Source organism: Caretta caretta, chromosome 21, assembly GCF_965140235.1.
Source record: "Caretta caretta isolate rCarCar2 chromosome 21, rCarCar1.hap1, whole genome shotgun sequence".
Classification (NCBI taxonomy): domain Eukaryota; kingdom Metazoa; phylum Chordata; order Testudines; family Cheloniidae; genus Caretta; species Caretta caretta.
In genome coordinates, this window is record NC_134226.1 from 5,052,467 (window position 1) to 5,296,259 (window position 243,793).

The 243,793-nt window shown below is 44.7% G+C and overlaps 4 protein-coding genes and 4 long non-coding RNA genes across 16 annotated transcripts; 2 read left to right on the forward strand and 6 right to left on the reverse strand.

Annotated features, from left to right (window-relative positions):
• The first annotated feature begins 29,421 nt into the window (after window positions 1-29,421).
• On the forward strand, window positions 29,422-45,656 carry LOC125625169 (uncharacterized). The gene is made up of 7 exons (XR_007353472.2): window positions 29,422-29,631; window positions 29,810-30,572; window positions 31,503-31,633; window positions 34,540-34,657; window positions 38,899-39,006; window positions 45,180-45,391; window positions 45,537-45,656. It is a non-coding gene; the product is annotated as an uncharacterized LOC125625169 (long non-coding RNA).
• Window positions 34,638-59,036, reverse strand: LOC125625170 (uncharacterized). Its single transcript, XR_007353473.2, has 3 exons — window positions 58,856-59,036; window positions 51,200-51,265; window positions 34,638-35,774 (listed from the first exon to the last, which is right to left on the reverse strand). It is a non-coding gene; the product is annotated as an uncharacterized LOC125625170 (long non-coding RNA).
• A 9,237-nt stretch (window positions 59,037-68,273) lies between these two features.
• On the reverse strand, window positions 68,274-103,971 carry LOC125625227 (C4b-binding protein alpha chain). Of its 5 annotated transcripts, XM_048827061.2 has the most exons (11): window positions 103,831-103,971; window positions 88,044-88,235; window positions 87,108-87,204; window positions 85,937-86,022; window positions 84,232-84,444; window positions 81,427-81,609; window positions 77,272-77,451; window positions 76,834-76,857; window positions 75,197-75,263; window positions 72,864-72,969; window positions 68,274-70,915 (listed from the first exon to the last, which is right to left on the reverse strand). In XM_048827061.2, exons 1-10 carry the CDS (start codon window positions 103,907-103,909, stop codon window positions 72,879-72,881), a joined length of 1,212 nt encoding a protein of 403 aa, XP_048683018.2. In that variant the 5' UTR covers window positions 103,910-103,971; the 3' UTR covers window positions 68,274-70,915; window positions 72,864-72,878. The 5 variants fall into 5 exon arrangements, with proteins under 5 accessions (XP_048683018.2, XP_048683019.2, XP_048683021.2 ...); XM_048827062.2 differs by lacking the exon at window positions 76,834-76,857; XM_048827064.2 differs by lacking the exon at window positions 72,864-72,969.
• A 13,518-nt stretch (window positions 103,972-117,489) lies between these two features.
• On the reverse strand, window positions 117,490-176,094 carry LOC125625260 (complement receptor type 1). The gene is made up of 43 exons (XM_075122122.1): window positions 175,915-176,094; window positions 173,125-173,301; window positions 172,373-172,555; window positions 171,495-171,677; window positions 170,732-170,914; window positions 168,883-169,074; window positions 168,540-168,636; window positions 167,145-167,230; window positions 166,142-166,336; window positions 164,413-164,595; window positions 159,199-159,375; window positions 158,447-158,629; window positions 157,569-157,751; window positions 156,806-156,988; window positions 154,957-155,148; window positions 154,614-154,710; window positions 153,219-153,304; window positions 152,216-152,410; window positions 150,487-150,669; window positions 148,063-148,245; window positions 145,273-145,449; window positions 144,521-144,703; window positions 143,643-143,825; window positions 142,880-143,062; window positions 141,031-141,222; window positions 140,688-140,784; window positions 139,293-139,378; window positions 138,291-138,485; window positions 136,562-136,744; window positions 133,765-133,941; window positions 132,748-132,930; window positions 131,979-132,161; window positions 131,040-131,231; window positions 130,696-130,792; window positions 129,267-129,352; window positions 128,547-128,729; window positions 126,975-127,151; window positions 126,172-126,354; window positions 125,256-125,438; window positions 122,064-122,093; window positions 120,736-120,811; window positions 119,450-119,534; window positions 117,490-118,294 (listed from the first exon to the last, which is right to left on the reverse strand). Exons 2-42 carry the CDS (start codon window positions 173,228-173,230, stop codon window positions 119,453-119,455), a joined length of 6,381 nt encoding a protein of 2,126 aa, XP_074978223.1. The 5' UTR covers window positions 173,231-173,301; window positions 175,915-176,094; the 3' UTR covers window positions 117,490-118,294; window positions 119,450-119,452.
• A 653-nt stretch (window positions 176,095-176,747) lies between these two features.
• LOC142069769 (C4b-binding protein alpha chain-like) lies at window positions 176,748-188,627 on the reverse strand. Its single transcript, XM_075122123.1, has 7 exons — window positions 188,552-188,627; window positions 184,718-184,909; window positions 184,385-184,481; window positions 183,003-183,088; window positions 179,900-180,094; window positions 178,339-178,521; window positions 176,748-176,788 (listed from the first exon to the last, which is right to left on the reverse strand). Exons 1-7 carry the CDS (start codon window positions 188,625-188,627, stop codon window positions 176,748-176,750), a joined length of 870 nt encoding a protein of 289 aa, XP_074978224.1.
• Window positions 188,628-191,449: 2,822 nt separating this feature from the next.
• LOC142069757 (C4b-binding protein alpha chain-like) lies at window positions 191,450-220,109 on the reverse strand. Of its 5 annotated transcripts, none has more exons than XM_075122039.1 (11): window positions 219,950-220,109; window positions 217,039-217,224; window positions 210,471-210,564; window positions 206,637-206,722; window positions 205,573-205,767; window positions 203,386-203,565; window positions 198,963-199,007; window positions 197,645-197,674; window positions 196,335-196,410; window positions 193,439-193,510; window positions 191,450-192,340 (listed from the first exon to the last, which is right to left on the reverse strand). In XM_075122039.1, exons 1-11 carry the CDS (start codon window positions 220,092-220,094, stop codon window positions 192,304-192,306), a joined length of 1,146 nt encoding a protein of 381 aa, XP_074978140.1. In that variant the 5' UTR covers window positions 220,095-220,109; the 3' UTR covers window positions 191,450-192,303. The 5 variants fall into 5 exon arrangements, with proteins under 5 accessions (XP_074978140.1, XP_074978142.1, XP_074978141.1 ...); XM_075122041.1 differs by lacking the exon at window positions 219,950-220,109 and adding an exon at window positions 219,510-219,669; XM_075122040.1 differs by lacking the exon at window positions 196,335-196,410.
• Window positions 218,513-220,742, forward strand: LOC142069759 (uncharacterized). Its single transcript, XR_012665715.1, has 2 exons — window positions 218,513-218,595; window positions 220,516-220,742. It is a non-coding gene; the product is annotated as an uncharacterized LOC142069759 (long non-coding RNA).
• An 18,546-nt stretch (window positions 220,743-239,288) lies between these two features.
• Window positions 239,289-243,358, reverse strand: LOC125625237 (uncharacterized). Its single transcript, XR_007353505.2, has 2 exons — window positions 241,589-243,358; window positions 239,289-239,758 (listed from the first exon to the last, which is right to left on the reverse strand). It is a non-coding gene; the product is annotated as an uncharacterized LOC125625237 (long non-coding RNA).
• Window positions 243,359-243,793: the final 435 nt, after the last annotated feature.

The window sequence follows — 243,793 nt, forward strand, 5'->3', positions numbered from 1 at the left end:
GCTGTTGTTTTCTTTAGAATGGTTCCAGAATGGATTTAATTTTTTTATTCAATTCTAGAAGGCTTTGAGTAATTTCCTCAGAACCTTATGGATTTCAACCCTATTAAATTCTATGGAATTTACCCAGAAGGGCTTGCTCCTCTGTATGTAGACAGCCATATGTTCTTGTATGCATAACCCTACTCCTGGTATGACTCTGTAAACACCACAATACTAGAGCAGAGCAAAATTCAAAATTTCCCATGCTACAGAATTATGACACTTAAACATTGTTTTCATTCCCAATCAAGATGTTTTGCAGAATGGAAATTAAAAGAAAAATTCAGAAATATTGAAAAGTTTCAGGTTTCAGAGTAGCAGCTGTGTTAGTCTGTATCCGTGAAAAGAAAAGGAGGACTTGTGGCACCTTAGAGACGAACAAATTTATTAGAGCATAAGCTTTCGTGAGCTACAGTTCACTTCATCGGATTCAACGTTTCAGAAATTGAAATTTTTCATTTTGATTTATTGAACCGATCTTTTGAGCTAGCTCAATGTGAAACTTCATTTTCCCCTACTGGCTCACTCCTGGTAGGAGTTGTAGTTTGAAAGCTGATAACCCCATGCTCCTCATAAGGCCAAGTTCCATGACTGGCCAGACTACATGTCCCCGTAATGTGCACAATCATGTGACTCCCATGATACACCATGTGGCTTGGTCAGAGGGAAATCCGCATAAAACATTATATTTCTTTCAAAAGTTTACAGCGGAACATTGGCTTAATACAGTTTTGAAACTTCACTATGCAGAAGAAAAATGCTGCTTTTAACCATTTTAATTTAAATGAAATGAGCACAGAAACTGTTTCCTCACCATGTCAAATCTTTTTTAAACATTCCTTTTTTTTTTTTTTAAGTAGTTTACATTTAACACAGTACTGTACTGTATTTGCTTTTGTTTTGTCGCTTCTGCTGCCTGGTTGCGTACTTCCGGTTCCAAATGGGGTGTGTGGTTGACCAGTTAGTTCATAACTCTGAGGTTCTACTGTAATTTGTGTGTGTGTATTGGAGAGAGTGTAGTCCCATGGTTGGGAATCCAAGAGTTCTGGGTTCTATTCCTGGCTCTTTCCCTGACCTATTGGATGACCTTGGGCAAGTCAGTTCATTTTTTGGGCCTTGTCTTCCCCACCTGTAAATGGGGATGATGACTATTAGCTTCCTTTTAAAGCACTTTGAGCTCTACGAATGAAAAGAGCTAAGTGTCGTTGTCAGATGCCAGTGATCTAGGCCAGTGCTACTCAAAGTGGTGGTCCGCGGACCGGTGCTGATCTGCGAGCCATCGGCTGCCGGTCTGCACACACGTTGGAAAAAAAAATTGCCAGTCCCCCACATCAGATAGCTTGAGAAGCACTGGTCTAGACCAGTAGTTTTCAACCAGGGGTATGTCTGCCAGAGGTACATCAACTCATCTAGATGTTTGCCTAGTTTTACAACAGGCTACATAAAAAGCACTAGCGAAGTCAATACAAACTAAAATTTCATACAATGACTTGTTTATACTGCTCTGTATACTATACACTGAAATGTAAATATAATACTTATATTCCAGTTGATTTATTTTATAATTATAAGGTAAAAAGGAGAAAGTAAGCAATTTTCAGTAGTAGTGTGCTGTGACACGTCTGTATTTTTATGTCTGATTTTTGTAAGCAAGTAGTTTCGAAGTGGGGTGAAACTCTGGGTACTCAAGAAAAATCAGACTCCTGGAACGGATACGGTAGTTTGGAAAGGTTGAGAGCCACTGATTTAGACTACATTCCCTGAGAGACAGCTCATGTCTTTCCACTATTGTTCTTTTAGTTTAAGCTTAAAATACTTTTTTTTAAAATGCCTGCCCATGCAGAGTTTGCGGCATGCCCTCCCAACAATTTGGTGCAATGGGGAGTAGTAGTTTCATAATCCACAAACACAACATCCTTTTGAGAGCACAGACCTATGATCAGATTATTTTCTTGTGTGTGTATGAGAGAGAGATCTTTTGGATATCTTTATTTTTGGTTCCAGATTCTCTATTGATGCCTTTGAGAATGTCTCTGCTCCTTGGAACCTGGGTTTGTTTTAAATCTAAGACCATTTAGAGATGGTATCTTTCTCCCCCCCCCCCCCCACTCGCTTTTCCTTTTCTTTGCTCAGCAAATAAGAATGCAGAGGTGTATCTGGCAGAGCCAATAGCAGGGCTGGGAGCCTCTGCAGGACTTTTTCATTCCTGAAACAAACACGCTCAGGGAGTGGTGGGAGGAAGGAAGCTCTGTGCTTAGGTCGGAAGATGCTTGCTGCAGATTTCATCATGATCTGCCCCTCACCTTCACATGTCGACATGTTAAAAAGGCAGGAGCAAACCCCTTGTGACACCAGTAGACAGACTAGCTGTTACCCTAGAAAATCTTCCAGGCTGAAGACCAGATAAAGGAAGGTGTTTGTGCTAAAGATGTGAGATTAGCTGATGTAGCAGAATTTGACACTGCAGTACTGACGGAGACATCCCATCACCAGCACGGCTAAAATGGGGTCGAAAATAAGGCAAGTAAAAAAAAAAAAATTCCAGTGCCGCATTTAGTAGGAGAAACTCTTGCACCCTCAGCATCTAATATGCCACATGTTATTGGTGCCAATTTCTTATCCTTGCTTCCCTGGGGCGCCTGGAGGCTTAATGTTTGTAAAGTACTCTGAGATCCTTGGATGAGAGGTGCAAGGGGAGTGTAAAGGGTTATTATTGTGGCATAAATCTGGGAGCTGAGAGCATTTTTCATACAGCAAACAATTCTACGGAAACGGCGCACTCTGTGTGTGGCAGGTTGGTGGTGGTGTGGGGCGGGGGGAATGTAGGAATAACAGGTCAAATGCCTGGGTGTGTCCGAGACAGCTGTGTCCATATGCAAATACGTAAGAGCTGGGATGATTAATATAACCCAAGCAATTGGAAGGAAATATAAATTAACGGAAGGCTGGGGTGCAGTGACAACTGGGAATGTGTTTTGTTTCTAATTAGAGGTCATTAAACTTATGCAAACAGTGACCCAGTTAAAATGGAAGAATGAGTGGAGCAGCTTAAAAGAACAGGAACAGCCTGAGCCATCCTGTTTTTAAAAAAACCCACATCAGATAGTGAGAGGGAAACGTTCTGTTCTGTGCTCCACGCTGTTGTCTGTGTGCGCGCACTGTCACGGTTACTGAGGCAACAGCAGCCATGAAATGATGATGCAAATCATGCCTCCAGTTCAGAGGAGTAAGCGCCACCTCCTTGTGAAGCTTAGCTGCAGAGTGGAGCTGTGTCAGGAGGTCTGGCTCTCCAGCCTAGCTCCTCCGCATTAGCAGAGGCTGCTGTTTGCTTCCGTCTGAGCTGACTGGTAATTCTGGCTGCCTAAGGTTCTCTTAATAACTTCAGTGAGAGGTTAGAAGAAAATGATTCTTCTACTTCAACTCCCTCCCCCAATCCTCTCAGGGTCACAGGATGCTGGATGTTTACCAAGATGCTAAGAACAGCTTGTGGGGGCCTGGTGAAAAGCTGTTCATGTTTCGTTCTCTGATCCTGCCTGCCTTGACTTGGAAACGTGGGCCTGCTCTTGTGATGCCAGCCTCAATGCCAGCCCCAGCATGTCCATTCTGATCCCTACTACCAGGCCACCTCCTGTGGGCAGAACAATCTCATAATCCCAGAGCATCCAACACCCTTTCCACTACACACCCGCATCCATCTGAAAGATCCATTGCTTTCATCAGGACAACAAATAACAAGGGCAGAGGTAAATGGCAATTAGAGCAAAAGATACAAATAAATGACATGCATGAGGTAAAGTTAATAACCCTGTGATCTTTATTACCTTTATCCTCTGCCCTCCAACTCTATTTCCTGCCCTACCCCCTTATACCGTGTTTGCTCTCCCCTCTTATGCCATCTCTAAGCTTAGAATGTAAGCTCCTTGGAGCATGGAGCACCTACGGTACTGCATGAAATAGAAATGAAGGCACTAAAGATGGATGAGTTAATAATTACTTCCGTGTTTATTATCCGTATTGTGAAAGACTCTAAAGGCCTCAGCAGGCACAGGCGGGAGGCGCTGGTGGTGGGGTGAGGGAATCTGATGTGGGGCTCCCGTTGGGTACTCAGCACCCACCATTTTTTCCCCCATGGGTGCTCCAGCTCCTGAGCACCCATGGAGTCGTTGCTTATGTCAGCAAGACCGCTTGGTGCTGGGTGTTATACAAACATGGGATAATAAAAAAGAAATCCCTGCCCCCAAATTCTTGCAGTCTTGGATAATCACAAAATGCTGCAGGTAAGTTTAGCAAACAACAGTCCCCATCCAATAAAGCACTTAAGCACGTGCCTAAATCTGTCCACATTCAGCAGTGCACTTAAGCACATGTGTAAGTGCTTTGTGGATTTGTCCCAGTTTGAGCATGTTTCCATGTAAGCTAGCTGTGCCCCTGAGTGAAAAAGCAAGGTTTAAAAAATAATCAGAATTAGCTTATGATGAATTAGTCCTGATGAAAACTGTTGGCGTGACTTTGCAAAACCTGTCTTTTTTCTTTTCTTTTTCTGTTCTTTATGGCAAGATGATAATAAGGTGTGGGGGATGTCTCAAAACTTGTTTCTATTTTAACATCAGGTTATGATATGGAGAAGGTTGAGAACTAGCACTTTACAGCAATGTGTGTTAGAGCTTTAAATATTCAGGAACAATCACTTCATTGAACTTAATAATAACTTTACAGCAATGAATTGTGTTCTACCTGGTATGCATTGTTTCTGTCCCCGTGTTCATGATGCAGTTTGTTTTTAGACCATTTCTGTAAAAAGGTTGTTGGGACAAAAGTTAATAAACTGGCTTTTCCCCTTGTAGTTGCCATAGCCTAGATAAACAGCCTTATTAGGCTGGGGCCAGTACGGTTTACCATTCATAGTTTTTAGCTAATTTCTCTTTAGTCAAATACAACTGCTGCTTTCAGTTTGCTAACTTTTTATTTTTCTGCAGTGTTGTACCATAACCTGTTTAATCTTGCACATGACTCCAGTTTTATCTAGAGTGATTGAGGACTTCCTGTCTTCTTCATTAGTTTTGTTTTTCATGAAAAAGGATTTGAGTTTTATATATAAAAGATAGAATCACGTTAGGCTGAAAAATCATTCCTGGTTAAACATCAACAACTTGCATGATAAGACAGAAGAGGATGCTAACTCTACCCCAAGCATTTAGACGGCCTACTTTTGAAGAGGAGACTTTCAAAGATGCAAACTGGAGTATTGCATCCAACTCCTGTTGACTCTCAGTGAGAGCTGGGCATCTGGCGATGCCTTTGCCTTTGAAAAAAATCCCCACGCTAACATTACATAACAATGGAAGACAGAAGGTCTTTACCCAATTTAGATTGCAAGGAGAACTTCAGTTGGGCTACATTATTAGGAGACTAGTGTTAATCTCCCTGTTCTTGCAAAGCAAGCAAATAAACAAAAACCCCATTGGATCTTTTCATAACCAGAAGGGGTCAGAGCTCAGTTTTAGGGTTCATCCAAAAGACAGCACTTTCGATTTCCTAGTATCACCATTAGGGCAGTGGTTCAGTGCATTTACAGAAGGTAAAATGCTATCTGTTAAACCACCAGAACTGTTTTCTGCTGCACAGAAGTGTTTTGTTACAGTTTTCCCATTCATGTACTGATGCAGCCTGACCCTGCTGAGAGCTGACTGGATCACTGCACATGGTGATTTGGCTGCAGGGCAAGCTGGTATGGCAGGTATGCATGTTAATAGAGGCGGGGGAAAGAGAAATAAGTGGTGAGAAAGACCTTGCAGCAACAGATTGTCTTGTCCATTGCTGCTGTTGCATCTAAAAGAAGGCATCTGAATTTCTCAGTGCTTTTTTTGGTACAGTACTGCATGCTCCCATGTATTGTAGCTGTGACCCAATTATATTGTCGCAGAAGATTTTTAATTTAGGAACTTTAATCTTAAAGAAGCTCAAGGTTCTCTTGCATTGACAGATTTGTTCACGTGATGCACATTTAACAAAATATCTCTTCCAGGTATCAGACTGCTGCATTAGTGGCGTAATATTCCAGTTTACCAAGCCTTTGTAATGGAGGTGAAATTTATTTCACTTTCTTATTGCTGTTCCCTCAAATTGGAGAATCGCGATGTATTGGTCTATAGAATAGCATTGTTTTAGCCTTCCTGAGTTAGGGATGTTGCATCCCCTCAGTATCTGCCCACAGGCTTTACAAGAGGAGGAGAAGTGTAGCAGTACAATATCAACATTGACGCAATGAGCAGTAAGGTCTGTGCATGACAGTTACCTAAAATATCCCGCTATTGTTACAAATCAAGGCTCTTGGGAATATATTGAAGCGGCTATCAGGGATCCCTCCCCACTCTGAACTCTGGGGTACAGAAGTGCGGACCCACATGAAAGGCCCCCTAAGCTTATTTCTACCAGCTTAGGTTAAAAACTTCCCCAAGGCACAAATCCTTCCTTGTGCTTGGATGGTATTGCTACCACCAGCAAGTGAGTTAGACAAAAATTCAGGAAAAGGACCACTTGGAGTTCCTGTTTCCCCAAAATATCCCCCCAGACCCCTTCAAACCTTTCCTGGGGAGGCTTGAGAATCATATACCAACCAAATAGGTAAACAAGGTGAGCACAGACCAGACCCTTGGGTTTTTAGGACACTAAAAACCAATCAGATTCTTAAAAACAGAACTTTATTATAAAGAAAAAAGTAAAAGAAGCACCTCTGTAAAATCAGGATGGAAGGTAATTTTTCAGGGTAATAAGGTTTAAAACACAGAGGATTCCCCTCTAGGCAAAACTTTAAAGTTACAAAAAACAGGAATAAACCTCCCTCTTAGCATAGGGAAAATTCACAAGCTAAAACAAAAGATAATCTAATGCATTTCCTTGCTTTACTTACAATTTTTGTAATCTTGGATGCTTATTTCAGGTAGGGTTTTAGGAGATGGTTTTTCCTGCCCTGGTCCCTCTCTGTCCCGGAGAGAACAACAAAGAGAACACACAAACAAAACCTCCCCCCGCAGATTTGAAAGATCTTCTTCCCTTATTGGTCCTTTTGGTCAGATGCCAACCAGGTTATTTGAGCTTCTTAACCCCTTACAGGTAAAGGAGGGATTTTATGATACCCTTAGCTGTATGTTTATGACAGGGGCCAATGCTGCACTGGATGAAAAGAGAGACTTAACAAAAAATGGAAGAGGCCTACCATCTGTAGTTGGCTGAAAACTTATAAAGATCTTAAAGCCCTGATGGCAGGCATAGGATATTCTCAGTGGAGGGCCTGGAGCACTGGAATTTACTCTGTTGTAATAAATAACAATATTTAGATGGCACCTTTTCACCCAAGAGTCTCAGGTCACTTTTGAAAGGAAGTCTTTTGATTCCAATTTTCCAGGTAGGGAAGCTGAGTCATGAAGGTTCAGGGACTTGGCCAAGGAGAAGGCAAGGACTAGAGCAGAGTACTTTTAATTGCCAGTCTCTCCTTCTCTAGCCACTGGATCTGCTTCCTTCTAATCAGTGATTTATACTCCCCTTCTCCTAGATTCCTTTGTGCTCATGCTTAAGTGTGAAACTGAAACTGAAAGGCCTTCCTTTTGATTGCAATAAGGTAAATGCTCCTTGCTGTTGCCCTGGCTATATCCCCTGCAGGTATTCTAATGGCCTCTCAGTCCTGTGATATCATCTACTTTAGACCCCCCCTTTGCTATTTTCACCTCCAGCCTCACTCTTTGAAAGGTGTCAGGTGTGCCTTGTTCACATTGTACAACTCTCCTCTTCACCTGTCCTCACAATGATCCTGAGGCTTGCATGCTCCCTAGAGCAGTTGTAGATGGAAAGGATGCTAAGTTTTCAAAAACAAAAAGCAGCAGCGGTATATTGGCCACTTGTACACAGACTCAGAGCCACCTGACCTATCCTTACTCATGCGTGAGAGAGATGCACATCCTAACACGCTTAGGACTTTCTCTGTTGAGGGCGCTCAACTCTGAAACACTCGAGACCTCCTCAGGTTTTTTTTTGTTATTTATGTAGCACCCAAGCTTTTCCCTGTGTAGTTTCTTTTGGATGCATTATCCTTGCATTATCGTGTCCGAAACTGCTGTGTGGTGCTGTTGCTGCATTCTATCCCTGACGTGGCTGCCATTGGCTAGTGCGTGGACTGACTCCAGTTAAGTGTACAGTTTGTAAAATTTTTGAAGATTTTGGGATCCAGCTGGGTGGAAAGTAATATCTGGATGTAAGATCATAAATGGGGCAATGTGCCTAAATGCTTTAGGTCTGAAACCCTGAGAGAGTAATGCCCAACCACACCTGGAAGATACAATATATAAACAGCCCCATGTGAAAAATCACAAATTGAAAAGGGAACAACAAAAGGGCTTATATGTAACTATCTGGGACAGAGCTGTTTCTTATGGTTGTAGGGCCCTTTGTACAATTTTGGGTGCTTGTGATGGGGCGGACTAGGTCCGGAGGCCCCCTGCTGGAGGCCTCCAGCCCTGCCTCACCCTGCCCCAGAAAAAAGCAATAGAGAGGTCCTCCAAGCTGCTTAGAGCAGCTGTGTGGGACACAGCCAATGAGAGGGGACACAAGGAGCAGCCAGTCAGGGCCCAGCAGGCTCATATAAATGTAGCTGCCAGGCCAGAGTGAGTTCAGTCTGCTTGCAGGGATCGGGGAGGGGGTGGGGAAAAAGTTGCTCCTGGCTGGCTGCAGGAGCTGTAAGGCTGGACAGAGCAGCTGCTAGTAGGGCTGGATGCAGGACCCCTGCAAGGGACTAAGCAGGTAGTTACTGGGACTGACTCAGCGGGGAGCTGTGGTGAGCAAAATGAGCCCAAGAGGGGTGGCTGAGCAGGAAGGCTGGGGTCATTGAAGACTCAAGTAGCAGCGAGGATTCCCCAGGGAAGAAGCCCTCGGGGCACTGCTCAGTTCCAGAGAAGGAGCCTTGCAATCTAGCCGGACCAAGTGAGAGTACCGTGATGGGCCCTCTTCAACTGTTTAGAAGACTGAGCCTAGGGAGAGCTGCAGGACATGGAGGACATTTTGGACTGTGTACCCTGGAAGGGGTTGGTTTGTTTCACAAATGGACAGTGTGTGACTTGGCCGGAGGGCTGAGTCACCCAAGACCCGCCTGATGAGCACAGCAACCAACAGGGGGCACTACGAGCGAAGGAAATTGAGAAAAATTGCAGGCACGTACACACTTGACCGGGCTGCTCACGAGAGGAGAGTGCACCCCGTTACAGTGCTATATAAATAATAACGAAAACACAAAGTCTGGAGTGTTCTAGAGTTGAGGGCCCTTCATGGAAAAAGTCCTGTGTGTCAGGATGTGTGTGTGCATGTGCGTCTCCCTCCCACCCTCGCGCGCGCACTCACACACACGTGTCTCTGGAACAGATTATGGAGAAATTATCTGAAATTTCACTAGAGAGATTTTTCTCCTTAAACTCCATAGTAGCTGTATGTGGAGCTCCCACCCCATCTTAATTTTGTACATAGCATTTATCACCATGGTATCTAATCTCCATATTCCAAGAATCTGTTATCTTCCGCATCTTCCTCCAGGCTTTTGCTAGTCCCTTGGGAGGCTCACTCTTTAAAACTGCAGGAGATTGGAGTGGGTAAGTGTGTCTGTAGTTTGAGGCCAACACAAATCTTGCAGAAGCAGGAGGTCTCCTGCTGGAAGAAGCTATCAAGGCCTGGCCCCTACCAGTAATAGCTTCAGTCATTGTTTACAGCCCTTTTACTCAGCTTGCATGTCACCTGTTGTCATCCTACTGAGGTGATTTGCCTTTGGCTTGCTTCATGCAAACTTCCGAGAACAGAAAACACATGTATTCTTCTTGGCGATGATCGCACAGGCATTTCCTTCATTTTCCTTTTCTCCCCCCCCCCCCTTCCCCCCGGTCACTTGCTGCTGAAGACAAAGAACGGTTGCTCAGCCCATCTTCTTCTGTCCTTTGGCTACCAGCGCTTCAGCCTTGGCTGCTGGGTTCCAAGGCCAGCAAGAAGCCAGAGGAGTCAAAAAACAAATCAAAGCAATTTGAGGGAGGAGGTTACCATGGAGATGGAAAGTCAAGTACTGTATTTTTTCATGCACTATTAAAAGGTAGTGGTTTTCAGTTCTCAAACAAGCCTCAGGGTTTTTCTTGTATTCTTGAGGGCTTCACTCAGGTCTCTTCTTCTTTGCAATGTTTCCAAAACTATACAGCATCTGTTTGTTGACAGTTTGTTTGAACTCACTTCTTGTCACCTAATACATAACGTCATAGAATCATAGGGTACATCTACACACTGAGTTGCAGCCCGCAGCAGGCTTCACAGGCTTGGGCTCGCACTGCTGTGCTAAAAATACCTGTGTAGAAGTTGCAGGTCGAGCTGGAGTGTGGGTTCTGATGCCCATTCGCCTCCCAAAGCTTCAGAGCCCATGGTCCAGCTCAAGCTGCAATGTCTACACAGCTATTTCTAGCTTGATAGTACAAGCCTGAGTCTGTCAGTCCCAGCCCTGAGACCCTTCCTGACCTCTGCAGGTGGCTGTCTGAAACCCTGAAGCATGTGCTTTTAGGAAGATAAGATGTGACCTGGAAATAAGCAGCACCAAGGCTGTTGAGCCCCATCCCCTTAGCATTGCTTGTGATGTCATACAATTGTACTCCTAAATTTGTCTAGCTCTCTCAAAATTTAATTGTGCTATTTGCCCCACGCCTACTGTCGGGAGGCTATTCCAGAACATCACCCCTCTGATGGTTAGAAACCTTCTAATATCTAGTCTGAATTTATTCATGTCCAGTTTATATCATTTATTCTTGCTTCAGCATTATTCTTTAGCTTAAATAGCTTAATTCACCCTCCCTGGTATTTACCCCCTTACATATTTCTAGAGAGCAATTCTATCTTCTCTTGGCCTTCTTTCTGCTCAACTAAACAAGTCAGGCTCTTCCAGGCTCCTCTCATGATCATCCTAGTAGCTCTTCTCTGCACCTGGTCCAGTTTAAGTTAATCTTTTTTGAACATGGGTGACCAGAATTGTACACAGTATTCCAAATTAGGTCTTACCGGTGCCTTGTACAATGGTATTAATACTTGAAAATGCCTCGTCTGATACATCTTGAGATCACATTTGCCTTTTTCACACACACATCACATTGGTGGCTCGTAGTCACCCTGTGATCAACCCACATACCTAGGTCTCTCTCCTCTTCCGTTGCTTCCAGCTTATGCGCTCCCAGGATAAATTTTTATTGCACTTGGTACTATTGAATCTCATCCTGTTTCTGTCACTTTGGTCTTCAAATTCACCCAGATCTTCCTGTATAATATTCCAATCCTCCTCTGTATTAACAGTATCTCCCAACTGTGTATCATCAGCAAATTTCATTAGTGCATGCCTACTTTTTTGTGCCAAAGTCATTAATAAAGATGTTGAATAAGACTGATCCCAAGACTGATCGTTGAGGAACTCCGCTAACTTCTCTTCATTCTGATAATTCACCTTTTAGCTCAGCCGGCCGCCTTCTCCCCTTTAGCCAGTTACTTATCCACTTTAATTCTTGTACTGATCCCTATCTTCCCTATTTTAAGTAATAATTTTCCATAATGGTTCTATGTCAAATGCTTTACTGAAGTCCCAGTATATTAGATCTACTGTTCTTCTTTGAGAAAATACCTGATTTTTTTAGATAAAAGAAGGAAATCAGGTTAGTCTGTCATGGTTGAACTTTGGCAAACCCACGTTGCACTGCACCCCTTTAACTTACCTCAATTAATTTAATTATTCTTTCTTTCACAATTTGTTCCATTCATGCAGTCATTTGGGAATGACTTAAACGCCAATATGTGCATCATGGTCATTTTAATGGAAGCCACTGTGTGTGCTGTTCGCCCAAAGTTTATGTATTGGTTTCCTAAATGTGACAGATTTTTCCATCTCCTGCACTGTGGTAAATGGAACTAACTGATTCTGCAGATTTCTGTTTAAATGCTTTATTTCATAGAGCAACTTCCAGAAGATAGCTCTGTTCCTTGTGTTCTAAGGTTTATTACGTTAGTGTTCTGAAGATGTGTGTCTTTTTAAAGCATGACTCGTTTCTTTTCGCAACGCTGCCCTTTCTTATCTAGGTTTCAGAGTAGCAACCCTGTTAGTCTGTATCCGCAAAAAGAACAGGAGTCCTTGTGGCACCTTAGAGACTAACACATTTATTTGAGCATAAGCTTTCGTGAGGTACAGGAGTCTTTCCCCTCCATACCAAACCAGTCTTTCCCCAAACCAGCATGATGCTTTCACGATGCATTGGCCGTTAAGGATAAACCTCCTACATAATGTGAGTTTTGTGCTCTTTAAAAACATATTAGTGTGCATGGATAGCCAGTTTCCAATGCTGGCTATATCAGACTATGAAACGAATATGAACTCTGGCTTAGCAGGGCACAAAGCTTCTTTCTAATGTGTTTATACAGCATCATAAAGTCACATGGCGCTTTGTAAACATGGATTAAGTCATGTTCCATGCTCTGTCGAGTTTACAGCATAAATAAAACAAGACAAATGTGTATGAACCAATGTCTAAATCCAGACTATGGTGAATCATATAGGTCATTTTAGGGTGGTATTTTCAAGAATTAGACCAGTGCTTTTGAAAATCCCACTCTTACTATCTATAGTTTTCCTGCAGCTTCAGCACAATCATTTTCCTAGGACCTTGGACAAATACAGCAGGTTATAAACTATCTGTAATTTCCATGGTTGGGACGAATAATGTCTTTTAACAGACACTTCATCCCATGGAGTCAACTTCCTTCTTGCAACAACAGCTCCACTCTAGATACACCATAATACTAATAGTCACTGCCATTAAACAACCCCAATACGAGATAACAACAAACTGCCAGGGGTCTGATTTGATGATCTTCTGAGAATGGAGGGAAGGTGACAGACTAGACAGCTATGTGTTGATGGCCCATTAAGGACACTCCACTCTCACAATGGGCAATTGAAGAAATTCATCCTGCCAGTAAGCCTTACCTGTGCATGCCTCAGAAAGAATATGGGCAATGGCTGCCCCTGTGAATCAGGAAAGCATGTAAGGACATGTGGTTAAGGGCATGTGACCCTGGACTCCATCTTGGGCCAGTAACTTTCCACACACACAGGGGCTGTGAGCTTGGTTTGGGACAGTAAATTTCCATGCATGTGATAGAGGATGTAAAAGAGACCCGAGAAATCTCCATTTTGCCTCATTCCCACTCCAATTCTCTGGACTGTGGATTTATAATTAAAAGAAGTATTTTGAACAATGGACTGAGGACTTTTCAATCTTTTGGAAGTTACCAGAGACACTTTTGCAAGCCAACAGTGTGTTCTATCACTGCTGTGATCCTGATCTATGAACACTGAAAATCACTTGTAGTGTATGATTCTTTAACGATTCAATAACTCGCTCCTTTTCCTTTATTAATAAATCTTTAGTTAGTTTACTAAGGATTGGCTGACAGCATGATATGTTGGTAAGATCTGAGATATATATTGACCTGGGGGTAAGTGTCTGATCCTTTGGGATTGGTAAAAACCCAAATGGTGAATTAGGTTTTCAGTGACCTCTCGCTATATTAGACCAGTTTGTTTGGAATGCCTTGCTATATTAGACTAAGGGCTGGAATGCCTAAAGGGGACTGTGTTTGGCTTCTTGTTAACTAGTGTTGTGCTATAGAAACTCTTTTGTTACTGGTTTGGCTAATCTAATTATAGAATAACCACCGGTTTGGGGGGATTGTCTGCCCTGTTTCTTGCAGTCTGCCCGGCATGTGGCGTTCTCAATGTGGTCCATCCCAGGCAGCCAGCCATAGAAGCATTTGTTGGGAAAAGTGGAAGGGGAGGGGGGGGGAGTAATGATGACACTGGTGGTTCTTAGTTTTAACAGTGGAAAAGGAAAACCATCCTGGAAAATGGAACTCTCATTGGGTAACCTCAACCCCAAGAACATATGCCAGATGGAAAGACCAAGACTTTAGTCTCTCAATAATTTTTGTGTTGGGGACATGAGCATCTGACAGACTTATTTTCACCTGCCACATCCCATTGGCTTTTCTAGACTCCCTTCCCCTTTCCCCACTCCCCCCCATCCCAGTGCTCCACAAAAAAGCCTAGTTTTAAAATTGATTACTTTTAACGGTGGGAGAAGACACTTTCCATCACAAGTTTCCATTTATGGGCTTGGTTTTTCCTCAAAACTAAAGCATTTTTATACTGCTCTGGCATTGTGAAGGGACTAAAAGTTGGCTGTAACTCATATTTGCATACTGTTTAAGCCCCCTTTATAATAGCAAGGTGTAAAGGGGCCTTAGTGACCATGAGAATTGGGCCTGTGGCCTGTTATCTGTCCAAGCTCAGTCAACCATCTTATCAGGATCCAATGCAAGGCTGTGGTGCCCTGGAGCTTTTAGTTCATAATGTAATAAGACATTTGGGTGGGATTTTCAAAGGAGCCTAAGGGAGTTAGGTGCCCATCTACAGTGGAATCTCAAATCACAGCCTAAAATCCCGTAGTTCATAACATATATATGCTGAGCTACCTCACACACATTCCTTGTCTTACAGGGAACCTAGTACAATATTATATGAAGAATTAATGTTGTTATGTAAAAACACCAAAGATTTAAGCTCTGATTAGCAGGTTTCTATAGCTTTCCTCTAAACATTTTCTTTGTTCCTTGACAAGACGGGAATCCCTGGGGTATGTGATGAAGGAAGCAGATCCTAAGGGCAAAAAACTAGGACAATTGGAAGGGCAGCAGGACAAACCTCAGTAGGCAAATGACTATGCTGCATCTCTGAAAGGTCCAGCAAACACTATATATCGCCACGCATCAGAGCTTTGGCTGGTTGCTGACTGATGTCTCTGCTCCAGTACAGCCAACTGCTTTTAGGCTATTAATTGCTTCTCTGATTCCATAGTAACTTCTTGAAAAAGAAGATGGAGGGGAGGAGCCCAGAAGAGATTAGCTACTTCCCCCATGAAGGGGAAATGGTGAAATCTAGTTAGAGGGGGAGTGTTTCCTATGGTAAGAGCTGAGGACTGAGTCAGAACTACTGGCTTTGGTTTCCAGCTCTTCTGCTGGCTCACCATGTGATGTTGGGGAAGCCATTTTCCCTGTCTTTGCCTCAATGTTCCAGTAAAGTGGTTAGAATAGTCTTTATTTGATAGAGATTTTGTGAAATTTATTTATGATTGTATAGATATTTATTTGTGAACCTTGAATGAAATTGGCTACTGAAGTGAAGGTTATCATTATGATATAGAAAAGTTGTATTGGAGGTCAGTTTTCCGAAACACTATGCTTTCCTTTGAGTTGAGCAGTAGGGTTCTTAAACTGGTATCTTTTTATTGTAACAATGTCCTGTTTGAACCAATAGTGATATTTGCGTACATGAACTTTTTCATTAATGCAAAAGTTAGAAGTAACAGCATTCCAGTAATGGCAGCTACAGCATGTAGGAAGTTGTCTCTGATGTTATATTCATAGTGGAGTGAGTGTGTAGCAGGACTCCGTTAATACTGAAGTGGAATGAAAGTCTTGTCTTAGTGCAGCGGTTCTTAACCTTTTTCTTTCTGAGGCCCCCACAATGTGCTATAAAAACTCCACGGCCCACCTGTGCCACAATAACTGGTTTTCTGCATATAAAAGCCAGGGCCGGCATTAGGGGTAACAAGCAGGGAAATTGCCTGGGGCTCCTTGCCACAGCGGCCCCTACAAAGCTACATTGCTCAGGCTTCAGCCCCACGTGGTGGGGCTCAGGGACCTGGGCTTCAGCCCCGTGTGGTGGGGCTTTGGCTTTCTGCCCTGGGCCCCAGCGAGTCTAATGCTGGCCCTGCGTGGAGGTGCCGCCCCCTCCCCCTCTCCCCCCCCCGGAACCTGCTCAAGGCCCCCTAGGAGGCCATGGACTCCAGGTGGAGAACCACTGTCTTAGTGCATCACACTAATTATAATGCTGGTTACAGTGGACAGGAAGATTGTTAGATTTAAAAAATCATTTACCACAAACAAATGAAACGACTTCACCTATGTTACTAATAATATCTTAGATTAGTAAAACTAAAAGAATTTTAAAAATCCAATTCCTTTTCCATTATTTGTGTGTTTACCTTTTTGCATTTTCTTTAGGTTTGGATTATGAGGATGAATTAAATTGCTTTCACTTTTGATTGATAGTTTGCTTTCAGGTCCTCAGTGCTGAGATTTTGGGGATGGAAGTATAGCAGAGGAAAATTTGTTTGCTTTTTAACCTTCTTTGGAATTAGACAATACAACTGAATCCTGTAAAACATTTCTAAGGATTTAGGTTTAGCAAAAGCTAAGTGTTTTGTTAATTTACAAAACCTTAATTGTTGGGCTCAGATTGAGTTGACAGTGTCCCTTGAATCTCTGCCTAAAGCAGACTCTAACAAGCTAGTCTAATCTGTCTAGCAATTTGTACTGCACTCATCAGCATGGTATCAGATCATCTTTCTTCCTCAGTCAGGAAAGTTTCTGTCTAGGTGGAGGGTCACTATACATGTAACTTGCTGATTTGTGGCATGCAATTTTTGTATTAGCTGCTTGATAAGACAGTGTTACATGAAGTGAGTGTTTGTTTGGAAAGCACAGAAATGGTGTGGAAGGATCCTGCTTTGTATTAAAATCATGAGAGGCTGTTTCCAGGTGCATTGTTCTAAAAACTGTTCCACAACAAAATTGGATGAGGCAGATGAACTATGACCTTCCTCTCATCCATTTTCTAACTGTTGCTGAAGCTAGCATGCATGTATTTGTGTCCCGTTTACTCTGGCACACCTTTCTCTGGTTGCCAAGTAACTAATCATATTCCTGAGAGCTAGTATTGTGTATGAACTGTAATGGCATTCTGATTTCTTCCTCTTCCCTCTCACCCCAACGCTGTCTTTTTTTTTTTATTTAAATTAAAAATAATGCCCCAAACAAGACACTCCTTTCATAAGCGAATGTAACTCTGGTGGGCATCTTTGAAAAGGTGCAAGTACTGCCAGGTGGTGGGACTCCGGGTACTGTAGTCACAACTGATTTATTGTGCAGTTCTGTTGATCATTCAGTTTACCTTGGTTACATATAGAAACTAGGGCTTCGGGTCAACCCAAGTCATTGTCACATGAATCACAGCATCTCACGTCATTTTACGCACACCTGAGACAATAACCAGAGCGGGGGCCACCATAAATCCCTGAGTCCTCACCCAGCACGTCACTTGTAGGTTTACTTCCTGAAACTTACTAAATAGAAATAATTATATGTAACAGTCTGAAGAATGGAATTGGGAATGGAATTGGGGTCAGTATAAAAGAATACAAAACAAAGATCCTGCCACTGCTGTCTGACCTATTAGCCCTTATTGATGTGCCTGAAATCTTAATTCCTTATGCAGCCTCCATTTTTTTGGAGTAGTTATGTTCTGAATATTGAAGAGTGAGACTGTAAAGCATAAGCCTGCTTTTTCAGTGTCTGGTTGCCTCTTGTTTGCACGTGTGTGCAATGTCTGTTCTCTGAGGCCTCTGAATGCATGCACTGAAATCTGTGCACTCAGCACCGAAGCTCAGAAAGCCCTTGAAAAATAGTAGAGCCACAGTCTGCGAAACGAATCCGTGATCCTCTTGATTGGTAAAAGTCTGTGAAGAACAAATATGCTCATTACTAATGGAAATAATTCGTGCCTCCTTCAGAGAAGCACAACTACCAAATCCTTTGAAAAAACACAATACTTTTCCCAGTTCTCAAGAAGCCATCACTTGCCCTGAAGATCTCTTTACCTACTGTCCTATCTCCATCCTCCCATTCTTGGGCAAAATAATTGCGATCATAACCAACACGTGACATCAGCGACAGTCCTGGATGCCTCACAGTAAGGGATCAGGGCACACCACAATGATGGCTCTGGAGGCATTAAAATAAAACCTTTTTGAAAAAAGCCTCTGCCATAAGCGTAACACTAACACCCCCTCTAATCAAGAAACACACATAACACCCAAACAATAAAGGGAGAGGGAAATTAGTAAAATCTTTAAAAAAAATCTAAAAAAAATGAGCTCCAAGCAGTTTTTACCCCCAAAAGATTCCAGAGACTCCATGAAGTCCACTAGGGACTTTGCTATTGAATTTACATGGAAGGCACACAGCTAGTACAAATGGATGACAGTATAAACCCTATGTTAGAAAGGTATCTGTGTATTGAGGTCTGCCATGTGTACGCATTGAGGTCTCTGCACTGAGATTTGTACATGCAGGTGTTAGAAATCCCACTGTATGTAAATTCTGTGTCCACATATGAGAATCTGTCTCCTGCACATGTGCACATTAGTGTAGCGATATTACATACGCAGATACAAATGAAGTCCTGGTTGAAGCCCCCGCTGATAATCAGGCTCTCGGTCTGTTGAGGATGATTTTGTTTCCCTGCTTTGCCAGTGGGGCAGTAGGAAAGCAGAGTAATGAGAACTTAACTTTAAGCTGCAATAGTTTGTGCTCAGTGGATTCCACTGGACAAATCAAATCATGCTCATGCCATTGTTTATTGTGTGGAAAAAATGTGTTCTCTGTGGTGTATATTCTTAAAGGTGAACTGCAAAGAAATATCGGTGCCATTTGCTTGTTCTTTTACGCTATGCGAAGATGGTCTAATGAGTGTGCTCCCCTGCCCCAAAACATTTTTCCCCCCTCTCCTTTCTGACATTGGCAGAAATATTGGGTTCTGATTTGGGGTGATTCCAGCCAGATCTTTGCGTAGGTCCTGGATGTCAACCTTCCGTTGGGCTAAAATGGGATCTGCAGCTCTCCCAGCTGTAAGTGGGACAATGGGATGCTGAGTCATGCTCACTGTAAGACACAGCTAGTTTAAAAACAAATCAGAAACATAGTTGGCAGAAATGCTGGCAAATCTAAAAGCATTTTTCAGCCTGTTTTGTTTTGAAATACGTAGGTTTTTTTCATTTTCTGAAATTTTCAAGGAAATTGTTTAAAATAAGTTTTCCATTTTTGGGGGGAAAAAAATCCATGTAACTAAATTGACCAATCAAAAGTGGTGAAACAGAGAAACAAAAAAATATTTTGAAGCATGACAAACAGGCTATTTTTTTTCTTTTTGTTTTGTTTTGTAAAACTTTCCATCCATTTTTTGAGAGGGGAAAAGTTTCAAAACAAACTGAAGTGTGTTTGCGACAGATTCTGGTCTTGATAAATGACCAAATTTTGCCCAAGGGAAAAAAACTGATAGAATTTTTGTTTACCAGCTGCAGCTTTGTATTCAGCATCTCTCATAGCCATGATGTCTAGTTCACTGACTACTTTGAGGTCCTCAAATGAATGATGCTGTGGAAGTATCAAATATTCTTTTATCCCACCTTTTAGGATATGCTGTATCCCTATAGTCGTACATTAGCTACGCATATTTAAAAAAAAAAAAAAGCTGAGGAGGGAATTAGCCTAGAAAGACTCAACTCAGAAATAATGTTTTGAGGGGGATTAAGGGGAAGACTTCTCACATCCCAATTTTATAAGAGCATCCTTTTAAAAATGATCACTTATTATAAATACTTTTATTTTGAAAACCCATATGGGCCCCTTGTGCTAAGTGCTGCACAAACATATAATAATTATTTCTGGCAGAGACTGTTTAAAAAAATAATCAAAGCTAAAGGTGAGAGACAACAGGTGAATAGGACAGACAGACAGGGGAAGTCAGTGACAAAGAAGGGGTTCGCTTTGTTGATACTACAGCTAGGGTGAAACCTTTCCAGATTTGAAACTTTCCAGCAAGAAGAGAGAATAGTTCTGTGAAATTTTTGTATACCCCAAAAAAAAATTTCCTTTTTTTTTTTAAAATGAGGATCTCATTGTATAAGAGTTCCCTCACCATTTTCTAAAGCGTATCATTTGTTGCGGTTTCATATTGAGAGGGTGACTAGTTGCCTGAGATATCAAGGTTTTAATAGTTTAAGGCAGACTAACACACATGCTTAACTCTGGGTCTGTTCATTTCCCTAAAATCAAGCTCATTCATAAGTCTTTACAGGATCAGGGCCGTAGTGCTAGTTCTAAGGTAGCAATAATCAATGAACTCTGAAGTCATTTTGCAAATCCTACCATGTCTCCAAATCAGCTGCTGCAGATTTTTAAAAAAACCCAACAGTTCCAAATAGGTACTTGAATGTGCATATTCGTCTCAGTGAACAGAGTCCTCCTGATCCAGAAGGCAAAGGATACATATTTGCTAGGTTATTACAGTGCCATCTGTTAAGTCGGATAGAGGAAGAAAGTCCCTGTCTTGTTTGTTCATGGTCTCTGCCCTCTCTCAGACAGACTCTGGGGAATCATACAAATGGCATCTTCCTGGGGATTGTTTTATTGAGCCTGTATGGTCTAGTGCAGTGTTTCTCAACCAAGGACCAGCTTGCTGCCTTCCTGAACTGTGTCAGGGAGATCTGGCACTGCTCCATGGATCGATTGTTGAGAAACACTGGTCAAGTGGCTCGGGTAACAGTTTTCAGGTCCAGAGAGAGAGACACCCCCAAATTAGCCAATGGCCTCGTGGCACTTGCCTGGGATTTGGGATTATGATTCAGACCAGGGACTTGGTATACCTGGGTCTCCCATATGCCTGGTGAGTGCCCTAATCACCTGGCTATTCTGGGGTGGTGATGCAGGTCTCTGTTTTGTTTTGTTTTTTCATGAAAATTTTCAAAAGGTCTAATTGATCCCATGGAGAATTGAAAATAAATATTGAGACCTCAAAGTTTTTCACAGAACTGAATTCTTATTTTCTAAACTATCCTAAATACAAATATTTAATAAAATAACATAGCTAAAACAAGACTGTACTTAAAACTAAAGAATTTTCTCAGCTAGACTCTCTGTCCTTCCTTCCCAGGTCTGCCATCCTTATTACACATCTTTTAGGGTGAAAAAAGATGTTTTCATAAGTTTAAAGGATTTGACCAGACAAAGGAACTGTTAAGGTATACGGGATGGATTTAAGTGTGTGTATTTTATAATATGTATAATTTAATCCATTAAGAAATCCTGAGTACTGTGGAACATTGTCTCTTTCCATTATGTGAAAGTCCTCTAGAAATTAATAAGAATGAATAGGGATTTATAGCACTTACTGTAAGGCCCTATAAAATGTAATAGAGAATGGGATTTTTCTAGAGGCTTTTTGAGCCAACCTATAGACTTCTATAGCAAAGTTAGAATTGTCTATTAATTAGGGTCACAAGTCTATTAAATGTCTATTAGGATGGTTCAAAAAGTTCGACAGGAAGCTGATGATTTTTCGGAGGGCTAGCCAAACAAAAAACCACTCCTCTGAAACTTGCTTTTCAGTTGGGTTTATTTTGTACCTTTTTGTTTTTTAGTACTGGGGAAAGATGGATTTGAAAGCCTGGTTGTTGAATTAAGAGAATTCTGTCCATTCAGATCAGAATTCTTATGGTATGTAAAGGCAGCTGGGTCAAGGGAAGTGTGCGGTCATTCTGTTTAGTTCAGCTAAAGGACTGTGTGTTCCTGGAGTTATGCAACACAAATGAGTCTGTTGGGGCCCCGCCTTCCTTCTGCCACAGCGCGTTGATAATCCCAACCCTATCCATTCACACAGGCTTTCATCTAAGGAAGTGAAACAGGAAACCTTGAAAAAGTAGAAGTGTGGCTGTAATTGGGATTAATCTATTTTTAGCATATCAGCAAGCTGTCTGGTGCCTTGTCATGTCCCAGCTGAGGTGTTGCTTTAAGTCTGTCTAGCTTGACTCTGTCTCTGCAGATGCATCAATGAGCATGACGATTGCTTTGTCCTTTTAAATTTTGTTTTTAGGTAAGAATTGGCTTTGTACGTGTAAAACAGGAATCCTACTTCATGCAAGAATATACAGCAATAGAGTAACATAGAGCTTGTCTGTATTAGAAAAGCTGCCTGGCTGTTACTAAATCAGTTTAAAACCAGTCTAGTGACATCTGTGGGACTTTTCCAGTGTAGATCACGCTATGGGTTACATATATAACCTGCAGGAACAATACATTCATTAACATAGTATAGCACCAAAGTCGGTTAGATTCTTTAGATAAGGAAACATGGGGTCTGATTTCCCCCACCCCCGTTCCCCGATTCCTATGGACTTTAACTGTGTGTGTTGGATTGCTCTTTGGATCTGAAAATTGAGGCCTGAAGGGTTTATTGTGGTTGAAGGGGCACACTTTATATTAAATGTCCATGGTTAATAGATGTCGTCAGAAACATGTTACAGACATGAGTAAGAAGTAGACTTTGGCTAATAATGGATGTTTGTTTGTTGGCAATTGCGAAAAGTTGGGGGCAGGAAACTGATTTCAGGTTGGACCAATAATGAAATTTTTTAAAAATGTTCAGCAAATCGAAAAACTTTGATTTTGAGCATTCTTAAATGGTTTTTAACTTAAAAAAAAAAAAGGAAATTTTGAAATGCTTTGAACTGAAAAATGGAAATACTTTGTGGGGGGGGGGGATTTTTATAAACAAATGAACAGGAGCTTGTGAAATATTTTGGTGTTGCCAAATTTGCATTTTTTTCATTAAAAAATGTTTTGGTGAAAAATACTTTCCCAGCTCTAATTGTAAGCACATAAGGTGTTCATAGATGGTTATAAGCTACGGCAATAAGCAACCTATTGACCTCTTGGTCATGCAAACAATTGATTAACCATGTATTAAAACATTTATTACCCATGTATTAGCCCTTTATAAAGTATTTATAAATGGAATCTTAATATTAAGTGTGACCAGTAGAGGGTTAGCAGACAGGAGGCAATGGAAATTCAAGTGGATTGAACATGGATAAGGACTTGTTAGTCCTGAGGTGGTGGTTTGTTTTGTTTTATTTCCTGGTAATATTTTGTTGTTTGCAATAGTTCTTAGAGGTCTAAGGTCCTTTCCAGTGCTTGTGAAAGGCAGAGGGTTTAGGGAGAGAGTGCTGGACTAGGTTAGGAAGGGCTGTGGGGCTGAGTTCTTATTTACGTTGAATGTTTTTTGGGATCCATTCTAAACAAGTCTGCCAGAGCTCTGCTTGTGGGTGAAAAGATCTGTTTCTCTCCGCAGGGGAGGCTTGAGCAGGGCTACCTTCCTCTGTGTGGGAGGAGTAAGCCCAGTCAGATTCATGCCCCTCCCATCCTCAACGCTGCAACAGTGAGAGAAGATAGAGCTGGTGGAAGAAATGGTGTTTCCTTCCATGGAAAATGTTGACTAAAACAAATCAATTTTTCTAAATTATTAACGGAAAATTTTGATTTGGGGCAGAAATCCAAAAAATAATCTTTTGGTTTGGTAATACTACCACTGTGCTTCATGGGAGTTGAAGTTTGAGTACCTCAAGTTCCTATTCTCCTTTATGGGCCAGACTCGCTGGTGGGACTACATCTCCTATGATACACCATAGCTTCCCCTCTTGGAGTGGGGGAGGCAGTACTTAATAGAATTCCCTGGCCATGGGGCCTCATGGGAGATGTAGTCCAGCCACGACAGGCAATCAAACTACAGCTCCCTTTGAGGCACCGCAGCAATATTTTCAAATCAAAATATTCTGGTTTTCGGGCCTTTGGCTTGTCAAAATTTTCCACAGAAAGAAATTTCCACACAAGATCAAAATTTTCCACAGAAAACAGTCATGTCTCATGAAAAATTTTGGTCTGTCAAAAACCCATTTTTCCAGCCCCCTTAAGCTTCTTTTCAGGGCTTGGAGAGGGTCAGTTCTTGAACAGCCTCCACTTCTCTTCTGTGTAGCAGAAGATATGCGGGACAGCTTCTTTTCTACCCACTTCTCTCTATCAGTGGGAGGAAGGACAGATCCACCATGCCTCCAGAGGTGAGGAACGTGCATGGCTGGGAGAGGAGGTCCCATCTCTGAGTAGTATGAATGGGCTGGGTATATCTGGAGTAGACATCTCCCTTGGGAGAACCATTATGCCCTGTGGGGCAGGGACAGTGCAGGGAGGTGGGAAACTCATGGCGAGAGGAGGTATATCAGTGCTTCCATACTTTTTGTTATAGAAAAAGTGTTTACCCAGTGGAAAGCAGGCTCCCCAGCACAACCCTGCTGCCTCACTGACCCTCAAGCCTTGCCACAGAGTCCAGCCCAGTGGCACATGCTGTCTGGTATGTGTGTGTCCCTTTGCTATGTCAGAGACTCGTGAGTTTGCAAAGTGCTGAGTGCAGAGAATGACTATTTCTGTGCTTCCACTGCAACTCCTGCTACCTGCGACTGTGCTGGCAGTGCACCTCAGTTGCGCAGAGCACCTCCGTGGGCTCTATTCTTAGCAGCTAATAGCTGAAATAATTATGTTTGTCTCAGCATCATTGGCTCCTTAGATTTGGAAGTTAGCGTACCCTCCTGCTCAGAAAGGCTTTCTGCTTCCTTTCATTGTCCTGTGGAGTGTGAAGTGGTCCTGGGTACTCTAGGGCCACACATGCCAACGTCTTGGCAGGGCTTCCTTTACTGACTGCTGCAGAATACAAAACACTGCCAGGTGTGAAGTGGAATGAGGAACAGGGCTATTATCCTGAGATGCTAAGTGTCATTGGACACAACACCAACATGGGAGATGGACTCTTCCCTGAAGTGACCTGCATCTTAATGCATCATCATCTCTTTGAAAGGGAGGGAGAGAGAGAATGTTGTCTTCAGTTTGTGTTGCTCAAATTTAATAGAGTAAATTGTAGGACTATGTTTTCTCTAAGCTAGGGCCAAATTTTAACCTCTGGGATCTAGTCTTCTAGCTGGGAACTGGAGCAGATCTTTGTGATTCAGGCACAGAGGGGAATGCATAAAACACACTGAACCCTGCATATGTAGTATTGGTGCATGCAGAACTGTGTGGGTCAATTTTGTGGTTGCAGTTAGTTGTGCACTCACAAGCAGGTGCATGCAATCAAGACCTTTAAGGGTATTTGCAAGTGTGTCTGCGTATTTTTTTTTAATAACATTTGTGTTCATGACAGTTCTTTCTGGTGTTAGTCAGGATCATGAACAGAAATAAAATACTGTGAGCATAACAGATAACTGTATGTGGCTTGGGGTGGGGATGATAAAGAGGTGATATCCTTACTGCTTCTGACCTATCTTAATCTGGGAGGAACTGGAAATCTTACAGGAACCAGTTTCTCTGACATTCCCAGACCAAACTAGTTTTGATATGATGAACTTCTCAGTCTATCTGAACCTAACTCTTGGATATTGGCCCATTACGAGTCGTTACTTTTCTAAAAAAGGTGCAGGTAACTTTCCAGTTGGCGATTAGGCTACCATCCCCTTGGAATGAAATATAATACAATGTAGTCCAGTATAAATGTTTCCTTGTAGATGACCGTATGTGGTCAAGTAAATATCCATCCATGTTTTGGAATAGCACATTTCCATGGTCAGCTCCATGCTTCTGTGGTCATTACTATAGCGTCTTAAGATGTTGTGTGTATGTAATTTCCCATCCGTTTCCTTTAAAAGCCACAGTGTTCTGGCAGCTTCTGTTTCAAGTGAAGAAAGGTCACTTTACCTGGGTAGGTTATTCGTTTATAATTTTTTTTAAAAAAAAAGAAAGGCAGGTCAAAATCATAATGAGACATTTCAATTGATCTGACGTGAACTGCATTTTTTTTTCCCGGTTCGTGAAAATTTTTGTGCTTTTGATGTTTCGTGCTGGTTCAGGACAGGAACATTTTTTTGAACTATCAAAATATTTTGTGGGAAAGGAAACTGTTTCCAACATCGCATTCTTCTTGCATCTTTCTCTGAAGCAGCTGGTACTAGCCATTGTCGAAGATAGGATACTGGACTAGAGGGATCCCTGGTTTGATATAGGTTGGCAATGACTGTGTAGCCCTGAACTGCCACATTTTAATGGTGCTCATGTTTGCAAAGCACTCGGCAGAGTGGAAGAACCATACCAGTACTAAGCAGTGTTATTAACTTGCACATTTTTTCCATTTCTCTTTTGATCTCTGGCTTCTTCAGTTTACAGCAGACTGTTCCCCAAGGCACCATGCTGCAACGTCACTGACAAGGAGATTGAGGTCATGAGGTTGTACATACACAACAGCTGCAACTCTCCATTTATTCGTGGGCAGGAATTTGTCTGGCACTGCTTAGGCCTTTGGATTATTTGATCTTGGGCTTTTAAACAGGACTTGCCCTGATTTTAATAATTGTAGTTTCCTGTCCTTGAGAGGTAATACGAGCTAAGGCTTTACTAGTGAGCAGGTGAAAGTCCTGTGCAGTCATCTACTGTACCACTCGGTCTGATTTTAGCAAAACTCTGACTCAAGGACCTCTCTTAGTGAATGCACAGCAGGTTTATTTAGGTTCTTATATCGCCCACAATACCACTGTCATGTGGCCAGTGTATTACATGAGATCCTTAAGTGTTCATTTGTGAAATCTGGAGTTATGGAAGCCCACTGCTGCTGAGAACATGTGCCCTGTGGTAGGGAGGGAAATGACATGGGAGAGGTGGGGAAGAATTTAAAATGCCAGAAACGTTTTTGATGAATTAACATATAATGTTTAATCCTGCATTTGCCACCTTTACTGATAAGTCACCACTCTACTTCTACCTTGATGCCAGTGGAAAATTGCAAGCTAATAACAGCTAGGTAGATGGCCAGTAGGGAGTCTGTTTGCTTGCCTATATTTACAGAAAACCCCACAAAACTTGTAAGCATCCAATAGTGTGATAGCTAACATACCTAAGTGCGTGATCTGATGACTGTACCGTCATCATCCCTCCTCATTCCTTCTGATTGCTCCAGCCCATGTTGCTTATTGTTTTCAGTTGAATTGCAAGCTCTTCGGGGTTTCTTTGCCGGTGTCTGTCCAGCACCCAGACCCTGGGGCCCTGTTACCTCCTTGGGGCCTCCAGGTACTACCAGAATATAAATAATTATGTTCTGGCAATGTGCCAGAAATTTTCCATGTTTGGTTATTTGAAAATGAATGGTTTCTCTCTGTGGAGATACAAATAAAAGAGAGCCAACCTCTCTCCCCACCCCAAATAAACCCTAAAAAATATGCCAAAACTTCACTTCTCCCCAGTCCCCACGTTTTAAACACTGTGGCACTGACCAAATGTGTGCTAAGAGCGGTACAGTAGTGCCCTGCTTTCTGTTGCTACCCTGCCCTTTTCCTTGATCTGTTCAATACAGTACTTAGCCCAATGGGATCTGTATTTTGATGCGGCCTCTAGGCATATCATAGAATAAATCGTCATTTAAGGGCTTTGGAACAGGGACTTTTTCTTCTTACGTATCTGCATAGTACATAATAGCACCAGTAGTGCTCTATAAATCAGCAGGATGCAGAGAGTGAGTGAAGAAATCCGGGTCTGACCTCGGAAGTTAGTGGGGTTCATGAGACATGTAAGGGTAGGTGGAATCAGCCTAACAAGCTGTTAGGTGTTTTCTGTGTAATACATATACGGCTGGCCATAATGTCCATGTGACAATGTCTCCTTCAAGTGGCTGGTTCACACAGCTGTAATACCAGCTGCTTGCTTCATCTCTTTTAGCTCAAGTGGCAGAAACTTGTGGCTTTGGTGATGAACGTCTTAGGCTCAATCTCCACAGGTGACCATGTGTCTATCTGTACGCATGCAGGCACGTTTCACTGCATCCAATTGATGGAAAGTGACCTTGCTGGGTCACTACAAAGATCGGGATGCTCAGTTTTTCTTTATAGCAGTTACAACACACCACCTGTATTTCTTGTATTGGCTTCTGGCTGTTTGGTGATCTGGAGGGGCTATGCTCCTCACTCCAAGTCAATGTCTTTCCCCTGGTATAAGATGGTTCCTGTGACTTGCATCTTTTGGCAAAGTTTTATTTTATAAATTAGGACCTTGCAATTATTCTTGTTCATTTCTGTGTGCAACAGGTGTCACTTTCAGTGTAGTACAGAGGAATCCCAAAATAGCTCAGACTCTGAAGGAAAAAATACTGGTTATTTCAGCCTTAGCTGTACTGAAAACCCAAAACTCACAGCCCGTTCTGAAATCTGGTATTAATATGGCAGGTGTATCGATTTTGTGGTGTTCTCCTGTATTTATTTTTTTCCATACAGATAATCTTTCTTGTGCATAGATTCTTTCATATGCTATTGGTTTTTCACTAGCATCCACACAGCTGTCTGGTTGCTCAAATGCTACACCTGCCTTTGCTCTTCCTCTGGGTTTCCCTAGTTCAGATGTTCTCAAACTGGTCTGCGAGCTCCATTCAGGTGGTCTGCGGATAGTTCCCTCTAAGGTGTACTCCTGGGCAGTCGCACACGAGAGAATGAAGGGCCACCCACCTAATTAGTGGAGCCGCGCAGGCGTGCCTCCACTAATTAGGTGTCTGTACCCTGGAGAAGATGCACATATAAGGTGAGGTGGTGGCCTTGGGGGGGAATAGCAGGTAGGTGGGAGAGGGCAGTGGGGTGAGACAAGAGGGTGGGGGAAATTTGGGACATGCAGGGCTGCGGCAGCCAGAGAAAGAGGCGACTTTTCCCCAGCTCCAGGGCTGTGGCTGCTGGGGAGAGATGGCCCTCCTTCCCAGTCTCAGCTCTGTGGCTGCTGTGGCAGGGGAGAAACCCCCCTCCTTCCCAGGCCCAGCTCGGGGGCTGCCGCAGCTGGGGAGAGAGGGAGAGACCCTCCTCCTTCCCAGCCCCAGCTTGGGGGCTGCTGTGGCGGGGGAGAGAGGGCACATCTATCGCATTAGAAAGATAAGACTACTGTTATTAAAATATGAGTTGTGTGCTTTTATCTGTAGAACAAAAAAAGTTGTTTATTATTAAGGTTTTTTTTATATAGTGCTTTCATCCAAAGCGCTTTTCAATATTAGCTAACGGTACAAACAACATTTGGAAAGATCATTAAGTGGTCCACCGAGACCCTCAGCAATTTTCAAGTGGTCCACGAAAAAAATGTTTGAGAACCACCGTCCTAGTTGTTGAAGATAAGTAATCTGAGAGTCCAGCTTTCTTTGCCGAACATTGGAGCTAGCTATGACTCACTAGGGTTAACCTTCAGCCTGCTGCTGGAGGAGCTGTGTCCAAGCCCTCTGGAATGTTTTGCTTGCCTAACCCATGCAGGGCTGTGCTGATATTTTTAGCTATTATGAAGATTCTTGGCCTGTGACTAGTAGTGCTGGTGACCCAGGCAATGTCGTCATGAGCCTCAAAATCTTCACTCTGGGCACAAGCATTCATTTTATCCAGTTAACACATTTTTGAAATCTGTGGATGGAAAGGGAAGAACTTACAATTTTCCAATACTTATGGTAACTTGCACTTATGTACTTTGTCTCTTTGTCTCCCTCAGGTGGCTAGGAGTTCTGCTGTTATAACACATAGAGGTTGAAGAATCTGCTATAGCCTTTGGGCTAATGCAGCTGGGTCTTTTAGGTCAGGCAGTTGAGGCTCATGCTTTCAGATCCAGAAGTCCAAGTTTTCATCCCTGCTGCCAAAAACCCATCCAGGAACATCTGGTTACATCCCCATTTTAGAAATGCTTACACACACCCTTAGCTTTACTCAGGTGAGTAGTCCCTTTGAAGTCCCATTGTGCATAAAGTTAAACACATGCATGAATATTTGCGGGCTCTGGGCCTAAATGCGTTACTTCCCAAAGTCAAACCACGTCTCCTATCCCTGAAAGAGTTAATCAAACAGCATTACTATGCCATTGGAATGTTGTTGTTGTTTTTTTCTTTTAGGAACGGGAGAGGATTTACGTTGGTTTAAAAAGAAAAATCACCACAAAGTTGTCCAGGCTGTCAGTGGCACTTGTTCGAGATTTGCATTGCTAACTATCGACCCCAAAAGAGTTAACCGAGTAGGTGTGACTAAGCAGCAGAGAAAGAGATGCAAGTGTGAGAGGTTTGGAACCAAAGCAAAAAACTGGAGGTGAGGAGCATTAATAAAAAAAAGAAAAGTGCAGAGGTGCAGAGTCCAGCAGTGACTGACTTTCTTGATTTGACTGGCCCTGGCATTGTTGGCATCAGCTCTCCTGGGAAAGCTGCAGTTCCGCTGTTATAACACAGGGAGCAGCCTGGAGAATTTTGAGCTGCGTCACAGAGCTCTGAGAGAGAGAGAGTGAGTGTGAGAGAGAGCAAGCTCCCTCGATAGGTCTACTAGCAACAGCCCTGCTGCAGCAAGGGGGAAGAGAGAGAGAGGCAGCAAGAGAGAGAGACAGAAGTAATAACATCATGGACTGGGCTCCTGCAACCGGCCAGCTTAATTTTTAAAAAATTTATTTTGGCTTAATTGATGTTGGAGGGTTCGCCCATTGACGATGCTGGAGACACGATGCGTTTAATCCCGCGGGGAGGGAGGGTGGGCAGACGTCGGAAGGGTTAACGGGAGGAAAATTCTGGAACATTCTATTCTGCGGCGCTGCACAGCGAGCGAGCGAAGGGCTAAGGACTGCGCAGATGTTTAACGGGCAGAGGTCTTCGGCTCGGGGTCCGTCTTTCCCACGTACGTACTCTTTGACTGGGATTGGGTTAGAACTGCATCTTCTTTTATTTATTTACAGGTTCTTTTCCCCCCCTCCCTACTCCTAAGTTCAAACCCTGGAGTGGTTTTATTATGTTTTTGGCTGGATGTTACTGCACTGTTCTGCGTCAGAGCCGTTTTCTGAATGGAATGATGGCACAGGTGGTACGAATGTCGCTCTTGCCTGTGGTGCTGTTATGCAGCTGGGGGTGGTGGTGGTCGTGGGGGGAGATGAGAACTTTGCAGAGGCTGTCGTTTAATAATTTTTTTTTAATTCCTCCCTCCCACCTATTTAAAGGCTGGTATGTCGGCCAGGGGTTGGTGCAGGGATTAACAGACACTCTGCATTTTAAAGCTTGGAGGTTTGTCACTGCGTAGTTCAGAAAGTGGTAAATGGTGACGCAGTGATCATTGCAGGGCATGTTGTCCAGTTTTTAAAAGCATCAGGGGGACAGGTACACCGTGCCTTTCAGAGGCTTCCAGACTAGCTGAAAGGGGTTAAGGATGAGTCGAGAAGGGAAGCTAGGGTTTAGGGATTAAATGTCATCATTTTGGCGTTGGAAAGTTGTTTACCTTGCTCTCTCCGTGTCTCTATGTTGGCAGCCTTCCAGCTCACATGTGATAGTCTTCCCTGTACTGCTGCATCATTAACTAAGTGGCTGAGCTTGCACACGATTGGCTGGGGAGGGTTCTGAGCCTAAACACTTGATCCTATTGGTAGAAAGGGTGATGGCAGGTGAAAAGCTCTCATGGATTGGCCGAGGGCAGGGTGTCAAATCTAAATGTTGATTTCACTTGCCTCAAATCAGTTCTAAACACTTTGTGACTAAATCACCTGGGTTTTCTCTTCTTTTCCTTTTTTAAAATATTTTTAAGGCAGGCATTTGAAATCTCTCTCTCTCTCTCTTGCAGTGTCAGTTATGCAAAGTAACTAAAAGCAAGGGAAGGATGTGACAAGCTCTTGGAGGTGGTTTGTTATGTTGTTTATGTAAATAACACAGCCAGAACCAAGTATGTCATAGCTTGAATTACTTCAGTGACAGGTAAGTTTCCTGTTGTTGCAAAATAAGCCACAGTGACGTGTCAGTCAGGCCAGAGGAAAGTGATAGACTTTTATGTATTTTTCTCTTCCTTCTAAGGATATTAAGTTCTTGTTATTGACCAACAGCACAGGTCTGGAAGGGACCTGGAAAAGAGGGTAAGGAGGCCAAGACAAACAGGAAGATGTTTTTTTCATAACTATTTTTTGCTATCTTCTCATCCTCCCCCACCTCCTCGAAGTGATCGACAATGAAGATTTCAGTTCTGCTCTGACGTTCTGTGGACAAACTACTTGAGCTTGGGTCTCCTTGCTCAGGAAGCCATCCAGCTTCTGCAGAGGAGTACTAACTTGCTTGATCATTCAGCAGGGAGAGTTATTCCTTATCCTTTTTTCATTTGAAGTGACTTCAAGAATATGAGGGTATAAGCATTTAATGTATAACTCACCGACATCTAAAGAGCCAAGTACAGTGATTTAGCAACAATCGCTGGGTTTAGAACCAGATCAGATGTATTGCGTTCTTTCTTGATTTCTTTTATAGTAGTTTCTCTCCTAACGTGTATTCTGATTTTTTATGTAATGTAGATATATGCGCACGCACCCTTCCAGCACTGATTTTATCAGGTCTTAAAGGGCACCTGTATTGCTCTCTCACCTCCAGCTCAATATCTTGGGGCAGTAAAAAGGAGGGAGGAGACCATTTCTAAAGAGTGAGAAGTGGTAGGAGACAGAAGGAGGGAAAATAACAAGCCAGAGGGGATAACTGATCTGTCCCCCTCTTTCCCATCTCGTTCCCATCTCTACGTTTTTCACGTCTCCCCCCCCTCTGCCAAGGTTCATGGTGAATTTTAAATTCTCTTACTGCGGTTGCCACTGTCCCTGCTGACTTGCTGATCCCTCGCCCTGTGGATTTGGCTCTGTTGGAGTCTCCTTGCTTCCTGCAGTGCCAGGTCCGCAGAGCAGCAGAACGGCAGTAACAATATGTGTCTGTTCATCTTACTGCAGAGCACACAATACATATACGTACATAGGCACAATACTGCAGTTGCATTTGTACAAGGCAGCAGCTGGGTTAAGAGCTGTTGCTTGGACGAATGGTGGGTTAAGTCCATTTTGCTGAATGTCATGTATACGGGTGCCCCTTGTATTTCCCACCTATCGTTGCTGGGGGCTCTGTTAACTTGCAACGCACAGTGCCCAATAATGGTTTGGGGTTCCCATTGGATTTAGAGAAGGAGGTACAGTTGGCAGCCCATCCACTCAACAGAGAGCAAGCATTCTTTCTGAGCACCCATATTCAGGCATAGAGAGTGGTTCATTTTTATTCCTTTTCTCATTTCTCAGCTGCTTACAGAGATGTTTGCACTTGTGACTCATTTTTTTTGTCTTATTTTAACCTTTAAGTTTAGTTGCACTGCTAAACACGTGTTCATATGGGAATTGAGGTTACCTGCTGCAGCTAAATCTATGGGACTCAAAGGATCATCTGAAATAAGGCAGTGACAGAAGCATGGCATTTTTCTAGAGGGTGATGGGGAAACTGACTCATTCAGGTCATGTGGCTGGAGTTACTAATGTAAGTGTGTTAGAAGTATGAACAATCAATTGGTCAAAAGTGGCCTACTGGTTAAGCACTGAACAGGAGTCCAGAGTTTTGGTTTCTGTTCCTGGCTTTACCACTTACTTGCTTTTGTGTGACCTTGGTCTTGTCAGTTTACCTCTTTGTGCGTTGGCTTCCTCTTCTGTAAAATGGGGTTTATTATACCTGCCTCAGAGGGGTGTTGTGAGGCTTTGCTCATTAATGAGCTGAATCATTTAGTCTTTACTCAAGCAAAACTCTTACTGATTTCCATAGCAGTATTACTGTTGTAAATCATGTTCAGACCTTCCAATGGATGGCATTATGCATTTGAAAGCATTACCTTCATGTTTTTCTTAGATTCCAAGGCCAGAAGGAACCAGTGTGGTCTCCCCTATCGCACAGGCCATGGAAATTCCAGTGTTTTTTTTCTTTTTTGCATCTGAGCAGGGCTCTGAGTGAACAGGCGGCCATGATTGCTTCCTGCACTTGTTTTGCTGATGGTTGTGTTACATCTGTGACGCATTCTGTTTTGTTGGTGATGGGCGTCTCTGCTTTGTGGAGTGGAGTGGTGAGGGTTAGAATGGAGATTCATAGAGATATAACTTTAACGTTCGTAGTAAAGTGTGTAACCATAACCAAAGCAGCAGTGGTATCGGCATCCACCATTTTCGCCCCTCATAAGCAGCAAAGGAATCCAAATGGAGGCAACAGCACCGCTAGCCATTTTGTTGCTTGCAGAGTGAATTCTAAGCCTGCAGTGCCGCTGCTGTTAATTTCCATGTTGTATAAATACGGCACTGGGCTCTGTGACAGAGCTTTGCTGATGCTGTGAGGAGGTTATGTTCTTTCAGCAAATGTTTTTGTTGTTGTTTGGAGAAATCTATTAAAAACATCCAAATACTAGATTTTTTGTCCCCTTCCCAACGCACCAGAAATCATCCCCTGAAACCATTGAGAAAACCAAATCTTGCTTTAGGATTTTTTTAACCCTGTGCATGGTGTTCTCTTGTCGTTGATATGGGTGTGGCCAGGGATTACCAGTCTTCGGTGCCTGGGGTTGGGACGTATGCCGCAGTGGTTAGTTATAGCTGATACTTGTGGGTGGCAATGTGCCTGATTACAGGATTTCCATAGAAAATGCCAATTCCGAGTTGCATTGATGCCCTGGTTTATAGAGGGGAAATTTATTCCATTGTTTCTCCTGCCCTCCCGCCTCCCTACAGTTTTTGCTGGAAAACGAAAAGAGCAGTGTATACTTACGTTGGCTCATGGAATGGTTTTACTAGTATTAAGAAATACTGATGGTGTTTATATAATTTATGCAGAGATAGATCTTGGAATAACTGTGCTCATGCCCAGAGAGAGGTACCTTCCACAGCAGGGTGGACCATCAGACCGCCTCCTGCAAGGTCATTCTGCTGTCTCACCATCAGCCGCTAACAGGTACCAGAACCAAATGTCCTTGAATTTTGATGATGATGAAGCTCTGCACCTGTCTCTGACTTTTGCAAATAATCTCTACTTTTATAATGGGCCAAACCAAACCCCTAAATCTAAATAACCATCAAAATTGGCCGTATTTTGAAATCCACTTATGAGTTTTGTGCTCTGAGCTGATCTTCAGAGCTGGTAAAAACCCTTTTTCCTGGACTGGTAAGCGAGTGGGAGCGAATTTTCAAACATAGACACCTAAGTTGACCTGTGCAAAAACTAATTAAATAAAAAGCCATCCATATTTGCATATCTGCTCACATATTTGTTATCACTCAGATTCCTTGGGTTGCTGATTGTGCTTCTGCCAGTGACCATCTAGTTAGCACAGTCCCTTGTGTATTTTTAGAGCTAGTCACTGCTCACTGGCTTTTCTGTCCCTTGTTGCTTGAGCAGCTGATTCCTGATTTTGTGCAGGTGTTTCCATTTGCACAAGCCAGTGATATTTTCAAGTAACTCTGGGCCCCTAATGTGTATTGGCGTTGTTAATTCGTTTTCATGGGAAAGGAACCCAGCTGCTAATTCTGATGGCAGTACTGCCTCTCCACCCACAAGAAAACCTATGTGGTAGTTTGTCTGCTGAAAAACCAAACCAACACAGCATGATTCAGACCTTAAGCTTTCCAAGAAGCAGATATTTCCTATTTAAATACATCCCTTCATCTCCAAGCACAACACTTTCTATATAGGGCAAATGGGTTAGAAGATTTGTCCTTACGCAGCCACTGGCTTCATATTTGATTATGAAATTCATTCACTTCAAAGCCGCCATTGAACCACTGACACATGTGTTAGACTGAAAACATTTGGACACTGACAGGTTGGTTCCCCCATCCTCAGACTGATAAGTGGGATCCATGTACATGGCGTCACAACTGCCTGCATTCTTGCAGCCCATCCATATATGAAGCACTGGCTTCAACCCCCAAGGTGCAAGGATAGTTTCTGTGGAGGAAAGGAAAATGTAATGGTTCGAGGACCATCTAAGGATCACACGGCCTGAAGCTTGAGACGTGGCCAGAAGATGAAAGTTCTGAGTCTCTTTAGTCAGCGGTTTCAATTGAGGGATCTGCAAAATAAAGCAGAAGGCGTGGTTCTAATATGTGTTAAACTACAGATAGCATGTTGCTATATGGCCTTGCATCAAGGGCTTGTATGGCAGTGATCATTTTAGGGGCATTACAGTACCTACCTCCTAGAACCCTTCTGTGCCAAGCCACTGATTGGTGACATGCATGTAGCCCACCTTCCCTTCAAGGCACAGGGAAAGGCTTGAATTCCCTTGCTAATGCTTAGAAACAGACATTTCATAGAAGTTAGCAACTGAAAAAGCCCCGCTGGGTTCCATCTAGTCCAGTGGAAGACTGGTCAATACAGTATGTTGTTCAGGCTAGCTTTAAATGGCTGAAGCGATGAGTCTGCTAGTGCTTTTCTTGGGATGCACTTCCACAGTCTAGTAGAGCTAACCGCTAGGCATTTCTCCTTAACAGCTGAAATTTCCCTTCGCTTAATTTCACCCCATCGCTCCTTTTAAAGCTTGGGGTAAGTCATTGACTTTAGTGGAATTTCATCCTCACAAGCCAGCTCTGAATTTGACCCCTTAGATTTTAACCTACTAAGGCAAAGTTATTCAAGCTTTCTTTAACCCACTCCATTTCAGCTAGACATAGCAGGTAATGTGGCCCCCTATGTCAAGGCCATAAAATGTGGGGTGAACTTGCCGTATGAGTTGGTGTGTCTTAATGCAGTGAAGCGAGTTAGCATTGGCTTGCAGTTGCATATTATGTCATTTATTCTTTCTAGGCCTGGCATGAGACAGATCAGAATGATACTGTTCTGATCTATGACCAGTGGAGCATAGTTTTATACTTGTTTGTCTTGTCCAATAAAAAGTATATTGGTCTATATTAATGCCTCATTTGACTCTTGCACGGGAGGGCTGGCAGGGCATTAGGAGGCTGCAGATGGATGTGACGCAGAGCTGTGCTCTGTGGGCGCTCCTTCCAGGTTGCTGCAGAGAAGGGGAGGAGCACGCACAAGTGGAACTGCAGCAGCATGGCTTCCCCAGATTTTCCACCGTGCTAGCCTTGGCAAATCTACTGCCGATCCACAGCCTGGGCAGTCGGATTCTGACCCATGGAAGGCTCCTCTGCGCTAAGCCATACGTTCTTGGTTTGGTGGAGGGAATAGGACTTTTATTTGGTGGGGGGATAATGCTATACAAGCTAAATACTCCATTTAACAAGGTTTTAATATGGCTCTGATCATTCAAAAGCTGTTTAAAATTGACCGTCCCTAACAAAAATTGACATGAATTGAAACTACTAGCCATATTAAACCACTTGGCAGAGCAAGAGTTAATCATGCAGTAACATGGGTTCAGTGCAGCAGTTACGCATAAGAGAAATTGCTTTGAAATGTGACTGCAACACTTGCGTAGCAGCCAGTGTTCAAATATCTCTACCATTTCAAAAAAATCTTCCCGAAAATACCAAACTTTATTAAATTCTCTCCATGTTTTCTTTTTAAAAACATATTTTTAAATATTTCTTAAAAAAAAACTAGTGACTGGCCAAACCAAACCCTTGTCTGCTACTCAGTTAAAAAAAATCTGCATCTCGATCTTTCTGCCCAGTAAGATATTTCCAAGGTAAATGTGTGTAGGTACGCTGGCATCTTGGAGACTAACTTTCACTTGAACAGGAGTTCAAACTGATGGTCTATTTGGAACAGAAATGCTGGCTCTCCTGTTATTATGTTACGATAGAATGCGACAAAAAGCCGTACAACTTTGCTAGTGGGAGGTCTCATGGGCTTCTAGGATTACTACTCTGAGTAAGGTTTGCAGGATCAGAGCCCTATGTTGTTTTAGTTCATTAGCTATATCACAGTAGTAGGGCAATGAATATAAGTGTAGGGTGCTGTCAGGGCTGTAATAATTAAGGGCATGCTCTCTTGTTTTTATTCAGTCCCTGCTCAAGCAAAACTCCCACTGGAAACTTTTGAAGCAAGTGGGAAGATTGTCACGGCCTGTTCCTGTCCTGTGAATAGATAATGCTGGAGTATGGAAGGCTGCTTGTCACCTTTCACCAGCATTAAGTTCACTGAAACAAAAATAGTAATGGCTATCTTATCTCTGACTTTTCACGTTCAGCCTAGGTTGATGAGGATGCTCACTAAGAGAGACATGGTGATCTAATGATTGTAGCAGAGGGGGAGGTCACATAGTGGTTGAGTGAGGCAGACGGGGACAGAGTGTCACACTGAGTGGGCATGAGTTACACATCTCTTCTCATGGACATCTCAACCCAAGCTTCAGAAGTTCACCCAGTTCAGTTATCTCTATGTGCTACCGCTTGTTACACCAGATCCCCGGGTCCTGTGCCTGGCTCTACTGTTAACTCATTATATTACCTTGTGTGTAATTCACATTTCCTCTGTGTCTTAGTCTCCACCCTGTAAAATGGGGGTACTTCCTCTCAGAGGTGTTGAGAAAATTAGGGTCTGATCCTCAGTTAACACTATTTCTGGGAATGGATGGATGGTGAAGCCCTTAAAGCCACCTTTGTCCCTGTATTTTGGGATCATTTAGGAGCCTGTGTGTATTGCAGTGTAAATTACAGCAGCCTCAGGGCTACTTCGACCTACGCTCTGCTTTCCATGGCCCCCTGTGGGCCCTGGGGAGAAGAAAGTAGCTGTAACATGGTGGACTCTGGTCCTGCCTCCAGTCTGCCATCTCCACTGAGCCAGTATAGAGCCTTTATGCCAGCTAGGAAGGCCCCTTTGTAGGGGTGATTCTCTGGGTGGGTTCTGCCCAATTTAAGGCCCCTTCGTGCTACCAGAGAGTTGCAAAGGGGCCTTAATGTCCATGAAGCCCTTAGGTCCTGAAAGAGGCTGTGTACATGCAGAGCATTATTGGAGCTGGCTGAAAAGTGTGAAAAAAATACATTTGTGGAAGTTCCACACCCACCCTCTGTTTTTTGCTGAAAACTTTTCAGCAGAGATGTTCCAGATGGATCTAATTGGTTATTTATTTCTCAGGGAGGGGTGTGTAGATACTGTGCGTGCACACACTCACTTTGTCAGGATGAATTCTGCCTACATGTAGTTTCTGTTTCCCGGGCAACTGCTAACCTATTGCAGAATCATGAACTGTTCTGATTTTTTTCTTGTTTATATTTCCCCTTCCCCAGTGCTGCCTGACCTCATGGACATCCTGTATGAGATGCCCAAGCAAGCCACAGACTTTGGAAGGAACAGCATCAGCTATCAGAGATTCCTCTTTTATGAAAGGAAACTTGGTAAGATACAGGAAAACATGTAGGCTCTGACACTGAACAGCAGCTATACTGAATTGAATTCTGCTTTAAAACAGTTGACTGCAAATTCCTACTGACATGGGGTAAAGTAAAGGATTATGGTAATTAAACTGAGACTGAAAACAAATGAACCATTACACTTTTCTGTGTCTTCATTGTATTTTTGTAAATGTTAGTCCACTTTGTTGATGTTCCTCTTCCTCATGTCCTGTCCCTTCTCTGACTACTGCGCTGGGTATGGTTTTGATTAATACATTAACTAACTGAAGTTGCTGTTTTGTGAAGTCATGTTGGCTCTGCTCCTTTTCTGTGGCTCTATCATTGGTTGCGGTTAGCGACCTTGGAGCACGAACAGTACAAGACTGATTAAAGTGCCCTCTAATCTTTAGTGTGTGAGTGTGCAGCTTCTGTGTTCTTAAAAAGCTTGAGCCCATATTTCATTCAGCGTGGTTTCCCCTCTCATATTTCAGATGCAAGATTTAATGAGGTAACAAAAGGGCTCCGACAATGCTCTAGCACTTATGAATGCAAGAAATAATTCTTGACCTTAACACGTTTTGTGGGAGAGAGATTTCTTTAGATGAAAGCCTTGGAGTGAAGGAAAAGATTTGCAGACACTGAATTACTTAGACATCTAAATTAGAACATGGGCTCAAGCCAACATGCAAATCTTACTTATAGTTCCTCTTTTCATTTTTCTGTCCTCATCTGTTTGTTCACAAGGATTGTCCTGATATGATCTCTTCCTGCTCCTCCTCCTCCTTTTTTGTCTTCTGTTTCTGTTCCCCTCACACTTTTAGGTGCAGTTTGACAAAGGGACACAATATGTAAAACTAACAAGGATGCTCAGAGTTAAGAAACGCAAGAAGGGCCGAAGATAAGAAGGTTGCATTTTTGTCTGCTTTCTGAAAAGCCTTTAGATTGATTCTCCTCTGTCTTCCCATTGTGTCATTATTATGGATTCCTGTGCATAGTGAGACACTATTATTCTGATTACATGCTCTTTGTACATACAAATGACTGTCCAAGGTTCATGGCAATAAGAATCAGTCTCCTTGGTTGTGATTGGTGAGAAAACACAGCTAGTTAAAGCATCAAGAACAGGAAGTTTGAGGGCAAAATAAATCAGATGGCATTTAGAAGGGGTTAGAGGTCATTTTATTGCATGCTGTGGAAATCTGAAATTCCATGTGTCATGATGTTAATCTTCAGTAATTACGCTTTCCCGTCATTAGTAGTTCTCTAGACTAGTTCCCATCTTAACTACGAGAATGTACTACGTGGTTCCTGCTTTAGAAGACTGTCTTATGATGTACCACTTTGGTGCATCATATTTTACCAAGAAATCGTTTTCTGAAACGATAACTTAAAAATATCAGGGGAACATAGCTGTTATAAGGCATAATCTTTTTTCCTTAAATTAAGTGATGGGGAAAGCTTGCAGCAGCAACTGGCCATCTTGAAAGAGATGAACAATCTGAAACAAATACTAGTTCATGCCGAGGGAATGGTTGCTAGGTGTGACAGTTAGTAGCTATGAACTTAATGAGACATGAGTCGCACTGTGGAGGAGGAGGAGGAGGAGGAAGAGAAGGAGGGCTCTTTGGAATAAATGAGTAGGAAAAAAAAGAGTAATGCCAAGTTTCCAAAGTTTAATGTGGCTGTTTTAATTAACTCTTTCTTACTCAGAAAACAGTCAGAGCTCTGCTATAGTACATCAAAATTTCCCTTTCTTTAAGTTGTTTTGCTTCTTGTAACAGTAGTTTTTTTTGTCCCCTGCTTTTACGTATAGAGTATATAATTTAGTGTTAATGAAAGGTACAGAACTGGCAGCCTATTGAAAAGGAGCAGATATAGGCACAAGTTCCCCATCCTCTGGCCCCCAGGATGGATGGCAGCTCCCTCCGTCAGTCAGAGGGGAGTTCAGTCTTCATGGTCCATTCCTATGCTGGGCCTCTCTGCTGAGACTGGGTGTCAGTGAGAGCAGGATGTAGGGTTGTTTTTGTGGTTTCAGATCAGATCAGGAAAACAGAGACTATTGGCCTAGCTTTTTAAAAGTGGCTAGTGATTTTGGGTGTCCCTGCCCAACTTGAGATGGCTTGAAAGGGGCCTGAATTTCAGAAAGTGCTGAGCGCTTGCCCTGTGAAAACTAGGCCCCTTTAGGATGTCTTAAGTTGGGCACCCAAAAATTCAAGTCACATTTTTTTGAAAATGCAGGCTTCTTGTCCTTAGATCTTACTATGTGGATCCCCATTGGTTTTGATGAGACTATTTGTAGTCGTAAACACTGCACACAGTGGTTAGTAGAACAGTAAGATTGTAAGATGGATTCTGGTTCTAGCTGTCCAGCTGAGAATTCTTGTGGTGGTGAGGAAATATCTGCTTGCATAAAGCCAGCAGACTAGGCCCCAGGGCCAGCTGCCCGTAGCTGCCGTGGCATAGGGGATGTGTCGGGCAAGATGGAGCTCTGCTAATTCTCCAGGGGCATAAATCTGTACCACATGCTGGGGCTGGCACAGGCCAGTCCACAGAATCAGGGAGCCATAACAGACTCTCCTGACCCCACCTTCCCCTACACTCTCCTATACCAAGCAGAGATTATCAGAAGAAGATAGTCTGTCCCTTCTTCTCTGGGAAATGGACCCAGGCTATTGAATTCATTTTGCATGGGTTCCTTCAGATGGTAACTGCTCTCGGTCAAAACCAGCTGGTAGGTTCAAATATGCATTTTCCTCAGCATCTTCTGCTTACTTAGATGTTAACTTAAACCAATCAGTGGTGATCTGATGAGACAGCCCTAGGTGCATCTGCCCTCACAATTCCTTTGTGGATGCGGAGAATTTGAGATTTGTTTGAAAAATGAATTTGTCTTTTGGGGCAAGTTATTGTGGGATTTTTTTAAATAAATAAAGAGTGCGCCTGCCCTCTCTTCATTTGAACATAACTTGAGCAGCCTTTTGAATATCTTTTACAAAACCTGGCATTAGAATCAGCAGCCCAGGCCAAGTATAACTGAGGCCCACAGTGTGAAACCTCAGCTCACTTTGGAACTGTATTGCTTGGACTCGTAGGCAGCGTTTGATATTGACCCAGCATTTTCCCTGGCAGGTTTCTGGGTTAGTGGGCAATCATTTTCTATCAGACGAGATGCAAATTATTCTTACCACCTCAAGAACTGATGGCCGTAAGTCATACAGCTAATCAACCTGTGTCTGAATCATTGATGACATTATTGACGCAAATTTGTCCCCACTCCTGTTGCCATATAAGAAGCAAAACACTGTACATCGGTGAAAAATGGTGGGTTTTAAACTTTTAGCCATGTGACCATTTTTTGGCTAACATAGATGCAGGCAAAGTGAAACACAAAAACTTACTGGGGTGGACAGATGCACACCCTTGATGTTTATAGTTACATAAAGGGAGGATAAAAGTGTGAGATGTCTCTCCCATAGCTGCATGAGCTCCTATGGGGTTAACAGGATTAGAGATCAGCAGATGTGACTCAGAGACGCAGGGAGCAGCAGGAGCCATTCTTACATGGTCGCTTTTTAACCCTAAAAAAATGCTTTCATGTAACTGATACCAGGTGTAAGGGGTTGAGGGAGAGAGTTGGTTTCACTGTTGTTAGTGATCCTTCCCAACACAAGAAGCTTTTGTTTTTTGAAAAAAGAGGATGTGTAGCTTTTAAAATTATGTTTCAAATATCTGTTGTTCTGACCCACACCTGTTGCTTCCTCTTTTGTTCTGATGTTCAGCCCTCCTGAAAATTCCCTTCAGAGTTATTTTGTGTTGCCATTATTCTGCTTGTGCTCTGAGCTGTTCAGGCCACTTCGACTTGGGCAGGGGGTATCATAGGCTGGGGAAGGCTGCACCTTCCCAAACAGCCACGCATGGCCCTGCCCACACTCCGCTCCCAGGCCCCCCTCCTGCTTCCCGCTCTGGCTCCAGTTCCCCTGTGCCTGGCCCTGGCTCAGGCTGGGGCTGCCTGGGCCACCCACCCTCCCGGCACTGTGGGGCAGGGAGGGCTGGGGCCGCTGGCTGGTGGCCATGGTCGGTGGGGCTCTGGACTCCAGTGGAGGGGAGGGGTGGGGCGGGGCCTCGGGTAGAAGGGTCAGAGCTGGGGGCTAGCCTCCCATAGCCAGCAGTCCATGTGCCGCCCATACAGTTTGGTTATGTTGTTTAGTCAGGTGGCTCTTCATGCTATGAAGCCTGAGGCGAAGTGGATAACAACCACCCCACCACCACCCCCCCCAGCAGTGGCAACGGTGAGGGGCTGCTTCTCTTACTTGATCCTGATTTTACACCAATGTGAGCTCTGGCTCTGACCAAGTTAACATCAAATCTGAGCACTGGTACAATAAGAGAAGGAAAGACTGAAACTGGAGGAGGAGCCTCACTCCCCTTAGCTGACACTAGCTGCTGCCTATCCAGGGAAGCTGATTTTTTGTTTTTTCTTCTCTCTTTTGGTTGCAGCAGCTTTGAATAGCTGGCATAACATCAAATAGAAGTTGGCTGAACGGGTCAACAAATGAGGATGAAGCCTTTAAAATGTAGAAGTTCTGCAAGCTACAGTGTGTGTGGAGATAAAATAGACAAGAATAGTTATAATAGAAATAAAAGTTATAAGAATTCAGGTTCCAGGATTGGTCAGTGAGGATTATCAGAGAGATAATCTGAACAGTTTAATAAAGCAAATAATAATTGAGTCAGTGCAGTGGAAACCACTTGTAGTGCTATTTTGTTTAATAAAATAACTTCCCTTTCAGCAGGGGTTGGCTGGAACTAGGAATATGATTTGCATGTCGTGACGCATTGCAACAGTTGGGGCTTTCCATTTCTCTTCTGTCAACATAGGTTCACTGGTTCAGAGTCAGATCCACTGTTGGTCTCCTTGCCCACTTCCTGTTTGTCTCTTGGGGCTGTAGGTGTTGAATATTGCAAGAACTCAAATATTTAATGCATGGTTCTTCTCTTTGGTTGTTTTGAAGCTTGCTACTTTCCTTGGAAAATCAGGGTATAAAAATGATTTACTGCTCTAGTGACTGAAGGTATGTATTGGTGCTTTGCAAACATAGAACGTAGAAAAACTAAAACTTTACTGCCAGGAGCTTTGAATTCAAAGACAAATCTTATCTCTACCTGTGTCTGCCTTGTGGAGTTCACAACACTGATGCCTCCATGCCTCTGTTGGCTGTTCCTCACCAGCCCAAGTGTCAGCCAAAAAGCTCTTGCAGGCTGTCTAGTGCTGTCCCTTCCCCAGGGACAGTGTGAGGAACTAGGGAAGTAGCGTCTCCCTGATATATTACAGAGGCAACAGGATGTTTTCCAGCAGGGTCATTTCAGGGTGTGTGGAGGTTTATGCTATAATTACCTGATTTGAATTGGGGTAGAACTCACAGGTGAGTTGTTCCACACTCCATCTTTCCCCTTTTCCATTCAGTGGAGGTGGTGGGAATTGGGAATTAAAGGTGAGCGATATCACCAGCAGTTCTACAGGAGAGTGCCAACTTGGATCTGTGCCTTAAACCACTCTCCAGCAAGTACTCTCAAATGCAAAGTCCCACAAAGTGTATTTCCTTCCTGCCATACAGATGGCTCTTTCAGGGTAACAGGGAAAATGATTCATATTAACTGTCCTTCCTTATCCAAGTCTCTTACTAACACCTGGAGGCCATGCTGCTGAACCGTGAAGTGTCTATTGGGCAGCCTACAAGGACACACAACCACTGAAAATTTCTATGCAATTGCTGGATTTCTCCACCATATTTAAGATTACATGACATTTCTAACTACCACCACTACAAAACAATTCTGTAGTGTGGCAGGTGGTTTGTGATGCCAAAAATGTAACACACATTCTGGTCAAGTAGCCAAAGCCAGACAAGATACTTATGTGTTCCAGATGTTGGGAAGTAATCCATTTTCTGAAGTTTGCTTGCCGTGTGTGTGTATGCAGAGCTACATTTTCAAACACTATTGCCTAAGTTGCACCTTCAAAATACGTGCATTAGCTCTGTGAAAAGTGAATGAGTATAATGGGAGATATTTAAACCATGTTTTGGGTTGCAGAATGTTTTGCAGTTTTTGGAAAAATGCCTGTGATGTGATGTGATATATTCATATGATACAATTATTTCATGCACTGAAATTAGGATTCCAGAGATAGAAAGGGCACTCTCCAGTTTGCACTGCTGAAAGTGCACATCCTCACTGGTCCATCCAGTCAGCGTCTAGTCTAATCAGCAGACCCAGCGTCATCCCTGGAAGACGTCCAAGAGGAGACCATTGCTGGTGGGGATGAAGAGTGCACACAAGGCGGAACAGAAGCCCTGGAGTCTGTTTGCTCCAAGACATATTTTCTTAGGTAAGCAAACTACAGAAAGTCAAGTAGTCTCCCACACCTGTTTCTGTTTCTAAATCCAGTGTCTGAGTCAAAATAATTGCTGGAAAGCAAAAGAAAAACTAGGTGGTGCTGACGTTTGTCTTAAGCTTTTCTTACTCCTTTACAGATCACCCTGAATACGGAATGTGGTTATTTCCTGAAGGCTCTGCAGACTAAGCTAACCAGAAAATGCTCCACGATAGCATTCTGCAAAAGGTCTGGCTAATTATGGCTGAGATTATTAAACTGTAGTACATCTTTGTGGTTCTATTATTTGAGCCTCTTATCAAAGGGAAACATTAGTCAAGCTGTTGCCGAAGTGTGCGTCTTTGCTCCATAGAGGTTATCAGTTTGCAGTGATTGATTTAGATTAGGAGTAATGGGAAGAATGTAAAAAATCCATTTCACCAGTGGCTGGGGCTGAATTCCATTTCACCGTTTCAACCATTCTGGTGGCTGGGACTGAAGAGAGTAGAAGGGACCTACTTCTGCTGTTAGTTAGAGGCGATCTTACTGGGCTCAAATAGTGGAGTTACATCCATTGTAGCAAAAAATTCTTGCGTAGCATCAGGGTTGGAACGCAAGAATTTTTTGTACAGTATAGATGGTGACCCACTATAAGTCTGCAACACATAAGATTGTGTACCTTACTGAAGGGTCTGGAGCAGTCTCCAATCAATAGGACATGTAAAGCAGTAGGAGAAGAGTAAAGAGAGGACCTTAATGATTGTGGGTAGATTCTGCTGTCTCACTGATCTGCCTGCTGTTGCCTCAATCTATGCATATATATTTCCAGCCTGATTTCCTGTGTTATCTGTAGGACTGTCATCGGATGTCAGGTCTCTCTGGGCACCATCAACATTGTTCCAGGTACTCCAAGAACAGGAGCTCTGTTCATTTGAAAGTGGCTGCAATCTAAGGCCATGAAAGCAGAGATGGGGAAACCCCTCTGAGGCTATGTCTATGCTGTGTACCTTACAGCGGTACACTCTTTGTGGGCAGGAGAGAGCTCTCCTGCTGACAAAATAAAACCACCCCCTAATGAGGGGCGGAAGAGCATCACCCATCGTCCAAGCGCTGTCCACACTGGCACTTTTTGTCAGTAAAACTTTTGTCAATTGGTGGGAGGTGGTGTGTTTTTTACACCCCTGACTGACAAAAGTTTTTACTGATGTAAGTGGTAATGTAGCCATAGCCAGATTCTCTGCTTTTTAATGTCTGTGTTTAAGTGAAACGGCTTTAACTGAAGTATGCTGATTTCTAGTTCATAGGGCCGACATCACTGAGGGTGGGTGGGTATCTAGGCTAGACCCTCAGTATTGATGGCACAGAAGCTGTATTGGTTTACACCAGCTGAAGATTTGGCCTGTATGCGTGTGCGCACACATCTCCCTACCTGCCTACTCTAGCAGGAGAGAGCCTCTATCTCAGAGCTGGAGGTGCTGTCACTGAAGCAGTGGAATGATTCCCCCACACCACTGACTGAATTTGGCTCTCACCTTGCTCGAATTTCAGCTTGACAAAACAAAATGGCTGCTAGTTCATCTGAATGCCTTTTGAATAATACATCTCGTCATCTGTAGCGAATGAATCACACTCGCTTCCTATTAACACAGTCATTTTTTAGAGAATGAAACTGGAATTCCTTTTCTTTTCTGTTCCAAACCACTCTGAGCTATTTTCTGTCCATGCTTGTCTTCAAATGGACTTTGGCCATTAATTCCTTTCAGCAGAACAAATGAAATGCAGTGCATGCTGAAACACTATGAAATAGCATTAGTTTTCACATATTCCTTGTTGCACTTATAAGTGCTGCTATAAAACAAAACAAAAAACAAAAACCTCTACTTTAACTGGTTTCAGAGTAACAGCCGTGTTAGTCTGTCTTTGCAAAAAGAAAAGGAGTACTTGTGGCACCTTAGAGACTAACCAATTTATTTGAGTATGAGCTTTTGTGAGCTACAGCTCACTTCATCGGATGCTACTGCAGTTTCCACGGTATGCATCCGATGAAGTGAGCTGTAGCTCACGAAAGCTCATGCTCAAATAAATTGGTTAGTCTCTAAGGTGCCACAAGTCCTCCTTTTCTTTTTACTTTAACTGGCTGCATCTCATAGAAGAATTTCAGTGTGGTCCAGTGGTTAGAGAAGGGCACGCAGAGTCAGGACTCTGTCATTTACTTACTGTGTAACCTCGAGAAAATCACTGTGTCTCAATTCATACATCTATAAGATGAGTAATACATACCCACCTCTCAAAGGGGTCGCTACATTTAATTAACATTTGCAAAGTGCTGTTATGTGTGAAAGGGGCTATAAAAACCCAACTTGATGGCATTTCTGTGCTTGGATGTTTGGATATAATGTCAGGTTTCAGAGTAACAGCCGTGTTAGTCTGTATTCGCAAAAAGAAAAGGAGTATTTGTGGCACCTTAGAGACTAACCAATTTATTTGAGCATAAGCTTTCGTGAGCTACAGCTCACTTCATCGCATATAATGTGATAACTGTGGAACGCCACGTTGGATCAATTGCAAAATTTCAGGGAATGTTCTAGGCATTGATGGGCAGAACCGTATTGATTTTGGCAAAGTCAGCAGAGGGAAATTGGAGATACATGGAACTCCTAGCATCTGGTTAGCAGAGCTAGCAGCTTCAGCCACCTCTGTAATTGTCGACAGATCAGATAACTGGTGGATGGCAGCCATTAACACATTCAAGCATAACAATGTCTACCCCTCATTTTAGCTCTGCCTGTCCTCCCAATTCAGTTTAAAAATGTTGGCAGAGAAGGAAAAGAAGAAGAATGGGTGGGGAGGGCACACATAACCCCTGGCAGAGGGAGAATGTGGGACCCTGGTATGGGGAGAAGCTGGGTGCACGCAGAGTATGGGGAGGACTGGGGGTGCACACAGTCCCTGGCATGGAGTAGAAAATAGGGGACACAGAGTCTGTAGCATGGGGCGGAGGGGTTGCAACAAGTCCCTGTAATAGAGGGGGATTGGAGGGCGGCATGGGTCGGGGGGGATGGACACAAGGACCCCTGGTGTGTGTGCAGTGAGCTTCAGTCAGCTTGAAGCAAAGAAGTGTGTAGCCCCCTAGTTATTATGGCTTGCAGTATTTCTGCTGCATCCTTTGTCTGTTTTCTGACCCTCTTCATTCCAGCTGAACCATGAACATTTTTGTTGCCTATCGGGTGGACATATTGTAGCAAGGATGGATTTGAACGCATCAGGAAGTTACCTTATAATGACAGTAGTTTGCACTTAACATCTTTCTTGTCCAAGAATCAAAAAGTAATTTATTAAGGTAAGTAAGTATTATCCCTATTTAAAGATGGGGGCAACTAAGGCACCAAGATGTCTTGTATGACTTTGGATGCATCAGTTTTGAGGTAGTAACAGAACCCAGGTCTTTTGATATGCATTTAACTGCTTTCATTACTAGATACTGCCTCTTAGTATTATGTAGTTAATATTGTAGATCATTGGTGGCAGGTAGGCAAATTAGTTTGGCTAATCTTATTGTCTTACTCTGAGCAATGGATGGGGGCTGTTCAGTGCTGCCTGAGCAGCTTTTAACTGAAGCCCAGTTAATACAAATGTGTGTGTGTGCTGGTGTTTGCTTTTATCCCTGTAGTTCCCTAGCTGAGAGGCATTCAGCAAAGTTTATTGTCACGTCATTTGTAAAATATGTACTTGTTGCATTTGAAACTATTTGTTTAGCTGGAGGCCAAGCTAAATGACTGTACTAATTAACCTGATGTGAAAGAGGAAGAATTACAGCTGAAGTGCATGAAATAGCCTGTGCATTGCATACCTAGACATGTTTAATACATGAAAACAAACACAAGCCCAATACCCTCCTTTTAGTATTAATCTAAAGTAGAGGTTCCCAAACTTTTCTTATTGCATACCCCCTTCCAGATCGACCAGCTGCCTACATACCTCCTTCCAGATCTACTAGTTGCCTGTGTTCCCTTACCTGTCTGACTACTGATACTTTGTGTTCTTCTTAACACTGCCTGTCTTGAGCCATCTGCCCATATTTCACTGTTGTGTACGAATAGAGTTATAGTGTGATGTATACAATTGAAAAAAAACAACCCTGACTAAGTTCTGAGGTCAGTTAAACTGGATAGTTGCTAGGCAACTGAACCCGCACTGTACGATGATTGGAGGTGAGGGCTCTGTATGTCAGCGTCTCCATGTATCTGTGTTCTCATTGATACATCTTAAAGTCAATTAACTACCATATTTTATATAGTAAATTCCCACCGAGTTTTAAAGCTTTGTCTGAGTAGTCTATTAGAGAATACAATAAATAAAATAATTAATAAACCCACCATTATACAATTTCTCCATCGTACCTCCCGGAGTATATGTACCACAGTTTGGGAATCTAAAGCATTGGTTCCATGGAGGTAGAGAGCTGGTTGAAATATTCAACTGAGATGTCCAGTGTTTTTAAAGCTATAAAACTAATTAGGTCACCCTTAAGTCATAGAATCATAGAATATCAGGGTTGGAAGGGACCTCAGGAGGTCATCTAGTCCAACCCCCTGCTCAAAGCAGGGCCAGTCCCCAATCTTTACTCCAGATCCCTAAATGGCCCCCTCAAGGATTGAACTCACAACCTTGGGTTTAGCAGGCCAATGATCAAACTACTGAGCTATCCCTTCCCCCAAGTCAATGGGACTGTTAGCCAAGCATCCTTGAGACTATTCTATGTTGTTAGTCTTCTCTCTTAGCTAGGTGCCCCAAAAGACTCCCTTTATCTATTGCATACTGGATATTTCACTTTCTGAGCGCCGTAATTCTTCAGAAGTCCGCACAGTTTAGCGCCGTGGGGAGGACGGGTACCTCGGCCTGTGTCTATGCTACAAGTGCTACAGCAGCGCAGCTGATGCACTACCTACATCAACAAAAGGGGGGTGGTGGTTTTGTTGGTCCGGGTAGTTAATCCTCCTCTCTGAGAGGGGATAGCTAAATATAGCTGCATCTACACTGGTGGTTAGAGTGCCCGAACTACTGCATGTGGGGCAAAATTTTTCACAGCCCTGAGTGTTGTAGCTCGGTCAATACAATATTTAAATATGGACCAGGCCTTAGAGTTTGTTATAGGGCTCCTAACGCATTGTCTTCCAGATGAACCTGTCTCCAGCCCGATGGTTTCATCATTTCAGCTTGATGGTTATTGAAAGCTCTTTCCATCAGGTGGATGCTTGCAGCCCGTATTAAATTATTTGGTGTCCTCCGTCTGTTAGTAGGTAGGTATCCCTGTTACAAAAAACACCAACGTAATGGACAGTCTCAACACAGGCCAAGGACTGCATGGATTGTGGAGACTGAATTAGCCATTTGTTCCCAGGTTAAAGTACGAGGTGGAGCAGGATGGGGGTTGCCCAGGCTGCGCCTGATTTGTGAGTAAAGTACTCAATCTTAAGTAGTTCTCATCAGCATAAAATAACTTTAGGGGGTAAAAAAAGAAAAAATAGAATCACTCACAAGTGTTTTCCTAGTTTGGTGTTAACCTTGCTACCTGGCTCTTCAGTTTAAAAGTTATTTCTTTCTAGAGAAAGTGGTTGCAAGGTAAAAGTGTGAATTCCTAAACAAAGCAGTAGCTTTCACTTCACCTTTCTAGTGGTTTAATACGTTGTCATGACTTATGAACAGTGCATATAATTGTTGTGTTTCATAACCTGTTCTGGGTCTGTCTCAATTGAAGTGAAAAATTATGTAGTACAGCTTAGTTGTTGCAAAACATTTTACATGGTAATGTAATTTACATACATGATAGGAGTCCAGGAAGTCAGCATTGCCCGGTCTGTGTTGACACTTTTCATGACCTTACAAGACCTTGAGTGGAGAGAAGGAATAGGGAGTGGAGAAAGAGAGACGGTGAGTGGTTGTTTTGTCTTTTAAAGTAAAAAGTGGAGCCCCTTTACGAATAAACACAATTTGCAAAATCAAATAACCGTTTTTAGATTGTTTCTTTAAACACCATCTGTTTGAGAAACGCTTATTTTAAATGTAGCCTGCAAGCTTCTTTTTTAACATCATCAGTGCTGATAAAGAGCTTGATACAATATCTCGGTGACAATGGGGACATTTCTTTCTTTTCATACTTATATGTTTAAAGCCAGATAATCTATCTTGCTGGATATATTGCAGGAAAAGTATTGCACTTGAGCTGCCTAAGAGATCCAAGAGCTTAGTACCTTATACTTCTCTCTCTCTCTCTCCCTCTCTTCCCCCCCACTTCCTCCTCCAGGCGTTGCCTTAAGACCAGCTCATCAAGTATTCCCTCATCCCTAATAATGCCCAATGTCGTCTTTGCATGTGTTTGCCATGTCGTACTTGGACTGTAAATTAATCTGGGCAGTAAATATATGGGTTTAATTCTGATAGTTGAAGCCTTATATGGCAGCCTGGGATTGAATTTACCCTGCTAATGTGAGTTAAAAGCTAAGTTGCCATGTCTTCACTGCTGTTTTAACCTGAGGTAAGAACATACCTTTTTTTTGTACGTAGACACAGTGTGTGTAGTACAGCACCATTGAATTGCCGCTACCTTAGAAAATGGCATTCTGAATGCTGCACAGCATTGGTAGGATGACAAATTCTGGCCAGGGCATCAAGGCAAAATACCACTCTTATGAAAATTGCCATGGCATCTTCTCGTGTCCATGAGGACCAGACAGCTTCTCTTCTTAAAGGGCTTGTCTACACTTAAAATACTGCAATGGTGCTGCTGTAACACTTTAGTGAAGATGCTACCTACCCCGATGGGAAGACTTCTCCCATTGGTGTTGGTACTCCATCTCCCCCAGAGGCTGTAACTGTGTCAGTGAAGGAAACCCTCCTGCTGTCTACACTGGGAGTAAGGCGGATATAGTTGCGTTGCTCGGGGGTGTAGAAAATCCACACTCCGAAGCGATGTAGTTATACCAATGTAAGTTGCTAGTCTAGACCAAGCCAAACTTTCATATGAAAGACAGCTAATTGAATGGATCTCAATTCATTTACCTAAGAAGGAACATGGACTAAGTTGACTTTGGTAGGATTTGAACCTGTGATTCCAAGGAAATGAGATGTTTAAATCTTAATGCTTGGCCTCCTACATCATATCCTCCAATTTAGGAACCACTATCCATTAATGTAAATATATTATGCACAATTCTATTTTTATTAATTTATTTTTACACACAGGAAGATTTTTAATTTTTGTTTTGTCTTCAGTTTGTAATTTTCATATGCAAATGTCTCTAGTTGGGTTAAGAATGACCTCAACAGTGCATGCTTATCATTACCTTTGGCTCACTTGACGTGGTTTGGCTTGTGTTGAAGCTCAAGGCTGGAGACTTACAAGGAGGAAGAAGCCAAAACAAATATAAACACTTTTGAGGACTCTTTTTCTCTCCCTGTTCAGGTTATAAAATTGCTGTGTGTCTGATGAGCTTTCCCACTAGCATTAATCTCTGCAAGAGTGAATCAACAGGGGTTTTCTCCTTTCTTTTTTCTTTTTTGGTTGAGGGAAAAGAGGATGATTGAACGAGCTTTTGGTGAATGTAAAAGCAGTATATTCTTTCTTTGGATCAAACGTCTTTTCTGACCTGACAGACAATCTGCAAAGAGGAGTTTATAGAAGTCGGAGGCACTTAAATATGATTAGCTGTTAACCTAAAATGTTTCATTAATTTGGATCCTTCACTGGAAGAGTTCTCTGGGCATCCTGTTGCATGTGCTTAACTACAAACACAGGGTTAGGCTTAAAGTTAAGCACATTAATAAATGTTCTGCTGGATTGAGACCTTAGTTTCTAATTCCTTCCCTCCATCATTTTTTCACCTGTAGGACTTAAACTTGATGGATCATCATTTTGTGCTGTAGAACAGAAGCATAAGCTACATATTTAAAAACCAGTAGTTTCTCCCTTTGATTTGAGGAATCACAGAATTGTTCTTTAATGTTGGAAAAAGGAGAAAATTAACAGGAAAAATTACAAACTTTCAATACAGATACAGAGAAAAAACCTTTATTTTCTGAGTGTTCTTGCCATTCATAATGATAAAATTTTAGAATTTGCCAACACTGACTCCAAATTTGCCAAGCATCTGAAAATTCAGTTAACTATACAGAGTATTGCCACATCACTGTTACTCCACTGCTCTGGGTTCTGTGAGGTTTGAATTCTTTCATTTTCATTACATGATCGTTGCTTTGTAAGATCAAAACCATGGGAGGCAGAACCCATTTTTACAAAACTTGACCAACATCTCAGATTTTCCATCCTCAGTTTTAAATGCCTGTAATTTTTCTTAGAGTATTTTTTTAAATGAACACTTCCCCGGACCCCCATACTCAATCTCCCCAACCTTTTTGGGGTCTTACAATGAGGGTGGCTTTTTAATATATTATTATAAATTTGTACTTATGATGAATTATGGAACAGTGTATTGGAGAAGAGTAGAGTGTAATGGGATAAGAAGAACATAAGAATGGCCATACTGGGTCAGATCAATGGTTCATCTAACCCAGTATCCTTTCTCTAACAATTGCCAGTGCCAGATGATTCATAGAGAATAAACAGAACTGGGCAGTTTTGTGTGATCCACCGTCTGTTGTCTAGTCCCAGCTTCTGGCAGTTGAAAGTTTAGGGACACCCAGAGCATGGGTTTGTGTCCTTGATCATCGTGACCATTGATGGACCTATCCTCCGTGAATTTACCTAATTCTTTTTTGAACCCAGTTATACTTTTGGCCTTCACAACATCTGCTGGCAATGAGTTCCACAGGTTGACACTGTTTTGTGTGACGAAATACTTCCTCATGTTAATTCTAAATCTGCTGCCTATTAATTTCATCAGGTGACTTCTAGTTCTTGTGCTGTGCGAAGGGGTGAATAACACTTCCTTATTCACTTTGTTCATGCCATTTTGCCGCTATCCTTGAAGCACAGCCATCAGTCCCATCAGTAATCCAGGATTTGGCCTGTTCTTCTGATGAGTCAGAGGCTCCGCAGAAGTCTCTGGGGCACTGAGGAGAGGTGGCCCCAGACAGAAGGCCTAGAAGGTCAGGGTTCTAACCTCCAACCAGACACAACTGGCCAAGGGCTTGATGGTATTCTGTGCCATAGGTTCCCCCCCACCAGTGGATCCATCTTACTGGCAATATTGGGGACTGTGGGAGTCCTAATCCAGACAACCAGGATCAGTGCATGATTCCTGCTTGCCATCACCCGGCCATACGCAACCAGCTCCATCAGCATATTCGGAGGAGGAAGGAGAGCCGGTTCCAATGGCTCTGGGAACAATCTTGTCATCAAATGAGCTGGTCACTCCTACTCCTTCTCTGCCAGAACAACACCAAGAACTCATGCACATGATAGTGGCAGAAATACAAATCTAGCTGGAGGAAATTCAGGATTCTTAGCACAGCTTACTAGACGTTCTTCAGCCCTCTGATCCCAGTCCAGTGGCACTCCCTATCAACGAGGCCATCATAGACCCATTGTGTTTTTGAGGGACATACCCTATTCTAGAGATATATAGAGCAGCTACTTGGAGCTCTTTGCGGACTTTCACAAGATATGACGCCCTGGTACAGTCATCAGCTGTGGATACGGCTATGGGGACAGCAGGACAGCAGTACTGCAGTCAGCTGTCACTTCTGTGTCCCTGCACCCATCTCCTATCTGACTACTGCTTGTTAATCTCCCACATGTGGAATTAACGTAGGGACCATCACTCAAAGAAGAAATGGAGGTTACTTACCTCTGACTGGAGGTTCTTCGAAATGTGTGGTCCCTATCTGTATTCCGCTACCCGCTTTCCATCTCCTCTGCTGCAGTTGGGAATGGGAAACTGGAGAGGCCTTGGCCCACACTGCCCTTAGTGCCCTGGGTGAGGAGGGCTAAGGCATGTGTCCCAGACAATGGACACTGCTTACAAGAAATTCCAGATGCAGGCACATGGTGCTCATGTGTATCTCACATGTGGAATACATATAGGGACAACACATCTTGAAGAACCCCAATTACAGGTTTGTAACTCCATATCTCTTTCTTGAGAGGTAACAGCTAATTTAGACCCCATATTTTGTATTTACAGTTGGGATTATTTTTCCAATGTATATTACTTTGCACTTATCAACATTGAATTTCATCTGCCATTTTGTCATCCGGTCGCTCAGTTTAGCGTTGTCCCTTTGTAACTCTTCGCAGTCAGCTTTGGACTTCGCTATCTTGAGTAATTTAGTATTGTTAACAGATTTTACCACTTCACTGTTTACCTCTTTTTCCAGATCATTTATGAATATGTTGAACAGCACTGGTCCCAATAGAGATCCTTGGGGGACCCAGCTATTTACCACTCTCCATTGTGAAAACTGACCATTTATTCCTACCCTTTGTTTCCTATCCTTTAACTGGTTACTGATCCATGAAATGACCTTCCTTCATATCCCATGGCTGCTTAGTTTGCTTAAGAACCTTTGATGAGGGACCTTGTCAAAGGCTTTCTGAAAATCCAAGTACACTATATCAAATGGATCACCCTTGTTCACATGCTTGTTGACTTCCTCAAAGAATTCTAATAGATTGGTGAGGCATGATTTCCCTTTACAAAAGCTGTATTGACTCTTTCCCAACATACTATATTTCTTTTATGTCTGGTAATTTTGTTTTTTTACTATAGTTTCAATCAATTTGCTTGGTACTGAAGTTAGGCTTCCTAGTTTGTAAGGATCACCTCTGGAGCCTGTATTTAAAACAGGTATCATATTAGCTATCCTCCGGGTACAGAGGCTGGTTTAAGAGAGAGGTTATATACCACAGTTAGTAGTTCTGCAATTTCATATGTGAGTTCTTTCAGAACTCTTAGGTGAATACCATCTGGTCCTGGTGACTCATTAGTGTTAAATTTATCGATGTGTTGCAGACCATTTCTGTTGATACCTCAATCTGGGATAGTTTCTCAGATTTGTAATCTAAAAAGAATGGTTTGGGTTGGGGGATCACCCCTACATCCTCTGCTATGAAGACCACTGCAAAGAAATCATTTAGCTTCTTCACAACCGCTCTGTATTCCTTGAGTGCTGCTTTTTGTACCTTGATCATCCCATGGCCCCATTGACTGTTTGCCAGGCTCCCTGCTTCTGATGTACTTAATTTGTTTTCTGTTAGTTTTTGTGTCCATATCCAATTTCTCTTCACATTCTTTCTTGGCCTGCCTTATTATTCTTTTTACACTTAACTTGTCAGAGTTTTATGCTTCTTTCTGTTTTCCTCACTAGGATTCGACTTTCAATGTTTTTAAAATGCCTCTTTGCTTCTACCTGCATCTTTTACTGTGCTGATTAGCCATGGTGGCATTTTTTGGTCTCTTACTGTTTTTTTTTAATTTGGGGTATACATTTAGTTTGAGCCTCTATTGTGATGTTTTTAAATACTCTCCCTGCAGTTTGCAGGCATTTCACCCAGGTGACTGTTCCTTTTAACTGGCTTTCACATTTTTGTATAGTTCCCCTTTTTGAAGTTAAATGCTCCTGTGATGGGTTTCTTTGGCATTTTTTCCCCTACAGGGATATTAAATTGTTTTACATTATGGTTGCTATATTCACCTCTTGGACCAGATCTTGCATTCCCAGTAGGACTAAATCAGGAGTGGCTGCTCCCCTTCTGGGTTCCAGGACAAGCTGCTCTAAAAAACCATCATTTAATATGTCTAGAAATTTTATCTCTGCATCCCTTCCTGAAGTGATATGTACCCAGTCAATATGGGGATAGTTAAAATCCCCCATTTTTATTGCATTTTCTGCCTTTGTAGCCTCTTTGATCTCTCTGAGCTTTTCACAGTTACTGTCACCATCCTGGTCAGGTGGTCAGCAGTATATTTCAACTGCTATACTTGTATCGTTCAGGTGTACATTTCTGTCCATAGAGAGTGTCTGGTTTGATTCATTTAAGATTTTTACTTTATTTGACACTATGCTTTCTTTCACATTTCGTGCCACTCCTTCACTAGTCTGACCTAGTCTGTTATTCCTATGTATAATGTATTTTTGTATATTTGTTCTTAATTTCGGCATCCCATCACCTAATTCCCATTGGGCACCCAGTTACATTAACTTTCTATGGGAGTCGCATGCCAATGCCCTTAAGAGTTTTTGAAAATCCCATTCTGGGTGATTGACAGAAATAAAACGGAGACAAAAGAATCAAAGGCAATACAGTCAGATAAAAACCAGTGCCAGAATTAAAATCTGTCTTTTCCAGATCTGTCTTTCAGCTTGCTATGAAAATTAGGTTAGGAATTTATTTTCTTTGCATGAAGGACCAGGCCTGCACATGTTATTACTGACTTCCATTGAAACAATACAGATAATCAGTTAGAAAAGGATTAAGTAAAAGTGAAAGCAGGTGCAGAAGGCAGGCATAGACATGGGGTAAATACCTGACAAGAATGAGTGATCCATTGTAGCTATGGGACACCTTTTACCACAGGAAAGGAGATTATATATGCTTTCCTTTGTGGGTGACCCTGACGCCTGACTCATGGTTTGCCCTCTGGCCTGTCCCAGACTCTGACCCTCTGGGACCCAACTCAGCCTAACTCCTGCTCTGACCACTAGATCTGACCACCCATGACCCAGTTCTAACAGCTCACTTCTGCATCTACTCTGCTACAAAATACCACACTCTCTCCTAGAAACCAAGATTCGGGGGGGCATGTTTCCAGCCCCTTACAGAATTGGACATGTAACTGGCTGGGTTCTCTCAAATCCAAGAGCTCCAGCTGCCCAAAACATCAGCCATTTTGTGTGTCTCTTAAAATCAGCCTGCAGGTTTGGCTTCTCATTTGGGCAATCCAAATGGCTTGTTGTGACACATCTGTATTCAAGAGCTTGCTGGACAGAACTGCCTTTTCAGGGCAGTTTTCCCACAAGTGCATATTTCTATGTGGTAGGTGGCTGGTATACACAGGAACAAGCAACTGCTTTGAGTCAACTTCCTTATCTGTTAGAGTTCCGATTCCATTGAAGTCAGTGGGAGCTTTGGGTGTGTAAGGAGAGTCAATTTGAACCCATGATTAACTCTGTGACAGATCATTCTTCTTACAGTCTGTCTGATATGTAATATATATATGTATTGCTTTTCTTTTATCACAAAGTGTGCAGATGGATTTATGCACTTTTAAATAGCATATTCTCTAATTTGAAGAAAATAAAAGGAACCCCCATCATTTTACATGTAAATCTGGGGCTAATCTGTTGTTTTTGATCTGCAGCCAACTATCCTGTTACATACTGGGTAATATTCCCATCAACTGCATGCTATATATTACGAGCATCAACAATGTACAGTACACTTTTCAACTAAATTTTAAACTTTAAAGTTCAAAAAATAAAATAAAATAAAAATTACAAAACAATGAATGTCTTACCTACCGTATTCTCTAGCCTGATCAGACTTTTAGAAAAGGTGAAAATAGTCAACATTTCTGCTATATGTTGCTCTCCTTTTAAAAAAAAGAAAGGTGAAGGTTTGTTTGCAAAGCAATACATTGAATCTGACTTGTGTTTAAGAATTTAATTCGTTCCACAACAAGCAATACTGTTGTAAAACTTGTGGAAGTGGGAGAGAGGAGAGAATGCATATCTGCCAAATGGAAAGGAACTCTGGGTAAACTCTGCTGATCTTTGCTTTAATAACTGAACCTTTAACTTGAAGAAAACATGGGTAAAAACCCCATTGGTTTCAGTGTGTTACAAAAAAGGAGAGTGAGAAACATCAGTGTGTCCTTCTGTTGTTCTGGAGTTTTTCACAAACAGTGGTTGAACAGTAAAAAAATTGTATTTTATTTTTGTTTAAGATTCAGCAGAGAGGTAATGTTTTGTTTTCTGTTTTTAAAGCGAAGTAAATGTCAGAGACTCAGCTTTTTTTTTTTTCATTTCAATAGCGTTCAAGTCCTTTTATCAAGAAACCTCTGCAAGAATTAAAGACTGTGATTAGATTAAATAGGAAGTTACTATGCTGGTATTGCAACAAATTTCTTTTGTTTTTGTTTTCAAAAATATCAGACGAATTTAAAGCAATACCTTGGTTTAATTGCTGAGATTTTTACATGTCAGAACCAAACTGCTACTATTTGGAATAAGAAAAACCGTGAAAGGGTTTTTCAAGTCAAGTCTCTGGGGACAATTTAATAAACTGAAAAAGGAGTATTAATTGAAAGACGTGATAATTATCTGAAAGTAATGCAAATTGTGTGTAATGTACAGTAGAAACTCACTAATTGTGAGGCCTGTTGTGGATCATGGAATTTTGTGAATTAGCTAATAAGTGAATTTTATATAAAAAGAAAATCATACATTCTATATTCACAGAATTTATATTTTCCTACATTTGTATTGACAAGTATGGGTTTGAGGTTTTTAAAAAAAGTTGTCTGTATATCATGTATTTAGTTACAAATAAATTGTAGTACCTCATGGTCTATTATATTGTGTATATATATATATTTTGGTTCTTGAAGAAATATAGTACTCATAGCCATTTATCTTCAAAGGTGCTGTTCCTTGCAATATAAAATAGTCAATCAATTCTAAAGGTAGATGTTCTTAAAGGCAATCCATGTTCCCTCTGTAGAGGTAGCGATTGAGTGTTTTGATTTTAATTCTTTATAAGAATTTTTAGCACAAATGAATATGTACTTTGCTGTAATTTGTAAAAGCAGAAGTGTTAGTAAGATGAGCCCTTATTAAAGATCTACTCTAACTCCCTACTGAAGGCCATGTGCCTCTTCCCTTTGATTTCAGTGCGTGTGTGACTGGGCCTGTAAAATGCTATATTTACTTCTCAGTAAATGTTCAATAGCAGAGTGAGACTATTGGACAAAATTTTCAAATGTGGTTAAAAGTTTGGTTTAGTTAGGTTCCTCAGTGGCTTAGGCTTCTAAGTCACTTATGCATAAGGCTGCAATTTAGTCCTGGAATCCAGTGCCGGCTGGGAGCTGCAGGGTTCCCTGCCGCCTGTGGAGGCAGGGAACTGCAGGCAGCAGGTGGACCCCTATAGCTCCTGGGCAGCAACGGGGACCCCCACAGCTACTGGCCACCACGGGCTGCAGAGGGAACCCCTGCTGCTCAGAGCCACCAGCGAAGGGGGATCCTAGAGCTCCGACCCCCCACGGATATTTTTAGTAAAAGTCAGGGACGGGTCATGGGCTTCTGTGAATTTTTATTATTGCCCTTGACCTGTCCATGACTTTTACTAAAAATATCTGTGACAAAATCTTAGCCTTACTTATGCACTTTGAAAATTAAACACACAAATTAGCGGCCTGATTTTCAGAGGCACTAATGTAGTCAAATTGAAGTCAATGGGCTCTGTGGGTGTTCAGTACCTCTGAAAATCTGGCAGTTAATATTGGTGCCTAAATATGGAGTCATAAGGCCTGGATTTTCACAAGTATCTAGTGATTCTAGGTGCCTAAATTTTGGTGCCCAAGGGAGATGCTGTACATTCAGTTCTAAATGTTACAATTACTGGTTTTACGGCACTTCCTGCAGTGATCATTGTGCTTTTTTTTTTTTTTTTTTTTTAATCCACAGATGATGGTTACTGTACTGCATGATGCTAGCCACAACTGTGGATTCTGGAAGAGGAGGGTGACGAGCAGAGGTAATTTCCAGGGAAGGAAAGGAAGAAAAACAATCTGCAGAGAAAGATACGACGCAATCCTGTGGCTGGAGGTTGAAGCTAGACTGGAAATTCCGAATGGAAATAAGGTGTACATTTTTAACAGTGAGAATAGTTAACCATTGGAACCACTTACTAAGGGTTGTGGTGGATTCTTCATCACTGGCCATTTTTAAAATTAAGGTGGGATGTTTTTCTAAAAGATGCTCTAGGAATTATTTTGAGGAAGTTCTATGGTCAGTGTTATACTGGAGGGCAGAATAGATGATTACACTGATCCCTTCTGGTCTTGGAATCTATGAATCTATGAATGGACAGAAAAAGTTTCAACTCCACCCAATAATTTTCTTGATTAGGGGGAAAACAAAAAAGTTCATGACTAAAAATGTTTGTATTCAGGGAATTGTGTCAAACTGACTCTGATAGCCATCTTTAGTATGAGCCAAGGTAGAACCAAGCTCAGGAATAATAGTCCTAAATTATTTATACTATCTTGCCTGGTCCTGATTTTGGAGGGACAGGCTTATAATTACCCAGGTTCGCTTTGCTAATCCTTTTTAAATAATGGCACAGCATTAGCTTACTTCCAGTCTTCTAAAACTTCTCCTGTGTTCAAAAACTTATTGAAAATCAGTATTAATGGTCCAGTGAGCCTCTCAGCCAGCTCTTTAAAAACTCTCGGATGCAAGTTATCTTGAACTGCTGATTCAAAAATGTCTAACTTTAGTAGTTGCTACTTATCATCCTTATATGATACTAGTGGAATGGAAAGAGTGTCATCATATGGTGAGACTGTTATGGTTTTTTCCCCCCTAAATACAGAACAGAAATATTTATTGAACACTTATGCTTTTCCTGCCTTATTATTGACAATTCTATCATTTCCATCTAGTAATGGACCAGTACCTTTGTTAGAATTTAAAAGTATATTAGGAACAAAAAAGAATCCTATCTTATTGTCCTTACATCTGCTGGTAATAGACTACTCCTGGGGGAATTCAGCACCAAAAAAATTTAAAAATTCTGCACAGAATATTTTAAAATTGCGCAGATTTTATTTGTCAAAATAACACCACAGAATCATACCAGTTTCAATTATTTTGGTAATTTATTTCAAAATACCTCTGTTTCTCTGCCCCCCTCCCCCACAGAAGCCTGCCAGGGGGCCAGACATCCACAACCCCTCCCGCCAGAGCCCAGCTGTGGGGACATCTACAACCCCCCCCCCCCCCCGGCCAATACACCCAAACTCCCTCCCCCCCAGAGGCCAGATGTGGGGCCCCCCTTGTCCAGGTACCCACACCCCCACCCCACAGAGCCCAGTCACAGGGCCACCCCTAGACCAGACACCTGCCCCCATACCCTTCAGAGCCCAGGGATCCAGAGGGAGAAATAGCCTGATGCTTGGTCCCAGGCTTGTGTAGAGTTTCCTGTGCGCTGCCATCTCCTTCTCTCAGAGCGCGAGGGGAACTGCGGCCGCCGGGTACTCTCAGCTCCTCTTCCCCCTCCTCCTGGCAGTGTCTTCTATGTGTGAGCTGGGCTCTGCCAGGTCCAGTGGCCCGTAGTGGTGGCGAGCAGCACTGCAGCCCATTTCTGTGTGAAAGCCAAGGGGAAAGAGCTGGTTCTGAGAGATTTCCTGTTTGCAGGTGACGCAGCCTTGGTTGCCCACAGTGACTCTTCCCTGAAAAATCTCTTCGGTAGATTTTCTGTGTTATGCAAGAGCTTCAGCTTAACCATTAGCTTCAAGAAGACTGATCAGTGACGATGAGATGGTCGAGTTCTGGATCCTGACACAGGGAAGAAAGGAGAGCAGCAGAATACGGACCCTGGACTTCAGAAAAGCAGATTTTTGACTCCCTCAGGGAACTGATGGGCAGGATCCCCCGGGAGAATAACATGAGGGGGGAAAGGAGTCCAGGAGAGCTGGCTGTCTTTTAAAGAATCCTTATTGAGGTTACAGGGACAAACCATCCCGATGTGTTGAAAGAATAGTAAATATGGCAGGTGACCAGCTTGGCTTAACAGTGAAATCCTTGCTGATCTTAAACACAAAAAAGAAGCTTACAAAAAGTGGAAGATTGGACAAATGACCAGGGAAGAGTATAAAAATATTGGTCGGGCATGCAGGAGTGAAATCCGGAAGGCCAAATCACACCTGGAGGTGCAGCTAGCAAGAGATGTTAAGAGTAACAAGAAGGGTTTCTTCAGGTATGTTAGCAACAAGAAGAAAGTCAAGGAAAGTGTGGGCCCCTTACTGAATGAGGGAGGCAACCTAGTGACAGAGGATGTGGAAAAAGCTAATAATGTACTCAATGCTTTTTTTGCCTCTGTCTTCACCAACAAAGTCAGCTCCCAGACTGCTGCATTGGGCAGCACAGCATGGGGAGGAGGTGACCAGCCCTCTGTGAAGAAAGAAGTGGTTCGGTACTATTTAGAAAAGCTGGACGAGTACAAGTCCATGGGGCCAGATGCGCTGCATCAGAGAGTGCTAAAGGAGTTGGCGGATGTGATTGCAGAGCCATTGGCCATTATCTTTGAAAACTCATGGCGATCGGGGGAGGTCCCAGACGACTGGAAAAAGGCTAATGTAGTGCCCATCTTTAAAAAGGGAAGGAGGAGGATCCTGGGAACTACAGGCCAGTCAGCCTCACCTCAGTCCCTGGAAAAATCATGGAGCAGGTCCTCAAGGAATCAATTCTGAAGCACTTAGAGGAGAGGAAAGTGATCAGGAACAGTCAGCACGGATTCACCAAGGGCAAGTCGTGCCTGACTAATCTAATTGCCTTCTATGACGAGATAACTGGCTCTGTGGATGAGGGGAAAGCGGTGGACATGTTGTTCCTTGACTTTAGCAAAGCTTTTGACACGGTCTCCCACAGTATTCTTGCCAGTAAGTTAAAGAAGTATGGGCTGGATGAATGGACTATAAGGTGGATAGAAAGCTGGCTAGATTGTCGGGCTCAACGGGTAGCGATCAATGGCTCCATGTCTAGTTGGCAGCCGGTATCAAGTGGAGTGCCCCAAGGGTCAGTCCGGGGCTGGTTTTGTTCAATGATCTGGAGGATGGTGTGTCTTGCACCCTCAGCAAGTTTGCAGATGACACTAAACTGGGAGGAAACGTAGATACGCTGGAGGGTAGGGATAGGATACAGAGGGCCCTAGACAAATTAGAGGATTGGGCCAAAAGAAATCTGATGAGGTTCAACAAAGACAAGTACAGAGTCCTGCACTTAGGATGGAAGAATCCCTTGCACCACTACAGACTAGAGACCGAATGGCTCGGCAGCAGTTCTGCAGAAAAGGACCTAGGAGTTACAGTGGACGAGAAGCTGGATATGAGTCAACAGTGTGCCCTTGTTGCCAAGAAGGCCAATGGCATTTTGGGATGTATAAGTAGGGGCATTGCCAGCAGATCGAGGGATGTGATCGTTCCTCTCTATTCGACATTGGTGAGGCCTCATCTGGAGTACTGTGTCCAGTTTTGGGCCCGACACTACAAGAAGGATGTGGAAAAATTGGAAAGCGTCCAGCGGAGGGCAACAAAAATGATTAGGGGACTGGAACACATGACTTAGGAGGAGAGGCTGGGGGAACTGGGATTGTTTAGTCTGCGGAAGAGAAGAATGAGGGAGGATTTGACAGCTGCTTTCAACTGCCTGAAAGGGGGTTCCAAAGAGGATGGATCTAGACTGTTCTCAGTGGTAGTGGATGACAGAACGAGGAGTAATGGTCTCAAGTTGCAGTGGGGGAGGTTTAGATTGGATATTAGGAAAATCTTTTTCACTAGGAGGGTGGTGAAACACTGGAATGCGTTACCTAGGGAGGTGGTGAAATCTCCTTCCTTAGAAGTTTTTAAGGTCAGGCTTGACAAAGCCCTGGCAGGGATGATTTAGTTGGGGATTGGTCCTGCTTTGAGCAGGGGGTTGGACTAGATGACCTCCTGAGGTCCCTTGCAACCCTGATATTCTATGATTCTGTGATCGTATACCAAAGGGTGGAAGAACCAATGCCTGACATAACTCTGGAGGGTAAATCTCATGGCATCGTAAACAGCTTTTGCTACGATTGGCAGGAATCTTGACCCTCAGACTGAACCAACAGGACTGGAAAAGCAGCTAAGAATTTTGGGGTATTCGAGAAATGTGCATGGAATAACAGCAAACGGTTGACTGAGGTGAAGATGCAAATCTACGAGACTCGTATGCTGTCAGAAATGTGGGCTACATGTGGTAGGCACAACAGGAGACTGAATAGCTTCCACATGAGATGCCTACACAAGATCCTGGAAATTAAGTAGGAAGACAAAATACCAAATGCAGAGGTGCTGGAGTGTGCAGGACTGACACATTTACAGACCACTATCAAGAAGAGGAGGTTGCAATGGCTCGGTCATGTTGGAAGAATGGGAGGAGACCATATCCCCAAGAATATTTTGTAAAGCGAGTTTTGAGATGGCTCTAGAAAGTGGTCGCTTTTTATGGTGGTACCACAATGTGTGCAATAATAATATGAAGTCGTTCAACATCAATGTAGAAGGCTGGGAGAAGTGAGCAGAATCCTGTCCAATCTGGAGGGACTATCCAGCAATGGGTGCAGCTCATCATGAAGCGGCTTTGACCCAGAGGATGAAAGCAAAGTGAGAAAGAAGGAAGTGTGCTGTAATCTTGAACTCCAACTCAGACAACCCATGGATCTGAAATTTATAACAAGCTGTGTCACTTTCGCATTGGACTTGGCAGGCACATGACTAGACCTCTTACGTGTACACCATGATCCAGTGGATCAACGGTTGCCTATGGTAGAACACTGTTCAGATCCATCCACACTGACCTATCAAATGCTATAATAAATCCTTTTAGTTGGAAGGGTCTTCAGTTTAAACACAGTTACAAACCTGGTTTAAAGATAGGAGCCTACCCACACTGGGCTAATGATCCTTACATGCTGTTTTGCTTTTTTCAGTTTCCAGGTTAAGCAGGGGCTCAGTAATAGAAGAGTCTTTAATGCTGTCCTATTCGTGAACCTACATTTTGAGACAGTGACCATTTTAGCAAAAAAAAAAAAAAAAAAAATTATAACTAAATGGAAGACACCATCTTAACTAAAAAAAATTAAGGACAAAGAGTGATTAGTACTAGGATACTTTCAGTGCTCTAAAATGAAACAATAATCCTGTAACAACTTTTTTTTTTTTAGACACTTTAAAGAAGGCTGTTTTTCTGTCTTAGATGGTGGCCATGCAAAGAGATGTCTTCTTCTGGAAGCTGGTTTCACATGGTGGCTTAGATTTTCCCATCTTTGTATCTAGCACCATTTGAAATCAGTGTTCTAGGAGTAAGAATTACAACATGGGAAAAGAAGATCCAAGAAGCAGCTTGCTAACTTCATCAAATGGGTCAACTCTTCAGGTTAGTTTTAGACTGAGTGGCAAGTTTTGAAGCATCCCTTGTGTGTCAGTTTAGTTAGCTATTGGATTTGTAACAGTCACATTTAGGGTTGTTGCAAGGAAGAACTTCTCTGGAATGTATTTTTACCCAAGTAAGGATGAGCATAATGGGTGGGATCCACAAAGGTACTTACTGATTTCAATAGGAGTTAAGTGCTTTAGTTACCTTTGTGGATCCTCATCCTTCAAAGTGTCCACAGTGAAAACACTTATCAGGTTGTGTGAAGACTGAAGAGTGATTAGTACTGTATCTAGATAAGCAATATGGGAAGCTTAAGTGACTGGTATGATGGTTAATTTCATATATCCATTAGTGCCATAATAAATCATGGTATTTTAGCGCCTGCTTTTCAGTAGTGATAAAGTCAACGGGAACTGCAGGTGCTTATCTGGAACTGTAGGTACTCAGCACCTCTGAAATTCTGACCCCTTCTCTTTCCAGTAGGTGGTGGAAGCTCGTGTACTGAATATCAGGCTATTTTCTTGAGAAAGATGTTACCGTTTAAAAAACAAAACATCAAGGATTACTTATTTCCAGTAGCTCCTGTTACAAGTAAAGCCATAACCCTCCCATATTTAATGCAGACCACTGAAGATACTGAGGTCTACGGTAGGCAAGTTTCTTCAAACTGACTACGTTTCAGAGGCTTTTGTGGCTTATCCAGAAGCATCCAGTCAGACCATTGGTACAGCAGTCTTTTTTTTCAAACAGACCCGTGGCTGTGACCTAGAGGACTCCCCTCCTTTCAGCTGGGAAAACATCTCTTACACAGGCTGACCGATCTCTCTTGGTGTTCAGAGTTTGTTTTTGTCTAGCACCATTTGAAATCGGTTATGATGTAGGGGGAAAAGCAACACTAATGGAAACTCTCTTTTTCCCCTCTCCACAAGCACCTATATTCACATCACGGAGGTCCCAGAATGCTTTCAGCAAAAGTGTCATCTTGCACCGTAAGTGTGTGTATTAATGTCATACTTGTGCTTGTATTCTGTTGAACTGGTAGGAATAGTTTCAATGAAGGGTTCTGTGTTTTGGGTCACACATAGGGTAGTGCAGATTCTTCCTATTCAGTGGACAAGGAGGTGCAGGGGGGTGAGTGGGGGTGTGTATACACACATATATATAAAAAAACCACCCTCCCCCACCTTCTTGGTGACTTACATTCAGCAAGCCAGTAAAACAGCTATTTGTCTTTCAACTGTGGGTGACCTACTTTGATTTAATTTTTCTTTTAAATCAAGATAGTATTGGCCTCTGGCTCATGTAAAGACTGACAGGTGCAAGCATGGTTTATTTTCACTCCTCCAGTCCAGTTTCCATCATCTTTAGTAACTGACAGTTAAATTTATATCTGAATACAACTCCCCTGATAGATTAATACTTGCAATAACTTGTGTTTAGATTGAATATTTCAAATGAAGTTAAAATTGAATATTACTTCATGCAATTTTAATTTATCTACTGGATGGTGATACGTTGCATCCCTGTAAGTCTAAAGTGAGCATAGTATAAAATATGTATGGAGTAGAGCTATGCAAGTAACTCATTTTTTGATTTATGACAACCCAAAATAGTATTTTTTTCCCCAGCACGATGATTGATGAACTGGATCAAACACTTTTAAAAGTAAAATTGAAATAGCAAAATCTGAAATAAGTCAGACTAGTAGTCACACAGCATGCTGCTTATTAAAAATCAAAGGAGAATGAGTGACAAACACTTCACTTAAAAATCATCACTTTATTAAGAATACAAGACAAATCCTTCTTGTGTTCATAAACTGAACATTAATAGTACTAAATAAGGAATATGGTTAAAATCACACTGTAGCATTTTACAATTGCCTTGCATTTTAAATAGCTCCCCCCCCCCGCCCCCTTAATGCTGAAAGGCACTATATAACAATCCAATGATTGATATAATAGGCATTTATAATAGGCATTTATAATATACTCTGTACTTAAAAAGCAATTCCTGGAATTAACAATTTTACCCCCAGTCTAACAATGTTTTCTTATACACATTGTGAATAGTCCCACTATGTAAGTCTTTGCAGGACCAGGGTCCTAGCTGTTAAAGCTATTTTGATAAGCAAAATGATTAGTACACATTTTGGGCAACATTCACAAAAGGATGTTTGCATCTAACTGCCACTTTAGGCAATTAAAGCCTAAACCCCAGAACGGTGTTTCAACCAGGAAAAGCGAGATGGTTCTCAACTCATCTGTGGGGCCCTATCAGGTAAGCAAGATCAAGGCCCTATAGATGAGCTTGCACAAAATGACTAGAGGACAGGGAAGAGGGGACAGATTTTCCTTCCAACTTTTAGCCCAGTGAATAGGGTACTCACTTGGGAGACCCATGGTTCAAGTCCCCCTTCCACCTGAGGAAGAGAAGGGATTTGAACAGGGATCTGTCACTGCTCAGTGAGTGCCCTAGCCATGTGGTAGGAGTCTTTCAGTATCTCTTGTTGAAACCTGTTCCACTGTGAATAATTTTAAGAGTCACTGGAGCAGATGCCTCTCTCTTAAGTGCATGCTCCCTTTTGCTGGACCAATGTAGAAGCTGTTGTATGATGGATAAATGTTGACTGAGCGGATGCAAGCTTGAGCAACACCCCAGGCTTCTTGCAAAAACAGTGTAGGTACTTTACACCCCAGGATTCACAGCAGGGAGGTACCAATCTCAGAGAGGGGTAGAGCTTAGCACATATGCCTTGGCTTTGTACCACCTATTGGCTACCTTATGCAAGGAGCATCTTAAAAACATGCTGGTTTTTGTGAATCCCATGCTCTGGCTTCTGATTCTCCCAATTCATTGCACAGCCAGCCTAGACTTTGTGAATTCCAGTGATTTTTCTGGACACTAAAAAGTTTTTGTGAATCTAGCCCTTCCTTGTTAAGCATACCCCACAGAATATTACTGTTTGATAGTGTGCTAGGGGATCAAAATTATTCAAACAAATGTTTCTGATCAGAAATGCTAAAAGTACTAATACAAATATATACATCCATATCACACAGAACAATGAATAGCTGAAATAAAAACAGACTTAAATTACATCCACTTCCTTCTGTGGGAAAGTGAACCTGTAACAGAACTGCCTAGATGGTCTGTGGTAAAAGAAAAAGGATTGGTTTATTAGCTTTGCCACACATGGCTATGACATAAACAGATCATGACAGTTTTCATAATGATACACATTTCGAGTTATAGCTGCTGAGTTCAATCCAAGCTTCAATTCAGAGCCCACCATATGGGAAAGTATATGATTTCAGATATGCACCAAGACCCCCAACTCCAGTAGGAAACCCCCTATCCAAGATCCCTAATGTAATAATTTTTTTGAGCTGTTTCAGCTGACAAGTGTTTGCTTGTCCTTCAGCAAGGGGGGAAAAAAGTCTGTCCTCATCCAACTTCCACCTCAAGATTGTCTTTATATTGCAATTAAAAGAGTGTATGTGCCTGCAATTTGTACAGTTGTGTGTATCTTCCATCACTTCCAGTGGGAAACCTTCATTATCTAGCAAGTCTGAGGCGCAAGAAGTGTTTCTGATGAGGTCACTCTCTTGATTCCCCATTCAAGGTGGTCCTTTGCAATCTTAACTGGGACAGAATTACTACCCAGACTCCCCCTGTTGCCCACCAAGACCAATTAATTGCCTTAAGAGGAAGGTTACAAAAACCTGGTTTAGATGCACAGTATATCCAAAAGCAGTGGACAGCAAGAGAAGTAGTTTAGTTTCATATTTAGTACTTGCAAATATAAAGGGAATGATGTGCAAAACTTAAGTTATGAAAATTAAACTAGGCACCATATCTTTCAGTAGGTAGTCACCGTCCTAAAATAGAGGTACTTAAATTTAAACAATATGGCCACTAATGCAACATAAATCATATCAAGAACCTACCACGCACTCTCTCATTGCCTAGTCTCTTCTGGAAGCAGGAGGATGCTGCAAGGCAGAGAAAGAAGGCAGCTGGCATAAAGCCCTGAATGCAGAGTTTTAGTATTCCAGGCTGCTGTGAAAAGGCTATGGGCACTAAACTTTGTATAAGTTAATTTCACACAGACAAGTGAGCTAAAAGGGATGGTACTGGTATACATTCTGGCTTTGTGCCTTAGTAAAGATGCGGTAGATGTCTACAGCAGTCAATCACAAAAGGAGAAGAAAAATCTAAGATGAAAGCATCTTCAATTCTGGTGAAAGTAGGTGCTAAATATTCCACTACAGAAATATAGTGCAAATGCAGTCCTTTTTCCATCTGTGAAAGAATTCTTTCAGCACTGCTCCTTCCCCTCCAAGCAATCAAGTTTTACACGAGGTGTACTCAGCAGTAGGTGAAGTGGAGACATGTTTCCTGCAAAAACAAGAATTAGAATTTTTATTTTTCATATAATCTCATTTGTTTTAATTGGTTATTTAGCATATTTCTTCCTGTTAACAAAACTGGCAATATTTTCCAAGTCATCTTTTCTATTACTTCAGAGACATACTGGCTGCTGGTACACTTATAAAAAGTTAAAATGCAAATAGGCTCCTATGACGTTGGGGTGTTTTTTTTTTTTTAAACTAAAGCAGTTATCAAGCTGTTAACATCCTGCATTTCTGCTCTCCTGAAATGCTTGTTATATATGGATTATTTTGGTTGAAGAGATTGTCACAATGTTGGTAACTACAAAACACTAACGCTGTTTATTTTACAATTAGCTAGGAATCCCATGCTCCTGAGAAGTCACTTCCTTAAGCATATTTAGGACTGTTGGAGACATGTGAACCAGTCGCATAAATTAAGAACCAAAAGCTGCATGGCTGTAAGGGATGTAATTTGTAGTCCAGACTATCCAACTTGAAACTAGATACCTAAAATTTATCAGTTACAATACAGAAAAGAGTTTAACCTTAATTTTTTTTAACTGAATAGCCTTCTAATAAACCTTTTGGAAGCAGCCAGGATTGAGATGTTAGATCTCCGGTCCATTACCACCACCTTCTTGGAAGCCATACTGAAGGATTTGAGACTGGGATAAAGGGAAACTCTGGTTTCAAAGGACTTGTTATCTCTGCATGTAAAACTGTCCAGCATTGGGATTGTCCAGCACTCAAGTGCACACCCCCTCCAGAGTGTAAACCCAAAATTGTATTGTTTTGTCTTGCACTGCACTAATATATATTAGTGTTAAAAAACACTGCCAGAACTTTGTCACCGCTGAGCACAGTGAAAAGCAGCAGGTTGGTCCCTTGTTCTGATAGGTTTGAAATATAACTGATGATTTTGAAATAAACATTTTGACTCAACTGAGGTGTAAGAATAACCACAATTGTTGCCAATTATACAGGTCCACCAGGTTTATCAATTAAAGTACAGTAGAACCTCAGTTATGAACTTGGGAATGGAGGTTGTTCATAACTGAAATGTTTGTAACTCTGAACAAAATGTTATGGTTCTTTCTAAAGTTTACAACTGAACATTGGCTTAATACAGCTTTGAAACTTTCCTATGCAAAAGGAAAAATGCTGCTCTTAATCATCTTAATTCATATGTATCAAGCATAGAAACAGTTTCCTTACTAAGTCAAAACTTTTTTAGACTTTCTATTTTTAGTAGTTTACTAAAAACTTTAACACTTTTTGTTTCGAAGAGGATGGTGATCAATTGTTCTCCATGTCCACTGAAGGTGGACAAGTAGCAATGGGCTTAATCTGTACCCAAGGAAGATTTAGATTGGCTATTAAGAAAGACTTTCTAACTATAAAGGATAGTTAAGCACTAGAATAGGCTTCTAAGGGAAGTTGTGGAATCCCCATCATTAGAGGCTTTTGAGAACAGACAGGACAAAACTGTCAAGGATGGTCTAGTTGTACTGGTCCTGCCTTGGTGAGGGGTCTGGACTAGATGACCTCTTGCAGCCTCTTCCAGCCCTACATTGCTATAATTACTTCCTTGTAATAACGAAAGAGTATTTTATGAAAACAATTTTACTGAAAAACTTAAGCCACCAGTACTTTAAAATGAAAATCTGAAATATTTCATGCATGCCTTTAAAAAACCACTTTAAACCAAACTGCATCTGATAAGGACCACTGTACATCACCAGGTTTGAAGTGACAATATTTCTCCTTTATCAAAAGGAGGTAACACATGAGAATGAATTAGTCCAAAAAATACATACCATACAGGAAGACCTATGAAAGTAACTTGTGGTCTTCACCCAATACATAGCAGTTACATACCACATTTCCCTTGGAAATATGAATAAGCCATCTAATTTGGACATTTTCAAATGGAAAGGAAGCTTAAACTATACCTTTTAATGTTTCAATTAGTTCTTTAATGCAGATGCTTCAATTTCATCTGGTACTTTAGCCTTTAACATGCATGCTTCTTGGCCGTTTTCATCAGTTTGGTATGAGCTGAACAGCAGAGGAGGGGGAAGTCTAATTGATTAATATTCTCTATGCATGGTGAGTTAAGCCCAAGGGAGTGGAGGAAAGAGGGAAATAGCTGGTGAGATTATTTTTACAGGAGCCTTAAGTTTAGAAATTGAATACAGAGTTTGGTGCCTGCAGCGATTTCCAAAATAAGCTCTAGTCTATATCTAATATTGGAGTCAAAACAGTCTGTTGAATGGTCTCCATTTTCAAATCTCCCTGCCCTTCACAGAAGACAAGTGGGAGCATAAACCTCATTTTGATTTGTTAAAAATTAACCTGGCTCTTGCACTTAAAAAGTGTCAAAGGTTCATGGAGTCTAGTTAATGAAAAAAGCACATGGTGCGCTAATGCTCTGGATCCAGCAAAGCACTTAAAGGTAAATTCTGAAGTCAACCATACTATTCACCTGCTTAAAGTTGGGCATGTGTTTAAGTGCTTTGCTGACGTGAGGCTTAAGCCCTGTATTTTGTTCTTTACATCCCTTTGAGTTTCTCTACACTAAATATTTCTGAAAGTATGTTCTGTCCCCACTCCCCTCCCCCCATAAGATTCTAACAAATGCTTATCACCATCATAAAAAATAAATAACTTGTCCTAGAAAGTGGACCTCATGAAAAGTGTATGCAACGTATTACAAAGAGGAAACTCCTCATGAATTCAGTTAGGCTCCAGTCCTTACCTGAGAACTACATGGATGCAGGGCCCACTGTTCTCAGAGCAAGGTCAGGTTCTAATGTTCACCTTTTTTTTTTAATTTACAAAAATTACTTCTGCCACTATACAGGTTTGCTAGGAATCTATACAAATGAAATGTCAAACATTTGTATTTATTGGGTAGTTTCAAAATTTAAACACTATACATCTTTTTTTCTATACTACCTACTGTTTTGTATTTTGAATAGTATGAAAGTATTGTATAAAATAAAAATTGAACGTTACACATGCGTGCATGCTGTTTTAGCTTTCCCTTGTGTTGTGGGTGTGCAGGGGGATTTAATTTACCTGTTAAACATTTATTCAAATGGATTCTTGATGAGATGAAAAAGATACTTTTGAGGAACAGACAGACATGAAAAATAAAGTATTTTGAATGGACAAGCAATGGGTCTTACAGATTCTTCCCTACTGATGTCAGCTGCCCTGGAGGCAGCAGAGTTACAAAACCTGATGAGGATGGCACAAGCGTGTGCTACCATCTAAATTACTGGGGGAAAAACTGGTGTGCTTCTGAGCAGGGCACAGGCATATTCCTTCCACAAGAAAATTGTATTCCTAGGGTCCTGTGTCAGAACTAAGCCTACCTCAGAATGGCCATATTTAGTCAGACTAGCGGTCCATCTAGCCCAGTATCCTGTCCAACGGTGGCCAGTGCCAAATGCTTCATGGGGAATGAACAGAACAGGGCAATTTTAATAGTGATCCACCCCCTGTTGTTCAGTCCCAGCTTCTGACAGTTGAAAGTTTAGGGAACTTAGCCCAGAGCGTGGGGTTGTGTCCCTCACCATTGTGGCTAATAGCCATTGATGGACATCTCCATTAACTTAATTCTTTCTTGAACCCAGTTATACTTTTGGCCTTCATGGTGTCCCCTGACAATGAGTTCCACAGGTTGTCTGCAGTACTCCCTTACTAGTTTTCAACCGGTTGCCTATTAATTTAATCAGGTGACTCCTAGTTCTTGTGTTATGTGCAGGGGTGAACACTTTCTCCTCACCAGTCATAATTTTGTAGATCATATTCCCCCACCCCCAGCTGGGTCTTTTCCAAGCTGACTAGTCCCAGTCTTAATCTCTCCTCATACAGAAGCTGCTCCATCACCCTCATCATCCTTTGCTGCCCTTCACTATAGTTTTACAATTTTAAATATCTTTTTAAGATGGGTGACCAGAACTGCATGCATCCTTCCATGTGTGGGTGTACCATGGATTTATGTAGTGGCATTATGAGCTTAAATGCCTTACTATATGGGAAAAGGCCATGTGCAGTCTTTAAGGTTAATTCACAGCTTTTATGTGGGTAATTATCAGAGCCAAGTGAGAACAGGTTCAACACTGAATTTGTAAAAGTAGATTAAAAGCTAGAATTTTTCATAGGTTAGTGAATACAAAGGCTAATGAAAGCTCAAGTAGCTACCATACTGGCTTATGCAAAAAGGAAAGGTATCAGGAAGCTGACAAACAAGCACAAGGAACAGGTGTAGACTTACCCTTTCTGTGAAAAAATTTTCTTATAGACCAAAGCTACTATCAGCATCACTGCAGCGATTACAATTACTTGAAAGGAAAAAAAAAAATTTAATTGGGTGACAAGTCACTGTTAGCTCAAGAACACACCCATGATTAACGAACGTCACAGGTTTAGAAATGAAGTTCATGATGCTTTTTAGCAATGCACGTGTTCAACCACAATACAATCTCCCCCCATCTCTGAATCTTTAATCAAAAAGTATTAAATACTCAGTGCTCAAAGGAACACACAGCTAGTGAACTTACCTCAGGGGAGAGGAAAAAGCAGACCCAAAATGGTAAAGCTGCACCCATTGCATTACAGGGAGCTTCACTGGCATTCTCTCTCTTTAAGAATTGCTGTGAACACCTGATCACAACCACCCGTGAAGGGGTTAAAATGGCTCAGAAGGGACTAATTAACCTGTTAGGCTGCATGGGACTTGGTTGACAAGCACTAATTGAAGATAGTGCCCATCTGGCAGGAGTAGGTGGGGCTTGTATAAAGCCAGGAAGGGCAAGCAAAAGGGCTGTAATGTGGAAGTTTGCAGTTTTTGTTGGAGTTAGTGAAGACAGAAGGTGGAAACTCAGGGAAGTAGAAGCCCAAGACCTAGGCTCTGAGGGAAGGGTTTACTCAGAAAGGTGGTGGAGAAGAAAGCCAGCAGAGGGCAGTGTAGGAAGCAGCAGTAAGAGTTGAGATCGTGCAGACCTTGGCTCCTGATTGTAGGGTCCCTGAGCTACAAGCTATAGTAGTGGGAGGGCCTGGGTTTCCTTACCAGCCACTGGGAGTGGCACAATCTTGAATCAAAAGACTGCCCGGAATGACACCTGGTCTGGTGACTTTGTTAACGTGAAAGGGGAAAGCTGTATGGTGATCTGGCTGGAGAGCCAAACAATGGAGAGGAAGCACTGAGTCCTAGAGACCAAGAGGGATGGTGCATAAGCAAGTGATGGAAGGGAATGTCAGCCTCAGCAGAGTTAATCCCCAGCTGCAACCACAAGGGGTAAGTAAACCTTGTGACTATGCCTAATGCTGCTTGTTAAAATAACCATGCTCTAGGGTGGCCAGAGAGTTGTGGCATTGAAGTAAGAATGCCAGAGAGAGAGTCCAAGAGAGGATCTTTTTGTTTTAAGCAGTCCACAAAATTTAAAAGTTGAAAACCAAGTACTAAAGAGGGAGGGAGAGAGGAGAAAAACCTTTTGTAAGATGGGGGAGGCACAGCTCGTTCATGATGGACCTGTTATTGCCTAATTATAGTTCCAACAAAACCCAACAGGTTCCAATACAAAGCCAAAAATGTGCTTCAAATTCTTTGCAGAATTTAACAAAAAAAATTTGCTCTGATTTTTATTACATAGATGACAAACAAGAAAAACCCCACTTTACATTAAAACTATGATTTATAGCAGTTGATGCTAATACACCTGATCAGTTTTTTCAGGAACTTTACAGCATTGCAAAGGAGTTTGCAAGTAATTCAGTAAGAGAAACTCCGAAATCACTGTACGTTCCTGCAGTCACATACAACGAATTGAAATAGAAGTAAAACACTGATTTTATACAGTGATGCTTATTTTATATTTCATGTATCTCATTTGGTGTTAATAAAGTACTTACCACAAATTATTATGATGTACACACCTAGAACAAAAAAGGGTGAATTCAATTTAAGAGCATGAATGGTAATTATACAAGGAGGTGTACATGTATTAATCTCTACTGGACTGTCTCCAAGAAAATCCAGCATAAGTGTTAAATTAGAACAAGAACCAATTAAAAATAAGACATACTGAATAGTCTTCCAAGTACTGTGTCTAGATAAATAAAATCTAATAGAAGGCTAATTTATATAATAAAACTCTCAAATAGAAAGGGATTAGCCATGTCTCACCCCAAACTCTTTAAACAATGTGCGTTAACAATACCTCTTAAATGAGAAAGTGTCCCCAAGTGACAACTTCCTGAATCCCAGATAGCATTCGGGTGTCATACAATATGAAATATGCATTTTTTTTTGCAAAATGTTTTTTTAGAATTTATCACATTTATACTTACGTAGTCTACATTCTGGAATTACAGGCTCCCATTTAAATTTATCAGTGCAATGAATCGTAGGTTCACCAGGCATTGTGTAGGCTGCATAACATTCAATTGTAACATGATCTCCAACAACATAATGAGGTTTTGCTCCAGACTTTACTCTTCCATGAGAGATGACCAGGTCTGGACAAACCTCTGAAGATGAAAAAGTGAAACACACACTTGTTAAAACAAAGTAATACGAAACCCAAGTGCAAATGAGATTAGGCTTCCCATTTTAAAAATATTTCCATTCACATGCATTTTAAAATACATACCCCATTGAATCTTTCTGCTACTTTTAAGATGTTTGGTTAGAACCAAACACATTTCAGAGCACCTGTTCTGTAACTTACTCAACATTTTTCATGTTTGTCTACTTTGCACCGATTTACTGAAGGAGTGGAAAACAGCCACATTATGTAGACAGGAATCTTACAGTCTCACGGACCTGTTTATTTCCAGTGATTTACTATTATTTATGTATAGGCATTTATACAATGCTTATCCTAACAAATGAGCTAATGAGAGGCACTGGAAGAGTTAAAATAGCCATCCAACCAACAGTCTGAAAGCCCCTCACACAGCATGGAGCTAATCGTCATCAATAGAGAAAGTATTAGGACAGAAAAAGGCTCAAAAACTGTATTAATAAAGCTGTTTGTCATGTCACTTAAGGAGCTCTATTAAGAGTTCATTCCCCTCCAATATGAAGAATGCAGCATGCACTCCCCTTGTGGGGAGTGCATTCTTTGGTGCTCTTGGCATTGGTGCTTTACGAAAGATCAGACAAAGACAGCAGAGACAGAGCTGGTGTGAAAGTTCCACTTAAATGAAAATTAAACTCCACATACTAAATATTCCATTTTACTTAGAGGGCATCTATTAATTGTTGGTACATTAGTCCTCATCTTATATAAAATCACATTAGAGCAACAGTTACCAATAAAGCCAAACAAAACTTTAGTTGTACCTGTGCTATGCCCCACCCTTTAAAATAGTTTTCATATTTTAAAAACAATTTAAAAAAGATCTCTAACCCCCCATTCCACACCTGTATACATCAAGGTGCTTCAGATGATAAAGCAACAGACAGATCTGCAGTGCTCCTGTGAACAAAAGCCCTTTGCCCCAGATTTAAGAGGACAAGAAAGCACATGGTTTTAGAACCTCTTAAGATAGTCACTCAGTCCATTTAAAAAGGTAAAATGTTAACTCCACCCTCAGTAGAGAATCTCTTTTTACCTTGTAAGAGAAAGTTTCCTCATGCCTAGACTCTGCAAAAGCAACATCTGTGTTAATGCATGTGCCTCTGAAGCAGGAACATGACAGTCTTATCTAGACTTATTTAGGCAAGTTTGTACAGGGGGATCCCACACAGTTTCCTTTGCAGTGAACAGTCACTGATTTTGCACCATCAGGCAAGACATAATTCACCTCACAGGTCAAGATAATAATACCATCTCCAGTGACATACTGAGGTTTCGATGGAAGCATTTTTCCATTTGGGAACTGTGGAGCGCCACAGACACTTGGAGGTACTGTAGTAAAAATAAAGGAGTGACGTGCCCTGGACTCAGATTCATTTTAAATAATTTAATGACTCACAATAATATTTATCATGTCTGGCCAAGGACATACATCCCAGAAGCTGGACAACGATCATTCACAGGACAGCTCGATGAACTGTCCTTTGGCAAGGGCAGTGCAGGGAATAACTACCAATCTCTCACAAACAGCTAATGTTCAAAGAGACATAACAGAACATGCAAGCAGATTACTTGTCTGATTTTCTGATAAGCATATTAGAAGGGCCTCCTAAGGAGAAGGAGCTGGTCTGGCAAGATAAGAAGGGTGGTCTATAGGTAGGATATAGAGATAGTTGCTAGAGAGGCAGTCACACGGAACATCAAGGCTAACAAATGAAAAAAGGACAGGTAAGCAAGGGACAACTGTGTATAGCCTTAGAAGCTAAGACTAACTTGTACTTGATGTGGTGGAAAAGGGGTGAAGATTTCTTGTCCTGAAGATCTTGTCCTCCCCATAGACAATGCAGATGCTACACAAAGGTCTGTCCTCTTGGCTTCTGTGGGATTCTTCAGGGCAGTCTCTGGGCCCACACATGCAGCCAGACATATGTTAGAGCCTATCCTGAGCCTAGCAGTGGCTATTGAGACATCACCAGCGTACTACTCTCCTGGTCTAACCACCACCTCCTCCTCATCCAGGCAAAGATCAGAGGCTTCCTCCTTCCACCAAGGTAGTGAACAACCACAGCTACTATGCCCCTAAAGACTCCTGAACTCCTCTATGTTTTAAACTTTCACAGTCACACACATTCAAGACCAAGCTGCCAATGAGTTAGTACATCTAACGTCCACTGTCACTGATGCCTTGGCCCCAAGCTGCTCAATTCTCCACCACTATCACCACTGTTCACAGATGAACTATGGCAGATAAAGCACACTAATGAATAAAATATTTTGAATGCACCTGCCAGCAGCATTGGCTCTTGCACGACTACGTCACTGCAGTGAAGGCAGCAAAAAGAGCACTCTATTCTGCCATCAGTGAGTCAATATCAGCGAGCAAAGCTATTTCACATAGCCCTCGGGTTACTCAGCCCAGACATCAGACCCAAGCATTGACCATTACCAAGAACTCTCAGCTTACTTCACTGATAATCAGTCAAGCTTAACTGGGAAAGACAAATCCACCCCTGAACAGATCATATTATCCACTCCACCATGTATGCCATAGCTCAGGAAACCCTAAAAAAATATTTAAACCACAAGCTGTGAAATGGGTCCATGGCCTTCCTGCCTAGTAAAAGCCAGTAGGGAACTACAGCCACTACTTCTGCTTCTCTCTGAGAAGTACTATTTCCATAATCACCAAGCCCCTTGCAAAACAGTAGCTTCCCAATCCTCAAGAAGCCATAACTGCACCCTGAAAAACTCTTCAACATCCCATTCCTGGGCAAAGTAACTTAGAAAATAATAGCTACTGCGTACATTTAAGGATAATCAAAACCTTAAACTCCCCCTCAATGCAGAAACCCTAATGGCTGACAATTAAAAGCTATTTATCTTAAACTTGAGTTTAATGGTAATGTTGCTTCTGCAGATTCTAGGCACTTGGAAACATCTGTGTTAATGCACATGCCTGTGAAGCAACAGCAGAAAGGACCATGACATTCTTATCTAGACTTATGTTGACAAGTTTGTACAGGAGGATCCCACACATTGTTTCCTTTGTAGTGACTAGTCATAGATTTTGCACCATCGGGCAAGACATAATTCGCCTTGCACGTCAACGTAATACCATCTCCAGTGACATATTGAGGTTTTGATGGAAGCATTTTTCCATTTGGGAACTGTGGAGCACCGCAGACACTTTGAGATACTGTAGTAAAAAATAAATACATTTTTACAAATCAAAGCAGAAGCAAGGTGTTCTGGAAGTTCCAACAGCATGTGACCAGGATGCCTCACAATTAGGGCTTGGACCAGGACATAGCACAGAGACTGTTCTAAGGGCACAAGACAATAAACTTCTTGCCTATGTCCATGATCACGAGATTTGCTCATATTATTTGACCTCTATTGCTGCCTCTGAGACAGTGGACCATAAGCAAACTGCTAATCCATCTACATGACACAGCAGGAGCAGATGACTCAGTACTCAAGAGGTTGAAACTCAATGGCTGATGGCTCCTCCTAATGGATGGCCCTCACCTGTGAGATTCCACAGGGACCCATGCTATCCCCTTTCCTCTTCAATATCTACAGGAAACCACTGGGAGAGAGAATTAAACACCATGTGCTCAGTTGCCAACACAGTATACCAACACTCACTTGTATTTTTCATGCTCAATAGATGCAACCACTGCTACTACTGAAATGTCAGAATGCCTCTTCCCCCCCACAAAAAAAAAATCAGCTAGTAGAGATGAACATCCTTAGGAGCTTTGGAGAAATCCCACATTAGGTCTAAAGTTTGCATTTCCTTTCTTCACTCTAAACAACCTTGTAGTCTAACCAAGTCTTGGAAGAACAAGTGTAGATTTTTATAATGCTGTGTGCGCAATGTGTAAGGGAAGTTGACCTCTCAAATCCCATTTGCACTTACCTTTTTCACAAGTTGGTACTGGAGGAGACCATAAATTATTTGCTTGGCATACAATCATATGACTGCCAACCATGAAGTAGTCAGCCTCACATTCAAATATAATGGCATCTTGATATGAATAGGAAGGACCAAATCCACTTAGTTTTCTCCCATTTTCAACTTCTGCGTTACTGCACTTGACCACTGAAAATGGGTAAGAATGTGAAAAACTCATCTTCTAAAGAAAAAATAAAGCCCTGAAACATGTGAATAGCATATCTTTACATTTTTTAAATAAACAGTGGCTTTAATTCTGCATCCCCTTCTCCCCCGACCTAATTTTTTAAAAGTTTATTTCTACAACAGCTACCTTGGAGCTAGACAAGGGGGAAAAAAATTAAGTATATCAAAATGAGCCTTCAACTAAACCACCAAACAGATGCATACAGATATTAAATCACAACACTGCACTTAATTGGATTCCTATTCACAAGTCCAAGAAATAGCAAGGTTAAGGAAGAAATTCCCTTAGGTTTACCACAACCATGCTACGTGTGACACTAAGTAGACCAATGACACAATTTCGCTTCAGACAAAAAACCCTACATTTTACTGAGGGTGTCCATATGTCCAATTGACAAAACATTAACTTTGCTACTCATACTTAGTGGGTTTATGTCTTCCAGGACTTTTCTTTGCTTCTTCACTCTTCATTTAATGGATTTGTTGCTCTTGACCAATCAACACTACTCTCCCTCTTGTTCCTCAGCTCCCAAGATCCAACTCTACTATATTCTTGCTTTTTGTTGTCCTGCTTTTATTGAACTTTATATTCTCATTTCCCCTAGCCCATCCTATGATTACACTCTCCATCAATCTTCTTTACAAACAAACACTGATCCCTGGTCCTGGTCCAAATTCTCAGCTGGGGTAATTATACAGAATAATTGATTTCAAGGGCACTACATGAGTTTATACCAACTGAGGATTTGGTCCCTTGTGTCTTTACTAGTTCTTTATCCCTTGCAGAGGATGAGATTCTCTCTATTTGACAGCAACACAAAGCTAACACATCCAATGCTAGCTACTACGAAGAGAAGGGAGAATTCCAAGCTTTGTCACTAATACAAACATTGTCCAAATCAGTTTGGGATTGGCTCGTTGGGCTCATTAGGATTCTATTCTACATAGGTTAGAATACCATGCTCATAATAATAGTGGACTGCCTTCCATTAGTGCAGGGGTCTCAAACACGCAGCCTGTGTGGTCCGCAAGGTTATTTTCTGTGGCCCACCAGCTCCCCGTGGCACCCCCACCCCCCCAGCATTTACCTAGAGCGGCTCCGGCCCCACATGCACCGGGGCAGGGCAAGCTCCCTCCCTGCCTTGCCCCCCCGCTCCAGGAAGCGGTCGGGACCTGGTGGGGCCCCACAGGGGTCTGTGTGTTGCCCTGGCCGCTCCTCCAGGTACCTTCCCCGAAGCTCCCATTGGCAGCAGTTCCCTGTTCCCAGCCAACTGGAGCTTCGGGGGAAGTACCTGGAGGAGACGCCAGGGCAACACACAGACCCCTGTGCCCCCACCTCCCCCAGGTTCCGTCTGCTTCCCGGAGCAGCGCGGGGGCAGGGCAGGCCCGGACCTGCCCCCCAAACCCCTCCTGTAGCCGAAACCCCTGCCCTGAGCCCCCTGCTGCACCCTGCACCCTTCCTGCACCCCAACCCCCTGCCCTGAGCTGCCTGCCACACCCTGTACCCCCTGGGGTGGGGCCTCACTGAAGGGGTGGAGTGGGGTGGGGCCGGGGCAGCGGTGGGGGGGGTAGTGGTCAGTGGTGCGGCCCTCTGGCCAGTGTACTAGTCCTCATGTGACCCTCATGGTCATTTGAATTTGAGACCCCTGCATTAGTGCATTAAGCAACATGCCTACATATCTGTCTAATGTTGATGTCATACCATTGTTTAAAGTCAAGTGAAATACAAAGATAATATCGGTGTGTGTGGGAGTAGCCTAAAGCTGACTCACCAGTCTGGGCACTTGGAAAGTGCCATCACTTAAGGCACACTGGAGAGATAATTGGTTAAGGACTGGGTGATTAACCAGTTAACAGGGTGGTTCAGCTCACCAGCTGAGGACAGCTAAAAGACAGGAAGAGAGAGAGTCTGGAAGGAAGGGTTGGAGAAGCCCAGGATCACAGGGAGATAAGATCTCTCAGCCTCTCCCTAGGGAGAAGGTAAGAGCCTTCTGCTGTGGGGAGTTTGTATTGTTATTTCACAGTATAAATACAAGCACATGACACTGAGCTTGCCAAAGAGTACTCAAGGACTGTTTGCGGTGAGTGAACCCTGCTCTATGACAATCAGCTACACCAGATCTCCTTTTTGTAGTAGTAATCTATATCATGTGAGTAGGAGATGAAAACTGAGCTCAGAGATCTTTACCACTACTTTTAAAGTTCTGAAGGGATGTACTACAAGTTTCTAACCAGCAAAATCTATTTGTCCTCCTGTCCCACACCTGTTGAATCTTTTTTTCAGATTAAGGAACTCAGGGGAAGAGACAGGACTGTCTAGCAGTGGGGATTTTTAAAGAAAAATACTAGTCTCCTGATGCCACATATCTGAAAACTAAACAGCGACACCTTTGAACAACTAAGAAATCTGACATGGGAATGTTTAGGATTTGAACAAATACCACAGAAGCAAAGGAATTCAAAGTTAAAGACAAAACACGAACATGACATCTGGGGTGCCCTATTTTATCCAGCTGAGATGTTTAATCTTAAACCTGAGTATCCTTTTGGTATGATTTTATAGAAGCTACAAAAAATAGTGACCTTTACACTGAGGGGGCTCTCCACTCCAAATTCCATTTTGGTCTTTGTCAGATGTACAGTGAATAGATGCCTCTCCAATGAGTGAGAAAGGGTCTGTGCCTCTTGGTACAGTATTACAGCTGTAAGTTACTGTTGAGCCATAGGTGTATTCAGTATTGGAGTCACCGGAATGCCTCCCATTCTTAATGTCTGGAGGCGGATGACATGGAATTGCTAGAAAATATTAAAAGTTAAGAAAAAAAGCATTTAACCGAAAGGAGAAAAACTGCCATAGCAACAAGCAGAACAACAACAAGGTACACAGTCTACAGGCAATAGGGCAACAGTCATTCAGGCGAGTGCAAAGAATTACAGAAGCCTATGGATTTTTACAGCAATATTATTCAAGGCAAGGGGATTTTCAATAGATCTGATGCATGAAAGCCTGCAATCTGACCCATTTTAGGTGTCTAATACACAATTTTTTAAAAGTGATTTCACTGAATCAGCTAAACTATTTGATAATGGGGGGTTGTGGTTAACACAAGTGCAAAACCACCAAAAAAGGTCAGAAAAGGAGAAAATGGAGATGTAAATATGTACAATTTTATGTTAGCAGCATATTGGGGAAAGGAGATGGTAAGATGGTAGATTAACAGAAAACAGAGGAAAAAAGAGCTCTCTGAAAGACTGAAAAAAGTCAATACATTTGCACTGGAAATCACAGACTTGTTTTCCCAGTGCCTTCTGAAGGAAAGTTATGAATATTATGTTAACATCTTCCAGATATTTAATTGGAAAACCTGAATGTATTTTGATAAGACTTTTCTGTTACTTAGGAAACCAGAAGTAAAAATGTAAATGTTATGGACATTAAAGGAAAGTTAGCATAATACAACTTTTTCTAGAAATGCAGTTAGCCTGTATGCTTGATTAACCCCTGTATGTGGTGAAGTTATATTTGAATCCTTTTCCCTATAATTACTCAAAATTATTAAAAGAATAAGCCCCTAATGTATGCAGAAATCTAAAACTTAGTCTAGAATGAAATAATCTGACTAGCCTTCCATTAAAATGTAACTGAAAAGAATTTCCATAATAGCAAATATACATTTATGGCACTGGATGAATAAAATATCCTAAGAGTCTGAAAAAAGCAAGCATGGTGTAGCTCCTACATACGAACAATAAATCTGAAACCGAACACAGCAAAACAGAAGTTGAAATCATAAAACTGTCTACAAATAAGTCATGGAAAAAAGCCTACTGTGATACAAAGAAAGTAACAGGATAATTGGGTATCAGGATTATATATGAAAATCTATCCTGTTCACCTAAAATCAGTCAGAAACTCAAATCCGTTGTAGAACTATTTTCTTCAATATAGTGTAGACAGAATGAATTTGAGACAGCCATAAATTCCACGTAAACTATTAATCACAAGTTGACAGTTGTGTTATCAGTTATTCAGCAGGTAAAGTTTACTCCTGATTTTCAATGAGTGAGTGAATTTGACCCATATGAGCTAGCTATCAGTAATCTCTGGGCATTTTCAACAGACTGGTACCTCCGTTAGCTTTTAAAATGGTGAAATAAACAAGACTAAACATTTTAACAATACTTATTTTCTGTACTAGTGAATTCCTTTTACAGCACAATTTACCTAAACTAGTTGCATGAACTGGCAATACCAGAACAGAATCATAAATGTATAAAATCCACTTACCTTCACAAAATGGAAGTTCATGATTCCACGTGACCCTTGTTCCATCAATCACACACAGACTAGTATTATGTCCAACTAATCTGAACCTAAACAAGAACATTTTTTAAAAGGCAAAATTGCTTAACAAATTACCGAACTTCTAAACCATCAGCTCAGATATTTTGAGTATACTTCTGTTCTGCCAGCAGGTGGTGACGACACACTGAATTTCAGGTGATGCCATTCTTATAAGACAAAGAGTTACTTATTTTGCTAAAAGAAAAGGAGTACTTGTGGCACCTTAGAGACTAACCAATTTATTTGAGCATGAGCTTTCGTGAGCTACAGCTCACTTCATCATCTGATGAAGTGAGCTGTAGCTCACGAAAGCTCATGCTCAAATAAATTGGTTAGTCTCTAAGGTGCCACAAGTACTCCTTTTCTTTTTGCGAATACAGACTAACACGGCTGTTCCTCTGAAACCTGTCATTATTTTGCTAAGTATTCTGATCAAAGCCAGAAAATAGCAAGTGAGAAAAGTGACTCCAGCTAACAAGGATCGACATCTGAGATTTACATATTAGAGATACCCAGTTCACCACTGCTGATTCTTTGAAAATTACCAAAGCAATGCCAAAGATACTGTAGAAGGAGGAAAATAATTGGCTACCAAATTCAGAACTAACACTCAGTGTAAGACCTCAGTGCATTCTGTTTTTATTTGTTTGATGCATAACCCTATATCCCAAACATCTAGAAAGAGGCAGATAAAGTTAATACAAATTACAAAATTCTGCCCTATGTACCTATTTAATTATACAATGCTAGATGTGTACCAAAATATCAACACCAACCACAATATTTGAAAAATTTTTATAAAGGGGAGGCGTATTTAAAAATTTTTGAGGACCCTATTTAAAAAAAAGCCATTCCAAGATTTGAAAGCAAATCTTTTCAAATTTGAATACAAGGTACTAAAAAGGGAAGGTTCACACAATGGAAACACTGACCCAACCTTCTTTGCATTGAACATGCAGAACAGCTAAAAGGTTGCAGCTATTTATTTCAGGAACTTCGTACTCCACAATGCCCCGCTGAAGGTTTGTCATAATTTGCTATCTAGACCTTTGTACTGACTACAACAGTAGTAGTATTGGGGAGGGGGTGGGGGAGGAATCTTCGACATCCTTACCCTTCGTCACAAGAAAATGTAATGTTCGAACCAAATAGGAGATCTGTGATATGAACCTTGCCATTAGCTAGGTCTCTTGGATGTCCACATGATTTCCCTAAAGAGAGAATATAACAGGAATTAGATTTTTCTTTCTGTTCTGTTACAAAACATAACTAAAGGTAAATAATAAGTGACCCACATTTTCGCACGTGACTAATGTAAAGTTAAGTGTTTATATTAATTTAAAAAGCCTATGAAAACAAGAAAAAAGGCCCTCAAATGTGATGAATTTACATATTATTGTGTTATGAGTGGAATGGATAAGACCAGTGCCCTTCTAGTGAAATAACAAATTACTAGGAACCCAAATCAAGTGAATTACATAGAAAATAATACAACCAGATGCCAAAAATTTTGTGGCAGACTTAAAGAGCCCCATCCTGGAAGATGCACTTTTACCTTCCAGAAGGATGCGAGAGCTAAAGAATTCTATCCAACATTTCCTTTCTCAAGGAAAGCATAACCCTCCACACAGCACTCCCAGCCCACAGAGAGAGAGAAAAAAAATTTAACTGATATCATCACAGCAATGCAAACCAATATCACTAACTCATGGACTTGGCACGTTTTTATCAATAACGACATGCAATGTCTGCATTAGTTTAGTCTCCATGTACAATCCTGGCCCTATTGAATGGAAGTGTTGCCACTGACTTCAAGTAGGCCAGAACTTCATCTTCTGTGTTAAAGTTTTACATTTTGATTCTTTAGGGGAGCTTTATGCACCTCCTAAAAAACAAACAATTCTGTCTGAAAAACTGTGTCCCTTTCAAGCTCCAAATCATGAAATGTTACAAAATCCTCATTCCAGTCCAGAAGAGCCTTTAACCTGTTAGTGTTTTCTGACCGGAGTGTGGAGGGGTGGCAGAGGGAAGAGAGGAGAAAAAACCTTACCTTGACAAAACATTTTGGGTTCTGACCACACCGATTTTTCTTCACAAGTAAGAGTGGGCGACTGTCCAGCGACTCTTTGGTAACCTGGGCGGCAGTTATATGTCACTGTGGTCCCAACTGGAAACTCTTCCTTGGCCTTAGACTCGTCTTGCAGTTCAGCAAAGCTTAGCTTTGGTGGGGTACCACAACTACCTATTAAAAAAAAAAAAAAGAAATAGCATTGTAACTTTGGGGAAAAAAAACCCAAACTCTTTAGTTTTTGTATTTTAAACAAGCCTTAACTGACACAGAGGATGGGATTTTCAAAAGAGCCTAGGAAAGTTTCAATGGGCTCTGGGCATAGAACTTCCTTAGGCCCTTTTGAAATCCCAGCTTGAAATCTTAAAACAAGGAGTACAAACAGTAACTCGCACTACCAATCTGTGAGGTACAAGGTAAGAAAAAGATACTTATTGAAAAAAAATCCTAAATCCACAGAACAAGCGTGACTAGTTAAGCAGTGGTAAGATCAACAGAACTTAACATTTGCTTTCAAATTTCATCTGCCACTGTGGCACGCAATTTTCAGAGATACCAACCCTTTAACTTAATTGCATGTCCAACAGCAAGAAGCAATTTGATTCAAGTCCAATCAACAACAAGGATGTTTGTTGAAGAAAAAAACGCTCCCCTTTTTCTTGATCTGCTTCTTCACCTTATGACAGTGTGACAACTCCACCTCCAACTGCATTTCTCTAAATCTGTAGCATTTTGACCAGTTTGCTTAGGCAAACAAGAAATCTGCAGAAACATACGGCTGCACATCAGACCTCAACTTTCCACTAAATGATGCTTACTCTGCAGTAAAGGAACAGCTACTTAATCTACAGTATTTATGGTTCCAGATGTGTTGGACACAGATTCCACTCTTGATACACACAAACACCATGCACTAGAGATTGGAATCTTTTTGGCTAGCAGTATCTGTTGGGGCCATACCTGGATCCTTGATCAATCCCTGACCACCCTCAGGGCATAAAGATAGGGAAACCTAACCATCTCTCAGTTCATTTGCCAACATAGAATCCCAGAGGATTAGGACTCCACATTAGGGCGGAGACGGAGCTGTCTGTTCAAAGCCTCAAACTGTGGAGCAGCTGAGGAAGTTGCAGAGGTTGCCTGTGTTAAAATCTCTGCTTTTTTTCCAGAGGCTCAGACAATCAGGGAGCACTGCCTGAACTATGGCTGCTTTTGTTGTTCTCTTTTACGGGATGGGACACTGCACTCCTTAGGGCTCGGAGCAGCCCTGCAATTAATCCTTCAGAGTCTGGAGTGCCTCATTGTTGCCCTCAAATGGAAGGTCTTCAATTTTTGCCTCTTGGAATCCCTGAGGGTTGCAGTCATGGCAATCGCCTCACAGAAATGGCAATGGCCACTGTTCACACTGCAGTGTTAGACAGTTAGTCTGCAGAGATGTTCTGGCAGTTTTAGACCTCTGCCATAAGTGTTTTCAGTTCTTCCTAGTGTTCCTTGGATAATTTATCCACAAAATTGGGCAGTTCATCCCAGTTTAAATTTTTTTTTTTTGTAAACCACACAGTAACGCTTGGTAACTTGCTACCCTCATTTACAGACTTGTGGAAGAACAGACCTTTCAGCCAGAGAAGTCAAGCTTTTCAGAGAGGAGGCAAGGAGTCTCTCTCTTGAGGGATGGACTTTAGAGGACTGTACTGTTTTGTTCTGTATTGTACTGCTTGTACAACCACAGAGCCAGGTGTAGGTAGCTCAAAAATATTTAAGCCTCTTTGTGGGGACCTGATTGACAGTCTGCACGCCACGTTCATTCTTTTTTTAGAAACTATGATGAATTTTGTACAAAGTATGCCTTTTGAGACATGTCCTGGGTAGATAAAGCCCATCAAGGGGCGTCTGGTCACATAATCAGCAGGGATTTTACACCCCAACTGCGAGTGTCTCTGACAGCTTAACACACAAAACAGGAGTGTGTGACCTAGCAGTCTCAGTCCCCTAGGGCTTCCCTTGCTACCAGGGTAGCATGACCTAGCAGTCAGGGTAGACTGCACCATCACCCAAGATCTCAGGCCCTCAGTCAGGGCAGAGCAGCAAACGCACACACAGTCTCAATAGTCTAGCATTTTGACTCTGGTGAATAGTAGACAACTGTAAACCTCTAGGTCTATGGTGGGGGAACTGCCACCCCAGTGGGGGTTAGCAGCAGGGGGACCCAGCCCAGGGCCCTAACAGAGTGTTATGCCATTGGGTCAGCAGGAATCTGCCCCAAACACAGTGAGATCTCAGTCCTATGACCAGACTAATGTCTATTTCCACTGGGCCACTTCCTACCTGGTCTCCTAGTACAGCAGTCCATGGGTGCTCTGGGGACATCTGCTGGCAAGGTCTGCAGCAACTCAGTCCCCCGCCCAGGTTACCACTGGCTTTCCAGTGTCCACCAGGGGTTCAGCACGCCGAGCCTCTATGAACTGGGGCTCTCCCAGGTCCATTGAAGGCGCTCATTATAGACATCCTTTCTCAGCAGTCCAGCCCAACTGAGCTGCGCTGCTTCCCTTTATACCCTGTCTCCAGGCTGAGCATGTTCAGCAGGGATGGAGGGGTGTGGCTTCCTCAGCATGCAATGCACAGTTAACCCCTGGGGGGCCAGTGTGGGGTAGATAGACCTCATCACAAGGCATCATGTGAAAACTCATAATCTGCTGGACCTTATTATCCTGGTAAAATATGTGGCAACACTGTATGTAAAGTTAGAAGATTCTACTGTATAATGTCGCTGTGACACGTTCCAAAGTTAGAAAAACAAGCCCAAACCAGTTCTTCAAAGACAAAAGACACATTGATGCCCTGGCTATGCATCAACATAATCAAATGGACTACCACGTGGCCATTCTCTGTCAGAAAGAAGGGTGTGAGCTAGAACTTTACATACTGGCAATGGAACAGCTGGGGGTTTTCCATGTAAACAGACTGTTGCCTGAACCCCAGCTGTAGATAGGCCTCAAAGAGGGGAGAAGGATATAAGACTGAGAAACAGAAGCTCCCAAATCACCTCTCTCCACTCATGACATCAATAATGTTTGAAACATAAAGGAAGCATGACTGAACTGGGGGGAGGTCCTAGTTGAAGCAATCCAGCCAGACGGCTATACGCTGGCGGGGAGGCAAACCTTTTTGCTTTTAAGCATGCTTGGTTTGTGAAATTAGGTATTAGTGTGCATTTTACCTTTTATTTCTTTTTTTGTAACCAATTCTGATTTTTATGCCCCATTACTTGCAATCACTTAACATCTATCTGCAGGTAATAAACTTGTTTTATTGTTTTATCTAAACCAGTGTGTCTGGATTGAAGTATTTGGGAATCTCCACTTGAGAGAACATTTGTGCACATCATTTTCCACTGATGAAATGATGGCCTTTATGTGAGCTTGCATTATTCAGTAGAGAGCTTGACAGTACAAGAAACACATTTCAGGGACAAGATCTGGGACTGGGAAGTAGCTGGTGGTTCCCTGTATGTAATTCATGAATGGCTGGCCAGAGCATTCATGTAATTCAGCTGGGCATGATTTTGCATGCTTGAGGCTGTGTGTGATCTGGCCAGGAGAGATTGTTCTCACAGTAAAACAGTGTACAAGGCATCCCAGACTGGAAAATTGAGGGGACACAGTTGACCATCTGTCCAGACTGTATCCTTGGGAATATCACACTGATATCTTCCGTCCACTTTCTTGGAGGTAGCAGAGAGAAAAGCCAGTGTGTGAGGTTCTGTCTTGCAGTCATGGGAAGTAAGAAGAAAGTGAGAGGTGGCTGGGCCCACTCCACCCTTTGTACCCCCTGGTGGAGAGGAGTGGAGGAAAAGGGCACAGATGCAGCTAAATGGATACCACTAGCCAAAAAGAACTGGATTTTCAACCCATGGGGGGCATGTGTACCAATCATGGAATCTGTGTGAACAGTCACTCAAAGAACAATCTGTTTTTGCAGAAGAAAAATATCGGCAGCTGATTAAAGAGGCTCAGCAATAGGGCAGCAATAGGCGGGCCCTATAAGCCCAGAACTGAAAGACAGATACTCTCAGGAGAAAGGGAGAAGTGAATGGAGACTACAGTCACTTCCTGGGAAGAAGAAGGAGACTTTTGGGAACTGATAGGCCGACGAACGAAAAGGGAACTAGAAGTAGGAAGTAGCCCAGGGATAGAGCAGTGAGACGGCCCAGACTGCTAAGCTGAAGGTCCCTGGGCTAAAACCTAGAACAGAGGGCAAGCCTAGGTTCCCCTACCAGCCACTGGCTGAACGATACTGAGGCAGTGAGCGAGAGGACTGCCTAGGATTATTGATGGCTAAACCACCCCTGGAAGTGGGGAGCACAGTCAGTGACATGGCCAGAGGGTTGAGCCATGAAGAGGACACTATGGTTTCTGAGGCTGCGGGAGGAGCTAAAGGCAGATGGAGTGACGGTGTGCGAACTGCGGGGGGTCTGGCCTTGAGCTAATCCCCAGAGTATCAGGAGGAGGCACCAGGCCAGATGTGAGTGGTACATCTTGTGACAGGCAGGCTTCCTTTCAACACCTCCCCATGGGGCCTCCCCTCCTGAGGGTTGGCAACCCACCCACCTAGAGCCTTCCTGCAGGAAGTCAAATACAGAGAAGTCACAGACAAATCTAGGAATCACAGTATCCATAACATTCTCTGTACTGAGAAGCACTTGAAGTATGATACAAAGTGGGAGACCTAGGCTATGGCTACACTACCGCAGTGCTACTCAAAGTGGTGGTCCGCAGACCGGTGCCGGTCCGCGAGCCATTGGTTGCCGGTCTGTGTGCACATTGGGGGAGAAAAAATTGCCAGCCCCCCACATCAGACAGCTTGAGAAGCACTGCACTAGAGAGCTTACAATGGCCCAGCCGCAGCAACGCAGCTGTGCTGATAGTGTAGCTGCTCTAAGGCAACTGGAGAGACCTCGCCCATCAATTGAGCTACTGCTGCTCGTTAAGGGGGCATTAATTATGCTGATAGGAGAAGCTCTCCCACTGATACAGCACTGTTCACACCAGCACTTAGGCTGGTGTAACTTAGGTCGCTCAGCTGGAGGTTCATTCACATCTGAGCAATGTAATTGGTAGTATAGACATAGCCCCGGTCTACACTAGGGGATCTATGTAAGATACGCAACTTCAGCTACGCGAATAGCGTAGCTGAAGTCGGCGTACTTGGATCGACATCTTCACGGCGGTGAGTCGGCTGAAGCCACTCCCCCGTCGACTCTCGCAGCGGTGGACTACCGGAGTCGACGGGAGAGTGCTCGGGGATCAATTTATGGCATCTAGAAGGCAGGTAGTGTAGACCTGCCCATAGCTATAGTATAAACAAAGGTCCTTTGGGTTCTGGCAGTGTTAGCACCTGGTCCATTAAACCTGTTCTATTTTCAGAGACCACGAGCATTAATAAATCCCAAGGAAGGCAAAAGAATTGCAGGTCCTTTAGTACCTCTGAAGACTAGGCCTGGTCACAACATAAAACTTAGGTTGTAGCAGCTAGAGGGGGGACATACCACCGCTTCTGGGAGCTGATTGAGGTAAGCGCTGCCCCGAACCTGCACTCCTGATCCCCGTCCCACCCTTCGAACCCCTTGGCCCCAGCCTGGAGCACCCTCCTACACCCCTCATCCCCAGCCCCACCCTGGAGCCTGCACCCCAAACCCCAATTTTGTGAGCATTCATGGCTCGCAATACAATTTCCATACCCAGATGTGGCCCTTGGGCCAAAAAGTTTGCCCACCTACGATGCAAAGACACTGCTAGACATCGTCCATTGATCTAGCTACTGCCTCTTGAGGGGGTGGATTTACTACAGCGATGGAAAACCCCCTTCGGTCACTTTAGCAAGTGTCTACAATACAGCAGTGTAGTTGCAGCTGTGTCACTGTAGTGCTTGTAGTACAGATGTTTTTCAAGTAAGGAGTAAGAAAGTTCAGTTACCCGAAAAGACAGATGAACTTGTCACTAAATATCATCACAATTAAAATGGAAAAGAAATATGGAATGAAAAAGAGAAAATTGGCTCTTTAATTTTTCTTAAGATAAAAGTGTCTCAGGAAGAAGACCTTCCAAAAACAATGGTTGTGTTTGTTTGTTAAAAGTTCAAAACAGCTTATCATTGCAAAACTCTGATATCTGCCCACCCAGTTTCAAGACAGATAAGTGTCTTCACTTCCAGACATTTTAACACAATTTTTATTGCTCCTGTATTTAAAGATGGTATTAACAGGAAGGAAATCTGGAAGACTACCACTTGCTGGTTTGGCATTGGTAAAAGATGGCAAGGTACTGGTATCACAACTACCTCATGATTCAAGATTAATGCTATTATGTTTCTAATTATATGAACTCCAACTGGAAAAAAGTATTTCTTGGTTACTAGTACCTAATGCGTTACATTTGTTAATAATGGTGAAACCTAATATGCTGAAAGTCCAGATTCCAAATAAAGATCCGCTACCAGGGTAAACAGTAAAGGGTAAACAGTTAACAATGTAGTATAATACTTTTTTCAGTTTTAATAATAGACAAGCTTTTTTAAAAAAGCTTATCCGAATATTGCATTAACATAGAGATGAAGTCAAGTGATATTCAGTGAGTCAGATTTAAAAAACCTAAAAACATTCAAAGGAGAACTTGGAGAGAGGTCTAAGTCTTCACATCCAGGCTATGTCTACACTATGGACCTTACAGCAGAGCTGTAAGGTCTCCTGTGTAGCTGCTCTTTGCTGGCAGGAGAGCTCTCCTGCCGGCATAATTAAACCACCCCCAACAAGCAGCGTTACCCATGTCAGCAGCAGAGCCTCTCCTGCCAACACCAGCACTTTGGCCGGTGAAACTTATATTGGTTGGGGGAGTATTTTTTTTCACACTCCTGATGGACAAAAAGTTTCACTGACAAAAGTGGTAGTGTAGGTAGACAAAGCCTTAGTCTTGCAGATTCTTTCTGCATAACATCTTTAAGATAGACTTTCCTTCTATCCACACAGCTAAAACTCTCGTCTAAGCTCCCATCACCTCATGTCATGATTACTGTAACATCCTTTTCCGGCCTTGACAAATGCTATCTTGCCCCACTCATAACCATTCAGAAGGCTATTGCAAAGATCATTTCTTTAGCTCATGCTTTGATCATTTCCACTCCAAACTTTACAACCTTCCACTGGCTCAGTCTTCTCCATTGTAATGAACATAAGCTACTTGTCTTCACTTTCAAGGCCCTTCATGACCTATCCCAACCCTATCATCTCTCATTCAGTCTCAAAAGTCAACTCCCACCTCCAATTAGGCTATGATGCCAGCTTCTAAGGCCCACTTGTTACATTTGTGTTTTTTGCCATGCTGCTCTTCATAGTTGAGAGGAGCTCCCAGGTAACATCTGCACATATTATCTGCCTTCAAATCTCCTGCGCCATGCTGCCTACCAAAACAATTGGTAATAATTAGGCTGCTGGTGGGCTGAGACCACAGTCCATCATGCTGACCAATATCATCTATTCCCCTGTACTCCTCCATTGGTCTGTCTATGTCCATTTGTTAACTCTTGTCTTAAACTGTAAAATCTTTGGGGCAGGGACCATCTTTTTGTTATGAGTTTGCACAACACCAAGCACAATGGGGGTCACAGAGTATCACCGGAGCTCCTAGGCACTACAACATGACCATCTCATGGAAAAGTTTACGTGTGAGATTGGAGCTGGCTAATAAAAGTGTGGGGTGCAGCTTTCATTGGGGGTGGAAGGAAAATACTGCTACCCCACACTCACATTTTGAAAAAGGATGGAGTCGGGGTCAGGAAGTAATCCAGCTATAGGACCAAGCCATACTAGGACAGACCAAATTGTCCACCTAGCCCAGTATCCTGTGTATGACAGCGATCAGTGCCGGATGCTCCAGAGGAAATGAACAGAACAGGGCAATTAACTAATAATCCATCCTATTATCCAGTCCCAGCTTCTGGCAGTTGGGGGCTTAGGGGGATACAGTGCATGGGGTTGTATCACTGACCATCTTGGCTAACAGCCATTGAAAGACCTAGCCTCCATGAACTTATCTAATTTGTTTTTTAAACCAGTTATGCTTTTGGCCTTCACTACATCCCACGGCAACAAGTTCCGCAGGTGGACTGTGCCTTGTGTGAATTATTTGGTTTTCCTTTGTTCTAATGCTGCTATTTATTAATCTTGTTTTCTGTGTTTTACAGACTCCTGTGTACAAATATCACCACTCAAAAATGGGATCTGTCATGGTCACTCGAACATCCATTCTCCCTGCAGATCTTGTCAAAGGAAACTCAGCCTGCCCACTGCAGACCACAACTTTCTCCAATTCCTTTTCTCCTATTTTTTGCCAAAGAGTTGCTGACACTCTGCTAGAAGAATACCCTACTTGCTCTCCATAGTGAGATCTGGAATGTACCAAAGTCTTTTGAAAAACCATTAGTAAACTCATGCAGTAGCATTCACCAACTGCGTTTCTTCTGTGACGCTAACAATAGATTCAATCCCCTTATGTATCCTCTCTTTTTAAGATGGAAGAACTGTGGGGAAGAGACCAAAAAGAATGTTTGTGAAGGGCCTCTATGCCGGTAGCGTGGGGCCTGCCTGTTAATCATGGTAGTAATCCTGCATTTCTATTATACTTTTCAACCTGTTAGGACTATTTCATCTGTCAGAGAAATGCAGCTATTTCACCAAGGCCCCAATTCAGCGAAGCACTTAAGCATGTGTTTAACTTTAAGCATGGGAGTGGCCCCATTGAAGTCAATTTGGCACTCAAAGTTGAGCAGAAAGCCAGCATTAATGCTTTAAGAATGTTGCAGGATCTTCAATGATTACATGGGTGTGGGACTTTGCAATCCGCACCCAATGTTAATATTGGAATAGTCTTAAGAGAGATTCTGAAGTGAACTGGGTGGAGATGTGAATTCACATCCTGTTGCTATAACTGTTCAATTAGAGAACGTTTCCTTTGAGTTGATTTACGTATTGAAGAGTCTTCAACACATAAGAAGGTAATTTTACATTACACAGTCTAAAACTTTCAAAAAATAATACAGTTGCCCTTCATTTATCAGTGTGGTGTCACTAGTTAAGTGTAGTCTGCCTACTTTTGTATATAGCTAATGTCAGCTGAAGGGCTGTTGCACTTTTTGTCAGTTTAAATATCTAGATTCCATTTAAAAATAAACCACAGAAGTATTTTGAAACAATTCGTAGTGCACATTAACCAGAGATACTTGGTTCTTACCACTGTACAATAAAGATACCAGTCAGCCAAAAGCTGGTGACTTTGAAAGCGCTTCAGTTGAGTTAGTCTGCAGTTACCTATATTTAACTTTTGCTAGTGTTACTGAACACACGCGACTTAGGTCAGGCCATGAATTCAAAGTAATGCCGGTAATTTATAAAGCCTTCAACCAGCAGAGATGTAGTTGCCTACTAGATGGTCGGATCATCTTTGATGTGAGACCATGCTTGAGTGTTTCTGCTCTTTGCCCTCAAAAGTGCTCATGCTGAAGGCAATGGAAGCAGGCATATAAATGACAGCAGGCAGGTAGAGAGACAAGGTGGGTGAGGTAATCTCTTGTATTGGACCAACTTCTGTTGGTGAGATAGCACTAGAGCGCTGCAGCTCTGCTACTGTAACGCTGTAAGTGTAGACAAGTCCAAAGTGAGGACGCTACCTATGCCGATGGGAGAACCGCTTTCATAGCTATAAGTGCTCCGCCTCCCCAAGAGGTGGTAGCTATGTCGACAGGAGAAGTCCTCCTACTGACACAGCGCTGTCTACACTGGGAGTTCTGTTGGTATAACTGGGTTGCTCAGGGGTGTGTGTTTCCTATGCCCCCAGCGATGTAGTTATACTGACATAACTTTGTACTGTAGAGCAGGGCGGAGACAAGCTTCCCAGCCAGGCAGAGCTCTTTTTCAGATCTGGGAAGGGTACGCCAAGCATCACAGCTAATCCAAGATGAAACAGACTGTTTTGCTTAAGGAGTTAGCACCTATTCTAAGGGGCCACGAAATACAGAGTGGCCCATCAACACAGGACAAAAAGTGGGAGTCAGTGCGTTACAGCTTGTTGTAATAAGCCATAAATCCAGAGTCTCTGTTCGGGCTATGATTTTTAATGTCTAGCAGAGTTTTGAACTAAGTGCTAAGTCTTGTCTGTTCAAAGTGTTCTACAGGTTACCTTTGAGGATGAGGACCGATAGGTCAGACATACAACGATCGCTCTGTGAAAAGCATTGACCTATAAGCCTTTTTTTTTTTTTTTTTGTCTTTTATCATGTTTGAATAAACTCATACAGGAAAATCTCCAATATCCCTAGTGTGTACCTTAACTACAAACTATAAGGGGGCCTCTTCTTCTTGTTTTGGCCAAATTAAAGTGCAATAGCTTCAAAGCAGGAAGACTGCGAAGACTCACTGGTCAAATCCCTTCACCTTACTAGGTAGAGGAAGGAATTGAAGAGGATCTCTAACAGCATTGGAGAGTATCCATACTAGAGGACGTCTCATAGTGGCATTGGCCCAACGAATATTTAATTAAAAGAAACCAGCTTCACCGAACAACGAAGAGTACCCTACACCAGCATACCTCATAGTCCATCACTTAGGACATTTGCTTTAGTAGCAGGAGAGTGGTGTTCAAATTATTTCTAATCAAGAAGAAGAGGGACTGAACCACAATTATCCACATCCCATGTGAGCACCCAAAACAAAGGACCATACACTGTCTCAGGGCCCTCATCGGGCAGCGAGAGGAAACTGCACCAAGCTCTCCCCTATCCTGGATGAGTACTGTAACCACTGAGCTAAATATTGTAAGGGAGGCCGTGTCCTCCATAACTGCCTTGTGTGGTGTGAGATGGCCTCTGAGTAGGCATAACTCCCTCTGCCAGATCTACAAAGGGCCTTAGCTACAGCAATAATCAGTGTTGCCATCCCTAATTTTTAGATGCCTAGAAAATCACTGGAATGACAATGGGTGCCCTGAAGCTTAACTTAGGCACTTGGGGTCCCTCTTCAATGAATGGGGAGGGATAGGCACCTAAGCATGGGATGCACAAAAGCAAGCACACTAGGCTAGGAGCCACTTAAGCTAGCCAGTATGCATCCGATGAAGTTAGCTGTAGCTCACGAAAGCTTATGTTCAAATAAACTGGTTAGTCTCTAAGGTGCCACAAGTACTCCTTTTCTTTTTGTGAAAACAGACTAACACGGCTGTTACTCTGAAACCACTCAATAGTAGAGTGGTTACACGACTCTCATAGGCTCTTGGGGAGGCTGATTTAATTCCTCCACCAGCTGAGAAAGAAGGAATTTGAACTGGGAGCGCCTGTTATCTTTCCTTTTCAAGCAGTTCCACTGGAAGAAAATATTAATTGGGCCAAAGCATATGTGAGAAGCCCTCTGTAGTATAGTGGTTACATTATTCATGTGGAATGTTGAAGATGTGGCTTCAATTCCTTCCTTTACTTGATGAAAAGAAGGATTTGAAGAGGGAGCTTCTTCAGTCTTGCCTCTTGAAGCTGTTCCACTTGAATTAAATATTAAGGGAACCAAAATCCAAGATAGAAGCTCTCTGTGGTACAGTGGTGAGGCTAAACATGTGGTGCATTAAAGACCCTGCTTCAGTTCTTCCCTTTGCCTGATGAGGAAAAGGGATTTGAAGTGGGCACTCCCTCAGCTTCTTCTCTTAAAGCTGTTCTACTTTAATTAACTATAAATTGGTCTGATAATCCCCCAAGGAGCCTCTATAGTACAGTGGTTAGGCTCCTCCCTGTGAGAACTCTTAGCAAATGTGGGTTCATTTTCCACATGTACCAGATAAACTAACAACTCTGTTTCTCTTAAAGCTGTTCAACTTTAATTAACTAATAACTGGGCCAAATCAAAACAGACAGGTACTCTACAACAGAGGGGTGAGACTACTCCCCTGGACAGTTGGAGCTGTGGATTCAAGTCTTCTCTCTATCTGTTGAGATGCAGGGATTTAAACTGGGCATGATGCAGCTCTTGCCTTGTGAAGCTGCTCCACTTTAACTCAATATTAATTGGGTCAAGCAAAGAATGAAGAGTCCTTTATAGTAGAATGGTTCAGCGCCTCGCTTGTGAGATGTTGATTTACTGATTCAATTCCTTCCCCCCCGATGAAATGAGGAGAAGGTGTTTGAATGGGAGTGCCCTCAGTCTTACCTCTTGAACCTATATCACTTTAATTGGGATAAAAAACACAAGCAGTCACTATAGCGCAGTGGCTGAGTTGATGCCCTTAGAGTCTAATTAAGCAGGTTCAAGTCTCCCTTTCAGATGACAGGATTTGAAGCAGGAGATTCCTAAATCTTTCCTCTTGAAACTATTCCGCATTAATTAAATAGTAATTAGGCCAAAACAAAAACAAGCAGCTATCTATGTTACACTGGTTAAGCTAGTCACGTGGGGAAACTTGGAGTCGCTAGTTCCATTTCTCCCTCCATTGGATGATGAGGAGAAGTGGTTTGAACAGGGAGCTCCTGATGTCTTCCCACTTGGAAGCTGTTCCACTTTAATTAAATATTAATTGGGCCAAAACAAATGTAAGAAACTCTCTACGGTACAGTGGTTAGGTTACGCCCCTGATATCCTTAAAGTCACTGGTTCAATTCCTTTCACTGCTGCATAAGGAGAAGGGGTTTGAAGTGGGAGCTCTTTCTGTCTTGCCTCTTGAAGTGGTTCCATATAAAATAAATAGTAATTTGGCAAAAGTAAAAAGAAGCAGCTCTCTACACTACAGTGGTTAGACTCCTCCCATAGGAAACTTAGCGTGGTCGGTTCAATACCACTGTCTCCCTGAGAAGAAGGGGACTGAACTGGGAGATCATTAGGTCTTTCCTCTTGCAGCTGTTCCATGTAAATTAAATAGTGATTGAGCCAAAAAAAAAAAAAAAACAAGAAGCCCTCTACACTACAGCTTTAATGAAGTATTAATTGGGCCAAACTTAGAACAAGCGGCTTCTATGGGACATTTGGAGTTGCTGGTTCAATTGCTTCCTTTTCCCAAGGAGGAAAAGGGGATTGAACTGGGAGCTCCTTATGTCTTTCCACTTGCAGTTGTTCCACGTCAATTAAATAGCGACTGGGCCAAAGGAAAAGCAAGAAGCCTTCTACGCTACAGCGGTTAGGCTACTCCCTTGGGAAACTCAAGGTTGCTGGTTCAATGCTACTGCCTCCCTGAACAGGAGACAAGGACTGAACTGGGAGCTCTTTAGGTCTTTCCTCTTGCCGCTGTTCCATGTAAATTAAATAGTGATTGGGCCAAAGGAAAATCAAGAAGCCCTCTACGCTACAGCGGTTAGGCTACTCCCCTGGGAAACACAAGGTTGCTGGTTCAATACCACTGCCTCCCTGAAGAGGAGACAGGGACTCAAGTGGGAACTCTTTAGGTTTTTTCCTCTTGCCACTGTTCCATGCCAATTGAATAGCGACTGGGCCAAAGGCAAAACAAGAAGCCCTCTACGCTACAGCGGTTAGGCTACTCCCCTGGGAAACTCAAGGTTGCTGGTTCAATACCAACACCTCCCTGAAGAGAAGACAGGGACTCAATGGGGAACTCTTTAGGTTTTTCCTCTTGCCGCTGTTCCACGCCAATTGAATAGCGACTGGGCCAAAGGCAAAGCAAGAAGCCCTCTACGCTACAGCGGTTAGGCTACTCCCCTGGGAAACTCAAGGTGGCTGGTTCAATACCAACACCTCCCTGAAGAGGAGACAGGGACTCAATTGGGAACCCTTTAGGTTTTTCCTCTTGCCGCTGTTCCACGCCAATTGAATAGCGACTGCGCCAAAGGAAAAGCAAGAAGCCCTCTACGCTACAGCGGTTAGGCTACTCCCCTGGGAAACTCAAGGTTGCTGGTTCAATACCACTGCCTCCCTGAAGAGGAGACAGGGACTCAATGGGGAACTCTTTAGGTTTTTCCTCTTGCCGCTGTTCCACGCCAATTGAATAGCGACTGGGCCAAAGGCAAAGCAAGAAGCCCTCTACGCTACAGCGGTTAGGCTACTCCCCTGGGAAACTCAAGGTGGCTGGTTCAATACCAACACCTCCCTGAAGAGGAGACAGGGACTCAATTGGGAACCCTTTAGGTTTTTCCTCTTGCCGCTGTTCCACGCCAATTGAATAGCGACTGCGCCAAAGGAAAAGCAAGAAGCCCTCTACGCTACAGCGGTTAGGCTACTCCCCTGGGACACTCAAGGTTGCTGGTTCAATACCACTGCCTCCCTGAAGAGGAGACAGGGACTCAATGGGGAACTCTTTAGGTTTTTCCTCTTGCCGCTGTTCCACGCCAATTGAATAGCGACTGGGCCAAAGGCAAAGCAAGAAGCCCTCTACGCTACAGCGGTTAGGCTACTCTCCTGGGAAACTCAAGGTTGCTGGTTCAAGTCTGTCCTCTACCAGATGAGGACAAGGACTTTAAGTGGGAGCTCCTTCTTTCTTGCCTCTTGAAGCTGTTCCACTTCAAGTCAATAGCAATTGGACCAGCAAGACCATTAGGATCACTCTGTAGCCCAGTGGGTAGGCTACTGACATAGAAAGTGGGAGACCCCAGTTCAAATCCTCCCTCGGCCTGTTAAGAAGAGGCTTGGACAAGGATGGATCACCTCCCAGGTGACAGGGCTGAGGGTGAGCGGCCCCTGTTTAAATTCCCTCCTTTCTCAGGAGGCCCTTGTCTTTCTGGAAACAGAGGAGGTCTAAACAATGATCCCCCACCTCTCAGGTTCCCTTGGGTGTGGGGGTCGGGGGGAGGTGTGTGGGGGGTTGGGTGGGGGGTCGGGGGGTGGGGTGGGTGGGGGGGTCGGGGGGTGGGGTGGGTGGGGGGGTTGGGGGGTGGAGGTGGGGGGGAAAGAGGTCCCTGGGAGGTGGGACACCCCTGTTCAAATCCCTTTGCAGAGGAGGGGTTTGAACAGGGGTCTCCCACAGCCTGACCCATGGGGGGCAAAAGAGTGATCTGCATTTTTGGACCCCCAAGTCATAGCTAATTAAAAGAGGAGCCTACAGTGCCAGATGCCAAGGTCAACCCTCCCCCCCACGTCACGTGAAGGGTCTACACACTAGACTACAAGAGGGCTTCTCCTCCTTTCTTGGGCCCAATTAATATTTCCCGTCAGCTCATACTGTCCTGTGACTACACACTTCCGTTTTAACCAAAGGCAAAACAGTCCAGACAAATGCAGAACCTGTATGTGGCCTGCCAAATCTGGTCAACATTCAACTGGGTCTCTCTGCGTTACGGCCCTTTGCGTGACCTGACGATTGTGTTCAGACGGGATGCCCAATAATGTCTAAACACGAGGCGATGCAGAAGAACTGGCCCACTTCCAGCATCTATGGCCGCGCTGGGGACCACCCCAGCGCCAGCCACATGCCTCATGCCGCAGCCATGAATGGCTTCCAGCCCGCGGGTGACCCTGACTCAGGACTCAGCCCCCTTCGCACACCTGCCCGGCAGACTCGGGTCGAGTCCAGGGAGCTGTCAATGGCAGACAGGGCCACGGGCCCCAGCCCGCCACGAACCGTCTCCCTCTGCTGCCCCCACCCCCCCGGATTCACGCCCCTCCGGCACCTGGCCACAGAGCCGGGGCCCCGGGCCCCGCTCTCCCCACGGCCCCTCCTGCTCCCACTCGCCAGCCCAGCGGGGGGCGAGGCCAGCCCAGGGGGCGGGGCCGGGGCGAGCCCCCTTCGCCCCCGACACTCACCCAGCGCTCCCCTGGGAAGCAGCGCGAGCGCCAGCAGCGCCGAGAGACGCGGGATCCAGCCCGGCCGAAGCAGCTCCATGGCGCCGAGCAGCGCCGCACCCGGGCGCCGCGCCCCGCACTGCGCATGCGCCGAACCGAGCCCCCACCGCCGCCGCCGCCGCCTCGGGAGCGCGCTCGCGGGTCGCCGCGGCCGCCGCAGGGCAGGGGCCGGGCCGAGAGAGGCGGCGGCCGCCCCGCCCGGGAAGCCCGCGGCCAGGCTCGCCCAGCGCGGCGCCGGTCCCCGGTCCCCGGTCCCCGCCCGGGGGAGGGAGGGAGGCAGGCCGGCCGGCCGGCCGGCCGGCCGCCAGCCAAGGCCTCGCTGCGCCACCGGTTTTCGCCCAGCTCCGCGGCTCCCCCCGTCGGCCCCGCTCTGGTGCGACCCAGCGGGGAGCGGGGACCCGGGCCGGGGACGGCTGAAGGCGCACAAGCCGGGGGGCAACAATGCCCCTGAGGGATTCGGGCCTGAGGGCTGCTCTTTGGGCGCTGCCAACTGCTGCGCTTTCCTACCCGAGCTTGTTTTCTCTGCCTGGCTGCATGCCCGGAAGGGGCTGCTCGCAGGCGGATTTCTCCCCGGGTTTGTGTCGCTGCTCAATGGCACAGGTCCCCCGCTTCAGACTAAAGGGCGAGTTAATTCTCCCCACACACACACCCCCCCCCAGCCCCCTTAACCTGATGCTAATCATTGGCTGGGGGTGGGACGGGCCCCCTCTCAGTGGTAGGGTGACGGCTAGAGACGGGTCATCTGTTGGTTTGTCCTAGGAAAACTGTTCCACTCTCGCTTCCCGGTCGGACAAACAGGCTTTAAGAAAGACCAAAAGGGCCTTTAGTCCTCGGTCAAAAGCCCAGAGAGAGCAACGTCTGCTCCAAAAACAAGTTCATCTGTAGTTTCCTGCCCATGAAGTCATTTTCAAGTAACAGCCGTGTTAGTCTGTATTCGCAAAAAGAAAAGGAGGACTTGTGGCACCTTAGAGACTAACCAATTTATTTGAGCATGAGCTGAGCTGTAGCTCACGAAAGCTCATGCTCAAATAAATTGGTTAGTCTCTAAGGTGCCACAAGTCCTCCTCTTCTATTTTCAAGTAAGTGATCCAAGAAGAAAGAATTGCATACAGATTGTAGGCAGAGTTTCATCCCAGTCTGAAATGTTTAACTCCTCCTAGCTAGCTTCCTGGTAGGATAAACAGGCTTTAAGAAAGAACAAAAGGGCCTTTAGTCCTAGGCCAAAAGCAGAGCGAGACAGAGAGCAACGTTTGCTCCACTGAGTGATGCCACTAAATGTTACATTTGATTTGTATGAGTCCCTAGACCCCACTGAGAGCGCATTGCCATAGGCCAGTGATACTCAGATTGAGGCTCTTGAGCTGCAAGTGGCTCTTGAATGCCTCTCTTGCAGCACATGAGAGGGAAACAATGCATGATGTTAAATAAGTAACCAATCAGGATGCTCTTACTAGATGAATGCATTGTAGTTGATAAAACAATAATAATACTTGGCCAGTTGTTTTGCTGTGCGAATAAAATGTGTCGATAGAAAACCGAAACCTTTCCTGTGGCCTACTGTAGTAAATAAAACCATTAATTTAACACTGTGGCTCTTTTGGATGATGGTGATTGCTAATTTGGCTCCTCAACTACTGAGGTCTCAGAGCAGCCATCCTAAGTACTGAACACACAACCAGTCAGAGACAGTTTCCTATCTGTTTCTCTTCTTATCCTTACCCTCTGCTCCCCACTGCCCAACTCTACGCATGGCACTTAGTTTGAATTTGGGTGCAGTACCGTACAGCTATCCTACTGAAACCGCTCTTTTAGCTTCACTTATCGGAATGCTTGTCAACCACAGGGCTCTCTGGCTTGTTCCAAGCAGCTTCACAGTATTTTACCTGTGTCAGTTATTGAAAATGGGCTGAAAGATGGAGTGTCACACCCATTCAGGAAAGGAGCCGTGAGGCTTTTGCTCCTTCTTAAAAACTAATGCCACTGAGTTATATTAAAGTGTACGGTAGAATGCTCGTGTCAGAGCAGCTGAGCTGACTTATCTTCCCAGTTAACAGTGGGAAGCTGGAGAAAGACATGTGCATTGTAGTCTGTTCACCACAGGCTTGTCATTTGGGCCCTTTTCTGCACAAGTTAACCTAAATGCAAGACACCGCACATTGATCTCATCTTGGCAAACTGCTTTGCACTTAAAAATGACACACTTCACTAATGCTGACCCACAAACCAGCTTACTACTGTTACAAGATGATTGGGGGCGGGGGGGCAGGGAGGTATATGGAGCCAAAAGTCAAGAAGGTAAAAGGCTCTCCTCTGTAGAGGCTCTCACCCCGTGCCTCTTGCTGTTTCTCTGCACCACCTCTTAGGCTGCCAGCTCCTGGGCGAGGAGACCTGTTTTACTTGCCAAAAGCATTGCACAAACCTAGGGCAATGTCTAAACACCACAGGAACAGTAAGGTCTGAAATGAATCCAGGAGCTTGGATGCTCTTTAGCATCTGTAACAGTGCACATTCTTTGGAGCCCCTGCAGTAGCCTGCATTAAGCACAGAAAGAAAAGGCTGCATCCTCAAGGCCGCACCTTGAGTCCTGTGAAATCAATGGGAGTTCTGCCAGCAGCAACTCTACTGGGCCCAGAAGAGACTTATTCCTGAAAAGTGTGTCTAGTTTATGAAGTTATGCAGATAAGATCCCTCCCTCAAGCTTTCGTGAAGCCGTTCCACTTAAATTAAGTATTAATTGGGCCAAACTTAGAACAAGCGGCTTCTATGGGACATTTGGAGTTGCTGGTTCAATTGCTTCCTTTTCCCAAGGAGGAAAAGGGGATTGAACTGGGAGCTCCTTATGTCTTTCCTCTTGCCGCTGTTCCACGTCAATTAAATAGCGCCTGGGCCAAAGGAAAAGCAAGAAGCCTTCTACGCTACAGCGGTTAGGCTACTCCCTTGGGAAACTCAAGGTTGCTGGTTCAATGCTACTGCCTCCCTGAAGAGGAGACAGGGATTGAATGGGGAACTCTTTAGGTTTTTCCTCTTGCCGCTGTTCCACACCAATTGAATAGCGACTGGGCCAAAGGCAAGACAATAAGCCCTCTACGCTACAGCGGTTAGGCTACTCCCCTGGGAAACTCAAGGTTGCTGGTTCAATACCACTGCCTCCCTGAAGAGGAGACAGGGACTCAAGTGGGAACTCTTTAGGTTTTTCCTCTTGCCGCTGTTCCACGCCAATTGAATAGCGACTGGGCCAAAGGCAAAACAATAAGCCCTCTACGCTACAGCGGTTAGGCTACTCCCCTGGGAAACGCAAGGTTGCTGGTTCAATACCACTGCCTCCCTGAAGAAGAGACAGGGAGCGAACTGGGAGCTCTTTTGGTCTTTCCTCTTGTCGCTGTTCCAAGTCAACTGAATAGTAATTGGGCCAAAGGAAAAGCAAGAAGCCCTCTACGCTACAGCGGTTAGGCTACTCCCCTGGGAAACTCAAGGTTGCTGGTTCAATACCACTGCCTCCCTGAAGAGGAGACAGGGACTCAATGGGGAACTCTTTAGGTTTTTCCTCTTGCCGCTGTTCCACGCCAATTGAATAGCGACTGGGCCAAAGGCAAAACAAGAAGCCCTCTACGCTACAGCGGTTAGGCTACTCCCCTGGGAAACTCAAGGTTGCTGGTTCAATACCACTGCCTCCCTGAAGAGGAGACAGGGACTCAAGTGGGAACTCTTTAGGTTTTTCCTCTTGCCGCTGTTCCACGTCAACTGAATAGTAATTGGGCCAAAAGAAAAGCAAGAAGCCCTCTACGCTACAGCGGTTAGGCTACTCTCCTGGGAAACTCAAGGTTGCTGGTTCAAGTCTGTCCTCTACCAGATGAGGACAAGGACTTTAAGTGGGAGCTCCTTCTTTCTTGCCTCTTGAAGCTGTTCCACTTCAAGTCAATAGCAATTGGACCAGCAAGACCATTAGGATCACTCTGTAGCCCAGTGGGTAGGCTACTGACATAGAAAGTGGGAGACCCCAGTTCAAATCCTCCCTCGGCCTGTTAAGAAGAGGCTTGGACAAGGATGGATCACCTCCCAGGTGACAGGGCTGAGGGTGAGCGGCCCCTGTTTAAATTCCCTCCTTTCTCAGGAGGCCCTTGTCTTTCTGGAAACAGAGGAGGTCTAAACAATGATCCCCCACCTCTCAGGTTCCCTTGGGTGTGGGGGTCGGGGGGAGGTGTGTGGGGGGTTGGGTGGGGGGTCGGGGGGTGGGGTGGGTGGGGGGGTTGGGGGGTGGAGGTGGGGGGGAAAGAGGTCCCTGGGAGGTGGGACACCCCTGTTCAAATCCCTTTGCAGAGGAGGGGTTTGAACAGGGGTCTCCCACAGCCTGACCCATGGGGGGCAAAAGAGTGATCCGCATTTTTGGACCCCCAAGTCATAGCTAATTAAAAGAGGAGCCTACAGTGCCAGATGCCAAGGTCAACCCTCCCCCCCACGTCACCTGAAGGGTCTACACACTAGACTACAAGAGGGCTTCTCCTCCTTTCTTGGGCCCAATTAATATTTCCCGTCAGCTCATACTGTCCTGTGACTACACACTTCCGTTTTAACCAAAGGCAAAACAGTCCAGACAAATGCAGAACCTGTATGTGGCCTGCCAAATCTGGTCAACATTCAACTGGGTCTCTCTGCGTTACGGCCCTTTGCCTGACCTGACGATTGTGTTCAGACGGGATGCCCAATAATGTCTAAACACGAGGCGATGCAGAAGAACTGGCCCACTTCCAGCATCTACGGCCGCGCTGGGGACCACCCCAGCGCCAGCCACATGCCTCATGCCGCAGCCATGAATGGCTTCCAGCCCGCGGGTGACCCTGACTCAGGACTCAGCCCCCTTCGCACACCTGCCCGGCAGACTCGGGTCGAGTCCAGGGAGCTGTCAATGGCAGACAGGGCCACGGGCCCCAGCCCGCCACGAACCGTCTCCCTCTGCTGCCCCCACCCCCCCGGATTCACGCCCCTCCGGCACCTGGCCACAGAGCCGGGGCCCCGGGCCCCGCTCTCCCCACGGCCCCTCCTGCTCCCACTCGCCAGCCCAGCGGGGGGCGAGGCCAGCCCAGGGGCCGGGGCCGGGGCCGGGGCCCGGGCGGGGGGAGCCCCCTTCGCCCCCGACACTCACCCAGCGCTCCCCTGGGAAGCAGCGCGAGCGCCAGCAGCGCCGAGAGACGCGGGATCCAGCCCGGCCGAAGCAGCTCCATGGCGCCGAGCAGCGCCGCACCCGGGCGCCGCGCCTCGCACTGCGCATGCGCCGAACCGAGCCCCCACCGCCGCCGCCGCCTCGGGAGCGCGCTCGCGGGTCGCCGCGGCCGCCGCAGGGCAGGGGCCGGGCCGAGAGAGGCGGCGGCCGCCCCGCCCGGGAAGCCCGCGGCCAGGCTCGCCCAGCGCGGCGCCGGTCCCCGGTCCCCGGTCCCCGCCCGGGGGAGGGAGGGAGGCAGGCCGGCCGGCCGGCCGGCCGGCCGCCAGCCAAGGCCTCGCTGCGCCACCGGTTTTCGCCCAGCTCCGCGGCTCCCCCCGTCGGCCCCGCTCTGGTGCGACCCAGCGGGGAGCGGGGACCCGGGCCGGGGACGGCTGAAGGCGCACAAGCCGGGGGGCAACAATGCCCCTGAGGGATTCGGGCCTGAGGGCTGCTCTTTGGGCGCTGCCAACTGCTGCGCTTTCCTACCCGAGCTTGTTTTCTCTGCCTGGCTGCATGCCCGGAAGGGGCTGCTCGCAGGCGGATTTCTCCTCGGGTTTGTGTCGCTGCTCAATGGCACAGGTCCCCCGCTTCAGACTAAAGGGCGAGTTAATTCTCCCCACACACACCCCCCCCCCCAGCCCCCTTAACCTGATGCTAATCATTGGCTGGGGGTGGGACGGGCCCCCTCTCAGTGGTAGGGTGACGGCTAGAGACGGGTCATCTGTTGGTTTGTCCTAGGAAAACTGTTCCACTCTCGCTTCCCGGTCGGACAAACAGGCTTTAAGAAAGACCAAAAGGGCCTTTAGTCCTCGGTCAAAAGCCCAGAGAGAGCAACGTCTGCTCCAAAAACAAGTTCATCTGTAGTTTCCTGCCCATGAAGTCATTTTCAAGTAACAGCCGTGTTAGTCTGTATTCGCAAAAAGAAAAGGAGGACTTGTGGCACCTTAGAGACTAACCAATTTATTTGAGCATGAGCTGAGCTGTAGCTCACGAAAGCTCATGCTCAAATAAATTGGTTAGTCTCTAAGGTGCCACAAGTCCTCCTCTTCTATTTTCAAGTAAGTGATCCAAGAAGAAAGAATTGCATACAGATTGTAGGCAGAGTTTCATCCCAGTCTGAAATGTTTAACTCCTCCTAGCTAGCTTCCTGGTAGGATAAACAGGCTTTAAGAAAGAACAAAAGGGCCTTTAGTCCTAGGCCAAAAGCAGAGCGAGACAGAGAGCAACGTTTGCTCCACTGAGTGATGCCACTAAATGTTACATTTGATTTGTATGAGTCCCTAGACCCCACTGAGAGCGCATTGCCATAGGCCAGTGATACTCAGATTGAGGCTCTTGAGCTGCAAGTGGCTCTTGAATGCCTCTCTTGCAGCACATGAGAGGGAAACAATGCATGATGTTAAATAAGTAACCAATCAGGATGCTCTTACTAGATGAATGCATTGTAGTTGATAAAACAATAATAATACTTGGCCAGTTGTTTTGCTGTGCGAATAAAATGTGTCGATAGAAAACCGAAACCTTTCCTGTGGCCTACTGTAGTAAATAAAACCATTAATTTAACACTGTGGCTCTTTTGGATGATGGTGATTGCTAATTTGGCTCCTCAACTACTGAGGTCTCAGAGCAGCCATCCTAAGTACTGCTCTGAACACACAACCAGTCAGAGACAGTTTCCTATCTGTTTCTCTCCTTATCCTTACCCTCTGCTCCCCACTGCCCAACTCTACGCATGGCACTTAGTTTGAATTTGGGTGCAGTACCGTACAGCTATCCTACTGAAACCGCTCTTTTAGCTTCACTTATCGGAATGCTTGTCAACCACAGGGCTCTCTGGCTTGTTCCAAGCAGCTTCACAGTATTTTACCTGTGTCAGTTATTGAAAATGGGCTGAAAGATGGAGTGTCACACCCATTCAGGAAAGGAGCCGTGAGGCTTTTGCTCCTTCTTAAAAACTAATGCCACTGAGTTATATTAAAGTGTACGGTAGAATGCTCGTGTCAGAGCAGCTGAGCTGACTTATCTTCCCAGTTAAGAGTGGGAAGCTGGAGAAAGACATGTGCATTGTAGTCTGTTCACCACAGGCTTGTCATTTGGGCCCTTTTCTGCACAAGTTAACCTAAATGCAAGACACCGCACATTGATCTCATCTTGGCAAACTGCTTTGCACTTAAAAATGACACACTTCACTAATGCTGACCCACAAACCAGCTTACTACTGTTACAAGATGATTGGGGGCGGGGGGGCAGGGAGGTATATGGAGCCAAAAGTCAAGAAGGTAAAAGGCTCTCCTCTGTAGAGGCTCTCACCCCGTGCCTCTTGCTGTTTCTCTGCACCACCTCTTAGGCTGCCAGCTCCTGGGCGAGGAGACCTGTTTTACTTGCCAAAAGCATTGCACAAACCTAGGGCAATGTCTAAACACCACAGGAACAGTAAGGTCTGAAATGAATCCAGGAGCTTGGATGCTCTTTAGCATCTGTAACAGTGCACATTCTTTGGAGCCCCTGCAGTAGCCTGCATTAAGCACAGAAAGAAAAGGCTGCATCCTCAAGGCCGCACCTTGAGTCCTGTGAAATCAATGGGAGTTCTGCCAGCAGCAACTCTACTGGGCCCAGAAGAGACTTATTCCTGAAAAGTGTGTCTAGTTTATGAAGTTATGCAGATAAGATCCCTCCCTCAAGCTTTCGTGAAGCCGTTCCACTTAAATTAAGTCTTAATTGGGCCAAACTTAGAACAAGCGGCTTCTATGGGACATTTGGAGTTGCTGGTTCAATTGCTTCCTTTTCCCAAGGAGGAAAAGGGGATTGAACTGGGAGCTCCTTATGTCTTTCCTCTTGCCGCTGTTCCACGTCAATTAAATAGCGCCTGGGCCAAAGGAAAAGCAAGAAGCCTTCTACGCTACAGCGGTTAGGCTACTCCCCTGGGAAACTCAAGGTTGCTGGTTCAATACCACTGCCTCCCTGAAGAGGAGACAGGGACTCAAGTGGGAACTCTTTAGGTTTTTTCCTCTTGCCGCTGTTCCACGCCAATTGAATAGCGACTGGGCCAAAGGCAAAGCAAGAAGCCCTCTACGCTACAGCGGTTAGGCTACTCCCCTGGGAAACTCAAGGTTGCTGGTTCAATACCACTGCCTCCCTGAAGAGGAGACAGGGAGCGAACTGGGAGCTCTTTTGGTCTTTCTTCTTGTCGCTGTTCCAAGTCAACTGAATAGTAATTGGGCCAAAGGAAAAGCAAGAAGCCCTCTACGCTACAGCGGTTAGGCTACTCCCCTGGGAAACGCAAGGTTGCTGGTTCAATACCACTGCCTCCCTGAACAGGAGACAGGGACTCAATGGGGAACTCTTTAGGTTTTTCCTCTTGCCGCTGTTCCACGCCAATTGAATAGCGACTGGGCCAAAGGCAAAGCAAGAAGCCCTCTATGCTACAGCGGTTAGGCTACTCCCCTGGGAAACTCAAGGTGGCTGGTTCAATACCAACACCTCCCTGAAGAGGAGACAGGGACTCAATTGGGAACCCTTTAGGTTTTTCCTCTTGCCGCTGTTCCACGCCAATTGAATAGCGACTGCGCCAAAGGAAAAGCAAGAAGCCCTCTACGCTACAGCGGTTAGGCTACTCCCCTGGGAAACTCAAGGTTGCTGGTTCAATACCACTGCCTCCCTGAAGAGGAGACAGGGACTCAATGGGGAACTCTTTAGGTTTTTCCTCTTGCCGCTGTTCCACGCCAATTGAATAGTGACTGGGCCAAAGGCAAAACAAGAAGCCTTCTACGCTACAGTGGTTAGGCTACTCCCTTGGGAAACTCAAGGTTGCTGATTCAATACCAACACCTCCCTGAAGAGAAGACAGGGACTCAAGTGGGAACTCTTTAGGTTTTTCCTCTTGCCGCTGTTCCACGCCAATTGAATAGCGACTGGGCCAAAGGCAAAGCAAGAAGCCCTCTACGCTACAGCGGTTAGGCTACTCTCCTGGGAAACTCAAGGTTGCTGGTTCAAGTCTGTCCTCTACCAGATGAGGACAAGGACTTTAAGTGGGAGCTCCTTCTTTCTTGCCTCTTGAAGCTGTTCCACTTCAAGTCAATAGCAATTGGACCAGCAAGACCATTAGGATCACTCTGTAGCCCAGTGGGTAGGCTACTGACATAGAAAGTGGGAGACCCCAGTTCAAATCCTCCCTCGGCCTGTTAAGAAGAGGCTTGGACAAGGATGGATCACCTCCCAGGTGACAGGGCTGAGGGTGAGCGGCCCCTGTTTAAATTCCCTCCTTTCTCAGGAGGCCCTTGTCTTTCTGGAAACAGAGGAGGTCTAAACAATGATCCCCCACCTCTCAGGTTCCCTTGGGTGTGGGGGTTGGGGGGAGGTGTGTGGGGGGTTGGGTGGGGGGTCGGGGGGGTTGGGGGGTGGAGGTGGGGGGGAAAGAGGTCCCTGGGAGGTGGGACACCCCTGTTCAAATCCCTTTGCAGAGGAGGGGTTTGAACAGGGGTCTCCCACAGCCTGACCCATGGGGGGCAAAAGAGTGATCCGCATTTTTGGACCCCCAAGTCATAGCTAATTAAAAGAGGAGCCTACAGTGCCAGATGCCAAGGTCAACCCTCCCCCCCACGTCACCTGAAGGGTCTACACACTAGACTACAAGAGGGCTTCTCCTCCTTTCTTGGGCCCAATTAATATTTCCCGTCAGCTCATACTGTCCTGTGACTACACACTTCCGTTTTAACCAAAGGCAAAACAGTCCAGACAAATGCAGAACCTGTATGTGGCCTGCCAAATCTGGTCAACATTCAACTGGGTCTCTCTGCGTTACGGCCCTTTGCGTGACCTGACGATTGTGTTCAGACGGGATGCCCAATAATGTCTAAACACGAGGCGATGCAGAAGAACTGGCCCACTTCCAGCATCTACGGCCGCGCTGGGGACCACCCCAGCGCCAGCCACATGCCTCATGCCGCAGCCATGAATGGCTTCCAGCCCGCGGGTGACCCTGACTCAGGACTCAGCCCCCTTCGCACACCTGCCCGGCAGACTCGGGTCGAGTCCAGGGAGCTGTCAATGGCAGACAGGGCCACGGGCCCCAGCCCGCCACGAACGGTCTCCCCCTGCTGCCCCCACCCCCCCGGATTCACGCCCCTCCGGCACCTGGCCACAGAGCCGGGGCCCCGGGCCCCGCTCTCCCCACGGCCCCTCCTGCTCCCACTCGCCAGCCCAGCGGGGGGCGAGGCCAGCCCAGGGGCCGGGGCCGGGGCCGGGGCCCGGGCGGGGGGAGCCCCCTTCGCCCCCGACACTCACCCAGCGCTCCCCTGGGAAGCAGCGCGAGCGCCAGCAGCGCCGAGAGACGCGGGATCCAGCCCGGCCGAAGCAGCTCCATGGCGCCGAGCAGCGCCGCACCCGGGCGCCGCGCCTCGCACTGCGCATGCGCCGAACCGAGCCCCCACCGCCGCCGCCGCCTCGGGAGCGCGCTCGCGGGTCGCCGCGGCCGCCGCAGGGCAGGGGCCGGGCCGAGAGAGGCGGCGGCCGCCCCGCCCGGGAAGCCCGCGGCCAGGCTCGCCCAGCGCGGCGCCGGTCCCCGGTCCCCGGTCCCCGCCCGGGGGAGGGAGGGAGGCAGGCCGGCCGGCCGGCCGCCAGCCAAGGCCTCGCTGCGCCACCGGTTTTCGCCCAGCTCCGCGGCTCCCCCCGTCGGCCCCGCTCTGGTGCGACCCAGCGGGGAGCGGGGACCCGGGCCGGGGACGGCTGAAGGCGCACAAGCCGGGGGGCAACAATGCCCCTGAGGGATTCGGGCCTGAGGGCTGCTCTTTGGGCGCTGCCAACTGCTGCGCTTTCCTACCCGAGCTTGTTTTCTCTGCCTGGCTGCATGCCCGGAAGGGGCTGCTCGCAGGCGGATTTCTCCTCGGGTTTGTGTCGCTGCTCAATGGCACAGGTCCCCCGCTTCAGACTAAAGGGCGAGTTAATTCTCCCCACACACACACCCCCCCCCAGCCCCCTTAACCTGATGCTAATCATTGGCTGGGGGTGGGACGGGCCCCCTCTCAGTGGTAGGGTGACGGCTAGAGACGGGTCATCTGTTGGTTTGTCCTAGGAAAACTGTTCCACTCTCGCTTCCCGGTCGGACAAACAGGCTTTAAGAAAGACCAAAAGGGCCTTTAGTCCTCGGTCAAAAGCCCAGAGAGAGCAACGTCTGCTCCAATAATTGCTGCCACTGAACGTTACGCTAGATTTGTATGAGTCCCTAGACCCCATTGGAGAGCAGAGTCCCATTCCTGTCGGCCAGCGATACTCCGATTGAGGCTTTTGAGCTACAAATGGTTCTTACCTGTGTCCTTTGCAGCTCTTTGTAGCAGAACCAATCAGGCTGCTCAGCGTGTTAGTAGTTGATCAAATGATTATAGTCATCAAATGGTCAGTCATCTTGCTGTGAGACTATTTAAAAACTAAATTTCTCCTGTTTTCCTGTTTAAATATGAATAGACAGTTTTATAGTAAATGAAACCATGAAGTCACAGTACTTGGCCTCTGTTGGATAAGGGTGATTGCTAATGTGGCTCCTCAGGCACTGAGGTCTGAGTATGCTGCTCTCAGCATTGAACATACCCCCAGTAAGTGACAGTTGCATATCTCTGTTTCTCTCTCTTTCCCTACCCTTAACTACCTCTTTTCCCCAGTGTCCCAACTTTAACCACAACATTTAGTTTGTGTTTGGCTGCAGTACAGTTACTCTATTGAAACCACTCTTTTAGTTGGACTTATCAGAATGCTTGTCAACCATACAGCTCTCTGGCTTGTTCCAGTCAGTTTTATAGTCTTCACTGCATCTGTTCCTGAAAATGGGCTGAAAGATGGTGCGTTACACCCATTCAGGAAACAAGTAATGAGGCTTTTGTTCCTTCTTAAAAGCTAATGCCACAAAGTTGCATATTAAAGCGTATATAGTAGAATGCTTGTCAGAGAAGCTCAGCTAAATTGCCTTCCCAGTTAACAGTGCAAAGGTGTGAAGCCAGATTAAAAAAAACCCCAAAAAAACAGATTAATGTGTGTACAGAACAGGCCTGTCCCTGTAGCTGTTTTCTCCACAATTGAACCTAAATGTATGTCACTGCATGGTTGTCTGATCTCTTCAAACCACTCTGCATTTACAATGATACTTTTCACCAATGCTGACCCACACTCCACCTTATACTGGTACAAGATATTGAAGAAAAATAGGGAGCCCATAGTCAAAGCAAAAATAAGTAGCCCAAGGCTTAAAGGCTCTTTTGTCTAGAGAGACTCACCCATGGCCTGATGACATTTCTATGCAGCATGTCTTAGTCTGGGAGCTCTTCAGTGTAGAGACCTCTTTAACATGCCAAAAGCATCTCACAACCCTAGGGTACTGTTTAAACACCCCAGGAAGAGGAAGTTCTGAAGGGAATCCAGATGCTTGGAAAATGTATGATGCCTTTTAGAGTCCTTAATTGTTGTTTGTATAAAGCAGTGCACATTCATTGGAGATCCTGCATTAAGCATAGCAAGAAAGGGCTGCACACTGAACGCCAAAGCTTGAGCCCAGAGAAATCAAGGGGAGTTTTGCCAGTTACTCCTCTGGGACCAGAATTTAGACTTAAATCTACTGTCTTTGGTTTCAACTGACAGTTTTGGGGGTTCATTTTTGAATCCTAAAAAGATGTCACTTAAGGCTTGCCTTTGTGAGGGAAATTGATTGGCACAGCTGTAGCTGAATAGCTTTTCGTATAATTCCCTTGTGGACACTCATTGTGGAAGAACACTCTTACTTTCAAAGTAACTAGTTTGAAATAAACAATTATTCTAGAATAAAGTCACTTTTATTCCAGGACACAGTGAGGGGGAGTTATACTGGAATACAAGTGTTCCAGAACAGTCATTCTGCTGTAGTTATGCTAGTCCATTTTCCCCAGGTCAAAAAGCTATTAGGCTACTTCCCACTATCTGACAACCCCACTATCATTGTTACAAGTCTTTCCCTAGTAGCACAAGAGGCCTGGTTTGTGAAACTGCCCATTCTTAATCCCTGGATCAAGGACACAACGAGTCATAACACCTTCTTTGTACTGCAGCTGGTGTTCACAAATGCCTCCAATTAATGTATAATTGAGGGATTTTACAGGGATGCAAGATCAGTCCCTTTACTGGGTTTAAGGGAGGCATTTACTTCTTCGTGTGCAGGTTCTTTTAATTGTAGTTCAGATTAGAAATTCAGGGTAGGAACCTCTGCCCAAAAATATGGCAAGGTCTCTGAAGATGGAGGCATCATCAGGATCTGCATCACAAAATGAGCAAGATTGATTTTAAAAATGTGTTGCTGTAAATTCACTCATCTCCTTTCTAAACAAATATTTTCTCTTTTAGAGCACATTATAATAAATTTCAGACATTTTATACACAGCTTTTGATTTAAAAGCAGTATTTAAAAAGTTTAATCTGTAGTTTCACGCCCATGAAGTCATTTTAAAGTAAGGGATCCAAGAAGAAAAAATTAAATATTGAAAGCAAAATTTCATCTGAGTTATTTTTAGAGGGGTTAAAAATTACAAGGGGTTGTAAAAGAAGTTGATTGTATCTCTACTATAAGGTGAAGAACATTAAGTGCTGTGTCTTTGAAGAGCAAGTAAAAGGAAAGAGATACAGGGTTGGCAGTCATGAAGCCCTTTTATAAAATCCAGCAACTCCTCAAAATTAAGGTTCCTTTCACACACAGCCTTCCGAAACTTTTCAAGAAGACCGCTGTGGCAGTTAATGAAGCATGCTCAGAAGGAAGTTCAGGGTTTTGTGCTTGCAATTTCTTATCAAGGCAGGCTCAGCAGCACTTGCGTCATCTCCTCTTCCTGGTGTTAGATTGCTTAGTCAACTGGTCAGAAACAAGAAGTTCCATGAAAGGGAAAGAAGGCCAGAGCATAATCTGAGGAGTGAGCATCCTTGATGCTGCAGGGTGGTTGTTCATCTCAGAAGTCTGCACGCAAGACGTTTTCGTGGACAAACAGCAGGAGGGCAGCCTAAAAGCTACAGTCTGGTGCTGTGTAAAGTTGAACTTCATGAACTAAACTGCTATAAGGATCTAAAGGAAGCAGCTGCATAACGTCGTCAGGTATATGCTGTGGCTTTGCGTTTTCCCCTAGAGAACTTCATTGCAAGAATGTAAATTACCCACAAAGAAGGTGAAGGAAATGCTTCCATGTTCTCCTCATGGTGTGCATTTTGCGTGGAGAAGTGGTTTCCTGCCTGCAGAAAGGGATACATCAATGTTAAAACAAAACTTGGTTCTTCTATGCTCCTGCCAATCTTTAGAAACATTTTATTGCAATTTTATTACTTTCACTTGGACAAAAAGTAATCTTTTTGAAATGTTTACATTTCCTGGGGAAAGATTGTCAGATCAGCCTACTTTTAAAAAAAAAATCTGTTTACATGTCAAAATAAATAGCACACTGTGAACTTGTTCATGTCAGACTGTATTTCATGCTGTATAATACACAATCATGAGGTAGTAGATATATTTGAAGTATAAAGGCAGGTAGCTGTTGGTGCCATTACGTTAAATGTCAGGATTCTGAAGACAGCTGGGATTCTGAAGCAAAAGTTGGTTTTCATTATGGACGGTGACAGCCACAGGACTACGTGCAGATTCAACGGTAAGCGGAGCAGCCACCACAACACACATTTAAGCAGACAGACCCAAAGAACTGTTTGAGCCTTATTCTAGTGTGGCTAGAAGTAAGTTGTATAGCAAGCAGATTTCCCCACAACTTTACAAACAAAACATGGTTTCTAAGGTGGGTAACATTTGACCCATGATTTCCATCTTCCTTTGTACTAGATGGAAACAGAATTAATGCAAGTAATGCTTCAGAACTGATTTTGTTGTACTACCTTCCAAAAAAGTGTTGTGACGTTGCAAATGTGATCTGCTCGTTTGCTACAAACAAAAGGTTAGCCAAACCAGAAGTGTCTGTGGTTACAACAGGTGCTGTTTTTATTCAAGAAACATAGGAGCAAGGAGACTGGGAGAAAAATAGTCATTTTCCATTCAACATACAGTGTCTTTGCATTAGAGCAGTAATACTCAGATCTCTGTGGTTCAGGAGCCAAATTAGCAATCATTACCCAAAGAAGCCACAATAGTAGAAAATTATTATTCTCACAGCAAACAAGTTAATAACTCAGTGCAAGCTGGTAATTTGTTAACATAGTAAAAGCATCCTGATTGGTCAATAATTTATGTGCTGCAAAGAACTACAGGAGACACATTAAAGAGCCACTTACAGCTCTCAAGCCTCAGTCTGGGTAACACTGCATTAGAATAAGTTAGAGCTGACATCATTCACCACAATTTTGACATTTTTATGTTGAAGAAAGTGATTTAAAATAAGCCCATACCTGCTATGGTGCAAATGAATTTTTTTGTTCAGTTATGTGGGCCAAAGGCATCCGGTACTTGCAGTTTTCATGTGTATAGTAATAGCTGAATGGTGAAGAGGAAAAATAAGTTACATTTTCAAAGGAAAACTCTAATTTAGTTTATTTTCAAAGGAGAGACTGGAAGTAAATTTATATTTAGCCTCAAAACTAATTTCAGAGTTTTATGGCTGCTGAAGTTTGGAAAGTTGATCTGAAGATATTTGAGATCTCACTGATACCATCAGAGGACACCAAGATTGATTAATTTACCAAGACGAAAGATGAGGAGGGTTCTTATATTAAAGTTGCCTGATTTAAGAGGGATGGTGTGAGGGGGGAGGGAAATCTTCATTTAAAGGTGATGTGCAAAATAGGAAAAAAATAGGGCTTATGCCACTTTAATACTGTTTTGTTACATAGCCAAGCAGGCTCAAGGGTTTTATTATTAGAAATGCAGTTATTGGCAACTAGAGAACTAATAAGGCTACGGTCGGACACTGCAAAAGACTAAACATAGAGCAAGTGAGAGAGTGGAAAGGATTTTGGACCAGACTGTTTAAGACCCTTTATTTACAACTATTTAAGTCCATTGTCTAACTGACAGTTTGGAGAAGGGAGGGAAAAGGTTTTTGTATTTTTTTTTTGTAATTTTTAAATACCTTCTACTGCTGCAATTAAAGTTTGAGGGCTCACAATATATGTTCTCAAAACTACTTCCATTCCTAGTCCCAGAAAACCTGAGAGAACCACATTACATCGCTGATATTTCAAAGATAAAAAAGCAGAAAAAAACCCCAAACTTTACATCCTTTCCCTCCCTCTCTTCAAACTTTAGTATATTACAGAGATGCCCCCCCCTCCAAAAAAAAAACAAAAACCCAAAACCCTTTCAGATCTAAAGGGGAAAAATCCATCATGGGCCTTATTTCTTTGTATCATGCTAATATCCTGGTGACAGAAGAATGTTTTGGGTTTGTTTATTTTTGTAAAAATACATTATAATAATGCTTCTTCCAGAGCAAAGAGACGAGAAGGGAGAGAAGTTTTTACATATTATATAAAAAGATTGGTATGTGAAGAACACTAAACTATTACTACCTGCAGACTCACAAAATTACACAAGTGATTACCTGTTTCTTTTGTCCCATTGTTGCAAATGGAGATCATGAGTCATTTAATGAAATGTTTGGCCAGTATTAAACTGTGGAACCAAACAACAGTTCATACGTATTTGAAATGAATGGGAATTTAGAAAAATTCCTCACCCTGCATTCTGCTTAGACATAATCCTCGAGATAATGATGGTAACCAGGAGAAGCAGCAGTGCCCCACCTGCGATCCCTGAGAGACAAAAGGGAGAAAACTGAATCAGTCTCACAAATGGGCTTATGAAACACAGAAACAGTATTATTGGCCTTTGCAGATTTTTAATTAACTCTCAAAATCCCAAGCAAAGTTAAGAGGTCATGGCATTCCTCTATCTGTACCCACAAGGGTTTCTGAATCCTGAGTTATTGTCTGTGTTTACAAAGTTAACATTTCATACTGTATCCTTTTCAGATTTTGATCTTTAGGCAAAGTCATAACATTACTACATTCAAAAAGTTCACTGTGAATAAGACCACCTATTAGTATTTAAATATAATATGTGGATTCATAGTGGCACAAGCAAAAGGAGATTTACACCATGCACAAATGGGTCACGATTCACAACCCAGTATCTAAAACCGAGAGCACTTCAGACTGCTTGAAATGATGAGATCAGCTATGTTCCAGTATATGAAAAACCCAAGCTACTGCACCCCTGTGGCGTGTTAGTGTAGATGCTACCTATCCATTTGTGTACATAATTTACCTCCCCAAAAGGGCTAGCCAGGTCAACGGCAGAATTCTTCCATTGATCTTGTGCTGTCTATGCAGGGACATAGGTCAGCTTACCAACTCCATTCAGGTGTGGATTTTTCATACCCCTTACCAACACAGTGAAACTGAGCTAATTTTTTAGGCTAGTCCAGACCTGAGCCAGGTGCTCTAGAGAGGAAGCCCTGCAGCAGACTTGCAGAATGCCAACAAAGCGGACAAAAACCCAGCCCAAGTGGCTTTGGCGCATACTGTTTTTGGACATAAAACAGTTGCTGGGTTCTAGACAATGGAATCTCAAGCCTTAGGGAACTCCACCAGGAAGTGAGGTTTTTAAAGAGTCTGATTATGGAGGTACTGTACTTTTCCTGGTTCACATGCAGTCTTATGGAGAAGCAAAGGTTTGAAAGCTGGGAAACTGACTCTATAACAGGTTTCAGAGTAGCAGCTGTGTGAGTCTGTATCCGCAAAAAGAAAAGGAGGATTTGTGACACCTTAGAGACTAACAAATTTATTTGAGCATAAGCTTTCATGAGCTACAGCTCACTTCATCGGTGCATTCAGTGGAAAATACAGAGGGGAGATTTATATACACAGAGAACATGAAACAATGGGTGTTACCATAAAGAAGGTTTAGAAACAATGGGCCAGATGTTCAACTAGGGTAAATCAGCATAGGTCCACTGAAGTCAGCTGTGAATCTGACCCCAGGTCTTTTTAGTAAACTACTTACCGAGGACTACTGAGATGAAGTTATAGGAACCTAGAATTGGGGGTAGAGAGGGGGAAAAAAAATTGAACTACTGTAATATGAAATGAATCACAGCCACATGATTTCTTCAAAAATATTTATCCAAACATTTTCTGTATCAGGCATGTTACAGATTTTATTGGTGAGAGCTAGAAAGCAAAATTTATTAAAAGTCCTCCCCATATTGCCAGCTATATAGAAAGGCCCTTGCAACTTTTAAAGGGAGATAAACCACTGTAACCCAATCGCCTCCTCCAGCACAGGAGAAAGCTCAACACTGTATTGACTGGCTGAGCAAGAAAGAAGCTCTTTCCGTTTACCTGCTAAATCAACCATATATCAACTGTGAGGGTCTTGGGTAGGGTAACCAGATGTCCTGATTTTTGGGTCTTTTTCTTATACAGGCTTCTATTACCCCCTACCCCCTGTCGCGATGTTTCACATTTGCTGTTTGGTCACCCGAGTCTCGGGAGCATGTCACACACGCAGTGAGTTAAGCTGGAAGGACAAAGCTGTTGCTTAGAGAACTGCCTTTTACTGATAGGGGGAAATATTTTAAGTAGAGAATAAGACATATTTTGAAAACTCCAACCTAAATGCAGTGAGTTTTACACAGAATAACATAACAAAAGCCATGGTTGTAACACTGATTGGTGGTATCTACACAGTCAAAAAACTCAAACCATATTAGGATATCATATTACATTTTAGACAGGCCTCAAGTTGAGAGAGTTTTATTTTTACCTTCCCATATTTAGGGCCTGTCTACACACAAAAATCATACTGGTTTAAGTTAAATCAGACTTTAAATCAATTTAGGTAACTGGGGGCAAGCCCCTGTGTAGGCATGCTTTTATCTATTTGAAAATTCTTATCTTAGTTGAGCTTGCATTCATAATTTATAGGTGCAGACTACAATGATATAAGCCAGGTTGGAATTGCTTTGAGTGCTCACACACAAAGTTGCAATAGTATGATTAAATCTGCTTTAAAAAAAAAAAAAAAAAAAAAAAAGCACCTTTAGTTAAGCCCTTGCAACTGTGTGTGGGGATCAGGAATTAGAAACAACTAATGCAGATATGTTCAGGAGACATATACACATTGAGTTTATTTTGTGTAACTGTGTAGCTTTGTTCAAATAAAAATTTGAAAACAATCTCTTTTCCCTCCCAGATAGGTATTGTCTACACAGCCCAGGATACATTTTATCTTGTCTGCACACAAACTTGCACTGGTTTAACTAAATTGGGTTTAAAAAAAGACCTGTCTAGCATTGGAAATCTCTATGTAAAGCAGGCCTCAAAATAGACAGGGGGTTTGTGTTGCAGATTCTGCAAAGGGCAAATCTTATTTCAACCTCTATTGTCATTTGACCACTAGGTGGAAACCTAACACAGGGCATGAATTTTTCCCATTTATTCTATACATACTGGATCTACAGACTGGTACAGGTTTCAGAGTAGCAGCTGTGTTAGTCTGTATCCACAAAAAGAAAAGGAGGACTTGTGGCACCTTAGAGACGAACAAATTTATCTGAGCGTAAGCTTTCGTGAGCTACAGCTCACTTCATCGGATGCATTCAGTGGAAAATACCACTGAATGCATCCGATGAAGTGAGCTGTAGCTCACGAAAGCTTACGCTCAAATAAATTTGTTAGTCTCTAAGGTGCCACAAGTCCTCCTTTTCTTGAGACTGGTACAGGAGGATCCCAGGTAAAGTCATGTTGGCACTGTATCAGACTGCTGCCTTCCAGCACATAACCGTTGTCACATTCCAGAGTAACATTAGTTCCAAATTGATATGTACTACTACCCGTTACTGCCTTCTTACTACCTTGAACTTCTGGGAATGCACATCTGATCTCTGAAATAAAGGTTAGCAAAAACAATATTTCAAGACGAGGAAGAAAGTAAGTTACAGAAGATGTGATTGCAATTTTTTTAGGTGTAATCAGGGCCATCGCTAGGGGGTGTGGGACTGACCCCACCAGGCCAAATGCACCAGTCTGTGGGGCCCCCAAAGGACGGGGCCCTAAGCGATCGCCCCAATTCACCATACCCAAGGCACGGCTCTGGGTGTAGTTATATTCACTTATGAAGGTGACAAGAACAAACATGTAATCCTACTACTGTACCAAGGTGTAATTTGCTGCCTTGTCGCTGGAGGAATGCAGACATACAGAGCAAAATCCTAGCCCACTGAAGTCAGTGGGAGTTTTACCAGGATTTCAACTCATAGTCTGTTTCAGTCTTTAGTTTTTATGCACTCTCTCAGTACTGCATTGAAGAGCACAACACAGCAGGAGAATGACTTCAGGCTCTTCAAGGCAGGCAACTGCCATTTTATTTTTAGTTGGTTTGCGGGGCAAAAACACATTAAGTCATTTCTGTCCTTACCGTTTTGTAGAACAGCACAAGCATGATAGGACAAAATCAGAAAGGCTAAGGAACAAAATGGATTACACATGGCAAGGGACATAAAAGGAAATAAGAAGAGGTTCTTTAAATACATTAGGAGCAAGGAGAAAGACAACGGAAATTGTAGGTCATCTACACAGTGGGGAAGGAGAACTAATTGATGACATCAAGAAGGTTCAGGTGTTTAATGCCTATTTTGCTTCAGTCTTCACTAAAAAAGTTAATGGTGACCAGATACTCAACATAATATTTACAAGAAGGAGGAAGGAACACAAGTCAAAACAGGGAAAGAACAGGATAAAGAATATTTGGATACGTTACATGTATTCAAGTCAGCAAGGCTTGATGAAATTCATCCTAGCGTAATTAAGGAAGTAGCAGAAGCACTCTCAGAAATATTAGCAACTATAGTCAAGAAGTCATGGAGGATGGGTGAGGTCCCAGAGGGCTGGAAGAAGGGCAAACACAGTACCTGTCTTCAAAAGGGGGAACAAAGAGGACCCTGGGAATTATACACCAATCAGCCTAACGTCAATATCTGGAAAAGATACTGAATATTAAAAAAATATATAATTACCTAGAGAATAACAGGATAAGGAATAGCCAGCATGGATTTGTCAAGAACAAATCATGCCAACCAATCTAATTTCTTTCTTTAACAGGGTTACTGGCCTAGTAGATAGGTGGGAAGAAGTAAACGTGATGTATCTTGATTTTCTTGATTTTAGTAAGGATAGAACCTAGATTCTCTCTTACCCTGTGTGCAGGCTGGAACAGGAGGATCCCATGTTCCATCATCTTGGCACTGAATCTGATGGCTGGCGTTCAGGGTGTAGCCAGGATCACATTCAAACCTAACCGTGTCCCTGGGTCTGTAGACAGGTCTATGTCCAGGTACTTTTCTTCCATTCTGGATTTCTGGGGCAATGCAGAGAACCTCTGAAATTGAAAAGGTGCAGAAGGTGTCAGCCTGCCCGGCAAGCAGTGCTGTTCAGTGGGTGCTTGGCACCTGTGTTCTGCACTGGCTGCCTACCAGTTTCTGGGGAGAGTTTATGGTGTTGCTTTTAACCTCTCCACTGCAAACACTATCGTGCAAGCCTGCCTAAAACCACATCCCACGGGGTTCCATACTGCTCCTCTTGTGGTGAATAGAGTCCCCAGAGTGATCCCTCTCAGTGACAGAGAGATCAGGGCTGGCAGGAGAGCTTCCTGTGAGGGACCCTCAATTTGGAGCCTACTCCTTGTGCTTGCTGTTAGGCAGTACAGGCTGTTGGCCTTTAGGGGACACACTGCAAATCTTTCCTGTTCACTCAGTGTGTAGCAGGGGTAGAGATTGGAGGCAGAGGTTTGTGTGTCTGCCTGTGTGTGTGAGGGGAGCGAGAATATTAGTTTCTAGTTTTTGTAATTCATGTAAAGTGTGGTAAGGGTTTCAGACAGATGCTTTTAAAAATATTTTCCTCGTGAGTATATATCTGTGCATACGCACGTAGGAGTACGGAGTGTGCATACAATGCCTTTATTTTCAAAAGCATTTATTTCATCTTGAGTCTAATTAAATGGAGCTTTAATTCCCTGCTATTAATTCTGTTTCACTGGTGAGCTTGTCTTTCGAGTTAAAACCTGTTGTATGAGCTTCTTCCTCTTAGTTCTAGGTAACGGAAAATAAATGCACCTTCACACTGAGGAGGGGGAGGGCTCCATGTTCCAGATGCCGCACAATAAATTGATGCCTGCCCATTAAGAGAATAGCCGGGCTCACAGCTGTAATTTACAGACGTTCCAGTGGTGAACACTGCCAAGGCCTGGACGCTGGGCTTCCCATTGGTGATGGCTGGAGGAAAGGAACACTGCAGCACTATAGGGAGGAAAGAGAGTCTTAACTGAACCAGAGCTCATGCAGGCTAAATTTATAGGAGGGAAAAGATCCACATGCTCATTTTGAGTTGTACCCAACACGACAGCAGTGACCCTAACGCACACCGGGGTAAAGCTACCTATTCTCCATTCCCTCGACCTCATTCACATCCCCCCATATATCTATGGAGCGCGATGACTCAGTCATGCTTCTTGACACCCACAGACATGTTCTCAGCCATCTTAGTAAGGCTCCAACAGTTATTTCCACTGTTTATTTTGTGTTTACATTGGGAATTCTGCCACTTTGGAACCATTCATTGGTTGGATGGCTAGTTGGGTGGGGCCTTCTCTAAGTTCCCTTAACTTGGGAGGGAGGTTAAGTGGGAGAACCTGGCCAGGACTCAGTTCTTCAGGGATCTTTTCGGAGAGTGGAAAAGCCCAGATACTTTGGAGAGGAGCATGGGAAACACTGGGATAGCGACACAGATATTTGCATTTCCCTTTTCAGATCTCAAACTAATCCCACAGTCCTTTTGGACTTCCGGCTCAGCCCTGCCAGATCTGACTCATCACATCAGGATCAAAGATGATCAACCTCAAAGCCTTAGTCACACTTACATCTTTCACAGACAGGGACAGGAGGATCCCATCTACCGTCATCTTGGCACTGAGTCTCAGGGCTGCCGTTCATGGTGTAACCAGGGTCGCATTCAAACACAACCATGTCGCTGGGTCTGTAGGCAGCCTGTACCCCATTTGTTCTTCCATTCTCCACTTCTGGGCTTACGCATGTTGCTGAAAGGGAAAGCATAACAAACCCTTTAGACTCTAACGCACTTGTGGGATGGAATAGGCAGTTTACCCACTGAGACATTTCCTTTGACAAGTCTTTTACTTCACTTTCATAAGTATTTCTACATTCTCACATCCTCTGTAGCAATTCTTTCAGCATGAACATTACCCAGCTGCACTCATAGAACCATTCACCACTGGTACAAGTGGATGCAATGCCACTGAACTTAAAGGAGCTCCTCTTGCCAACAGTGACTTTGGCCCATGTCTCTCATTGGAAGTTTAGTTTCCAGCTGTGGAATTTGCTGAATTGGTGGCTTGTCTCAAAGTTCTTGTGGTGTCTATTTAAATCCTTTTGCGTGTCTGACGCACCAAGCGAGAAAAAGGGAAGCAGCAAAAAGAACAGAAACGCACCTTCACATTGAGTGTGGGGGTTGCTCCAAGGTCCAGACGCCGTACAATGAAGTGATGCCTCCCCAAGAAGGGAGTAGTCAGGATCACAACGGTAATTTACAAACATCCACCACCCAGAAAAAATATCGGGCTCCTTTAAGCATCTCAGTTGGACAACCAAAATCCACTGGACAATTTAGGTTCACTATTTAGTGTCTTACATTGCAAGACCTAACGGCCGATTGCTTTTCTGAATCTTTTACTCATTTGTAACACTCTCATCCCCACCCCATTATAGAAAAGAGCTTGACTGAAAGACCAGTGTGAGGGGGAAAATCAGAAGTTAGTTCATGATTATTCCACGTGCAGGAACTAGAGGCCATATTCCACCTCCAAAGGAAGAGTGAAAAGCGTGTGTAGTTACTGGAATTTTATCATAATTGATAAAAATAGTGAAATTCAGCAGAGGAAGCAGAAGTACCACCCACAAAAGCTGCGGTGGACCAAGAAGTTATTGAATATCATCTTCTAAATCACTTCCAGTTCCCATTTCAAGATGGACAGACATGAGGATTCTGAGCAGAAGAAGATAAAAGTGCTCTGCTTTCACCTTTATGGTACAGTAATTCCCCTCAGCAGACCCATGGCTCTTGCCAACTTGGGTCACTTCTCACAGCTGGTGCAGCTGGAGGAATCCTGACCCCCAAATGCATTGTGGGAAAGCACAAGCTTTGCAATAAAACAGAAGGGACAAAATTACTCATCCCCACTGCTCTCAGAGCCCTGCCCACAACCTGGTTCATTTCTTATCCTCTACGACTGTTCCTAACAACTGGGACCGTCCACCTCTCCCCTCAAACCAGTCTGTAAAGTCTCTGGATTTGAGGTGAGCAGCAGGCAGGACAGATTCAGACGGGGTTAGTGCTGGAGGTTCTCACGGATCAGTCAGAAGGGAAACCTGTTTCTAGATGCATAATACAAACAAATCAGAGTTTTGACACTTGCCTAGGTCACAGACTGGCAGAGGTGGATCCCACGTGTCATCAGTTTGGCACTGACTCAGACTGTGACCCTTCATGGTGTAGCCGGGATCGCACTCAAAGGTAACACTGTCATTATATAAATAGACATGTCTATCACCAGATACTCTTCTTCCATTCTGGATTTGTGGGGCTGGGCATCTAACCTCTGAAAAAGAAATGCTTTAGCTGAAACACAGGGCCAGAGAGGAAGAAAAACATCTCCGCAGCCTAGACAGCTCTCAAGCCTTTTTTAGGCTCTCAGCATTTTCCCTGTAACTTGTTGCACGAACCAATATTATTCCGACTTGAAACTGCAGATTGTTGTGGGAAATGTGGAGGGCCACCCTGTGAGGAGGAGATGGAGATACACTGGTAACAGCGTAGGCCCCTTCATGGCAACCTTGCAAGGGTTCTCTCCTCAAGCATTGTCCTGTGTACAATTCTCGTCATGCCTATAACCCTGAGAGGCTCTTGTGGTTAAAGTCCTGGCTCGGGATTTGGAGATCTGGATTAAATTTTTGGCTGTGCCACTGACCAACTTCATATATCACCCGGATAACTCACTAATCTCTGTGCCTCATTTCTCCCACTGTAAAGTGGAGATTATAATTCTTCCCTCCCTCTTAATTAACATTTGTGAGGCAAGCAGAAAAGAGAGAAAAGGGCACGTAACCACATGGACAGACAGTTGTGACCTACTTACGCTCACAAATGGGATCACCACCACTCCATGCAACATGCATGCCAGAAATCTCACATCGTCTGTAAGGCTGTCCAATCAACCGGTGCCTGGAGTTAGGCAAAGGGGGTTATCAGTTCTTACCTATTCCTTTGGTATATGAGTTCTCCTGTGAAGCTCAATTATTTGTGAAGCTCTTCTCCCCAGCCACAGCAGGTGGGGACCAACACCACTGACTACTGAGTGATGATCATAACAGAAAAGGCTCCTTGCCAACTCAGAACTCCCCAGCCCTCTGTAGAATTAAACCACAGAACAGAATCCAGTGTAGGCCCAATGAGCTGGCATTCTTTGAGCCAGGGGATCCAAATGTCCTTCCTGTGCCCCCAAGTCCTACTTACCACATCAGCAGAATCATTCTCCTCCATTGAATCACAAGCCATATGCAAACAAGTAACAACATTTTCTCCCAGCACTTTCTGGCAGGTTGCTGGCGGAGGGGTATTATTATGCCTGATCGAGAGGGGTTTTGATTTTCTCACAACCGATGAGATAAGTTTTTGAGGGAGTGGGCCAGGCAGACCCAGCTGGGGTCTGGCTAGCTTGAGATATTTAAATTAAGTCAATCAAGACTGTTGTAATGCATGCAGGAGTAACACCCCACCCCAGCAGAGAGGTCCAAAACACAGATGCTATACAGCAAACCTCAGCTGAGCTGGCTCTGGAGTTCAGCAGCCAGTTGTTGTTAAAGGCAGTGTCAGTGAAATGAGACTTTCTGTGGTCACAGGTTCTTCCCTTTCGCCCCCACATAGGACATGCTCTACAAGTGCACAAGCCAGCACTACAGCTGCAGACCTTTATTTCTCAGACCCCTGAAGCACAGTCCTCATCTTCAAATGGAGAGGGCACGTGACGTCCTCTTCTGCTACCTTATCCCCAGCGCTCTCACTCAGGCACCTTCCCCAGCAGGGTTTCCCTTTGGAGACACCGCATCAGTCTGGCAGGTGGGCAGTTAGTCAGTGATAACCCTTCCACCCAACTCCGTATGGGAAAACAGCCAGATCCAATTATTCAGAAGAAGAACTGTTCCCATGTCAAAGCAAGGGTAAAATCCAAGAGATTCCAAGGTTTGCCCTGGTCACTTGGATCCTACTCTCCACAGGAGACATCTGTGCTCAGCCAGCACCTGCAGGCAGAGCATTCAGCTGGCCAAATTGCAACTAAAGTTTCTACAATAAATGACAGAGCATGAATGAAGAAAAGAGGGAGACTTATTCCAATCCGTCTTTCCTCGCATATAAAAATTATATTGATTGAGCTAAGAAGATGGAGGGCTGCTTTCGTACGGAAGAGTAAACTGCTTTCAGGAGTTGGGGGAATATGAGGATATCCATTTGTGTTCCACAGCTGTAAGTGAAGCACAAGTAGTTAGCTCAGGCAATCTGAAACTTACCCTTCTTCACATGTGAAGTAGACGGTTGACCCAAAATGGGTACCTGTTACAATAACTCTGCCGTTCTCCGGCTCTCCTGGATGACCACACGATTTCTCTGGTGGAGAACAAGGCTAGGATTAGGGTGCTCTCTTTCAATGAAACAATGATCCCAGGGATCTGTCAATATTTAACACACTCCACAAAGAAGACATTTAGAAGGCTTAGAACAGGCACAGCTAGAGAGAACTTTACGAATGACTATTAACTATTTAAAGGCACATTAGTTGTGTCCACGCTGCAAAATGTTAAGGCCATAAAGACCTTTACTGAACCATGGAAACAAAATTCATAATGATATTCACTTTTACAGAACTTGAGTGCTTCTGACCATGTTCGATTTTCAAGGCATGTAAGAGTGGATTGCATATGCGGGTGTCTACTGTATCCAGGCCGGCAAGTATAGTTTATAGTCTTCCCAACAGGAAAGGAAGACTGATTTTTATACTCGCTCTTCAACTCAGCAAAGCTTAACCTCGTTGGGACATCACAGCCATCTAGCAAGAAAGGAAACACACATGAGAAAAAAGAACCGTATCCAGTCTGCTGGTATGTACCACGTCAGGTGCAGGTAGATACAACAACAGTGTTACAAAGAAATGACTACAGATCTGCTTTATAAATATTCTTCCAGGTGTTACACTAGGATTGAAGCCGAGGGAAAGAGAACGTTCAGACAAAGTGCTAATGCAACAAAATCCATAGCTGGAGACCGAATCTCAAATAACACACACACAGGGCCAAACTTACCACTGGCACAAGAATCTCTATTTCCGAATCAACTAAAACAACATATGCACCTGCCCTGTTTACCTCTGGTCCTAAAATCCATCCTTGGGCTGCCCTACTCCCAGGATGCTAAAATGTGCCATTTTTCAGAAGTACTGTCAGTGAAAAACTAAAGTATCCCAATCGTGGCTTCTGGCCTGAAAGAATAGGACTCTATAGGTTCAGTAATGCCCAACGGAATTAATATCCGCCTAGAGAATCATCTGTTAAGCCCTTCACAAACTGATACGACATCCCATTGACGCAAGACACTTCAGTTCTCTCTTACTCTCATTGAGCAGCTGAGGCTGAGCTTCTTGTGCCGGCAGAGATTATAGCCCTGTGTGTGTCCCTGGGGATCTGTTCCCAGCTGTGAATTTTGTTGCATTAGGTTGTGTGTCTGAACATTCTTTCTCTCTCTATCCATCCTGTTGGGTTACTGACAAAAGGAAGAAGCCAACCGAAAATCCATTCACCTTCACATAGAGGAGAAGGGTGGCTCCAAGTTCCAGATGTGGTACAATAGATCGAAGCCTCTCCACGGAGGGCGTAGCCAGGTTCACAGCTGTAATTCACATATGTTCCACTGGGGAAAGCTGCCAAAGGCTTGGCATTGTGCTTCCCTTTGACGATGACCGGAGGTGGGGGACACAGCAACACTAAAGGGGGGAGAGGGGATGAAGAATATTTCAGGGAAAAAAATCTGAACCCTGTTCAAGAAGAGCATAAAATAGGCTGGTCTCCAGGAGGGGGAAAAGCCCAGGATGCCTGTGTTGTGTCAAACCCTGCATCGCACCGGTGATGCAACACATCCAAAAAAGATTAAATATCACCGACCTCGATTCCCCTTCACCCCGGAACTCAGATTTTCCCAATCTGCTCCTTTTTGGTCCCTAGAAATTGCCCTTCCCTCCCTTAAGAATCCAAAATATAATTTGTGGAGAGTGGGACGAGTTCTGCTGATTTGTGTTTCCATTCACAGCTTTAGGATGCTCAGTGAGACAGACCATTGCCAGATCTCTGCCTGTCAGGAGGGCAGGGCAGGGCAGGATGCAGGGGATCAGCTATTACAGGGACGAGCACACTCAAGAAATTAGGGGGTGGAAAAATATTTGTATGTTCCCCATTCACAGCTGAAAAGTGACCCCTGGATTCAAAGGACGTTTATTTTTTTGCGTCCAGGCACATCCCTACCAGATGTTGATCATCTCAGTTACTCAGGAGACAACATTGATTCACACTTACCTTGTGTGCAGGCTGGAACAGGAGAATCCCAGTTTCCGTCATCTTGGCACTGAATCAGACGGCTGCCGCTTAGGGTGTAGCCAGGATCACATTCAAACCTAACCGTGTCCCTGGGTCTGTAGACAGCTCCACGTCCAGCTACTTTTCTTCCATTCTGGATTTCTGGGGCGATGCAGAGAACCTCTGAAATTGAAAAGCCACAGAAGGCATCAGCATGCACTGGCATGCACTGCTGTTCAGTGAGCGCTTCACACCTGTGCTCTGGACTCTCTAGGAAGAGTTTATGGTGTTGCTTTTAACCTCTAAAATGCAAACAGTATCGCGCAAGCCTGCCTAAAACCACATCCCATGAGGAACCGTACTGCTCCTCTTGTGGTGAATAGAGTCCCCAGAGTGATCCCTCTCAGTGACAGAGAGAGCAGGGCTGGTGGGAGAGCTCCCTGTGAGGGACCCTCATTTTGGCACCATGGTCTTTAACAATACTGGCCTGTTCGCCTTTGGGGGACACACTTTCCCCTTTACTCGCGTGTAACGAGGCAAGATGGGGATAGCGTGCCTGTGAGTGTGAGGGGAGTGTGGAAATTAGTTGCTAGTGTTTCTAATTTATGTCAAGGCTGCTGTAGTTTCAGACAGCTGCAGCTTTTAATGTTTCACTAATGTGTATGTGTGCACAGGAGTGCAGAGTTTGCATTCGGCACATTTATTTTCAAAAGCATTTATTTCACCCTGTGTCTAATTATATAGAGTTTTAATTCCTTGCTGTTAAATTTGTTGCACTTGTGACCTTGTCTTTTGAGTTAAATCCTGTGGTAGGAGCTTCTTCCTCTTAGTTCTTTTTGGAGAATGGAAAAGCCCAGATACGATGGAGAGGAACACAGGGAACACTGGGATAACTACACAGATATTTGCATTTCCCTTTTCAGATCTGAAATTAATCCCACAGTCCTTTTGGCCTCCCGACTCAGCCCTGCCAGATCTAACTCATCACAATGGGATCAAAGCCTTAGTCATACTTACTTCTTTCACAGGTGGGGACAGGAGGATCCCATCTACCATCATCTTGGCACTGCGTCTCAGGGCTGCCACTCAAGGTGTAACCAGCGTCGCATTCAAACACAACCATGTCTCTGGGTCTGTAGGCACGCTGTACCCCATTTGTTCTTCCATGCTCCACTTCTGGGCTTACGCATGTTGCTGAAAGGGAAAGCATAACAAACCCTTTAGACTCTAACGCAGGCGTGGGATGGAATGGACTGAACCATTTTTTCCTCTGGCAAGTCTTTTACTGTAGTTCAATTTCATAACTATTTCTATACTATCACATCCTGTTGTCGCTTTTATCAATTCTTTCAGCATGAACATTACTGAGCTGCACTCGCAGAATCCATCAGCACCGTTCCAAGTGGATGCAATGCCACTGAACTTAAAGGAGCTCCTCTTGCCAGCAGTGACATTGGCCTGTGTGTTTCACTGGAGGTTTAGTCCATAGCTGTGAAATTTGCTGCATTGGTGGCTTGTCTCAAAGTTCTCATGGTCTCAATTTAAACCCTCGTGTGTGTCTGACACACCAAGCGAGGCAAAGGGAAGCAGCTAACAAAACAGAAACGCGTCTTCACATTGAGGGAGGAGGCAGTTCCAAGCTGCAGACACTGTGCAATGAAGTTATGTCTCCCCAAAAAGGGAGGAGCCAGGATCACAACGGTAATTTAAAGACACTCATCACACACACACACACACACACACACACAAAATCAGGCTACTTTAAGCATCTTATTTTGGTCAACCAAAAATCACTGGACAATATAGGCTCACTATTCAGTGCGTTACATTGCAAGTACTTAATGCCTGTTGTTTTTTATGAATCTTTAACTCATTTGTAACAATCTTGTCCCCAACACATTATAGAAAAGAGCTTGACTGAAATACCAGTGTGAGGGGGAAAAACAAAAAAATGGTTCCATGATGATTCAGCGTACAGGAACTAGAGGGTCATATTCCACCTTCATAAAAACATAAGAACGGCCATACTGGGTCAGACCAAAGGTCCATCCAGACCAGTATCTTGTCTACCGACAGTGGCCAATGCCAAGGTCACTCACTCCGGGGCACCTAACAGGTAATGATCAAGTGATCTCTCTCCTGCCATCCATCACCCGCCTCTGACAAACAGAGGCTAGGGACACTGTTCCTTACCAATCCTGGCTAATAGCCATTAACTGACTTTACCTCCATGAATTTATCCAGTTCTCTTTTAAACCCCGTTATAGTCCTAGCCTTCACAACCTCCTCAGGCAAGGAGTTCCACAGGTTGACTGTGCGCTGTGTGAAGAAGAACTTCCTTTTATTTGTTTTAAACCTGCTGTACATTAATTTCATTTGGTGGCCCCTACTTCTTGTATTATGGGAACAAGTAAATAACTTTTCCTTATTCACTTTCTCCACACCACACATAATTTTATAGACCTCTATCATATCCCCCCTTAGTCTCCTCTTTTCCAAGCTGAAAAGTCCTAGCCTCTTTAATCTCTCCTCATATGGGACCCATTCCAAACCCCTAATCATTTTAGTTGCCCTTCGCCGTCTTATTCTATCCCTTTTTTAATGATTGCTAACATCCCGTTTGCTTTTTTGACTGCCGCTGCACACTGCATGGATGTCTTCAGAGAACTATCCAGGATGACTCCAAGATCTTTTTCCTGATGAGTTGTAGCTAAATTAGCCCCCATCATATTGTATGTATACTTGGGGTTATTTTTTCCAGTGTGCATTACTTTACATTTATCCACATGAAATTTCATTTGCCATTTTGTTGCCCAATCACTTAGCTTTGTGAGATCTTTTTGAAGTTCTTCACAGTCTGCTTTGGTCTTAACTATCTTAAGCAGTTTTGTATCATCTGCAAACTTTGCCACCCCCCTGTTTTCCCCTTCCTCCAGACCATTTATGAATAAGTTGAATAGGATTGGTCCCAGGACTGACCCTTGGGGAACACCACTAGTTACCCCTCTCCATTCTGAAAATTTACCATTTATTCCTACCCTTTGTTCCATGTCTTTTAACCAGTTCTCAATCCATGGAAGGATCTTCCCTCTTATCCCATGGCAACTTAATTTACATAAGAGCCTTTGGTGAGGGATCTTATCAAAGGCTTTCTGAAAATCTAAGTATTATCTAAGTACGTTCAAAGGAAGAGTGAAAAGCATCTGTTGTTTCTGGAAGGACCGCTCATAATTGATAAAAATAGTGAACTTCAGCAGAGGAAGCAGAAGTACCACTCGCAAAAGCTGCGGTGGACCAAGAAGTTATTGAATATCATCTTCTAAATCACTTCCAGTTCCCATTTCAAGATGGGACAGACATGAGGATCCTGAGCAGAAGAAGATAAAAGTGCTCTGCTTTCACCTTTGTGGTACAGTAATTCCCCCTCAGCAGACCCATGGCTCTTGCCAACTTGGGTCACTTCTTGCAGCTGCTGCAGTTGGAGGAATCCTGACCCCCAAATGCATTGTGGGAAAGCACAAGCTTTGCAATAAAACAGAAGGGACAAATTTACTCATCTGTCATCCCCACTGCTCTCGGAGCCCTGCCAGCACTGCCCCCAACCTGGTTCATTTCTTATCCTCTACGTCTGTTCCTAACAACTGGGACCGTCCACCTCTCCCCTCAAACCAGTCTGTAAAGTCTCTGGATTTGAGGTGAGCAGCAGGCAGGACAGATCCAGACGGGGTTAGCGTTGGAGGTGCTCACGGATCAGACAGAAGGGAAACCTGTTTCTAGATGCATAATACAAACAAATCAGAGTTTTGACACTTGCCTGGCTCACAGACTGGCAGAGGTGGATCCCACGTGTCATCAGTTTGGCACTGACTCAGACTGTGACCCTTCATGGTGTAGCCGGGATCGCACTCAAAGGTAACACTGTCATTATATAAATAGACACGTCTATCACCAGATACTCTTCTTCCATTCTGGATTTGTGGGGCTGGGCATCTAACCTCTGAAAAAGAAACGCTTTAGCTGAAACACAGGGCCAGAGAGGAAGAAAAACATCTCCGCAGCCTTCGCAGCTCTCAAGCCTTTTTTACACTTTCAATATTTTCCACGTAACTTGTTGCACTAGCCCATGTGTTCTCAAGCTTCATTAAACCACGACCCCCTTCTGACAACAAAAATTAGTACACGACCCGGGACGGGGGAAGAAAGACTGAGCCAGCCTATGCCCCGCCATCCCGGGCAGGGTGGCCAAAGCCAAAGCATGAGCCCCTGTGCCCCAGGCAGGGGAGCCATAGCCCAAGAGCTTCAGCCCCAGCTAGGGAACCTGTGACCTGAGCCCAGCCACCCAGGCCACCCTCGGGCTTAGGCCATGGGCGGTGGGACTCGGGCTTTGGCTTCGGCCCCAGGCAGCGGGGCTCGGGCTTCGATCTCAGGCCCCAGCAAGTAAAGCCCGATCTAGTGACCCCATTAATATGGGGCCGCAACCCATTTTGGGGTCCTGACTTACAGTTTGAGAACTGCTGCACTCCTCTATGTTATTCCTACTTGAAAATACAGATTGTTGTGGGAAATGTGGAGGGCCACCCTGAGAGGAGGAGATGGAGATACACTGGTAACAGCTTAGGTCCCCTCATAGCAACTTTGCAAGGGTAATCTTCTCAAGGAGTGTCCTGTGCACCAATCTCCAAGTCATGGGAGCACCCCCAGGGTAAAGCCAAGGAGCTCAGTCCTACAAGGAACCAACGGGCCTTCACAGCCATTGACCTCAGACATTGAGGGAGCTCAGCAATCTGCACAGTCAAGCCAGAGAGGTTTCAGGAAGCTGGTGGTCCCAGCAACGTACCCTCTCTTCATTACCGTTAGAAGTGCCAGGTCTTTCAGCTTGCCTACCAAACTCCTCCAAATACAAAATTCCACAAGTCTGGCTTATATTTATCCCAAGGGCATTAGTAATAAGAGGTCAAGTGCTTGGGACTGACACAGCTTTACTCCACCCCATTATCTACTGCACCAGCAAGCCTGTGTCCTTCACTCATGGGGGGTAGACTTTGCATCCACGCTGAAGGAATTACTACTAAACGCTTTGCATGTTCCGCATACAGAGATCTCGCAGGATTAATTCTTTTTCCTTTTAAGGAAGATTTTCCTGATGGACATTCAGTTGTCCCTTCAAATGCCAAGAATAGACATCCCCATACTAATGGGAAATGGAGCGCTACCATAACATCCCCCACTTTCATTCCCTTGTGGCTGGGATCAAAGGTCTTTAACAACCTTAATAGAAGTTATGACCCTACATGGGCTGAACACAGAGCTCCTCTTTGGGTGCATCCGGTGGCACCAGTTTCTATCTCAGATCTTTAGCCCTGCTCCAGAGCTATTCAGTCTCCAACATGAATCCTGGAAAATCTTGTGGAGATGTTGCCACAGGCAGGCACACTAAGTGCAGGGATTTAACTGGAGTCTCACATTTGTGGGTTTGTCTAGACCTGAACTTTCTATACATGAAACAGCAGAGCTGGCAGGATTTTCACCTCCACAAACCCTACCTCCACACCGAGGGGGACGTGCACTCCACACGCCGTTTAGCCCGTCCTTGGTTGTGCAGTGAATAGAGGCCTCTCCAGTGAGCAAGTAACCATTTTCACATTTGTAGGTTACAGCTGATCCAAAAGAGAAGTTTTTTGTGAACTCGCCACTGTGACTTCCATTGGGGATGTCTGGAGGCGGAAGACACGGAATACCTGGAGACACACAGGAGGAGTGTATTTTAGAATCATTGCTGGTAGAGAAGCAGCTCCAGTTACTTGATCTGCTAAAGAAATTTAGGAGCCCTAACTATGAAACCACTAGAACGAGAAAGGCCGACAGGTCATGCGCAATGGGTAATTATACCCAATTCTCTTTCGCACTGATGGTCTGTAAACTGTGAAAGAGACTTACTAGGAATCTTACTAGTGTCTTAATGGTCTACACCTTCCTTCATATGGACCGTTTTAAGATCAACCTGTTGAATCCTTACCAGGTGTTGAAAAACGCATGATTTTCCTGCTGCACCATAAGCTGGTGAGCACGCCAGGGCAGGCGAACGCCTTAAAGCACAGGTAATGAGCTTCGTGTCTGGTTTTGGATGAATATAAGTGGGTATCAGGTAAACCTGTTGTGCTCTTCAGAAATCCAGAAGGGCCAATAACCACCTTGGTGGGGCATTTTTGCCATACCAAGCTGAATGCCTTTTGCTATTACTCAGTCATCAAAGAAACACCAAATTCTGATTGCCAGGAACTTAACACAGACATTTCTCTCTAAGGTGCAACCCCCCTTCAATATGGTCTGGTTCTTAAGATACCGGCATTGGACTCAGGAGACCTGGGTTCAATTTTTGACTTGGCTACTGACTGATTCCCTAAACGATATGTCACATAATCACTCTGTGCCTCAGGTGAGACTTTCCGGGGCGGGGATCAGAATTCTTCCATATCTGTTTATTCACATTTGGGGGGGGGGGGGTGGTACCTAAGCACTTTGACAGACAATTATGACCTACTTACGCTCACAAATGGGAACATCACCAGTCCATGCAACACGCATGCCAGAAATGTCACATCGTCTGTAAGGCCGTCCAATCAACCGGTGCCTGTTGTTAGGCAGAGGGGATTATCAGTTCTTATCTATTTCTTTGGTGTTTGAGCTTTCCTGAGAAGCTCAGTTCTTCTGGGAAGCTCTTCTCCCCAGCCACAGCAGGTGGGGACCAACACCACTGACTTCTGACTGACCACCACTGGAGAAACGCTCCTTGCCAGAGCCGAACTCCCCAGCCTCTTGTAGAATTAATCTCTAGTACAGAAGCCCATGTCGGACCAATGAGCTGCTATTCTGTGAGACGGGGGATCCAAATCTCCTTCTGGTTCCCTCAAGTCCTACTCACCACATCAGATGGATCATTCCCCACCACTGAACCACAAGCCAAAGGCAAACTAGGAACACCACTACAGCATTTCCCCCGGCATTTTCAGGCAGGTTGCCAAGAGGGGTTTTGATTTTCTCATGATGGAGGAGATACATTTCTGTGGGTGCGGGCCAGGCAGACCCAGCTGGGGTCTGGCTAGCTTGAGAGTCATAAACTAAGTCAATCAAGACTGTTGTAATGCATGCAGGAGTAACACCCCACCCCAGCAGAGAGGTCCAAAACACAGACGCTATACAGCAAACCTCAGCTGAGCTGACCTCTGGAGTTCAGCAGCCAGCTGTCATTACAGGCAGTGTCTGTGAAATGGGACTTCCTGTGGTCACAGGTTCTTCCCTTTCGCCCTCACATAGGACACGCTCTACAAGGTCACAAGCCAGCACTACAGCTGCAGACCCCTGAAGCACAGTCCTCATCCTCAAATGGAGCGGGCATATGACGCCCTCTTCTGCCACCGTATCCCCAGCATTCTCACTCGGGCACCTTCCCCAGCAGGGTTTCCCTTTGGAGACACCTCATCAGTCTGGCAGGTGGGCAGTCAGTCAGTGAAAACCCTTCCACCCAACTCCGTACGGGAAAACAGCCATTTCCAATGATTCCGAAGAAGAACTATTCCCGTGTCCAAGCAGGGGTAAAATCCAAGAGATTCCAAGGTTTGCCCTGGTCACTTGGATCCTACTCTCCACAGGAGACATCTGTGCTCAGCCAGCACCTGCAGGCAGAGCATTCAGCTGGCCAAACTGCAACTAAAGTTTGTACAATCAATGGCAGAGCATGAGTGAAGAAAAGAGGGAGACTTATTCCAATCCGTCTTTCCTCGCATATAAAAATTATATTGATTGAGCCAAGAAGATGGAGGGCTGCTTTCGTACGGAAGAGTAAACTGCTTTCAGGAGTTGGGGGAATATGAGGATATCCATTTGTGTTCCACAGCTGTAAGCGAAGCACAAGTAGTCAGCTCAGGCAGTCTGAAACTTACCCTTCTTCACACGTGAAGTTGACGGTTGACCCAAAATGGATATCTGTTACAATAACTCTGCCGTTCTCCGGCTCTCCTGGATGACCACACGATTTCTCTGGTGGAGAACAAGGCTCGGATTAGGCTTCTCTCTTTCAATGCAACAATTATCCCCAGGAACTGTCCATATTTAACACTCCCCATAAAGATGGCATTTAAAAGGGCCCAGAACAGGCACAGCGAGAGAGCTTTACTAGTCACTATTAACTATTTAAAGATACGTAACACTTTGCAGCGTGGACACAACTTAGTGCCTCAAAGACCTTTATTGAACAATAGAAACAAAATTCATTATGATATTCACTTTTACAGAACTCGAATGCTTCTGACCACGTTCGATTTTCAAGGCATGTAATAGTGGATTGCATATGCGGGTGTCTACTGTATCCAGGCCGGCAAGTATAGTTTATAGTCTTCCCAACAGGAAAGGAAGACTGATTTTTATACTCGCTCTTCAGCTCAGCAAAGCTTAACCTCGTTGGGACTCCACAGCCCTCTAGGAAGAAAGGAAATACATATGAGAAAAAAAGAACCATATCTACTCTGCTGGCATGTACCACGTCAGGTGCAGGTAGATACAACAACAGTTACAAAGAAACAACTGCAGATCTGCTTTATAAATATTCTTCCAGGCGTTACACTAGGACTAAAGCCGAGGGAAAAAGAACGATGAGACAAAGGTGCTAATGCAATAAAATTCATAGCTGGACACTGAACCTAAAACAACACACACTGGGCCAAACTCACCGCTGGCACAAGAACCTCTATTTCCCAATCAACTAAAACAACATGTACACCTGCCCTGTTTACCTCAGGTCCTAATATCCATCCTTGGGCTGCCCTACTCCCAGGACGCTAAAATGTGCCATTTTTCAGAAGTACTGTCAGCGAAAGACGAAAGGGTCCCAATCGTGGCTTCTGGCCTGAAAGCATAGGACTCTATAGGTTCAGCAATGCCCAACGGAATTAATATCCACATAGAGCATCATCTGTTAAAGGGCCCAAGCCCTTCACAAACTGATACGACATCCCATTGACGCAAGACACTTCAGTTCTCTCTTACTCTCATCTAGCGGCTGAGGCGATAAGACGAGCACACCTCACCGACGGCAGACGTGGGAACATAAATAACCGCTCCTCGCGCTGCCTCAACCGTGAGCGCTGACCTCTCATTGTATCTAGCAGCGTGTACACACCCAGATTCGCACCTTGGGAGATTTCAGACTGTTCTGGTGAACGCACTCTCTGCCACTTCCTTCGTTTACATTTTCAAATTCAATTGTCTCAAAAGAATATATTTGCATTTGTAATAACAGCAAGTGTCTGGGTTCACACCATTAGTGAAACCACTGCAACATCGATGGGTGGACATGCCCTAAGAGTCTGCGTGGGAGTTTGTCTACAGAGTCATTTCTTTTGCAGAGCCTTTAACTTCATTTTCGTGAGTATTTCTACACTATTCCATCTTCCTTCTGACACTTTTATAAATCCTCTCAACTGTAATCTTGTCCGGCAGCACTCAGAGAGCCACGCTTCCACCGGCATCAGTGTGCAAGTTCCACCAAAGTCAACTGAGCTTCTTGTGCCGGCAGTGATTATAGCCCTGTGTCTCTCCCTGGGGAATCTATTAACTTAGGCTTGAATAAAGACTGGGAGTGGACGGGTCATTCCACAAAGCAAAACTATTTCCCCATGTTTATTCCCCTCCCTCTCCCATGACTGTTCCTCAGTCAGCTGCTGGAAATGGCCCACCTTGATTATCACTGCAATATGTTTCCCTCCCCGCACCGCAGCTCTCCTGCTGGCAATAGCTCACCTTACCTGATCACTCTCGTTACAGTGTGTATGGTAACACCCATTGTTTCATGTTCTCTATGTATATAGATCTCCCCACTCTATTTTCCACTGAATGCATCCGATGAAGTGAGCTGTAGCTCACAAAAGCTTATGCTCAAATAAATTTTTTAGTCTCTAAGGTGCCACAAGTCCTCCTGTTCTTTTTGCGGATACAGACTAACACAGCTGCTGCTCTGAAACCTATTCCCAGCTGTGAATTTTGTTGCATTAGATGGTGTGTCTGAACATTCTTTCTCTCGCTATCCATCCTGCTGGGTTACTGACAAAAGGAAGAAGCCAACCGAAAATCCATTCACCTTCACATAGAGGAGAAGGGTGGCTCCAAGTTCCAGATGTGGTACAATAGATCGAAGCCTCTCCACGGAGGGTGTAGCCAGGTTCACAGCTGTAGTTCGCATATGTTCCACTGGGGAAAGCTGCCAAAGGCTTGGCATTGTGCTTCCCTTTGACGATGACCGGAGGTGGGGGACACAGCAACACTAAAGGGGGGAGAGGGGATGAAGAATATTTCAGGGAAAAAAATCTGAACCCTGTTCAAGAAGAGCATAAAATAGGCTGGTCTCCAGGAGGGGGAAAAGCCCAGGATGCCTGTGTTGTGTCAAACCCTGCATCGCACCGGTGATGCGACACATCCAAAAAAGTTTAAATATCACCGACCTCGATTCCCCTTCACCCCGAACTCAGATTTTCCCAATCTGCTACTTTTCGGTCCCTAGAACTCGCCCTTCACTCCCTTAAGAATCCAAAATATAATTTGTGGAGAGCGGGACGAGTTCTGCTGATTTGTGTTTCCATTCACAGCTTTAGGATGCTCAGTGAGACAGACCATTGCCAGATCTCTGCCTGACAGGAGGGCAGGGCAGGATGCAGGGGATCAGCTATCACAGAGACGAGCACAGTCGAAAGATTAGAGGGTGGGCGGATATTTGTATGTTCCCCATTCACAGCTGAACAGTGACCCCAGGATTCAAAAGACGTTTATTTTTTTGCATCCAGGCACATCCCGACCAGATGTTGATCATCTCAGTTACCCTGCAGTCAACCTTGATTCACACTCACCCTGTGTGCAGACTGGAACAGGAGGATCCCAGGTTCCTTCATCTCGGCACTGAATCTGACGGCTGCCGCTCAGGGTGTAGCCAGGATCACATTCAAACCTAACCGTGTCCCTGGGTCTGTAGACAGGTCCACGTCCAGCTACTTTTCTTCCATTCTGGATTGCTGGGGCGATGCAGAGAACCTCTGAAATTGAAAAGGTGCAGAAGGCGTCAGCCTGCCCGGCAAGCAGTGCTGTTCAGTGGGCCCTTGGTGCCTGTGCTCTGCACTGACTCCCTACCAGTTTCTGGGAAGAGAGTTTATGGTGTTGCTTTTAACCTCTAAAATGCAAAAAGAGTATAGCGCAACCCTGTCTAAAACCACATCCCATGAGGAACCGTACTGCTCCTCTCATGGTGAATAGAGTCCCCAGAGTGATCCCTCTCAGTGACAGAGAGAGCAGGGCTGGTGGGAGAGCTCCCCGTGAGGGACCCTCATTTTGGCACCATGGTCTTTAACAATACTGGCCTGTTCGCCTTTGGGGGACACACTTTCCTCTTTACTCGCGTGTAACAAGGCAAGATGGGGATAGCGTGCCTGTGAGTGTGAGGGGAGTGTGGAAATTAGTTACTAGTGTTTCTAATTTATGTCAAGGGTGCCTCGGGTTTCACACAGCTGCAGCTTTTTAATGTTTCACTAATGTGGTGTGTATGTGTGCACAGGAGTGCAGAGTTTGCATTCAGCACATTTATTTTCAAAAGCATTTGTTTCACCCTGTGTCTAATTATACAGTTTTAATTCCTTGCTCTTAAATTTGTTGCACTTGTGACTTTGTCTTTTGAGTTAAATCCTGTGGTAGGAGCTTCTTCCTCTTAGTTCTAGGTAACAGAACATAAACGCACCTTCACACCGAGGAGGGGGAGAGCTCCAGGTTCCGGATGCCGTACAATAAATAGATGCCTGCCCAGTTACGGAGTAGCCGGGCTCACAGCTGTAATTTACAGACATTCCACTGGTGAACACTGCCAAGGCCTGGCCACTGGGCTTCCCGTTGGCGATGGCTGGAGGAGAGACACACTGCACCGCTACAGGGAGGGAAGAGAGCTTTAACTGAAGCAGAGCTCATGCAGGCTGATCTCCAGAAGGGAAAATATCTGCATACTTCTGTTGAGTCATGTCCAACACAACAGCAGTGAGACAAATGCAGATCACATACCTCCATCCATTCACATCCCCCCAAATGCCTATAAAGAATGATGACTCCGTTATGCTTCTTGTAACCCCCAAACATTTTCCCAGATGCCTAAGTAAGGCTCCAAGCGCCATTTCCACTCTATATTTTGTGTTTATATGGGAAATGCTGCCACTTTGGGACTATTTATTCATTGGTAGGGGCCACCCACAAGTTCCCTTAACTTGGGAGGGAGGTTAAGTGGGCAAAACTGACCAGGACTCAGTTCTTCAGGGATCTTTTTGGAGAATGGAAGAGCCCAGATACGATGGAGAGGAACACAGGGAACACTGGGATAACTACACAGATATTTGCATTTCCCTTGTCAGGTCTCAAACTAATCCCACAGTCCTTTTGGCCTCCCGGCTCAGCCCTGCCAGGTCTGACTCATCACAATGGGATCAAAGCCTTAGTCATACTTACTTCTTTCACAGGTGGGGACAGGAGGATCCCATCTACCATCATCTTGGCACTGCGTCTCAGCGCTGCCACTCAAGGTGTAACCAGCGTCGCATTCAAACACAACCATGTCTCTGGGTCTGTAGGCACGCTGTACCCCATTTGTTCTTCCATGCTCCACTTCTGGGCTTACGCATGTTGCTGAAAGGGAAAGCATAACACACCCTTTAGACTCTAACGCAGGCGTGGGATGGAATGGACTGAACCATTTTTTCCTCTGGCAAGTCTTTTACTGTAGTTCAATTTCATAACTATTTCTATACTATCACATCCTGTTGTCGCTTTTATCAATTCTTTCAGCATGAACATTACTGAGCTGCACTCGCAGAATCCATCAGCACCGTTCCAAGTGGATGCAATGCCACTGAACTTAAAGGAGCTCCTCTTGCCAGCAGTGACATTGGCCCGTGTGTTTCACTGTGTTTAGTTGTGAAATTTGCTGCATTGGTGGCTTGTCTCAAAGTTCTCATGGTCTCAATTTAAACCCTCGTGTGTGTCTGACACACCGAGCGAGGCAAAGGGAAGCAGCTAACAAAACAGAAACGCGCCTTCACATTGAGGGAGGAGGCAGTTCCAAGCTGCAGACACTGTGCAATGAAGTTATGTCTCCCCAAAAAGGGAGGAGCCAGGATCACAATGGTAATTTACAGACACATCACACACACACAGACACACACAAAAATCAGGCTACTTTAAGCATCTTATTTTGGTCAACCAAAAATCACTGGACAATATAGGCTCACTATCCAGTGCGTTACATTGCAAGTACTTAATGCCTGTTGTTTTTTATGAATCTTTAACTCATTTGTAACAATCTTGTCCCCACCCCATTATAGAAAAGAGCTTGACTGAAATACCAGTGTGAGGGGGAAAAACAAAAAATGGTTCCATGATTATTCAGCGTACAGGAACTAGAGGGTCGTATTCCACCTTCATAAGAACGGCCATACTGGGTCAGACCAAAGGTCCATCCAGACCAGTATCCTGTCTACCGACAGTGGCCAATGCCAAGGTCACTCACTCCGGGGCACCTAACAGGTAATGATCAAGTGATCTCTCTCCTGCCATCCATCACCCGCCTCTGACAAACAGAGGCTAGGGACACCGTTCCTTACCAATCCTGGCTAATAGCCATTAATTGACTTTACCTCCATGAATTTATCCAGTTCTCTTTTAAACCCCGTTATAGTCCTAGCCTTCACAACCTCCTCAGGCAAGGAGTTCCACAGGTTGACTGTGCGCTGTGTGAAGAAGAACTTCCTTTTATTTGTTTTAAACCTGCTGTACATTAATTTCATTTGGTGGCCCCTACTTCTTATATTATGGGAACAAGTAAATAACTTTTCCTTATTCACTTTCTCCACACCACTCATAATTTTATAGACCTCTATCATATCCCCCCTTAGTCTCCTCTTTTCCAAGCTGAAAAGTCCTAGCCTCTTTAATCTCTCCTCATATGGGACCCATTCCAAACCCCTAATCATTTTAGTTGCCCTTCGCTGTCTTATTCTGTTCCTTTTTTAATGATTCCTAACATCCCGTTTGCTTTTTTGACTGCCGCTGCACACTGCGTGGCTGTCTTCAGAGAACTATCCAGGATGACTCCAAGATCTTTTTCCTGATTAGCTGTAGCTAAATTAGCCCCCATCATTTTGTATGTCTACTTGGGGTTATTTTTTCCAGTGTGCATTACTTTACATTTATCCACATGAAATTTCATTTGCCATTTTGTTGCCCAATCACTTAGCTTTGTGAGATCTTTTTGAAGTTCTTCACAGTCTGCTTTGGTCTTAACTATCTTGAGCAGTTTTGTATCATCTGCAAACTTTGCCACCCCCCTGTTTACCCCTTCCTCCAGACCATTTATGAATAAGTTGAATAGGATTGGTCCTAGGACTGACCCTTGGGGAACACCACTAGTTACCCCTCTCCATTCTGAAAATTTACCATTTATTACTACCCTTTGTTCCCTGTCTTTTAACAAGTTCTCAATCCATGAAAGGATCTTCCGTCTTCTCCCATGGCAACTTAATTTACGTAAGAGCCTTTGGTGAGGGACCTTGTCAAAAGCTTTCTGGAAATCTAAGGACAATCTAAGTACATTCAAAGGAAGAGTATAAAGCATCTGTCGTTACTGGAAGGACCGCTCATAATTGATAAAAATAGTGAAATTCAGCAAAGGAAGCGGAAGTACCCGCAAAAGCTGCGGTGGACCAAGAAGTTATTGAGTATCATCTTCTAAATCACTTCCAGTTCCCATTTCAAGATGGGACAGACGTGAGGATCCTGAGCAGAGGAAGATAAAAATGCTCTGCTTTCAACTTTAAGCTACAGAAATTCCCCTCACCAGGTCCCCTCTTGCCAAACTTGGTCACTTTTCGCAGTTGCTGCAGTGTGAGGAATCCTGACCCCCAAATGCATTGTGGGAAAGCAAATCCAAATATAATTTGTGGAGAGCGGGATGAGTTCTGCTGATTTGTGTTTCCATTCACAGCTTTAGGATGCTCAGTGAGACAGACCATTGCCAGATCTCTCCCTGTCAGGAGGGCAGGGCAGGACGCAAGGGATCAGCTATCACAGGGACGAGCACACTCAAGAGATTAGGGGGTGGGCGGATATTTGTATGTTCCCCATTCACAGCTGAAAAGTGACTCCTGGATTCAAAGGACGTTGGTTTTTTTTTGCGTCCAGGCACATCCCTACCAGATGTTGATCGTCTCAGTTACCCTGCAGTCAACCTTGATTCACACTCACTCTGTGTGCAGGCTGGAACAGGAGGATCCCAGATTCCTTCATCTCGGCACTGAATCTGACGGCTGCCGCTCAGGGTGTAGCCAGGATCACATTCAAACCTAACCGTGTCCCTGGGTCTGTAGACAGGTCCACGTCCAGCTACTTTTCTTCCATTCTGGATTGCTGGGGCGATGCAGAGAACCTCTGAAATTGAAAAGGTGCAGAAGGCGTCAGCCTGCCCGGCAAGCAGTGCTGTTCAGTGGGCCCTTGGTGCCTGTGCTCTGCACTGACTCCCTACCAGTTTCTGGGAAGAGTTTATGGTGTTGCTTTTAACCTCTCCACTGCAAACGCTATCATGCAAGCCCGCCTAAAACCACATCCCACGGGGTTCCATACTGCTCCTCTTGTGGGGAGAAGAGGCCCCAGATGGCTCCCTCTCAGTGACAGAGAGAGCAGGGCTGGCAGGAGAGCTCCTGTGAGGGGCCCACAGTTTGGCATCTACTCCTTGCACAGGGTCTGAAACAGTTCACGCTTGTTGGCCTTTCCAGTACCCACTGCAAATCTTTTCTGTTGACTGAGTGTGTAGCAAGGGGTAGGGATTGGCGGCAGAGGTTTACGTGTTTCTCTCTGTGTGTGTGAGGGGAGCGTAGATACTAGTTTCCAGTTTTTGTGATTCATGTCAAGTGTGCCTCGGGATTCAGACAGATGCTTTTTCCCCTCCCGCCCCCTCAATATTTTCCTAGTGGGGGGTATATCTGTGTGCACAAGCGCAGAGTGCACATACAATGCCTTTATTTTCAAAAGCATTTATTTCACCATGTGTCTAATTAAATGGAGCTTTAATTCCCTGCTATTCATTCTGTTGCACTGGTGAGCTCGTCTTTCATCTTAAATCCTGTGATAGGAGCTTGTGCAAGGAGTAGACGCCAAACTGTGGGCCCCTCACAGGAGCTGGGTCTGTAGGCACGCTGTACCCCATTTGTTCTTCCATTCTCCACTTCTGGGCTTACGCACGTGGCTGAAAAGGAAAGCATAACAAACCCTTTAGACTCCAACGCACGTGTGGGATGAAATGGGCTGTTTACCCACTGAGCCATTGCCTTTGACAAGTCTTTTACTTCAGTTTCATAAGTATTTCTACATTCTCACGTCCTCTTGTCACCTGTAGCAATTCTTTCAGCATGAACCTTACCCGGCTGCACTCACAGAATCATTCACCGCTGGTACAAGTGGATGCAATGCCGCTGAAGTTAAAAGGAGCTCCTCTTGCCAGCAGTGACTTTGGCCAGGTGAGTCTCACTGGAGGTTTGGTCCCCAACTGTGGAATTTGCTGAATTGGTGGCTTGTCTCAAAGTTCTTGGGGTATCTGTTTAAATCCTTTTGCGTGTCTGACGCACCGAGCGAGATAAAGGGAAGCAGCAAGCAGAACAGAAACGCACCTTCCCATTGAGCGTGGGGGTTGCTCCAAGCTTCAGACGCCGTACAATGAAGTGATGCCTCCCCAAGAAGGGAGTAGTCAGGATCACAATGGTAATTTACGGACACTCATCACCCAGAATTAAAATCAAGCCCCTTTAAGCATCTTATTTTGGGCAACCAAAAATCATTGGACAATTTAGGCTCACTATTTAGTATGTTACATTGCAAGAGCTAACGGCCGATTGCTTTTCTGAATCTTTTACTCATTTGTAACACTCTCATCCCCACCCCATTACAGAAAAGAGCTTGACTGAAAGACCAGTGTGAGAGGGAAAGTCAGAAGTGAGTTCATGATTATTCCACAGGCAGGAACTAGAGGGACATATTCCACCTCCAAAGGAAGAGTGAAAAGCGTGCGTAGTTACTGGAAGGACTGCTCATAATTGATAAAAATAGTGAAAGACAGCAGAAGAAGCAGAAGTACCACCTGCAAAAGCTGCGGTGGACCAAGAAGTTGTTGAATATCATCTTCTAAATCACTTCCAGTTCCCATTTCAAGATGGGACAGACATGAGGATCCTGAGCAGAAGAAGATAAAAGTGCTCTGCTTTCACCTTTGTGGTACAGTAATTCCCCCTCAGCAGACCCATGGCTCTTGCCAACTTGGGTCACTTCTTGCAGCTGCTGCAGTTGGAGGAATCCTGACCCCCAAATGCATTGTGGGAAAGCACAAGCTTTGCAATAAAACAGAAGGGACAAATTTACTCATCTGTCATCCCCACTGCTCTCGGAGCCCTGCCAGCACTGCCCCCAACCTGGTTCATTTCTTATCCTCTACGTCTGTTCCTAACAACTGGGACCGTCCACCTCTCCCCTCAAACCAGTCTGTAAAGTCTCTGGATTTGAGGTGAGCAGCAGGCAGGACAGATCCAGACGGGGTTAGCGTTGGAGGTGCTCACGGATCAGACAGAAGGGAAACCTGTTTCTAGATGCATAATACAAACAAATCAGAGTTTTGACACTTGCCTGGCTCACAGACTGGCAGAGGTGGATCCCACGTGTCATCAGTTTGGCACTGACTCAGACTGTGACCCTTCATGGTGTAGCCGGGATCGCACTCAAAGGTAACACTGTCATTATATAAATAGACACGTCTATCACCAGATACTCTTCTTCCATTCTGGATTTGTGGGGCTGGGCATCTAACCTCTGAAAAAGAAACGCTTTAGCTGAAACACAGGGCCAGAGAGGAAGAAAAACATCTCCGCAGCCTTCGCAGCTCTCAAGCCTTTTTTACACTTTCAATATTTTCCACGTAACTTGTTGCACTAGCCCATGTGTTCTCAAGCTTCATTAAACCACGACCCCCTTCTGACAACAAAAATTAGTACACGACCCGGGACGGGGGAAGAAAGACTGAGCCAGCCTATGCCCCGCCATCCCGGGCAGGGTGGCCAAAGCCAAAGCATGAGCCCCTGTGCCCCAGGCAGGGGAGCCATAGCCCAAGAGCTTCAGCCCCAGCTAGGGAACCTGTGACCTGAGCCCAGCCACCCAGGCCACCCTCGGGCTTAGGCCATGGGCGGTGGGACTCGGGCTTTGGCTTCGGCCCCAGGCAGCGGGGCTCGGGCTTCGATCTCAGGCCCCAGCAAGTAAAGCCCGATCTAGTGACCCCATTAATATGGGGCCGCAACCCATTTTGGGGTCCTGACTTACAGTTTGAGAACTGCTGCACTCCTCTATGTTATTCCTACTTGAAAATACAGATTGTTGTGGGAAATGTGGAGGGCCACCCTGAGAGGAGGAGATGGAGATACACTGGTAACAGCTTAGGTCCCCTCATAGCAACTTTGCAAGGGTAATCTTCTCAAGGAGTGTCCTGTGCACCAATCTCCAAGTCATGGGAGCACCCCCAGGGTAAAGCCAAGGAGCTCAGTCCTACAAGGAACCAACGGGCCTTCACAGCCATTGACCTCAGACATTGAGGGAGCTCAGCAATCTGCACAGTCAAGCCAGAGAGGTTTCAGGAAGCTGGTGGTCCCAGCAACGTACCCTCTCTTCATTACCGTTAGAAGTGCCAGGTCTTTCAGCTTGCCTACCAAACTCCTCCAAATACAAAATTCCACAAGTCTGGCTTATATTTATCCCAAGGGCATTAGTAATAAGAGGTCAAGTGCTTGGGACTGACACAGCTTTACTCCACCCCATTATCTACTGCACCAGCAAGCCTGTGTCCTTCACTCATGGGGGGTAGACTTTGCATCCACGCTGAAGGAATTACTACTAAACGCTTTGCATGTTCCGCATACAGAGATCTCGCAGGATTAATTCTTTTTCCTTTTAAGGAAGATTTTCCTGATGGACATTCAGTTGTCCCTTCAAATGCCAAGAATAGACATCCCCATACTAATGGGAAATGGAGCGCTACCATAACATCCCCCACTTTCATTCCCTTGTGGCTGGGATCAAAGGTCTTTAACAACCTTAATAGAAGTTATGACCCTACATGGGCTGAACACAGAGCTCCTCTTTGGGTGCATCCGGTGGCACCAGTTTCTATCTCAGATCTTTAGCCCTGCTCCAGAGCTATTCAGTCTCCAACATGAATCCTGGAAAATCTTGTGGAGATGTTGCCACAGGCAGGCACACTAAGTGCAGGGATTTAACTGGAGTCTCACATTTGTGGGTTTGTCTAGACCTGAACTTTCTATACATGAAACAGCAGAGCTGGCAGGATTTTCACCTCCACAAACCCTACCTCCACACCGAGGGGGACGTGCACTCCACACGCCGTTTAGCCCATCCTTGGTTGTGCAGTGAATAGAGGCCTCTCCAGTGAGCAAGTAACCATTTTCACATTTGTAGGTTACAGCTGATCCAAAAGAGAAGTTTTTTGTGAACTCGCCACTGTGACTTCCATTGGGGATGTCTGGAGGCGGAAGACACGGAATACCTGGAGACACACAGGAGGAGTGTATTTTAGAATCATTGCTGGTAGAGAAGCAGCTCCAGTTACTTGATCTGCTAAAGAAATTTAGGAGCCCTAACTATGAAACCACTAGAACGAGAAAGGCCGACAGGTCATGCGCAATGGGTAATTATACCCAATTCTCTTTCGCACTGATGGTCTGTAAACTGTGAAAGAGACTTACTAGGAATCTTACTAGTGTCTTAATGGTCTACACCTTCCTTCATATGGACCGTTTTAAGATCAACCTGTTGAATCCTTACCAGGTGTTGAAAAACGCATGATTTTCCTGCTGCACCATAAGCTGGTGAGCACGCCAGGGCAGGCGAACGCCTTAAAGCACAGGTAATGAGCTTCGTGTCTGGTTTTGGATGAATATAAGTGGGTATCAGGTAAACCTGTTGTGCTCTTCAGAAATCCAGAAGGGCCAATAACCACCTTGGTGGGGCATTTTTGCCATACCAAGCTGAATGCCTTTTGCTATTACTCAGTCATCAAAGAAACACCAAATTCTGATTGCCAGGAACTTAACACAGACATTTCTCTCTAAGGTGCAACCCCCCTTCAATATGGTCTGGTTCTTAAGATACCGGCATTGGACTCAGGAGACCTGGGTTCAATTTTTGACTTGGCTACTGACTGATTCCCTAAACGATATGTCACATAATCACTCTGTGCCTCAGGTGAGACTTTCCGGGGCGGGGATCAGAATTCTTCCATATCTGTTTATTCACATTTGGGGGGGGGGGGGGTGGTACCTAAGCACTTTGACAGACAATTATGACCTACTTACGCTCACAAATGGGAACATCACCAGTCCATGCAACACGCATGCCAGAAATGTCACATCGTCTGTAAGGCCGTCCAATCAACCGGTGCCTGTTGTTAGGCAGAGGGGATTATCAGTTCTTATCTATTTCTTTGGTGTTTGAGCTTTCCTGAGAAGCTCAGTTCTTCTGGGAAGCTCTTCTCCCCAGCCACAGCAGGTGGGGACCAACACCACTGACTTCTGACTGACCACCACTGGAGAAACGCTCCTTGCCAGAGCCGAACTCCCCAGCCTCTTGTAGAATTAATCTCTAGTACAGAAGCCCATGTCGGACCAATGAGCTGCTATTCTGTGAGACGGGGGATCCAAATCTCCTTCTGGTTCCCTCAAGTCCTACTCACCACATCAGATGGATCATTCCCCACCACTGAACCACAAGCCAAAGGCAAACTAGGAACACCACTACAGCATTTCCCCCGGCATTTTCAGGCAGGTTGCCAAGAGGGGTTTTGATTTTCTCATGATGGAGGAGATACATTTCTGTGGGTGCGGGCCAGGCAGACCCAGCTGGGGTCTGGCTAGCTTGAGAGTCATAAACTAAGTCAATCAAGACTGTTGTAATGCATGCAGGAGTAACACCCCACCCCAGCAGAGAGGTCCAAAACACAGACGCTATACAGCAAACCTCAGCTGAGCTGACCTCTGGAGTTCAGCAGCCAGCTGTCATTACAGGCAGTGTCTGTGAAATGGGACTTCCTGTGGTCACAGGTTCTTCCCTTTCGCCCTCACATAGGACACGCTCTACAAGGTCACAAGCCAGCACTACAGCTGCAGACCCCTGAAGCACAGTCCTCATCCTCAAATGGAGCGGGCATATGACGCCCTCTTCTGCCACCGTATCCCCAGCATTCTCACTCGGGCACCTTCCCCAGCAGGGTTTCCCTTTGGAGACACCTCATCAGTCTGGCAGGTGGGCAGTCAGTCAGTGAAAACCCTTCCACCCAACTCCGTACGGGAAAACAGCCATTTCCAATGATTCCGAAGAAGAACTATTCCCGTGTCCAAGCAGGGGTAAAATCCAAGAGATTCCAAGGTTTGCCCTGGTCACTTGGATCCTACTCTCCACAGGAGACATCTGTGCTCAGCCAGCACCTGCAGGCAGAGCATTCAGCTGGCCAAACTGCAACTAAAGTTTGTACAATCAATGGCAGAGCATGAGTGAAGAAAAGAGGGAGACTTATTCCAATCCGTCTTTCCTCGCATATAAAAATTATATTGATTGAGCCAAGAAGATGGAGGGCTGCTTTCGTACGGAAGAGTAAACTGCTTTCAGGAGTTGGGGGAATATGAGGATATCCATTTGTGTTCCACAGCTGTAAGCGAAGCACAAGTAGTCAGCTCAGGCAGTCTGAAACTTACCCTTCTTCACACGTGAAGTTGACGGTTGACCCAAAATGGATATCTGTTACAATAACTCTGCCGTTCTCCGGCTCTCCTGGATGACCACACGATTTCTCTGGTGGAGAACAAGGCTCGGATTAGGCTTCTCTCTTTCAATGCAACAATTATCCCCAGGAACTGTCCATATTTAACACTCCCCATAAAGATGGCATTTAAAAGGGCCCAGAACAGGCACAGCGAGAGAGCTTTACTAGTCACTATTAACTATTTAAAGATACGTAACACTTTGCAGCGTGGACACAACTTAGTGCCTCAAAGACCTTTATTGAACAATAGAAACAAAATTCATTATGATATTCACTTTTACAGAACTCGAATGCTTCTGACCACGTTCGATTTTCAAGGCATGTAATAGTGGATTGCATATGCGGGTGTCTACTGTATCCAGGCCGGCAAGTATAGTTTATAGTCTTCCCAACAGGAAAGGAAGACTGATTTTTATACTCGCTCTTCAGCTCAGCAAAGCTTAACCTCGTTGGGACTCCACAGCCCTCTAGGAAGAAAGGAAATACATATGAGAAAAAAAGAACCATATCTACTCTGCTGGCATGTACCACGTCAGGTGCAGGTAGATACAACAACAGTTACAAAGAAACAACTGCAGATCTGCTTTATAAATATTCTTCCAGGCGTTACACTAGGACTAAAGCCGAGGGAAAAAGAACGATGAGACAAAGGTGCTAATGCAATAAAATTCATAGCTGGACACTGAACCTAAAACAACACACACTGGGCCAAACTCACCGCTGGCACAAGAACCTCTATTTCCCAATCAACTAAAACAACATGTACACCTGCCCTGTTTACCTCAGGTCCTAATATCCATCCTTGGGCTGCCCTACTCCCAGGACGCTAAAATGTGCCATTTTTCAGAAGTACTGTCAGCGAAAGACGAAAGGGTCCCAATCGTGGCTTCTGGCCTGAAAGCATAGGACTCTATAGGTTCAGCAATGCCCAACGGAATTAATATCCACATAGAGCATCATCTGTTAAAGGGCCCAAGCCCTTCACAAACTGATACGACATCCCATTGACGCAAGACACTTCAGTTCTCTCTTACTCTCATCTAGCGGCTGAGGCGATAAGACGAGCACACCTCACCGACGGCAGACGTGGGAACATAAATAACCGCTCCTCGCGCTGCCTCAACCGTGAGCGCTGACCTCTCATTGTATCTAGCAGCGTGTACACACCCAGATTCGCACCTTGGGAGATTTCAGACTGTTCTGGTGAACGCACTCTCTGCCACTTCCTTCGTTTACATTTTCAAATTCAATTGTCTCAAAAGAATATATTTGCATTTGTAATAACAGCAAGTGTCTGGGTTCACACCATTAGTGAAACCACTGCAACATCGATGGGTGGACATGCCCTAAGAGTCTGCGTGGGAGTTTGTCTACAGAGTCATTTCTTTTGCAGAGCCTTTAACTTCATTTTCGTGAGTATTTCTACACTATTCCATCTTCCTTCTGACACTTTTATAAATCCTCTCAACTGTAATCTTGTCCGGCAGCACTCAGAGAGCCACGCTTCCACCGGCATCAGTGTGCAAGTTCCACCAAAGTCAACTGAGCTTCTTGTGCCGGCAGTGATTATAGCCCTGTGTCTCTCCCTGGGGAATCTATTAACTTAGGCTTGAATAAAGACTGGGAGTGGACGGGTCATTCCACAAAGCAAAACTATTTCCCCATGTTTATTCCCCTCCCTCTCCCATGACTGTTCCTCAGTCAGCTGCTGGAAATGGCCCACCTTGATTATCACTGCAATATGTTTCCCTCCCCGCACCGCAGCTCTCCTGCTGGCAATAGCTCACCTTACCTGATCACTCTCGTTACAGTGTGTATGGTAACACCCATTGTTTCATGTTCTCTATGTATATAGATCTCCCCACTCTATTTTCCACTGAATGCATCCGATGAAGTGAGCTGTAGCTCACAAAAGCTTATGCTCAAATAAATTTTTTAGTCTCTAAGGTGCCACAAGTCCTCCTGTTCTTTTTGCGGATACAGACTAACACAGCTGCTGCTCTGAAACCTATTCCCAGCTGTGAATTTTGTTGCATTAGATGGTGTGTCTGAACATTCTTTCTCTCGCTATCCATCCTGCTGGGTTACTGACAAAAGGAAGAAGCCAACCGAAAATCCATTCACCTTCACATAGAGGAGAAGGGTGGCTCCAAGTTCCAGATGTGGTACAATAGATCGAAGCCTCTCCACGGAGGGTGTAGCCAGGTTCACAGCTGTAGTTCGCATATGTTCCACTGGGGAAAGCTGCCAAAGGCTTGGCATTGTGCTTCCCTTTGACGATGACCGGAGGTGGGGGACACAGCAACACTAAAGGGGGGAGAGGGGATGAAGAATATTTCAGGGAAAAAAATCTGAACCCTGTTCAAGAAGAGCATAAAATAGGCTGGTCTCCAGGAGGGGGAAAAGCCCAGGATGCCTGTGTTGTGTCAAACCCTGCATCGCACCGGTGATGCGACACATCCAAAAAAGTTTAAATATCACCGACCTCGATTCCCCTTCACCCCGAACTCAGATTTTCCCAATCTGCTACTTTTCGGTCCCTAGAACTCGCCCTTCACTCCCTTAAGAATCCAAAATATAATTTGTGGAGAGCGGGACGAGTTCTGCTGATTTGTGTTTCCATTCACAGCTTTAGGATGCTCAGTGAGACAGACCATTGCCAGATCTCTGCCTGACAGGAGGGCAGGGCAGGATGCAGGGGATCAGCTATCACAGAGACGAGCACAGTCGAAAGATTAGAGGGTGGGCGGATATTTGTATGTTCCCCATTCACAGCTGAACAGTGACCCCAGGATTCAAAAGACGTTTATTTTTTTGCATCCAGGCACATCCCGACCAGATGTTGATCATCTCAGTTACCCTGCAGTCAACCTTGATTCACACTCACCCTGTGTGCAGACTGGAACAGGAGGATCCCAGGTTCCTTCATCTCGGCACTGAATCTGACGGCTGCCGCTCAGGGTGTAGCCAGGATCACATTCAAACCTAACCGTGTCCCTGGGTCTGTAGACAGGTCCACGTCCAGCTACTTTTCTTCCATTCTGGATTGCTGGGGCGATGCAGAGAACCTCTGAAATTGAAAAGGTGCAGAAGGCGTCAGCCTGCCCGGCAAGCAGTGCTGTTCAGTGGGCCCTTGGTGCCTGTGCTCTGCACTGACTCCCTACCAGTTTCTGGGAAGAGAGTTTATGGTGTTGCTTTTAACCTCTAAAATGCAAAAAGAGTATAGCGCAACCCTGTCTAAAACCACATCCCATGAGGAACCGTACTGCTCCTCTCATGGTGAATAGAGTCCCCAGAGTGATCCCTCTCAGTGACAGAGAGAGCAGGGCTGGTGGGAGAGCTCCCCGTGAGGGACCCTCATTTTGGCACCATGGTCTTTAACAATACTGGCCTGTTCGCCTTTGGGGGACACACTTTCCTCTTTACTCGCGTGTAACAAGGCAAGATGGGGATAGCGTGCCTGTGAGTGTGAGGGGAGTGTGGAAATTAGTTACTAGTGTTTCTAATTTATGTCAAGGGTGCCTCGGGTTTCACACAGCTGCAGCTTTTTAATGTTTCACTAATGTGGTGTGTATGTGTGCACAGGAGTGCAGAGTTTGCATTCAGCACATTTATTTTCAAAAGCATTTGTTTCACCCTGTGTCTAATTATACAGTTTTAATTCCTTGCTCTTAAATTTGTTGCACTTGTGACTTTGTCTTTTGAGTTAAATCCTGTGGTAGGAGCTTCTTCCTCTTAGTTCTAGGTAACAGAACATAAACGCACCTTCACACCGAGGAGGGGGAGAGCTCCAGGTTCCGGATGCCGTACAATAAATAGATGCCTGCCCAGTTACGGAGTAGCCGGGCTCACAGCTGTAATTTACAGACATTCCACTGGTGAACACTGCCAAGGCCTGGCCACTGGGCTTCCCGTTGGCGATGGCTGGAGGAGAGACACACTGCACCGCTACAGGGAGGGAAGAGAGCTTTAACTGAAGCAGAGCTCATGCAGGCTGATCTCCAGAAGGGAAAATATCTGCATACTTCTGTTGAGTCATGTCCAACACAACAGCAGTGAGACAAATGCAGATCACATACCTCCATCCATTCACATCCCCCCAAATGCCTATAAAGAATGATGACTCCGTTATGCTTCTTGTAACCCCCAAACATTTTCCCAGATGCCTAAGTAAGGCTCCAAGCGCCATTTCCACTCTATATTTTGTGTTTATATGGGAAATGCTGCCACTTTGGGACTATTTATTCATTGGTAGGGGCCACCCACAAGTTCCCTTAACTTGGGAGGGAGGTTAAGTGGGCAAAACTGACCAGGACTCAGTTCTTCAGGGATCTTTTTGGAGAATGGAAGAGCCCAGATACGATGGAGAGGAACACAGGGAACACTGGGATAACTACACAGATATTTGCATTTCCCTTGTCAGGTCTCAAACTAATCCCACAGTCCTTTTGGCCTCCCGGCTCAGCCCTGCCAGGTCTGACTCATCACAATGGGATCAAAGCCTTAGTCATACTTACTTCTTTCACAGGTGGGGACAGGAGGATCCCATCTACCATCATCTTGGCACTGCGTCTCAGCGCTGCCACTCAAGGTGTAACCAGCGTCGCATTCAAACACAACCATGTCTCTGGGTCTGTAGGCACGCTGTACCCCATTTGTTCTTCCATGCTCCACTTCTGGGCTTACGCATGTTGCTGAAAGGGAAAGCATAACACACCCTTTAGACTCTAACGCAGGCGTGGGATGGAATGGACTGAACCATTTTTTCCTCTGGCAAGTCTTTTACTGTAGTTCAATTTCATAACTATTTCTATACTATCACATCCTGTTGTCGCTTTTATCAATTCTTTCAGCATGAACATTACTGAGCTGCACTCGCAGAATCCATCAGCACCGTTCCAAGTGGATGCAATGCCACTGAACTTAAAGGAGCTCCTCTTGCCAGCAGTGACATTGGCCCGTGTGTTTCACTGTGTTTAGTTGTGAAATTTGCTGCATTGGTGGCTTGTCTCAAAGTTCTCATGGTCTCAATTTAAACCCTCGTGTGTGTCTGACACACCGAGCGAGGCAAAGGGAAGCAGCTAACAAAACAGAAACGCGCCTTCACATTGAGGGAGGAGGCAGTTCCAAGCTGCAGACACTGTGCAATGAAGTTATGTCTCCCCAAAAAGGGAGGAGCCAGGATCACAATGGTAATTTACAGACACATCACACACACACAGACACACACAAAAATCAGGCTACTTTAAGCATCTTATTTTGGTCAACCAAAAATCACTGGACAATATAGGCTCACTATCCAGTGCGTTACATTGCAAGTACTTAATGCCTGTTGTTTTTTATGAATCTTTAACTCATTTGTAACAATCTTGTCCCCACCCCATTATAGAAAAGAGCTTGACTGAAATACCAGTGTGAGGGGGAAAAACAAAAAATGGTTCCATGATTATTCAGCGTACAGGAACTAGAGGGTCGTATTCCACCTTCATAAGAACGGCCATACTGGGTCAGACCAAAGGTCCATCCAGACCAGTATCCTGTCTACCGACAGTGGCCAATGCCAAGGTCACTCACTCCGGGGCACCTAACAGGTAATGATCAAGTGATCTCTCTCCTGCCATCCATCACCCGCCTCTGACAAACAGAGGCTAGGGACACCGTTCCTTACCAATCCTGGCTAATAGCCATTAATTGACTTTACCTCCATGAATTTATCCAGTTCTCTTTTAAACCCCGTTATAGTCCTAGCCTTCACAACCTCCTCAGGCAAGGAGTTCCACAGGTTGACTGTGCGCTGTGTGAAGAAGAACTTCCTTTTATTTGTTTTAAACCTGCTGTACATTAATTTCATTTGGTGGCCCCTACTTCTTATATTATGGGAACAAGTAAATAACTTTTCCTTATTCACTTTCTCCACACCACTCATAATTTTATAGACCTCTATCATATCCCCCCTTAGTCTCCTCTTTTCCAAGCTGAAAAGTCCTAGCCTCTTTAATCTCTCCTCATATGGGACCCATTCCAAACCCCTAATCATTTTAGTTGCCCTTCGCTGTCTTATTCTGTTCCTTTTTTAATGATTCCTAACATCCCGTTTGCTTTTTTGACTGCCGCTGCACACTGCGTGGCTGTCTTCAGAGAACTATCCAGGATGACTCCAAGATCTTTTTCCTGATTAGCTGTAGCTAAATTAGCCCCCATCATTTTGTATGTCTACTTGGGGTTATTTTTTCCAGTGTGCATTACTTTACATTTATCCACATGAAATTTCATTTGCCATTTTGTTGCCCAATCACTTAGCTTTGTGAGATCTTTTTGAAGTTCTTCACAGTCTGCTTTGGTCTTAACTATCTTGAGCAGTTTTGTATCATCTGCAAACTTTGCCACCCCCCTGTTTACCCCTTCCTCCAGACCATTTATGAATAAGTTGAATAGGATTGGTCCTAGGACTGACCCTTGGGGAACACCACTAGTTACCCCTCTCCATTCTGAAAATTTACCATTTATTACTACCCTTTGTTCCCTGTCTTTTAACAAGTTCTCAATCCATGAAAGGATCTTCCGTCTTCTCCCATGGCAACTTAATTTACGTAAGAGCCTTTGGTGAGGGACCTTGTCAAAAGCTTTCTGGAAATCTAAGGACAATCTAAGTACATTCAAAGGAAGAGTATAAAGCATCTGTCGTTACTGGAAGGACCGCTCATAATTGATAAAAATAGTGAAATTCAGCAAAGGAAGCGGAAGTACCCGCAAAAGCTGCGGTGGACCAAGAAGTTATTGAGTATCATCTTCTAAATCACTTCCAGTTCCCATTTCAAGATGGGACAGACGTGAGGATCCTGAGCAGAGGAAGATAAAAATGCTCTGCTTTCAACTTTAAGCTACAGAAATTCCCCTCACCAGGTCCCCTCTTGCCAAACTTGGTCACTTTTCGCAGTTGCTGCAGTGTGAGGAATCCTGACCCCCAAATGCATTGTGGGAAAGCAAATCCAAATATAATTTGTGGAGAGCGGGATGAGTTCTGCTGATTTGTGTTTCCATTCACAGCTTTAGGATGCTCAGTGAGACAGACCATTGCCAGATCTCTCCCTGTCAGGAGGGCAGGGCAGGACGCAAGGGATCAGCTATCACAGGGACGAGCACACTCAAGAGATTAGGGGGTGGGCGGATATTTGTATGTTCCCCATTCACAGCTGAAAAGTGACTCCTGGATTCAAAGGACGTTGGTTTTTTTTTGCGTCCAGGCACATCCCTACCAGATGTTGATCGTCTCAGTTACCCTGCAGTCAACCTTGATTCACACTCACTCTGTGTGCAGGCTGGAACAGGAGGATCCCAGATTCCTTCATCTCGGCACTGAATCTGACGGCTGCCGCTCAGGGTGTAGCCAGGATCACATTCAAACCTAACCGTGTCCCTGGGTCTGTAGACAGGTCCACGTCCAGCTACTTTTCTTCCATTCTGGATTGCTGGGGCGATGCAGAGAACCTCTGAAATTGAAAAGGTGCAGAAGGCGTCAGCCTGCCCGGCAAGCAGTGCTGTTCAGTGGGCCCTTGGTGCCTGTGCTCTGCACTGACTCCCTACCAGTTTCTGGGAAGAGTTTATGGTGTTGCTTTTAACCTCTCCACTGCAAACGCTATCATGCAAGCCCGCCTAAAACCACATCCCACGGGGTTCCATACTGCTCCTCTTGTGGGGAGAAGAGGCCCCAGATGGCTCCCTCTCAGTGACAGAGAGAGCAGGGCTGGCAGGAGAGCTCCTGTGAGGGGCCCACAGTTTGGCATCTACTCCTTGCACAGGGTCTGAAACAGTTCACGCTTGTTGGCCTTTCCAGTACCCACTGCAAATCTTTTCTGTTGACTGAGTGTGTAGCAAGGGGTAGGGATTGGCGGCAGAGGTTTACGTGTTTCTCTCTGTGTGTGTGAGGGGAGCGTAGATACTAGTTTCCAGTTTTTGTGATTCATGTCAAGTGTGCCTCGGGATTCAGACAGATGCTTTTTCCCCTCCCGCCCCCTCAATATTTTCCTAGTGGGGGGTATATCTGTGTGCACAAGCGCAGAGTGCACATACAATGCCTTTATTTTCAAAAGCATTTATTTCACCATGTGTCTAATTAAATGGAGCTTTAATTCCCTGCTATTCATTCTGTTGCACTGGTGAGCTCGTCTTTCATCTTAAATCCTGTGATAGGAGCTTGTGCAAGGAGTAGACGCCAAACTGTGGGCCCCTCACAGGAGCTGGGTCTGTAGGCACGCTGTACCCCATTTGTTCTTCCATTCTCCACTTCTGGGCTTACGCACGTGGCTGAAAAGGAAAGCATAACAAACCCTTTAGACTCCAACGCACGTGTGGGATGAAATGGGCTGTTTACCCACTGAGCCATTGCCTTTGACAAGTCTTTTACTTCAGTTTCATAAGTATTTCTACATTCTCACGTCCTCTTGTCACCTGTAGCAATTCTTTCAGCATGAACCTTACCCGGCTGCACTCACAGAATCATTCACCGCTGGTACAAGTGGATGCAATGCCGCTGAAGTTAAAAGGAGCTCCTCTTGCCAGCAGTGACTTTGGCCAGGTGAGTCTCACTGGAGGTTTGGTCCCCAACTGTGGAATTTGCTGAATTGGTGGCTTGTCTCAAAGTTCTTGGGGTATCTGTTTAAATCCTTTTGCGTGTCTGACGCACCGAGCGAGATAAAGGGAAGCAGCAAGCAGAACAGAAACGCACCTTCCCATTGAGCGTGGGGGTTGCTCCAAGCTTCAGACGCCGTACAATGAAGTGATGCCTCCCCAAGAAGGGAGTAGTCAGGATCACAATGGTAATTTACGGACACTCATCACCCAGAATTAAAATCAAGCCCCTTTAAGCATCTTATTTTGGGCAACCAAAAATCATTGGACAATTTAGGCTCACTATTTAGTATGTTACATTGCAAGAGCTAACGGCCGATTGCTTTTCTGAATCTTTTACTCATTTGTAACACTCTCATCCCCACCCCATTACAGAAAAGAGCTTGACTGAAAGACCAGTGTGAGAGGGAAAGTCAGAAGTGAGTTCATGATTATTCCACAGGCAGGAACTAGAGGGACATATTCCACCTCCAAAGGAAGAGTGAAAAGCGTGCGTAGTTACTGGAAGGACTGCTCATAATTGATAAAAATAGTGAAAGACAGCAGAAGAAGCAGAAGTACCACCTGCAAAAGCTGCGGTGGACCAAGAAGTTGTTGAATATCATCTTCTAAATCACTTCCAGTTCCCATTTCAAGATGGGACAGACATGAGGATCCTGAGCAGAAGAAGATAAAAGTGCTCTGCTTTCACCTTTGTGGTACAGTAATTCCCCCTCAGCAGACCCATGGCTCTTGCCAACTTGGGTCACTTCTTGCAGCTGCTGCAGTTGGAGGAATCCTGACCCCCAAATGCATTGTGGGAAAGCACAAGCTTTGCAATAAAACAGAAGGGACAAATTTACTCATCTGTCATCCCCACTGCTCTCGGAGCCCTGCCAGCACTGCCCCCAACCTGGTTCATTTCTTATCCTCTACGTCTGTTCCTAACAACTGGGACCGTCCACCTCTCCCCTCAAACCAGTCTGTAAAGTCTCTGGATTTGAGGTGAGCAGCAGGCAGGACAGATCCAGACGGGGTTAGCGTTGGAGGTGCTCACGGATCAGACAGAAGGGAAACCTGTTTCTAGATGCATAATACAAACAAATCAGAGTTTTGACACTTGCCTGGCTCACAGACTGGCAGAGGTGGATCCCACGTGTCATCAGTTTGGCACTGACTCAGACTGTGACCCTTCATGGTGTAGCCGGGATCGCACTCAAAGGTAACACTGTCATTATATAAATAGACACGTCTATCACCAGATACTCTTCTTCCATTCTGGATTTGTGGGGCTGGGCATCTAACCTCTGAAAAAGAAACGCTTTAGCTGAAACACAGGGCCAGAGAGGAAGAAAAACATCTCCGCAGCCTTCGCAGCTCTCAAGCCTTTTTTACACTTTCAATATTTTCCACGTAACTTGTTGCACTAGCCCATGTGTTCTCAAGCTTCATTAAACCACGACCCCCTTCTGACAACAAAAATTAGTACACGACCCGGGACGGGGGAAGAAAGACTGAGCCAGCCTATGCCCCGCCATCCCGGGCAGGGTGGCCAAAGCCAAAGCATGAGCCCCTGTGCCCCAGGCAGGGGAGCCATAGCCCAAGAGCTTCAGCCCCAGCTAGGGAACCTGTGACCTGAGCCCAGCCACCCAGGCCACCCTCGGGCTTAGGCCATGGGCGGTGGGACTCGGGCTTTGGCTTCGGCCCCAGGCAGCGGGGCTCGGGCTTCGATCTCAGGCCCCAGCAAGTAAAGCCCGATCTAGTGACCCCATTAATATGGGGCCGCAACCCATTTTGGGGTCCTGACTTACAGTTTGAGAACTGCTGCACTCCTCTATGTTATTCCTACTTGAAAATACAGATTGTTGTGGGAAATGTGGAGGGCCACCCTGAGAGGAGGAGATGGAGATACACTGGTAACAGCTTAGGTCCCCTCATAGCAACTTTGCAAGGGTAATCTTCTCAAGGAGTGTCCTGTGCACCAATCTCCAAGTCATGGGAGCACCCCCAGGGTAAAGCCAAGGAGCTCAGTCCTACAAGGAACCAACGGGCCTTCACAGCCATTGACCTCAGACATTGAGGGAGCTCAGCAATCTGCACAGTCAAGCCAGAGAGGTTTCAGGAAGCTGGTGGTCCCAGCAACGTACCCTCTCTTCATTACCGTTAGAAGTGCCAGGTCTTTCAGCTTGCCTACCAAACTCCTCCAAATACAAAATTCCACAAGTCTGGCTTATATTTATCCCAAGGGCATTAGTAATAAGAGGTCAAGTGCTTGGGACTGACACAGCTTTACTCCACCCCATTATCTACTGCACCAGCAAGCCTGTGTCCTTCACTCATGGGGGGTAGACTTTGCATCCACGCTGAAGGAATTACTACTAAACGCTTTGCATGTTCCGCATACAGAGATCTCGCAGGATTAATTCTTTTTCCTTTTAAGGAAGATTTTCCTGATGGACATTCAGTTGTCCCTTCAAATGCCAAGAATAGACATCCCCATACTAATGGGAAATGGAGCGCTACCATAACATCCCCCACTTTCATTCCCTTGTGGCTGGGATCAAAGGTCTTTAACAACCTTAATAGAAGTTATGACCCTACATGGGCTGAACACAGAGCTCCTCTTTGGGTGCATCCGGTGGCACCAGTTTCTATCTCAGATCTTTAGCCCTGCTCCAGAGCTATTCAGTCTCCAACATGAATCCTGGAAAATCTTGTGGAGATGTTGCCACAGGCAGGCACACTAAGTGCAGGGATTTAACTGGAGTCTCACATTTGTGGGTTTGTCTAGACCTGAACTTTCTATACATGAAACAGCAGAGCTGGCAGGATTTTCACCTCCACAAACCCTACCTCCACACCGAGGGGGACGTGCACTCCACACGCCGTTTAGCCCATCCTTGGTTGTGCAGTGAATAGAGGCCTCTCCAGTGAGCAAGTAACCATTTTCACATTTGTAGGTTACAGCTGATCCAAAAGAGAAGTTTTTTGTGAACTCGCCACTGTGACTTCCATTGGGGATGTCTGGAGGCGGAAGACACGGAATACCTGGAGACACACAGGAGGAGTGTATTTTAGAATCATTGCTGGTAGAGAAGCAGCTCCAGTTACTTGATCTGCTAAAGAAATTTAGGAGCCCTAACTATGAAACCACTAGAACGAGAAAGGCCGACAGGTCATGCGCAATGGGTAATTATACCCAATTCTCTTTCGCACTGATGGTCTGTAAACTGTGAAAGAGACTTACTAGGAATCTTACTAGTGTCTTAATGGTCTACACCTTCCTTCATATGGACCGTTTTAAGATCAACCTGTTGAATCCTTACCAGGTGTTGAAAAACGCATGATTTTCCTGCTGCACCATAAGCTGGTGAGCACGCCAGGGCAGGCGAACGCCTTAAAGCACAGGTAATGAGCTTCGTGTCTGGTTTTGGATGAATATAAGTGGGTATCAGGTAAACCTGTTGTGCTCTTCAGAAATCCAGAAGGGCCAATAACCACCTTGGTGGGGCATTTTTGCCATACCAAGCTGAATGCCTTTTGCTATTACTCAGTCATCAAAGAAACACCAAATTCTGATTGCCAGGAACTTAACACAGACATTTCTCTCTAAGGTGCAACCCCCCTTCAATATGGTCTGGTTCTTAAGATACCGGCATTGGACTCAGGAGACCTGGGTTCAATTTTTGACTTGGCTACTGACTGATTCCCTAAACGATATGTCACATAATCACTCTGTGCCTCAGGTGAGACTTTCCGGGGCGGGGATCAGAATTCTTCCATATCTGTTTATTCACATTTGGGGGGGGGGGGGGTGGTACCTAAGCACTTTGACAGACAATTATGACCTACTTACGCTCACAAATGGGAACATCACCAGTCCATGCAACACGCATGCCAGAAATGTCACATCGTCTGTAAGGCCGTCCAATCAACCGGTGCCTGTTGTTAGGCAGAGGGGATTATCAGTTCTTATCTATTTCTTTGGTGTTTGAGCTTTCCTGAGAAGCTCAGTTCTTCTGGGAAGCTCTTCTCCCCAGCCACAGCAGGTGGGGACCAACACCACTGACTTCTGACTGACCACCACTGGAGAAACGCTCCTTGCCAGAGCCGAACTCCCCAGCCTCTTGTAGAATTAATCTCTAGTACAGAAGCCCATGTCGGACCAATGAGCTGCTATTCTGTGAGACGGGGGATCCAAATCTCCTTCTGGTTCCCTCAAGTCCTACTCACCACATCAGATGGATCATTCCCCACCACTGAACCACAAGCCAAAGGCAAACTAGGAACACCACTACAGCATTTCCCCCGGCATTTTCAGGCAGGTTGCCAAGAGGGGTTTTGATTTTCTCATGATGGAGGAGATACATTTCTGTGGGTGCGGGCCAGGCAGACCCAGCTGGGGTCTGGCTAGCTTGAGAGTCATAAACTAAGTCAATCAAGACTGTTGTAATGCATGCAGGAGTAACACCCCACCCCAGCAGAGAGGTCCAAAACACAGACGCTATACAGCAAACCTCAGCTGAGCTGACCTCTGGAGTTCAGCAGCCAGCTGTCATTACAGGCAGTGTCTGTGAAATGGGACTTCCTGTGGTCACAGGTTCTTCCCTTTCGCCCTCACATAGGACACGCTCTACAAGGTCACAAGCCAGCACTACAGCTGCAGACCCCTGAAGCACAGTCCTCATCCTCAAATGGAGCGGGCATATGACGCCCTCTTCTGCCACCGTATCCCCAGCATTCTCACTCGGGCACCTTCCCCAGCAGGGTTTCCCTTTGGAGACACCTCATCAGTCTGGCAGGTGGGCAGTCAGTCAGTGAAAACCCTTCCACCCAACTCCGTACGGGAAAACAGCCATTTCCAATGATTCCGAAGAAGAACTATTCCCGTGTCCAAGCAGGGGTAAAATCCAAGAGATTCCAAGGTTTGCCCTGGTCACTTGGATCCTACTCTCCACAGGAGACATCTGTGCTCAGCCAGCACCTGCAGGCAGAGCATTCAGCTGGCCAAACTGCAACTAAAGTTTGTACAATCAATGGCAGAGCATGAGTGAAGAAAAGAGGGAGACTTATTCCAATCCGTCTTTCCTCGCATATAAAAATTATATTGATTGAGCCAAGAAGATGGAGGGCTGCTTTCGTACGGAAGAGTAAACTGCTTTCAGGAGTTGGGGGAATATGAGGATATCCATTTGTGTTCCACAGCTGTAAGCGAAGCACAAGTAGTCAGCTCAGGCAGTCTGAAACTTACCCTTCTTCACACGTGAAGTTGACGGTTGACCCAAAATGGATATCTGTTACAATAACTCTGCCGTTCTCCGGCTCTCCTGGATGACCACACGATTTCTCTGGTGGAGAACAAGGCTCGGATTAGGCTTCTCTCTTTCAATGCAACAATTATCCCCAGGAACTGTCCATATTTAACACTCCCCATAAAGATGGCATTTAAAAGGGCCCAGAACAGGCACAGCGAGAGAGCTTTACTAGTCACTATTAACTATTTAAAGATACGTAACACTTTGCAGCGTGGACACAACTTAGTGCCTCAAAGACCTTTATTGAACAATAGAAACAAAATTCATTATGATATTCACTTTTACAGAACTCGAATGCTTCTGACCACGTTCGATTTTCAAGGCATGTAATAGTGGATTGCATATGCGGGTGTCTACTGTATCCAGGCCGGCAAGTATAGTTTATAGTCTTCCCAACAGGAAAGGAAGACTGATTTTTATACTCGCTCTTCAGCTCAGCAAAGCTTAACCTCGTTGGGACTCCACAGCCCTCTAGGAAGAAAGGAAATACATATGAGAAAAAAAGAACCATATCTACTCTGCTGGCATGTACCACGTCAGGTGCAGGTAGATACAACAACAGTTACAAAGAAACAACTGCAGATCTGCTTTATAAATATTCTTCCAGGCGTTACACTAGGACTAAAGCCGAGGGAAAAAGAACGATGAGACAAAGGTGCTAATGCAATAAAATTCATAGCTGGACACTGAACCTAAAACAACACACACTGGGCCAAACTCACCGCTGGCACAAGAACCTCTATTTCCCAATCAACTAAAACAACATGTACACCTGCCCTGTTTACCTCAGGTCCTAATATCCATCCTTGGGCTGCCCTACTCCCAGGACGCTAAAATGTGCCATTTTTCAGAAGTACTGTCAGCGAAAGACGAAAGGGTCCCAATCGTGGCTTCTGGCCTGAAAGCATAGGACTCTATAGGTTCAGCAATGCCCAACGGAATTAATATCCACATAGAGCATCATCTGTTAAAGGGCCCAAGCCCTTCACAAACTGATACGACATCCCATTGACGCAAGACACTTCAGTTCTCTCTTACTCTCATCTAGCGGCTGAGGCGATAAGACGAGCACACCTCACCGACGGCAGACGTGGGAACATAAATAACCGCTCCTCGCGCTGCCTCAACCGTGAGCGCTGACCTCTCATTGTATCTAGCAGCGTGTACACACCCAGATTCGCACCTTGGGAGATTTCAGACTGTTCTGGTGAACGCACTCTCTGCCACTTCCTTCGTTTACATTTTCAAATTCAATTGTCTCAAAAGAATATATTTGCATTTGTAATAACAGCAAGTGTCTGGGTTCACACCATTAGTGAAACCACTGCAACATCGATGGGTGGACATGCCCTAAGAGTCTGCGTGGGAGTTTGTCTACAGAGTCATTTCTTTTGCAGAGCCTTTAACTTCATTTTCGTGAGTATTTCTACACTATTCCATCTTCCTTCTGACACTTTTATAAATCCTCTCAACTGTAATCTTGTCCGGCAGCACTCAGAGAGCCACGCTTCCACCGGCATCAGTGTGCAAGTTCCACCAAAGTCAACTGAGCTTCTTGTGCCGGCAGTGATTATAGCCCTGTGTCTCTCCCTGGGGAATCTATTAACTTAGGCTTGAATAAAGACTGGGAGTGGACGGGTCATTCCACAAAGCAAAACTATTTCCCCATGTTTATTCCCCTCCCTCTCCCATGACTGTTCCTCAGTCAGCTGCTGGAAATGGCCCACCTTGATTATCACTGCAATATGTTTCCCTCCCCGCACCGCAGCTCTCCTGCTGGCAATAGCTCACCTTACCTGATCACTCTCGTTACAGTGTGTATGGTAACACCCATTGTTTCATGTTCTCTATGTATATAGATCTCCCCACTCTATTTTCCACTGAATGCATCCGATGAAGTGAGCTGTAGCTCACAAAAGCTTATGCTCAAATAAATTTTTTAGTCTCTAAGGTGCCACAAGTCCTCCTGTTCTTTTTGCGGATACAGACTAACACAGCTGCTGCTCTGAAACCTATTCCCAGCTGTGAATTTTGTTGCATTAGATGGTGTGTCTGAACATTCTTTCTCTCGCTATCCATCCTGCTGGGTTACTGACAAAAGGAAGAAGCCAACCGAAAATCCATTCACCTTCACATAGAGGAGAAGGGTGGCTCCAAGTTCCAGATGTGGTACAATAGATCGAAGCCTCTCCACGGAGGGTGTAGCCAGGTTCACAGCTGTAGTTCGCATATGTTCCACTGGGGAAAGCTGCCAAAGGCTTGGCATTGTGCTTCCCTTTGACGATGACCGGAGGTGGGGGACACAGCAACACTAAAGGGGGGAGAGGGGATGAAGAATATTTCAGGGAAAAAAATCTGAACCCTGTTCAAGAAGAGCATAAAATAGGCTGGTCTCCAGGAGGGGGAAAAGCCCAGGATGCCTGTGTTGTGTCAAACCCTGCATCGCACCGGTGATGCGACACATCCAAAAAAGTTTAAATATCACCGACCTCGATTCCCCTTCACCCCGAACTCAGATTTTCCCAATCTGCTACTTTTCGGTCCCTAGAACTCGCCCTTCACTCCCTTAAGAATCCAAAATATAATTTGTGGAGAGCGGGACGAGTTCTGCTGATTTGTGTTTCCATTCACAGCTTTAGGATGCTCAGTGAGACAGACCATTGCCAGATCTCTGCCTGACAGGAGGGCAGGGCAGGATGCAGGGGATCAGCTATCACAGAGACGAGCACAGTCGAAAGATTAGAGGGTGGGCGGATATTTGTATGTTCCCCATTCACAGCTGAACAGTGACCCCAGGATTCAAAAGACGTTTATTTTTTTGCATCCAGGCACATCCCGACCAGATGTTGATCATCTCAGTTACCCTGCAGTCAACCTTGATTCACACTCACCCTGTGTGCAGACTGGAACAGGAGGATCCCAGGTTCCTTCATCTCGGCACTGAATCTGACGGCTGCCGCTCAGGGTGTAGCCAGGATCACATTCAAACCTAACCGTGTCCCTGGGTCTGTAGACAGGTCCACGTCCAGCTACTTTTCTTCCATTCTGGATTGCTGGGGCGATGCAGAGAACCTCTGAAATTGAAAAGGTGCAGAAGGCGTCAGCCTGCCCGGCAAGCAGTGCTGTTCAGTGGGCCCTTGGTGCCTGTGCTCTGCACTGACTCCCTACCAGTTTCTGGGAAGAGAGTTTATGGTGTTGCTTTTAACCTCTAAAATGCAAAAAGAGTATAGCGCAACCCTGTCTAAAACCACATCCCATGAGGAACCGTACTGCTCCTCTCATGGTGAATAGAGTCCCCAGAGTGATCCCTCTCAGTGACAGAGAGAGCAGGGCTGGTGGGAGAGCTCCCCGTGAGGGACCCTCATTTTGGCACCATGGTCTTTAACAATACTGGCCTGTTCGCCTTTGGGGGACACACTTTCCTCTTTACTCGCGTGTAACAAGGCAAGATGGGGATAGCGTGCCTGTGAGTGTGAGGGGAGTGTGGAAATTAGTTACTAGTGTTTCTAATTTATGTCAAGGGTGCCTCGGGTTTCACACAGCTGCAGCTTTTTAATGTTTCACTAATGTGGTGTGTATGTGTGCACAGGAGTGCAGAGTTTGCATTCAGCACATTTATTTTCAAAAGCATTTGTTTCACCCTGTGTCTAATTATACAGTTTTAATTCCTTGCTCTTAAATTTGTTGCACTTGTGACTTTGTCTTTTGAGTTAAATCCTGTGGTAGGAGCTTCTTCCTCTTAGTTCTAGGTAACAGAACATAAACGCACCTTCACACCGAGGAGGGGGAGAGCTCCAGGTTCCGGATGCCGTACAATAAATAGATGCCTGCCCAGTTACGGAGTAGCCGGGCTCACAGCTGTAATTTACAGACATTCCACTGGTGAACACTGCCAAGGCCTGGCCACTGGGCTTCCCGTTGGCGATGGCTGGAGGAGAGACACACTGCACCGCTACAGGGAGGGAAGAGAGCTTTAACTGAAGCAGAGCTCATGCAGGCTGATCTCCAGAAGGGAAAATATCTGCATACTTCTGTTGAGTCATGTCCAACACAACAGCAGTGAGACAAATGCAGATCACATACCTCCATCCATTCACATCCCCCCAAATGCCTATAAAGAATGATGACTCCGTTATGCTTCTTGTAACCCCCAAACATTTTCCCAGATGCCTAAGTAAGGCTCCAAGCGCCATTTCCACTCTATATTTTGTGTTTATATGGGAAATGCTGCCACTTTGGGACTATTTATTCATTGGTAGGGGCCACCCACAAGTTCCCTTAACTTGGGAGGGAGGTTAAGTGGGCAAAACTGACCAGGACTCAGTTCTTCAGGGATCTTTTTGGAGAATGGAAGAGCCCAGATACGATGGAGAGGAACACAGGGAACACTGGGATAACTACACAGATATTTGCATTTCCCTTGTCAGGTCTCAAACTAATCCCACAGTCCTTTTGGCCTCCCGGCTCAGCCCTGCCAGGTCTGACTCATCACAATGGGATCAAAGCCTTAGTCATACTTACTTCTTTCACAGGTGGGGACAGGAGGATCCCATCTACCATCATCTTGGCACTGCGTCTCAGCGCTGCCACTCAAGGTGTAACCAGCGTCGCATTCAAACACAACCATGTCTCTGGGTCTGTAGGCACGCTGTACCCCATTTGTTCTTCCATGCTCCACTTCTGGGCTTACGCATGTTGCTGAAAGGGAAAGCATAACACACCCTTTAGACTCTAACGCAGGCGTGGGATGGAATGGACTGAACCATTTTTTCCTCTGGCAAGTCTTTTACTGTAGTTCAATTTCATAACTATTTCTATACTATCACATCCTGTTGTCGCTTTTATCAATTCTTTCAGCATGAACATTACTGAGCTGCACTCGCAGAATCCATCAGCACCGTTCCAAGTGGATGCAATGCCACTGAACTTAAAGGAGCTCCTCTTGCCAGCAGTGACATTGGCCCGTGTGTTTCACTGTGTTTAGTTGTGAAATTTGCTGCATTGGTGGCTTGTCTCAAAGTTCTCATGGTCTCAATTTAAACCCTCGTGTGTGTCTGACACACCGAGCGAGGCAAAGGGAAGCAGCTAACAAAACAGAAACGCGCCTTCACATTGAGGGAGGAGGCAGTTCCAAGCTGCAGACACTGTGCAATGAAGTTATGTCTCCCCAAAAAGGGAGGAGCCAGGATCACAATGGTAATTTACAGACACATCACACACACACAGACACACACAAAAATCAGGCTACTTTAAGCATCTTATTTTGGTCAACCAAAAATCACTGGACAATATAGGCTCACTATCCAGTGCGTTACATTGCAAGTACTTAATGCCTGTTGTTTTTTATGAATCTTTAACTCATTTGTAACAATCTTGTCCCCACCCCATTATAGAAAAGAGCTTGACTGAAATACCAGTGTGAGGGGGAAAAACAAAAAATGGTTCCATGATTATTCAGCGTACAGGAACTAGAGGGTCGTATTCCACCTTCATAAGAACGGCCATACTGGGTCAGACCAAAGGTCCATCCAGACCAGTATCCTGTCTACCGACAGTGGCCAATGCCAAGGTCACTCACTCCGGGGCACCTAACAGGTAATGATCAAGTGATCTCTCTCCTGCCATCCATCACCCGCCTCTGACAAACAGAGGCTAGGGACACCGTTCCTTACCAATCCTGGCTAATAGCCATTAATTGACTTTACCTCCATGAATTTATCCAGTTCTCTTTTAAACCCCGTTATAGTCCTAGCCTTCACAACCTCCTCAGGCAAGGAGTTCCACAGGTTGACTGTGCGCTGTGTGAAGAAGAACTTCCTTTTATTTGTTTTAAACCTGCTGTACATTAATTTCATTTGGTGGCCCCTACTTCTTATATTATGGGAACAAGTAAATAACTTTTCCTTATTCACTTTCTCCACACCACTCATAATTTTATAGACCTCTATCATATCCCCCCTTAGTCTCCTCTTTTCCAAGCTGAAAAGTCCTAGCCTCTTTAATCTCTCCTCATATGGGACCCATTCCAAACCCCTAATCATTTTAGTTGCCCTTCGCTGTCTTATTCTGTTCCTTTTTTAATGATTCCTAACATCCCGTTTGCTTTTTTGACTGCCGCTGCACACTGCGTGGCTGTCTTCAGAGAACTATCCAGGATGACTCCAAGATCTTTTTCCTGATTAGCTGTAGCTAAATTAGCCCCCATCATTTTGTATGTCTACTTGGGGTTATTTTTTCCAGTGTGCATTACTTTACATTTATCCACATGAAATTTCATTTGCCATTTTGTTGCCCAATCACTTAGCTTTGTGAGATCTTTTTGAAGTTCTTCACAGTCTGCTTTGGTCTTAACTATCTTGAGCAGTTTTGTATCATCTGCAAACTTTGCCACCCCCCTGTTTACCCCTTCCTCCAGACCATTTATGAATAAGTTGAATAGGATTGGTCCTAGGACTGACCCTTGGGGAACACCACTAGTTACCCCTCTCCATTCTGAAAATTTACCATTTATTACTACCCTTTGTTCCCTGTCTTTTAACAAGTTCTCAATCCATGAAAGGATCTTCCGTCTTCTCCCATGGCAACTTAATTTACGTAAGAGCCTTTGGTGAGGGACCTTGTCAAAAGCTTTCTGGAAATCTAAGGACAATCTAAGTACATTCAAAGGAAGAGTATAAAGCATCTGTCGTTACTGGAAGGACCGCTCATAATTGATAAAAATAGTGAAATTCAGCAAAGGAAGCGGAAGTACCCGCAAAAGCTGCGGTGGACCAAGAAGTTATTGAGTATCATCTTCTAAATCACTTCCAGTTCCCATTTCAAGATGGGACAGACGTGAGGATCCTGAGCAGAGGAAGATAAAAATGCTCTGCTTTCAACTTTAAGCTACAGAAATTCCCCTCACCAGGTCCCCTCTTGCCAAACTTGGTCACTTTTCGCAGTTGCTGCAGTGTGAGGAATCCTGACCCCCAAATGCATTGTGGGAAAGCAAATCCAAATATAATTTGTGGAGAGCGGGATGAGTTCTGCTGATTTGTGTTTCCATTCACAGCTTTAGGATGCTCAGTGAGACAGACCATTGCCAGATCTCTCCCTGTCAGGAGGGCAGGGCAGGACGCAAGGGATCAGCTATCACAGGGACGAGCACACTCAAGAGATTAGGGGGTGGGCGGATATTTGTATGTTCCCCATTCACAGCTGAAAAGTGACTCCTGGATTCAAAGGACGTTGGTTTTTTTTTGCGTCCAGGCACATCCCTACCAGATGTTGATCGTCTCAGTTACCCTGCAGTCAACCTTGATTCACACTCACTCTGTGTGCAGGCTGGAACAGGAGGATCCCAGATTCCTTCATCTCGGCACTGAATCTGACGGCTGCCGCTCAGGGTGTAGCCAGGATCACATTCAAACCTAACCGTGTCCCTGGGTCTGTAGACAGGTCCACGTCCAGCTACTTTTCTTCCATTCTGGATTGCTGGGGCGATGCAGAGAACCTCTGAAATTGAAAAGGTGCAGAAGGCGTCAGCCTGCCCGGCAAGCAGTGCTGTTCAGTGGGCCCTTGGTGCCTGTGCTCTGCACTGACTCCCTACCAGTTTCTGGGAAGAGTTTATGGTGTTGCTTTTAACCTCTCCACTGCAAACGCTATCATGCAAGCCCGCCTAAAACCACATCCCACGGGGTTCCATACTGCTCCTCTTGTGGGGAGAAGAGGCCCCAGATGGCTCCCTCTCAGTGACAGAGAGAGCAGGGCTGGCAGGAGAGCTCCTGTGAGGGGCCCACAGTTTGGCATCTACTCCTTGCACAGGGTCTGAAACAGTTCACGCTTGTTGGCCTTTCCAGTACCCACTGCAAATCTTTTCTGTTGACTGAGTGTGTAGCAAGGGGTAGGGATTGGCGGCAGAGGTTTACGTGTTTCTCTCTGTGTGTGTGAGGGGAGCGTAGATACTAGTTTCCAGTTTTTGTGATTCATGTCAAGTGTGCCTCGGGATTCAGACAGATGCTTTTTCCCCTCCCGCCCCCTCAATATTTTCCTAGTGGGGGGTATATCTGTGTGCACAAGCGCAGAGTGCACATACAATGCCTTTATTTTCAAAAGCATTTATTTCACCATGTGTCTAATTAAATGGAGCTTTAATTCCCTGCTATTCATTCTGTTGCACTGGTGAGCTCGTCTTTCATCTTAAATCCTGTGATAGGAGCTTGTGCAAGGAGTAGACGCCAAACTGTGGGCCCCTCACAGGAGCTGGGTCTGTAGGCACGCTGTACCCCATTTGTTCTTCCATTCTCCACTTCTGGGCTTACGCACGTGGCTGAAAAGGAAAGCATAACAAACCCTTTAGACTCCAACGCACGTGTGGGATGAAATGGGCTGTTTACCCACTGAGCCATTGCCTTTGACAAGTCTTTTACTTCAGTTTCATAAGTATTTCTACATTCTCACGTCCTCTTGTCACCTGTAGCAATTCTTTCAGCATGAACCTTACCCGGCTGCACTCACAGAATCATTCACCGCTGGTACAAGTGGATGCAATGCCGCTGAAGTTAAAAGGAGCTCCTCTTGCCAGCAGTGACTTTGGCCAGGTGAGTCTCACTGGAGGTTTGGTCCCCAACTGTGGAATTTGCTGAATTGGTGGCTTGTCTCAAAGTTCTTGGGGTATCTGTTTAAATCCTTTTGCGTGTCTGACGCACCGAGCGAGATAAAGGGAAGCAGCAAGCAGAACAGAAACGCACCTTCCCATTGAGCGTGGGGGTTGCTCCAAGCTTCAGACGCCGTACAATGAAGTGATGCCTCCCCAAGAAGGGAGTAGTCAGGATCACAATGGTAATTTACGGACACTCATCACCCAGAATTAAAATCAAGCCCCTTTAAGCATCTTATTTTGGGCAACCAAAAATCATTGGACAATTTAGGCTCACTATTTAGTATGTTACATTGCAAGAGCTAACGGCCGATTGCTTTTCTGAATCTTTTACTCATTTGTAACACTCTCATCCCCACCCCATTACAGAAAAGAGCTTGACTGAAAGACCAGTGTGAGAGGGAAAGTCAGAAGTGAGTTCATGATTATTCCACAGGCAGGAACTAGAGGGACATATTCCACCTCCAAAGGAAGAGTGAAAAGCGTGCGTAGTTACTGGAAGGACTGCTCATAATTGATAAAAATAGTGAAAGACAGCAGAAGAAGCAGAAGTACCACCTGCAAAAGCTGCGGTGGACCAAGAAGTTGTTGAATATCATCTTCTAAATCACTTCCAGTTCCCATTTCAAGATGGGACAGACATGAGGATCCTGAGCAGAAGAAGATAAAAGTGCTCTGCTTTCACCTTTGTGGTACAGTAATTCCCCCTCAGCAGACCCATGGCTCTTGCCAACTTGGGTCACTTCTTGCAGCTGCTGCAGTTGGAGGAATCCTGACCCCCAAATGCATTGTGGGAAAGCACAAGCTTTGCAATAAAACAGAAGGGACAAATTTACTCATCTGTCATCCCCACTGCTCTCGGAGCCCTGCCAGCACTGCCCCCAACCTGGTTCATTTCTTATCCTCTACGTCTGTTCCTAACAACTGGGACCGTCCACCTCTCCCCTCAAACCAGTCTGTAAAGTCTCTGGATTTGAGGTGAGCAGCAGGCAGGACAGATCCAGACGGGGTTAGCGTTGGAGGTGCTCACGGATCAGACAGAAGGGAAACCTGTTTCTAGATGCATAATACAAACAAATCAGAGTTTTGACACTTGCCTGGCTCACAGACTGGCAGAGGTGGATCCCACGTGTCATCAGTTTGGCACTGACTCAGACTGTGACCCTTCATGGTGTAGCCGGGATCGCACTCAAAGGTAACACTGTCATTATATAAATAGACACGTCTATCACCAGATACTCTTCTTCCATTCTGGATTTGTGGGGCTGGGCATCTAACCTCTGAAAAAGAAACGCTTTAGCTGAAACACAGGGCCAGAGAGGAAGAAAAACATCTCCGCAGCCTTCGCAGCTCTCAAGCCTTTTTTACACTTTCAACATTTTCCATGTAACTTGTTGCACTAGCCTATATTATTCCTACTTGAAACTGCAGATTGTTGTGGGAAATGTGGAGGGCCACCCTGAGAGGGGGAGATGGAGATACACTGGTAACAGCTTAGGTCCCTTCATAGCTACTTCGCAAGGGTTCTCTCCTCATGGAGTGTCCTGTGCACCATCTCCAAGTCATGGGAGCTCCCCCAGGTAAAGCCAAGGAGCTCAGTCCTAAAAGGACCAAGGGGCCTTAACACCCACTGACATCAGACACCGAGGGAGCTCAGCATTCCGCACAGTCAGGGCCAAGATGCTTCAGGAGGGTGCTGGCCCCAGCAACGTACCCTCTCTTCGTTAGCATTAGAAGAGCCAGCGTCTTTCAACTTGCCTACCAAACTCCTTCAAACACAAAACTGCACAAGTCCGGCTTACAAATATCCCAAGATTATCTATCTACCTATAACAAAACAGTAAGCTACGTATCGAGCTACACCAACAGTGCCAGACCATTGTGATATCAGAAATAAGTTAACCCTTGCTGTTGGAACAGATCATTGGTGTGAAGGAGATTGCACAGAAAGTAGATTCTTTGGCCCAAGTGCCGCAGTTCTTCCAAACCATCCACACAACACCACAACCGCCACACACAATAACCCCTCATAAAACAGCCTCTCCCCACAGCACACACCACTCCCTCGCCACCCACAGACACAAATCAGAACAACCACCCACACAACACAACCAGCACACACAGTCAGCCTAGACACCCACAGCCCCTCTATGCAGCATACGTCCCTCAGTTCTTGAAACCTGCACAAATTAACACAATTATCCCAGTGCCATACATGGTCGCCCACGTCACTGGATTAGGACTTCTTAGAGCCATCTGCTTGGGGTGCAGAGCAGCTAGGAGAGCTGCCTGGTCATGCAATCTAGAAACTTACACCCACCACCTCCCTAACATTCACCAGTGTCATCCCTTTGCCGCAAGGGTTAAAGACCTTTAACAGCATTCCTATACAGTTGTGACCCTAACTGCTCTGCTAACAGAGCTGCTCTATGGGTGCATCCAAATGCATCAGATTCCACCTCAAATCTTCAGCCCTGCTCCAGAGCTATTCACTCTCTGTCTAACATGAATCATGCAAATCTTGTGGAGATATTGCCACGGGCAGGCACACTAAGTGCAGGTTAGTGGAATCTCACCTTTGTGGGTTTGTCTGGACCTGGACTTTCTACACATGAAACAGCAGAGCTGGCAGGAGTTTTTCACCTACACAAACCCTACCTCCACACCGAGGGGGACGCGCACTCCACTCTCCGTTTAGCCCGTCCTTGGTTGTGCAGTGAATAGAGGCCTCTCCAGTGAGTGGGTAACCATTGTCACATTTGTAAGTTACAACTGAGCCATAAGAGAAGTCCTCCATTATCACCCCAGTGTGCCTTCCACTGGGGATGTCAGGAGGCGGAAGACACGGAATACCTGGAGAGACACAAGATATTTAGAATCAATACTGGTAAAGAAGCATCTCCAGTTACTGGATCTGCTAAAGAAAACTAGGTGCATGAGCTATGAAACCACTAGAATGTACTAGCCCAACAGGCAACGGCCCAGGGATGTCGGATTTGATTGGGCGCTGATGTTCCGTAAATCACCAAGCTGACTTACTAAGACAAGTGCTAACTGTAGTAGCTTACTGATGAGTAAGACTGGAAAAGGGCAAATACAGTGTCCATCTATAAAAAGGGAAATAAGGACAACCCAGGGAATTACAGACCAGTCAGCTTAACTTCTGTACCCGGAAGGATAATGGAGCAAATAATTAAGCAGTCAATTTGCAAACATCTAGAAAATAATAAGGTGATGAGTAACAGGCAGCATGGATTTGTCACGAACAAATCCTGTCAGACCAAGTTGATTGATAGCTTTCTTTGACAGGGTAACAAGCCTTGTGGATGGGGTGGAAGTGGTAGACGTGGGATATCTTGACTTTAGTAAAGCGTTTGACACTCTCTCGCATGACCTTCTCCTAAACAAACTAGGGAAATGCAACCTAGATGGAGCGACTATAAGGTGGGTGCAAAACTGGTTGGAAAACCATTCCCAGGGGAGTAGTTATCAGTGGTTCACAGTCATTCTGGAAGGGCATAATGAGTGGGGTCCTGCAGGGATCAGTTCTGGGTCTGGTTCTGTTCAATATCTTCATCAATGATTTAGATAATGGCATAGAGAGTACACTTATAAAGTTTGCGGACAGTACCATGCTGAGAGGGGTTGGAAGTGCTTTGGAGGATAGGATTAACATTCAAAATGATCTGGACAAACTGGAGAAATGGTCTGAAGTAAATAGGATGAAATTCAGTAAGGACAAATAAAAAGTACTCTACTTAGGAAGGAACAATCAGTTGCACACATATAAAATGGGCAATGACTGCCTAGGAAGGAGTACTGTGGAAAGGGATCTGGGGGTCATCGTGTATCACAAACTAAATATGAGTCAACAGTGTAACGCTGTTGCAAAATAAAAATAAAAGTGAACATCATTCTGGGATGTATTAGCAGGAGTATTGTAAGCAAGACACGAGAAGTAATTCTTCCGCTCTACCCTGCGGTGATTAGGTATCAACTGGAGTACTGTGTTCAGTTCTGGGTGCCACATTTCAGGAAAGATGTGAACAAACTGGAGAGAGTCCAGAGAAGAGCAACAAAAATGACTAAACGTCTAAAAAACATAACCTATGCGGGAAGATTGAAAAAATTGGGCTTGTGTAATCTGGAAAGGAGAAGACTGAGAGGGGACGTGATAACAGTTTTCAAGTATGTAAAAGGTTGTTAGAAGCAGGATGGAGAAAAATTGTTCTCGTTAACCTCTGAGCACAGGACAAGAAGCAATGGGCTTACACTGCAGCAAGGGAGGTTTAGGTTAGACATTAAGAAAAACTTCCCGTCAGGGTGGTTAAGCACTGGAATAAATTGCCTCAGGAGGTTGTGGAATCTCCATCATTGGAGACTTTTAAGAGCAGGTTAGGCAAACACCTGTCAGGAATGGTCTAGATCAGGGGTTCTCAAACTGGGGGTCAGGACCCCTCATGGGGTCGTGAGGTTATTACATGGGGGGTCACGAGCTGTCAGCCCCCACCCAGACCCCGCTTTGCATCCACCATTTCTAATGGTGTTAAATATATTTTCAAGTGTTTTTGACTTATAAGGTGGGGGTCGCACTCAGAGGCTTGTGATGTGAAAGGGGTTACCAGTACAAAAGTTTGAGAATCACTGGTCTAGATAATATTTAGTCCTCCCATGACTGTAGGGGACTGGACTAGATGACCTCTCAAGGTCCCTTCCAGTCCTACGATTCTATGATCAATCAACTCATCTAGATATTTGCCTAGTTTTACAACAGGTTACATAAAAAGCACTAGCAAAGTCAGTGCAAACTAAAATGTCATACAGTGACTTGTTTATACTACTCTATATACTATACACTGAAATGTCAGTACAATATTTATATTCCAATTGATTTATTTTATAATTATATGTGGTAAAAATTAGAAAGTAAGCAATTTTTCAGTAGCAGTGTGTTGTGTACTTTTATGGCTCATTTTGCAAGCAAGCGGATTTTACATGAGGTGTAACTTGGGGATATGCAAGACAAATCAGACTGCTGAAAGGGGTACCGTAGTCTGAAAAGGTTGAGAGCTGCTGGCCGAGTATACAGGAAGCGTGGCATCTCCACGCTTTCTGGAGGAGTTTTATCTAACACTCTATTGAGGAAGGGACTTCAATATGTACTGTTTTAAGATCAAGGTGTTCCATCCCAATCAAGCATGGAAAAACGCATGATTTTCCTGCTGCACAATAAGCTGGTGGCCACACTACCAGGGCACAGGCATGCCTTGAAGTGCAGGTAATGAGCTTCTTGTCTAATCTGGGATTAATACAAATACCTATCAGGCACACCTCTTACTTTAAATAAACATGCAGAATGGCCAGTAACCATCCTGGTAGAACATTGTTGTCACACCAAGCTCAGTGCCTTTTTCATTTACTCAGTTGTCAAAGAAAAACTAAGTTCTTATGGTCAGGACCTTGAAACAAGAAACTTCTTCCTAGGATAAACCCCCTTCACACACACACCTATCAACCCAAGATGCTCTTGCGGTTAAGATACCTGGGACTTGGAGATTTGGATTAAAATGTTGGCTCTGTTATTGACCACCTCCCTGTATCACCCGGGGTACATCACTTAATCTCTCCATTTCTCAGTTCTCCCTCTCTAAAGTGGTGATCATAAAGCTTCCCTACCCGTTTTTTAACATTTAAGAGGCAAGCAGATAAGAGACAGAAGCGCCCACATAAGCACCTGGACGGACGTTTGTAATTTACTTACGCTCACAAATGGGAACATCACCAGTCCATGCAACTTGCCTGCCAGAAATCTCACATCGTCTGTAAGGCTGTCCAACCAACCGGTGCCTGGAGTTAGGCGGAGGGGGTTATCAGTTGTTACCTAGTCCTTTGGTATAGGAGTTCTCTTGTGAAGCTCAGTTACTTGGCAAGCTCTTCTCCCCAGCCACAGCAGGTGGGGACCAACACCACTGACTACTGAGTGATGATCATAGGAGAAAAGGCTCCTTGCCAACTCAGAACTCCCCAGCCCCCTGAAGAACTAAACCATGGAACAGAATCCTATGTAGGCCCAATGAGGTGGCATTCTTTGAGCCAGGGGATCCAAATGTCCTTCCTGTGCTCTCAAGTCCTTCTCGCCACATCAGCAGGGTCATTTCCTGCCATGGAATCACAAGGCACAGGCAAACTAGTAACATCTGCACTTTTGGGCAGGCTGCTGGGGGGTTATTATTGTGCCTGCTCCATTTTGGTTTTATATTTTTCGCGGTGGAGTGAATAGGTTTTTGTGGGCCAGGCAGACCCACCTGGGGTCTGGCTAGCTTGAGATAATCAGTCATGCCAGTCGTAACCCATGCAGGTGATATAAGCCACCACATCACACAGGTCCATATGCACAGATATTGTTGAATAAACCAATGCAGAGCTGGGTGTAGAGTTCAACACCAGCAGCTGCTATGGCTGTTTTCCGTGACATGGGAATTTATGCAAGAAAAGATTGTTCCTTTTTCAATACAGACATGACACTCCCTACAAATGTTCCAGTCCATCCTGCAGCTGCAGACCTCTGCTTTTCAGGCCACTGAAGCACAGTCTTAATCTTTCAAAGGAGGGGGCAGGCAACAGCTCTTCTGCCACCATATCCCCAAAGCTCTAACTCAGACGGCTCTCCGAGCTGGGTTTGTCCTTGGAGATAGATGGGAAGTTAGCCAAGGAGCCCCTTCTCTGCATGGCCCTGAGGAAAGGCAGCCATTTCCAATTATTCAGAAGAAGAACTATTCCCGTGTCCAAGCAGGGGTAAAATCCAAGAGATTCCAAGGTTTGCCCTGGTCACTTGGATCCTACTCCCCACAGGAGACATCTGTGCTCAGCCAGCACCTGCAGGTAAAGCATTCAGCTAGCCAAATTATAACTAAAGTTTGTACAATCAATGGCAGAGCATGAATGAAGAAAAGAAGAAGACTTATGCCAATCCCTCTTCCCTCGCGTATAAAAATTAAATTGATTGAGCCAAGGAGATGGAGGGCTGCTTTAGTATGGAAGAGTAAACTGCTTTCAGGAGCTGGGAGAATATGAGGATATCCATTTGTGTTCCACAGCTGTAAGCGAAGCACAAGTAGTCAGCTCAGGCAGTCTGAAACTTACCCTTCTTCACACGTGAAGTTGACGGTTGACCCAAAATGGATATCTGTTACAATAACTCTGCCGTTCTCCGGCTCTCCTGGATGACCACACGATTTTTCTGGTGGAGAACAAGGCTCGGATTAGGCTTCTCTCTTTCAATTCAACAATTATCTCCAAGATCTGTCCTATTTAACACTCCCCAAAAAGATGGCCTTTAGAAGGGCCCAGAATAGGCACAGCTAGAGAGCTTTACTAGTCACAATTAACTATTTAAAGATACGTTACATTTTTGCAGCGTGGACACAACCTAGTGCCTTTAAGACCTTTTTCTAACAATGGAAACAAAATATTCACTTTTACAGAACTCGAGTGCTTTTGACCAGCTTCCATTTTCAAGGCATGTAATAGCGGGTTGTAGCTGCGGGTCTCTTCTATATCCAGGCCGACAAGTGTATTTTGCAGTCTCCTCAACAGAAAAGTTATTCTGATTTTTATACTCATTCCTCAGCTCAGCAAAGCTTAACCTCGTTGGGACTCCACAGCCAACTAGCAAGAAAGGAAACACAGATGAGAAGAAAAGCCAGATCTACTGTGATGGTACATAAAATGCAAACATGGCAGGTGCAGGCAGATAAAACAACAGTTTTACAAAGGCCATGTCTACGCTACCACGTATGCTGGCAAAACACCCCCTGAGCGACATACATTTCACTGGCATAAGTGGTAGGGTGCACAGGGCTATGTGCTTGTCCCGCCAACATACCTACCACCGCGCTCTGGGATGGTTTTATTCTGTCAAAGGGAGCGCTGTCTCCCGTCGGCATAGAGAGACTACCTGAGCAATCTAACAGTGGTGCAGCTGCATCAGTACAGCTGTGCTGCTGTCAGCTCACTAGTGTAGACATGGCCAAAAAACGAACTGAGGATCTGTCTTATAACATTCTTCAAGATGTTACACGAGTGATTAACACACACACACACACCCCATTTCCATCTGGTTATAAAGATTCATCACTGGATTTCCTTAGCCCAATGTCATAAATGATGCCCTTGTTCAGTGGTAGTATCAGCTGGAGACTAAATGATTTTAATTATCCCTTCTGGCCTTAAAATATATGAATTAATTCCCATTGTAACCAGATCCCTTGAGTCCCCGTCTAGTGCTTTCTCCACTAGATCACACTGCCTCCTTCCTCTGAATCAGGCTGGTAAGCTAGAACAAAACATCTAATGTTTAATGTGTATATGTTAGACCTCAATCCTACAACGGTCCCAAACAAGCAGACCCCTGAGCATCGTGACAGCTAATTGCAGGAGCAGGATATAAGTGTTTATACTAAAGCATTCCTAAAAATAAATGAATATTCAGACTGAGCTCTTCAGTCTCTATTAGCGGGGTTGGTGACTATTCCCCACCGACAGTTTTGATTGTGTACATGGAGCACCTGTTATACTGATGTTCCGCAAATCTTTCCATTCCTTTCGATGGATGTTTGGATATATTCCCACAGAAATACCTCTTACCCTGCAAACTCAGAAAACAAGGGACTGATATTTCAGAGACATCACTTTCCAACTTTAAAAAACCCCCAAGATTACATAAAAGTAACAAAAAAGTCTTTACTAAACAGGGGTTAAAATGCCCCAGTCTGTGCCTGTTCCTCTCTACATACAAACTTTGATACTTTTTATTAATTAATATCTGATTAAAAAACTCACACCAGTCCTATTACATTTTCTTTAATTCTGTCTTTTAGTCTACTAAAGTTTTAAATTAGATTCCCTTATCAGTTTTCTTTCTTTCTTTCTTAGGGCTTTATATTTGTGCCTGTAGTACCTGAGCACTTCCCATATTAGACAGATCAGCAGAGAAGAGGCAGCTAGAAGACATAATAGAACCTCCTGTGCTTCTCTTTTCCACAGTTATCGGAAACGCTGTTTAGAGTGGGCTTTTTTGGAGAGGTTCAGTTATAGGAAATGGCTTGCAGAGTGAGTTTTTCATTACTTCAGTAAATATTATTGTGACTATGAGGGATTTCTCCTTGTGTATTTTGTCTTCCTCCTTCTTTTGGGTTAGGAGGCCACACTACTGCCTTCTAAATGCTTTTCATGAACTCTTCTGCGTCAAGTTTTGCAACGTTCTGCTAAATGGTGCAAAGCTACATTACTTAGCCCAGGGAAAGCCGTTTAAATAGCGCTCAAGTGCTACTGCTTGCTTTGCTGTTCTTACACCAACCCTGAAGAAAAGGAGTATTTATGGCACCTTAGAGACTAACCAATTTATTTGAGCATAAGCTTTCGTGAGCTACAGCTCACTTTGAAAGCTTATGCTCAAATAAATTGGTTGGTCTCTAAGGTGCCACAAGTACTCCTTATCTTTTTGCGAATACAGACTAACACGGCTGTTACTCTCAACCCTGAAGGTTCTCCACTTCCCTAAAATTATTAACAGCTTACCTGCAGACTGCAAGAAAAAGGGGCCATTATTTAGAACCCAAGGTACAATTATTGGAAAGAAATGGAAGTCAAAATAAAAGGCTTGCAGCTACAAAAATGAAATTTCTGAGCTTTCTGAATTCAAGGCAGATATCAAACTCCTTTATCAGTCAGATTTTAACTGCCTGAAGGCCACTGAAATACCACAATGACCTCTGCAAAATTATAAATCAGTTGGTTTCAGAATTGGTGGGAAACCAACAAAATAAAAAGTTATGAAGACTCACAGTTTAACACTGACATAAAAGCCTTACCCTGAACCAAGAATCACCCCTACAGTCTCCTAGTCAAATTTAATAATACTGAGCACTAAAACAGCACTTTTTGTCATCACAATCCTGTAGGATTATTAACTAGTTGCAGGATCAGGGTTGAAGTGATTACACTAAAGAGTTCCCATAAAAAAAGAAATATTACATCTGGCCCCCCATCTCTATTAAGAGTCTTAGAAGATAGACAGTCAAAACTCTAGGAGGAGACTATGTGAAGCAACCATTATCCTGATAAAACAAAGGGATTCTTCCCGAATCAAATTTCATTCAGTAGCTAAGAAACCCTATAGTTTAATGCAGTGAACAAAGGAAATGGGGTACAACTATGTAATATTTTAATTCTTCAGTATCTTTCACTTCTGCAAATGAACGGTAGTGGTTTGACAGTACTCATCGACCTACTATATTTATCCATGTATAAAGTACGTCTTCTATTTCAAAAATACAGTGCATCAAAGCTTAACCTGAGGTCTCACTTCCCACATCCTCATGACAAATGCCATTGCAATGATGACTTTCTTTAGCTAGTTAAAAGAAAAGGAGTACTTCTGGCACCTTAGAGACTAACCAATTTATTTGAGTATAAGCTTTCACGAAAGCTTATGCTCAAATAAATTGGTTAGTCTCTAAGGTGCCAGAAGTACTCCTTTTCTTTTTGCGAATACAGACCAACACGGCTGCTGCTCTGAAACCTGTCTTTAGCTAGTTAGCCAGTCACAACTGGGTGAAATTCCATAGTCCCGAGTTAAACAAGACCCCTGTGGTTGTGAGTGGGGAGTTACGCTTGAGTCAGGGAATTCAGAATTTGGTCTGCTGATCTAAAAGAACAAACCAGCATCTGAGCAGCACCTTTTACCTTAGAATCTGACAACACTTCATTGAGCCTATGGCACAGTACTTACACCCATTTCCCGGAGGAGCAAAAGGAAAGCACAGAAGGATGAAGGGACTTGCCCACGTGACAATGACTGGCCAGCCTAGTCCCACTGTCCCAAGGGGAGCTAAGGGCCAAACGTCACCCAGCAGCACACAGGGGGAGAGAGAGACAGGAGATGGTTTTGTGACCACCCTTTCCACTTTAAGACCCCAGGAGGGTGTGGATAATGCAAGGGGAGAGCTGCTGTCAGTACATGGCCTTGAACCCCGGCGTGTCCTTCTAGACCCCGACACGGCCCCCTTAGAGTGGGCGCCGACCTTCAGAGGCTCCAAATCCCCCTTTTTTCTGGTGTTGCGGGGGGGGTCCCGAAACCCCCCGAGTGATAACACACCCAGGGCTGGCTCCGCTCACCCGCAGGCACCTGCCCGGGGGCAGAGAGTGAAGGGGAGGGAGAGCAATGGGCCCGGGGGGGTTGAGGAACGGGCTGGAGAAGGGGGAGCGGGGACCAGAGGGACGCGCAGGGCTCCAGCATCGGCCCCTCACCTGCACCCCGGGCGGCGGCAGCCAGAAGCGCAGCGAGGCCGCCCAGAAGGCGGAGCAGGAGCGAAGCGCGGCGCATCCTCCCGCCCGGCGAGGCAGCAGCGAGTGCAGGGCCCCCCCCGGGGCCGGCAGGAGATATCGCCCGGCAGCCGCCCCCGCCCCCGGGGAGGGACCAGGGCGAGGCGGCGGGTCTTTCCGCGGGCGGCGTGAGAGGAACAAGCGCTGCCCCCCCCCCCCCTTCCCTCCGGGGGAACCGGCAGCGGCGGGGGCGCCGCGAGCTCCAGCCACCGAGCCGCGCGGGGAGACTCGCCGGTCCCCTGAGCAGCCGCGTGCGCAGCGGGTTCCCGCCTCGCCGCGGGGCGTCCCCAGCCCGTCGCCGGGCGGGCGAGAGGGGTCCGGGGGGGGGGGGGGGTCACGCCTCAGGGCGAGCTTCGCCCGGGCGCTGCAGTCCCCGCTCGCCCCAAGGGTTTGTGTTTTGCCCTGTGCCGATGGGGGCCTGGGCCATAAACCATGGGAGGAAGCCAAGGGGTCGCGGGGAGCTCTGCCATTTACTGCTGTGGGGCGCGGACTTCACCTTTTCCCTTTTGGACAAACCTAGCCCCGAAGTCCAAGCCTCCGTTCATGAGCCGCTGTATCCCCAGTCTCACACGAGGGGGTGTTTGTTCTCAAATTCATTCACCACCACCCCACCCCCCCGCTCCTGCGGACAAAGGACATTAACAATTTAAATACTGAAAGTTGCTCGAGTGACCCAAAGGCCAAAAACAAAAAACCCAGACCCCCAAAAGCGTACTTTAAAAAGCATCATCTCCGGCTTTCTCACAGCAGAGTCTGTTTTTGGAGGCCTGAGTTGAGGTTTTCAAAGACTTGGGCTTGGCAATTCTACCACTGCTGGTGGCATTTACCTTTGCCAAGTGACGTTTGAAAAAAGCTGGGAAACTTCGAGGGAACAGCCCTGTTGGGGGGGGGGGGTCACTAAACTACTGTATGGTGCTTTCTTGGATGGGGGCTATGTTTAAAGAAGGGAATTTTTGCAGAGTGAATTCTCTGTGATCTTGCAAAAAGAGAAGTTGCTCAGCTGTTGCAAGGGCACAGGCGTTTACTGTGATTGCATTGTTCAAGAGAACAAAGAGGGTGGTTACCTGTGAATTTACCAAGAAGAAGGACTTGTTCCTCCTTCCCAGAGCACCCTTTTAGCATGGTCAAAAGTAACCCCAGCCTTAAACAGCCTTATTGGGATCCCCCCCTAGCCTAAGGAGGGGTGGTCCACAGGACCTGGAAAACCAAATAATTATGGGGGACAACTAATGAACAACAGGGACAGGAGTGTGGTCAAAGGGTCAGACGAAGGGAACCGGACGGAGACACTGAGCTGAGGACCCCGGACAGCACCCACTGCTCCTCAAAGGCGTCAAGGGAGTCCGTGGCACAGGGCAGGAAGCTGAGACAATGCAAAGGGCAGAAAAAAGGCACAAAAACAAAACTAAGGTAAAAGTATAGCTAGGAAGATTTTCCTCATCTATGAGCAAGTCAGTGAGAATTGTGCAGTTCATGAGCAATTGAAATTGAAAGTCAAATCTTTCAATCAGACTTTTCCTCCTTAACTCACTTAGGCTCTTTTGAAAATACCATTATTGTGTTTAAAATGCCAGTAGCATCCACTGGCCCATCTACTCTAAGCTTCCCAATGCTACCGCCATTGGTGGCCTTGTGTACACTGGGAGCTGGTCTACACTAACGCTGTAAGTCAAGCTGAGTTATGCAATTTACGTAACTGAAGTTGACATAACTTGGGTTGACTTACAGTGGTGTCTACACCAAACTGTGCCAATGGAAACACTCTCCTGTCAACATAGCTTCTGCCTCTCAGGGAGATGGAGTACAGATATCAACAGGAGACCATTCTCCCATCGACTTAGCATCTTCACCAGACCTGCTAAAATAGACACTGCTGCATCAATTGCAGCAGCACCCATCTAGCCAGTAGTGTAGACATGGCCTGAGCCTTTGTCTTGCTTTCAGCCACTAGTGGTCTGACACCAATATAGCTCCATCAGTGCTCAGCCATAGTGTAGACAGGAAAACTGCTATAAACTGCTTACACCTACCCAGGCTTGAAAACATAAACCGCACTCGTGCAAAAGAAGGCTTGATAGGGCAAACCTGATGTTATGCTGGGGATTTGAACTGCTAACTGAAAACCAGGACATATCCCCAGTGTAGCTATGACCTTAGCAACAGTGACAAATTACAACATCTAAATCCAGACACATCCTTCAGGTAATCTGAGCAAAGGCAAAGCTTCATTAGATTAAACATCTTTGCAGTTTCTAATGAGTATCAGAAATCTGTTTCTTTCACATAGATCCTAATCCTATTGTAACAACCACAGACCCCAGTCGGGGACCTCTGGAGCTTAGTGCATGAGCCTCTACCGCATGAACTGAAAGCCAACTGGCTGTTAGCAAAGGCTGTAGAGCAGATTCATGTCTCTCTCTAAGTGGTCTTGGTGCCACTAAATGGGACAGAACACCACACCCAGGAGGTGTGTGGGTTACACTATCATGCTCTTATTCAGTTTGGATAGTATCTTACTGCACAAATGATCCCACAGAAGGTATACACCCTGTAGTTTCCTGGCAGTGCATTGTTACAAGGCTGAGAAAGTGCTACCCCTTGCGAGAAAGATCCATGCCATAGGAAATCATGGATTTTTGTATGTGTTGGGGGAGGCGGGGGGAGGAGGGAGCGTGCGTGCAAAAGGTAGTACTAGTTTCATCTGCTCTAGAAAGCAGCGACCAGATCACAGTAGAGGGGTAGATTTCAAACACATTTTTACATCGCTATTGAGACAGTTCTATTTTAATGCACAAGGGAAAAAATAATCAGGATGCTGTCATCTCTGTACGGTATTCCTTTTATTCAGCAAAAAGACTTAAGTACAACATAGAAATTCCAGTTTTTTCATTTCATAAATACGCAGATTGCCAAGTAAAATTCTGTACAACTTATATAAATACAAATTTATGTTTTCAGTGATAGTGACAAAACAGCATTTGGTTATGAATACCTTCTCACAGCAGAGAAAGATTTCCTGAATATAATAAGCTTGCTTTAAATGCTACCAAACTTATTTTCAGCTACTGAAATAGAAAAATAAAAGACATTTCCTTTAGGCACAGAACCACAAGTATAACCATTTTACTGCTTACTCATCAGAAAGTGCTCATAAGGAAACAGAGATAATTTATTTTGGCTCTCGGTACAAACTTAAAAAATTTGATTGTGTGGATTCTGAACACTTGAGTCTTACACACATCCGCGCACTTCACCCTGGGATGCTACACTGAGGACACAATGAACACAAAACTTGGGGTAAGAATACTTTGGGGTTGTTTTTTGTTATTGTTGTTTTTGGAATTTCCTGGACATGATAGCAAAGGAACACTGATTATTCTGGAGATGTGATTTAAAAACTGAAGATATATTTGAATTAATAAAAGCCTACAGCAGTTCAAGGAGTATATTTGGCATCATTAATCTGTATTTTAAAAGGGATAATAAGTACTTAAAGATAGAAACCTCCAAATACAAATCTCAACAGGCTCTTGCTTGCAATAGCAAAATCTACAACCCCGAATACAACTGTAGTGAGAGGACTCTGGGATCATGAGATAAGTTTAGTACAATCATAGGACGTTGCCCACAATTTTTCTATTTTCTTCCAATATCATGTTCACTGTCTGATGAACAAGTTAGTAATCAGCAATGCAAGAATGATAGGCATCTTTCCTGCAAAACCAAAATAAAGGAAGTGTTATAACCAAAGTAAAAATGTATATCTTGACTTCACTCCAGATGTTTAGGTTAATGAGTTTTTTCATTTTATGTTCTGTCTGAAAGATTTGTTTTGTTAATTTTAGAGTTACATTAACTAATTTCCAATTAAAGCACCGTTCATGCTGTTTCTTCTCAGAGGCCATGTCCAAAACAGAAAAAAGAGGCAGAAAAAAATTCATGAGGAGGATTAATCTGTAATCAGAGTTGGCAAACCGTGATAAGTTAGCTATTACATATCCTAAATACAAGAGAACTGGACTATCTATGCTCCCTTCCCCTAACGCTCAACTGTTTAGAGCACTGGAAAGGCGAGGGGAGTCATCTATAACATAACACTGTTTTAGGACATATTAGTTTCTTTTACTGACTAATCACATTACAGAAGAATCTTATTCAACTGTACACCCCAAGAATACCACGTAGAGCACTACTGAAGAGTCAACAGTACTTTTGTACACTGTCAGGGCCCACGGTTTCACAGTGAACCCACTATGAAACACACCCACACCACCTGAGCTCTTCTTCAGCAGAGATCTGTTTAGCATCTCCTGCCTGCTGGAAAGCTCTGCATACAAAATTGTATCAGCTAAAATATAAAGTCTGTATGTTACTACTAGTCTACTGAATGAAGTCTTGGATTTAAGGATATAATTGCAACCTTACACCAGAAATGAAAGTCTAACATGGGCTTTATAGCATTAATATTCTTCTGGAGAAAATATCTGTTCTTATATTATCAAAATGGTAATATACTGAAGTAACGTTTTTATATGTTAAGACAGAGCTGTTAATGACAAGTTACATCACAAGGACATAAGGCACACAATGCATTCATAACTGCTGTAGTTGACAAAATGGTTACATAGAAATGAAGAATTTAGTGGATATTCACAAAAGTGTCACATTCAACATATCTGTTCAGGACAAAGGTAACAAAGTAATTTATATTTAATTGATATGTTGCACAGTTGTATTATGTTCTTGCAGATAATGGTTCATCAGAACCACGCCATCTTTTCACATTGAAGTAAATATTTTCTATAAAAATACCTTTCAAGACCCGAGTTAGTTTTTTTTCCACGTTCCTGTAGATCACTGAAGCGCTGATTTGCTTCATATGGGCTGAACAGCAAGAAAGGAGAGAAACTAATTCAATAAAATATGACTCCAGAATTCAAGAGTAAAAATCAAAGTTGCTTTTGCTTCTTTAAAGGAGGCTTTTTACATAATTAGAACTCCAAAGAAAACTGATGCTTAATACTAGAAATTTTTTTGATGGCAATGGATTTTTTGGGAGGGTGGAGGGAGGGGAAGGGGAAGTAGTGGAAGCCCTATTACCTGGAACTTTTAAAACTAGCATGGACTAAAATGGTAGAAAAAAGTACTGTAGAGAACAATCCTGCCTTTGCAGGGACAGGATGATTCGACAGGTCCTCTCAGAGTTCTAGAATTCTACAGTCATGAGGTTAACTGGCTTAAAAAAATCCTTGTGTGTTATTCCCATATCATTTGATGATTTAAAAAAAGTGAAAGATTTTTCACTCATGCTACTTATTTATTTTTGCATTTCTTTCAATGCACATAGGGAAAATTTACTTTCCAAGCACTAGTACAATGAAGCATTGCAGTGTTGTAAACGCTAAGAGAATGTTTAAATCCAAAAATGTTATAAAATTTTATGTACAATTTTCTATTAAAACTCAATTGTGAAAGAAATCCCATACAAGGTAAAATCTATATGCAATCTACCCAGCTATGCCCCTTTTAAAGGGAGCACAGTTTTAACTCAAGCTTCCTATCAATATTTATATTCATATTTCTGCCCATCAAACATTCCCAAGGGACTGCAGCAAACAGAGGTGTCAAGCTTCAGGTTCACATGATTGGGTATGTAGGACTAATTTATAATTAGCATATGTGCTAGTACCCCTTTACTGAGTGAAGTCTCAGATTTATTTAAGCATATTTCTCTTCTAGAAAACATTCAAAAGAACTATTAATAGTTTGACAAAAGATTGGTCAGTATGCAATTTAATTAAAGACAAGTATAAAGCTTTTAAAAGTGTTTCCTAAAAACTGAAGTTAAATCACTGGAAAAACCTATGGCTTAACATTTTCAGACAGCAAACTATCTCTGGGATTAAGTTAACACAAAAACAATACACAACATTAAAACTTCTGAGTTTTAGATTTCAGTTGTGTGTTTGATTATTGTTTCTCACAAAAAAAAAAGGTGTATGTGTTTTTACAAAGGTTGAGTAAAACAAGCCACATTGTGCCATGTCCTGAATCAGAAACTGTTGGTCAGAATCCTGTTTCCTCACACAAAGTCACTGTTGTACGTGGGCTAGTCTGGGCATTGTAAAAATCACAGTGGAATGCAAGAAAGCAATGTACTGATTTTCTTCTCTAATGTGCATGTCTTTTCCTATTTAATAGATAGCTCTGGTTAAAATGTCTTGGAGGACGAGTTACCTCATTTAGGATAGTTCTCTTTCAAAACTGTCCCCAGTTAAATCCTAGCAAGTCCGTATTTTTCATCGTCAGAGAAAGACTACATAGCAACATGCTACTTGCAAGTCATCTTAATGTTGGATTTGTTTTATTCTAGCAGTAAAAGCCCATTTTAAATGCAAGTATCTTTTTCTTGTGGACCTTCAACACTAAATATTATTCAAAAGATTTTACTAATTGGGCTTCCAAATACAATATTATCTTCAACAAGCACCAGGCTTGATGATGATGATGACAAAAATGCAACACGTCACAACGAGCGTAAGTGTTGCTTCAGAGGGATAGTATCTAATAGCTCACAACTTGAATTATATTACGTTTGAGCACAACATCTGGTCAATGTACTTCCTGTAAAAAAGCATTAAAGGATATCGAAAATAAAAGGAAAGCTAAAAGCTAAAAAACAAAGCAGAAAGGATCTCTCAAGTCAGCTAGCTGTGTAGCTGGAGACAGTTCTAAATAACAGTTAACAAATAAATGTGTTAGACTCGAAGGTGCCATAAGTGCTCCTTTTATTTTTGCGGATACAGACTAACTCGGCTGCTACTCTGAAAGTTGTAGGATGCTGCACATCTCATTAGCTTAGACACGACATGTTAAAGGCTTATGATCATTGGCCGTTGCTTACAGGGACAAAATAAGGGACAAAATAAGCCTCAGCACCAGAATTCTCATTTACCCTACAAAAGATATGAGGCAGGTGCTTGGTTGATATGTCCTGTAAGCTAAGAATGTTTATGCAAATGGGAAGATTTGAGTCTCTGCCTACACAGGTAAAAAGCAGTATTACCATTTCTAAGAATGGTTATACAGTAAAAAGCTTTACATCATCTCAGATGTCTATAACAAAGTCAGGGATAAACACAAAGAAATTTAGATTGAAACTAGATCTTGGGTGCAAATCATAGGCACTTCAGAATCAATGGAGCCCAAAGGAACTTTATTTAAATGGCAGTTTTTCAAATAGTAACATTTTAAAGCCATTTTAAAAAGTTTACACACAGCATTAATTACCAGCGAGACAAAATCTTCACTGTAAACGCTGTAGCGAGCAGAACTTGAACAGCAGATCAATAGGATTACGTTTTTAGTTTGCCATATTCACATTTTACAAGCCTGAAAGTGTTGCAGACATTTCTGAAGACATTCTGGGCTTGAATCTCTTGGGGTCCAAGGGAAAAAGCCTCTATGTATAGTTAGGAAGTGTCATTGCTTCAGAACTGCACATGAGTGCAGTTTTGGAGAGCCATGCCTTTGCTTTCTCCTGACATCCAGGTATGTAAGAAAAGATGCAGGCTGATAGAATAAATAAAAATCAGGTAAAACCTCAGAATATATTAGCTCGTCCAGCAATTGAAGGACTACAGGAAAGAAATGGTGAACTACTCTGAAGAATTAGTGAGACATCAGGATCTTGTTTTGTTTGACTCACCCTTTTTTCCCAAAGCAAGCTTTGTATGTCACAATGGCAACAAATCCACCAGCCACAAATAAACCAATGACGACTCCTTGATGGAAAAAAGGAAAGCAATAACCAGGTGATAACATTAAACTATGACGTTTATGGTGAAATCCAGCAAAAATTCACAATTCTGGAATCCACTTGCACCGAAGTCTTCAACAGCAAGATTATTCAAACGCGAGTTTCCCATTGGTGCTTTAATGATGGTTTCCCTACTGAAGATCTTATATAAAGATTTGAGCCAAAATGTTATTCTTCTGAGAGAAAACTGAACAGAGACATTAATAAAATATCCAACTAGGAAAAAAAAAAGTTACAGGACTAAAACCTCCCTTCAAAATGGAGAGAGAGAAAGTTCCAGCTCTGGAACTAGAAAGGCAGAACAGTGAAACGCTATCCGACACTGTCAACTCCCAATGTAGAGTTTCTTCTCCATTGCCTTTTCCATTCCCATTTCTGGTGGACACCAGACATACACATGCAGTCTGCAGTAGTACCCTTCTCCAAAACAGACCAACAGAAGTACAACTTCTAGGGGAAAGGTCCTTAATTCCCACTTCCATATTCTATAAACCTGAATATAACAGTTAAGATGGAATCACAGCTGGCGACTCTGTTTAGGTACATATTAATAAGTCACAAGTTTATACAGACAGTCTAAATAAAATAGATTTTTACCAGAAATTTACTCATGGTAGAGTGAATCTTGAGAAAACTGAGGGGGGAGCAGGTCAGAGTATAACAGCCATTAACATCTTTGAATAAAGAGGACAGCGATCAATTGTTCCCAATGTCCACTGGAAGGCAGGACAAGTAGTAGTGGGCTTAAACCGCAGGAGGGGTGATTTAGGTTAGATATTAGGAAAAACTTTGTAACCCATGGTAGTTAAGCACTGAATAAGCTTCCAAAGGAGGCTGTGGAATCCCTATCACAGGGGATTTTAAGAACAGATTGGACAAACCCCTGTCTGGGATGATCTAGGTTTACTTGGTCCTGCCTCAGCACAGGGGCTGGACTTGATGACCTCTCGAGGTCCCTTCCAGCCCTTTGATTCTTTAAGCATCTGCCTCATGAGCTTTTACATGGCACCACTCAACAGAACAAAATACAGTAACAGAAAAACTAGCTGTCCGGAGTAGATTCCTCACGTAGTGAAGCGGCAGGGAAAAAAATTGTATGAGATGAAGAAAGTGGAACATTAAATACCTTATGCTATTACTGCATCTTACTATGTAAAGTCTGTGCATTGAATTATTTTTTAAAATTTTAAATTACTTACCAATAGCAATCACGGTACCAGTGTTCAGCCCTAGAAAGAAAAAAAGTGCAAGGTGAGCTGAAGTGACACATTACATGAATGCCAGATAACTATAGGAATCCATTGATTCCTATTGGTGCAACATTTAGTACCTTAAACCACACGCTAAATTAAACAAATAGACTCAAATTAATACCATCATGCAAATTACAGAATTTATAAGGTATACTGGAAACCAGGATCTGACCCCTAGATAATCCAATATTGAAAGAAGAAAGGATACCTGGAAAAGCTGCCTATTACTTGTACATTGTAATAGAGACATGATGACAGACCTGAGAATTGACAGGGCAAAACCTCTATAAAGATTTCCTCTATTATGAATGAATGCTCTCATTTGCAGAATTCTTATGCATCCTTCTGAGACCAGAGGGCCCTCCCCTCCAGACACTTTCAGGATCTCAGCTGCCAAATTCTGCACTGACTTGAAGAACAGCTCTGGGGAAGCTTGAAAGCTTGTCTCTCCTCACCAACAGAAGTTGGTCCAATGAAAGATATTACCTCACCCACCTTGTCTCTCTAATATCCTGGCACCAACATGGCTACAACAAAACACTGCACACAAATTCTGCACTGGTCAGCCAAATATTTACCTATAGCAAAAGTCACTAGAGGTGTGGTGTTTGGATCAGCTACTACAAAACAGGCCTCTACACGTAACTACAGAATTAGTGACATCACGTTCTCTGCCAACCTGTACTTATTTGGGAGCAGAGCAGAAACAGGAGAAGAGTGGTATTTTTATTTTGATACTCCTGCTGTCATTACCAGAGGATCAGTCAACTCAAGCCTAACCGTTACTTACGGAACAAAAAGTGAACTGAATAGACATCTCATCGGAGTGCAGTTTGACACCTGACTACCGGTTAAGCCTGTAGTTGCTTGTGCCATTATTGTGCAGAATTCAGATTGACAGTTTCATACAGCTGGCATTTTATAGAGATATATTGAGTGAGTGGCCATCAGCAGGTGGGTATTATCATACTGACGAGTGGGGGAAAAAAGGAATGAAGGAAGAGATAGTTCTGGGTGGGAGACAAGACTACTACCTAGGTATAGGAATTTAATTCCAGCCTCAGTCTTATACTTCACACCTGGCATAAGGGGTATTCAGGTGAGCACAACTGTACTTGGTTACATATTATGAAGTGCAAATTGAAGTAAGTGTGCAGAATGCTCCAGTTCAATGTGTAAACCAACGCCTCCACCATCCACCTTGAGGATTCTAGGTATCTGAGCACAGTGGTTTTTTCGCTCCCTTTATCGTCACCAGGTTTACCTGGGCTTTCTTTAGGGCCATTTGGGGTTGTGTTCAGAGTAGGTTCTGCAAAAAAAAAAAGAGATTTACAAGAGGATACAGGAGCAACCCACTTACCTGAATGTGCTGATCAAAACCACACCATGCATGGAAACACCTCAAAGACGACAAGACAACTAGACAGGTTTCAGAGGAACAGCCGTGTTAGTCTGTATTCGCAAAAAGAAAAGGAGTACTTGTGGCACCTTAGAGACTAACCAATTTATTTGAGCATGAGCTTTCGTGAGCCACAGCTCACTTCATCAGATGTGTACCGTGGAAACTGCAGCAGACTTTATATACACACAGAGAATATGAAACAATACCTCCTCCCACCCCACAGTCCTGCTGGTAATAGCACCATTACCAGCAGGACAGTGGGGTGGGAGGAGGTATTGTTTCATATTCTCTGTGTGTATATAAAGTCTGCTGCAGTTTCCACGGTACACATCTGATGAAGTGAGCTGTGGCTCACGAAAGCTCATGCTCAAATAAATTGGTTAGTCTCTAAGGTGCCACAAGTACTCCTTTTCTTTTTGCGAAGACAACTAGAGTAATTTTACAATGTTAGTTTGCAACAAAACATGCTAAAAAGACCCAGTTGCAAGACTGCTCCTTTTCTCTCCCCCCCATCGAAGGATCGAGCACTACCTGCTAGCACCTACTCAACTAGGCAACACAGACAAGCGATTTTACCCATTTCATTTTCCTTAGGATTTCTGCTGAGTTTGCACAGTGACAAGTGTCCACATGCATGTGGACACATTACTTGTACAGCCATGCCAAGAACTAATTCTTTGAACCAGAAGCCATCTACTCCTACACAAAATAATTAGTATTATAGTACGATTTTTGAGATGGATGATCTTCGGCCAAGTCAACATGCCTGGAGTGCCACACCCCCTAGGAGCCTGTAAGTGTCTATTCCCTCGCTTGGTACATGGTCTCCCCAATTCTCAAAAGCCATTGTCTCATCCCACCTATCCCTCCAAACTTTTCCCTTACCTCCCTTCGTTTGTAAGTTCTCCCAACACACCCCTGCCTCATGTTTCTTCACTCCAACACCATCCTTCACCCCCTCCAGCCTGGTTTGTCCTCTTCATTCCATCCTAACTTCTCTAACCAAGCTTTTTAACTGCTCCTTCCCAGACCAGTCTCAGGCCTGTACTCCGCTCCATCCCCCTCTTCCTGTTGAACCCAGTTGATCCTCTCAAGACTGTTGAGCCAGGGATGAGAGTCTTGTAGATGCCCAGGTTATTTTCCCCCTCTGGCTGCCTCGGCAGAGTCTCTTGCAGGTTCCTCTTCTTTCTCCCTCTTTGGGCGATTTCATCTGCTCACATGATTTCAACTACCATTTCTATGTCCATTTCTTGCAAATTTATCTGTCTACTCCTTACTCATCTCCACCCATCCAATCCCACTTCTCAACCTGAGATCTCCTGAGATATCTAAATTAGCCAAAATTAAAAATACACCAATAATGGTGACATATGAGGAACGCAAGCCTAGCTTGAGACTTCTGTATTTAACATCATGAATGTTATTTGAAAGTTTCAGTCAGCCTTTGACAGCATGCAAACCATCAGAGACCATTATATTGAGATGGACCAGATGATGTGAGTCCACAGACTATTTATAACATTATGTATCAATACATGTGTGTGTGTTCCTGGCTCACTAGAAGGATTTCCTGTGGAAACTGGATTAACTAGGGGGCGATGTAATGTAAAATCCCAAATCTGGTTACGTAGACAGCTCTGCCTTTGAAACCTTTCCTGGGGAGAAAGGGGAGGTAACTGGTTTTACCTGCTTTCAGGGAGGCCTGAAAAAAAGAGGCAAGAACTTGGGTTGTCAGAGGCCATCTTGAACTGGTAGAGACCTTCATTTTGATTCAACAAATGGACATAACATTTGTCCACATGAGGACCCAACCCTGCTGAAGGGGTGGAAAGACTTAGGTCTACCAACGTCCACAAAGGGCTGATAGGTGAATTCTGGTATGTTCAATATGCACATAGACCTCTTTCTTGGATACGTTTTCTCCATATGATTTTGTCTTTAAATAAATGTACTCTGCTTTGAAAGAGCTGATTGGATTTTGGTAAGCTACTATCATTATCTTTGTAGCACGGGGGCTAGAGCTCGGTGAACCCGACATACTGTTGTTCGTTTAGGTAAAAGACTGCCATGCTGTTCTCCAATAGGACTAAGAGCCTTTGATATAGGGTAGGAACACTGACAAGTTCTGAAGATTGCCTCAAGTTCCAGTACATTTATAGGTAGGGAGAACTCTTGAATCCACCATATGTCCCAGCAATCATAGGCAACGTCTTAGAGTGGTGTAACGACGAGCCTGCATTGTGTGTGTGTGTGGATCTAAAATTTCTTGAAATCTGGCCTGTGGCAGATAGGCTGTTGCCAATTGAGAATCCCCCCCAAGAACACTATTCTTTGCACCGGACAAAGGATAGATTCACTCTTGGTCATCAAGAGGCCCAAGACATCAAATAGCAACTGGATTGGTCTTAGGTTGTCTGAAACAGCGTCAAATCAACCAGTTGTCCAAATACAGCAATAGCGGGACATTGATTCTTCTGAGGTAAGCCGAGGCTACTGCTATGCAATCTGTAAAGATCCTACAGGCTGAAGACAGGCCAAAAGGGAGGACTGTGAAAACTGGTAGTGTTTGCCTCCTACCATGAACGTGAGGAATCTGCTGTGACCAGCGTGGCTAGCCAAATGGAACAGACATCCTATAAGTTAAAAGCAAAATACTAGTCAGGATCTAGGGGAAGTATATTGGGAGCCAGAAAACAGTGTGAAGCTTCATTTTCTTTATAAAGTTGTTCAGCTTTCATAGATCTAAGACAGGCTCTCTCTTCACTTACTTCTATAGCCATGCCTGTGAAAAGATCAAGAATACGTCCTTGAAGGAGTGGGAGAGACTCAAGGCCTCCTATATGTTGAAGGCAAGCCATGGAACAACCTATGATTCAGATGGTGAGAAGGAACAATCAGTTGGCCATGGTGGTGCAGTAACAGGAGCAGTCACTGGAGACAGAGCGAGACCAGTGCCCGTGCCCTAGTACCTACAGAGCAATTGGAAGCTAGCAGAGTAATGGTGGTCTCTTCATTGATCAGATGTAGGCAAATATTGCCAGGGCCAATTGTACCAGAGACTGTATCGAGGCCAGTGCCCATGCAAGCATTGTGGATGGGAACGGCGCAGCAACCTGCACAGCAGTCTACAAGACCAGAGAATCTGGCACCAACTAGCACAGGAGATCTTAAGCTGCAGCATATGCTTCTAATGTCTTCGCTACCAACAATGCTGACTGAACCTCTGTGAGCAGCCGTGCCAAAGTGGAGGCGATTCCCAGCCCAAAATAGTAGATGTATTTGTCTCAACAGTACAGTGGTTGGTACAGGAGTCACCAACTCTCTGGGCTGTAGATTGCGTAACAGTACCAGGGAACTTTGAGACAGGGCAGATCTCAAAGGACTCATCATAACAAAGTCCAGCAACCTCACCTCTGCATTTTTGGGTCCTCTTTTTGAAGGCCCTACATATCCGGCACTTTTCTCTGATATGACCCCCTCCGAGACACTTCAAGTGCTGGGAAGGTGGATAACTAATGGTATTCCAACCCTGCCAATGCAACAGTGCTTAAAACTGGGCGACTTCTGCATGCTAACGCCCCAGTTCTGAGCAACTGCCCGGATGAGAAACCAAGAAAATATTTAAGAAAATAATCCTAACAGGTCAACGAGTGATACAAATTCATTAGAGGAAAAATCCTGTGTGCAGAGCTCACTGGAGACCAACTACTCACAAGAGGCAGAGAGAAATAGCCGACAGAAGGTAGGACAGCTTGAAAGGGAATGAAACAGCTCAGAGCACATGCACTGCTCCAACGGGTTTTATTTCCTTGTTGTTCAAAGGAATCACTAACTACAGGTGGCAGCTGCTAAACCTCTCCTGAATGCTTCGCCCTATGGGCCCTCATGAGGAAACTTATACATGCTTACAGCTCAGTACAGCTAGTAAGCTGTTTCAAGTGCTTTTGAGAAGAGGATGCAAGGAAGGGTAGATGAAGAAACATGTGCTCTAAAACCTGAGGGAGAATATTGCTTATCGTAGCAACTGTGAATGACAAAATTCCAGAACTTCGAGATGAAATGTACTTCGTGAATTTCACACTTCCATTTTCAGTCTTGTGGAAACTACATGCTAAACAACTGGAAGCTTTAAATAGCCAAAAGTTCTTCCAACTCACCAGAAGTATCTTTTGTTCCTCCTGGACGGGAAGTTGTAGGTGTAGTATGTGTTATGCCGATGACAAAAAGGGGACACAGACACTCAAACTTTACATCATTTTAACGTTGCTAAACATCTTATACTTACGCAGACAAGTTGGCAAAGATGGAACCCAAGAATTGTTAGCTTCACATCTAACTGAACTGCTACCATGCAGAGTGTAGCCAGAATCACATGCAAATATTACGGCGTTTCCATATGAATAGTCAGGTCCAAACCCAGATTGCTTTCTTCCATTTTTAACTTCTGGCTCAGGACACTTGACCACTGAAAATTAAAAGTACCAGCATAAGAACGTTTGGCCCAGGAAGCATTTAGTGTGTGTGGGGATATGGGGGCGTGTGGAAGAATTAGAGGAAAGACGAAAACGCCCTGATACTTGACTACAGTAGGTACCAAAATGTATTTCAAAATAAAGTTATACAACTCTGGATCTTTTCCTTTAAAAAGATGCTAGTCTATATACACCACAGCACCCAACTGTATGGCTATCAGGGCCCGCTGTTATACCAAAAATAAAAACCAGCAGGATCTTATTAAAGGGAAAAAGGCAAAATACCACATTTATTGTGAATACAGAAAGAATCATAGAAAGCAGTAAGTTCTAGTTATAACATTCCATTCAATCTCATATTTATTCACACATTCATTCATTCATTCATACAAACACACACACACACACACACACACAGGTTCTGCAAGGTTGTTATCATAGTTACCAGCCTTAGAGTTGCTCATGCCAAGCCACTGGTCAGGTGGCCTGGACATGAGGAGGGAGCAGGGCCTTGTCAGATGCTCATCTGATGCTCCTGGAAGTTGGTTTGCAGAATCAGACCCCAAAGTTCTCACTTTTTAGAGTCTATTTTTATAGGAATTTCTTCCTATGCCAGTCTATGGGAATTGCTTCATCATGCTGTTGCTGAATCAATCAGCAGATAACATCTTGGAGCCGTCAGGAATGTGCTATCTTGTTCTTTGGTTCTCCCATTCTTGAGGCTGTTGGGTGGATTCCAGTCTGCCCTCCGGGGGGTCCTCTGGTTATTTTCACTTGACGCCTTCTTCAGCCGATGGACACTGGATTCTTAGGCTGGCACCTCCCTGATCATTCAGCTATTATCCACACCAAGCATCCATCCACATACATCCTCTATCTCTATTTTAATCACAATTGTTAATACAACAAAAGGGTGGGGAGTCTCTGGGTGCTGTTTCTGTTGTTAGAGTATTGCTTTGAGTCTCTCTCTCTGTGAATTGCTTTGAGAACAGACTCTGTCTTAGAATGTACTAACACAATTAGCAGCTTGCAAGTTTCACACATAGAGGGAGAGAAACAGTACCAAAAACCAAGAGACCTCTTAATTAGTAATACCCTGGAATTTAAACTCTGGGGAATCAAACTCATTTGTGATTTTAATACAGAACTTCTTTAATATGATCCAACACCGCCCCCCACAGTAAACTGCACAAGTTAATCATCATTTTACGAAGCCATCAGAAATTTGGGTCAAGTTACAAGAGATGTACATACAATGACATTCTGGAACTGAACTTCCCTGCTTTTGGCGGAGTTATTATTAAGTAGCGAGGTGACCAACCTGCCTAATGCCTTCGAAAAAGCCTCAATCCCAGCTGTTAGGCTGGGAAACTCAGAAAGAATAAAACCAAGTTGTTGCAACTGCTTAAATACCAAGTACATAAATGCATTGTTAGCTAAATGCAACAGTGTGCAGGAGCACTGCCGTCACTAAAATGAGGATTGTACAATGACCTTTATTTCCCCCTCCGAAGAACTTTATGGCTGTGATATGAACTCACAGAAGCCTGAGCCTTCACTGCCAAGGAGCCCTCCCAGAGAGTTCTGAAAAAGGCTTGCCAAACAATCCTGCTTGTAAGCCCCTCTCTCTCTCCGTCCACTCCCCTTTAGCACTTGAGTTGAAGGGTACTGGCATAAAAGCAAAACCTTAGTTTAAGAGTTTATCTCCACCTAAAAATCAACTGTTTGTGACCTGAGAATTAACTTCAATCTTGGAACACTGAGGGGAGACAAAAAACACAGGATGTATTAGAGGCAAAAATTCTTTCCAGGAATGATTCATGAAGTTTCAGTCATTCTTTAGTTTTTCAACAGTAACTAGTTTTCATGATACGTATTTAGGGGGACAAAGCACTAACTGAATTTCCTCAGGTTTATGGGTTTACTTAGCAATCAAAATAGAGTTTTTCTTGGAAGGTGATCGTAGAATAAGAAGGGGATAAAAAACAGACGCTACTAACCTTTGCATTCAGGGGCAGGCCCACTCCACTCTCCATTGAAATGATCTTTCGTTGTACAATGAATGGAGGCCTCTCCAATAAGAGACAAGCCCGGGTCACATTTGTAAGTTACTGCTGAGCCAAAGGAAAACTTTTCTACACTCTCACCATTATGGGATCCCTGGGTGATATCAGGAGGTGGACGACAAGGTATTGCTGAAGCAAAGAAAGTCAACATGAAAATTAAAGTTTCCACTGAAGGTGAACCAAAGAGAGTTTTCACTAAGAAAGTTGTCTCAGATCCCCCCAAAAAGCTATTTAGCCATTTGGAAGCGTACTTAACATTCCATTTTAATATTTGAAGAAATACCTCTTTCAGATTCTGAAGGTTTGTCTGCTTTTAGGCTTGACCCAACCCAGTACGTCCATTGCTTAAGGAGGATGCTCCATAAAACACCAGCTCTGGAAGATGACCTTAGCAGAGCGCGCTCCTTCCCAACATTAGCCTCAAGGAGCCAGAACCTCTCGCCCGGCATCTCGAGATGTAGTATTGTTCCACCAGAAGAAAACTAAGCTAGAACAGTTCTTTTAGCAGCAGCTGATTCTAGACTGGACATCAGCAGCATCATTGATAGACCAAGCCCAGAAAGCATTCAAGAGATCAAATTAAGGTAGAGGCAAATTAACTGTGATTCACTCCAAAAGAGCCTTAGATTTTAAGTGGATAGTCACATTTGGGAAGCGTCAAAACTTCTTGAAGTCATTATCATGCCTTTTACATAGTGAACAGGAGGATTACACAGATACAATAGTGAAGAGGAGCCATGAGGCCTGTTGGATTGTGCACATTAAACAGTGCCAGGTAAATAATCTAAAAGGTACCAAAAAAAAAAAAAAAAAAAAAAAAGATTCTGTAGGAGTCATCTAAACACCATGGTGAAGCACAATACGATTTCATTCCTCCCCACAACAAAACTGTCATTTGGATTAAATGCCAAAGGAAGAACAGAGACTCCTCTGAAGCGCCAGCTATGCTGCATCATCTCCAGACGTGAACTGTTCTTAAAACCATTAAATTGCTTTACCTTGGCAAAGTGGAACCTCCGTATCCCAATCAACTCCATTTCCCACAATCACACACTGGGCAGAAGTCGGTCCAATTAATCTGTACCTAAAGAAAAAAGGTTCAAGTTTGTGACTCATGGAAGCAAAGAACTAGTTCCCCGTCCAGAAAGATGGAACATGGTTTCTTTCTGCCAGTAGGTGGAGACAAACCATTGAAAAAGGGATACATCTAACACCACAGGACCAAGGAACACGAAGGCCAGGTATACAGTACACATCTATGTCGGTACAGCTACAGTAACGCCTCACTTAACATCGTCCCAGTTAACATTGATCAGCAACGAAACAATTAGGGAACATGCTTGTTTAAAGTTGCGCAATGCTCCCTTAGAAGGCTGTTTGCCAGCCGCCTGCTTTGTCCACTGATTGCAGAAAGAGCAGTCCGTTGAAGCTAGCTGGTGGGCGCTTAGAACCAGGGTAGACCGGCAGCCGCCCCGCCCCATCAGCTTCCCTAAGTTCCCTGTGTGGCAGCCGCCCAGCAGGCTATCAATTGTCGGGCAGTTCAGCCATCCCTCCCCCCACTGCCCTGTGCTGCTCCTGTCCTCTGCCTTGGAGTTACTCCCGGGAGCCTCCCCCCACTGCCCTGTGCTGCTCCTGTCCTCTGCCTTGGAGTTACTCCCGGGAGCCTCCTGCTTGCTGTGCGGGGGTTGGAGGGGGAAAAAGGGTGCTAATGTCAGGGTGTCCCCCTCCCGCTGTACCCCTTCTCCTCAGAGAGGTGCGGCAGAACACGACAGGGCTCAGGACAGAGGGAGCTTGCTGCCAGCAACTGCTGTCAACTTGCTGATCTACTTAAAAAGGCAATGTACTTAAACTGGGGGTCAGCACACTTAAAGGGGCAATGCGCACATGTGTGTCTCTCTCAAGCGCGTGCGTGTGTGTGAGACTGTCTCTCTGCCATGCTGTGTCTCCTCCCTCCATTTGTGCTGCTTTGTAGAGTGTGAGGCTACATTAATAACAATGTGTTAACCCTTGAGGGCTTAGCCAAAAGCACTGCATTTCCAAGTCCATTGAGCTGAAGGTCCAGCTAAACCCAGCACACAAAGTTGCAACATACTGACAAAGCTTACACTTGGTCTTCACTACAGAATACACTTAGCATTCGATTAAATTGAAGTGAAAGATCTTGAAGAAATCAATCTCCTGTGACGGCAGGGAACAGTGAGAGAGCACGCGCGTGCACAGATGGGCCCAAGCAGCTGCTAGTTTGTAAAATAGAATTACACCCAAAGACAACCTGCCGACAGCAGTAATGGGAGACAAGACAGCTGCCCTGAGCGGTCACCCACTTGCCATCTCCCTGTTCCATATTCAAAATTCAAGCATCATAACTGTCCAAGATCTAACCAGTGGTCTTTAAACCCACAGAACTCATAGGCCTGCATAATTCCAAAGCATGAGGCCCCTATAGGCTACTGTACAGAAAGTCACCAAGTCCTGCAACAAGAGCTTGGAAATTTCTGTGGATCAAACCTACTTCATCCAGAAGGCAGGATATGGACCAATCTACAGAATGAACCAAGGGATTTAACTCCCACCTCTGTGCAGCCGGAGAGCCTGCCTTGCCCCAGGGAGTTACCTCCCCATGCCCAGATACATCTAATTGAGACTGGGCCTGGACATCTCCCACCACCCCAAATATCCCTTGGGAGTCCAATCTCTGCTGCTTGGACAAGCCACCTAAAGTTGTGATACAGAAAAACAAAACTCTACACAACACCTGCATTCCTGTCATTTGTGTGCCCCCGCAATGCAATCCATTCAACTCGCAGGGAGGGCGAAGAGCTTGTGGCAAATTGCCAGCACTACTTTGATGGGTCTCGCGCTCTCTCTTCTTCGGGAGGGTTCAGGGCATCGTTTCTCGCCCCTGAACTGAGGTATTAACTGCCCCACGAGTGTCCTAGAGGAGGAGTGGAGTGGAGAGGGAGGGACCTGGGCCCGCCCTATACTCCAGGTCCCAGCCCAGGGGCCCTAGGGAAAGCAGTAAACCACTAAAACTAGTGGTTTCTTCTTCTGGGCTACTTCCCTCTCCTGCCCTCCCTCTACACAAACCAGGTGTCCCTTTACCTAGGGTCTTGGTCTTCTTAGCCCACCGCAGCACTTCTCCAAACTCTCCTCTGCTTCCCCCCAAACTGCTCTCTGCTCCAACATCCATCCACTCTGCTTCAACTCCTTTCCTTGTCTGATTGAAGCTGGGGGGGTGGGGAGGTGGTTTATCAGGTGACTGGCTTCAGGCGTTCTAATTAATCTACAGCGAACTTTCTTCCTTCTACAGGGAATAAGGCTCCCTTCTAACACTCTCCTACTACCCTCTGGCCATGCTGTATCACAAGCTATTTAAATTAAGTACAATGCTACCACAAAAACAATGGGTAAAAACTGCCCACGAACAACTTCAGGCTGGAAATTAGAGGGTTTCTAACCATAGGAAAGGTAAGGTTCAGGAACAGTCATCCAATAGTAGTTGTGGGGTAACTTAGTTTGAGAGAGAGCCAGACAAGTTTATGCGTGCAATTATATGATGAGGTTGCTTGTGATGGCAGGGCTCAGCAACCCTGGGGTTTTTCTCCAGTGTGTGTGTTACATTCCTAAGGCTCACGCGTCAGGATCTCAGCCAGGCACCTGCAGCAGTCAGGAAGGGATTCCACACCAAACGTATTCTGAGTTGGTTTCTTTTATCTCCTTCCTTTGAACCATCAGGGATAGCCATGGCTGAAAATGGGACACTGGATGGGGAAGGCCAGGACTCTGAGGTGGCATCAACCACTCTCACCTCAGTGCTTGACTTACATGCTCAGGCTCTAGTATGTGGGGTTGTTAAGAAATTTCCCCCCCGGTCACATTGGCAGTGACATTGGGGGTTTTCTTGCCCTCCTCTGGAGTATGTGAGTGCAAGTCAATTGCCAGGATTATCTCAATATATATCTCACTTCCACATTTCCCTGCCATGACAGGGACCCGAGGAATTTGTGCACCTCAGGCCCTCCTGTTGTCTGACCATGGCACATAATGGTCTAAGCTCCTGTGGGCTGTAGTATTTTAGACTACATTTTGGTTGAGTTTAGTATGTGGGTCTCTGGGAAGTGTTAGTGGCCTGTGATATACAGGAGGTCAGACTGGAGAATCGGGTGGTCCCTTCTGGCCTTCAACTCTGAGACCTCAAAAATCCAAAACACACCTGCTCAGCGCAATGAAGTCACAAGCTATTTTTCATTCCCCAAGGCCTGGCAACATAACCCATATGGACAAAAGCAACAACTGCACTTGATGCTATCCTGGGGAATACCGACATCTCTAAGGGAGGGACAGACAAATATTCGCTATTGTAGAGCAGGAAGAGGTCTGCCTCTACCTGGTGCTGCATTTTATGGGCAATATTCTGCCACTAGCTCCCAGCACCCTCACAGAAACCCCTGTAACAAGGGAGAGATGGCAAGGGTCAGTAAGTGCCACATGACCCCTGAGGTGGGACTCTCAATATCATAACCCAACCCCTGCTGGAGGATCTCCTGAGGGCTCTAGGCTGCCATCTTCAAAAGCACCTGAGCGAGTTAGATGCCCATCTCCCACTGAATGACAACCATAGCTGGGTGGCTATCTTCCTTCAACTCCTTTGAAAATCGCAGGTGTAATTCTTAACAAGGGCCCCAGCCCATGGATACAGATTTATAGCACACCCCTCACTTATGTTCTTCAAGTTAAGCAGGCTTTCTTGCCTCATTTTGCCAGACTTCAACAGCAGTTTTACACCAGTCTAGGTTCTATTAATTAGTCCAAAGAAGCAATTTGCCACTCACCCTTCATCACAGGAGAAGTTTGCTCTTGCACCAAACCGGAGATCCGTTATATCACCCCTGCCATTTTCGAGTTCGTGTGGTTTACATCGTCTTCCTAGAAGAGAACAAGACGAATATTTGTGTTACCTCAGATTACCTTAATAGGAAAAAGGGGATATCCTAACTTGCACCCTCTAACACAGCAAATACCATGGCAGATCAAAGCCAATGGTCTTGGAGTCCAGTATCTGTCCTGTACGACAGCAGTCAGCACCAAAGGCTACGGAGGAAAGCTTAAAACCCACATTATGGATAATTTTGTTACATGCCCATGGGAAGTGAGGAGAAGTGGAAGTGGGATGATGCTTCCTAATCCCACACAGACAGTGGTTGCTTTATATGCTGAAACAAGAGATTTAAGATCCCCTTGCAGATTTAGTATAAGCGCAAATATTCATACTGTAAACGTTAACGCCCAGATCCCGAAAACTCATATGCAGAACCATATTCATGTGGGTAGACCCACTGACCTCAACTGGCAGCAATTACAAATAAAAAGCAACATAAGACACAGAAGAAGAAAAAAAAGGATAGACGGCGTAAGTTGCGAAATGTAAAAATTTATATGGGGCACTAAAGACATCAGTGAGAGTCTCACAAGTGGCATGGTTACAGACAATAAGGAGAAGATTTTGAAGATCGTTAGGGACAAAAGAAATCCTTCTGTAAGAGAATGTACCCGTGTCCAAACCCTAGAGACTGCTGTAATAATCTTTGTACCGAGCATGCCTTGTGAGGCATCATCTGAAAATGTATAAAAAGAAAAGGAGTACTTGTGGCACCTTAGAGACTAACAAATTTATGCTCAAATTTGTTAGTCTCTAAGGTGCCTCAAGTATTCCTTTTCTTTTTGTGAATACAGACTAATACGGCTGCTACTCTGAAATCTGAAAACGTAGAGTTTACTGGTCAATACTGCCCTGATAAAATGCATGGTAACATTGTCTCTGAAGTTAGAAGATTTCCCTGTAGAATGTTAACTCATATTGCAAACCTACAGCACAAGCTGGCAAACAGGACTGTCTCAAAGGAATGTGTGCTCTGCTTAATTTGCATTTAAGCAACAAGCAGTCATCAAGCAGGAAGAAAAGAACCTCCAAAAAAGAGAGGAAAAGCAGCAGGGAAGATCTTTTCCCGATAGACTTTTTGTCAGCTGGGAATGTTTTCCCAGGGGTGGGACTGACACTATAAAAAAGGAGCAACAAAAACTCCCAGGCACCCCCTCCTCCCTCTCACTCCATCCATCCACTCACTGCACTAGAAGAGACAAAGGAAGCACCAACTAAGCTGAAGAAGGGGTCCTCACTTAAGAAGTTTAGTCAGCAAGACTGCTGAGAGCATATGGTAAGAAAAACTTCATTTTGAATTTAACAGCGTTTTTTAACTTGAGCACCAGTTGTGCTTTATCTTGACCTCTCTTGTCACCTTTCGGACTCATGCCTCATGACCTGTATCATTTGTATGAATTTGTATTGTCCGGGAGAGGGCTGGACAATACAAGACTTACATTTTGGGGGGGGGGGGGGGGGTGAACGGGAAAATACTAAGAATTTGTTGGGGTCACCTTGCAGTATAAGCAAAGCTGGTGAGAACAAAGGTGTGGCTGGCCGAGACCTAGCTGGGAGTGACTTGCACACTGGAGGCTGTTTGTGAGCAGTCCAGACTGGAGGCTACAGCACCAAAGCTTTGTAAAGGGCACCCCCAGGTTAGAGGACAGCGGTGACAGATTCTCATTAGTCTGGATGATACATTGAGTATACCACGCGTAGTAAAGGTACAAACCTGTTACTAAATGGAGATGGGTAAAACAATTATGATACAAGAAAGGCAGGAGTGTTCAGGAAATATTTCCCTTTTGTATTTGGAAAGAAGCATGACAACGTAGTCTCATCACAAGAGTCTGATGAAGTACTTCCATGTCTATTAGTAATTAAGGAGGAAGTTGAACTACATCTGCTAGGGATAAACATTGTTAAATCAAAATCTTGGGATAACTTGCACACAAGTGTCCTGAAAAGGTGGCCACGGAGATCTCTAACCCACTGATTAAGATTTATAAGAAGTTAGAGTAACTGGAAATTCAAGAAGAATGGAAGAGCGCTGATCTTGTGCCAGTATTCAAAAAGGGCAACCAGAATGACCTCAGTATCTGTAGACTAGTTAACATGATCTCACTCACAGGCATAATAATTTAAAGGTATTGTGGGATTCATCGATTCCAAGGGCAAATCTGTTCTGACCACTTATGCAGTGGAGGGAAAATTTTCCCAATTCATAAGGAATTAAGAACAGGAATATAATTAATACCAACCAATATGGTTTTATGGAAAATCAGATTTCTCTGATAAACCTCTGTCGTTCTTTGAAGTTACAAAGATGTTTGATAAAAGTAACTGATGTAATATGCCTAGACTTTTGTAAGCTGTTTGACTTAGTACCACACAACATTCTAAATAAAAAATTAACACTTCAGTATCAATAGAGCACAACTTAAATGGACTAAGAATTGGCTAAGAGGGTGAGGCAATATCTTTTACTGAACCAACTTCTGTGGGTGCGAAACTTTCGACCCTACACAGAGCTAGTCTTCAGGTTTGGAATACATTTCTGAGACCAAGAAGAATGGTGTGTAAGCTCGAAAGCTCGTCTCTCTCACCAACAGAAGTTGGTCCAATAAATGATATTATCTCACCCACTTTGTCTCGCTAATATCTTGGGATTGACACGGCTGCAACACCACTGCAGACAAGAACTGGCTAACTGACATCTCCAGGAGCAGTCACATCAGTGGGAATCATTATCAAACAAACCTGTTTCTAGTGGAATTCTGCAGGTATCGGTCCTAGACCTGCTGCTATTCAACATTTTAATCAGTTGAGTGGAAGTAAACAAAAATCACTCCTGACAAAATTTGCAGGTGACACAGACTGGGGGAGTCCTACAAAGCAATCTGCACTCCCTCTGTCCGTTCAAACAAAATTCATTCTAGTACCGTATAACGCAAAATTATACATCCAGGCACAAGAAATGCAGGCTGTTCCTAGAGAACGGGGAAACTATATTCTGGGAAGGAGCCAGTCTGAAAAGGATTGAGATCACAGCAGACAATCAACTGAAGCTCCCACTGCAATCCTATAGAAAAAAGGGCTAATACGATCCTTGATGTATTCACAGATGTGATTGCAGAGCCACTGGCCATCATCTTTGAAAACTCATGGCAATCGGCGGAGGTCCCGGACAACTGGAAAAAGGCTAATGAAGTGGCCATCTTTAAAAATGTGAAGGAGGAGGATCCTGGGAACTACAGGCCAGTCAGCTTCACCTCAGTCCCTGGAAAAATCTTGGAGCAGGTCCTCAAGGAATCAATTCTGAAGCACTTAGAGGAGAGGAAAGTGATCAGGAACAGTCAGCATGGATTCACCAAGGGCAAGTCATGCCTGAATAATCTAATTACCTTCTATGACGAGATAACTGGCTCCGTGGATGAGGGGAAAGCAGTGGACGTGTTGTTCCTGGACTTTGGCAAAGCTTTTGACACGGTCTCCCACAGTATTCTTGCCAGGAAGTTAAAGAAGTATGGGCTGGATGAATGGACTATAAGGTGGATAGAAAGCTGGCTAGATTGTCGGGCTCAACGGGTAGCGATCAATGGCTCCATGTCTAGTTGGCACCCAGTATCAAGTGGAGTGCCCCAAGGGTCGGTCCTCGGGCCGGTTTTGTTCAATGTCTTCATTAATGATCTGGAGGATGGGGTGGATTGCACCCTCAGCAAGTTTGCAGATGACACTAAACTGGGAGGAGAGGTAGATACGCTGGAAGGTAGGGATAGGATACAGAGGGCTCTAGACAAATTAGAGGATTGGGCCAAAAGAAATCTGAGGAGGTTCAACAAGGACAAGTGCAAAGTCCTGCACTTAGGACTGAAGAATCCCTTGCACCGCTACAGACTAGGGACCGAATGGCTCGGCAGCAGTTCTGCAGAAAAGGACCTAGGGGTTACAGTGGACGAGAAGCTGGATACGAGTCAACAGTGTGCCCTTGTTGCCAAGAAGGCCAATGGCATTTTGGGATGTATAAGTAGGGGCATTGCCAGCATATCGAGGGACGTGATCGTTCCCCTCTATTCGGCATTAGTGGGGCCTCATCTGGAGTACTGTGTCCAGTTTTGGGCCCGACGCTACAAGAAGGATGTGGAAAAATTGGAAAACGTCCAGCGGAGGGCAACAAAAATGATTAGGGGACTGGAACACATGACTTAGGAGGAGAGGCTGGGGGAACTGGGATTGTTTAGTCTGCGGAAGAGAAGAATGAGGGAGGATTTGACAGCTGCTGTCAACTGCCTGAAAGGGGGTTCCAAAGAGGATGGATCTAGACTGTTCTCAGTGGTAGTGGATGACAGAACGAGGAGCAATGGTCTCAAGTTGCAGTGGGGGAGGTTTAGGTTGGATATTAGGAAAAACTTTTTCACTAGGAGGGTGGTGAAACACTGGAATGCGTTACCTAGGGAGGTGGTGGAACCTCCTTCCTTTGACGTTTTTAAGGTCAGGCTTGACAAAGCCCTGGCTGGGATGATTTAGTTGGGGATTGGTCCTGCTTTGAGCAGAGGGTTGGACTAGATGACCTCCTGAGGTCCCTTCCAACCCTGATATTCTAGGATTCTATGAACAGGGAAGAAGAAGTAGGGAGATGATAGCAATGCTGTATACAGCATTGCCGAGACCCGTACGGGAATACTGTACCCAGGTGTGGTGTCCCCTTTTTTAAAATGGTGTTGAAAAATTACAGATGGTGCAGAGAAGAGCCACTAAAAGCTATTCACTGGCCTGAGAAAATGCCTTATAGTGAGAGACTTAAAGAGCTCAGTCTGTTTAGCTTGTCGAGAGACTGTGAGCCTACCTGATTACAGCATCTGAGGACCTTCACAAGGAGAAGATACCAGCTACTAAAGGGCTCTTTAATCTAGCAGAGAAGAGCGGAACAAGAACCAAGAGCTGGAAAGTCAAGCCAGACAAATTCAAAATGGAAATAAGGCGGAAGTGTTTAATATGAGGGTGACTAACCATTGGAACAAATTACCAGAGGCAATGGCAGATTCTCAGTCTCTGCAAGTCTATAAATCAAGACTGGATGTCCTTCTCGAAGATATGCTTTCGTCAAATACAAGTTTTTGGCCTCAGAAAAGGGATAACTTGGTGACATGTAAGTCGCCTGTGATGTAACAATCCCTTCTAGCATTAAACTCTACGAAGCAGCGGACTATTCACACGGGCAATATTAAGCACAGTTGTGTTTGCCGGACCAGGTTCTAAGTGTCTCATCCTTTTTTGAATCCTGCCACGTTCTTCGCCTCCATTTTGTAGCAGAACGTTCCACAGGCTTGTTTTGCGTTTGGTAAATATTTGTTAGTCGTTTTCTTACTATGTGAATCCTGATTTTAGACAGCTAAAAACTGCATGTTCCTCAGTCAAGCTCAGTGGAAGAGCTTTTCTCTGCTTCTATGAGAGTTATTTGTGATGCTTTCTCCCGCAGTAGACTTATTCCCACGAAAAATGAACTGTTTCAAAAATTCACCATATCTATATGGAGTTTGATACAGATATACTAAATCCATGCAAAGATAACGTTGGCACTTTTTATGACTGCACTGGGAAAAATCTCTCAATGCAGACAAGGCATGTAAAAATTGTGACCTCTTTACTAAGGCCTGATCGATTCAGTAAAACAAGGCCCGCTGAAGTCAGTGGGACTTAAGAATGCACTAAGTGTTTTGCTGAATCAGGGCCTATATTTAAAGTATTTTCTCAAGCCAGCAGGCCAGAGTAGGTGAGTCTGAGGCTAATCAAGGAAGTCTCATCAGTATTCAATACAACAAATTCAGTCATAATTTAAAACATATACACAAGAAGGCAGAGTTAAGTTTCATTAGCATCCAACTGTAGATATCCTTACTAGTTACATGGAATATAGCATCTATAGTCTTGAGAGGAGAAAACTTGCAAAAATCTTATCGTACTCTTAGCAATGAAGCCAAGAGGAGAATTCTCTAAATTTTGTTATGAATTACTATTTTGACCAAGTTTGTAACACAGGTCCCTTCCAACTCTGATATTCTATGAGACATTATTCAATACTGGGTTTACTTTTAGTACAGTGAATTCAGGATATTTCGTTATCAGGGATACAGCAACTACAATGTTTCAAAAAGGACAGACACTTAGCACACCAAAGTGTTTTACTTATTTGTAGCAGGTTTCAGAGCAGTAGCTGTGTTAATCTGTATCAGCAAAAACAACTCGAAGTCCTTGTGGCACCTTAGAGACCAACAAATTAACTTGGGCATAAACCTTCGTGGGCTAAAACTGACTGTATCAGCTGCATGGAGTGGAAAATACAGTAGAGAGGTATAAATACACAGCACAGGAAAAGATGGGAGTTGCCTTCTTTTCATATGCCAACAGAAGAGAGATTCCTAACTGTGTCAAGATGGCTTGCTCATCAATTGAAATGGAAAAGCAACAAAGATACTCACCTTCACAAAACTCAGCTTCTACTGACCATTTTGAATTTTCAAGACATGTAACAAAACGAGACTTTCCAGAGCTCAAAATGTATCCTGGGCGACAGGAGTATTTCAGTTTGGTCCCAACAGGATAGGAATTGTTCACGACCCCAGGCAGCTCAGCAAAATGCAACCTTGGAGGAGAATCACAAGTGCCTAGCAAGAGAGACAGACAAGGAAGGGAAAAAGTTAACTATGAAAGATATTCAGTAGTCTGTTGTAACAGAATACTAGTTTTTGAGAAGCCACATATGATTTTATTGGGGACAATTTGGAGGTACGTGTTTTCATTAGAGCCTTGAAGCTAGTTTACTGAATGGGCTTGATACAAAACTGCAGTACATTAAAGTTTACCATGTATACATCACCGTTACTGCACCCAGTAACGTAGGGTAAGTATATTGTGCAAAACAAGACACTGCTCCACCCACAGGTTTTAGAGAGAGGGTTGCAACCATACAGAGTGACATGAAAGAAGGTTTCAGAGTGACAGCCGTGTTAGTCTGTATTCGCATAAAGAAAAGGAGGACTTGTGGCACCTTAGAGACTAACCAATTTATTTGAGCATAAGCTTTCGTGAGCTACAGCTCATTTTGTCGGATGCATACCGTGGAAAATACAGAAGATGTTCTTATACATACAAACCATGAAAAAATGGGTGTTTACCACTACAAAAGGTTTTCTCTCCCCCCACCCCACCCCACCCCACTCTCCTGCTGGTAATAGCTTATCTAAAGCGATCACTCTCCTTACAATGTGTATGATAATCAAGGTGGGCCATCTCCAGCACAAATTCAGGGTTTAACAAGAACGTCAAGGGGGGGGGGGGGGAACAAGTTACCTTGCATAATGACTTAGCCACTCCCAGTCTCTGTTCAAGCCTAAGTTAATTGTATCCAATTTGCAAATGAATTCCAATTCAGCAGTCTCTCGCTGGAGTCTGGTTTTGAAGTTTTTCTGTTGTAATATCGCAACTTTCATGTCTGTAATCATGTGACCAGAGAGATTGAAGTGTTCTCCGACTGGCTTATGAATGTTATAATTCTTGACATCTGATTTGTGTCCATTTATTCTTTTACGTAGAGACTGTCCAGTTTGACCAATGTACATGGCAGAGGGGCATTGCTGGCACATGATGGCATATATCACATTGGTGGATGTGCAGGTGAACGAGCCTCTGATTGTGTGGCTGATGTTATTAGGCCCTGTGATGGTGTCCCCTGAATAGATATGTGGGCACAGTTGGCAACGGGCTTTGTTGCAAGGATAAGTTCCTGGGTTAGTGGTTCTGTTGTGTGGTATGTGGTTGTTGGTGAGTATTCGCTTCAGGTTCGGGGGCTGTCTGTAGGCAAGGACTGGCCTGTCTCCCAAGATTTGTGAGAGTGTTGGGTCATCCTTCAGGATAGATTGTAGATCCTTAATAAGGAGGCAAAGGAGACTAAGATAGCAATCTACAGAAGAATACACGAAACATGTCTGGCATTAGAACAAGTGAGAACAGCTGGCGGAAAGCCATCTCTGAGACAGGTAACTTTCATATTTGTCATGTGATGCATGGACAGGTGCTAATGAGAAGCAAAGTGGGGAAAGTAACTGAAAAGCTTCCTGATGTACTGTATTGTATTTTCTAAGTGGCAACTGACCCCAAATTCTCAATGACTGAGGGACAATCTTCACTCATTACTATATTTGCTTTCCACAAGCTCCTCTTCCTATAACCTTTTAGGAGTGATGTACCCAAATAACTGGATGTGAATACGTGAACCTTAATTTGGGACACTGCAGATTATCTACTATATGTACCTTATGACTTTCAAACCAAATTTTGTACTTTTGGATAATTTAAGCATTATACCCAGATATACAGACACACTTGTCTTACCCTGTGTATTACATCATTTTAACATTAGCTTTAACAAAGTTTTTATATCTCTGTCTGTACAGTCACAAAGCTAAGGCTATAACAGGGGAACTTGCTCATTTGACAGTCTTTAGGAGTCTTATGCCCCACACTTCGTTTTACTGAAGCTGGCCAGCTCCAGCACCTTTACCCGCTCTTCGAAGGGGCTTTTTCTCCCCCCCACCCCACGCCCGCCTCCAACCACCGACAGGAGACACCCCCAGCCGCCGCCCCCGGGCCTTAACACTCCCACCAGCGGGACAGAGTTTAGCCCCCAGGCAGAAGCGCTCGCGGGGGCTCGAGGCTCGCAGAGGTGCGGGGCTCGCCCCAGGGGCCGGGCTGGGGCAGCGGGCACCTGTCGCTGCCGCGCGGCTCGGGCCCCCTCGCCCCCTCCTCCCCCCGCGGGCCGAGCTCGACGCAGCCCGGGCTGAGGGGCCGGACGGGGAGGCCCGGGGGCGCCGTGCACCGATGGAGGGGGGGAGAGACCGGGAGGACTCTGTGCCCGGGCAGGGGCCGCCTGGGCCCCCCCGCCCACACTCACCGCGAGCCCCGGGCAGCGGCAGCAGCAGCAGCGCCAGGAGCCCCCAGAGGCCCGGCGGGCAGCGCGGGCCCGAGACCATGGCGGCGGCGGCGGCGGCGGGAAGAGTCGCGGGGCGAAGGCGGCGGCGGAGCGGACTCACGACGATGCTGCCTCAGCGCCGCAACCGCAGGCTCTGACACAGCCCCCGGCGCCGGCCGCCAGGCGACCCAACGGGGGGCGGGGCCGGGCGGGGCGGGCGCCGCCGCCCCCGCCGCTCACGGGCACGCGGGGCCCGGCCGGGGCCCTTGGCGGGCAGGCCCCGCTTCCAGCTCGCTTCGGGTCCCGGTCGGAGGCGGCGGGCGGCGCGGCCGCGCTCCTGTGGGTTACCCTGCCGCGATGAGCGAGCGAGCGGGCGGGCGGGGGGCGGCCTGGCTCATCCCGCGCGGACGCCGGTGCCTCACCTTGTAGGGGAAGGGTTTTTTTGTACCATCTGATCCTGCAAGGTGCTAAGTCGTGTGAAGTCGGAAGGAGACCATTTAAACCAAATCCAGCTGTAAAATGTGTGTGAAGAGCACTGTAGCTAGCATACACCCAATACCTTAGCATTAACAGAAAGTGCTGCCGTACAATGACCCAAAAGTTAGATTTTCACTGGACAGGGGGTATTGCTGTCGCTATTACAGACTTACTACGAAGATTAAATCAGTGCAATGTATAATCCAGAAAATACTAACTGGTTCAAAGGTAACTGAGCCCTTTACCAACGCACTGATAAATCATGTGTTTTTCAGGTAATAGGAAAATTAGTTGCAGTGAGGACTTTGCTTGCATGCTGTAAATGTCCTTCTAGATGCAGGAAGTGCAATACAGTAAAAAAAAAAAGAAAAACAAACAGGTGACTTCACTGGAATGCAGATTAATGTGCTGAGGTATGCTCTCTTTCTCATCTGCAGTGGGGTTGGGCATGTTGAAGTCCTTGATATTCCCTCTACTACACACCTGCTCCTTTCATATTTCCTATTAACAGGGCTGGCTGTATATAGCACCAGTGGCCAAGTCACAGAGGAGACAGAAGAAATACATCATTTCCCCCGTGAAAGCCTGTTTTTAACTAAGTGACCAGAGACGCTTTTGGAAACAGACACATTTACATTTAAAGAAATTCACATTCATCCATCAGTTCACCTATTCTCTGAAGGGATTCCACTTTTGCTGTGAACAATTTGAGATAATGAAATACAGTATATTCACTAACATTTGCATAATTATCAGTTTCCCTTTGTGTCTGCATGTACATCAGAAAGGAGGTATTCTACATATATACAGGGCTGACCCTGTAGCTATTCCCTCACTGCATCTTACAGAATCGATACAGGCAATAGTATAATGCGTACTCCACCTACAGAAATGGATTTATCCTCACAGGCTCCGGAGAGAGAGACAAAGGTTTTATCCCTAGTTGAGAGATGAGGAACTGGAGACCCAGAAAGGGTATGATCTGGCTGCACAAAAGGAGTTAGGCATTGTGATGCTGAGCACCTAGAAACTTTCGGGCCCCTTGAAAATCGCTGTGATTCACAAAGCCTGAGTTAGGCACCTGAGGATCTATCAAAGGAATAGAGGGAGATAGGCACCTTAGATTGTGATCCACCAAAGCCAGTGCGAGAAGCAGGGAGCCACCTACGCTGGCCAATGGGTGATGCTGAGGAGAAATGGCCCTTCAGCCCCCACCGGAGATAGGCAGCTAGCTTTGGGAACTGCTCCTCTGGAGTCAGGCAACTTATGTTTCTTACCAGAATGAGTTAGGTGCCTGCCCCACTCTGTATAAAACGGCTGGAGGTGGCATTAGCTGTACCCACCTGGTAACATTTAGCCCCATAGTGAGCACACTCTCCTAGGATGTGGGGAGACCCAGGTTCAATTCCCACATCACACAGGCACAGGGGGAGGAAGGATTTGAACATAGGTCTCCTACGTCTCTCAGCAGAGTGCTGTAACCACTGAATATGAGATAGTCAGATGGGGGCTCCCTCGGTCTATCCAAGTGAAGCTGCTGCACTGTGAGGAAAAAAGAAGGAAAGTGATTGGAGCCAGGGTCTCCCAGCACCCAGCTGACTGCTCCACCCAACTGCAGCGTCTCTCTGGCTCTGTGACTGTTTGAGTACGTACCAGAGTGGACCACGGAGCTGAAAGTTAGAAGGGGGGCAGTGGCACCGCCAGCTTCTCCTTCCGAGGGTTAGGCGGAACGTTTTGGGCGTCACAGAGATGCTGAAACCAGGACTTGGGCAGGTACAATGGGGCCTTGGGCACCTAACTCCTTTTGTGCATTCTGGCCTATGTGACTTACCCGAGGCAGAACAGAGAATCTGTGGGAGAGACAAAAACAGAGCTGAAAACAGAACCCACATAGCTGCTGACTCTTAGTCCTGTGCTTTAAGCACACGACCTTTCTTCATCCCCTTCCTTTTGCCAGCTTTGACTGCGGAACCTGCACGTGAAGGTTTCATCTGTGACAGAAAGTGGGGGTATTTTGTAACTACTGTAACTTCTCACTTAACGTTACAGTTATGTTCCTGAAAAATGCTACTTTCAGCGAAATGATGCTAAGCGAATTCAATTTCCCCCTAAGAATGAATGTAAATGGAGGGTTAGGTTCCAGGGAATTTTTTTTCACTAGATAAAGGAGATTATATAAATATACACTAAGTTTTAAATAATTTTAAACAATTTAATACTGTACTCACCAATGATATTGTGAAGCTTGGTTGAGGCAGGGGTGTAGCGGGGTCAGGGCACAGGGGGCTTGTCCCGCTCCGCCTGCCTGGCCCTCCTGCAGGGAAGCGGGGTTGGGGCGCAGAGGCTGAAGCAATGGGGCAAGCCCCCGCACCCTGACCCAGCTTCCCAGCAGGAACACTGGGCAAGCAGAGTGGGGCGAGCCAAACAACTTTATAACGGAACATTGCATGACTTAAAACAAGTATGCTCTCTAATAGATCAGCAACCTTCCGTGAGATTCCGTGAGAGAGCCAGGCAGCAAAATTCATAACTTTACATATCATGCCACACACATTTTACTGTGATATTGACCAGTGAATTATTATTGAGAATTAGTTCTCAAATGATACCTTACAAGGCATCTGTTGTGCAGATTATTACAATTGCATGTGGGGTTTGAATACAGGGTGCATTCAGTCACCATGTGCATTCACCTCTATGCATTAACAAGTGCCTGGCCCCCAGTGCCCAGCTATGCCTCCTTCATGCTCTTTGACTCCATGTGCAGACTCACCAAACAGCTGAATGATGGGATGTGAGCAGAGGAATTATAGGACTTTGCCGCTGTTATCTCAAGACCCAGAATGCCAGCGGTTTCTGGACGGTGTCCCACAACATGCCATGAGAAGAATCCCAAAATGCATAGAGCCTAGCAGTGGACCAAAGCACCACAGGATGCCTTCCCAGAACGCAGAGCACTTATTTCTTCAAGTCAGTGGGAGGCGAATGCACGAATTCAGAGGAAAGTAGCTAAAAAAAATCCACATCATCTGTGAGGACGCACTTATTTCAAAAATAGTTATTCCACAACAGCATGCCCAATTTAATCCACAAAATGCCCACTATGTGGGCAAGCCCTACAACCCCCTTCCTCTAATCTGTTCTATGCCAGCAGAGTCTTGAGTCTTTGCAGACCAGCAGCAGATTTCAATGGGGCTTCACACTGGTGCAGGGCTCTACTGACACGCAGAAGTGGGGCCTAAGTTTTTAGTTAAAATATAAAACAAATTAAGCTAGTACTCTAGAAACCATGCCACTTGTGAGACTCTCACGTCTTCAATTCCACAGGTCTTTTGTGCACACCCAGCAGTGCTCAGCCACGAGAGCTCTGAACAGATCTAAAACCAACCTCATTTTCTAATAACGTGTATTCCTCTCCACCTTCTCCTCCTGCGGGATCCCAAAACACCAAGGTGCCCTAAAGCTCCTGCAGGCTACTGGGTCAAGCTCATCAGCCCTACTATAGAATATAAGAAGGCGGCCAGATACTCAACACTATTGGGAAGTGTGGGGTATTTCCCTCATATTGGGAAGGATTATAGCATTTGATTCCACTTGGCTCTGTTCCCTTAGGACACAACCACCTCCCCTTTGCATCTCTGTGGTCTAAAACAGCCTTCCTATGTTCCTCTTTACCTCCTCCCTTTTCCATTTCCTTTCAAATGGCGAAGTGAACACACAGATCTACTGAGCTCCACCAAGACAAATACGTAACTGGCAGCTGTACCTTTGGATAGCAGCACTGGGTCTGTTCCGATGAAAGAGTCTATGACAACAAGTTTTATCCTGCTTGGAAACTCCTTTATGCAGCACAAATGCTCCCCCAGAGATAAGCTGAGTAAAACAGATCAGGCCAGGTAGATGTTAAGGGGAAAAAATGAAAGCAAGTGCAACACAAACAGAACCCCTCTCTGAACTACATGCCTGATCTCCATTCTACCATGCCTAGGAGCACGATCAGATGCCAACTAGCAGAATGATCTGATGAACAAAAGCTTTGGAGACACTGAATTCTGCTATTAATTATAGAGCTCACCCTCCTTGCTTGGGGTCAGATGGTGATCTCCTCTTCAGGAGTCTAACAACGGGGTTATTCCATAGATTTCACTGGAGTTATCACTGGCTTTACACCAGCGTAAACATAATCAGAATCTGTCTCTTGGCAGAAAATGGGTAAGGCTGGACATATTAGGCCAGATTCCAGGCTGCTTTGTACCACTCGATTCATGGCTCTCAACCTTTCCAGACTACTGTACCCCTTTCAGGAGTCTGATTTGGTCTTACATACACCCAAGTTTCACCTCACTTAACTGCTGGCTTACAAAATCAGACCTAAAAATACAAGAGTGTCACAGCACACTATTACTGAAAAATTGCTGACTTCCTCATTTTTACCTTAATTGTAAAATAAATCTGTTAGAATAAGTGTTCTATTGACATTAAACAAGTCATTGTCTGTATAAAATTTTAGTTTGTACCGACTTTGCCAGTGCTTTTTATCTAGCCTGTTGTAAAATTAGGCAAATCTCGAGATGAGTTGATGTACCCCCTGGAAGACCTCTGCGTACCCCCTAGGGTACACATACCCCTGGTTGAGAACCACTGTTCTACATCATGCAAGAGAAAACGTACATTGAGGTGCCAAAGTGGCTTTCAGCTTTCCACAAGGGTATGTGCCAAGGAATGTGTGGGCCCCTTACTGAATGAGGGAGGCAAACTAGTGACAGAGGATGTGGAAAAAGCTAATGAACTCAATGCTTTTTTTGCCTCTGTTTTCACTAACAAGGTCAGCTCCCAGACTGCTACGCTGGGCATCACAAAATGGGGAAGAGATGGACAGCCCTCTGTGGAGATAGAGGTGGTAAGGGACTATTTAGAAAAGCTGGACGTGCACAAGTCCATGGGGCCGGACGAGTTGCATCCGAGAGTGCTGAAGGAACTGGCGGCTGTGATTGCAGAGCCATTGGCCATTATCTTTGAAAACTCGTGGCGAACCGGGGAAGTCCCGGATGACTGGAAAAAGGCTAATGTAGTGCCAATCTTTAAAAAAGGGAAGAAGGAGGATCCTGGGAACTACAGGCCAGTCAGCCTCACTTCACTCCCTGGAAAAATCATGGAGCAGGTCCTCAAAGAATCAATCCTGAAGCACTTGCATGAGAGGAAAGTGATCAGGAACAGCCAGCATGGATTCACCAAGGGAAGGTCATGCCTGACTAATCTAATCGCCTTCTATGATGAGATTACTGGTTCTGTGGATGAAGGGAAAGCAGTGGATGTATTGTTTCTTGACTTTAGCAAAGCTTTTGACACGGTCTCCCACAGTATTCTTGTCAGCAAGTTAAGGAAGTATGGGCTGGATGAATGGACTATAAGGTGGATAGAAAGTTGGCTAGATTGTCGGGCTCAACGGGTAGTTATCAATGGCTCCATGTCTAGTTGGCAGCCGGTATCAAGTGGAGTGCCCCAAGGGTCGGTCCTGGGGCCGGTTTTGTTCAATATCTTCATAAATGATCTGGAGGATGGTGTGGATTGCACTCTCAGCAAATTTGCGGGTGATACTAAACTGGGAGGAGTGGTAGATACGCTGGAGGGGAGAGATAGGATACAGAGGGACCTAGACAAATTGGAGGATTGGGCCAAAAGAAATCTGATGAGGTTCAATAAGGATAAGTGCAGGGTCCTGCACTTAGGACGGAAGAACCCAATGCACAGCTACAGACTAGGGACCGAATGGCTAGGCAGCAGTTCTGCGGAAAAGGACCTAGGGGTGACAGTGGACGAGAAGCTGGATATGAGTCAGCAGTGTGCCCTTGTTGCCAAGAAGGCCAATGGCATTTTGGGATGTATAAGTAGGGGCATAGCGAGCAGATCGAGGGACGTGATCGTCCCCCTCTATTCGACATTGGTGAGGCCTCATCTGGAGTACTGTGTCCAGTTTTGGGCCCCACACTTCAAGAAGGATGTGGATAAATTGGAGAGAGTCCAGCGAAGGGCAACAAAAATGATTAGGGGTCTGGAACACATGAGTTATGAGGAGAGGCTGAGGGAGCTGGGATTGTTTAGCCTGCAGAAGAGAAGAATGAGGGGGGATTTGATAGCTGCTTTCAACTACCTGAAAGGGGGTTCCAAAGAGGATGGCTCTAGACTGTTCTCAATGGTAGCAGATGACAGAACGAGGAGTAATGGTCTCAAGCTGCAGTGGGGGAGGTTTAGATTGGATATTAGGAAAAACTTTTTCACTAAGAGGGTGGTGAAACACTGGAATGCGTTACCTAGGGAGGTGGTAGAATCTCCTTCCTTAGAGGTTTTTAAGGTCAGGCTTGACAAAGCCCTGGCTGGGATGATTTAACTGGGAATTGGTCCTGCTTCGAGCAGGGGGTTGGACTAGATGACCTTCTGGGGTCCCTTCCAACCCTTATATTCTATGATTCTATGTACGCAGTCCGCTCCCTCCCCTCACACACATTCCTGTCCAGGCCTTAAAATAACACAGCCAAGTTCATGAAAGAGAATTTCAGGTTGAAAACATTCACCGATCAGTCATTTTGAGCACCGGGTAGTTGATACTTTTTCTTCACATTTATAGTTCGTGTTATTAGGGAACCTGGAATTCCATAGGCATTGAGGGTGTTCAGGATCAGACTCTAAGGGATTGTCTATATTAGAAAGTTGTGCCACTTTCACTATATCAGCCTAGATTGAGTCCCGTAGTGCAGACTCAGTTATATCAGTTCAAAGGTGCTTACAGCAGCATAGCAAATTTCGTATGGGCAAGGGAATAAGTTATGCCACTGTGTCTGCATCCCTATTAGCGCTTTTACCAGTGTAACTATTCTGCTAAAACATCACACATCTAATGGAAACAGATTTACCAGTCAAACTTTGGACCAAGCTGTAGTGCAACGTACACCGAGGGATGGGTGAGGAGGCCAGTTGCCCTGGGTGCCAATTTCCAGCACATGCAAATCAACATCTGGGTTGTGTGCATTCACCAAATACAGGCTTTAATTTTGCTCTTTGCTTGGACTTTTTTTTTGCTCATCCATTTGCAGGGGACCAGAAAAGGAAACACCGAGGGCCAGCCATAGGAATGAACCACTATTTAAACACTTCTTTCTTGGTTGTGGTATCACTAGCTGGACATCTCAACTAAATCTAGTTGAAAAATTTGATGTGAGGTGCTCTAACTAGCACACACATTAGTAAACGCAGCAATGCCCGTAGGTCAGATTTTCACCAGACACAGAGTGCAGCGTAGCGACTACAGACTGTTACCACTATTACTAACTATATTGCAAAACGTAAGCCAAAACAAATCAGTTGAGACGGCAAAATACTTGTTGAAAGAAAAACCCTGTGATCAAGCACTGGCCAATTATTTGACCTATTAAGCATGGGAGAATTAGCTGCCATGAGCATTACAAATTATATGATAGAGGGAAACAAAATTGCAGCACCATAAGATATTCAAAAAATAATTGTTTGGGTAATCTGAAAATTCTATATAGTTGTATGCGTGTATTTCTGCAAGGCTTCCAGGTACAAAACAAAAAGGAAATGGAGAATAAATGCATCCCCTGATACAATTTTAGCTATAATTTCAGTGCAGTAATTTCTAGGCAAATGGAAGAATTCCGCTGCTATTGTAAAGGCTTCAAGGAATCAATCAATTAATAGCATGTAGAGTTAAATCCTATTACAGGATTTAATTTGAAAGGAAGGTGGTATGAAGATAATTCAGAGTCAAACATTCTCTTCTTCATAGCAGAAAGACAAACTCGTCACATGTAGCACCTTTCTTCACGAGGATCTTAACATGCTTTAGAAATTTTATTAAATGTACACACCATTACCATATAACACATTTAGGATTCTAACCACGTTGACACCGCTAGAGTGGAAGGCAGCGGCTGTTGTGAACTACCTTACTTAGCAGTATAGGATAGGACAACAAGAATACTGTATCTAACCAAAACTATAGGAGAATTCAGGTACTCAGATCTGCAGCTATGTTGGGAGATTGCATCATTACAGATGCGAAGGGAAAGAAGCCATATAATGATTTAAAAGCATACATTTCCTGCAGCTTCAGTGTTTTCTCCTGTGTCTTCAGTCCACATATTTATATTGGCCTGACCCTATCTAGCATGTGGGATCTGATGAGACCACAGCAAATAGATATGGTGGGACCAGGGGCACCGGAACTAGGCGTGTGGCAGCACCCCCCTGGCTTGAAGTTGTTTCCATCATATACAGGGTTTGCAGTTTTGTTCAATGGCTTTCAACACCCCCACTATAAAAATTGTTCCAACACCACTGGGTGTGACTGCAGGACCCAAATTCTAAAAGGAAGACAAGGAGCATGTTTGAATCTCTCCAAGATGCACTTATAGGGGACTGCAGTGGTTTAAACGATATAGGCTATAAGCTTCTCACTGCAGGCTTACTCCCAACCACTCAGAAAACACTAACAGTTCATACCACTTCAAAGTTACACATGCCAGAAATGTTATTTTTCCTACTGCTGAGATAAATGATTACAAAGCGTCGAAACATTTAAACTGTAGAAAACTGACTAGATTAACAGCCCCTTTGTAACTAATCAAATACCCTCTTTACATATTCCAAATTCCACAATATCCAGCTTTTATATAGCACTTTACATCAGATCGCTAAGCACTTTAAAAAGGAGGTAGGAACCATTATCCCCATTTTACAGATGGAGAAATGGAGGCATAGAGAGGTAGCTTTTAAATGGCTGGTGGGATCTTTCAGGGCAGTACAGCAACTTAAAGTGGAATTTGAATGGAGAAGAGAGGAAAGAATTTATGAAACAGTAATTTCTGCTTTCTGAGCCAGCGCAAGGAATCATGCAGCATCTCACTCAGAGACAAACCTGTGACAGCATGCACACCTGCCTTTCTACGCTCCTTGTGAGTACTCCATCTAGCGAGGGAGCTGGGATTTTGTTTCAGAGATTTTTCAGGACCCGGTCAGAACTCCTGAAATGTTAACTCAACTAACAACCTTTTAAGTCTGTCTATCTTAGAATATCAGGGTTGGAAGGGACCCCTGAAGGTCATCTAGTCCAACCCCCTGCTCGAAGCAGGACCAATTCCCAGTTAAATCATCCCAGCCAGGGCTTTGTCAAGCCTGACCTTAAAACCTCTAAGGAAGGAGATTCTACCACCTCCCTAGGTAACGCATTCCAGTGTTTCACCACCCTCTTAGTGAAAAAGTTTTTCCTAATATCCAATCTAAACCTCCCCCACTGCAACTTGAGACCATTACTCCTCGTTCTGTCATCTGCTACCATTGAGAACAGTCTAGAGCCATCCTCTTTGGAACCCCCTTTCAGGTAGTTGAAAGCAGCTATCAAATCCCCCCTCATTCTTCTCTTCTGCAGGCTAAACAATCCCAGCTCCCTCAGCCTCTCCTCATAAGTCATGTGTTCTAGACCCTTAATCACTTTTGTTGCCCTTCGCTGGACTCTCTCCAATTTATCCACATCCTTCTTGTAGTGTGGGGCCCAAAACTGGACACAGTACTCCAGATGAGGCCTCACCAATGTCCAATAGAGGGGAACGATCACGTCCCTCGATCTGCTCGCTATGCCCCTACTTATACATCCCAAAATGCCATTGGCCTTCTTGGCAACAAGGGCACACTGCTGACTCATATCCAGCTTCTCGTCCACTGTCACCCCTAGGTCCTTTTCCGCAGAACTGCTGCCTAGCCATTCGGTCCCTAGTCTGTAGCGGTGCATTGGATTCTTCCGTCCTAAGTGCAGGACCCTGCACTTATCCTTATTGAACCTCATCAGATTTCTTTTGGCCCAATCCTCCATTTGTCTAGGTCCTTCTGTATCCTATCCCTCCCCTCCAGCGTATCTACCACTCCTCCCAGTTTAGTATCATCTGCAAATTTGCTGACATCAATTGTCTTGATGACATGTCTTTTAGTGGGGGACGTAGGGCGCAGTCCTGCAAGACGCTGGGCACCGTATGGGAGCTGCTTAGTGTCCTCCACTCCCAGCACCGAGCGAGAAAGTTTCAGCACTGTGAAGCGGCAGTATAGACAAGGCCCAAGTCTCCACCTTTGTTCCTCATAACAGACAAATTCAGCTTCAAAGAGGTGCTTTTAGAACTATGGGGTTCACTTTGTCAGCAGGTGCACTTACTCTGCTGGAGGAGATGATCTGCATGTTCACCAGTGTGGTGATGCTGTCATGCTGGAAGGTGGTGTTGGTACTCAAGTGGGTCTTTGATTTATAGATAATCACAGATCTGGTTAAAGAGCGTGTGCGCGTGCACTAAAAGCTTTTTCTCAGGCTAAATGGAAGGAACAATTAAATGCTCCTTTTGTGTAGTGAAGTAGCTGGAAACAACAGAAACCACCACCCAAGGCAATGGGCCACATTGCAAGGCCAGATCAAATATAACAAAATGTAACCTCAAGAAATTAAGGCGTTCCCTTGGGAATGGTTGCAAATGCAGGGGAAGGGGATTGTGTTTAGTAAGCTGTATGTGTTAGAAGCAGAAAGGGCGGTGAGAAGGAGCTGAGACACAGAGCATCTTGGGCAGAGGACTCCCTGGAGAGGTAGACTTGGCAATAATGAGAAACATCCTTCTGTTTGTACTGTGTTCAGGGAAAGGAAGAAGGATAAAGGAGTTGGAGGCGCAAGTGGTGTTCTCGTCCATCCTCCCCGTGGAAGGAAAAGGCCTAGGTAGGGAGCGTCGAATCGTGGAAGTCAACGAATGGCTACGTAGGTGGTGTCGGAGAGAAGGCTTTGGATTCTTCGACCATGGGATGGTGTTCCAAGAAGGAGTGCTAGGCAGAGACGGGCTCCACTTAACGAAGAGAGGGAAGAGCATCTTCGCGAGCAGGCTGGCTAACCTAGTGAGGAGGGCTTTAAACTAGGTTCACCGGGGGAAGGAGACCAAAGCCCTGAGGTAAGTGGGAAAGCAGGATACTGGGAGGAAGCACAGGCAGGAATGTCTGTGAGGGGAGGGCTCCTGCCTCATACTGTGAATGAGGGGCGATCAACAGGTTATCTCAAGTGCTTATATACAAATGCACAAAGCCTTGGAAACAAGCAGGGAGAACTGGAGGTCCTGGTGATGTCAAGGAACTATGACGTGATTGGAATAACAGAGACTTGGTGGGATAACTCACATGACTGGAGTACTGTCATGGATGGTTATAAACTGTTCAGGAAGGACAGGCAGGGCAGAAAAGGTGGGGGAGTAGCACTGTATGTAAGGGAGCAGTATGACTGCTCAGAGCTCCGGTACGAAACTGCAGAAAAACCTGAGTGTCTCTGGATTAAGTTTAGAAGTGTGTGCAACAAGAGTGATGTAGTGGTGGGAGTCTGCTATAGACCACCGGACCAGGGGGATGAGGTAGATGAGGCTTTCTTCCGGCAGCTCACGGAAGCTACTGGATCGCATGCCCTGATTCTCATGGGTGACTTTAATTTTCCTGATATCTGCTGGGAGAGCAATACAGCGGTGCATAGACAATCCAGGACGTTTTTGGAAAGCGTAGGGGACAATTTCCTGGCGCAAGTGCTCGAGGAGCCAACTAGGGGGGGCGCTTTTCTTGACCTGCTGCTCACAAACCGGGTAGAATTAGTGGGGGAAGCAAAAGTGGATGGGAATCTGGGGGGCAGTGACCATGAGTTGGTTGAGTTCAGGATCCTGACACAGGGAAGAAAGGTAAGCAGCACGATACGGACCCTGGACTTCAGGAAAGCAGACTTCGACTCCCTCAGGGAACGGATGGCCAGGATCCCCTGGGGGACTAACTTGAAGGGGAAAGGAGTCCAGGAGAGCTGGCTGTATTTCAAGGAATCCCTGTTGAGGTTACAGGGACAAACCATCCCGATGAGTCGAAAGAATAGTAAATATGGCAGGCGACCAGCTTGGCTTAATGGTGAAATCTTAGCGGATCTTAAACATAAAAAAGAAGCTTACAAGAAGTGGAAGGTTGGACATATGACCAGGGAAGAGTATAAAAATATTGCTAGGGCATGTAGGAATGTTATCAGGAGGGCCAAATCGCACCTGGAGCTGCAGCTAGCCAGAGATGTCAAGAGTAACAAGAAGGGTTTCTTCAGATATGTTGGCAACAAGAAGAAAGCCAAGGAATGTGTGGGCCCCTTACTGAATGAGGGAGGCAAACTAGTGACAGAGGATGTGGAAAAAGCTAATGTACTCAATGCTTTTTTTGCCTCTGTTTTCACTAACAAGGTCAGCTCCCAGACTGCTACGCTGGGCATCACAAAATGGGGAAGAGATGGCCAGCCCTCTGTGGAGATAGAGGTGGTTAGGGACTTTTTAGAAAAGCTGGACGTGCACAAGTCCATGGGGCCGGACGAGTTGCATCCGAGAGTGCTGAAGGAACTGGCGGCTGTGATTGCAGAGCCATTGGCCATTATCTTTGAAAACTCGTGGCGAACCGGGGAAGTCCCGGATGACTGGAAAAAGGCTAATGTAGTGCCAATCTTTAAAAAAGGGAAGAAGGAGGATCCTGGGAACTACAGGCCAGTCAGCCTCACTTCACTCCCTGGAAAAATCATGGAGCAGGTCCTCAAAGAATCAATCCTGAAGCACTTGCATGAGAGGAAAGTGATCAGGAACAGCCAGCATGGATTCACCAAGGGAAGGTCATGCCTGACTAATCTAATCGCCTTCTATGATGAGATTACTGGTTCTGTGGATGAAGGGAAAGCAGTGGATGTATTGTTTCTTGACTTTAGCAAAGCTTTTGACACGGTCTCCCACAGTATTCTTGTCAGCAAGTTAAGGAAGTATGGGCTGGATGAATGGACTATAAGGTGGATAGAAAGTTGGCTAGATTGTCGGGCTCAACGGGTAGTTATCAATGGCTCCATGTCTAGTTGGCAGCCGGTATCAAGTGGAGTGCCCCAAGGGTCGGTCCTGGGGCCGGTTTTGTTCAATATCTTCATAAATGATCTGGAGGATGGTGTGGATTGCACTCTCAGCAAATTTGCGGGTGATACTAAACTGGGAGGAGTGGTAGATACGCTGGAGGGGAGGGATAGGATACAGAAGGACCTAGACAAATTGGAGGATTGGGCCAAAAGAAATCTGATGAGGTTCAATAAGGATAAGTGCAGGGTCCTGCACTTAGGACGGAAGAACCCAATGCACAGCTACAGACTAGGGACCGAATGGCTAGGCAGCAGTTCTGCGGAAAAGGACCTAGGGGTGACAGTGGACGAGAAGCTGGATATGAGTCAGCAGTGTGCCCTTGTTGCCAAGAAGGCCAATGGCATTTTGGGATGTATAAGTAGGGGCATAGCGAGCAGATTGAGGGACGTGATCGTTCCCCTCTATTCGACATTGGTGAGGCCTCATCTGGAGTACTGTGTCCAGTTTTGGGCCCCACACTACAAGAAGGATGTGGATAAATTGGAGAGAGTCCAGCGAAGGGCAACAAAAATGATTAGGGGTCTGGAACACATGAGTTATGAGGAGAGGCTGAGGGAGCTGGGATTGTTTAGCCTGCAGAAGAGAAGAATGAGGGGGGATTTGATAGCTGCTTTCAACTACCTGAAAGGGGGTTCCAAAGAGGATGGCTCTAGACGGTTCTCAATGGTAGCAGATGACAGAACGAGGAGTAATGGTCTCAAGTTACAGTGGGGGAGGTTTAGATTGGATATTAGGAAAAACTTTTTCACTATGAGGGTGGTGAAACACTGGAATGCGTTACCTAGGGAGGTGGTAGAATCTCCTTCCTTAGAGGTTTTTAAGGTCAGGCTTGACAAAGCCCTGGCTGGGATGATTTAACTGGGAATTGGTCCTGCTTTGAGCAGGGGGTTGGACTAGATGACCTTCTGGGGTCCCTTCCAACCCTTATATTCTATGATTCTATGATTCTATGACTTGGTATCCATTCTTTGTAGACAGGACTTCACTAAAGGATATATCCAGCTCCTATCAGTTTCTTCTCCGCAAGGTAAACCACCTTGCAAGACTAGTGGCTCAGGCTCAGATATAAAACTGTCTTTGCACATTCAGTGAGTTGCCCACAAGTGACATCAGGCTTAGCAACTCTGAGTATTTCAGGCAACCCAAATAGCACCTCTAATTTAGGAGTACTAAGTAACTCAAGTCTTCAGTATCTTTTTACCAAGAGTTTGAAAATGTGCTTCAACTGGCACAAAACATGGCAAAAGTCTGTTTCCGCTCAGAGCAGGAGAGGCTTGATAGAATTTCACTCCTGCTGCTTAAGCAACATCTGGCTTTTTACTTTTCGTTGGCTAGTTAATTTAGTGCTGGTTACAGGGAGGGAAGAATAGCACTGACCAGAGGCAAGTACAGGCAGGCACAGTGCAATCTTCCCCCACGCAGCTTTGTCAGCACCGTCAATCCCCTGCTGTCCCTGGCAGAAGCTCCCGCAGGGCTGTGCCAATGCTCCTTAGTTCTATCTACAACATGCCCTTCTATTTAACAGTTAAACCCTCCTTCCACTCCCTGTTTTAGGCAAAGAATGGGATTCTTACCAGCAGTACCCTCTCCTATTTAATTCAGAGCCTCTTCTCTGGAGTAATGTTTTCCCTTCATTTAAAGCACTGTTTGAGGTATTTAAATAATTAGTTACATGTTTCAAATTATCTCCTAGGAGACAGACATGCAGATTCCCCAAAGAGAAGGATGACACAAGCTAGACCCCAGGAGTGCCGTGGGGAGAAGGATGGCTTTATGGTTCAGGCAGCGGACTGGGAGACAGGAGATTAGTGTTTCTTTCCCCTCTGCTGTCAGTTCTCCAACAGACTCGCCATGTGGACTTGAGTAAGTCTGAATCTTTCTGTGCCTCAGGTTCCTAATCTCTAACCTGGATATAAGACCAACGTACCTCCCTTCCGGGGAGGTGCAGGGATAAGTCTATTAATGTTTGTGTTGTGTTTCAATGCCATCGGCAATGAGCCCAACCCCATTGCAGGTTATAAACTTATTGCAGGGCCAGCGAGGGAAAGTGCACCCGAGACGCACGTATGAACATAGAAATCACCCTCTCGAGGTTGGGTTTGATCTGAACTGACACTGATCTGACAAAGGTCTATAGAGGCACATTTCTGCTATGCAGTTAACGCAAAACCACCAAACCAGATGTACAAACCACGTAGCCTGGTAGCTCAAATGATTCCCTTGAGCTCCCTGCCCTGGTTCTGGTCAGCACAGCCACCTTCTCTCTCTCTCTCCCCTCTTTGAGGCCTAGTGTATCCATTGCTGACAATAGGGGTAGCAGTAGTTGCAGCTGAACCAGTGTTAAGCATAGTTAACTAAGTATAAATTAGGCAAATTGTGGTTTTGGTACCATTTCAGAGACCATGGTCATTGTCAGCGGTGAGCAGTTTTCTTAAAGCAGCCATGGCCAGAGAGTCTTTTGCAGGGATTTCAGCCTAAAGAAGCTCAGCTGCCCTTAGCTTCCCGATCTGCCCGACAGCACTTTAACGTAGAGTGAAGACATACCCACAGTCTCTCTCACCTCCAGCAAAACAGAAAAGCAACAAAAGAACTGACATACCAAAACCATACAGCACTTTGGATTTTGTTCCTTTGCTGACTGCTTCCTGATAAAAGGTTTTCACTTTGGAGCATGCAGGTATTTGGCAGAGATGCATACGTTACACAACGTTTGTCTCTGGACTGAGACGGGAAATGGAATGGCTTAATTTAGATGGGGATGGGTGAGACTTGTCCAGAGAAGTGCCAAAAGAATTGTGATTTTTACGCAAGATGAAAAATGGGAGGGGAAGTGCAAAGAAGATGCCGAAGTCTGAATTTGGGAGGAGACAGAAACTACAGTGCAAAGAGTGTTGCCTAAATTCACGGCCGATATAAATTGGCCTTGCCCTAGTGAAGTTAGAGCTGTGCCTATTTACACCAGCTGAGAATCTGGCCCTGTATTCACAGCATAGGAAGACAGGCCATCACAGGTGTAGTAGAAAGGGAGAGCCTGAAACATGAGGCCTGGTATCAGAGCCCTGGACTAAAGTAGTAGTCAGGCCCTGCTGATATGAAGCAAAGTTAGCAAAAGTGATCTGGCCCTGTTATAAAACATGCCTGCTTGCAAGTTCACAGAACCTGAAAGAGCAGGGCTGGTATTGCAAAACCACACACATTCCTAAGAAGTGCTAGGCACAGGACACTCACAGAAACACATTCCAGAAGGGTGGTGGTACCAGAACCCCCCATATTAAGTAAGCTACAAATGCACTCCCCAAAGATAAAAGGAACATGTTGACCCCTCCTAGAGATAAGGACAGGATGACACTGGTGGAAAGAGGCGTTTGACTGAACCAACATGTACAAGGTAAAGGGTAGTAACTAACCAGGTCAGAGGGGCAATACGTAATGTGTTTGTATCGGTGTATAAAGAAGGGTCTCAGAGGGAGTGTCTTTGTCTGGCCGAGGAGGGAACGGAAAGTCGTAAGAACATAAGAATGGCCATAAGGGGTCAGACCAAAGATCCATCTAGGCCACTATCCAGTCTTCCTACAATGGCCAATGCCGGGTGCCCCAGAGGGAATGAACACAATGGGTAATCATCGAGTGATCTATACCCTGTCTCCCATTCCCAACTTCTGGCAAACAGAGGCTAGGGACATCATCCCTATCCATCCTGGTTCATAGCCATTGATAGACCTATCCTCCATGAACTTATCTAGTTATTTTGAATCAACATATTCTGGCAATGAGTTCCACAGGTTGACTGTGCATTGTGTGAAAAAAATGCTTCCTTTTGTTTGTTTTAAATCTGCTGCCTATTAAAGTCCTGCCATTCACTGAGCCGGTCCATTGTTACAGGCATACATGTGCTAGCGTAACTGTAGACATTGATCTGGGGAGCTAGGACCATGCTTTGTCAACAATAAACCTGGCTAGGTGCCTTTGCTACTGAAACGGGGCTGTGGTTTAATTGGGCAATTCGATCGAGGTCTGCTGTGTCCCCTAGCTGCACAGAGCTGGGATAGCACAACACACACATAGCCAACAACAGGCAGCCTACCCTACTATAAGTGGGTAAAGCCCACTTTGATCACAGCAGCCAACAGCATGTGCTTTATGGTAGCTCCTTTCAGAAAGGGTCCCTGACACCTCCTGTGCTTGGCTGTGTTCTCTTCGGATGGCAGGCCTTCTCCGCCAGCACCAGTCATCTAGGCTGCCTTACATTCTGTTCAACTGCCCCAGCCCCACTGCCTCAGGGCTTGGCCATGCTAACGTTGCACCGTGAGCTGGCTCTTTGCGGCTCCTCCGTTGTGCATTTAAAACACAGCAGCACTGATTTGCATGTTTTCGTCCCCTGGGTACTTGGTCACTGTTAATTCTGGCCTCTCCTGCCCCAGGCTCTCTCCCATTGGCATTACTCCTGCACCAGCCCCCAACACAGGCAACGCCCATGGGCCCACCACAGTCAAGGTTCACAAGGGATCCATCAAGACAAGCTCAGACGGGAGCCACTGCACCTGACCCAAATAAGGTCGCATACACAGAATGGAAGCAGGGCCTCAGATAAGCCATCGCTGCCAGCCATTGGGTGGGGCTACATAGATTTTCAGTGGGCCACAAGGCATGTGGGTAGGTACCAATGCACCACGCAGGAGGCCTCGCCCCACCCTCATCAGCAAAGGAACTGAAATATCAAAACCAAATATCTTCAGGCTGCATTTTCCAAACCTGACCCTTGGCTTTGGTGCCTAAACAGGAGCCAAATTCTTTTGAAAAAATCAATTGCAGGGGCTGAGATTTTAAAGTCTGGCTGGCCCCAGGGTGGTGATGAATTTTCAGAGTAGCTCTTCTTGATAAAGCTTTTAGCTTTGCAGCGTGCAGACCTTTGGCAGAGACATGGAAAATGGAAGCCTTGCCTCATCTTTCTGTATGCTCAGAAACGGAATGATTTAATTTAGCAGGGGACAGTGATGGACAAATAGCCGCCCTCCTACACAGTGTTTGATTTGGCAAAAGTGCCAACAGGAAGAAAAGCTGAGAAGGTCACCGCAGACTGCACCTGCGGACACAATTGCTAGCTCGGGAGGGAGATGGGTCCAACGGGGTTTTTTTGGGCTGGTGGCAGCATTTACCAAGCCAAGGTCAGAGAAAAGTTGTAACCTTGGAGTTTAATACAAGCCTGGACGGGCAAGTACTAGTTTTTAAAAACCTTGCAGGCCCCCACCTCCTGCACTCGAGGTGCCAGAATGGGGATTCAGCCTTGACAGTTGTGATCTGCAAAGCATCTGTTACCATGGAAGAATGCTTTATTTCAGGCAGTGGGGTTTGTCATGGTCCAATCTGAAAAATGACCGTTTTGAAGGGGGGGGGGGGGGGAATCTCAGTATAACAATTCATTTCCAGGAACCTTGCTTGAGGGATGGCTATTGTCTTAAGTATTGTGAAACATGAAGGGGAGGCAGAGATTCAAACACTCCCTAGGATTCATTTGTGCAAATAGTAACCTTGTACTCTAAACTATGCAAAACTAGTTACGTACATAGCTCATTGCGTGGAGATGACTTAAAGAACCACCCTTAGCACTGACGCAAACAAGAAAAGGTTGTGATGGGAACAGTGTGTAAGGCTTTCATTTTCCATGTCTCTGCCAAAGGCCTGCAAGCTAGCTACCCTACCTTGTGCAGGGCTGTGTTTGTGACCAAGAAGCTGGGAATAAGCGTAGTGCAGCACAGGTCCAGCCACATGTCCATGCCCCTGGAAATGCCCCAAGGACACACTGTACTGGAAATCCCTGCAGGGATGCATCAGAGCTGTCAGATCCATGGACTGTTTGGCTGAAAAGCAGAGAGATGAATTGGGTCCTGCTGCATGATTCCAGCCACCCTCACTCAGGTACTTCATCGCTTTGTGGCTCCGGCTCTAGGGTAGGGTGACCAGATATCCTGATTTTATAGGGACAGTCCTGACGTTGGGGTCTTCTTCTTATATAGGTTCTTATTACCCCACACCCCCGTCCCGATTTTTCACATTTGCTGTCTGGTCACCCTACTCTAGGGGCAAAAACTGAGCCCTTAGGTTTCACACCTGAGACTGGGCAATAAGTGCAGATTGAAACAAAGAATGAGTAACTGACATGAATATGATGACTAAGCACCAACATCCTCAAAGTTTTCTATCAGGGCAATAAAAGGCTCTTTGGTTAGTCAGTGATGACACAGGAGGAATATTGACAGACCAAGCCCAGAAAGCAGCCAAGAGATCAAAGTAAGGTACAAGCAAATTAATTGTGATTCATTCCCAAAGAGCCTCAGATTTTAAGTGGGTAGTCAGGTTTGGGAAGGGTCAAGACTTCTTGAAGTCATCATCATGCCTTTTACTTCGCAAACAGCAGGGATTACACAGATACACCAGCGAAGAGGTGCCATAAGGCCTGTTGGATTATGAATATTAAACAGCGCCAGGTGAACAATCTAGAAGGGACTTTGTTTTTAAGCTTTGATTCTATAGGAGTCATCCAAACACCATGGTGAACCACAGTAGGATTTCATTTTCTCCCCAACCAAACATACATCCTCAAGTTTTACTCTTATTTGGATTAAAAGATGTAAGAACAGACTCCTCTGTAGCACCAGCTATGCTGCATCATCTCCAGACGTGAACTGTTCTTAAAACCATTGAATTGTGCAATCTCCCACAAGCGCACATGGGGCACAAGTCGGTCCAATTAATCTGCAACTAAAGAAAGAAAGAAAGTTTGTTACTGAAGTAATCAAAGAACTGGGTTACAGATCAGAAAGATGGAACATGGTTTCTTTATGCCAGTAAGTGGAGACAAAGGATTGATCAGGGTCATCTCTGCTATAAAACCGGATAGGTCTAACACCACAGGACCAAGGAACACTAGAGTAAGTAAAGTCAATCTAGAGCTATAAACTCTTAGCAAGAGAGTGCTCTCACTTCTTGTCTACACTAGTCAGATGCTTGGGAATGCTGGTTAATTCTCTGCAAAGGGGAACAAGCGATCCTTCTTCTAAACTGGAGATACAAGTAGTAAGGAGTGCAAATATCTCTAACAGGTGGAAGAGGGCTCTAATCACCCCTACTATAGAACTTAATAAATGCCCAGGAAACCATGTTATTTTAGACACTGGTCTGCTCACGGTGCTGTCACATGGAAAAAGGGTTTGGACTTGCTGGATAGGAGGCTGTGCCTCCTCTTATGTTTCTAAGACGTAGAAGAGTGTTTGAAATGCGAGCTGCCACCATTTTACACCTTAGAATTACTATGATTTATCTGCAGCAGTACTAGATACCTCTTCTCTGAATGCCCAGTTGTGTTACCCCAGTTGTCAATGACTCAGCTTAAGCAGCTCACCTTACCTTTCGTCCCCAGCAACGTTTTGTAAAATAAAAATCATACCTAAAGACAACCCATCCTGACAGAAGCGATGAGAAGTCAGCTGCCCTGAGCTGTCACCCACCTGACCCCATCTCCCTTCCATATTCAAAATCTGAGCATCTTAACTGTCGAAGATCTAACCTAATCCTAAACCCAGGGAACTCATGGGCCTGCACAAATCCAAGGCCATCAGTCCATGTAGGTTAGTGCAAAGAAACCCTACCTCCACAAATCCCTCAACTGTGGATCAACCCACTTCACCCAGAAACCAGGCTGACAACCAATCCACACAAAAAAGCATTTAACTTGCAGGGGGTTTGGCGAGCCAACCACCAGCAGGGAGTTACACCTCCCGCCCCCCACACCATATCTCCTCCCTCAGACTGGGGGTCAGCTTCCACCCAGAGACATCTGACTCTTCTTCCCAGAAGACTTAACCCCTGCTGACAGGTCAAGCCCGCTAAAGTTTTGATACAGTGAAAAAACACCTGCACTTGGTTGGTTGTGTTTTTGGTCCCCATCCAATGCAATCTATTCAGTTATCTCAACACCCAGAAAACACCCGCTTATTGGAATGAGGTCACAACCCATTTATGATTCCCCAAGGGTTGCTACATAACCCATATGGACAAAAGCAACAACTGAACTTGACACTACCCTGATAATTATTCACGAGTCCGAAGAAGTCTGCTTCTACCTGGTCCTGCCTTTTATGGGCAATATTCTGCCTCACAATCCCAGCACTGCTTCAAGACACTAGGACTGACCAACAACAGCCCGTTACTTGGCAGAGACCGCACCGATCAGTGAGTGCCACATTACTCTTCAGGTGGGGCTTTCCCTTTGAACTCATGATCCAGCAGCTGCTGGGATGACCGTTTGAAGGTCCAGGCTGGGATTTCCAAAAGCACCTGAGCGAGTTACGTGCCCAGCTCCCACCGAAGGACAGCCATAAACGGGTGGGTAGCATCCTTCAACTCCTTTGAAAGTCACAGGTGTAACTCTTAACAAGGGCCCAGCCCACGGCTACAGATGTACAGCACACCACTCATTTATGTTCTTAAAATGAAGCAGAATTTTGAGTCTCATTTTGCCAGACTTCACCAGCAGTTTTACACCAATCTAGGTTCTGTTAATTAGTCAAAAAAAAGCAACTTGCCACTCACCCTTCACTACAGGAGAAGTTGGCTGTTGCACCAAACCGGAAATCGGTTAAATCAACCCTGCCATTTTGTAGTTCTAGTGATTTACATGGTCTTCCTAGAAGAAAACAAGACGAATATTAGTGTTACCTCAGATTACCTTAATGGGAAAAAGAAAAAGGGATATGCTAACTTGCTCCCCCTAACATAGCAAATACTATGGCAGATCAAGCCAATCATCCAATCCAGTGGTTAACCTTTTTTGGGCTGAGGACCCATTTGTAAATGTTTATGGCCTGTCGTGACCCAGTAAACAGTCTGGGCATGGAGGCCCTGGGGTGGTTTCAGTCAGGTCCTGCATCCCAGGAGGGTTGGTCCCTGCCTGGCATTCACCCACAGTGGTGGTTCCTGTGCCAAGGGGCTAGCTAAGCTGGTCTCTCTGCTTCAGTCATTGCAACCTTCAGGTTTGAAACGTCACTACAGTTTGGCCCCCGCCCCTCGACTGGACCAAATTTGAGAGAGTGGAGTTGCGACCTGGCTCATGGGGTTGCAGCGCTGCTCAGATTTGGCCTACTCACAGTGGCAGATTAACCACTGACCCAATGGGGCCCTTGCCCAAGGGGCCCCGGACAATTGGGGCCCCCCCAGAAAAAGGCGTGCCCCAGCGCCCTGACCTGCTCCATGCACCTGCCCAGCGCTCCTGCTGGGGAGCGGACGCAGGGTCTTGCAGGCGTGCCGGGTGGGTGGGGCAGGGCAAGTCTCCATGCCCCCACCCCGCTCCCCAGCTGAAGTGCCTGGGGAGGAAAACAGGGAGACTGCAGGTAGAAGGGGTGGGAAGGGCCCCCCCAACTTGCTCTGGCCCATGGCCCCACAAACCTCTAATCCACCTCTGCCTACCCAGGCTGCTGTCATCATGACGGCTGCTCCAAACCTGAGTGGTGCTGGAATCCCAGAGATTGTAGCACGCAGAGCAGGGAGGTGAGCCACAGGAGCTGCCATGTGACCCTTTGAAACAAGTCTTCTGGCAACCCTATTTTATGTCCCAACCCACAGGTTGAGAAACCCTGGTCTAGTCTTATCTCCTTTCTGACCACGGCCAGTCACAGAAGCTACAGAGAAACCTGTAAAACCTCCATTATGGATAATTATGCCCACAGGAGGCCAGCTGGACAGGGAAAGATTCCTCCTAACCCCACAGTTAATGGCTCCCCTCATGTCCCAAAGAGGAGTAAGCCAACTAAATTATCCAAAGTGCATATATTTATATTGCCAAATTAAGGCCCAGACCCTGAAACACTCACATGCATAACTATATTTACCTGGGTAGACCCATTGATTTGTAGGGGATAGGTCACGAGTGATGTTAAAAACCGTTTTAAGTGTTTGCAGGACAAGAGTTTGAGTGTCTCATCCTTCTTTGAATTCTACCAAACTCTTTACTTCAAAGTCTCATGGCACCGAGTTCCATGGATTAATTATGCATTTTGTCAAGCAATTTCCTGTTATCTGTCCCACGGGAATCCTGATTTTAGGCAAATAAAAATTCTTTTCCTCATTTAAACTCGATGACAGAGATTCTCCTCGCCCCCCAGGACCAGAATATCCAGAAAATTATTTATGATGCTTTATCCACTAATGGAAGCTTATTTCTACAAAAGGATGAACAGTATCAGAAATTCAACATTGCTTCATGGAGTTCAAAACAGAACAACCGTATCCATGCGAAGTTAGAACTTGTTATCATGACTAACTGAAAGAACTTCTCTCTTGATTCAGGGAAGGCACAAAAATTGCCTTCTGTATATGAAGCAGCTGACTCTGCAGAACACTACTGCACATGCTAATGGCCCAACGACTTCTTGCAATTAGTCACACGCTTATGTCCCATGAAGGCCAGAATATGAGTGTCAAAGACTATGCAAGGAAGTCCCATCGGTGTTCTATAACCATAGCATACAGCTTGATAGGTTTCCACACCCCATTTAGGACTTATGTCCTGCCCTCCAGTCCCATTGGTGTCACGGTTTGGCACCGTCAGCCATTTTGAATTTTTATTTTTTACATTTGAATAGGAGGAATGTTGCATGCTTGTGCTTGGATACATTTGGTGGATTGTTTAGAGGAAAAAAAGGTTGAAAGAAGAGAGTGAGAAAGCGTAAAGATTAAAAAAGGAAGCTTTCGTTAGGTTTAGAGGAAAAAAAGGAAAAAATAAGCACAGGGCAAAGAAAA

Excerpts from the sequence above, each read along its gene's own strand:
- LOC125625227 (XM_048827061.2), bottom strand. The coding sequence starts at position 103,909 with ATGGAGCTGCTTCGGCCGGGCTGGATCCCGCGTCTCTCGGCGCTGCTG. Across the intron at positions 86,023-87,107 it reads ACATTTTCTTGTGACGAAGG|GTTCAGATTAGTTGGACATA; the intron begins GTAAGGATGTCG and ends GTTCTTGTTTAG. Across the intron at positions 77,452-81,426 it reads AGTACCAACTTGTGAAAAAG|AGGTTTGTCCAGACCTGGTC; the intron begins GTAAGTGCAAAT and ends TTTCATCTTCAG.
- LOC125625260 (XM_075122122.1), bottom strand. The coding sequence starts at position 173,230 with ATGGTTGTGTTTGAATGCGACGCTGGTTACACCTTGAGTGGCAGCGCT. Across the intron at positions 168,637-168,882 it reads AGCATTCGAGTTCTGTAAAA|AGAAATCGTGTGGTCATCCA; the intron begins GTGAATATCATA and ends GTTCTCCACCAG. Across the intron at positions 157,752-158,446 it reads TCCCCCTCCTCGGTGTGAAG|AGGTTCTCTGCATCGCCCCA; the intron begins GTGCGTTTATGT and ends TTTCAATTTCAG.
- LOC142069769 (XM_075122123.1), bottom strand. The coding sequence starts at position 188,627 with ATGCGCCGCGCTTCGCTCCTGCTCCGCCTTCTGGGCGGCCTCGCTGCG. Across the intron at positions 184,482-184,717 it reads AGCACTCGAGTTCTGTAAAA|AAAAATCGTGTGGTCATCCA; the intron begins GTGAATATTTTG and ends GTTCTCCACCAG. Across the intron at positions 178,522-179,899 it reads GCGTCCCCCTCGGTGTGGAG|AGGTTAGATGCCCAGCCCCA; the intron begins GTAGGGTTTGTG and ends TTTCTTTTTCAG.
- LOC142069757 (XM_075122039.1), bottom strand. The coding sequence starts at position 220,094 with ATGCTAAGGTATTGGGTGTATGCTAGCTACAGTGCTCTTCACACACAT. Across the intron at positions 206,723-210,470 it reads AACTTCTCCTGTGATGAAGG|GTACAGATTAATTGGACCGA; the intron begins GTGAGTGGCAAA and ends TTTTTTCTTTAG. Across the intron at positions 199,008-203,385 it reads ATCTTTGCCAACTTGTCTGC|AACCTACTCTGAACACAACC; the intron begins GTAAGTATAAGA and ends TTTTTTTTGCAG.